Source organism: Corvus moneduloides, chromosome 22 (assembly GCF_009650955.1).
Source record: "Corvus moneduloides isolate bCorMon1 chromosome 22, bCorMon1.pri, whole genome shotgun sequence".
NCBI lineage: Eukaryota > Metazoa > Chordata > Aves > Passeriformes > Corvidae > Corvus > Corvus moneduloides.
Window position 1 is genome coordinate 4,346,910 of NC_045497.1, and position 214,765 is coordinate 4,561,674.

Genomic DNA, 214,765 nt, shown 5'->3' on the forward strand with positions numbered 1-214,765 from the left:
CTCCCTGATGCACATTCTCTGTGGGATAATGTATTCACATCCATCCCTTGGGCTCATTTCCTGTTCCAGCTCCGCAGCCATCCCAGTGTGGGGATTTATCTGTGGCAGCTCAAATCCTCCCCGTGCAAACACTCCCTGCCCAGTTCAGGGCGGGCTGGGACTTTTCCAGAGTGTTTATCCAGCCAGGTATGCAGGGTACAGAGCACAGGAATGCCAAGGAGGGAACTGGAGCCCCACCAGAGCCACCAGCAGGCAACAAAAGGGCCTTTCAGAGGGGCATCTGATGCCCTGCTGCATGCAGAGGTGCCAGGGGCTCACATTATCCTGCCTTAGAAATTGCTCACTGGCACATTTCCCTGCTTTTTCCTGCTCAAAGGTGCTCAACATGTATGTTAAAGTCACCAGTGGAAGCCTAGACATGTTGCTGGATTCCTCCAAAACTTTCCAACAGTGAGCCAAAAGCACTGCTCCAGGTGACTCCTGGATACCCACAGCTGAATGGCTGTGGTATAAATACCATATTACAAGGCCATGGAGCGATAGGGCAAGGTGAAATGGGTTCAAACTGGCAGAGTGTAGATCTAGATTAGATATGAAGAAGAAATTCTTCCCTGAGAGGATGGTGAGGCCCTGGCACAGGGTGCCCAGAGAAGCTGTGGCTGCCCCATCCCTGGGAGTGTTCAAGTCCAGCTTGGGCGGGGCTCGGAGCAACCTGGGACAGTGGAAGGTGTCCTGCCCATGGCAAGGGTGGGATGAGATGGGCTTTAAGGTCCCTTCCTATCCAAACTATTCTGCGGTTTGATGATTAATAGAGTTAACAGCTAATTAACACCAGAAATATAATATATATATAAATATAATATATAATGGAACGTGGTAGGGCCCCAGCTTTGCCCCCAGGATGAAAGCCCATCCCAGCCTGCTCCATGGTGGGCTCCCTCAGATCCCATTCCCAGCCCACACGCACTGGTCTATACTTTCCTCTCTCTTCCTCACGCCTTAGTTTCTACACCCCACTTTAGAGTCCCTGTCGGGGCTGCAGGCTGGGAACCTGCCATGCAAGTGGGAAAAAAGAGGAAAACCAGCCACTTGGGAGGCATTTCCGCACGCTCCCGGTGGGAGGGTGTGACCTGCCAGCATCTCCTGGCAGGGTGAGGATCCGGTGTCCCCGGGGCTGCCGGGACCTGGCGGTTCCGGTACAACCAGTTCAACCACCGTGCCAGGTCACCGTCTGCCACTCCGAGCGCACGCACGTCTGCAGCTGGAAAACAGTGTAAATAAAGCCTCTGTGTTAACAGTAATAACAGTAAATAACCTGCTGCTTCCTCCTGGAGCTGCTCCGGGGGCTGCTGCATCCCACTGGTGAAGCTCTGGCTTGGGCAGGATTTGGGAACAGGAGACCCTGGGCTTGAGGAGAACACGGCTGGAAGAGAAGAGCTATGGTGGTGTCGTGTGGCTGGTTATTTAAAAGAGCTGAGCAGAGCTGAATGTAGCTTTTCAAAATTAGGAGCAGATGGTAAATAAGGGCTTGTGCCCAAGAACAGGAAAATGCTGGGAAATCAACCACTAGCAGTAATAAAACTCCAAGGAAATCTTCTTACCTGGATATGAGGCCTTATCTCAGCTCCAGTGTCCTGGTCGGATGGAGCAGAGCCGCTTGGTCTGTGCTCTGCTGGTGCTTGTGTCAGGTCGGGGCAGCGGGAAGGTAAAGACAGGGGCTGAAGTGGGGACAGCTGCAGGGACAATGGCAGAGCAGGATGTCCCAAAGGATGTCTGCAGTGAGGGATACCCACGGGCACTGCTGCATCCCTGGGGCTGCGCAGGCAAGGACTCAAAGACATTTCCAGTGTTGGCTTTATACATACAAAGCAGCACTAGTAGAAAACTCCTCCAGGGAAAACACTGACAATAGGTGAATTTATGACAGGCACATTCCCAAATTTTCAGCAGTCCTGAACAATAAACCAGCAGCCTCAGCAGCAGCCCTTGACACCAGCTTTTGGGGAGATACCAGTGATGCCTTAAGAGGCCTCCTAGACACAGAGACTAGACAGGAGTAAGGGAATAAAAGTAGGTATTTATTTGAAAGGCCTTCAAAGGTACCCCTGGGGAGGCAGAGGCTATTGCTGAGATGGACCCCAAGATGGACAACAGGTCAAGAGTTCTTCACACTTTTATAGGTTTGGTTCATTTGCATATCAGGGTTAATTCTTCAATTAAAGCTTCAGTTAATGATGTAATCCCCCAGAGCTTACCCCCCCTTAGCAGCTCTTTGGTTTATACTTTTTGGGCCTAGGACAGTCTGGATGTCCTTGCAGAGCAGGCCCGGAGAGGCTTTGTTATGTCTGCCCAGCATGAGAAAGCAGAAATGAACAGGCTACAAGAAACTCCAGAGTTACACACCAGGCAGTGCAGGATTTGAAAAATATAAAAGTTAAAATCTAAGGCATCACCAGCACCACCCACACTCTGTGACCAACCCCATGCCAAACCCCACCAACCTCCTGATGATTTATTCAGCTATTTGGTGTACACCGGTTTAGCTCTTTATCACCAAAAATCCAGCCTGGGGAGATCACCAGCTAAAGCCATGGGGTGAGTCAGTGCCAAGGCAGGAAATGTCCCAGACTCACCCCTGTTTCCCTGCTGTGACCTCTCAGCCCCATTCCTGACCCACAGGTTACCAGTGCACGGCTGTGGCATGGCAGGTAAATGCAGCTTCTGTTTTAATGTCACCCAGAGATGATGCCAGGACCAGCACAGCTGGGTTACACACCAGGAAAGGGTGCTGGGGACACGGGGTGTCCCCTCTGTGGGGTACCCTGGCTATCCCACACAACACCCCATGCCCTGATGCGGTGTTGGGATATTTTCCTTTCTCAGTCTAAAGTCCTCGCCAGAGAAAAGGCTCTGCAAGCGTCTGCACAGCAAGGTGCATGGTGCAAAGTGCACCAACGCGGGCGAGTCACACCTAAAACAAACACACCCGGGGCCTAGAAACTCGGGCACTGCTCACACGGTGGCAGCAGCGCAGCACGGTGCTGCAGCAACCAGCACGGCAGGGATGCAGCAGGGATGAGGCTGATGTGAGGGGGATGCAGCAGGGATGCAGCAGGGATGAGGCTGATGTGAGGGGGATGCAGCAGGGATGCAGCAGGGATGCAGCAGGGATGAGGCTGATGTGAGGGGGATGCCGTAGGGATGCAGCAGGGATGCAGCAGGGATGAGGCTGATGTGAGAGGGATGCAGGAGAGATGCAGCAGGGATAAGGTTCCTACAGCCTCCACTGCCAGGCAAGCATAGGTGAAGGGGGACAAAGCCACAAAGAAGACACCACCCTCCCTCCCCCCCCCCCACCCCCAGCCCAGGACATCACAGACACAGGGAGCGAGGCCCCTCTGCTTGCCGTGGCTCTGGGGCAGGAGGTGACACCTGTGTCCCCCTACACAGGGTCTGGTGTGGTCCCCACAGCACAGGGGCAGAAGCCTTACCAGGAGTGGTGGGGCACCCACAGCTCTGCCACGTTCCTGGCTCCCAAAACTTTTAAAACCATGGATGGGATGGATGAGCACCCACACCCCATCCCATGCACAAAGGACAACACCAAATCTTAGCAGGGAACTGCTCCAAATGCAGCGAACGCTGCCACGGTCTGTGCCTGGCTCGTGTTTGCCACGCTCAGCAGTTATCCTTTAATGCCACCTTTAATTCGCATTAATGCTGCAGGTGATAGAGTTGGAGAGCCAGCTGGCTTCTCCTGAGTTTTTCCTATTTTTCTTTGCTCCAGCTCTCCCCATTTCACACTATGGTGGCTCTTACCTGCTCTGCAGCTGCTCCCAAACCCCAAGGAGGCTGTTTCTGTTGGGGAAAAAAAACAGAAGAAAAGGTACCTTTCTTGATCTCTTGATCTGTACCCTCATTATGGGCTTGAAAATCATTGCAGGTTGCCTTTGCTCCAGCCTGCAAACACAGTCATTGACCCCAAAATGGCATCAGGCCCCACTGGAAGTGCTGGCACAACCCTACAGGTCACCAGTGTCATCTGAATAATAGTAACAATAGTAATAATTTATCAACTTGTACATTGGTAACAATAATTTATCCATTAACAAAAGTTGGAGCACACCACTTTCTGATTTCTCCATCCCTCCTGCTGTTCTTGATCCTTCTCATTATATTTTCCATATCCAAGAGGGAAATCAGCCTGTTCACCCCAAATCCATACCTTAAACCCTTGAAATCCCCATTTCATACAGAGGCAGACGGTCCCAGTCTCCTGCCAGCATCATTTCATTCGGGAGCAGGCATTTGGGTGACAACTGGTCCGGGGAAAAGCTGGTCCAGCCTTCTCCTGCATGCTCCCATCACCCCGGAGTCCCCCAAATCCACGTGGCACTCAGGGTGTCCTGCACCCTAGTGACACAACAGAGATGCCAACACCAGTCCAGGATCTCCAATTAAACCACATGGAGTTCATCCATACTTTAAAATAAGCTTTATTTAGATCTTTTATAATTTTATATTTGCATCCATGCCTTCAAGGATTCTCCCCGGCTCACGGGGGGAAAAGTTAAATCTAATGTTACCCATAATTCATACGCTATTTAGCGAAGTTCTCTTTTAAATAAATCATCCTCTTAGTAATTTTTAGAATTATTCCCTAATTTACAAAAAAGCTGAAATGCAAAGGAAACTACTTGATAACCAGGAGATCGCTCATCTGTTCTGGTGGTTTAGAGTTTAAATTATAAAAATGCAAGAACAAAAAAAAACCAAAACAAAACCCAAAAAACAACAAAATGTATAAAAATGCTTCTCTGCAGAGAAAAGATGCCACAGGGCAAAGCCTGCCCTGCCACCCCAGGAGAGCCTGGGGGGGCTGGTCCCTCTGTCACCCCTCCACGGCCTCTCTGCATCATCCCTTGGAATGGAATACACAGCGCGAGGGCATCGGTTTAGTTCGGTGATTTAAGACAAAATACCCTTTTTTTTCTCAACCAGGGCGCGCGTATAGGAATTAAGAAAAATAATACACTATTATAGTTCATTAAATAAATCTTAATACATTTTTTTTAAGAGCTTAAAATTATATTGTAAGCATTAAAGCATAAGGTACTTATCTTGGCATAAGCAGAGCGCGGCACATGTTAGTGGAGAGGGGAAGCGGCCGCTGCGCCGGGGGGTGGTTTGGGGGCATTTCCAAGGGATTTGGAAGAACAAGCTCCACGTGTGCTTCCAAATCACCCCAGAGCCAGAAAAACCTCCCCAGTGGGGGACTCGTACCGATTTCCCCAGCCCCCCTGAGGGCAGTAACACTCCAAACTGGAGCAGGGTGGCCGGCCCTATCTGGGCAATGTCTTGGGATACGGGATATCTTGGGATATCACCTTTCCCCTGCTCCCAGCTTGTGCCAGATCCCCCTAAATTTTACTTGAAGCAAAGGGTGAGCCCCCCAAAAGCAGGGAAAAACAGCGGGCAAAGCTCCCACCAGCTTCCCCCCGTCTGATTTCCCGGCACGTGTTTAGGTTTGCGTTTTCCAAGGCGTTAAGTGCTCCTGGGGCAGCCGAGGGAGCCCGGGGTGGGGGGTCCACGGCTCCGACACCCCCAATTCCCCCCAACAGCAGCTTCCCAGGACAGTACAGTACAAACACCCCCTTCCTCCTCCCCGCCCCATCCCAACCGACGTGGAAAAATATAAAAATCCCAAAACTTCTGCAATAATTTAGTTAGAATAGCTCCTCTGGGTTTGTGCAAATAAATTAAAACAACTAAAAAGGAACGTTAAAACACTTATTTCCAGACCGGCAGGCGTAACAACCAGCCCGGGTTGCCTCCGCGGGGCTCGGCCAGGAAGACATCACAGCAAAGGAGACTTTCTTTTGTTGTTTTTGTGTGTTTTCTCTCTAAGATCCCTCAGCTGGGCAGGTCCTTTGTCCCCAAGCAAGGACATCCCGCGGGCTGGGCTCCGGAAAACAGCGGGTTTCGGACAAGAGACGTCACAAGCACAAAGTGCACAATATTTCTGGTATTTACAGAGACACAGCAGTCCTTCAAGTTTCAAGTTTTGTCAAAAGAACAAGAAAAAGAACAGAAACCTCCCCCCGAAAACAGGAACAAAACCCCAACCCAAACTGACGAACTGAAGTGACAACAAAGGAGTTACCAGGATGGAGAAAAAACAAAAAAAAAATGGAAAAAAGGGAAAAAACTGTAGTTACGACACAGCTGCATCGCTCCCAAGACAACAGGTAACACGTCCACAGGCGGGACGGGGGATGTGGGATGTGGGATATGTACATGTGCGGTGCCAGGAGAGGCTCCGGCGCCGTCACCAGTCCGCATCCTCCTCGATGTAGTAGTCGGGGGCCGTCCCGTCGAAGAGACCGGGATCGAGGGACTTGCGCTGCTTGCCCCGGGCAAACACCCTGGAGATGGAGCCAAAGCCCATCTTCTCTTTCTTCTTTTTCCGTTTTTGGTCTTCCAGGTCTTCTAGAGACTGTGGGAGGAGAAGACATGAGTTTGGGCAACCAGCTTTTCCTTCACTATTTTCCCCTTCCCCCACACCAAGGATAATGGACCATGTGGTCCCAGTGCCAAAAAACATTCGGTTCAGGTCCCAAAAAATATTTGCATCCAGATGCCACAAAATCTTTTCATCCATGTCCAAAGTAATGTTAAGATCCTGGACAAAAATACAATAATATTCCTGAAACCTGTGTGGTGGAATTTGCAGTGTAATTGGGCCCCCTCTTCACATTCTGGGATTTTGGCCTCTTAATTCAACTGGATCGGGATTCCAGCTCTGAGAATAAATGGTCAGAGCATCTGTCTGGATTGCAAAAACATCCCAGTTTTAGGGACAAATACAGAAGAATAACCTGCTTTAGCTGGGCCTTATAAAAACCAACACTGCAACAGGCCTGAGCTCAGTGAATGCCTACGGCATTACCCAGGTTTCGGGGCAAATTATGGGAATATGCGACATCCCAGATTTACAATCCAGGATGACTTCCATTCATCCTGAATCAGTGCCTCTGACTCCCCCCCCCCACCTTCGAGTACTTTCTAGCACAGGAAGGGGTCTCACAAGCAGGATTTGAGAGGATTTGTGCCCTACCTGTACGATTGGATTGTGCAAGTTCTTCTGTACCGGTCCAGGACTGTCCCCCTATGACACAAGGAGATGGATCCATTGAATCAACCCCAACACAGCCTGAGACCATCCACCCCCCATAGCAAAAGGCAGCATTTGTGCAGCTGAACTGCAGTGGGGCTGGGACAAACCCCAGGGCAGCAGCTTTCCAGGTCAGCCAAGCCCCAATGTGCTCCCCACTCCAAACCCAACGCTGTTTTGGGAAGCAGAGGCCCCGCAGAATCCCCAGAGCCAATCTCCCCAAATCAGGGCACCACAGCCCCCACCAGGCAGGGCCTTACGTTGCAGAGCGAGTGCGTTCGATGCCGGGGCGAGTTGATGTCACTCGGCGTGGACGACCGGTCGCCCTCGGCCGCGGAGGCGTCGGAGATGATGGACGGCTGCCGGGAATGACAGGGGCTCACTCTGACCGCTGGAAGGCAGGGGGAAAACAGGGAGTCAGCACCAGCAAAGCCTCTGATGCACTTCCATAAACATATTTGGGGGGAGTGGTTTTAACCAACTTCTTTCCTCCCCGGAAGGGGTTTGTCCCTGAGACTTGCCCATGTCCTGATCCATGGGGTGCCCACCTTGCCGGTCCGCCGAGTGCTGGGGGTGTGAGTGGTAGAGGGTCTGCTGGCTCTGCCGGATGGCGGCGGTCAGCGGGAGGTCAGCCTGCATCACCCACTCCTGGTTGCCGTTCAGCACCGTCTCGCCCGGCATGGCCAAGGAATGGCGCTTGGGCACGTCCTTGGTCAGCGTAGCCAGGGACTGCTTGGCCTGGGAAGGACAGCGAGGTGGTGGTGATGGAACGGGAAAACCATATGAACATCTCCTGGAGCAGCAGAACAAGCAGCAACACACTGCACACCAAACCCACCCTCCCCTGGGCAAGCAAAGATCCAAACTGTGCCGCTCCCCGTGCCAGGGATATCAAGTTATTTCTGAGTGATGTTCCCTGTGCCAAAGATATCAAGCTCCTTCTGAGAGATGGAGTTTTTTCCTCTAAGTATTGCAGTAGTGCAACCACTGCAGCACTCAGATCTATATTAATTATCCAGCTCACCATGGCCAACTCGGCCTCCAGCTCCTTCATGCGGTTGTCCTTCAGGTCGAGCTGGGAGCGGAGGGCGCTGGCGTGGTCCGTGGCCTCCTTGGCCTGCCGCCGCAGCTCCCACTTCTCCCGCTCCAGGAGGTCCTTCTCCTTCGCCAGGGCTTTCACTGCGTCCTCGCTCTCCTGCTGGGACAGGGGGTGGCCATCAGGAAGGGAAAATCCACATGCTACTAAAAATGCCTCTGTCACAACCCCCTTGGGGACCACCCAACCACAAGCAGTATCTTCAGGTGTCACAAGAGCCCTGTGCTGGCAGGAATGTCAACCCTTTTTGGGGAGATCCGGAATGCAGCCGGTCCAAAAAGCAGTGCTCACTGTGCACCTGGTTAAAATTACATCAAATTCCCCAGGTCTGGCTCTATTTCCTCCAGCATTTATTTAACTTTAACCTGCTGTGGTCCATCCCAACTCCACCGGAGTCCAGCTGGAGCTTTCGTGGGATTTTCCCTGATTACAAACCAGGTTTCACACTCAACCTGCTGCCAGCCCTCTGTGCCACGAGACCATGGTGCTGGGCTCTGCACTCACTTTCCTGTGCTGTTCGTAGTTCCGGATGAAGTCCCGGAGCTGCTCCTCTCGGCTCTCCAGCGTGGCGTACAGCTGCTGCATCTGGCTCACCAGGTCTGTCTTCTCCCCCTTCAAGCGCTTGCGGTCGGCTTTCATGGCTGTGGGAGAGAGGATGACTCCAGCATGGGGGGCATGGCAGCCCCTTGACTCCATCTCTTTTATTCTCCAAGGAAAAAGCACCAAAATTACAATCCCGGGGCCTGGACTGGGAGAAGACGCCCAATTCATCCCCGTCGCTGCACCCCTCAAAATGCCCATCACGTCACCTCTGTGGCTCCTCACCACTGCCCATCCCCCAAGGCACAGCTCAGACCCTGGAAAACAAGGTTTGGGAGCAAAACTGCTGCCTCAGCCTCGGGGCCTGGCGCAGGAAAACCTGCTGCTCCCTCTCCAGGATAAATAAACCACAACCGGTTTATTTTCAGCAGCGAGGCGGATGCTGGCAGCGCTCCCACGAGCCCAGGCACGGCTCCCCGAGTGTCCCCTTCCAGCTCCATGGTGCTGTGTCGGGATGAGGGGATGGAGCAGAGGCACCGTGCGATGTGATGGGTGTTTCAACAGCCCTGAGAGGAACCCAAAACCTTCATGTTTTCCCTCCTCATTCACCAGTGAGGGATGCTCGCTGACCATGGAGCCCAGGACAGCTGTGGAAGGCTGGCAATGCAGGGAGAAATCTCACAGAAACCTCACATAGGACAAGGAATTTCAGTCATTTCTGTACATTAATGCTTTACCCAATACTGAACCTGATCCTTGGCAGTGCTGCAGAAGTGCCCTGTGGCTCCCTGCTCCACATACGTCCCATTCCACCAAAATAATGCCCAGTTTAATAATCAGATCCCAAATATTTCATTATACATTCCTGCTTTTCCACCCTGGGCAAGTGCTGCTCCTGAGGGAGCGGGATGCTATGAAACACCCTGTGCCCCTCCAACTCTCCCTGCACTCATCATATTGAATCACTGAGTCTTGCAAGTTGTTGTTTGTATTATAAAAAAATTCTAAATACCCCCAATGTCTCCAGAAGAAAACAACCCCAAAGCCACCAGGGGCTGTGTCTACTACAAAAGCTGCCAGAAGATGATGCAGCACCATGAGTGGGACCTGTCTCCATGCACACATCCAACCTTTTTCCATGAGATTACAGAAATCCTGGCAGGTGTTTCAGCCCATGCTCTGTTTTCTACCCCCTGTAATGAGACACTTCATCTGGGGGTTTAACCTGCACCATAAGGTGGTGCCTTTGGGCTCCTCTCAGCACATGGGGGATAAAGACAATGTAAGAAATATAAGGAAACCATGACTGTGGCACTCTGAAAAGGGGAATTAATTTCCTTCACGCACCTTTGGCACCCTTGGCTTTGAGCCTTTGCCTTCACCCAGCACAGGGAGCTCTGCTCCCAGCCTCCTCTGGCTGGGAACCCTCAAAAGGCATTCCCACCTGCGTGTAAGCAGGGAGAGCGTCATTATTTGATGTGCAGTGAAGCCCCCAGGCACCCTGAGGCAGAATAACCTGGTAACAGGGATCACCCAGCCCCGCAGACGTGCTGGAATAGACCCCAAAATCAGAGCAGCCTCCCCTCATCCAGCTCTCTGCAGCTCCCACATCCCACCCCAGCTTGTCACAACCACAGTCTCGAGAATTGGTTTACTCAGGTGTGCACAGGTTTTACTCTACTTTTTTTACTATTTCTTACTCTAAGTGTGTGCTGGAAAGATGAACAACAAAGCAAGTGCTTGGAGTGGAGCTGTAAGGAAAGGAGGGGGTTTGCAGTGAGAGGAGAAGAAGATGGGGAAAAAAATCAGACTAAATAGTAGAAGAAGAGGGAGATGTTTGGGACTATAGAGATTTTTATCTGTTATCTGTTTTTATGCAAGAGATTTGGACCAACTATTCTGCCATTAAGCACTGGAAATAAATCAGAACACAGAAAATCAGAAAATGAGGTAGGAAATGCTGCAAAAGTTCACATTGTCCTGTGACAAGGCGCTCTTGGGAATCTTCCTCGCCCACTTCAATGAACACGACTCCTCCTGGGACAACTCAGCCCCTTCCGACACCGGGACTTCCCTTACTTTTTTCCCATCTTAGGAAATTACCACAGAAACCCTCTAAAAACAATCACAACCATGTCCATGTCTTTGAAAAAGCCCTTTCCCACTGCCTGTGTGTACTTAACCACCACCTTCCCCTGCCCAGTTCCTTCACAGGAACTAAAAACTTGCTAAAAAAGAAAAATTAATGATAAGTTGACTGAGCCATACAGGGGTGAGATCCAGACCCCACAGACACATATATATCTGTATATGTAAAATTTAATTTCCTCAAGGATACTGTGAGGCTCTTATAAAAGTTTAAGTCACATTTGCCAATCTCTCATGCTGGAGGCGACAAAAGACTCCTAATGAATTTAATTAAATAATGAGTCCCCTATAGCATACAAACTCCTTTAATTAGTGGCAGCGTTCATGGCCCTTAAAGATTTATAGAAAACTCTTAATCGGTTGCCAACAACAAAAAAATAAAATGCTCTGAAGTACTGTTCGAAGAAGGATAACTATCTCCCAAGACTGAGTATATATTGATATACTAATATTTACCAATATTTATGCCAGTGTATCAGTATGACAAGAAGATGATGAGGTTTGGGTATTGAAAGAGCAGATTTTTTCCTATTAACCCAACAGGACAATTTACCATTTGTTTCATTTCATATTTGAAAGATTTGCTGAAACTGACACACTTTTTTTCCTCCCCTCTATTACTCTCCTTCCTCCAAGACCGATTAGCTCCTAAGCTTAAAGAAGATTTATCAGTCATTTGAGAACTTCATTCCAAACCAAATTAATAGGAAATTAATTGAAAAAGGCAGGAGAAAAATAAAAAGTGAGGCAGAAGTGAGCTGTGAGGGCTGCCAGCAGCTCCTGGACCGAGCCCTGCTTACTGCAGCAGCTTAATTCGTCCTTAGCAAACAAGCCCAGCTAATTACTTGGTCGGGGAAAATGAGCCTTTGCAATCCATGGCCAGCCAAGGAGGAATAAAACAGATTTTCCCTGTCTATCAGGGCCATCTGAGGAGGTGAAATGCCTTTTTCCTTTAATCTGATGATCCAGGGCCAGGTTTCTGTATCCCAAACCCCCACAAGTATCCAAATAAACTCCCCCAGCCCATTGGCACGGTGGGCTCTGGCCAAACCTTTGACCTCTTCATAAACCCAAGAAAAGAAGAAAGAAATCCTAAACCCAGACCATGAGTGGAAAGTACTTCTCCTACTTGCATTATTAATTTTCTCCTCATCCCCAAAGCACATGGCAGAAGGAGGGGGGGGGACCCAGCAGCTGCCCTTGGACTCGGCAGCTCGGCACCGGCCTCGGCAGCAAGGGATGGGGCAGACGGGTTGGGATGAGCTGGGTGAACCCCCCAGCTCTCACCACCACCCCCACCTGCACCAGGTCACCCTATGCTCCTGTTATTTGAGCTTCCACCTCCTGCCACTTGATCCGTCCCTCGGTCCTTGGGGAGAAGAATGATGGACACAGAGACGTAATGGGACCAGCTCCGCGCTGGGCTCCTCCTGCAGCCAAAACAATTAAAAATCCACCCCCTCAGCGCCTTTTATTCCCAGCTCCATGTGAGGAGCCAAAATCCAGTCGCTCCACCAGAGAGGCACAGCCTTGTCTGGGACAGCAGCAGGGCTGGAACCATGCAGTGATGCCACCACTGAAGTGTCACCACCCCATGGGCCCCAGTCTGATCTCACCATCCAACAGCTTCCAGCTAGAAATTAGCTCCTGTATCCTAAACCCAGGCATCTCCCTGGGAGATAAATACTGCCTTCCCCCTTTGAAAATAATAATATCAAATTAAGGGGATATCAATTATAGAACATCCTGACGTGGAAGGGACCCAAAAGGATCATTGATGTCCAACCCCTGGCCCTGTGAGGTAGAGGCCACATCATTCAGCTGAGGTTCCCTTAGAGGATGTATGAGTAATAATTAGACTACTTGATAATATGATATGAGATGAAAATCCACTGTTTGAACCATAGAAGCAGCATCTCTGCCCAGTTTCACATTCCTGGGATGAGGCAGCAGAGCCCAGACACACACCAGGGCACTGGCAGAAGATGCAGCACACCCCTGAACTCCAAAGAGCAGCTTCCTGTGACTCTCATTCACTTCCAAGTCATTCTCTCACCCCACACAAGGTGAATTTTCATGCCAGGAACAGAATCAGAGCTGACTTTATCACTTACTGAATCACACACATATTTTCTAATGCAGGGAAGAGCATCCTCGGGGAGCACCGCTGGAACCCCAGCGATGCCCCGCACAACAGGAATGTGCAAACCCGTCCTGTCCCATTAACATTTACTTAATTTCTCCTGTTTCTTCCTCCCAACCATGAAATTCAATATTGTCACCATGACTAACCCACAAAATCGGGATCACAGTGCTGCTCCTTGCTTTGCAATTAAAGAGGCATGTGCGGTCCTTGGGTGCAGCTGTCACCATCAGGAAGATCTTAATGTTGAAAACATCAGTGTTCTGTGGTGCCAGGCAGAGCCAGCACTCGCTCCTGGGTGTGTGGAGGTACAGAGCAGGCAGGAAATTAGAGCCCAGTGTCAAATTTCAGGAAAAAGGTGAGGCAATTCTCGTTGGGGGAATTTACCTGGTGACAGCCAAGGGCTTTCCAAACCTGACCCAGCAGTCAACAAGGTGGTCAATGACTTCTGAAAATTTAACATGGGTCTTCAAAGGAGAACAACAGGTTGTCTGTAGAGGTCCATGTCCTTATGGTGGAGACAGCTTCCTTGGCTGGGTCCATGGCTGGGACATCCATCAGTCAGGACATACATCCAGTGGGACATTTGTCTCCTGGGACACACATCTGCCAGATCACACATTCTTCTGGGACATCCATCTGATGCAACCCCCATCTTCTGGGACATCCATCTGATGCAACCCCCATCTTCTGGGACGTCCATCCACCGGGACACCCGTCCATCCATTTCTTTGCTACCCACCCCCTCCTTGCAGCAAGTTGAGGGTGCTGTGGATCTCTGTAGGAGGCTTTCCCCAGTCTTAATACTATTCCCGGGGAGTCACAGCTTTGAGCTGAAGGTGAGGGAGGGAGAAAACCATGCTACAACCCATTTGTGCAGCAGACATGAAGTCGGTTCATGCCTTTCCAAGCAGCAGTGAAAGCCAGCCTGAGGTTTCCACCCTGGCACTCAAAAAGGAAGCAGAAACCAGGTTTGCTCTCTGCGTGATAATCCCGCAGGCGAGCTCCAGCAGATTGGATAAACCTTCCCAGAAACGGGGTTTCTGCCATTAGCCCACACGCTCATGGATGTCACCCAGCCAAGAGGCTTCTCGAGTTCCCCAGGCACTTGGGCACGGTCCCTGCCCACAGCAGGACCAGCAGTAATAAAGCTGTCTGCAACTTCTCCCACCAGGGATTTCCACCCCAGAAATCCAGACCACATCCATACCTTTCCAGCCAGGACAGGAGAAATAATAACTGCACTGATGCTGGAAGCATAATTCAGAGTCCCAGCTGTGGCAGAAGTGGAGAGGGTGATAGGGTGTAGCACTATGGGATTTTAATTGGATATTAATGGATTAAAAAAGGGCAAGAGATGGAATTAGCCCAGGAAAAAGTGGAATAAAGATGAACAAAGCACATGCTGACAGAAATGAAGAAACTGGTTGAGTTGCTCTTGTAGAGAATCCTGTGCTGGGCCAGACCCCTGCTCCTTCCCTCCACAGCAAGGACTTGTTAGTGCAGCACAGGGAAGATGCAGCACAGGCTTATCAGCTTTATCCCTGTGCCAAATGCTGTTGGGAAGGGCTGGAAATGCACCTCCAAAGGGGGACAATGAACCCACCCTCCACCCAGACCATCACAAACCAAACCCTGTGTGGATGTGCACAATAAAGACTCTTAAAAACTGTTGGAGCCCCAAAAGCAAACCTGACCTGCAAACCCTCTCTGCTTCCCTCTGCAGCATGGCCCAGTGAGCCAAGATCCATCTGAACCAGCTGCGCTGCACTTCCAGGCTCAGAGCCAGCAACGATGACAGATTTCCATATAATTTATCTGCTAATGACATTCCACAGGACCCACCATGGATCTTGGGCTGCTGCAGGAGCAGGGCTGCTACAGGCACGGGGATGCTGCAGGAGCAGGGATGCTGCAGGAGCAGGGATGCTGCAGGCGCAGGGTTGCTGCAGGCACGGGGCTGCTTCAGGTGCAGGGATGCTGCAGGCATGGGGATGCTGCAGGCATGGGGCTGCTGCAGGAGCAGGGTTGCTGCAGGAGCAGGGATGCTGCAGGCGCAGGGATGCTGCAGGCACGGGGCTGCTTCAGGTGCAGGGATGCTGCAGGCGCAGGGATGCTGCAGGAGCAGGGATGCTGCAGGAGCAGGGATGCTGCAGGCGCAGGGATACTGCAGGCATGGGGCTGCTGCAGGAGCAGGGTTGCTGCAGGAGCAGGGATGCTGCAGGCGCAGGGTTGCTGCAGGCACGGGGCTGCTTCAGGCGCAGGGATGCTGCAGGTGCGGGGATGCTGCAGGAGCAGGGATGCTGCAGGCATGGGGATGCTGCAGGCGCAGGGATACTGCAGGCACGGGGATGCTGCAGGAGCAGGGATGCTGCAGGAGCAGGGTTGCTGCAGGAGCAGGGATGCTGCAGGCGCAGGGATGCTGCAGGCACGGGGCTGCTTCAGGCGCAGGGATGCTGCAGGTGCGGGGATGCTGCAGGCGCAGGGATGCTGCAGGCATGGGGATGCTGCAGGCGCAGGGATACTGCAGGCACGGGGATGCTGCAGGAGCAGGGATGCTGCAGGAGCAGGGATGCTGCAGGTGCAGGGATGCTGCAGGCGCAGGGATGCTGCAGGAGCAGGGATGCTGCAGGAGCAGGGTTGCTGCAGGAGCAGGGATGCTGCAGGAGCAGGGATGCTGCAGGCGCAGGGATGCTGCAGGCGCAGGGATGCTGCAGGAGCAGGGATGCTGCAGGAGCAGGGTTGCTGCAGGAGCAGGGATGCTGCAGGCGCAGGGATGCTGCAGGCGCAGGGATGCTGCAGGCGCAGGGATACTGCAGGCACGGGGATGCTGCAGGAGCAGGGATACTGCAGGCACGGGGATGCTGCAGGCGCAGGGATACTGCAGGCACGGGGATGCTGCAGGAGCAGGGATGCTGCAGGCGCAGGGATGCTGCAGGCGCAGGGATGCTGCAGGCATGGGGATGCTGCAGGAGCAGGGATGCTGCAGGCGCAGGGATGCTGCAGGCATGGGGCTGCTGCAGGAGCAGGGATGCTGCAGGCGCAGGGATGCTGAGGCCAATGCTGCTGGATGTGGGGCATCCTTTGGTGAGGACGTGGGGCTGGGGATGCAGGGATGCAGGCTGTGAGGAGGGAGCTGCTCTTGGGAGATGCTCTCTGGCTGCAGGACACAACTGACACAGATCCCTAAACTCCACGCCACCGTGGCCAAGTTTCCCTGTGCTCCTGGCACGGCCTTCTCCTGCAGTTCCTTACCACAGAGCCATGATTTCCCCAGTGTGTCTGTCAGCAGATCTGTCTCCCCTGGCAGAACCAGGCACCAGGCGCCGTTTTTCCTCCATTTTTGGCTACATTTCTCTATGGACAATTTTTCATGGAAAGGAGAAAGGATTTTTTTCCCCTCCAGCTGCTGATCCTGTTTTCAAGTTATCCATCTCAGTCACTGTTGCCAAGCCTGCTCTGCTGCCCAGAGCCTCCAGCCCAGATCCAGCCCGGACAACTTTCCCAAAAACCACAAAAGCTTCTCAATATTGCAGGATGGGGAAGGAGCATCAATTGAAAAAAGCTTCTTGCTATGTGCCCATCCAAATGCCAACTGAGATTCTCTCTTCCTAGCCACCACACCTGCAGAGAAGTCCTGGAAAACCAAGCTCAGAGGCTTGAATAGTGGCAAATAAAAGCCCAAGAAAACCCCAACATTATATTCCTTAAATACTCACAATTTTCAAGCCAAACTCACTTTTTCTCTGGACTATCCCCCACAGAAGCACTTAGATGCAGCTTCTTAGATGACTTCTTACTCTTTCTTTTTTTTTTTTGTAACTAGTATTACAATAGTTCTGCTTTTCTGCATTTTGCATTTATCAGCACTTCTCCCCCCGCCCCATCCACACAGAGCAAATATTCTCTAATTAAGATTTTTCTCCTCCAATTACAGTTCTATAAACCCAGAGCATTTCCTGCTGCCGGAGGCTGCACCGGTGGCTTGGGGGGAGGCAGGATTTTGGAGGTATTTTGGCTGTTGCTGATATATAGGGATGTTTTTGTACATCAGAGAGTGCTAACATAAAATTTTCTGAAATCCCTTCCTCAAATACTGACTCAGTCCAACTCCCTGCTCCTCCGAGCATCTCGGCATCCCAGGCAGGGGGAGATGCAGAGGCCCCACAGCTCCCCACGTGCCGCTCAGCCTCTGAGCCTGAAAACTTTTGACAGCTTCTCCTCATAATCCGCAAACACGAGCTGACAAGTGCAAGTTATACTCGGTATGTTGGGGATTTGAGATGATATTTAGAGCCACGGCACTGCCAGGGTTTGACACGTGAGAGCCTTCCCTGCTCAGGATCATCCCCTGGCTCCAGCTAACAAACCATCCTGCCTGGATTTATTGTCAGCTTGGTTCTAGAGTGGAAAAGCTGCAATGTTGTATTTTGCCCTACACACCCTAGTCTTGGGGCTTACTGGGCTGGTGAGGGAGGGAGAGCACGGCCCCGACTGCCACAAAAACCCCCAAATGCAGGCATGAAGGAAGGAGGAGACCCTGAACGTCACCTGAAGGTAACTCCACGTGGGATACAGAAAGTTGAAGTCACCAGGAAACTCACTGCTTCCCTCCTACAAGTCCGAGGGGCTCTAATCCAACCCACCCCCACCTCCAGCTGCATTTCAGCTGCTGCCTTGGCTCTACTCTACAGCTGTGGAGGAATTCTTTTGCAGTGCTGCAATCAGCCCTCACATCTCATTTCCCAGCCTATTGCTGCACCCCAGTCCTTCCCAGCTCCACACCACCCCTTGCTGGGGCAGGAGAGCAGGGGGGTCCCAGGAACACCAAACCCCCGTTATGAGGGCCTGGTGAATGCACTCTGCAGAGTCCAAGTGAAAAGGATGGCTTTTCCTTTCCTCATTAATCAACTTTTTGAAAGTTTAGGGTGCTGGGGAGAGGTGCAGCAGAAGGAGGTGCAGCCCTTACCCTGCAGAGCCTCCTTGGCACGAGCCAGCTCCTGCTCCTTCTGTGCCAGCTGCACCTTCAGCTCGGTGGCCGAGAGCACCTCCGGGGACTTGCTGCCATGCGTCTCCTCCAGGTCCTTCGTCAGCATTTCCTTCATTTGCCGGAGCAGGTGGACCTCCTCCTGCAGCTGGGCCACCTCCTCCCGCAGCAGCGCTGGAGGAAGAGGAGACACAATGCGAGGAAGTGAGTGACGGCTCCTGGCACAGCCCCGCGCCCCCGCTGGAAACTCAAACCCCGGGGAAATGCTGCTGGGGTGGCCCCTCCCTGCTGGCAAAACTGCTCTGCACAGCCCAGAACCTGCACCACTCTGGGACCAGAGAAAGAGGAGGAGGGATGTGATGGGAAGGCACTAGGACAGAGAGAGGGAGCCGCCACTGGGTGATGGCATTTGAATTTAAAAAATAAAAATCAATGTTAATATGTAATAATAATAATAGTAAGAAGAAACCAAGAAGGATTTTCCTATCCAAACCACTCACTGACAGGGCTGGAGTCCAACAGAGTCTCCTGAGCTCCCACACATCTCAGCTCTGTTTCCAGCCACCCACGTGCTTAGGGCATACTCAACAAAACCACTGTGAGACTGGAAAAGGGAAGATGATGCTTCCATCTGCAGCCACAAATGCTGAATTTTGCAGATTTACACCCAGTGATTGCTCATTTCTCCAAGCAGCTGCACTGCAGGAGCATCCTGGCAGAACCCAGCCGGGATCCCCTGCACAGCAGGCACTGGAGAAAAGCTCCAGCACCTCATTTCCTACAGCTGCACCCACTGTTTAGTGTAATAAAGTGCTTTTCTGCTATTTCCACATTGCACCCATCATCCTTATCCTGCAAAACACTTTGGGGCTGTGCATGCACCTCCGTAATCCTCCATCCGAGTCTGGGTTTGCTTTCCCTCCCCTTTAAAAACAGGTGGAGAAAAGCCCTTTCTCATGCCATACTGGTTTATTGATTTCAGAGAATCATGGAATGATTTGGATTGGAAGGGACCTTAAAGACCATCCAGTCCTACCTCCTGCAAATGGGCAGGGACACCTTCCACTAGCCCAGGCTGCTCTAAGTTCAAGCCGGACTTGAACACTTCCAGGGATGTGACATCCACATCCTCTTGGGTTGGCATCATGGACATGGGGAGAAAAAATGACCCCCTCAGCACACACGTCACAGTTACCAGAAAAATGAAACAGAAATGAAACCCAAACACCTCCTCTCCAAACCACCACGGTCGTGTCCTTTCCCTGGTGCCCCCATGTAGCAGCCAGCCTGGGGGACACCCGCTGGACATGGAACATAGGGATTTTCCCCCTTATTCTTCCTCGGGTCGCTCTGCACGTGCATGGGCCGTTTCCTTTCCGGCACCGCTCGCGGAGCGAGGCCGGGAGGTGACGCCGGCGGCAGGACAGGGAGAGGCGGCTCCCCCCGGCAGCTGCGCCAGGAAGGCATAAAATCTGCTTCACATACTTGAAATGCTTCCCGAATGAAAACTGGCAAGGCCCCATTCTGTAAATTATTTAGCAATAAAGTCACTAATGAGGAACAGTTGAGCTCTGGGCTGGGGGGTTTGGTGCAGCCTAAAGTGCTTTCTTGAAATCTGTGCAAAAAGCAAGAACTGGAGGTGGGCAAGGCCAACAAGATCTTCCCCAGAGACGGGAGAAATGTAGCATGTCCCCTCCAGCCTCTGGGGACTCAGAGAGGATGTGAGGGACTCACACATGGTGGAATATTTAGTGTGCAAAACCCACCCAGTGCCTTCCCCAGCCACAGAAAGCCCCCTGCAGCCCCACAAAATACCCCCAGCTGCAACAAATTGCTCATTTTTTTCCCCACTGATAACTCGTTTTCACCTTTCCTTACATGCCACTTCGCCAAGAGCTATTCCTGGGAAAAAAATGAACCAGCAGATGAGGCTGGAGGCAGGGCAGCTTGCACAGGGGTGACTGATCCTGATGGATTCCCACAAATTGCAGCATTTTGGTGGGAACCAAGAAAATCCCCATGCAGCAGGAAGTGATCTGGGAAAGGGAGAGGGCAAACAAGATCAAGGACAGGCAGCCGGGGGGATTTCTGCAGCAAGGAATTCCAGAGGGATCCTTGGGCTTGGCCTAAGGTGCTGTAATGCACTGTCCAGTGCAGCTCTCCAAAAATGCACCCATCCCCTCTGGTCACGGTTAGAAACACTTAAAAAAACTCAAAAGCATCTCTCCTCCAAAATAGGCAACAAGGGAATTTCATCCCCACTTAGTACTCGGCTCCTGATCCAGGCAGAAACTGCTGAAGGATTAAAATTCAAAATCTATGAGAAGCTACAGATGTAATCTGAAGAGAAGCATTCAGCACCATGCTCCCCACGCTGCTGGCTGCAAGCCAAAGCCTATGGAAAACCTCAATTATTGATCAGCCATATATCCAAAATGCTTGCTTCTTTAGACATATAATTAGAGATAGACACATATATATATATATGTGTGTGTAGAAAAAAGGATTATGCTTTGCAATATATAGTTATATTTGCTACATATATATTATTATATATATGGCAAAGCCAAATCCGGTTTGAATATATAGCTATATAAAATTGGAAAGCACAATCCATGCAGCCAGGGTTTGATAGGAAAATCCCTCTTTCCGACTCCCTCTCAGGGCTCCTGCCAATGTCATGGAATCACAAACTGGTTTGTGTTGCAAGGGAGCTTAAAGCTCATCTTGTTCCACCCCCTGCCACAACCAAGGACACCTCCCACTATCCCGGGTTGCTCCAAGCCCCGTCCAACCTGGCCTTGGGCACTTCCAGGGATGGGGCAGCCACAAATTCTCTGGGCACACACCTATAATGACACTCACTTGTGTACAGGACTTCCATCACTCCAATGCTTTCTGATATTGTGCACACCAAAATCACACCAATTTTCCCCCCCAAAGCACTTGTCCCCAAGCAAAGAGTATCTGTTCTCCATCACTCTCCTCCAAGCTTCCATCCCACCTTTCCAGCACCTCCTGCTCATGAGGGTCCTATGGAGAAATCCCATGTTATTTGCATAATTTGCATTAAGAGACTCAGCTTGAGAGGGATATTTAAGCTTCATTTTAAAACAGGGGGGAGAAAACCCCCCGTTGCTCTGCCAAGTTTAAGTACCTAAATAAACGACCCGAAACGAGCCGTTTGCAGGCAGCTCTTAGTGATCGATACAGAAAAGTTCCAATAGCTGAGAAAATGGGGTCAATTATTCAGGAACCTCATTTCAGCCTCTATTTCTTCCATGTACAGATGGCTGAGGGAGGGTTTCCATGTGATTGCTATGAGCTGGGTGGAGCTGTGCCTCTATTTGAAGCTGCAAAGGAGTTTGAAGTGAGCATCAGCCCTCTCGAGCAGGGACCAGGGCTCAGTGCCCCTCACAAGGGACCCCACACGCCCCTAAACATGATGCAAAACCAATCGGGAGAATAGAATATTTTTAAAGGCCTTTTTTTTTTGCAGTTCACCCTTGCAAATGTCACTATGTCAAGGTGTGAAGTTAAATATGCCATTAGGAACTGCCTCCTAAATGCAACAACCTCAATGCAAAAAGCTTCCACAGCACTTTTCCCCCACTATTTTTGTCCCTTTTAAATTTTCCCTCTTCTTTTTAACCTTTTTTGGAGGGGGGATTGGGTGCCTTCTGTAATTCCTGACTACCCAGAGGAGAAGGAGGTACTGCATTGCATGGACAAGCCCCATCACTCATTCCAACCCCTTCCAAATCTGCTGCAAGTGGGCAGCAATGAAATTAATGCAATTTAAACACTCCCCAGATTAATTGATGAAAACTACCGTTCCCACTGAAATAACTGGCTGTTAGTTATATTTTAGCTGATCACGTTAAACTTCCACGACACTGCTGAATTCTGCATCCTTTATGCTTCAACCACTGATTGGTGTTAACAGACAACACAAATGAGATTTTTCTGGGTTTCTTTTTAATTGTGGTGAACATCTCCAGACAGCATTTGGGGATGAAGTTTCCACTCCTGCTCCTGCAAATCCCATCTTGGACTCCTCTGGGCAGCAGACCAACCCTCCATGCAGCAGCAAAGCCTTTTACTGGCCTTGGAACACGCATCACTTTAAAGACATCCATTTAAAAGCCTTTTTTTTCCATGTAACTCAGCTGACACGATTGCTGCACACACGTTTCTGCCTTTGGAGGGGACATATTAAAAATGGATGCAGAATAAACGACGAGGCTCGTGTGGGTGAATCAGTATCTCAGGTGAAAGCTGCACTTTGTGCCGCATTCATGAGTTTGGTAGTGAGATGGCTTTTGCTTTGCTGGGCACAAGTCAAGGGTTTGTTTTTATGCAGAACATCAGCAGGATAAATATACATGTACACACACCTCTGTCCTAGGATGGGAAATGCAAGGGTCATAAAGAACATTATAAGAAAAAAATAAGGATTCAAGACCTAGGGATGAGCTGAGTCTATATTTTAAAGAGCATCTCATCACCTCTGGTTTTTAAGTAGCTTCCCAGCTTGGGACCTCCCCCTTGCAAATGTGCAGCAAGCTGGAGAGGGACTTCTGACAAGGGTCTTGAAGTGACAGGACAAGGGGGAATGGCTTCCCACTGACAGAGGGCAGGGTAGATGAGATATTAGGAAGAAATTCTTCCCTGTGGGTGTGATGAGGCCTTGGCAGAGGTTGCCAAACGTAGCTGTGGCTGCCCCATCCCTGGAAGTGTTTGATGCCAGGCTGGACAGCACTTGGAGCAACCTGGGACAGTGGAAGGTGTCCCTGCCCGTGGCAGGGGGTGGAAGGAGATGGGCTTTAATGTCCCTCCAACTCAAACCATTTGTAAAAAGACCCAGCCACTGCCACTGCCCAGGACTTGCTGGGGCAAAGCTGACACATCCAACCTCTCCCTTCGACATCTGGACAGCACAATGGACTCACAGTGGCTCAAAATGAGCCCCCTCTCCACCCCACAGCATCACCTCCTCAAGGGGATAAGCACAGGGGCCTGACATTTGTAAACCACCACTTCAGCCCAGTCCTGCTGCGCATCCCAGGCACATCCCTCAGTACGGAGTCTCCTGCAGCACTATGGCACTCCATGACCTCAGAGGAGCTGCTGGCCACCAGTGCTCCCTCCTGGGTGGGCAGCGGGGCACTCAGCAGAGCCTCTTGGATTAATAAAATGAATTTTGGCTTTGCACATCCATCTTTTACTTTAAAATAAGCTTTTATTTCCACCCTGTCCTGCTGCCACAATACTGCAAGCGAGCTGTCACACCTGGACATAGGTACAGACAATCTGTAAGAATTTCAGGGTAAAGCTTTCACCCAGCGGCAGCAAATCCTTGCAAACACCACTTCTGAGCATTTCCTGAGTTAGACACCAGCTTGGCCTCAGTGTGCCCACATGGTCACAGCTCTGGGACAGGACCCCCAGACACACGCGCCGACCGTGCCTCATCACCCAGCTGGGGCAGGATGTGCAGAGACCACCTGCTTGCCAAGTTATCTCCATGTCCTGGCATTCCCCACCCCAAAAAATAAGGATTATTTCCACCATGCAGTTGCTCACTCTCTGGTCTGCCCTGGCCACACGCTGGCGGGTGTCTCACATGGGATATAAGTAAATAAAACCTGATCTAAACCCCTGTGCACGCTGGCGGGAGGGTGGGCAGAGAGGCTTGGGGGGCACAGGGCTTCGGGGCCAGGCTGGCGGTTGTGGAGGCTGCCAGAAGCACCCACGGCTTAAGAGCCACTGGCTAGTGAGCTGCGACCCCCGCGGCAGCCCCCGGAGCCGGCTCCGAGCCCTCCCCAGCTCCCGGCTTGCTCCAACTTCTCCAGGAGACAAGATGGACTACGGGGCACCGGGAGCCGCCCGCCCCGGCCCCCCCCAGCGCCGCGGGGGCACGAAGCCCCTAGCCCCTGCCCCTCGCTGGCCCTGGGCGTGGGGACAGCACGACCACCACCGCCACCCTCCCCGCGGCCCCGGCGCGCTCCGGCGTTGTTTTGTTTCTCCCAGGAGGAAGCGAGCTCCAAGCACAAAGCGAGCGAGGGGAAGCCGTGCACGCCGGGCTGCGACCCCTCCCGGGGACCCTGCGGAGACCCCCTTACCTGCGTGGGCTAAGCGGGGGCACTGCGCCCTGCCCGGAGCATCGTCCGAGGCCGCCCCCCGCCGTGCCCGGGCAGCCGGACAATGGGCCGGGCGCGGAGCGGAGCCCTGCTGGCAGCGGCGCGTCCCCGCCGTGCTCTCCTCCTGCTCCGACTTCATGGCGGGGCACGGCGGGCCCGGGGTGGCCGGGGGCGCGGGGTGTCCCCGGGCGGGCGGCTCCTCCCCGGTACCGCCCGGCACTGCGCGGAAGTGCGGCCAGCGCTACCTGCGCCGGGAATTTGACCTCTTGCCGGTCGCTTGATGTCACGGCTCGGAGGAGTGGCTCTGCCCCGCACAGCCCGAGGTGCGCGGGACGGGGGCCCCACAACTCTCCCGGAGCCCCGGGGCCGCGCAGGAACCCGCGGCCGGCCGGCGGCGGAAATGATTCCCGGCTGGAATCATCCATCGCTCCCGCCGCTGCCACCCACCGAGCGCGCGGCGGCCAGAGCCACGTCCCGGCGGCTCCATCGCGACCGCTGTTCGCGATCCTCGGCCAGCGCCGGCAGTACGGGGGGGAAACTGAGGCAGGAGGATGGCGAGGCAGCCCCGGTGCCACGCACGGTTCGGGCCAGCTCGTCCTCGCAAGGCAAACACCTGCACTATTTTTTCTCGCAATGCAGTTGTTACTTATTTTACATGGGGTGCGGTGGGTAGGAACACAGCAAAACACGCAGAGACCACCTGCCTTTCTATGATAAAAGCCACATAAAAATACACCAGAACAACCAGACTCTCTGAAACCCAGCACACTCGTGTAGCTTTTCCATAGAATCATTAAAGTTGGAAAAGACTTCCAAGATCAAGGCCAACCTTTAACCAAATAGCACCATGTCCACTAAACCACATGGCAAAGTGTCACATCTGCTTGTTTTTTGAACACTTCCAGAGATGGCGACTCCACCACTTCCCCTGTGGAGCCTGTTCCAATGCTTAACCACTCTTTCAGCGAAGAAATTTTTCCTAATATGAATATTTTTGTTCCATACGGTCCAAGCGCACTGTTATGTGCCTAAACTCTGCTGCCTAGGCTGCCTGTTTCCAAGGCCCTCACAGCAGACCTGCTTTATAAATTGTTTCACCCCACCAAAGCGATGAAGAACTGGGCAGAAGCCCTTTGGGTTTATTAATTTTTGCCTGTCTCTTCACTGTTAGCCTCACTAGATGAGCACTGCCAGCTGCTGGCCAGCTGCTGGCTTGGGGATGCTCTGGAGGCAGCCCCAGCCTGCTGCCACCACACACCTCTTGCTCTGCCCAGGAAGGCAGCGCTTGCACAAAGCTCATAAAACATAGTTAAAGACAAAAAAAATCACCATATTCCACTTTTCCAACAGCACCAAGCCTCCACCAGCCACTGTGAACCCAGCTCCCCCGCCCTACAGCAGCAGTATCTCAGGCATGGGGAAACTGAGGCACACCCCGCGTCCATGGGCTTTGATGTTTTGGGGAAGTGGGTGACAATAGGTTAAAAAGGTGGGAGGAGCGAGCTGTCCTGGCTAGGAGGGGATGCAGCCATGGCCACCTTGTACACCCGGGTCAATAAACCAGGTTGTCACCCACCCCGTGACCCTCCAGGCCTCACAGTGCCCTGGCGGGCATTGCCCCTTCCTTATCCTGCTGCTTCCTCGCCAGCGGCTTGGGAAGGGGAAGGGAGTTGATTTTGTTGCGGAACAAGCCCTGGTTCTCATTGCAACAAACTCAGTGCATGCAACAGGCTGGCACTGCTACACAGCCGGGCACGGCTCTGCTGCCAGGTGTGCGGTGCCCCATCGCCCCGGCCATCACCGACCGCAGCTCCGGGAAGCCCAGGAAAACTCTGCGTCACCTCCCATCGCTCCCTGTTTGCACAACTCCCCTCCCCGGGGATCAAGTCGGAGCGCGCCCGTGCCGACTCAGCTCCCGATGCAGCGGGAACGCTGCCACGGCCGGAGCCTCCCCACGCGAGCCGGGAATCACCGCCGGCTTCGGGGCACCTGCGGGTTTAATCCTGCTCTGTACGTAATCCCAGAGCAAAGGTAGCCGTGTGCCTTGGTGTGTGACCTGCCACGGCACGGGAAGGTGCTGAGCTGCAGTGCCCCGAACCAAGGCAGAGGGAGGAGGTTCTCCACGTCACAGGCATTGCACAAGCCCAAAGCTCCCCAAGAGCTCCCCTTGGAGCCTCCTCCCTGGCAGAGGAGCCCGGTGAGCGAGCGGGAATGCTGGGCTGGGCTGAGTCCTGACTTCTGCTGACTAATGGTGGCCCGGCAGCGTTACTCACACCCGCAGCACCCGTCCGAGCCGAGACAGCCGTGCGGGCTGCTCTTTGACCCAGCGATGGACCCGCAAGGATTCCCCTGCTCTTTCCTTTGTGATTAACAATCCCTTTGGAAGGCACGCAGAAAAATGGTGCTGCTCAAGATGGCTCATGCCTCGGCCGGGTTTCAGGCACCGAGCGTGTCCCTGTGTCAGGCAGCAGTCACCCTTTGGCTGTGGTTAAACTGGGGTTGGGGTCTTGGTCTCCTCTCCTTGCTCTGGATCAAGCCATTGCTGTGTGGCTGGTGGTGGTCCCTGGCCTTAGCCAGGTGGAAGCTGAGGCCAGGGAGGGATTTCTGTCCCTGGAGTCACTCCCCGTGGATTGTGGCTGCTGCTGGTGCTGGGAAAGGGACAAGTGCTGGTGTCAGTGCAGATGGGTCTAGCCCTTCATTCCAAACTGGCTGGCCTCCTTCAGCCCTCCCTAGTCAAGACCCTTCTGCAGGGGCAGGAGAGACCCTTCCCATGCAAGCCTGTCTCAGAAGGTTTCTGCAGGCTGATCCCAACTTGACAACCTCCACCAGAGGACAAATCTGCATTATGTATCCCATCTCCAGCTTCCTGGGCTCGGAGGTCTCACCAGGGTTACGGCTCTGAAGCAAGCAAGCTACAGGTGGTCCCCACCAAAAAATGTCCCAACTCTGCCGAAAATCCCAACCATCACCCTGAAGAGCAGGGCCCACCAGAGACTGGCAAAAGAGAGTCAAGTTGGGGTCAAAAAGTTGTCCAGCCCCAGCACAGCTGCCCAGCTGGGCAGGGGTGCAGTCCCCGTCCCTGGAGTGATTTAACAGACATGTGGATGTGGCACTTGAGGACATGGGCTAGTGGTGGCCTTGGCAGTGCTGGTTGGACTGGATGATCTTAGAGGGCTTTTGCAACCTTGATGATTCTCATGATTCTGTGAAAAAGCAACTCAGCTTCAGCATCGCTGCTCCAAAGGGAACAGTTCTCCCTCCCTCCAACATGGAATAGGAGCTGGTGGCTGATCAAATGCAGCTTGAGCATATGGCTGGTGCTCTGTGTCACTGCCCTGGAGGCACCGGCTCCTGCAGCCACTGCTGAGTAACCTCAGCCCTGCCCGAAGAATCTCTGCAGAAGGCCAGCAATGCATCCATGTACCTTCAGACAGGAGCTGGCCCTCGAGAGCCACATTTGACCTGGAGGACAGAGCTGTCCATGAAAACGACCCAAACAGAAAAATCTGGAGGCCTCATACAAGGTCTCCTGCTTCAAAATGCCACCTTTTCCCAGGAAAACTTACTAAATCTTCTCTGCCATGCCCATGGAAACCCTCTTCTCCATCCCCGTCTCTCGCAAAATAAAGATAACAGAGTGAGGAGATGTTTCAAAACAGAGCTGATTTCTTTTTTCCCCCTGGTTTTTCTCTCAAGGAAAAACTTCTCTCAAAAATGACAGATTTTTGTCAAACATTTCACTCATGACAAATTGGCATTGTCATTGAGGAGAGCACTCGGCTGGGAATTTCGGAGGCGCTTCAGGAACCTCCATCTGCTTTTACTGAGTTAAAATCCGACGGCGGCGAGGCTGGAGAACGTAATGTGTGAGGCAAGGATTAATTAACATCGATCTGGCTCCAAAACCAGAGGCGGTGAGAGTAATTTTCATTGAGGAACTTGGCACTGCTTAGCACCTCCTCCTCCAGTGCTGCCGGAGTATTTTAAGCTCCTGAAAATCACACGTGCATCACTGAGAGTTTTTGCAATTATTAATTAAAGCCTCAATAGAGAGAAAAACCTAATTTTTTTGTTAACTCCCTACCCAGGCCATACACAGCAACTTTCCCCTTCTTTAAAACAGCACTGCAAAAGCTGTTTGCAATGTAAAGAGGCAAAAAAGCAATGGGGAAAGGGCAAACATCATTATGCTGGTTCCAATCTCATTTGGTACAACTTCCTGAGCTCATGACAGTTATTTCTATTGTGTTTTTTAATTTTATCACGAGGATTATAGTTATCATCACAGACATTTTATGCCTAACTTCTGGGCTCTTTACAATATTTTCATTCAAATGCTAAAAGGCTGTAATGAGACTAAGATAATGGCCTGCAAATATAAATGACACAGATCAGAATAGGGGGAAATTGGTTAAAAAGGAAAACAAATAGAAATTATCCATCCTAATTTGCATTCAAAGACAGTAGCTGGGGAAAAAATTAATGTATTACGGAGAAGGAGGTTTCACCTGGTACCTGAACCCAACAGAACCTGCTGCACTTCTGCAACATCTGGATCCAGCTGCAAATGTCACTGACTCCTCCCTGCCCTCCCCAGCTTCGTCAGCACTAATGAGGCGAGGGATGGCACAGACAGCTGCACGTTTGTGGCCATGGAGGGACAGGGTGGGCATCGATCAGCAAAACGTGAGTTCTCCGAGAGCTTTGAACCACTGAACCCCACCAGAATCAATATTTTCCTTTTTAAAACAATGCTGGGGGGAAAAGCACATCTCATATAGATTCAGTGTTATTCTGGGTTTTACATTATTCATTGAACCTCATCCCATGTCATGCTGCAGTGAATATATTACCATATATGATGATACAAAAATTACATGACTCCTGCAAATACCCGATAAAGTGTCAGGCTGGGCTGCTAAAGGAGCTGCAATTGCTCATTAGCACCGTGTAATTACGCTGCCATACGCTGGGGTTGTGCCTGTGCCACCAGACACTTTACGGGGAAGGAGAAGGAAAATAATAATAGTAATAATAATAGTGAAATAATAATAAATCAGGCAACAACAAACCCCAGAGCTGCGTGGTGGGTCTCAAACTTCGGGAAACATTTTCTTGTTGAAGCCTTATCTCCCCTGCAGCACATCCAGGAATGTCACTGCAAGGCCACCAAGGGCCATTGTGTCCCCAGAACCTCCCAGCTCAGCCCACCCGAGCAGGGATCATGGGGGCACCTGGAGGGAACAGGCTGCATGCAGAGGCGTAACAGGGAAAATGGGAAGGCTGTCGGGAAAGGTTAATGATTTATCCCTGTGTATAAATGTGCTGCTATTTCTAAAATAGGCTTTGCAGCCTCAGTGCCACACGTGATTCGAATGGGGCTGAAGGTGGGCAGCTCCACTCTGATATTGGCCACTGTCTCTGTACCCAGGTACTATTGCCTTTTTAAACTATTTTTTTTAAGCTGCCCTGGAGCTTCCACAGAGTTTCAAATCAGCAACTCTAATGCTCCGTCTTCATCAGCCACTCCACTTACATATATATAAAAAAATATATGTATATTGGGAATTCAGTATAGAAAACACAACCTGCCACATTCATCAACACAAAACTTACCCAAACCCCATTTCTTTACACCCAAAACCTGCCACTCACCGGGCACGAGGCTTGTTCACGTGCATGGACTCCAACTGATGCTATAGCACAATTTTTGATTGCTTGCAGGAATTGCAAAGACAAAAAAAAAGTGGGAATGAAGCCTGGCTGGGATGGCTGGAATTTGTGAGGCAGGTTAGGAAAGCCCAAGAGGCTGCATGGATCAATGACCCCGTGAGCCCGGACATATCCCGTTCCCCTCCCGCCACTGTGTGTATCAACAGAATATTTATAAATCAATTGAAAGCAATTAATCAGCTACAGAAAGATAAGGGATAATGAAGAAAAGAGATTAGCTGGCGATGCACAAACAGGGCTCCTCCAGGGAGGAACTGCTGTGGTTGGAAGCCTCCTCTGCAAAGCCTATTAGCTCCACTTAAAAAAGAAATTTAAAAGAGGCAACCTGAATAATTAAAAGGAAGAGTTAATGGTTCATGCTAACAGCTTCTAAAAACCTGCAGCAGCCGTGTTTGTTAACCAAAGGGACCTGCAGATAAACCACTGCTCCACGGCTGCAGCTGGAGCCCCGCATTCCTGCATGGAGCCCAACATTCCTGCATCCCCTGGCACGATGGATCCAGGGAGGCTCACATGGACACTCTGAGTTGCACGGGGCCACTGTCCTGCCGGGTTCACTTAAGTGACCAACCCTTTGAGCTGAGTTATAAACAGTAACAGAGGAATGACTCCAGGATGTGAGAAGAAGCCTGCAGGGATGTAAATCCTAATATTACCCACCCAGTGTATCCCATGGTACAATCACCAACCTGCTCCTTGTTGGCTAAGCCAGGACTAAATATACTGCTGGGTTGGTTGCCAACTGAAAAATTAACCTCTTGGCAGGACAGTCAACATTTCTGCCATTTTCTGTATGTTTTCCTACTGATTCTTCCACCCTAATCCTTCCACGCCAAACTCTGGGGAGGGGCGGCTCAGGGCAGGACCAGCAGCACTTTCCTTGGCTGTATTGCAGCCAATAATTATTTATTTCACACCCAGAAGATGCCAACACCAGGGCTGGGCTTAATCCAGTCTGCAGGACAAGTACCACCATGATGAAGAACTGGGTGCTTTTGGCCAAAATAACATTCTGAAGCTGCCACTTCATTTTTGAGGAGCACCCAAAAAGGCCCCATCCCCCAGCTGTGACATGCATCCTGGGGATGTCTGTGAGGAGCTTTCCCAAATTTATGGGGAAATTGGCAGCCTCCTCTGGTGCTGTGGGATCCCACCTGAGAGCTGGCAGCAGGAGGGCATTTAATCAGAAAGACCCACCAATTCAGAGGACTAAAGACAGCATTTCAGTGCAATACTTGCCTTTTTCAAGTAGTACTCAATAAAATTGCCAGGTCAGGGTTGGAGCTCACAGGATTTTTCCAGAGAAGGAGGCTAAACATCTCCCCACCTTCCTTGCCAACCTGCAAGGCAGCAATTTAACCTTCAAGGTAGAGCTCACATTCATTTAGTAGCAGCTCTTATCTACAGGCTGGGGCCAGAATAATTCCACCGAGAACAATATATAATAGATAAAAATAACTGCACTGCAGCACAGACATGGATGGCACGAGCAGCTTCCTCCCTGCCCATCGATTTCATGGCAGGTGATGGGCTGACAGCAGGAAAACTCCCCTAATTCTGGTGCTTAGGGGGCTAATGTTGATTTAACAGGATAATGCTGGTTTTGGCAGGTGTGAATCCACAGGCTGAGCCCACATCAGGCTCTCTAGAAGCCCCAGTGCATCCTGCTCCCACTCCACTGCCCTTCACCCTGAAGGACCCAGAGTTCTGTTTCAAAAACCTTCTTTTTCCCTCTTATTTTTAATATTTTTAAAATAGAAATAAAATAAACTTGAAGGTCTTTCCAAGTGCCTAAGCAGCAAGAGGGATAATATTTATCTTATCTATTATGCACCATTTGTTGAACTTCTGTCTATGCTTATTAAAAATGTTCACAGCAAAGTTCGTTCTACCCTGCCAAGAGGTTCAGGACAAAAATTGAACACCTGGAGGTTTTAAACCATTTTTTTCCACCAAAGTCTTACTACCACACTAAATATCACAGCAGACCTGACAGTGATGAAACAAATATACCCATGCCCACAAAATCACAGAATGGTTTGGGTTAGAAGGGAGCTTAAAGCTCACCTTGTTTCACCCCTGCCGTGGGCAGGGACACCTTCCACCATCTCAGGTTGCTCCAAGCCCCGTCCAACCTGGCCTTGGACACTTTCAGGGATCAGGAGTCCGCAACATCTTTGGGCAAAATAACCAACTTGACCCCAAATCAGTACTGGAAATTAGGTTTTTCAGTCTGAAAATGAGGAGGCAAATGCCAACCAGTACCAAAAATATGCTTGTTTTCCCAAAATACCCACAGTATTATAGGATGGGAGTGTGGCAATGGGTGGTGTAATGCTGCCCCATTTATTTCACATACATTCCCAAAGGCAGGAAAGGCCATTTAAAGCTGGAAGGGCTGTGCTGGGTGCCTGCCTGGAATTAAACACCACACTAGGTAGCAAAGTTAATAAAAGTGACAGCCTTTTATTAATCTTGGCTCCTGCTGCAGTGCTTGGAGGCGGCAGGGAGCTGCTCTCATGGAATTATCAGGGCACTGCACCAGGCAAACCTGGGGCTGGGAGAACAGAATAAAATCGAAATTTTAAATAAAATAAAATAAATAAAATAAAACCAAAGGGGGCAGCAGAAGGCACAGAAGCTGTATGTGAAAGCCAGCAGCACAAGCCCAAGTTCTGGCAGCATCAGGGTGAGGACATATGGGTTGGAATGTGGGGTTGGATCCCTTGTGGAATGAGATCAGGGTGGAAAAACACATCCCAGGAGAAGATGTGAAAATGCACTGAAACTCAGCTAAGCAGAGAAAAAAAAAATCCTATGTTTTATTTCCATCCAGATGAAGCAAACCACTGGTGCTTCCTGGGGGAAGCCACTCTCTGCAATGTTTTATCTGGAGTGCCCAGGGAAGTCGAGCATTGCAATTCCTGCAGCAGCAAAGCGCCAGGTGAGTGAGCAGGGAGCAGGTGAGAACATCAAGCTCCAAGAAAACACAATCCCAATGGTCCCAGATGCTGCACCGTGGCTGGAAATAGGTGGTGGAATGATCAATTTGTTTTTTAAACTGCACTAAATGCCTTCCCAAGCTCCCCAGGAAATATCCAGTGCTCGGTTAAGGTCACGGGGGGGGATGTGCAAACCGTTCCATGCCCTGTTTTACTTGGTCATAGAATCCCAGGATGGTTTGGACTGGAGAGACCTAAAAGCTCATCTTGTTCCACCCCCTGCCATGGGCAGGGACACCTCTCACTATCCCAAGTTGCTCCAAGCCCTGTCCAACCTGGCCTGGGACACTTCCAGGGATGGGGCAGCCACAGCTCCTCAGGGCAACGTGGAAAGCTCCTGCCACTCTTGCATGGGACGGCAGCCAGGGGACAGTGACACTGCCACAAGGAGGAATCCTGGCTCCAACATGACATCCTTGACATTCCCGAGATCATCCAGGGATAAACAAGGGGCAGCAGGCAAGAGAGATGGGGCGGGAGTAAAGAGGAAGAGAAGGGAGAGTTTACTGGAGCAAGACGTGCAGCAACAGCAGCTGCCAGTTTTCATCACTTCATCACAAATCTCATAGTAACGATTGCATCTGGATTCTTCTTTGCTTTCTTCTCTTCCCAAACTTTATTTTTTTAACTCAGGCTCATGAAAATCTCATAAATAAACTTCCATGACCAGTACAGAAAAGACTCTTGCATTTTCCCCCATGTGCTGCACAAGGCTCAGCAAGCAAAGCAGACAGCAGGAACCCTTATCCCTTCCACATGTACTTCAGAACCCAAACCATGATTTTCAAATAGCCAGAGCTAGAAAATGAAAATAAGGAATACATGATCCTAAGAGACAGGTAGCCAAGAAGCAATCGTATTATCTCAAAGCTAAATATGATCAAGAGTAATAATTCAAGTATGGGTTTCCAATGTGGTACTTGAGGAAGACAAGAAAGATGTTATTTCCTGCTATTTATTCACATAAAGGCTCCGAAGTCATCCACCTTTTCTACACTGCCCTCACAGGACCTCTCCCGAGCTGTGCCCAGCACTGGGCATCTTCCCAGAAAAAACACTGTTGTACTGAAAAAATGAGGCCAATAATAACAAAAAATACCCAAAGCAACGGGGGGATTTGGAGGAGATAAAAAAAGCCACAGGAAAATGCAATTCTTTCTACTTGGTGCAAGCACCAGGGTGTGGGACCACGACGTGAGAAGGGGCACCCAAAGGACTCCAGGATTAGGTTTGAAACTGGAAAAATTGAAGAAATAACTGGTCATTCACACACCAGACACCCACTACCCCCCCACACACTGTTGAGTGCACCCAAAAGATTTCAAACATTCAAAATTCTTCAAAACTCCTTTTTACTGGGTAAAACAGGGATTTTTTTTAATAATCCAGCTGTTTGGTGCTGGGACAGGATGCTGGCCAAGTCCCCTCTCTCAGGGCCCACCCGTGAGACCAGAAGAAAAAGTATCTAAAATTCAGGCTGGGTGAAAGGGTCTCCATTTCAGTACTTCTAAATATAAAAGTCTCAGCGATGCCTCAAATAATTCAGAAGCTTTAGGAGAGGCACAGCACAGCCCCAAGTTGAGACACTTTTGGTAACTCCTCTTTTCACCAATTTCCTCCCAGCTACGCCACAAAAATGATGGAAAAAATCCCTTTATTTTCTTAAGGGAGATTCACCCTCGCACCACAGCCCCTGCAGGAGTACAAATATTTGATGCAATCGGAAAGAAAACAAAACCGTCCCGAAATGACAACTGAGAGGGAAACAATCTAGGAAGTTTTAACCTTCAAAATCTGTCTCTTAATTCTGGTTGTGATTTCTGCAGGCAAGGGAGGAGAAAAAACACAGCCCGAGCGGTGTCTGCTCCTGCCTTACAAAGGCAACTTTAAACGGGATTTTAAGAGAACATGACTAGGCCAGAGTTAATGCTATTAAAATTCAAAGTGCAAAGACAGCCGATAATCCCAGCCGGTTCCTGGGACAAGAATCCGATCGTGCAACACACAGAGATTTGGTGCTGCTCACTGCTATTGATTTCCTTTTATTGGAAGGGAGAAAAAAAGGGAGAAGGATCAACAAGGAAACCCAAAGCTCTTTGGCAGCCCAGCCAGACCAGCTTGCTTTCAACACCCATGGCTCAGCAAGCGGAAAGGAAACCGCTGGCAAACTGAACTCAAAAACATAGAAAAAATAGAGATTTGGAGACAAAACCATCCCCTGGGCTGTCAGACCTGCCCAGGCATGGATGTGTCTGCCTGGGAGAGCTGTGGAGCAGCAGCACAGCATGGCCTGGAGCAGGGCACAGGGCAGGGAGGAGGTGATGCAGCTGCAGAACAGCCCCAGAGCATCCGCAGCAGGACACGGCCCATAAACACAAAATACCTCCCTCAGAGCTGCAGCACTGCCCTGGGAGCTTTGGACACCTGAAATCCCAAACTTGATCATGATCCTGTGCACCTTCATTTCCTGCACACATCAACCAGGCTCCGCATGTGCAGGAGCCACTGAGGGACCACTTCAGAGGAAACAAGTGGAAATGCAGTCACTGTATTTATACACACAGAGTATTTTTATTTTTTAATTATTTTTTAAGCACATGGTTAAATACTGCCTTGATTTTGTACCAATTAATCCTACAGCCAGAGATTTTCCTCTGTTCTTCAGCCACTTGCAAAATTCTCCCGAAAGAATGCTGGAGGGTTATAGAGGAATTATGTTGGTTAGTGAGCCAGTTATTATCCCTCTGATAAGAGAAGCTGATCTGGGCAGAGAGGCATTGGCTCCACACTATTTGCAAAGAAAAATTAAAGCAGAGATAGTGGCAGGTTTGCTCAGCTCCTGCCTTATCTCCAAAGCGTGGCAGAGATATTATTTGATCCAGCTCCGGCCAGGGAAGGAAAGCAGGGCTCCAGGGGAATTCAGCAAAGGCAGTTTTTCCAGGCATTGGCAGCGCTAAGCACTGCGGAGAAAATCAAAATACAGCAACAGAGATGTACGGGGGACCTACATGCTGGGAGTTTTGGGAACAGACACCTGGAAATTGGGTGTCCTGTGACTGTGGTTTATTACATGGGGAAAAGCACCCATGCCACCTGCAAGGTGTGATAAATTGCCTTCCTTAGTGGATGTGACCGAGCTGGACAGGCTGAAAGCAGCCCTGAGGGGAGGCTGCACTCCCAGGAGGACTGGAAGCACCAGCTGCCCTCCAGAGAAATCCTTGCAGCATCCCAAGCAGCATCTCCAGAGAAAACATGTCCAAAAGAAACTCTCCTCTGCCTTCACAGCTATAAATAGGGCAGGACTGGATGTTATCTGTGAGGCTTAACACACTTGTTTCATTTGGGAACCCGTGGGAAATGATTTGCCATTGAGGAAAATTTTTTTGTTTGGTTGGTTTTTTTTTTTTTTTTGTTTGTTTGTTTGTGTTTGGGGTTTTTTTTTTTAATAATTTTTATTTTTATACCTTTTTTTTTTTAGATTTAGGGTCACCAGCCAGGCTCCCTGGAGCTATTCATTGCCCTGAGCCTGGTTGTGAGAGGGCAGCACCACACAAAGCTCTCCTCAACGTGAACAGAGATGAGGACATGGTGCAGGACCATGAGGTTTGTCCCAAGGCCAGCTTTTCCGTGGGAATTGCATGTTTGGGAGCAGGTTCCTTTCCACCCTCCTTAGCAGCTGTCATTATCTGGGCTCAGTTAATACCACCAGATCTCACTTATACCTTCAAGGGGGTTTATAAGCCTTTGCCATTCCGTAACAGGAGCACAAGGAGATTTACAAATGTACTCCAGGGAGGAAAAGGGTATCCTTGAGGAGATAACCATATTTTAGGAGCTGGGTTTTTAATTTTAAGACATATTTTAATTCAAATTGTCTGGACCTGAGGACCAGACAAATGGCATTTGCTCCAGCCACTTCTTATGGTCTCTGCTCTGCCATCGCAGCAAAGGAAGGGAAGAAAAGCAGATCAAAAGAGCCATGTGGGGAAAATAATGAGTCTGGATTGTGCTGGTGGCACAAGGTACAACACAGAGTGAGGCAGGAACAGAGAAATCCATATGTGATACTGAGTTTCTTTTACCTGCTACTGGGCTTTTCAGTACCCCAGGCATTTGAGGAAAGATACAGGTAAACCCAGAGGAACTGCAAACCTGCTGCAAATGTGAATTGAAAACTTAATTCTTTGATAACCCAGGAGGTATTTTTGAGGGAGTCATAACAGTGCCTGTCCTGATGAAGCAAAAATGGGGCACAGAGGTAACCCCAGGGACTGAGCCCTCAGTGCCGGCAGCATTTCCTTCGGCACAGGGATCACCTGAGCGAGCACCCAGTGTGGGATGAGGGGTGATGGAGGAAGCAAACCCCACAAGGGAAGATGGGCTGATGGCTCTGCAAGCACTGCTGAAATATTTTAGGGAGGAGCTGTGCCTTACCAAAAACATGGAGAACCATCCCAGCTCCCAGCCTGAATCCCAACCATCCACACATGGCATTTCCCTGGTCAGGTAATTGCCACAAAGCCTATTACTTTCCACAGCAGTTGTTGAAGGGTCATTAGGACAAACCAAATGAGAGGCTAAACTCTCCTGAACAATTTTAATAATTACAGCCCTTTCATACTCTGCAACATCCAGCAAGGCAGGGATGAGGGAGGCTGCCAGGCTGACCAAAGGGATGCTCAGCCCCCCACAAAGGCTGAAAATGGATTGTTTCCCCCTTGTTTTCTGCAGAACAATTACTGCTTGCTCCTTGGACTCACTTGTGTAGGATTTTACTGTCTCAGGATACATGTCCTTACCCTCAGCTCACACATGGATATTCCCACCAGCCCCTGTGGATCCTGCAATGCACCATGGACTCTGCACTTCCCAGGTCCTCTCTACCTTCTGGAGGGGTTCCCAAGAATAATTTATTGCAGTCTTGACATTACTCACTTATACATGGAAGCCTTTTTAATTTAAATTGTTTAATTTGAAGTCAAAAGCATATTTTAAATTAATACCCACAATGAGGGGAGGAAGGAAGCACACTCCAAAAAAATATTTGCAAGAGATAATTCCACACATGAATACTCTCCATCGTCTCCCTATCCCCCAGTTCTCTTATCTATCCCCAAAGCTGCAAATGTTAACTTCAAAGCCAAACACTGTTTCCAACTGGAAATCCATGGACTGGTCCCCAGTGGATGTGGGGAGCTGGGGAACAGCCGGGATGCTCAGCCCCAGCCAGTGTGTCCTGGGAACTGGTGGGTCGCCTTTCCTCAGGGATCAGTCACCCTAAAATCCCCACTGCACCCTACTGCACATGTAACACACACACTGCCCCGGCTGCTGCATCTTCCCACGGAAAACACCGAGGAGCCAGACCCGCCCTTGGCACTCTGCAGCACGGACTGCCCAAGGACAGGGAACTTCATGGTCCTCAGTGCAAGACATTCAACATCCCAGAAATAAGCCCCAGGAGGATGTGGGGAGCTGGGGAATGCTCCATCTAACTGGATTAAGCTCCAAAATCATCTTTGGAGATGCAGCTAAGCAGCAACTCTCCCCAGAGCAGCTGGGGCACTACAGATGCAAGAACAGACCTAATTCCTCTCCACGCAACAGACCCCTGGCATTTATCTCTGCTGCCTAAAGATCCGCTGGAGCCCCGAGGATCTCACCATGAATCAGCATCAGCCAGGGCTCTGCTCCCTCGACCCCCCTCAGCACAGCAGCATTAATTTCCCCCCTAAAATACCGGCAGCAAAGCACAGAGCAAGAAGCAGCATTTCAGAAGAGCTGCAATCCTGGGCTTTGCAGCCCCGACATCTCACATGAAAGGGAGGAATTTCCCTCCCAGTGAATAGCGGTTTATACATTCTTTGGCAGCCTGTTACCATTAGCAAACACAGTCTGTATTTCTGCCTCGCTCATTTGTTTGCCAAGAGCATTGGAAAGGAGTATTTTATCCGCTGCCAGATAAAACCCATAAGCAACCGTGCCCAACGTTTCGCTGCAGGTACGAGGTTTGTTCCTGCAAACGGACACCTCCACTCACCCCGCCTGAATAAACTGCCCCCCAAATGGCTCTGAGAGTTCAACACAAGGGTGGGGGGCAAGGAGGTGTCATCCCAGCCCCTCTCCTGGCTTGGGATAAAAGGTGGTGGGAATAAGGGGGAAAATTGGCAGCACCAGAGCACGGTTAAAAAGCTCATGTTGGATTTGGGATGGAAAAGAGGAAAAGCCCTCCAGCTTCCAGCCTGAGCTGCCACCTGCGCTGCTGCCTCAGCGAATGCCAGTTCCTGACAGTGCCTGAAGCTCCCTGGAGTTTTGCCTTCCTGCAGCTCTGCCCCAAGCTCAGCCCAGCTCCTGGACACCTTAATCCTCGGTTTAAACCAAGCTGCTTTCAGCTCGTGCCCCAGTTCCTTTGCCTAGGATGTAATTTAAACAAAACTCCCTGAAAATGCTCAAACCAGACATTTGTGGTTCCACAAGTATTTTTTTTCTCCCCTTGGTGATCTGCACATCAAACACATGAAAAAACAGACAGAGGAAAGGGCTTGTTTGAGCTATTTTCTCTTTCCTCTGACCCAGCTCTCGCAGCCGAGCCCTTCCCACATCCCCAGCACAGCAGAAGCAAAGTTCTGTACACACATGGGAAGAGATCCTGGGAAAGGGGAGCAGCCAACTCACAAAGTCCCATCATCCAGCCTCAGTAAGCTTAAAAAGCCTTTTTTCCCCCTCCTAGATTTTAATTTAAGTTTTTCCCCCATTTCCTGCCTGTATTCTGCTCCTCCAGCTGGAACATGCTCCCACGCAAAACTCCTCCAAACCCGCACCAGGGGCTATTCCTGTGGGAAAAGCAGCTCCAGTGCTTGCTTGGAGCCCCAGCAAGGGAAAAAGCACCCCTAGGACAACACACACTCCCAACATCAGCTCCTTGACCCCTTATTGTGAGATTCCCCCACCCCAGCAGCCCCACAGCCAGACTAGAACTACTGACCTGCATCTGGGAAGCTCCCAAATCCCACTGGCAATTCCCACAGCCATCCGGTTCCACCTTTCATTTCCAGAGCAACCTTTCCCCTCTTTACTTGGCTTCCAAGTTCAGTTGAAGACATTAACCTAATTACAGCTATCTCTGGCATCGTTTTCATCTCCCTCTCACTCCCCCTGCATTCAGGCAAGGTCGATTTTGCAGCTTATCCCAAAAATTCCTGCTTGTTTGGGTTTTTTTTTTTGCAACAATTCCACTTCAGCCAAAAGGCAGGCGAAAAGAAGATGCTGTAGGGAAGTGAGAATAAATGGAAAAAGCTTTGCCAAGGGTGGCATGAGGGGAAAAAAAATCATTATTTTAAATTAAGAATTAAGAATACATCCACTCCCCGGATGCTGTCTGAACTAAGGATGGGGTGATTCTGGAAAAGGCTGGCAGGCATGGAGCAGGCAGCTCAGCTTTATTCCCTACTGGCAGCCTGGAGGTAATCTGGGGGGCACAGAGAATGATCCCCATTTCACCTCTGCAAGCCACGTGCCCGGAGGAGCTGGAGAGCTGGGATCCCTCACTTCAGGGTGCATTTTCAGCGGCTATTTAAGATTTAAGATTAAGCAGGATTTTCAGGAGCACCTAAGCCGTTTAGGTGCCTAAATCCCACTGACAGTCCCTTTGAACACTGCTACCTTCTCAAATCCCAGCTGGTGTTTATTGGTGTCAGTAGACACTTAAACAGCCCCAGGCACACGTCCTAATCCCACGGCTGGGAAGCTGCTGACCATCACCAGCCGACCCAGCTCTGCAGTATGTGGAAGATGTGGACAGAGAATCCCCATTTGGGCACTTCCAGCTTGCTCCACCTCCAACCCTTCCCTGTCTGACCTGGGAGTTCAGGTTTCCCCCTTTTTCCCCCTTTTGCTCTACCTGGGTGAGCATTGGGGTGGAGATCACAATCCATAAAGTCTCTTTGAAATGGTTGTACAACAACCCCCCTGCATTTCCTCCTGTTTCACACAGACCCCCACCCCTGTCCTGGTGTAGGATAAACCTTTGAACCAAGGGACAACCCATGAGGGGGATGTGGCAGCACCCTGGACCCACGGATGGGGCTGCAGTTCTTGAAGCTGCCCAGTGCTCCAGCTGTGGGTGCTGTGAATCCCCCAGGCAAACACACCATCACCCCAAATTTGGGGTGATTGTTACCTTTTTGAGGCTGCAAGGAGAGGGGATGCAGCTGCAAGGGGTGCTCTTGGGGGTGCAGAGCCTCCCAGTTTCTTTCCTGCATTCTCAAGCCATTTTAATTCTATGAACCTCTCTGATAATGCAGGGAAGGAACGTGCCAAGGCATGTGTTTGGCTTCTATCATGTCAAATACATTTTAATTGGTGATAATTCCTGTATGCCTGGTATATCCAGGTGAAAATGCACCCTGTGTGCTCCTCTCTGCTCTGCAGGTTAATGTTCCTCAGGCAAGTTGGTATTAAAACCAAGGGGCTGGAGCAGTGGGAATAAAAAATCAGCTTTTAAAGGGCAGCTCTCCCCAAAGCATCCTGAGATGTTTAAACTTAGCTCCAATCTGGGAGCAAACTCCTGTTTTAATAAGTGTAAGGGATTTGGGGAGATTCTCCCCTTCCTTGACTGAACAGGAGGGACATGTGGCATTAAAGCAGCACCCGGGGGGGGCAGATTCCCATTTTATCCCACGTACAGGCACAGCAGCCAACCCTTCCCCCCGGGCACCTGATGCTCAGGGGGGATGCACAGCGCTCCATCACCTCCTCCAGGCTGTAATATTTTGATCAATAGCTTTATTCACATCCAGAGGCAAATGAAGGCACCTGCTGTTTGCATCTCCTTCCCTTCGACCAGGCAACAAACACGGCAAACCCGGGAGGGACGGAGCCCCCGCGGCAAATCCGCACTGACACGGATGGTTTGGGCATTACCCGCTGGGCGAGCGGTTATCAACCTGGGCTCCAGGTGGGTGAGCAGCCAGAAACCTGAATGGGGCTGTGATTAATGCACATGCACACACAGAAAGAGCTGGATTTATGGGATACTTTTATTTCTTGGTTCATTCAGCCAGCTTTAATGACACTATGGCCAGATGGATGCTCCATAGCATTGAGGTCTCTGCCTTCTCCCTCTCCCCAAGCTGGCTCTAACCAGCACTGGGCTTCTGCAAAGGCAATATGAGGGGGGTGCTGGTTTGGGGGGCTTGACGGCAGGATGAGCCACAGGATGATCCAAAGAGCCTGAGGGACCCATGGCAGCTCCTCCTGCACCAAGCAGGCAGGGGTGACTTTTAGGCAGCATTTAGCACAGGTAGTCACCACCCTGGGTGAAATACTGTGGTCCAGGTCTCCAGGGTTTCCACCCTCTTTGTACTTCCTCCCCACTGCCCACCACCTTTGCAGGTCCAGAACTGGCAGGTGGGAATGGTAATAATTCAAATGTTCTTTGGGGAGTGCTGGCAAGAAAAGCACAAATCTTCCCTTTGAGCCGCGAGTGAAAGGCAGTCTTTGTGCTCAGGAGCACCGCGTGCCTTTGGAACCCGTGCTGGAAATCTGAATCCAATCTGATGGGTGCTTTCATTTTATTTTTTCCAAAACAAGCCAAACAACTCTATATAAACAAAATCTGCCAAAGCTCCTGTTCTCCCTCACCTGTCTGATTATTTCTTCCTCTCTTGCTTTGCTGAATCAAAATAAACAAACACTATCTATTGATTCTGACTGCTCTCTGAAGATTTGTGGCAGAAAGCTGAAGTTCCTGAGTTACTGTGGAGCAATAACTGGATGCCTACTGGTTGGAAATGCTTCCTTGGAACAAAAAAAAAGAGATAAAAAAGTGGCTATATCATAGAAACGGACATGCTTTGCTTCCTCAGACTGGAAGGAAGTGTGAAGTATGACTTTGTTAATAATTCATTTTGACAAGTCTCCATTCTTCCTGCCTTTTTTTTTTAATCCAGGATACACTAGGAAAATCAATACAAGAAATACAGAGTTTTGCTTTTATTTTATCTTCCAGAAAGCAGCAGGACTCACAGACCCTGCATCTCCTTGCACGCAGCACCTCCAACCATTTCCACCAACCATTGCTGCAAAAAGACACTTTCCTATTTCATCTACACAATGGCACAAAATTAAAGTACCTTCTGCAACCCACAAAACTTCAAATTAACCTTTTGCTTGCAGAGTAATTAATGCTGCAACACCACAAATGACCTGGTTGGATTCCAATACACCAGAGAGCTGCTGCAGCCCGATTGGGATGCCCTTGGTCCGCGCCAGAGGCGGAATTATAATCGTCTTAAGGAACGCTGGTCAGCTCAGTAATTGCCTTACATTGTAAAATCCTGCAGAAAAAAACTTGCCCTGCAGCACATTTGATATGTTCTGGTCCTTGGCCAAGCTCTGCACAAGACTTTCTCCCCTTTAAATTTTACTCTTTTGAGGTTTTCTCTATGGTTACCGTGGCAGGATTCAGCACGTTTCATGCACAGGGACTGAAAGCACCAGTGAAACAACAGAGACCACAATACAAGGTCCTCAAGACCAAAAATCACAGGAAATCACAGAAAAGAAATCTGGATTACATCAGCTGCAATAATTCAAATTGGGCTACCCTCACCCTAAAACCAGAACCCAGCCCCAACTAACACCAGCCCCAGATTTCTGTGGTTTACTCACCACTACAACCCAGAGTGATGGTCAGGCCCCCTGGGGCCACCAGCCTTGTGTTCCATTTATCTTCACTGGCAACTCTATTAAAAATCTCAAATGCCTCACTCATAAAACATTGAGATTTTGTCACAAACCTACCTTGAGCTGACCTCTGGCCATCAATTACACAGGAGAGCCCATGGAGGGGGGAGCACTCAACCAGCTCTGCTCACTTCTATAGCTTTGGGCAGCACCCTCTGCCACCCAGGTCTTCCAAACGCACTTCAATGTTCCCACTTTCCCCACTACCTGCTAACAAACAAGGAGGAAAGACCTCACGGAAGGTTTTCAAAGCAGTTGCTGGAAATCAGGAGCTTCATCTAAGCCCAGACAGGGTTGATATCACCTCCAGCTATGCAAAACCAACCCACACGTGGCTTATAACAACATTCTCTTTGTTCACAAAGCCCTCAAGTTCATTGCACTGAGCTTTTTCTTCAAAAAATTGGGATTTGCCCCCAAAACCTAGGAGTGTTGGTGTGGCACAACCACCCCAGGTGGTTCCCCTCCAGGAGAACTTGGTGCCTGTGGCTGCATTCCCTGAGGCTGGAAACAAGCTCCCTTCTGCCTATCAGGCTGCTGGATTTTTTTCCATTTTAAGACTCAAGATCACTGCTTTAAAGAGGGAATTAAACTGATGGATTGTGGATGGTGTAAAACCTTGATGTCCTAGGAAACTGCACAAATAAATGTTACCAGAGTAACTAAAAGGGGAGACAAGCTGATTCTGACACTAAGGAGGATTGAGACGGTCTGAATTTTCCCCATCTTCCCTGGATCACAGTCCTGGTATCACCCGTGTACAAAACCACCTGCAAATCAGTCACCCTGCAGGAAAGGAGTTGATCAGACCAACTCCAGCACAGAGAATTCTCCTTGTGTTTCCATTGAGGAGACCAAGCCATGGCCACCCACCTCTCACCACTGCTGGTCTTGATTTGAGACCAGAAGCAACCTCAAAAAAAACCAAGAGGTTTTTTTCCAGAAAGCAAAATCAGCACTAATCATGTTGTCAGGGTATCAGCTCACACTCACTGCCAACACATCAGGCCAGCTGTGCATCTGCACTTGCTCATTTGGCCACTAACCTGCTTTAGCAATTACAGAGATAATTAAAACATCGCCCTGCAGACATTCTGATTTCTGTTGTCCCCATCTCCTGCTTCTGCTCTGGAGCTCAGCTGGAAGATGAAGGATGGGGGAAACTTTCAAAGGTGCAGATCAGAGTGTTTCCGTCTATTCTCTACAGCAGCACGACTCACACTGATGGGAGAGGTGACTGGTGTTGGAAGGTGAGGAGGACCAAGGCAAGCCCTCTGCTCTGCACAGGGATGCTCTTTTCAATTTGCAGGCCAAAGTGCCACACTAAGTAACCCCAGTCAGGTGCAAGAACAGATGCTGAAATCTAAGAAATTTCATCTGAAATCTAAGTAATTTCATCTGCTGGGGTAACGCAGTGCCAAAGCCACCATAAGCCATGGGGAAGAGCTGGACCTTTGCTGACCACCCCAGAAAACCAGGTTAACACCTGCCCCCTTTCACTGCACATTGGGAGACCATTTCTGTGGTCCAAATGTTCTCAAGCTGGTAAAGGTTATCAAAATACCAGGGTTTGGAGAAAGGGGGATGTTCCAGCAATGCTCTCTAATAACAAACACCAAAGCAATCCCTTCCAGGAGGAGATAAAGAATTTCTTCCTCCTCTGGCAATAAATCAAAGGCCACTGTTCAGCTGATGGGAATTGATTTTTCTCCTGTCCTTTGCACTTAGAGTGAGGTGGGACCGTGGTGAGAGCCCCCAGACGTGACAGAGCCCAATTGATGGCAGGGAGGGGATGCGGTGGGTACACGTGGCACCAGCACACGGCATTCCTGACCCTCCTGCAGCAGTGGCACCCTGCTCCCACCCTGAGCCCCATGGAGAGACACGAATGGAATAGTTTAGGTTGGAAGAGCCCTCTAAGATCATCCAGTCTAACCACTAACCCAGCACTACCAGACCACCCCAACTGCCACATCTACTGTCTTTTAAATCTTCCAGGGATAGGGACTCCACCGCTGCCCTGGGCAGCCGTGCCAGGGCTGGATAACCCTTTTGGTGAAGAAATTTTCCTTAATATCCAACCTAAACCTCCCCTGGTGCAACTTGAGACCATCTACTCTTGTCCTATCACTTGTTACCTGGGAGAAGAGATTGACCCCCACCTGCCTCTAACTTCCTGTCAGGGAGTTAAAGAGAGCAAAGCCCCAGCAAAGCCCTTCCCAAAAGTAAAGGGCACAAGTGAACTTTAGTTGGCAATGAATGAGATTTGATCCAGATAAAAATAGGAGGGTGGGGGAGGAATTCTCTTGAGCACAAGCAGAACAAGGGGTGAATCCAGAGCTGGAAAGGGATGGGATGGGGGGCAATCCCCCTGAACCCTCCTGCCTTCACAAGAGATAATTAGGAGCCTGCCTGGCTGCCCAGAAAAAACAGGCATCTGCCATTTTAGCTAAAACATGGCTCCAGTTGTTAATTAAAAAGATTTTCACTATAGGTTCCATCAAACCCAAACCTCTTTGGCTTTTTATCTGCACAGAAGGAAAGGAGGGGAATTAAAAACAGCTGTCTGTAATGCAGATCACCCAGAGATGTATCCCCCTCCCCTCACCAAACTCTTTAGTAACAATCACTGAAGGCAGTGATTTGCCCCCTTCTGCACCCAGCGCTGCACAGCCACAGGACAGGGGACACTGGATTGATTTGGTTTCCCTCTAAACCCCTACAGTTTAGAGGTTTTATGTAGAAGCAGAGGCCTGATTTAACAGGTTATAAAGCTCCACTGTTTTCTCACTATTGGCTTTATTGCAGCACGTAAGATTTTTAATGAGAAATAAATTGATAGAGATACATTACCACAGGGGAACTCTGATCTGCTCATTTGCCAGCTATAATGGCACAGACCACATTTCTGAAATCCAGAGGGAAAAATGCACTCACGATGTATTTATGTCAGTATTCAGCTGGAATGGGCACTTAAAGTGTCACCTGGGTGGTGATGGTCCCTTGCAGTGATGCTGGTCAAGACAGTAGTGGTGGGACCAATGTAGGTGATGCCCAGCAAGTGGCTTTGCCATAGGAAACAGAGCCTAGAAAGCTGGAAGGAATAGCTCAGCTGCACCAAACCAGGGAGATAAGCACCTCTCTCACCTCTTTGCACCCACTCTTTGGTATCCCCGTGCCTTGGGAGCAGTTGAGGTGCATCCCATGGTAGAGACATCTCTGGCTGTCAGTATTTACACCAGCCAAACCCAGCAGGGAGTCCTTTACACATCACCTGCTGTGCCCCAAGGACACGACATGGTGGGTAAAAACCAGAACATACTGGTATTTCAATAAAAACCAAAAAGAGAAGGAAAATATGGCATAATGGGCAAGTGTTGCCCCATCCCAACATGAGCATCGTATCTTCATCCTTGTGCCACCTCCTGCAAAGCTCCTGTTCCCTTCAATCTCTCCCTTGACATGGGCTCTCCCACCTTTCCTCCAGCTCCACTGTACCCAAGGCAGCTTCTCAGGACCTGCCCAAAATGCCAGGACACACAAGACAAGGTGATGGCCTTGGGAGGAGAATGATGGCAGAGTGCTTGTGACCACAAAGGGGACCTCATGGATGGGGGGACCAGAGATGGCTTCCATGCTGCCCCCAGATGTGCTGTCAGGTGAGATGGCTACTGCACATCTGGATAAATCCCTTCCTTTTTTGTGTCCCTTATCAGAAGAGGCAGGTCAAAGCACAAACAGTTCAAAAATGATGTCCAGGAATGCCCTTTCCACAGCCCTGCCATGGACAAAGCCCTGGATTCCTCTCTCTCTCTCCCTCCCACGTTCCTGCCTGCACGCTCCAAGCACTGCCATTCCTACACCCACACACCACTGCTCTCCTGTGCCAGTGATCTGCATCCGTGCAGATTTACCTGGAAATTACTAATCTAAATGTGCATTCACACTTATATGGGTAATATTATTATTTTTAGTACGGAAAACAACTCCTTGCTTTTTGCCAGCTCCCACCTGTCACTCTGCAGCCAGACTTGGGCTGATGACTTTATCATTCGTCCACCCCTTTCCATTGGAATATCCCCCACTCCAAGAGGAGCACACAAATTACCTGGGAAGGTGGTACAAGTGTTGCCACAACCCTCCTGGTAAGACAAAGGGTACAGGTTCCTTCTGTGATGCCCCCCCCCCCCCCAGAGTTCTGCCCTGACGCGCTGTCTTCTCCCTGATAGCAAAGCGGAGGCATCCTTCAGTACTTTAATTAACAAGTGCTGAAGCAAATCAAGCCAAATCTCATCTTCTGCCCTTTCTTTGACTTTTTCATTGACTATTAGGGGGAGAAGAAAACTCCTTGAAGGTGAAGCTTTGATGTTCAGAGATCTGGGAGAAATCCTGGTTCCTACAGTGATATTCAAGGAACTCAGGACAAACGTGTATATCCTGTATATCCAAAGGAGAGAGCACTTAAACTATAGGAAAACAACTCTAGGTAGCAATTAATGTGCTTGTAAAATAATAAAGATCTTTATCAGCTTCCAGCTTGCCACTGGTGGTTAATAATACACATCCTAGTGCTGCTGGACAATGGTATTTGGAGAGCTGTGCCTTGTGCTGCAGCATCGGGCTGGAGGACGCAGCTGCTGGGCTAAGGGATGCAGCCACATCCTCATCCAAAGGGTTTTGAAACCCCAAGCAAAGCAAAAACCAGCAACAGACCTGAATGTTGCAAGGTGTTTATTTCTGATCAGAGAAAAGGAAGGTATAATAAAGGGCATTTCACAATGAAAAAGCATCCAGGTTTCCCTGCACTCTGGGGTGGAAGGGTTATGTGTCTGCCTTTGCTTTGGATATAGCCCAGAGCTGCCAAGTGCTTCCAAAACCAAAGTGAACAAGCTTGCAAATTATGGCTGGCACATTCCTCTGGAATTTTTTTTTTTTCCACTCTTGCTGTATTTTCCAAGCAAGCAAGAACTGGCTCCTTCCCCCTCCACAGTCCTGGCACTTTGCATGACACAATTTCCTCACCAGGATTTACTGGAAACACACACAGCCCTCGACCTGAGACAGGAAGGTGGCTGCAATTAGCTTCCAACATTTTTATTCAAAGAGCATCCCTTTGCTGTGTGCTGACAGTGGGCAGAGCACACGTGTGGCCCTAGGAACACCTTTAGCATCGCCCACGCTGTGCTTACAGCTTACAGCACGGCTGCTTCTTGGCTAATGCCTTGGGTATTTTCCTGGAGAGGAGCTAAGGGCTGTGGAATGAGCTGGTAGCTGAGGGAACAGAGTACAACAGCTCATCTTGTCTGGAAAAGGCACACAATGTTCAGAAACTGGCATCTTTATAGCCTTTAAAATTGTTCACTTCTGAATCTGCTGCAGCCATTCTCTTATGAATGGAGAAGGACCAAGAGAACGGCTCAGCCCTGGCAGGAGGGGGAAAAAAAAGACCCAAAACCTCCAACTCTCCCTCCCCAAAGCACCCTCCTTAGCTTTAATAACTCATTATCGTATTATGAGGCGAAGGCTCACAGGATTATGGTATTTAGTAATATTATAATGGATGTGAGCCAGCCTTCAAGAGTGCTTTTTGTATTCCTGCTATGTGCTGACCTGGCCTTGGACCTGGGGTTTGTGTCCCACTGTGCTATCAAAGACAAACACCCCGCTCCCCATCAGTAAATACACATGCATTTAGTAAATACATGCTTAGTAAATTACATATATATATGAATAGATATGTATGTGTAGCACAGGTAGGTGGGAATTTCAGAGCTTGAGGTTTTCTGGCTGCTTCCACTCAGACAAATAGATTATACAATCCTTCAGCAGCAAAATAAACAGCTTAGAGCAAACAAGAAGCTTAATGTGCCAGTACTTTGTATTTTCTGGCTGGGGCTGGCCATGGCTGAGGCCACTGAGCCCAGCCACTGCTGCTCCCTCTGCACAGCCCAGAGACCTGCCCTGGTTTCAGCCCTTTGGGTCACTCAGCACTTTGTGCAGCTGGATTTTCCTTTTTTTTGCTTTGGTGCATGTCTTGGGGTGACTTTATGATATGTATCCCCCTATTCCTGCTCTATGCCCAGAAATTAATTTTGTGCCTTTAAACTGAGCCTGAGAGGGGGGAGAGGAAAAAAAAACCAGAGTGAACTTTTCAAAGCAGCTGTTCAAGGACACAGACACACACTCCTCTGCATTCTGCTGCTGCGGGGAGAAGAGCAGAGGAAGCACCCTTCTTGCTTTCCAGCCAGCTTTCGGCTCCTTTTCTCCAGAGGGTGATGGAGAGTTGAACTTTGTTTCCTGGGACTTCAGCTTTTCCCTTCTTCCTTCTTCTCTTCTGGGCTGTTTCAACATCAGAACACACTGGGAGAATTTTCCACCGAGGCCCTGGAGGTGGGCCCACACCCACCCAGCTCCGAGGAGGAGGAGAAAGAACACACCTACAGAAGGACTCTGAAATCTTCCCAGGTTTCTCTCCACAGTGAGAGGTTTTATTATTTAGCATTATTATCCTTTTCTTGTGTGTTTGTTAAATAAATAGTTTTTTTATCTCTTTCACTTTTCTCCGAGGAAATTTTTTTTTTTCCTGAACCTGGTGGGGGAGGGATAGCTGTAACCTGCCTTCTGTCAGAGGATATTTTCCTCCAAATTTGTCCAAACCACCACAGTGCACTATAGACTTGGGCAGTTTCTTCTGGCACAGATCAAAGCAGAAAGAATAAATTGGATGCTTCTGTGCTCTGTGTGCAGAACCATCCTCAGTTTCATAGAATCATGGTTTGAGTTGGAAGACACCCTAAAGATCATCCAGTTCCTCCCCCTGCCATGGACAGGGACACCTTTCACTAGACTAGGTTGTTCAAAGCCCCATCCAACCTGGCCGTGGTTCCCAAGATGAGTTTTAAGCACTCCCAGGTACCACCCCTGCCTCTTCATCCCTCACTAAGAGGAAACTAAGTTCACAGCAGAAAACTGTACCCAAAGTTGCTGAATGCACAAGAAGGCAAAGCAAAAGAAAACATGTTTTCCTCCACCTTTTCTCAATTATAGCAGCAAATGAGTTTTCATGCCAGCAGAATTAGAACCGAGACCAAAGGCATCATTTTAATGTGAAAATGAGAGACAGCTTGGGTGGTTTGCTTTGTTGCAAATATGTAAATGCATTTTTGCAATTCCAGTTTAATTTCAAAACTTCCTTTCTCTGGAGGAGGGCACAGCCACATCCTACCTGCCCGACCCAGCACACGGGGGCTCTGTTTCCTCTCCCGAAGCCAGGGAAGGTTTCTGCCTCAGTAACACCCTCCCCCAGCCCTTCCCCCACCTTGGGAGTTGGAATAGATGACCTTTGAAGGTCCCTTCCAACCCAAACTATTCTATGATTTTTTGATTCCCACCCCATCACCACCAGCTCTCACTGATTTCACAGGTCTGACATCACCCACGAGGCCCCAGGGCTGCAGCCCATCTCCCATCACATGGCATTTCTGGGAACACCTGCAGCTCTGCTGCCCTCCTCAAGAGTTTGGCAGCATCACAGGAGCAGTCAGACAAACAACTATCCACATTTCTACTAAAATAAACACAAATTTTTTAATTCCAGCAAGTAATCCTGCATAAGAAGGAAGGACTATTGTAGCACGAGTGAGAGGAGGCTGTGTTTTACTCTTTTCTCCAGCATTTTCACACCATCCCTCTCCCAGCCACGTTATTGAATCAGAAACATCCAGCTTCATCAAGGCTTACTTTGTCTAAACAGGATTTGGGGTCTCTAAGGGCCGCTGGAGAAGATCATGTTTAAAGAGAGATGTTAAACCTCAGGACAATAAGGGATGTGTTAATGCACTGAGAGCCAAGTTCCTTTGCTGCCACTCTCTTCTTCCCAGACAAAATTACACAGATTAAAAGAAACACATGAGAACTGGATCACCCCACTCTCTTGCCAAGTGATCAAATTAACTTCCTACAACCCATCCCAAATCTTACATTTCACACTTGTGAACTCTTGCCAGGAAACACAAGAAACTATTTCCTAGCGGGGAGTGAAACAGTCCCAGCAGCCAAGGACAGAGCTTGTGGCCAACGCCAACACCTAACCCAGAGCATGGAATGGAGCAGAAAGAAGCTGCACCATGAAATTCTTCATGAGGACAATCTATATGCAATGGGACTCTCCTCTTCTATGCAAACAATCCTCTTACAACTTCAGCTTCCTCACAGACAGAAATAATTTTCCACCCCCAAAAAAAGATTTTCATGGGATATGGGCCAACTTAAGAACAAGTCCAGGAATAAGGAACTTTTGAGAAATTTGCACAGGAGGAAGACCCCTAAGATGAAGCCCAGTGAGGAGGGATCTGGCCATACTTCCCCACCTCATCACCTGGAGGAGGAGGAGGTGGCACCTTCCCCAGCCAGGCGCTGCAAAGCCAACGAGACACAATCCTGCTGTGTTTCCTGCTGGCCCCCTGGCCAGTCAGTACGGAATATTTTAGACTTCAACGAGGCTCTGAGATGCCTCTAGACCCCAGCCTGTGCAGTGTTTATATGCTGTAATGGCCCTCCCCTCTGCTTCAAGCCTCCTTATGTAGGAAAACCTCCAGTGAAAGCAGTGGGAGGCTCTTAATTGCCTCTGCTCCAATCAATACAAACAGTGCTCGGCAATGCCAACCACCACAGCGAATGCTGGCTCCCCAATGGCACAATTTCCACATTTTCTTACTGTTTCCACTGCAAAAGAAAGCAGGCAGAAGGTACTGGATCTATTGCTTCCAGGATGAGCCCACCAAACCCTGTAGCTGAGGACCTAGATCCAAGATGAGCCAAGTTTTATGTGGAACCATCCGGAACATCAACCACCAGCCACTGCTCTTCTAAAGGCTGGAGAGAGCTGACACCAATCCCTGCACGTGCCCAGCTCTCCTCCTTGGCTGGAATAATAACAAGGAAGCCCTGGGAGCACTGCTGCCAGGCAGGATGCAGAGGATCCGAGTTATTCCTGCCCTTACATGAACCGCTGCCACCAACAAACCGAGCCTGAGAGGACGGACCACAAGAATTTCGATTTAATGCCATCTGCAAAGCATCTGAACTTCTCCTCAGCCGGAGGCACAGCAGAGGGGATTTCCAAAGACGCTGGGGCAATCTGAGCTCCCCGATCATCTCAGTTCCTGGGATACTTCAGAGTCGGTGTTAAGCCTGCTTAACTCGAACAAAGCACAAGAGAAGAGTCTTCCCTCACATTACAAAATCCTACTTCAGACCCTGAGAAAACACAGCAATGCCAGAAATGTATCTGAAAAATCCAGGGTTAAGCAGTTCTTCAGGATGGTACTACTTTTATCTGAAGTGAACAGTAAATTGTCTTTAAAAATATGTTAATTGACAGGGTTTCACCAAGTTCATTAAACAGTTCTCTCAGGCTTTATCACAGGCAAGTCCTAAGCCGTGCAAGTTTCTAAAGGCCTTCCATCCAGTAATTACAGTCTTGCCTACGCCATTAGATGGCCCGTTATCCTCATTTGGCTCTCCTGTTATAATTACTGAGATCATTTTAACAGGTAATTTGGCGTAGCTGTCATCGCCTCTGAGTTTAATGCACCTTCACTCACAAGTGCCACACACGTGTGTTTCCCTTCCAGTCCCCAGAGCAGCCCAGATGGCTACGGGTGGCATTTTCTGGAGCATGCCAGGACCACGTGCAAGGTATCGGGATTATACACCTGAGCAGGGTACAAGCAAGACAAACAGGTGGCTTCTCTCCAAATGACTCGGGATAAGGTGTGGGATGCCAAATTAAGGCAGAGGGATGGCAGAGGGATGGCAGGGGAGGAGGAGTAGACAAGGCAATGTTGGCGAGCACAGCAGTGACAGCAGATTAGACTTGAAACAGACCAATCATAGATATATATTAAGACAAAACACATCACAGAGTCATAGAATGATTTGGGCTGGAAGGGACTTGGGAAGCCCCACCCAACCTGGCCTTGGGCACTTCCAGGGATCCAGGGGCAGCCACAGCTTCTCTGGGCACCCTGTGCCAGGGCCTCCCCACCCTCACAGGGAGCAATTTCCTAATATCTCATCTAAACCTCTGTCAGGTTCAAGCCATTCCCCATTGCCCCACCTACACTGAAGGACAGCAGGGACCTGCTGCTCTGGGAATGGAAGAAAGCCCTGGATGAGCCCACATGAGCTTCTAAGCAAGCTCTGACTCTGAGCAGAGCTGCTGCAGGGTAACCTTGGCAAGCCAGAGCTCTGCCTGGGACCTCATTCCCCACCACTCCTCCTACCTGTGGCCTCAGTAAGTGCTTTGTGGTTTTCCTTCTAAACCAGGACTCTCTGAAAGCACTGGGAGAGGACATGGACTTCAGCCAGGCTGCAAAGAGCACCAGGCTCCTTAATTACTTCTTTTCCCCAGCTATACCTGTTTGTGCACTGCTATATCATGGAATTTGTCAGTGTTAACAATGTAGTCCTCTCCAGAGACCCATTCACTCAACAAGGCTGCAAATGTGATTGGCAAGAAATTAATTTAGGGTGCAGTAATATATCAAAAAGGAGATGGAAATAAAACAAGAGCCCAGCCCTGATGTAACAGGAATGTCAGCTGACCAGGGGATCAGCAGCAAGACTGTGGTAATGATAAAAACCATGGAAACTGCACCACAGCCATTTCTACAAACCAAATCCCAGAAAAGAAACCACAAACCAACCCACACTTTAATGGAAATCATTGGGTTAAAGTGGGATCCAAGGTTTAAAATGCCTCCTTATGATACATTTCCACAGTCTTTCTTTAGGTTCTCAATGTACTCATTCTCTGTTTCCCATAAATCCGAGCTTTCTTTTTACTCTCCTTGTGATATTGTGGGGGAAGGATGCTCATTTCATAAACTCTGCACCTAAGACAACAGCCAATAAAACCCAACAGATTCCCATACAAAGGACTTCAGAAGAGCTGATGAGGAGGAAGTGCCACCAGACGAGAGGACGTGGAGGACTGCGGAAGAGGCTTTCCAATGCAGAGGAGGTTACACAGCCCACTAAGCCCCAACTTGCTTGAAAAGCACTTTTCAGACGGGTATGAGAAAAATAACAAAATCAGAGTTAGCTTGGAAATTGCCTTTCTTATAAGCTGAAGAAAGGGGAGAAGAAAGGGGAAAAAGGCTGAAATCCCAACCAGCAGAACACAGATCCTCCTGAGGGTGCCTCCAAGGTGTCCCTCACTCAAGGGGTCCTGCCCTGTTTTGGCAGGGAGGGACAGCAGAGAAGCTCTGGAGGGCCCTGAGACAGCAAGAAATCTCCTTTTTTGCAAGAAACTAGACTTAAAATCCAACCCAACCATGAGTGCAGCCAAAAGCACCTGGCAGCTACATAAACCAGTCCAGGTCCTGCACTTGTTTGTGCCTTCAGTCCTGGCATTTGGCAAGGAAACATCATAACCCTGTCCCAGTGATTTACACCCCTGCTCTTCCTTCCCCACCCAGCACTCAGGGAACATCTGAAGGGTGCAGGTCTCCAACAAGAGGGGAGCTTGGGGGACACCCACACGAACAAACCCGCTCGTGTTTTACGAGAGATGACGAATTCTTCTTTCAGAAGAGGAACTGAGCACCCTTTGTGGCTGCTGTGACTCTAAATGCTTGTGAGAGAGCCGCCATATGGGCTCAGATTTATCACTTGTGTTTCCTAACTTGCACATCTGTTTTCTGTAAGTAGCTGTCCAAGTCAATGCATCTCCCCTTTCCTCATGAACCGCCCACGGAGCTTTTCAAGGACAAATCATTGCTCCTTTCGGTGGTTATCTGCTCAGTGGGCTCCACTGTGTCACCTTAACGACCTAAAGTGCTACTCACAAAATCCCAGAGTGGACATTACCTTCCAAAAGAAGGGTAACGCTTGCAGTGGTCACTGGCAGTGGGTGTAATCAGGATTCTGAATGAGAAGAGAGTCATCTGTTCCCATCAGCAACCCAGGAAACTCCCTGTCAGCTCCTCAAATTCCATTAAAGTCAAGAAAGTTATTCTCATTGCCCTGTGTCAGGACATCTCCTCCTAAACTGAAAGCTGAACAGAGGAATCTGAGAGAAAAGGGGAATTTTTCCAAGGTCAGAAGTATTGGGAAAGTGGCACAAAGCCAGGGGGGTCACGAGGAACTAATGAGACTTCCCAGACCCCATCTCATCTGGACACGAGGAATGTGTGGCATGCAGAGGGCAGAAAGGGCCATCCCAGATGCGGGAAAACTTGGTTCCTGTGGATGGCCACTGGAGCAACAAACCCTTATTGCTTTGAAATTTTAATGAAGAGTCAGTAATTCCTCTTTCTTCCTGAAAAAAAAAGCCAAACCAAAGGTGACCTCAAACATTTCTCTGCCAAAAATGTTGTGTACAATCTCTCATGCCTTCTTTCTTCAGTGTTTACAAGAAACCTACCAACTTGGTACTGAAGGGCTGGGATAAATGGAATAAAGTAATTGAGAAAAAAGACCACGAAAGGAAACAAAAAGCATCTACTAGATGTTCCTGCTCTGAAAGTTAAGGACACAGCTCTGCATGGCCCACCAGGCTTCAGGGCAGCAGTGCCACTGGGCTTGCAGTGCTGTGGGGACAAAAGCATGAACCACACATGCACAGGCAACGTGGTCCTGCTCCAGTCACTCCATCACTGGAAATGGACCGAGGGCAAGGGCTGATTTCAGGTCACTTCAGTAGCTCCGAGTGACTTGGAGATGAGCAAGATGCTACATCAATGGAAAGCAGGGGTGTCATCTCACCCTTCCAGGCTGCGAGGTGCTCTCAGGCAGGACACATTTTGCTCCAAGACAAGTGCAATTAGGCAGTAAAAGAGTTTTTAAATAAATGAATATGCTCAGCTGTTAATGATGCCCTTCAGCAGAACTGCCCAGAGTGGGCTATTGCCATCCCCAAGAGGAACCACGGGCAGCCCCTCAAGGGTTAAAGAGCAGGGAGGCTCTTGTGGATGTAAAGTGGGGAGATTAATAGTGAGTGTATTAAAAGTGATAAGAGAGTAAGCAGCAGCTGAAACAGAGATTGCAGAGGATATTTGAGAAGAAACTCTCCATCCACAGAAGAAATAAAAGGTCAGTGTAGAGAGAGGGTGACTTCTCTAAGAAATGGCACAAGTGCTTTCCTGACACAAATATTGACAGCCGAGACAGATACATAAAATGTATTCATCTCCCTGCCCTGATAGCATGGAGAGACAAGTACCATCTGAACAGGGGGACAGAAGAAAGGAAAAAAAAGCAGGATAACAGAGCAGGTAATCAAAGCCAAGGGCCACTCAGGGCAGGCAGGAGTCACCCAAGCAGGACACCACTCGTCATTTAATATTTACACTAAAATCCTGCCTCTTGCTCCTGCTCCAAAAAACCCCCCAGCAACAATAGAGGAAATTTATCTCAAAATGTCTCTGAATTCACCAAACTGCACTGCAACAGATTAAACTGTAACAGCACAGCCCAGAGAGGACAGACAAAATATTAAGCAGAATTAAGCCTTAAAGGATGTTATGGTCCTTGGAGAAAAATGAGCTCAATTTCTTTTATCCTTATGTTTTACAGCAATTTTAAAAAGCCTCTTCTTCAGAGAATGCTCAGCGGTGACTTTTAGACCAGGCTTTCAGCAGCTGCCCCCCCTCTCTTCTCTAACATATATAATCTAAATTACAGTGGTCACAAACAGTATTTCCCTTGCAAGAGCTTTATTTCAGAACACTGTCTGCTGCAGTAGTGGCAGAAGAATTTACAATCTGCCTTTGCCCCTGAAATGTAGATTTACAGGAAGAGCCGTTTATTTTAATTCCAGACTAATGATTCTCTCTTTCCATCAATGTATTTAATTCCTTGAAGAGCTCAGTTTCCAGAGTTATTTTGCAAGTCTTCCTCCTACTTCTCAGTTAATTATTACTGACAAAACAGCAAAATGTGAAGTGCTACTCTCATTTTGGACACACTGAGATGTCCCACTGCTGCTGGGGTGGGTGAGGATGGAGACTTTAAAGTGTCTAGAGCCACCAACCTAGCCACCAGGTTTTCCTGCAAAATGATGCTCTGCCCCCAGCATCAACAGCAAGCCCACAACTTTTTCATTGAAAAAGAAAGGGAGAATTAATAAAGCAGCTTGTTTTCTCCTGCAGGACTTCATGCACCAAGGGAAAGCAGCCTCTCTGCTTTCTGCTATGTCTAGACACTTCTGTTCTGTACCAGCCGAGCCCAACTCACCCATCAATAGTCTTTAAATATTGAGGAGGGCTCCCACTGCCACCGCTGCTCCTCTCGGCCCACACACCACTGCTGGGGACGGCCAAGGCCATCAAGTAGAGGAGGTGGCATCTGCCAGCTCGGGGGCAGTTGCTTAAGTGCACAGTGGCAGCCCCCAGGAAGCATATCCAGCCCAGCTTGAGTCCTTAATTATTAATAATATTTAGATAGCACTGGCAGAAGTGAGAGAGAAAGCCCTGACCCCCACTGTGTGCCACGGCCGGGCCTCGAGCAGCTCCCGCGCTGCCCCACCGGCTGCACAGCTCTGTGCTCGTGTCCAGCAGCTCTGCCAGGCTGGGATCAGGGATTAACTTCTCAGCATCAAAAGGCATCTCTTGCTGAGCTGGCTGAGCTGGCAGAGAAGCCTCAGGTGGCACTAAACACAAACCACTGGGGGAAATCAGTGTCGGGGTTTTGGTTGCGTCATTTTGCTGTGAGCCGAGAGCTGAGGCTGTGAGCAAAGCCCTGAAGGACAGCCTGGCACTGGGCAGCATGAGGGCAGGTCAGCAAACCCAGGCACAACAACTGGAAATCCAGGTCTAAGCCGTGTTTTTCCTTACAGCCACACAGGATGGTCTTGAAGAAACTGAGCAATTGCAGCCAAGCCTGGATGCAACTCTTCCTGGGTCTTTAGATGCTGCAGCACATGGCCAGGCACTGTTTGGAGCAGTGCTGATGGATCCAGCCATTATTTCAACCATCAGCTGGGGTTTTATTTACCACACTGGGAGGCTTCTCTGCCTATTGAGTCCTGGCAGCTTTGCTAGTGGCTCTTGGCTTCATCTCCTTCCCAGAGCCATGCTCTGCCTTCCCCCCAGTCACAGACCATTCTCCTTTCTTTGTTCCTGGAGGACAGCTTTGTTCTCTGCATAATAACAGGTGATTTACCAGCTGTCACATTCAGGGGCAGGAGGATTTGAAGGCAAACTCTGTTGAGTAAAATGTGCTCCTGGAATCCCTCTGACTGCTACAACCACCAGAGACAGAGGATGACAGAGAAGGCAAAATTCACTTCTATGGCAGAAAGACTCCACTTGTCCACACACTCGGTTTACAGCCCTGAGCTCACACTCCCAGCCCTCCATACAGACCAAAGGATGCTCAAAACCACCCAAGACAGATGCACAGGTCTCATCTGAGGCTGCCCAGTGCTCACTAACAGTTACTTGGGCTGCTATAATGACATCTCCATTCCTTGCAGAATGAGATGCCAGAGCCAGTATTGCCCCCCAGGCCCACTGCTCACAGCTTTCTGCTGCATCACCATCCTTGGATGTACCAGCACCTGCCTCCAGACCAGAAACAGCCATGCTCATCATCGCTTGGATTTTTGCAATAGAAGAAAATAAGTAGAAAAACAACCCACAAGTAACTCAGTAATAAACCAAAAAATAACTCAAATCCACTGAGTTATCGCAGCTGCCACACTCCACTCCAGCCAACTCCAAAATCCCTTCCAATCCCAGTTTATCCCTCATCCCTCTACATCCAGACTGACATTCCCACCCTGCCCTTGGCATGAGCCCTGAAAATACAAAACACCCAAATAGTTCAGTTCCTCCATAATTCATGACAAGCAGTAAAACACGATGAACAAGCATGGGGAAGGATGGGGGGAAGACACTGATTCAAAATCAGCACAATTCCTTTTCCTTTGGTGCCCAAGGCACTGAGTTATACTGATTTAAAGGTGGGGGTCATTAGGCTGTGGGCAGGATCCCATCACTGAAATGAGGTAGGAATTAATACTGTATCAGGCCATGCTGAGGCGCAATGCCAACCTGCAAAGATAAAATTATTTAGCCAGTTTTCCCCCCCCCATCCCTCCCCAGCTCCCCCTACCTCCTTCTCCACCTCTCTGGCTCAGCCATTCCTGCATCTCCGGGCGATTCTTCTTCCCTTTTCCATCAAACCAACACACACGCAGGCATTTCATGGCAATCCCTACCCCACGGACAATGAAATTAGAAGGGAACAAAAGAGCAAACCTCGCTGCTCCATGGCCTCGTGCTCAGCCGGGCAGACAATGGTCCCAGCTGCTTCCCAGGAAGCACCCAGCAACAATGAGCCCAGCTCCGGTGCCGAAGAGGGTCCCAGCTCCCTGGGGGGCAGGAGGTTGTCACTGGAATATGCATCTCATTGGTTACCTGTCAGCTTTCCTGGGCGGATATGAAGTACAGCCGCTGCCGGAGGCTATAATGGGATGTAATAACGAGGCGGCCCTTCCACAGAGCAGCTTTGATTAGGTGATGGGAACTGGCAGCATCCGCTGGCTTTTGAAAAAAACACAAGCTCAAAGCTGTAAAATAAAGGGATCGCCAGGAATGCAGCCACTTTTTCAGGCTAAGAGGGATGGAAAAGAGAAATAAATTACTACCTTCGTTTCTTGCTCTAATCTCTCCATCTCTTGCCTCTTTGGAGGTTCCATCGTTGCTGTCCCTCTAGGCTCAGACATTATTTCCTGACTCCTCAGGTATGCTAGAAAAATGACATGTTATAATACCAGGGAATTACAGACTGTGCAGGGGGAAGGAGGAAAACTCCCTGCCCCACAAATCACTGCCAGCATCTCCTGTCAGCAGCTCGAGCTGAAGCCTGGGGAGGCACCTGCAAATTCCCTGGGCAGGACTTTGCCATGGCTGGGATTCACCTCTCCCACCTTTCACATGGGCAATATCTCAAACTCACTGCAAAACTTTTGACAAAAATAGGACTTGAACGTGGCTGCAGCTTGGTGACTCCAGACCCTACCAGCGGGGTCACTGGGTCCCAGCTGACAAGTCTGGCTTTGAGCTAAATGCAACTTTTGTGGCTGGTAACACAACTGACCATGCAGCACCTTCCACCCACCCCGGTTCCAGCACCACCATGCCCCGTTTTCCCTGGCACAGATGTCCAAGCTAGCACTGAGGCATGGCAGAGACCAGAACAAAGGTATTTTTCCTCCCCACAGGCTAAGGAAAACATGTGCAAGCAAGATGGACATGAGAAAACCCTGGGGTTTGGAATGCCAACTGGAAGAAATAAAACCTGACTAATAAAGCACAGGCTGTGGAAGATGCTATGGATGCAAAGGGTGCAAGGCCAGGGAGAAGAACGGCGTGCAGGGTAATGAACATGCCAACCCACGACTCCACAGAAAATCAAATTCAATCAATCTGTCTGTGAAGGACACGCAGCGAGACAGTGGCTGGGAGAAAGGAGGCAGAGAAGAAACTGTTGGCTTGGCTATTTCAGCCCAAAAAAAAGGAAAGGGAAACAGGGTTAACCCCTGACAAAATGGTATTTCCCTCAAGCAAGCAGATCTGTATGAAGTTGTGATTATTTCCAAGCAGCAAGCGATGCATTACCATGCGAGATTTGCACGGGGCAAACACTTAGCCGGGCACAGGGCCGGATTTGGATTGGGTTGCTGTGGTGAGGACGAGCATTCCAGAAGTAAAGCAGCATTCTGCAGGCTCAGCACAGCTCTTCCTTTCAGCACGAAGCCCATAAACAACAGCCCAACAGCTTAACAGGGCTGAAATATGACGGTATTCAAAGGGGATGTCAGGAGGATTAACAGCCCTGCTCCTTCCCGCTGAAGCCGTGTTGGGACTGGAGAGCCGATGCTGTGCTGAGAGCGTGAGGTTTTACATCTTCATTAAGCACCAGCCATTGCTGGGCTGGTGGGGGAAGGATTTCTCCTCTCCATGACCATGGTAGTGACATGAGGGACGGCTCCCACTTGGCACTGCTGACACCAGGAGAGGTTGGGAATGGGATGATCACCCGTGTTCCCCTTTGGTACCACATACCTGGGAAAGCATCACCAAGGATATTCTTTACCATGACTGAGGGAACCACACAGGTCTGATGGTCATTAAGACCAGCGATGGCCCCTCAAGGGAGAACTCATCTTACCAGAGCAGATTTGGACGGGGCAAGTGATTACAGGGTGTTTGACCAGATGATAAATCAACACGAGGATTGAATAAGAAAGTCTGCTAGGAGGCTTTGTAATATTCAAATACAACAGAAAAGAAAAAAGAACCACTGAAAGAGCAAACAAACACAAAGTGCCATTATGTTTCCTCTGTTCGCCATGCAGAGATGGGGCTTCACGGCACCTCAGGACACCAGGCAGGGCTTTCCACTCACACACAGAACACTTCAGATGCCCACTCTGAATACTGGGGAGCACTGTCCCTGTGTGAACCTCAGTCTGCAACTCTGCTTCATAAACTGCAGGTTTGGAACTTCACACTCTTCAAGTGCATTAATGCACTTTTTAAAATAGAAGTGAGCTCAGACAACGGTTCCTGTTTTTATGGGCTGATCCACCTACACATCTGGTCACAACATGAGATTTCAAGCCAACTTTTCAAAATTGCAAAGAGCTATCCCAGTTCTGCACCACTGATTTGTGCTGTTTTACATGACATAAATATTTATACAATTACTGTTACTATCCTTCAATGACCAAAGTTATCACATTTCAAAGGATCTATATTTAAAGAACACAATACCCTGATGGAAATGTAGCTTTAAATTTTAAATAGCCGTGTTCTTCCTCACGCATTGCACACACACACACCGAGTCATTGGAGATGCTCCAGAATTCCCATATTCTCCTCAAAGCCATAGTAGCTCCTTGCCACCACTCCACCTCAGCACCCTGCATCCCAAACTGAGCATCCCTGCTGACACCTGGCCACCTGCCCACCATCTCCAGGAGGGAAGGGCAGTGACAGCATCATGGTGAGAAACACAGATTTATAACAGCACTGGGTTTACCATTTTCTGGACAAAGCCACAAGGAAAAGCAGTTTATTTTTATTAAAGTAAACTGGGGGTATCACTGCCTATGAGAGGGGCACGCTGGTTTACACTGATCCCAGCTGCTGCTCTCCCATCCCCTCAGATGAACAGGAGTGCTCCAGGTTTCCCTCTGTGTACCTGATAATTCAATACAAACTGTGTATTAGCTCTTCTGCGCTTTCTGAACAACCTTACCCACCAAGTGATGATGCAAAATTAGAAAGAATAATAATAAATCTAGATTAGGAATTAATAAACTGGGATTAAAACACCTTCACAAATAATTTCACGCTCCCTACATGTGGATGGGTGTAATTACTGGGGAAGAATAAAAGCCAAAACTCACTTGGGTCAGTGCAATTGTCTTTCTTAGAAGGAAAAAAAAAAACCAAACCATGATGAATTATTAGCTATAGAAATAACCCAAAAGGTTTTCAGGTTTAACATGGAAGCAGCAGCAGAGAGAAGTCAGGGAACAACCTCCATTGCTGTCCCCATCCACCCCTGAGGTTTGGTTTATCCCTTTCCCCTCTTTTCTCCTGACTTAAGTGAAGCAAAAAATAAACATATCTTACTACCTGTGGTGTGCAAACTCAGTCGTGACTCATCTACGAGTTCCTCTAGTAGGAGTAACACAGCTTCAGCAGAGGAGGAGAAAAAAGGACCAAGTCGAAAAACATATTTAGGGAAGAGGGAGGGAGGGAAGGAGGGAGGGAGCGCTCGCTGTCCTCCTAAAGCAGTGCCCCACAGCTGCTCCATTCATAAATATTTCACCGATCCGAACTCAGCCTGCCAAATCTGAACCACTGCTTTGATGAAAAATATAAAAAGGCTTTTCCATTAGTGCTTTTGATGTTTTTTGCATACAGAATAATGAATGCAGGAGATTCATCTTCTTCCCCTCCTCTGTCCTCCTCACTTCAGTCTTTTATCTGGCCCAACCTCCCAAGGACAGAGAAATCAGGATTTGAGCAGGAAGACAGAGCAGAGCTGTTGGCCTGTGTGCATTTTCCATGGAATCTCAGAGTCACAGAATCATTTTAGTTGGAAAAGCCCTCCAAAATCCTCAAGTCCAGCCATTAACTCAGCTCTGCCAAGGTCACCACTAGCCCACGTCCCCAAGTGTCACATGTATATGTCTCTCAAATCCCTCCAGGGATGGGGACTCCACCACTGCCCTGGGCAGCTGTGCCAGGGCTGAACAACCCTTTTGGTGAAGAAATTTTTCATAATATTCAGCCTAAACCTCCCCTGGTGCAACTTGAGGCTATTTCCTCTCATCCTATCATTTCCTCTTGTCCTGTTTCCCCACTGTTCTGCCTCTTTCTACCTCAGGGGACAAAACAGAAAGGGGATGGGGGTACCCAAAGGTTTTTTGAGTGCTGTTGGCACTCTGTTTCCACCTGGCAGGATCATATTGACCATGACTCTACCAGGAGAAAGAGAACAGGAGTTTTAAAACCCTTCAAAAGCACCCTACCAAGGACAGGCAGATCCCAGCTGTTACCCCACTTTTGCTCACATGGCACAGCTCAGCTGGCTCCAGCCTGGATTTTGTGAGCTTTTATGGGAGGAAGCAATCCCCTGTGCCCTGATCTGGGCTGTCCTGAGCTCCCCTGCATTTCTGGGGGCTCATTGGGGGGAATCTCAAAGGAGAAAGGAATCCTCCTTACAGCTCAGCAAAGGGAACGACGCAGCGCAGAGGCAAAGCCAAAACAGAGGAAGCAGTACGTGACCTTCTCCCAGCCTCTTAATGCTCTCAGGAACTTAATAGCTCAACATTTATCTTAACTCAGCAGAGATGTGCCAGGGATAAAGTATCCATCTCCCTGCACACCAGCTCCAGCGTTTCCAACCCGCCACTGCCGAGCTTTAAATTGCAGCTTTTATCGCCTTCTCGCACTTCTGCTGTACCACAGCATCCAAAGCAATTAAATCCAACCTATTTTTTCTGACTTTTATTCCTTGAAGTGGAGCTTTCTTGTGTGGGGCAGAGATTACAGGGTTTGGGCTGGATTTTGATTCACATTTATTTTCCATTAAGGACTCGGCTCCACTCATCTCCTCTTCCTCCTGTGAAGCTCGCTACGTGCTCGGCAAACTTGGCAAATAGGAATTTGAAAGTAGTTTAAAGGAAAACAAACAGAAACTGATGCCTTGCAGAATTTTTGCAACAAGAGTCCTAGAAACACGCAAAGCATTTTAAGGGACTTGAAAGAGAACGATGTCTTATCACCAGGAGTGGGATGCTACTGTTTGCAGGAGAGTTATTGCTGCGCATTATTCATCCTCCTGGTTTGTATTTATTAGGAATTATTAGGAAACCCATCACCCACTCAGCTGCAGGGCTTCTTGGCAGCACTAACACAGCAGAAAACTCCTTGTGCCCAAGGGCTCCTGCTTCCTTGGGGGTGGTGGTCTTCCTAATCCTATTTCCTGCTCCATAATCCCAGTGAAGGAGAGGAGTGAAGTACTTCACTATGACTGGGAGATGCCCCAGTTTCAGGTGGAGGACATGGAGGTCTTGGACACTTGCTGTCCTCGTGGTCACAAGTGGGGTCACCCCAAAAGGATCCACAGGGACACACAGGAGCACTCACACCTCATCTGGATTATTTTAGAGCAAGCTGTGTTCTTCCTTTTGGAATCAGGAGGGACTAACACCTCCCAAGCACTGCAGATCAGTTCATTCTTGTGCTCCTGAACACCAGCAGACCAGATGAAAAAGTTGCCAAGGAGACCCCAACACAGCACATGTGCCCCTGGCGTCCCCCACTATTCTGCAGGTGCACTCCTTGCACCTTTTTAGCCCAAATCTCCTTCCCGCCTGCCTCTTTCACATTCACCTGTCTCTGAGCACACCACCCCACTGCTCCAGTATCACAGGGCAATTCACTGCATTTTCTCTGCTGGCTTCTAACTATGCAACCACGAAAAAAATTAGCTGAAAAATAACCTATTTCCCATCTGAACATCCATTTCCCAGAGGACTTTAGCTTTTTAAATTATGCCACCTTCTCCCAGCAAACAAGCCCTTCTGAAGGGCAAGGCTCAAGCCACTGCAGGGATGCAGATTTTAAAACCATTCATTATGCAAATGGCTCATTTATTGCTGCTGAGCTGAAAGCAGGAATTCCAGGCATGCAAATAAAAATAGTTAGGGAGCAACAGCCAGTAAGTGCCTGATGGCATCTGCTGACATGGGTAACACACAGCATGGACCCTGCAGGCAGCAGCTTATGGTGGAGTTTCAAACCATAGGATGAAATTGGTCTGCAGCCACCACCGGTGACTCCCTGGCCTCTGCAGGACCAGCAGCATCTCCAGCTGGAAGTTCTGCCAGTGCTGCAGGTCCTGCCATACCCCTATTGATCCTGAAGTCTTACTCGTCACAAGATGCCTGAGCTAAGCAAGGCTGAAATTCAATAATTCAGGGTGACTGGACACAAGGGGTAGAACTGAGGTGTGAAGGGGTTATGGGAGATTTCATTGACAGGGTTGCAACAGCGCCAGAAGCAAAGCTTTCCCCAAAACCTTAACAAACATCCCGGGGCTGGGTGGGAACGAATGCTAATTAGCATCTGATAAAGATTTGGAGAGAGAAGCTGGCTGGGAAAAGAGACAAAACTCAAAATTAGCCATGCAGGCGGGAAATTTTAAGCAGGACTATCCTGGGAACAGCCTGCCTCCACAATTCTCTTCTCACAGTGCCTGGAAGCACAAGGAGTGTAGGATGCTCCATGGCCAAGGATGAGTCTTTGTCCTCCAGGAACTGAATCATGTACAAACATTTCTGAGGCCCAGCACCTTCCAGCTACTGAATCTAATTCAGGTCCAAGTCCTGGAAATGACCTGGCACAGGGTATCAGTTTGCACTGCAGCCATGGGAAATAATAAGGAATTTAAAGAGCAAAACAGGAACATTGAGCTGAGTATTAAAGAACCTTTCAAGTTCAAACATGGGGAAAAAATTGCGATGCCGAGCCAGTCCAACGTCAGCACTCAAGGTCAAATGGAAAAAGAAATCTCTGTGGATTTGCCTTTAACAGGCTATTGTTAGTGCCATTATGTTTAATATCATTAACACAGAATCATTATGTAAATTCTGGTTTTTAAGCTCAGTTGTCACTATCACAAGTTAGTTTTAATCTAGAAGCAAAGTAAAAGCAGCTGGTGCACTGACCCGGGCTCGGCACACTCAGCATTCATATTCTCCCACTGAGTACAAGATTTGCTCGTTTTAATGTGCTCCTATATCCTTAAACAGCATCAGCAAAAATCCAGTTCAAAATGTGATTCAAGTCTCATTGCAATTTTTGCTGCCAAGTGACTGAAATGACAAGAGATCCCGGCAGGAGCTGGTCGAGTGTTCATCAACGAGCAGATTAATTGCTAAGACAGAAAGGTCCTGATACACAACCACCCAACAACAATCGGGTAATCACTCATTATGTGTCTATTACTCAAAGTCCTGGAGCTGGCACAACACCCGAATCTGGAGCCACATCAACCCAAGCGATGACAAATATTGTTTCCTGTTTAAACAGCCGAGCTCAGCAATTTCAGACCCAGGAATTGAAAAGAATGAATTTACCTGAGCCCATCATTTCACGGCAATAGCTGTGTTATATTTAAAAAGAAAAAAAAAAAAGGTTTCTACAATGGAGAGACTGTTCCTGGCTCCAACAAGAACATAAGCAATAATGTATATGCAACAATACTGCGATTGACCACGTGTTTCAATGAGCATTCACACACATGGTCCTGACCAGATGAAGGACAAGTGCTACAGGCTGAATGGGCTCCATTGAGTAAAGCTAATTAGCTGGATAAGCATATGCAAGACCAGGACCTAAATTTGTTCTCTGCCTCTTGGGACAATGATAACTCCTTTTTCTTGTTGTCGCGCCACAGAGAGAGAACAACTCTAAGGAAACGCTCTAACCCCTGGCTGCCAGAGAGCATTTTTTCATGCAAAGGTGTTAAGGTTGGGAAACAGCAGCTCAGGTGAAAGAAGAGCATTGTCCATGCTCTTGTCAGGACTCATCCCTCCCAAGCTGCCATTACACTTTGCTAATACCCAGCCGTGCATAACACCACAAAAATATTTGCTGTGATCAACCAGCACAACCTTTGGACAATGGATCTGATAATCCAGAGCTGCATCCAGCAAGACAAGGCTCTAATTTCACTCATATTGCCACAGCAGAAGATGCAGTCTTGTTATTACAGCCTTGATCCCATGACTTGTCTTTGCACGGTGGAGCTTTGGAACAAACTGTGCTCGTCTGGCTGCGCCCGTTGAGGCAGCAGCAATGGAGAACGGGAACAGCGGCTGAGTGGAGCGCAGTGCTAGAGGAATCTCAACACACATCAAAATAGAGATAACCTCCACCAGATCCCTCTGAAACAGGGCTTTTGCAGAGGACAGAGGAAGACACATAAGTCTCGGGAAAAAGCTGCCCATGCTTTCCGAAAATGCAGCCCCAGCTGTGGTGGTTATTTTCTCATCCCCAGCCAGAGTGCAAAGCAAATATCCCAAGGGAATAAAACCAACCTGGCCACGGAATAATGCTCTTACCTGCCTAATGAGAGCACCTCAGATCAAGGGGCATTTGCAGAGAGCTCGGGAAAGCCTTGCGTGCATAAGGAAAGGAAATGACTGTCAAGGTCTTGGTCCTATCTTGACTGGAATTACTGGCAAAGTTCCCACTGGCTGCAGGAATAGGACTGAAAAGGTTGCAGTGCACAGAGTGAGTGACAACAAAGGGTAGAAGGACTTGACAGACACAAGATGCGGCATATCCTCCACCAGGTGACACAGTCGTGTCTGTGGCACTCAGTGTGGCATCACCGCTCCTCACACAGAGCCATGCACAACCTTGCAAACCCGACCTCAACCCCCACATCAGATCTGACGTTTTTAAAAGATAAAAACTGATGCCAAATTCAAGTCTTTCCAATAAGATTTGTGCCATTCGTATCTACTTACATTGTTATTTATTAAAGGAAAATGAAACACAACTGAAACACGCAGTAACCAAACGAAGTTCTCCCTACATTTTATTCCTTCTTTAATCTAAACATAAAGTCGTAAGAGTGGGATATTTGCTATAAGGAAATGAGCTGTCAAGTGATTTACAGTCTTGCTTTGTCTCTGTCCCAACAGCTCCAAGTCTTTTCCAAGACCTATTTTTAGCAATCTGTAAAAATTAGAGGCAATGAGGGACAGGGTGGGGAGCTAAGAGTTGAAAAATGTATAGAGCAAACTTATCTATGTCTTCACTATCCTCATGCACCTCTAATTGCTGGATCTGGATACCACAGGGACAGTCACAGTCAGTGTTATATTGCCTCTACCGCAAAGTGCCTTCACGCATGAGATCACCTGGGCAGCCACAGACCACAAAGGAGCAGTGGTGGGAGAAACATCCCTGTGTCTGGGTTTGTTTGCTGGGGTTTTGGTGTTGGGTTGTTGCTGGGTTTGTGCTTTGGTTGGTTTTTATTAATAACTGCATAGTGCCATTACGTACCAGGAACTCATACCCTGTTTATACGGCAGACAAGACCAAATTCAGCTGGAGTCAGCACAGGCTTTCCTTTACTCCCAGGATGCCTCAAATGGAAACCCCCACACTCCCCTCATTTCTCTTAACCCCTAGCTCAGCTATTAAATCAACAAAGGCAGTTGCCTGATTCACATTTTATTGGTCATTCCAGCCAAAATTATTCTAATAATTCCCTTTAACAAGAACCAAGGTCCTCTACTGCAGAAACTTTTATTTCCAGCACCTTCGCTTGCAAATGATGACAATAATTACTCTAAGTCCCATATAGCATTTTCCATATGGGAGCTTTAAGAGCTTTAACAATGGGAAGTTATTACCAGAGCTTTAACAATAGAAAGTTATTACCAGCATCCTTATTTGTGAGAATGAGGCGCAGAAAGATCAAACGAATTGCTGAAGATCATTCAGCAGCTCGCTGGCAACTCTGGGAAAAGAACTGTAATCTCCTGACTCTCCATCCAGAGCTGATTTGGACAGGGAAAAGAAAAAGCATCCTTGAAGCACGTATGAAAAGGGTATGTTTTTAAAAGTGCTGAAAATGAGCTTTTTCAAAAGGAGCAGTGAGGGCAAACATCTGAAGTTTGATAAAATTCTGAAAGAGATTAAATGATGCTATTAATTATTGCATAGGTGGGAAATGGATAAGCAGAGAATGCATGTGCCTTTTGACCACTTTCTCATCCCCTTTGGGATGTCACATAAACCCCAACAACCACGTACCTTGTTGTACAAGCAATGTCACATTTAAGGATTAAAACTCTTTTCTCTCCCTCATCTTTCTTTTTCCCTTTGTTTTGGCCCCTGAACTGTCCAAGTTGACACATCCAAAATCAACAGTGAATTTTGACCACCTTGGCCAACACAGTTTGCTCTGAAGTACCAAACACATGCTAAGTCTCCATGAAACTCTTCCCACTCAGAAGTATTTTAGGAGACTATTTAGAAGAAAGAATGGACCTTAATCAGCAGAAGAACCATGGAGAAACAGAATATTTATCTGAAGCCACATCCTTAAACCAAACAGGATGAAATCCTCTGAGGCAGCTATTAAGGAGATTGCCCAGCAGAAAGGAAATTCAGCAAACCCTATTATCTGTAACAGGCTTATCCACTGGAAAAAATCATCAGAGCAGCGACAAGATAGTTTTGAGAGACAATTAATGAAAGGTAGGGAAGAGGGGAGATTGTAACAGGGTGACAAGGAGTGAAAAATCCATAAAATACAAATTGTCATGGCTGATCAGACATAAGGACATTACACGACCCATCACATGTCTAGAAGAGGAAAGGGAGTCAAGATGTTCACAGTGTCTTGTGTCTATGGCTTTGCCAGGGGCAGAACTGCTTTTATCTTCTTTAATACAGCAAGAAGAAGAATCCCCCTGCTAGTTCTGTTGACAGCCATGAACTGGATCAAAAGAGCTTCCACCAGCACCACTCTACTCCTCCTCACAGCCCAGCCCTCCCCTGCTCCGGCCCATGGCTATGTCCTAAGCAGAAGGAGCTGTCTTCTCGAAAGCATGATCCCATATGTTTAAACCAATGGCAAATCTCCAACAAATCGAAAATGGGTGAATGAATAAAACCCACTGGATGGTCTTAGACTGGAAATCTTCCCACTGGAGGAAACCACCACTCCTTGAGCAGGCCCACAGTGGAAACAAAGAGCACAGAGCTATGGCTCTACACTGCATCACTGCTGGGATACCAGGCTTTCTCTTACAGAATTATTTTATGTTATTTCCAGCCCAGACTCCTCCTAAATCTCTGATGTTAAGTCAGAGCACAACATCAGACAAGGCGGGTAACGCTAAATATGTACGTCCCTCTCCCTTACCTTCAAAGTACTGCTACCCCCACATGCTCATCAGCAGTGGAACCAGGCAGAAAAACAAGAAAAAAATCCCACTGAGGAAAGGATGAGGGCTCCTGGCATGAGAAGATGTCTGTGCCATCAGCTCTGGCTGAAGGTGGGACAAGCAGGGACACACAGATTAAGGGATTTGCCAGAGCTAATGACACAGACAACTTTCCACTGACTTCACTAGGCTTTGGACCAAATGTCTGTACAAAGAGCCACACTCAAGAGCTATCAAAAAGCTTAATTCATTAGCATTTTTAAAGTCCTTTTAGATCGTGGAGTGATAGGCTATCAAAGTGCAAAGTCATTTTATTAGTGGTAACAGTCTAAGAACAACAGCAAGTTGAATCCTTCAGTCTAAAGCCTGACGGGACAAATGGGTTTGCAAGACAAAGATGCCACAAAGTCCTAAGAGATATTAAAACTTCCTTGCATAAACTTTTACTAGACACTAGTTTTCTAAGATTCCCTTCAACTCCACAAATTCTGATGGTAATTAGTAATATTCATGCAGCAGGATGGACCCAAACCCACTGAGGGAAAGCAGGAGGATGTAAAGGCTACTGCAGCCCCTGAGAGCTCTTGTTGGAGTCGGCAGAGCTCACGTGCTCAGCGTGCTGTGTCAGGACCATAGGGACCCCACAGCTCTGAATTCCTCCCATCCTCTTGGGAAGCAGAAAAAGAAGCTGTCACGGGCTCTTTGCACGTGGTTCTCCAAAATTATACCGGGGAATGGCTCCCAGGCAGTGTGAGAGGACACGAGGCAAGAAGCTGGCACGGCTGCAGGTTGGCCTTGCATGCCGATACTATTCTCCAAAATAAAATCTCAAGCCTATAAAAATATTGGCAGCAGGCGCCGGAAGATGCACAGTGTACTCTTCTATCGTTTCGCTGGTGGAATAGACTTCATCCTGTTCCCTCTGGCCCCAGATCAAGCACAGCTCCTCACAGGAATTTTCCATTATCCTGTGGCAAACACACCAGGGCAATCCAGCCGCTTAACCAACTTACACTCTGACCCCCCTCTCCAGCAGCAGCGAGGTCTTGCATAAACACAAGCCATTTCTTGTAGGATGCACCAGTTCCAGCACCATAGCCCAAGTGAATTGGGGCTGGAATTCCCAGGCTGCCTGACAGAACTGCAGTGGGGCAATGGAGACATCATTAGTCTTCTTTGCTCCACCTCTGCCCTGCTGGCAGACCCTGTTGTCCCGCATTTGGAGTTGCTGAGTCCCTAATTTATTTCCACAGCCCAACAGACTCAAAACCAGGGGAAGTATGGAAGCTCTCAGCAACCCTCCTCTGTTTCTACTTCAGTAAATCCTTTCCTTGCCCTGCTTTTCTACTAGGCTGCAAACTCCTCTCCAAATCCATACAGCCATCACACCATTGCTCACAGCTGGATCTCCATATGAAAGGCACAGTGAGTGCCAAATTCACCCCTCAGGAGCTCAAAGGGGAGCATCTCCATGACTTCAGCTCCCATCCTCAGGCAGAGGGGCTCAGGAAACGCATTGCAAACCCCACAGCATCTTTGTAGACACAGGGATCCACTAACACAAATGTCCTTGAACCACCAAGGAGCAGGAACCCCCCTAGCATCACGGGGTGGTGCGAAGGGATTGCCCAAGGTGCGCTCATGGCACTGATAAATGCACAGAGCTTATCCTGACATTCCCTCTGCCACATTTCTTTGCTCAAGAAAAACGTTCGGCATCTCCTTATCCCTGCTCATTTCTGATGTGGTTTCTACTTTCCCCAGTGTCACAGGCAGTGACAGGCATCCCTGAGGCTTATTTGTGTTTGGAGGCATCTGCTAAAGCAGGAAGGGTTGAAGCAGTCTATAGTAAGAAGGAGCCACTGAAGAGCACTGTGGTTTCCGTGGTAGGGGTGACCAAGTGACTAAAAATCATTTGGTTTATTCCCTCTTCTGAGAGATCTGGTCTCAAATAATGCGATGGCTCGGCTCCAGTAACACCATCACTCCCAGCAGCATGGTTCATATTATCTTGGACAAGGCAGAAGGCTGCAACTCCAGAAACACATGCTTAATTACGCTGCAGCAAACGCGCCGCCTCACTCAGTCTGCTTTGCAGGAGAGGGGGAACACGGGGATGTTTCACCCCCCAGACATCCACACCCAACTCCTGACAGCTTGCAGGTGCCCACTCTGTCCCCTCAGCCACCACACCCCTTCACTAACCGGTCTGGAAACTAACTAAAAAAGCCTTAAGCCTGCAAACAGCTTCTGTACAAGGGAGAGACTGGAATCGATGCCAGCTCTGCGGGAGAGGGAGAGCAGAAACCATCCCCAGCACAGGGACAGTCACACAAAGGCCACATTGTCCCACACTGCAATTAACTCCAGGCGAAAAAAAAAAGGCCAAGGCTTTCTATTTGTGAAGGGGCAAGGCTTTTCTAGGACATATCCAGCAGACGGCAGGTCCCTGCCCTGCAACGTGCAGGATATTGCTTGTGCACCCAAAAAACCGTTTAGGGTACAGACCCCCATTGCACTCGGTGCTGCTGTCTGCTCAAGGAGCTGCACTTTCAGTGTATCACCCCCAGGCGTCTTTCTAATATGAGTTTTACAGGGGAAACAAGATACAAAGGCTTTCAAAGCCTCTTTACAATTTTTCGGCACTTTCCTCAGGCTGGAAGGGATGAAGTTGTTGGGAATATCATGAAACAAGTGCCACATCACCTCTTTGAAACTCAAATAGCAAGAGACCACATCAAGTCTTCAAGTATTAATCTGTACTTACCAACTAATCAGCACTGACAAAAATAACCCATCTAATTATCAGAACACTACCACCTAAATAATGAATTATATGCCTTATTAAAAAGTATAATAGATTAGAGGACGTGAAACAATTGCAATTAGTAAAACAAGAAACGCTGGGAAACAAAAAACCCTACAAGTGCGATCTGAATTGTATAAATTAATGTTCCAAAATAGCGACTGATCTCCTCCGACACATCAAACGACAGGAACTTTTGAAGCCTATCAAAAGTCAGTGAATGCAATTCACCTTAAAACTGCTGAAAACTCATATTAAGACATGGTCTTTGCTGCTCTGAGTGTTGCTTTGTCCATGACACATCCCCAGCCTGGGGAGGCTCGTTACTGGGAGCGAGCCCACTTCTGTGCATGTAATTGCTTTGTTAGGAGGGGAATGGGGTGGGGGACAGGGATGCTGCACAGATAACAGCCAGGGGAACAAGGGATGCCTCCAAGCACTCAACACAGGAAGCATTATCAGTTTTCCTTTAATATCACGGGGCCCCTCGGTGCTGCACGTTAACCAGGCTCAGCCCCTGCCCTATATAACAGCACGAGGTGGGGAGGGAGGTGAGGGACACACTCATTAAACCTGTCCCTCACTGCCTTTGGTCCAGCTTTTCATCCCACGTGTGCCCCCATGGACATTGGGCATTTCCCCATCCCAGGACTACTCAAGCCTATGCTTTTGGTGAAACACGCCCCAGTACCATGTTTAGCCCTTTGCTTATTGACCCTGCCACTGTTACCAGCACAACACACAGATCTTGGGCTCTAACCTGAGAGAGGGCAGGGTTAGATGGGATATTGGGACGAAATTATTGGCTGTGAGGGTGGGCAGGCCCTGGCACAGGGTGCCCAGAGAAGCTGTGGCTGCCCCTGGATCCCTGGAAGTGTCCAAGGCCAGGTTGGATGGGGCTTGGAGCAGCCTGGGACAGTGGAAGGTGTCCCTGCCCATGGCAGGGGGTGGAATGGGGTGAGCTGGTCCCTTCCAGCCCAAACCATTCAGGGATTTTGTGATCTTTGCAGAGATTCTATGACAGATGTCCATGGTCTGCAAGATTCTCCAGGTCTTCAACCCCCCTCTGCAGTCTTCAAACACCAAGGGGTGAATAAATCCCAAAAATGCTGTTGGCTTTCTTTTTTTCACCAGAACTACTGCTGTTCCATCCTCTGCAATATTTACCTTTCCAGGGCTTTAATGCTTGCTGCAGCCCTGACACCACTCAGCTGCAGAACACACTTCTAATTGTACCCCAAGGTATAGCACAGAGGAAAAAATGTAGCACAAAAAGAAACCAAAAAAGCTTTAGAGAAAAAAACCCCAAATTGTTGATTGCAAAATACTTTTTAAATAAATAAAAGAAATCTCAAACTCTACATGTCTTTGAGCTGGTATAATAGCACCTGAACAAAGGTCATTGATCTTTAAAATAACCAAGAAGAAAGATGATGAAATTCTTCTTCAGTTTAAAATAGCCTTTTAATAACCTGAGTGCTGTTCATGTGGACTAGAGGTTATGACAAGGACAGAGTAACTCACTTCCTGCTCAAAATTAATTTTATTTAGCTCAGCCCTCAATAATTATTGCCATTCCTTGTAAACACACTCCCAAATGTCTCCCTCCAATAACCTGCACCAACTTAAGTGAAGAAAAAGAGGCTTTGGGTTAAACTGTCTCTTGTAGTGGTCAGTACATTGTAACTCACAGCTGGGTTTACAGCATTTTTCTCCTCATAGATAATCAACAGGTACCTTTATTAAAATAAAGCATTTTTGATTTACTATTCTAGCTTACTCCACCTTTCAAAAGAGGTTTTCCCTCAAAAGAATGTGTTAACACTTCACACAAAAATTTTTTGCATCTGAGCTCACTTTGAAGGGAGAGTTTCAGCTGGAGACAATTAGGAAGGTCAGGAATACAACCCAAAGAGCAGAGAGGAGGGGATGATGCACGGGCAGGGGCCGAGACCCCGCTATACGTTAATTTAACTTGGAGCATGAGGCTGTTGACACCAAAGCCTGGAACTGGTGGGGCACTTAGAATCTCACATAGGAACGCTTGGATGTTTAGATCCTTCGAGAGAAATGAGTCAGCCTTTAATTCAGGCATTTTGCATTATACTAGAAAACAAACATTTCAATTCAAGCTAAAAACGTACAACCTCTTGCCTACTTGCAGCTCTGCCACTGAGTGTGTCAATGCATGGGAAAGAGAAAATGACTGGAGAAGAAGTTAACTCTAACCCAAGGTGAAGCCAAGTTGTTTGTTTTCATTACTAAAACCCACAGAAAAGAAATGCAAAACATGAAGCAGCCCAAAGCCAACGGTGAAATTCACATTCAGTCAGAGGATTTTCCAAGGGTAAATGTTTGTTTTTATCCCAGTGCACTTAGGTCAGCTTGAATTTATGTTAATACCATCAACAGAGCAGTGCCAAAATACTCAATGCCTGACAACCTGTAGGTTAGAGGTTGTTTTAAACTATTAATTTGTCCTAAATGTAACCACCCAGTACTGCCCCTTTCACACTGCACACCAGTGTAAAGTCTGCAGCAGCTACAGTAACACTGATTTTGGCCACAATCCTTGGAGACTGCAGACAGCCCAACACCCTCATTTTTTCTAAGAATTATTTTCTTACTAAATCCCCAATCTCTACATTTTTGCCAGCTACCACAAGCATGGTGGCATTTGCTTCCCAGGTTGCCATCCCTTGCCTACCTTTCCATCCTAAATCACTGTCCTGCCCGATGCTAGCAACACTAAAGTTTATCACCAGTTGTGAATTTAATTAACATGTTGTTTCTCCCTTCAACCAGATCATTAATGGAGTTGATAAATCAAATGTGCCATTGTACTCCGTAACAGTGGATTTGTGATATTCCCCAGAGGTCAGAGGCCACATAAACCGAGAGATGAAATACACTGAGACATAAATACAGCGTCCTCATCTGCGGCAGTCGGATACAATCATACTCCAGTGATGGGAGCATTATGTAAGAGAACTTTGTATCTGGCCTCTTCCACAGAAATGCCACGAGACCAATGCAGAAAAACAAAAGCTGGCTGACAGTCCATTTCGTACATTTCATTTGTGCTGCCAGGTCAGTAATATTTACTTTTGTTTCATCAGAGCTTGGGTAGAAAAATACCACCAGGGCAGAATTTTTATTTATTTTAAATTAAGGATGGAGATTAAAATGGGGAATGCTCTGATTGTTGTCCTTGAAACTGTTTGGGATCTTCTGCCCCTTCTCATGAGAATTGGCTAGATGTGGCTTGGAGCAACCTGGTCCAGTGGAAGGTGTCCCTGCCCACGGTAGGGGATTGGAATTGGATGATCTTCAAGGTCCGTTAAAACCCCAACCAATCTCTGATTCTATGATTGAGCTGGTCCCCACATGCTTACCCAATGCACATCACACACGGCCCCTGGCATTAATGAAATCATTAACAAAAGAGAAGTATCATGAGGTTGTGATGAAAACGAAACCCCAAAGCAACACAGATTAGCTACTGTCCACTTTGGACAAACCTATCCAAACCAGCCCCACAAGAGTGAGCCTCAGTGTCCACCACAGATATCCAGCATGGCAATACCTGTGACCTGAGCACCCGTCTACGGCCCAGATTCCTCAGCGACCTGGTGCATAGGGTTTTGCACAAATAGCAGCTATCAGAAAGCATCTTAGAAATTAATAAATGAAAACAACAAACTTTGTCCCTCTGCAATTACGTGGCTTGACTTTTATTTCTACTTTTCTCTCAGGATTGTACTGAGCAGCCTCTGGCTGAGGAGAAGGTCCCACCTCTGAGAGCAGCAGCAGTGAGGAAGGTTCCCATGGTGAGCCGATTGAAATGCTAATGAACAGGGCAAGGCTGGGTTCATGCACCCGACAGCACTCACCTCCTCACCCACCTCCTCACCGCTTTCACCTGGAGGGCCTCAAAGATCAGGGTTCTGGATGTAGGTCACAACCCCAAAACCCCAAGAAGGTCGCAGTGGATGCTCCGGGACACCAAGACTTGGCAGAAGAGGCGCTCCCTGAGCGGGTCAGGGAGGGACACGGGGCAAGGAGCAGTGCTAGGATCACCCTCGAGGAACCAACCCTGCTTGCAGGCACCTCCAGATGCGATTTGACGCAAGCACGACAGGGCAGCCTTTCCCAAACACAGCCCCAGTTACACTCAAGCGGCGATGTAGCCGTGGGGGGGAGATCAAAGTGATGGGTGGGATCATCTCGCCCGCTGCCCTGGCTCACGCGACAGTCAGTGGGAAGAGACCAGCACCCCCTGGGGACTGCATCTCCGGCTGGGATGTCTGAAGAGCCTGGGAAGAAATGCCCTCCGGAGGAGCCGGTCCCTCCCCGTGCCCGCGCCGACCAGCCCGGACGAGCCCCGCACCTGCCCGAGGGCTCGGCTCCGGCGTGACGAGTCTCGCCGTGGGAGCCCTGCCAAGCTTCGAGGGCTTCGCAATTAACTTTCACAACAAACCAAAGCCTCAAGAGCTTCTAATCCCCAAATAAGTAGGAGATGTGGGTCCCCGCCAAGGCTTTTGTGCCCTGGTTTATTGGCGAGGCGCAGATAAGGACCTCGCTGCTCTGACTAAGCACAACCACACAACGGCAGCTCCGGTTATCCACCTTCATTTCCACAGCAGGAGAGCCGGGAAAGGCACGGGGTAGCTGTGCAACAGGTTAAAACACAGGGAACGTCCGCCTAGCAGTGCAGCCTTGTGCAAATAAGCTTGAAAGAAATGCTGAAGAGCAAAGATGAAAATTCCTGCACAGGTACCATGCTCTGCAAAAATCTGGTTGTGCTGTTCTCTATCCTAAAAAAAAAATTAAAAAACTAAAACTATGAAACACGCATATACACTCAAGATTTCATCACAAAGTAGCTGATCTTCCCTGCCAGCCATCAGTTACAAGAGGTGAAATAATTGCCAAAACAAGTCCGGGCTTGCCTGAATAAACAGGCAGGAAGGAAATTGCTGCGTGCAGATCCCTGCCCGGCAGGATCCTCATCAGGATTCTCTGTTGGCAACGGCACTTGTCACACAGACAGACACCGTGCTCGTGCCTGCGGAGTTCAGCGCCTGACCAGCACCTCATCGTGATAATACTTTTAATAACAGCCAGAACAACTCTCCTGTGAGTAACGCGGCTCTCCTGCGCACCTTTCCTCTCCCCGGGGAATGGAGACGCTGCTGCAGCAGCACACGAGCACACATGCTGGCCTCGGCTTTACCCAGCAGTATTTTGGGCAAAATTCAGAAAGAATTGGCTATATATTTCCCAGGACAATTCTTTGGCATCCTCCTTGACTTACTTCGAGCCTCAACCATTGCATCTGTGGTAGCCTATGCCTCCTCTTCCCACCCTTGTTCCCTGACAGACTGGAATAAAGAGAAACCTTTGTATTTTTACCTATATTCAAAGTTCTGTAGCGGTTTATTTTCCTTACCATTTTTTACTAATTTTCAACTATGAAAACTTTTTGGTGTTATTAATTACCAACTTAATCCTGCTTTCCTAATAACATGTACGCAGATTTACCATAAGATCAGAGCAGCTCTGCTAATCAGGGATAAACCCACTGTACTAAAGAGGGTTATACTTTTATATTAGTCTTTCCTGTTAGTCTAATTAATGGTATTACCCTCTAAACTGTGCACACACACTTAAGGAAGAGATGATGAAAAAGTGCTACAAAGGAACCAGAATATATTAAATAACTTCGTGCCAGTTACCTCCAGCACTATGTCCATCTACTTGTAGCCAACAATATCCATCTCTCTTTCTTAGTCAAGATACTTGGTTTGATAAGTGGCTTTGGCCATTGATATAAAAAAGCATGAGCAAAATTATCTTCAGAGTATCACTTGATTTTTCTGCTTCCCCTCTCCTCACCAGATTGCCACAAGGATATCAACACTCATTTGCTGATTCAAGTCCAGGAAATATGAAAAACATCAGTGCAGAATAAGCATCGGCAGAAACAACTGAAAATGAATTAGCAAATGAGAGCTACCTCACAAAAACTGCAGTTCAGCAAAATATCCCCCAATTTGGAGTCTTTATGTACAGCTGCAACTAAAAGGAACCGGAATAAATCACAGCAAGTCTTCAAGGCTTGGATAATTTTCCTTGAGAGAATACAAAAGCTCAGCTGCTCCCAGCTCGGAGGATCCAACACCAACATTTTTGAAGGCATCTGGGTGACTTCCAGCACCCAGCTGAGGGGACACTGGGCAGGGTTCTTGCAGCGGGTATCCCAACCCAAAAGCCAAAGCCCCTCAACTTGTGTCTTGACAACGGACAGGTCCCTGCAGCCACACAGGGGCCTCTCCAGCCTCACAGGCTTGACCCACACTGTGGGAAAGAACTGGATGAGGTCACTCATGTTCCCACAGGTGTCTCAAACCAAATTCTCTTAGTCCTAATCCTGACCCACCTCCTGGTGTAAGGATGGTACCAAGGGGTGGAAACAACCCTTTGAAATTATAGGAACCTTGGCAGCAGCATCAAATCCCACGTGCCCAAGAACCAGGTGGATCAGCAGGTTTATAAGGGTCCTAAAACAGGCATAGCCCTGCAAATTTACATCTCAAGGGTATAAATACTGCTTTTACTGCTCCCAAGGCTACTCATAAAGGGTTTCACTATGAAGGATATACTGGATTTCTCCCTGCACAATATTCCCATCCACCGGAAAACACAGCCATGCAAAACCAGGTTTAGCTGATCATCGTGATGAGGTCAAAGGCATCCATGCTGACATCACAGTATGGACAGGCTGTCACCGACAGCTCAGCCAGCTCTGCTCCTCTGATATTATCTGCATCGTTTATCTGCCAACAAGCACAGTTAATGCTTATCTGAGTATGGGGTTTTAATCCTGCAGGGTGGTCATTACCACGGTATTGTCATGCTAATTAACAGGTAGAGCTCTCATGGCTTTTTTATGCATGTTTCCCCAACCAAAATAAAACAAATATAAAATAATCACCATCACACATCCTGATTTTGCATCAGGCTATTTCCAGGACCTACAGTCGCCCTGGTCCATGGCAGTCCAACCCCGGCAGCAGAGGAAACACTACAGTCTATAAACCACAACAGCATCAAAAAAACCCCCCAGCCCAAGATAATACAGCTCCATTTAAACAGGAAAAAAAAAAATCTTTGAGGAACCGACAAGGTATTCAAACCTCTTTAGTAAAGTGCTTTCCATTAATCCTGCCACATGTGAAATGCTGAATCAAAGATGTTCGGTAAATGTGCCTATCAGAGGAATTACACCCAAAATCAAACTGTTCCCTAATGAGTGCACTCAGAAATGACAGTGATAAGCAGGGCATAGGAGATGTGTTAAATTACATAATTTACCAAAATATGCTGGAAATGATGCATGTCCAAGGAGGAAAAGCACATAAAAAGGACCTCTGCAAAGGTGGTGAAATACTAAGTGCTTTTTTGAAGCTTTGCCCTGCCTGAAAGGAACAGCAGATGGTTCTCGGTGCCATGCTCGGAGCACCCTCGGCAGCTGTCCGGGGCCACACGCTCCTCCTGGGAGCCACGGCCACTGCAGACCTTTATACAACTCCAGCAAAACCTGAGCAGCTTGTGAGCAACTTCTGGGACCATGAGTGAGTACCAGAGCTGGAGCGAAGCCAGGCAATGACAAGGGCATGAGAACGTGGGCAAGCAGGGCAAGGTGGCAGCTCCTAAGCCCTGTTCCAGCACGCCCTGTTCACCCCGTTCTCTGCCTTTGCTGCCTATGCACTCAGCAGCTCCTAAACTGGGGCAGACAGCGCTGGGCAGCGAGCTGGGGACGTGCCCACAAGGGGACCTTGGGACCAGCTGGTGACAACCCACTCAGCTCCTCTGTTCCCAGGCTCAGTCCCAGCTCTGCCTCACCCAGCAGCAGCAACAACCCCCCAAATCCGTGCACAGCAGCATCAGGATACCAGGGCCTTGCAGGAATCCGTCCTGAAGCCAACACAACCGCCTGGGCACCTTCTAGTTAAGAAATCCTGCAAAGTCCGCTTATATTACAACGTGCTGCCCCAAAACAGAACTTTTTGATATTAAATACAGCTTTTTCACTAAATAGGTGGCCTTTCTGTGGTTTCTCTATGAGCTTTATATTTTTAAAGGTTTGTTTTTTCTTTTCCCTCCCACAGCAGCTACACAGCTTTGGCCTCACCACCTCCCTCTGCTTTTCATGGAAATTTAAGAACCCCATTAATCAGCCCTCTCACCCTGAGCTGTCAGTTCTGGACCTCTCTTGACCGCGAAAGGAGACCATGCAGGAAACTAAAGCTCATTTGAGCAAACCCTGTGTGGCTTTAAAACAAGCTCCCTACCCAAGGATGACAAAAACGATCTCTGCAGATTCAATTACATGATGCAAATGTGGGGAGCACACCGTGCCTCCACCTGAAATGGTTCCCCCACTCCTGCCTGAGCCATCACTCTGGCAGGAAAAAAAAAAAAAAAAAAAAGATAAATTTGGGCAAAGCCATTTAGCAGCCTTGGATATACTATAGGGGATATAAAAGGTCAAGGAATTAATGTTAAGAATCTGTACTGGATAAAACAACAGGTTTTGCCTGAGCAGATAATGCAATAATTGACGAACATAAAAGCAAATAATTGGGTGCATTTAAGGCTAGAACAAACAATGATGAACACACAGAGAGAATATTTTACCATCACAGGATGAGGAATCTGTTTTCTGAATGTGCTGCTGTTACATAAAATCACACAGAGATGTTGTTCAGCTTCAAGGGAGAATCAAAAGCTCAACAATTAACTCCGAGCTGGGCTCTGCTCATTCTCACACCCTTGTTGAGGAGTCACTCCAGTGAAACACTGCAGAGGGACAGGGCTCCAAGATGAAAATGGATCCCCCAGGGTCCCCTCCAGCAGCACTGCTGTGCCCAGACTGTGACAGCCCTGCCTGTGCCCTCCTGCCTTCCACATCAGAGGGCAGCTGCTCTTCAAAACACAGCTGCATTTGGAGATTTTCCTACTGAAAATCTCAGTATGATCCACTAAAACCTTTTCAGCAGTTCTCCAGGTTTCTTCTAACATGTTATTTTTCCCCTCCTGCAGTTTAAGGGAGTGTCTGGACCATCTAGATCTTTGGCATCAAAAGTAAGTTGCTCAAATCTATTCCTCAAATCAATTTGCTTTGCTTTCCACCCATAATAGAGCAACTCTCCCTGGAGAACAGGCAAACACTTCCTGTGCTTGTGCACCTGCAGCAAATTTTGACCCACAACCATATCTTACAACAATTGGAAATACCCTGGAAAAAAAATACCATTTTATGATGGGAGGGCAGAGACCACTCAAACCAGCCAAGAACCAAAAGCAGAATCTTACAAATACCTTTTAACTCAGCCCTAAGGGTTATGGGATACTCCTGTGCACACCTGAAAAAGCAGACGAGGCCAAAACTAAGCATTTTGGGATATTCTGCTGTTAAAAGAAAGCAAGGAAGCTGTTATTGGGGAATTAGCCATGGCATCACTGCTGCACAATCCCAGTACAGGGATCCCCACTCAGCTGATGATGGCCAACAGTAATCCCATGCTGCTTTTCCAAGTTAATTTCCAAGGAGGATGATGGACAGTTTAGTTAAAAGCAACAGGCTGGAGCAGTGTGGGTGCACTGCCAGCCCTCATCATCTCTGTGCCGTGCACACTCACAGGCACTCACCACTGGAAAACTCTCCAGCTGTACAGTGACTGAGGGAATAGATCATGTTCATGAGGGCAAGTTCATATTCTGGCTGAAATTAAAGAGCAATGAGAGTCCACTTCTGCAAATGGCATGATTTGGTAAGAATTAAAAGGCAAAGGAAACTCAAAAGATTCAAGTTTTAGGTTCTCTGTTCCAAACATGGTCAATGGCCTCAATCTGCTGGAGCAAAGGTATAAGCTCTGCTTTACCTTTCCTGCAATAAACTACTTCCCAGCCACATCAGCTCCCCAGGTTTGATTGCTGCTGCAAGAGAGTCAGAGAAAAACCTGCAGATAGGCATCAGGACACCACTGTGCTCCCTTACTCTCTTTACATCCCACATATTCACACCAAACACAACTTCCCCCACGTCCAATACATGCTACTTTCTGCAGAAAGGCAATTTAACTCCCCGCTGAGGGAGAACATACATTCTGTGAGAGAGGTGGTGATGGAGAGGTTTGGGATTCTCCTCCAGATGCCACCCAGCAAAGCAAGACAACAAAGAAGAGATTGCACAGGACAGCAGCAGGAAAGGCTGTGACACATCAGCTCCCTGTCAGATAAACCCAAAGGTTCAGTTCCCAGCTACAGCCTCTGAAACTGTGAAATCTTAATTTAGAGGAAGAAGTGGCATGAAAAGACGTGAGTCAGAATGACTCTGTAAGGACCAAAAAGGGTGAGAAATTGATTTATGGATGTCCTCAGAAGAGATGCTCCTTCCACAAAAAACACTTGCAGAAGCAACAAGGGACAAGGATGATTCTCCAAGACTGGGATGAGCCCGGGCCTGGACCATGTAACAGCAGAGCATCGCTCAGTCCCTTTTCCTTATTCAGTGGTAAGGGTGATCCTCTTTCCCAGACTCTGGGTCCATTGGGTGCCCACAGGAGGTCCAGGATGCCACCACACTCCACCTTTCTGTGGGCATCTCTGCTCCTTTCCCATCGTCCAAGTGATCCGAAAGCAAATTCTAGCCTCATGTACTTAAAAATCTTGGCTGACCACATATCTGAAAAGCAAAGCACAAGAGCTTTTTCCATTCCTCTGGGCAAACATAGCCCTGCCCACTGCAGCTCTCCCACCACGCAAATGTCAGAAATCCTCACGAAAAAACCCCATTTCTCGCTAATTGCTCTGTGCAAAAACATTTCTCTGCTGCAGCTCATCTTCTGCACTCCAAGGCAGAGGTCTTTGCAGTTCAGCAATTTTCAGACACAGACCCATCACTTTATCAAGCCCAGCTGAAAACCAGAAAAGTGACCCAAAAGCCACCCACACCGAGTCTGGGTTGGAACAGCCGGCCTGCATCACCTGTGGTCAGCTCTGTCCCCATCCCAGAGGCTCCTTGCAGGGATCTGGAAAAGGAGAGCACTAACAAGATTAGGGAATCAGCAATTTATCGGATTATGGAAGCTAGAGCTAGACTGAGGGGTATCGGGATACCCCTGGGAGCCACGGCCTCCAGCCGGTGTCATGCCCAATTATGATCAATACCGCTGCAAAGTTGTTCTTCAGCCACGCATCATCCTCTTGGAGAGCCTCTGCCATCTCAGGTCCCCTCCAGTCACAGCCTGTCCCCTTCACTCAGCCTCTCGTCCTGGGGGGACACCTCCAAACCCTCACCAGCACACCCTCCAAGCCTCCAGTTACCCCCCCCTTGGCCATAGGTGCAGAAGGAAAACCTTGGGAAGAGATTTTCCTCACCTCTGCATCTCCTGCAGACAAACTCACTATGGAAAGAGCTTCAAAGCTTTCAGAAGCAGTTATTCCACTTCCATATTCTGGTGAGACTGCTTCTTTTTCCTTAAAAATTAAACCCATCTGACCTCCTGCTACCACAGGACACATTTCCAAACACCAAAGTAATCTACCTGGAGGTTCCACAAAATCCATCTCAATATCCAAAAACATCACCCATAAAAACTCAAGTAAAACAATACAGAAATGAAAAACAGGAAGAGATTGTGAAGAAACAAGAAGCAAACCCCTGAGCCTTCAGCATCCCACGGGTCAGGATGTATCCTGAAAAACGAGGCCCTGGGTGACAGATTCCCTGGGGTTTTACGTGTAGCTGCTGCCCCGCTCCGCACGCTGCGTTACGAGCACGGGGTTCTGCAGCTGCTGTGTCAGGACCAGAGCACTGATCTCATGCTTTGCTGGCAATGAGAAATTGTGAGGATTGAATTTTAACAAGCTGGAAACTGAAGTTTTGCTATACATCGTGCTAGCGCTGGGGTTCAGTGCGTGGTGTACAGTGATGTATTTGAAGCACAGAGAGGAGTAGGGACCACTCAAGGAAAGGTGTTTGCACCCCAAGGCTGGACAAGGAGCCCCTGCTCAGGGCTGTAAAGCCTCTTTTGGTACCTCAGAGAATTCCATATTCAGCCCCAGAGACAGAGAACACCAAGTCCACTGATGTATCTGGAAGAACAAAGAATAAGTAATGAGAGGACAGACTGTCCTTTTGGATGACACCCAGCCCCACCAGTGATTATCTGAGAGTGCCTGAACCCAACCCACAAAATCATACTTAATCTTCCCCAATTTAAGACTGGGACTTATTTCTACGTCCTTCTCCCCACCTGCAAATCTAACACCATTTTCATGGTTGTACTTCAAACTGGGGAGTCAAAAGCCCTGGGTTAAGCCCTCCTTCAACTTCAGTTTTCTTGAGCTTACTCATCCTTAGGAGCTTCATTATAACTCCCGTGGACAAAGCCTAAAGCAATGATAATCTAAATATTATGCTAACCATGCCAGATGAGGCTTTTGAATAGGAAAGCTCCAGAAAAGATATTTAAATTAACATCTTCAAAGACTAAGATGTAGCAGGGACCTGGAGTGTTATCGGCAGCCAGTTTCCCGCGTCTAAAGCAACCATGGGAACATTGCTAAGCACAGATTTATTTTCCCAGCACAGGCAATTGTTTTAGAGCACGAAACTAGTTGCTCCCTGAGCTACACAGGACGAAGGGAAACAAAGTAGGAAATTATTAGAAAGAGTAATAGTACATCAAGACCTTGATCTTCTGATAAGCATGGTACAAAAATGCTCCTGATACCCGACTGGGCAGCAGTATCCAAATTCCTCAGGCTTCTTTACAGTATCAGCTCTCCAGCTCTGGAAGAACAAATAGCAGGGAAGATTTCTGAAGAGATGAAAATGGTACATTTTCAACAGCCTGAGATGATTACTCACAAAATAGCAACAGCACAGAGGTAACTGATTGCCTCCTGGGCAAAAGTCAAAGTCTTTGCATTGTAGCTATGAAAGGATACTGAGATCAAAGGGAAAAAGAGAAAACTCTATTTTAGGCTGTCATGAGCAGAAAGGTCCTCCTGGCCCCTTGGCATCACCACATACCAAGATACAACTGAAATCTTTCTTACGCTGCACATACCCAAGATAACTGCGCAGCAAGGAGCAACCCTTTATTCCACAAGCAGGGTGCAGCTCCTGCCCCATTCCCAGCTGAATTTTGGCAGCATCCATTGCAAACACCACCAATCCTCACCACCACAGGCCAGGACTTGGCATCAGAGTGTGCCACCGCCTCTCTGAAATCAGAAGTGAGATAAGCCAAACACTGAACGAGGTGTTATTAATAACACTTAGCAATTGATTGCGCGTTACATCTTCAAGCACTTTACCAACATTAATTAATTAAGGTGTTTTCCATTTAATGTGGGAAGGAGACCAAAGCAAAAACATGAGGCTGAATGGACCAAACGCCTGATACAGCATGGCAGGTCATCACCAGACTTCAGATTTCCACACAGATATTGCCTTTAAGCAAACTACTGAAAATACAGGTGTAGGTTGGGCAAAGCCATGAAGCCAAAAGCCCAGAGGGGCAGCCAGCATGGACAGTGGTCACAGCTAAGCATGGACCTGCCACAGCAATGCTCTGCTGCATCCCCCCCTCATCACCAGCATCCCACCCTGGACCAATGGCCAACATCTCTTGCTCACAATCAATTCCACCAATACTAATTCAAACAAGGATTCCAACATGAGGGTGCTGACACACGGCTGCAGAGATGCTACCGAGCGCTGCCTGTAATTGCTGTGCTAAGAGCTGGGGACATGAAGTATTGATTTCCACGCTGATCTGCATCCAAGTTTAGACAGAGGCTGCAGCCAAAATACTTCTCCCAGCAAACTCACTGGTTAAAAGAGACTGTCAGGGTTGAGAGGTTTGCATGATTAACACTCACGCTAAGGACTGTAACAATGTACAAGTTCCATTCCTGCCTACCTACACACACCCACCATCCTGCTCTCCCCTCTTTGCTGAATTCTTCCAGTTTTGATTAAAATTACGGAAAAGAGGCCCTTGAAACATACCTTGCCATGGCAAAAATAGCACACTGTAGTGGAGAAAAGTCTCAGAGTGCACAAAAGGGGCAGAGTTATTACCGCCAGCTGTCTTAAGCTGCACCATAATTACACAAATAACACATCTGACAAACTCAGTATTAATTACCAACTGAGCATGGCACAGAGACACACATTCACCTCCTTCCACACGACTTGGGACTGACCTGGAGCAGCTGCCTGCAGCCCTGTGATTGTGAGCTCCTTCCCACCACATGGAAGGAATTCTTCCCTGTGAGGGCGGGGAGGCCCTGGCACAGGGTGCCCAGAGAAGCTGTGGCTGCCCCATCCCTGGAAGTGTCCAAGGCCAGGTTGGATGGGGCTTGGAGCAGCCTGGGGTAGTGGAAGGTGTCCCTGTCCATGGCAGGGGGTGGAACTGGATGATATTTAAAGTCCCTTCCAAGCCAAACCATTCTGGGATTCTATAAGCAGAGGAACCCGATGATTCCAGCACGTGCTTCTCCTCCCGGATCAAAGCAGACCCCACGTGCCACCCGAGCACCACCAGCACACCCCAAATCTGCACTTGCAGGCTGCCACCCTATTTTCCCCATCCTCCTGCCTGCCTTTAATATATTTGCATAAATCAAACAGCTTGGCAGCCCTCCCACTTAGGAGACACACAACAGCAGAGCTATTCAGAGATTCTTGTTTTCACCCCATCCTTCTGAACGTCGTCTCAAAATCCTTGAGGAAAAGCATACGGCTCACTATAGATATCTTGGGCCTGTCTACACAAACACAGAGTGATGTAGGAGAGCATTTATGGCAGCATATAAACAATAGTACCAAACTTAGGGAGGAAACACAAAGCAGAGTGAATCTACTCAGCGGGTTTTGTGGAGATCAAACACTCTCCCCCTTCTCCTTGCTAAGCATGACAGACAAAACACTCCTCAAATACAATTTTACACTTAACTGATTGGCTTCTGTTACGACACCAGTGGTACAGGGCTGGATATATCACAATTTTAATAATAGCTTATTAAATTAATGGGGAAAGACAAAGACTCATCCACAGCCACAAGACCATGGAGTCACACCTCGCTGGGGAAGCGTCCTTTCTCCTAACTCCTAGTCATCAGCATGCTGAGCCAAATTTCCCAGCTTAAAGAGTGGGAAGATTCAGCAGTCGCTGCAGGTACCACTCTCCCACCCAGCTGAAGGTGGAGCCACTCTTTTCCACCCGGCACAGGGATGCCACAACTCCAAAGCACGTGTAATCAGAATTATTAAGCAGAAACATGCAGGCTTTGGGGAATGGAGCGCATTTCTTTGGCACCTTTACAGTGTTCCAACTGTTTTTCAGCATGCTGATAGCAAAGGAACATAAAGAGGAGTTTTTTCATTGCTCAACAGATTAGAAAACCTCTGAGGAAAACAAAACAAAACAAAAAAGCCCTAACCCTCAGAGAACCACATACACCCCTGTCCCTTGCCAGGACATGCTGCAGAAACATACATCTCCCCTGAAGTGTCCTGGAGAGGAAACGAAACCAAACACTGAACAGGCACACAGAAATCAGTGCGAGCATGAGCAGCCAAAGGATTTTACCTGCTTTTCTGGCTGGAAGCCTGCATTTCCACATGCATGCCCTGTACAGCGTGTCACCATCTGCATTCCTGATGCCCCTGCTCCACAGGGGAGGACGGAGGCTGGCATCCTCCTTTTGCCCTTTCAGCAGATTTTTATAAAAGCAAGAGCCTCAGTAGCCTGGCTGTGGTGTACAGCAGAGTGTGGCTGAGATTATCCCAACAGGCACCTCTGCACAGCAGTTCAGAAAATCCCTGGCCACACAGGTAACTTCACTTCCTACATCCCCACAGCCACCAGGAAGCTCAGCTGAGTAAGTGGAACTCACACCCCACACCCCCACTACCAAAACAGTGAAATACAAGCTGGATGGAATAAATCCACTAATTAATCCCTCTAAATCAGTTTGCATTAATGCCACGAACAACAACACACCGGCGATGCAATCGCATCAGTTCCAACCATGGCAGGGGGGTTGAAACAAGATGATCTTTAACATCCTTTACAACCCAAAGTGTTCTATGATTCTGTAATTCCATGATTACATCCTGCCGGCAGCAACTATGCCCCGCCAAGCGCTACGCTACCTTTGAAAAGCTTCACCAAAACGCTACTGTTATTTAAAATAGCGCCGAACCACCCTACCAAGAGATACAGTAAATAAGTAACGAGTAAATAACAGCTACTGACGTTTTTATCACACAGGCGTAAATTCAGTTATGGGGAAAGGGGAGGGCTCGCATTATTTTTGTTCTGACACCAAGGCTGCTCAGGGTAAATTGTCATGCAAGCCTGTAATCATTTGGGAAATATAAGCGTTCAAATACAAAAGTATTCAAATACAAACGTATCAGCGATGGCAACACACTTTGATTAGCAGGAAACAGAATTTCATCTTGGCGAGAGCACCACCAGCACTACAGGGGCGATTCGGACTCAGTTCCTTAACCTTCACACAAAGTCTCTTCCCGCTCCCCCTGCACCCGGCTTTCCACGCTCGGCCCCGAGGCATGGAGATAACTTTTCGGGGATGTGGGGGGCAGAGAGGGTGTGCGCATCGCATAGGGGCTGTCCGAGCCTACCCCCGACCGTGCCGGGGGTGCCGGCTGTTCGGGGTGGGCTCCGGCCGCCGTGCACGGACCGAGCCCGGCAGCCCCCGACCCCCGGGCCGGGCCGAGCGCGGGGCCGGCGGCAGCGGGGGAGCGGCGGGGCCGGAGCGCGGATCGCGGCGGTAACATGGCTGCTTTCCTACCGAATTACGAAACGGGCTGTGGGCGCGGGATTACCGGGGAGAGCCGGCCGGGGAGGACCCCAGGGCAAGGAGCGGCGAGGGGATGGGAACAGAGGGGGTGGTGACGGTGGCGGGAGGATGTGGGGGGCAGTGAGTATTTGGGGCGGGGGGGTCCCTCCTCGTGCCGGGGCTGCTGGAGCCGAGCGAGGCGCCGGCAGCAGCCGCAGCAGGGAACAACCCGGCTCCGAACCCAGCGGGGAACCCGCAACCACGGCCCGACGGGACGAGCCGGGCACCCCCAAAAATAAACAATGAACAATAACACCGAGCGGAGGCGGCGGCCGGGAGGGACCCCCCTCGCTGCCCTGACCCCCCTCGCCCCCTGCCCGCGGCGGGACCCACCTTGCGCGCCGTGCGGGCCGTGCTCCATGGCCGGGTCGCTGCCCAGCTCGGCCAGGCGCCGGCCGGTGGCCGCCAGCTCGGCGCGCAGCGCCGTCACCTCCTGGCCCGCCGCCTGCAGCGCCCCGTCGATGCGCAGCGCCAGCTGCTTGTTGTCGTCCATCATGTGCAGGATTTTGGCCTGGGGGGAGGGAGGAAGAGGAGGAGAGAGAGAGGTGAGAGAGGGAGCGGCGGGGGGGGGGACGGGCAGGGGGCTGTGCTGGGCAAGGGGGGGCAAGGGGCTGCTTGAAGGGGAGCAGCGAGAGGGGAGTGGGCGGCGCGAGGGGGCGGTGCGAGGGGAGGGGGCTGGGGAGGTGAGAGGGGGGGCTCTGCGAGGGGGGACAAAGGGGAGGGAGATCTGTGCAAGGGGGTGCAGAGGGGAGGGGGACTGTGAGAGCGGGAGGTGTACAGGGGAAGGGGATGTGTGCAAGGGGGTGCAAAGGGAGTGGGGCTTTGCAAGGGGGACAAAGGGGGAAGGGGCTATGCAAGGGAGTGTGCGGAGGGGAGGGGGCTGTGCAAGGGGAGCGAAAAGGGGAGAGGGGTTCTGCAAGGGAGTGTGCAAAGGAAAGCGGGGGTCTGTGCAGACGGAGTACCAGGGGGAACAGGTTGTGCGGGGGGGTGGGGGTACCCCCTACCTGTTGCCCCCCCCGGCAGCCCGGGCAGGGCCGCGACGGAGGCGATCGCGGCTCGGCCGAGGGCATCCGCGGTGGGTGCGCGGTGGGTGCGCGGCTGCGGCGGGCGGGGCGGGGCGGGTCCCTCCCGTGCGAGGCGGGGGCACGGGGGACCCTGCGGCGCCCGCGCCGCGCTGAGAGCGAGACCCACCCCCCCCCCAGCCCCCCGGGAAGTTCAGGGGTGCTGCGAGGATGCTGCAGTGCCCGCGGTGAGCTCGAAATGCCACTAATGAAGAGCCGTTCTGCTAACTGCGTTCAGGTTCACCCTGAGAGTGGCCGTGCCCAGCAGCTGCCTGCAGCAGGTGGAGGAAAATGGGCTCCAAAAATCCCCCTGGAAAGATTTTGGGGCGGAGGGAAAGAGCCACCTGAGCGCTGTCACCACTGCAGCAGTACTAGTGCGAGAGCTCTTACACTGGCGGTTCGCGTGGCATGAACCCAGGGTGAAAAATCGAGAATTATTGGTATCATCCATTCGCTGGCGACTGCTAGAGGGAGCGCCGATGTTTCCCTGTGTCTTATCCATCCCTCAGAGGGATCCACTTGTGTGTTTGCCAGGGCTGCAGCAAGCCTGCAGAGCTGCCACCCTGCCCGTGGCAGCTGTGCAGATGGCTTCATCCTCACTGAAGTGAAATTATAGAATCACAGAGTGATTTGCGTTGGAAAAGACCTTAAAGACAGTCTCATTCCAATCCCCTGACATGGGCAGGGACACCTTCCACTACACCAGGCTGTTCCAAGCCCCATAGATAGGGATGCTTTGGAGACCATGGCCCATGTGGCTGTACCTCCCCAATCCATCTCTACATCCCAAACCTGCAGGCAGCCGTGCTGTGAGTTGTCACCTGAGCCACCCGTACCTGGAAAAGTTCACAAATGGGTTTAGGAACTGGGCAGGAGCCCCCATGGCAGTGGGGTGGGAGCCTCACAGAAACGGGAGTGGGTGTGGGAAGCACAGCGAGGAGCCGGGACGGTGAACAAGGACTCTTGCTAAGGGGAAAGTCAGAGAAAATCATGAGCCATAAGGAAAGGGGAGAAACAGCCCTGCACAGTTTGCTAAACCCTCTGATATTTGCCTAAATTCAGGCTTTTGGCTGAACAAGCTGAGAATTTGGAGCAGTTCACTGAACTTCAGGGTATCCTTCTGCAGCACCACTGGCACTGCAGAGCCCGAATTCAAAATGCAGTAAAAAGGATAAAAAAGGGCTCCTGTTCCTGAGACCTGGAGGGATGGCTCCAGGAGAGGCTTGAGATGAGGTAAAGCAGGAGCACATCACCATCCCACACATCCAGGAACTGCAGGGATGGGGCTCTGCAGGAGCAGAGGGTTTGGTGTGCAGAGTCCCCAGGCAGCTTGTGGGGACAGAAATGGGGTAAATCTGCTGTGTCAGTCTGCTGAAAAACATAAACAAGAGCAGCCTAGATCCCCTGAAACCTCAGGTCTGATCTGGATCCTGAGGACAACCAGCTCTCCAAGAGTCAAAAGGATTGAGTCCTTGTCAAGTGGCATCCAGGCCTTACATCCCCCTGGATCAATCCATCTGGATATTGTAAAACAGAGAAAATTTAGCATTTATTCAGTGAAATGGTACAGTGGCTTTTGCAAGGGACAGTTATTTCTGACTGAGGGCTTCCAGCAGTGTCTGCAACCCAACCTAGGTGCTGGGCCAGGGCACTCAGAGTATCAGTGGAAAGGTCTGTTTTCCTGAATGAATTCCCAGAGGGCCAACAAAAAATCCGCAAGGAGAATAAGAGCAATTTTTGAAATTCTTTCTCCATCATCTCCGCAGCTATCCCCAAATGAGATAAAGTTCTTTAAGTATTTAAAGAAACTGAATTCTAATCAAGATAAATGCCCAGTTTCATACCTAATTTGCATGAGTATGTGCTGCAAACTGTGTTTGCAAATGAGAGAATTATGTATGTAACCAGATAACCTGAGCGTGCAATCCCAATACCGTATATGCAAAACTTACTCATTGCACTTGAAAAAAAGTAAAGCTTCAGCAAAAAGGGACTTGGCTTTAAAGTACTGGCACATTACTTTTATCATTTAAAAATCAGGTTAAAGCTGATTTGAACCTTCCAAGAACATATTTAGCTGCTGAGGCAAATTCCAGATGATGTTTCTTACTCAATCTAACCTTAATAATAGACTGGTTGAGTTGCTGCACTGTCAGAGCTGGATTTTTAAAAATTTACTGACTAAGAGAATTTCTACATTAGCACATGATTATTTAGAAAATGTGTCCTAGAGTTGGTTGTGGCCTCACGGGTAAATTAAAAACCTCGCTTTAAAAACTTTCCTTACTACTTTCAAGTCCCCCTGAAATCCCCTGAATATGTCCTGGAAATTTTCTCCCTTTTCCCATGCCTCCTCCTATCCTTACTGGAGAACAGCTGGATCCATTAAAATTGATTTCGATCTCTCAGAGCAGAATTTGATTTCTCTGAGCTTCCACCTGGAAGGAACACAGAGTGTCACAGCAATCCAGCAATATCAGCCAGAGGAAAAGGCACAAGGATGGGGCATTCCCAGCCCAGCTGGGTTGTACCAGCTCCCTGTCAGAAGGCCAAACCTTTGCTGGAAACCTCAAAATTGGGATGAAATGAAACTTTAGGAAATGAATTGTGCCTCATTCTCTTTCTCCCACTAGTTTTAAATTAAGAAAAAATGGAAATTAAAGTCCCAAAATTAGAAACATATTTTTTCCCAAAATTGCTTTGATGATTTTTTAAAAATTTTTTTTCTTCCAGCTTTTACCAGGAGGTTGGCAGCTCTGCAGGGAGTCTGTGTCCCCAGGGGATGGGAGTCCCTGGCCGTGTAGATGAGGCATAAAGAGATTGGGAATATTTCCTAAGGACACAAAGGAAACCTGAGTCGATGCCAGTAAGTCACAAATCTTCATTCAAACTTACTACACTGCAGCATCTGTTCAGGTGCTGCAAGGGGAGCCTTGAAAACCTGGAAAACACCCTCAGTTTTGGGCAGCATGTTCTAATAGTGTCATCACATCCAGGCAGGCTGTTCCTCAAGAGTACATCAATGGAATAAACATGGATGGAGGAAGATTTGAGAGTTCTACCCTTCATTTTTGCTCTTGTTGCAACCTAAGGAGTGCAGTAAAGGGAATATGAGAAGATTTAGAAGATGAAAAAGGGCTGAGAAGCACATGAGTACCATTCAGGCCTTCCAAACCCTTTAATTTGCTATTCAGATTACCACTTTTTATAGTTTAATATGTACAATATGCAAAGGAACCAGTTTAACTAAATGGGAAAAGCCTTCTGTGTTAAGGTTGAACGTAATCTAATAGGGCCCTTTGACTTGATTCAATTAAATCCTTCTTTTTCCAATTAAATAATCATCCAGAATTTAATAAAAATGAATTTCCATGTGTCATCCTGCAGAATGATGACCTCTGTGATGGGGAAGCTTATGTAAATTCTGCTGATCGCTTTTTATCTGCCTCTGCCTCACTTCCTCCAAAAAAATTGCCTTCTGTCTGTATATTTACATTAATTTCTCATCTGCTGCATGTATCTCTGTTTGCAGGAACAATTCCCAGCTGAAAGGACTGTGAGTATCACCAGCTTTGTTCAGCACATACTCGAAAATGGACCTTCTGTGATGGGAAAAAGATCTCCAAAGCGGGATTTTTGATCCGTGCCTCAGGTTTGCTCTGCCCTGGCATACTGTAGGGCCAGCTTCCAACTGGCCCCTTCCAAATATCACCAGAGGCATCTGTATGGCCATTTATCACCAAGAAAATCCAGTCCAAGAGACCAGCAACTCCAGCAGCAATCCCCAGGAAAAGCACAGCGTGGCCCATGTTCCACAGTCTCTTCCAGCACATCTCCACTAAGTAATTCCCATCAAAGTTACAATGGTTGTTAATATCTACAAATTTTTTCCCCTCTGCAAAGGTCACAATATAATTTGTGTATTTATAACTGTGTTTCATCCCCTTCTCACTCATAAAATACAGAGCACCAACTCTTTCCTTCCTCGGCTGGGATATACAGCAGCATCTTAATGCAAACCTTGCTGATGTGGCACTGCTGTAATAACTTGTTAACGTAAAAGTTATTAACTTATAAGTTATTAAAACTGAATTAAACAGAACTAAGGATGGACAGATTAAAAATTTGAGTGAATATTCTGTTTCTCCCCGTGATGCTGCAATGCCACATTTCCCCATCTCTCGATCTGTGCGGGTAAAATGGTCCTGGCGACCTTCCTGTGCTGCGCGTCCCTGGGGACCATGAAAACAAACCCATTAATGTTTATAAAGTGTCTCAGACCGGGGGAATTACATCACTGCGGCGAGATACAAGCTTAATGGATCAAAACAAACCTCAGCTCCAAACCCCCCAGCTTAGACACATCTCAGTTACCCGGCGCAAACCTCGAGGAATCCCACTGAGAAGGGATAATTGAGAGAAAAATGTGATCCCAGAGATTTTTCTGCAGTAAACCCATTTTACGTTAATAGGAAGCAGATTTCTAGACCCCTTTGCAAACGAATGACTTCCACGGCATATTTCACAGCTGAGCGCACCCATGGCACCAGCTTTGGACGCGGGGCTATTAAACCCAACATTTGTTTAATGAATTACAGCAGTCCCTGAATCTGTATGTGCTCGGCCTGTGTTTAAATGTTTATTGGGAAGACGTCAGCAGCCAGCTCTGCATGAGCAGGTATCGGCCTCAGTGATGAGCTCCCGCTGCAGTGGACCCAAAACTTCAAACATTTTTTGGGGTTCTGCTTTCTTATCGAGGGCAGGTTACCCAGGAGGTTCAGGGTCTCTGCTAAACATAAAACCGTTTGGATTCAGTGCAAGTTTGGGGGGGGTTCTCCCCGGTGATGTACTGTGTGAGAGAGATAAATTGTTGTGCATCTCCCACCTGGCTGGGGTTGGTCTGTGCAACTGAAGGGTGAATTAAGCCATTAACACTCACATGTTCAAGCAGGGTTGATGTGCTGGAGCCGTTTCCAAGATGACCCCACCCTCACCTCACCAGTCAATCTACAAACCTTGACAAAAAATTAACTCTGGTTCACCCTCCTGTTTTCACGCATTCTCCACTGCAAACTATGCATGAAGTTCTCCCTTTCATGGCACGTAGAGACAGTAGTGATGGTGTGCTGTGATCATTTTGCTTTCCTGCAAAATACCTCTGATTTATGGTGATCTCCACCCCAGAAATCCCCACCCAGGAGCAGTTCCTACAGAGTCAAAGGATGGTTTGGGCTGGAAGAGACCCTAAGGACCATCTCGTTCCACCCCTGCCATGGGCAGGGACACCTTCCATTAGCCCAGGGTACTCCAAGCCCTGTCCAACCTGGCCTTGGACAATTCCAGGGATCCAGGGGCAGCCACAGCTTCTCTGGGAAACCTGTGCCAGGGCCTCCTCACCCTCACAGCCATCCATTTCCTCCTCATATCCAGTCTAACCCTGCCCTCTGGCAGTGGGAAGCCATTCCCCCTTGTCCTGTCATTTCAGATGAAGTCTGTATGAAATGCCATTTCCCCCTCCTTTCTCCATCACAAATTAGGGAGCAAAGATGTGGTTGGGCTTTTTCAGAACTGCTGAGGTGATTTGGGAGATCAGGTCCTGCTGACTTACTCCAAGACACCCTCTGTCCTCTTGGGAAGGGAAGAATGGGGAGCCTGCAGAGACATTGGCCTCGCAGCCCCTATTTACCGCGTGTTCTGACACTGATGAGGATCGTGTGAAAACTTCAGTGAATAGGGAGAATGTGAAGCACTCAGTAGGATAATAGGTGCTGTGAAAGAAATCCTGTGATCAATCAGCAGACAAATATATACTTAAATCAGGTGTTAGTGGGACAGATGCAGGAAAAGTGATTATGGGTTTGCCTCTGTGTTTCCCTCAGCAACAATGATGACACGCCGGGGTGGGTCACCCTACCCTGTCATTAATGGAGCATCAGCATTCATCTGACAGCTCCTTTGTCCTGGGAAGTGAATTCCGATGAAGATTTGACATTAGCAGAGGCACGGTGAAGCTCAGATGCCTTTGCATTTTCATGACCCTCCAGATGCTTTCGCCTGATGGATTACAGGTAAGATCACTGTCCTAATTTGGGCAGGAGGCAGAAATAAATATTTGCACCCATCTGTTTCAGCTGTGGCAATAAACACCACCGGCAGAACCAGTGGAAGAGCAGCCCTTTGCTCCCTTCCCAGAAAACAAAACTGGAAACAGGGGCTGCAGGGCAGAACACATGGGAAGGGTCAGCTGGAGCATCCTGGGAATGGAAGGTGCTCCAGAGAAATGTGGTTTTTTAATTATCATTTTGTAAAGTAAGTGAGAGACAAGATCTCAAGGGTGGTTCAGGCCTCTAAAATAATCCTAAAATAAATGCAGAAATGGAGAACTCCAGATGGTAATGGAGAAGGGGTTTGACATGCAACAGCACACTGTCCTCCACTGGCACCCAGCACGCAGGGAGCACATGAGCATCCACAAAATTCCCACAGGTGTTTCAGGGACCAAACAGCCCAATCCAGACAAGAGTAAAACTTAATTTAGTCCTTCACTTTTCATTTCAGATGAAGGAACTCACATTCTGCTGTAAGTGCCATCACCCTCCCTTGTTTTGTCCATGGCACCAACCCTGGGTCACGCCTGGTTTGGGGATCACTCCGCTGCCAAACCAGTCCCTTTCACAACAGCAGAATGTGCTAGGGAGTGTGGAACAATAAAACTAGCCTTTTTCTCCCCTTTTCCCTGTTTTTATTCAAGATACTACCAGCAGGTTGGACTAATCCTGTATTGCATGAGATTACAAACCTATAATTACATTCCCCACTAACCTGTGAAAGACCTAAAAATACACCTAGATAAAGTTTCAGCATTGAGAAGGCAGCTGAAAAATGACGTTATATTTCTACATATACATATTACTTTAATTACAGTCATGTTTTAAGGTGTCAGTATGGATTCTTTGATTCTGTGAATTTGGGGCTTGGAGTGTACTGGTATCCATTTCTTCAAGGGTTTGTAACACAGGTTGGCTGGAGTCAGCTACTCTGTGAAAAGTAGCACTTTTCCAGGATTGAGAGAAATCCCTCTACATCAGATAATTCACAAGTGTTCTTTTTCTTGGGTTAGGTAGGAGAATACTGCAGGTATCATTTCAGAGGATGGGGAAACTGAGGAGCAGATGGGCTGGAACAGGGTGTGACCAAGGTGCAGTGGGAGAGGGCACCTGCAACCCATGAAACAGAGCGAGGCTTTCCAGTTAAGTCAGGAACAATTCCATCATCTCACCATGGTTTACCCTAAAGGAACACCCAGCCAGAGAAGGGCAGGGAACATGTGTCTTCTAATAAAGTCTGTTTAGCTTTGACATAGATTACTTCTAAAAAACCCCCATCAAACCACACCAAATACACTAGTGTGATAAAGTATCTTGGTACAAAATCAATTCCAAGGCGATTATCAGCCTTTGAAAAATTCAGGCTCTAAGTCAGTTCATGGCAGGGATCAAATTGAGCTGCTGTCAACTCATTTGGGCATTTTACTTTGCTTCGGATATCTGACAGTTAAAATAATCTCAAATGGTTCCCATTATTCCTGCGTTTTCTACTTTTTGCCCCAGGGAAGGGCCATGCAGCCAGGCTTCCCTCCCAGCCACCTCCCAGCCTGCAGGATCACTCTCCAGCCATGGCTGGGGGGAATCCCAAGGCTGCCACAGCTTCCTGATCACTTCCTTCACTTTGGGGAAAACTCGTAGATAAGGCTGATCAGCTGTGAGCTGCCACAGCCAGACCCAAGTCCCTGCGGCTGACTCCCAGCTGCTACTGGGAGCGATCTGTGGTCCCAGATGGATCGCACTGGTCATCAGCTGGAATGCCAGGAGGAGCTCAGTCCTCCTAGAGAGAAGGATTGAAGCATTATCTTCTGCTAATGCAGGTAAGACTTATTAATATTAGTATTATTTGTATTAATAGCTTTTCATGAAAGTGGGGAAGTTTCCTCCAGAGAACGGGGAGATGCCTTCAAATGATGGCTTGGTGGAGCAAGAGGTATCCAAGGAAAAGCTGATGTTCTTATAGAGTGGTTTGTGCTGGAGGGACCTTAAAGTCCTTTAAAAGGATCTTAAAGACCATCTCGTTCCACCTCCTGCCATGGGCAGGGACATCTTCCACTATCCCAGGCTGCTCCAAGCCCCATCCAACCTGGCCTTGGACACTGCCAGGGATGGGGCAGCCACAGCTTCTCTGGGCACCCTGTGCCAGGGCCTGCGTGCCCACCCTCACAGGGAAGGATGGGGAGAGGGACCACTATGAGTGGTCTCAGAGAAAGCCAGGGCAGATATGTAATTCCCCCGTCACCCTCCCACAAAGGCTAAATAAATAATAATTTTTAAAAAGCACAGCTGGATGGATTCCTCAGAAAAATTTAAGTACGTTGGGAGGCTCATGTGGGTGCAAGAGGTTCTGTGGGTACCAGCACATCTGTCACCCCAAAGTCTTCAGGACAAGAAGATGCCAGGATTGTTGACACAGGGATTTTAAGAAGGTGATGGATATAAAAGCCACCAAAGGCAATTAAACCAAGCAGGACGACTGCCAAGCTCTTGTGTTTGCTCACTGTCAGTAGGTTTTATGGAGACAGAGATATATATCTGCAAAGCTATTCAAGTGCATTTAATTTTTCCAATACCCACATACTGCAGCTTGTATGAGGATAATATGTTTATCCTATAAGGTTCCTGACTTCATTCTTCAGTACTTGTCTCCAGGGTGGGTTTTGTATTATTAACTTCCTTCCAGTACATATGGAGAATAAAACCTGTTCCATTGAGCACCCTGGGATGAAGTTTTGTTGGGTGTTAAGTGCCATTTGTCACAGTGCTGGAGGCCCAGGGTGGGACAATAAGCCTGGAAAAACCTGGGGCCTCAAACCTGATGGAGATGTGAGCTGAGGTGTGGGGAGGGGGGCTTGCTCTGACACAGCAGAAGACAAATGGAAAAGGGGTAAAGATATCTTTCTATCTCTCTGGAAGGTATTGGGTAGAAATTCTTCCCTGGGAGGGTGGGGAGGCCCTGGCACAGGGTGCCCCTGGATCCCTGGCAGTGTCCAAGGCCAGGTTGGACGGGGCTTGGAGCACCCTGGGCTAATGGAAGGTGTCCCTGCCCATGGCAGGGGGTGGAATGAAATGAGCTTCAGGATCCCTTCCAACCCAAACCATTCTGGGATTCTGTGATTAAACCCATGATATCTATTTTAACACCCACATTTATGTTTCCAGACTAAATTTAAGGCTAGACCTGCAATGAGAGGGAGTGATGCTCCATCCCTCATACATCACACCCCTCGCTATCCAAAGGGTCTTGATAAGCACAAGAAATTACTTAGGACTGTTTTGTGGATGTTTTTCGCCTTCTGATGCCACTTCACAAAAGTAACGGTTCATAATCTGCACCAGACCAGCTTGACTCAAGATAAGGATCTGCCTCGTTTGCAGTAACATAATTAGCAATTACCCTAATTTCACTTACACTAAATTACTTTTTTTAAAAAAATAAATGTTATCTTTTCTGACAAAAAAAAAAAAATCATCTTGGCTCTACTTCAGACTTTTTTATATAAAGCAGAAGCATCGTTATCCTGTTCTCAGATGTAATGTCTAGACACTTTTAATGAAAATATTCATTATTACTAATTTGCATTCCTTTCAATTCCAGGACAGAAATCAAATGAAGATGTCAAAACTGTGCTCCCTTTGCTTCAGGCAAAATGGAGCCACGGTGACCCCCAAGTCCTTCCAAAGGGGACCTCAGTTTGCGTGAAGGAAAAGCATCTCCACCATCCTCTTAACCGAGGGCAGCGCGAGATGAAAGATGAGCAAGGAAAATCAGGGGAAAATAATGGTGTCAGGATCTGGATCTGAGATCTGCAGCTTTAAAGGAGGGAAAAACCAGGGAGATCCTAGCCATAGGGTGCAAGATGTGTTGAAATACAGATGTTAATTAGGATGCTGGTAACTCACGTGGGTTCAGTAGTGACATTTCCTGAAGATAAAGCACGTTTTGAAAGCACTCCTTACTTGCTGGTAACAAAACTTTCCATTAGTACAAGGAAATACACGTTATACCTCAAACATGCTTCACTGAGCTTGGAGAGTAAAGATAAAATAATCTTTTTATAGCAAATAGGAATGAATACTTAAAAATAATAAAAAGTTTGTGAATATTCATTTGAACTCTTAAGCAAATTTGCCCTTGTCATATTTGCATCCCTCTTGTGTTCTCTTTCTGTGCAATGAAGTTTTATTAGCATGAACATCCACAGAAAGTGAATGTGAAGCCTCAATACCCATGGGAAATGAATTTCAAATTCACTTGCTGTGTGCAGTCACCCAAGAAACTTGATCATAATTGTTTATTGTACTTAAATATTTATATTGTTGAAGCACTTGTTAGATAAAAAGGCGGCGATGCTCCTATGCTGGGTGCTGTTCACTGTCCCAGGCTGCAGGAATTGCATCCATCCCTAGCAAACACACAGGTGGGACAGGTTTCACCAGGCTGGTTGATGTGGCAGGTGGCAAATTTCAAGGTCAACAGCAAGAAGTGGCTGAAAAATCAAGAAAGTTTCTCTTAATTTTTCTTAGCACATTAAGAAACTTGCAGTGGATCCACTGAATGGCACCACCTCATGTGGGTGTGTTCACACAGGGTACTTGAAATGGAGTCAGGGATTTAAAGTTCATCAGGAACATCGTTTTGAAGCTTTTTTTACTGCCTGCAGTCCTCTGGCACAGACTCCATCCCTCGCTCCGAGCTCAGATTCCAGCAGTGCCTTTAGGCTTTACAATGGATCCTTATATTCTCTCGTTCCCTTCCCCTGCTCCCCATTTGCATATCTAAATGCTCCAGAAGCTGCACCCACGGCCACTGCCTCCCCCGGCAGATTCCATGGCCCCGAAGCAGGAATCCCATCCCTGCTCAGTAGACCAGTTAACACCTTCCCATCCCTCTGTGGCAGCTGTGCAGGGCAATGTTGCTCCCAGCTCATCCAAAGGTACCTCTGGGCTTTTTGGGAGAGATAGGCTGCAGTTTCTCCAACAGGGAGACCCTGTTTCGCTTGGTCACTTAGCACCCCATGAATCTATGCCCCACAGCAAGGCCAGGCTACCCCTGCTTGATCCAGCACTGACTGACCACACTTCCAGACCAATCCTCACTAAATCATTTTTCTCTGTTACCTGCCTCAGCCTGGAACACAATGAGGGACCAAATTTTTTATGGTTATGGAGGAGTAACTTCAAGGTCAAACCCCTGCTGGGAGTTGGGCAGGTGTTGCTTACCAGAAGGCAGGAATCTACACATTGCACCCACGGACTGTAGCACAAACAGCCAACTGCTAAGGGCTGGTAAATGAAAAAGACCCTGAAACAGAGGCTCAGGTTATGACAATAAGGATGCACAGGAGAGAAAATTGCATTAGGACATGCACACATTCCCCTTAACCTGGATTCAGTGATAGGAGGAGGGGATTTGGAGCCAGCCCTTGGAGCAGGTTCAGGTCTCCATCAGCTTCTTACACACAACTGTGCCTTTTAATTATCACCCACCATAGTCAGATTAGGGTTGCCTGTGTCAATTTGCATTTGTAACACACCCTGGTGCACCAGTTCCCTGCTCCTTTATGGAGACAGCAGGTGGTATTGGCAACATAATTACACACCATCAATAATTATCAACAATTTCATTTGCCCCAAAGATGCTTCCAAGATCAGATACTAGATTTCATGGCATTTCCTTCAAACACAGGCCACCGAGGGGATGCTGGTATGGAAGTGGAAAGATGTAGTTAGGGAATGGGGGAAAGAGAAGAGGAGCCTGATGAGGCAAACCAAGAGCTGTTGCTGGCACCACTGTGGGAAGGGGCAGTGCTGGGGGCACCCACTCCAGGAAGATTATTTCTAAAAGCTTGAACTGCTTGGGAATGACATTTGAAAGCCAGAGGGTTGGAAAGGGGAAGAGGAAGGAACGGGCACTGTGGATGGGGATGAGCTCTTGCACAGGGGGATAGCAGGGCTCTGTTGCTGCATGGAGCATCCTCACAGAGGGAGCAAAATAGGGACTCCCTGTGCCCAGAGAGCCCCAAGGCTGGAGAGGGGGAGCACACAGAGCACTGCTATACACACATACCCCAGTTATATAATCCCTTAGCAAATATTAAATTAAAAAGAGATCCTAAATGCTGTGAGCAGGGTCTCCCTGCAGGGCCAAGTCTTTCCACCCCAATGGCAGATGTCACATGCCACAGAAGCAAGATGAATGATGATGAAAAGAGGATGAACAGCATAAGTTCAAGACATGGTGCAACCCCACACTCACTACTATAAGAAAATGCAAGAACCAAATGGGGTAAAAACACTTTTTCCAAGACAAAATTTTGTTGGCTGCTGAGGAAGTCAAAGCTGACTTTTACAGCTTGAAGTGGTTAACGATTTGGTTTCTTTAAACCAGGGAATTAATGGCACTGAAGTTCACAACAACAACAAAAAATTAAAGGCACCCCAAAGAATGTTCTCTTAATTGTAGCAGCCTGCTGCATTAAAGCTGCTATAGGAGAATTCATTTACAATTCAGCTATTAAATTGCAAACCATTACCACTGCTTTTACGGCTTTATACCCCTCTCACAAATTTATTGTGTAATTACTCGGAGCAACAGGATCGTTTTTAGCAAGTGAAGCTGAAAAAAGGCACCCATTCCAAAATCCTCACAATTCTGCTTTTCCAGATGAAATTTATGCGAAAGAGGCAAAATGCTACATGCAGTTTTCTGCCTGGGCTTCAGGGGCATTTGAGGATGGAGCTGGAGTCTTGGCTGTTATAAAGGTGGGATGGAAGTGCCCACCGCAACAACTTCCATTTCTTGCTGTAGGAAATGGAATTGCTTTGGAGCTGTTGGGACTTGCTCCAATAGATCTCTGCAGCAGCAGAGCTGGGGCTTCAGGACCTGGCATTTTCCCACCTCCCAGGGGCTCAGACAACCCCCAGCCAAACCACTGCTTACAAAATAAATCATAATAAAGTTGAATAAAAAAAATTGGAATGGCATTTTCTGCCCCTCATTTTCCACCCCAGCAAAAGAAATCTGTAGATAAATAAATAAACAAACTCTTGGGCATCATGAAAAAACATTGCATAAAGGGGCATTAAGCTGGACAGGCATTTCCCGGGTAGAATGACTGGATTACTGTTGGAAGACGCAAATAAATTCATGTCATGTGCCTCTTTTTGTCCTCCTTTTTCTTTTTGTACCATCCGTCATCCAAAGGAGGAGATAGCGTTGGTATCCAGCTCAGGAATCTCTTGAGCAGATTAAAGACCCAATTATGCTGGATTTGGGGAAGCTGCCTACTGTCCAACCTGAATCCATCATTATAAACCCCGGGATTAAACACTCAGAAGCCCCCAGTCAGTCCAACCACCATGCTGGTCACGAGCCATGACTATGAAACCATTTTCTTGGAAAAATTCCCTTTCCCATGGGGTTTTCTTCTACTTTGATATACCAGGGGATGTTTCTCTCCTCTCTCTCATTACCTTCGATCCTACCTGGAAGCTCACTGCAGGCACATGCCCTTAGGGATGCGCTGAAATAGGCACTGCAGCGCTTGGCTCAGCTGGGCCCTGGGGATTTAATACAACTCCAAAAACCGGAGGTAAATGAATAAGATCCCATTTTTAAAATAATTACCCTTATCCTTGATAATACAGTAATTATTATTACACTCGCAGCTTAATCTTTTTTTGTTTTGTAAATGAAGATATTTGGGAGTACCAAGGGCCAGTAAATGCAGAGAGAAGGCAAAGCAAATGGAGCAGAATTCCCAGCCCATCCCACCCCGCTGCTGCTGCCGGCTGGAGGGGAGATGCACGCGGTGTCCCCACAGCCTCGTGCATCCTAAAACACAGAGAATGCATTTAGTTATGCAGGAAGCATGTCCCTGGGCTGGCACAGGGTAGGGGCTGGAACCAGATGGTCTCTGAGGTCCCTTCCAACCAAACCTGTTCTGATTCTGTGAATCAATCCTTGGAAAGGCTGAATGGCCCAAACCTCCTCCCCCTGTGCTCCCGGTTCCTGGTGTCGGAGCCACTCGGCTGCTGCTGCTGCTGCTGCTGCTGCTGCTAACAGGGTCTGACTTTGTGGGACTATTTATTATTTACTCCAAATGTCTGCTGTGGGTGTAAAGGCATGATCCCCTCAGCCAAACCCACCGTGGTCATACCAGCACTGCACGCCCCTCTCTCCAGCAATGATGAATCTCTGCAAGGAGAGGGGGGAAGGAGCTGACAAGCCAGGATAATTTATTCTGAGCCCAGTGCCTGCAAAGTCGGCTCAGTCTGGCATGGGATAGGCTTACAGGAACAGCCAGGCTGGGATTTGCAAGAGGAGGAGGAGTCTGAATGAATCAGATACCCAAATCTCGCCGGATTCAGCAGGAACTGGCTATTCAGCCAGCTTGGGATTGTTTTGCTTCTCGGGTTTTCTGTTCACTCAAGTGCCGCTAAATTGTGTGGGTGATCAGTGGAGGAAGGGTTCCTTTTAAAAGGGGATTTTGGGTAAATCTAATGAGTGATAAAAAAATTATGAAGAAAGATACAGGGGGAGAAAAATCCCCAACATCTAAATTTCCAATGGGAATTGCATTTTGGCAGCAGCTGCTGGTCAAGGGAGAGACAAGACCTTCACACATGGTGCCTGCCTGACCCACTGCTCTTTGTGATGTGTTCCCAGCTCCACTGGAGGAATTCAGCAACTAACAATCATTGTGGAATCATTTAGGTGGGGAAAGCCCTCTAAGATCATCAAGTTCCACCACTGACCCAGCACTGCCTTGTGCACCACTGAACCTTGTCCCCAAGCACCACATCCACTCATTTTTGAACACTTTAAGGGATGGTGACTCCACCACTTCCCTGGGCAGCCGGTTCTAATGCCTGACCATCCTTTCAATTTCCCCATCTTGCCCAAGACAGACAAATGGGGAAGGATGGCAACGGCCTGAGGATGGGGATTGGGTGCATAACGTGCATTAATGATGAGAAGTTGCATCTCTGCTCCCTACAGGCACCCAAACCTTTGCCACTTCGTCAACAAAAGGTAAAAAAGGTGCCAGTCAAGTGCATCCCTCTGGCTGCCCAGAGTGCAGGGCTTGAGGGGTGAGAGCAGTCAGGGCCTCCGCTGCTGTTTCTGTTCGGGAGCTGAGCCCCACACCCTGATTTGAAGGTCCCCAGTCCCCGCATGTGCCGTGGGAAGCCACACGTGCCATGGAGCCAGCAGTTGCTATGGAGACCAAGGGTTTTCTTCAAACTCCTACAAAAAGGAGGTGAAGGCCTAAGAAAGAGGGGCAATGTCTCCTTTGCAGAGGGTTTAGGGCTGTGTACAGATGCTGCACAACCCGGGGGCCATTGCACGTGACACTGGTGAGTGGCTGCACAAGTTGTTCCCTTCAAACAGACCCATTTTTGCCTTTGTGCTGGTGATTTCTGTACCTTGCAAACTTCGTTTTCTGCCTGTGCTGCCTCATCTCTGCAAGGTGCCAGTCTCATCCAGCAATTACATTTATTTTTACAGTCTCCAAGGGTTGTCTAAAGATGCAGCTCCTCTGTCAACAGAGAAACTGGTTTTTAATTGCAGCCCTTCTGGCAGGGGATGGAGCTTCTTCCTTCATCAATATGTTTTTTAAATGCAGGGAGAAGTCACAGGACTGGCAGATGGAGGAGCAAAGCCCCCTGATTATCCAGATTACAGCCCAGCACAGACCCTCCATACCACAGAGATACCTGCTGGGATGGGATATGGATCTGGAAGTGGGTTAAACCCACAGCCGAAACCTCGAGCTCTCATTTCCACAGGTCCCTGGATTTGGCTCTGCCTTTTGATACTTTTAAATGCTGGTTTGTCCTTCGGCAGCCTCCAGGAATTGGGATAAATCAATAACCCATCAATTCTGACAGCAGAGCTCTGTGGTACCCAAAGCTGTGGTGCTGCTCCCAAGTGATCCATATGCACGCAAGCAGAACATTCCCAGACGGCTTTAAATGAAGTGACTGGCAAAATCCCCTGGGAATATTTGGTTAGGATGAGAAACATATAGAAACACAGCTTTTTGGAGGCATCTTGCAGTAACTTTAGTTTCCATAGTGACTAATGTTTGTGTTTATATCCAGTCCCTGTGTTTCTATCAGATTTTGCTTCATGGAACAGCTGTTCCAAGTCATTTCACCAAGACAGATGATCCTGATAAGGAGCAAAGTTTCCATTCTACACAAATGCACATTTATTTAATAAAATTCAAAGAATTCAAACCTGGGAAAGACCCTGTGCTTCAAAAGATTGATTATCAATGCAGCCAACTGATGGGAAGAGAATGAAAGTGGCCACAGAATAGCTGCTGCCTAATGAGAGAGTGAGAAAAAACAGAACAGAAAATAAAAAAACAACACTGAAAACACTGGTAACTTTATTTAATTTGGCAGTGAGCTTTCTATCCCTGGGCTTTATGCACAAACGTGATGCCTAAAAATCCTGCTGCTGCTGCTGGAGATGTCAATACAGTGGGTCAAGGGCAGCTGTTGGACCCCCCAACCCCCTTTGGACTGCCTCATCCCTGTAAAAAGCTGCTGGGAGCATCCAGAGGAACCAAATGTAGACTAACCTGGGCTTTGGGTTCTAACAAGCCACTTTCCTCAAGTACCCCATCCCTGTAGCATTTGTATAATCACCCCATTTCCATTTCAATGTAAATACTGATTATTTTTTGGGTGATTTTTTCTTAAATAGGATGGCTCATGTTTAGCTTTTTGGAACAATACTTGAGACTTATTTTAGCCTCTTTATCAGATTAAATACAATATGAACTCCCTGGTTGGATCTAGGCTTGGATCAAGCCCCTCCAGAGACTCTTTTGTATCAGCAGCTCTACCTGGGCTGAGCTTGTACTAAAGCAAGAAGGTTGGTAACACAGTCACCTCTGACATCTTATGCCTTTAGTTTTTCCTTGGAAAGACCAAAGTGTTGGATATGTCCAGATGAGTCCAGGAGGCTCTGGAAGAGTTGCAGATGGCACCTCCTCAGAACCTGGATGGGGATGAGCCTGTTTTTGGCTGCCCCCCTCCTGTGCCTGGGTGACACCACAGGCAGAGGTGGGTCCTTAGGCCCAGTGGCACCCAAGAAAAAGTAAATAAACCTGCTTTTAGATACACAGCTGGAGGTAAGATCCCTGCTTCTCTTGGCTTGATCTCTGCCACCCACTTCTGCCACTGGACATGAGGAACCTGCAAGGAGATTGGGACAACCCAGAACAAAACATCAGGAATGGTGAGAGGTTGGGATGAAGATGTGCTATAGGAAAAATAACTCCGGCATTATCTGCCTCCAGGCCTCTTATCTTTGCCTCCCTATATCCTATCCCCAACCCGGAGCTGCTCCGTGTCTCTCCTGCCCCTGCAGAGCACTGGGTTGGCAAGAGGTCAGACCTGCTCCCCCAGGCTGATGCCTTACTCCTGCAGCCTTTACCTCCAAATATTCTCCTTTTAAAATATTCTCTCTGCTTGCATGGGCCCTGGCCAAAATCCTAATGGGAACCAACAGCTCCTTCATGCTACATGAGGCACCAAAACAGCAGCAACCAGCTGCTGGGAGAGGACAGAGTGCTGCTCCCCAGCACCCGCTGCCATAAATAACTGGAGTGCACAGGCGCTGGCAAGGACTATGGAGTTGCTTATCATTTTAATCACTTCTAAATCACGTTGCAGAGCTCCAAACCTAAGGAAATTATTTTCATTGTTAACCTCCTTCTTCTTAATTTGCAAACTTCCTGCAAGTAATTGAAATCCCTGCTCTCCAAAAGCAAAAGCCTTATCTACCGCCTTGTTTAGCCAAATTAAGAGAGATGGGACTCGACTCCAGATTTGTTAAATATTTTTCCCTGCCTTCCGAAACATTTATTGCATTTTGCATTGCATAAACCGCTTCAACCTCCTGCAGGCTGCAGAAATATGGCAAATTATTTTAATCGGAAACAAGAATCGTGTTGAAAGTTACTGTAACATGGCACAACAGGAAACCTGGGCTTGCAGACTCCTTTGGAAGAAAATTCCAGCTCTCCTCTTCCCTCTTTGAGACTATCAATCAAACTCTAAAAATAAAGTCAGATATACAAAATTATCCTGCCATCAGGGCTTGAAAATATTTCAGTTAAGCAACTGTCAGTGCTTCCGTGATGGATCTCCGTTTCCCAGGTTCTCTATCTTCCCTTTTCAGACTGCACCAGGCTGAACCTTGGCACACGTCCCAAGGATGATGCTGGAGCAGTTTGCTTAACAGCAGCCTCTTAATATCTCTGGAAGCTGGGCAGCACAGGGAGCCAGCACGTCTCCCTCTGTCAGATCCAGGGATGCAAACACCCGCAGCTCCCCTGGATTGAGCTTGAAGCCAAAGACACTTCAGTACTTCCCAAAAGTCAGGTCATGTGCTCTGACGGGTTTGTTGGAGCATCAATCCTCCCTGGGAGCATTAGGGATGCCAAGCCTGCTCTCAGCTGAAGCTCCTCTGGATTTGCCAGTGGGTAATGCAGAGCAAGCTGAGGGTAATCCCTGAAGGAATTGCTTTTCCCCCTGTGCAAGGTGGGAGCCTTGGGCTGCCTTTCACACTCCTCTGCAGCCACCTCATACCCAGAAAGGTCCTTTGCTCTGATCCTGCCAGCTGTGCACCATTTCCTCTCCTCCCTGCCCGAGGCCTGGCTTGGCACCCTTGGAAAGTCACAGAATCACAGAATGGTTTGGGCTGGAGGAGAACTTAAGGATCATCCAGTTCCGCTCCCTGCCATGTGCAGGCACACCTTCCACTGTCCCAGGCTGCTCCAAGCCCCAATGTCCAGCCTGGCCTGTGACATTTTCAGGGATCCAGGGGCAGCCACAGCTTCTCTGGGCACCCTGTGCCAGGGCCCCCCTACCCTCCCAGCCAGGAATTCCTTCCCAATATCCCATCTAACCCTGCCCTCTGGCAGTGGGAAGCCATTCCCTGTGTCCTGTCTCTCCAGCTCTCTTGGAGCCCCGTTAGGCGCCGAAAGGGGCTCTAAGGCCTCCCTCAAGCCATCTCTTCTCCAGTCTCAAGAACCTCTTTACCTTTCTTCATTTCTAATCCCAAATAAGATAGTGGATGAAAGGAATAGAAATACCCTGCTTTTCCCAGACTCACCCCCTTCTACACCCAAGGGCCAGAAGGCCACCGGAGCCATGTCCTCTGCCACTGCTGGGGTTCATCTCTTCAAGCCCACACCAGACACTTAATCCCAGACAACAGTAATCCAAATCCTCCCAACTGTTGTTGCAGCCCTGGGGAAAAGCTCTGCATTTGTTTGTTTCTTCCTCTTGGAACACAGCAATATGTAAAAGCAAATCTAGCAAGGACGAGGCACAAACAAGCAGAATCTTGTTATTATGATCCCATCCTGTACCACCAGGACCAACAGCATCCAGTGGTATCTGCAACACAAGAATTCTCCTGGGCTGGGAAGCAGTGGATGAGGCAACAAGATTCAGGAGTTTTGCTCTGCAGACTATTTGTTTTTTTAATACTGGGAAAAGCGGGAACATATGCGAGGGGGGAAGGGTGGCAGCAGCATTTGTAACGCTTAATTTACCAAAACGACACATTGCACAGATCTCCCATCTCACTTCATTCAGAGAAATTAGTGTTGGGGTAAACCAGCCAGCCTGCATTGAGACCCATCCCAGCGGTCTTAAACGTGCTGCTGGGATAAGGATCCTTCCCCAAAGATGTCTGAGGCCAAAAGCATCACCCTTGCCACGCCCTGGCCTGGGTAAAACACTCATTTTTTCTTTTTCCTCTCATAAAAACATCAGGCTTTTGATGGAGCAGAGCCAGTCACTCTCCATGTGCATGGACCCTACCAGCAAGCAGGAAAGATGCTTGGATTTTAGTGTTACTTCAGAAAATACATCCAGGCTTTCTCTCCCAGTATTAAAACCTATGAAATCACTGAGACCAAAACAGGTAGGAAATGACAGCAAGAGCAGAATCAGGTCCTGCCTATGAAAACTACTTAATTTATAGTCCCTCCATATCAGAATTATTAAGAAAGAAAAATACCTATTGCCTCCCAAATGTCACCATATCCACCCGACTTCCGTGAATCTCTGAATGGATTTACCAGTGCCAGAGGCAATCTCATTTTCTAGAAAACCTGTTTTACTGCCTAATTTTCCAACCAAGTCTATGGCTGATCACTTAAATAGGCTTTTACCAGGCAGGGCAGGCTGCACGTCTCATTTCCCTCAGACACCCTGCAGCGGCTCTGTGGGTGGGAGGGGAGAAGAGACGTGGCAGCGAGCGGAGTGGGATCGCTTGCTGTCAAATTAAAACTGTGATTAATTCCAAATCGGTGCTGTTTGCTGAGATATTTTCGAGTTGTTTGATTTCAATAATTGCAGTGTACCCGAGAATGGATGGAAGGAGGGAAACGCCCCACCCTTGGCACAGGGGATGGTGAAGGGATGGAAGCCCTCGGACCATGCTAAGGGATGAGATGCTCCCAGCTGGAGCATCCCTGGCAGCCCCAGTGTGGTTCAGAGAGGCTGAAGAACCTGACAAGCTGATAATCAAAAGCTTTCCTGAACATTTCCCTGTCTAATCGATCATTTGCAATGTTTACTGATGAAAGAGCGATAAAACCTCAGCTTTATCCATCCCTGCAGTCCTGCCATTCCTCCAGTGCCTCCGTAGGAATTGAGGCCATTGATTTATTGTAACACACCTAATCTGTATGTGCAAGCACAGAGAGGAAGAGGCTGATCCTTCGACATGGACACAGCACATCAATTCCTTTATTTTAATTTGCCGCCCTGTTAACCCACCCAGAACTGGGGATTGGAACTGCAGCGTCCTGAAAGTCCCTTTCAACCCAAACTGTTCAGTGATTCCATGAATATCTCCCACACAGAGCCCAGCACGGATATGTTGGGAAGGAAGAGAGAGGATATTTGAGGCTTGATCCTGCAAATCTTACTCAAGAGTCATCGAAACTTCAAATTATTTAATCTGTTCAATTCAAACCAGGAAGACCAAGAAGCGAATGGAATACAGGGACTTTCACAGGAAAAGGGAGATACCAAAAACCAGTGGGCAGATGCTGAAGCCACACTGGGTGTAAGGAGCAAAATGTCACTCCTGGGTGTCTCCAAGAGGGACAGGCAACCCTGGGAAAATCATGTTTAATATTGTTTATTATATTAAATAACCATGATAAATTCTATATAGAACAATAAATAATAACAATATAAATATTTTAAATAATAAAGATTGCATATTTATAAGTATAAATATTAAAAATAAACATATTAACTATTATAAACATTTCTGGATATCTAAGCAACAACTAAGCTCGTTACTGTGTAGTGCAAATCTTTTTGCTGAGGAACTGACATTCTGGAAGTCAAGAGCTTGGCAGGCAGCAAAACCCAGGGTGGTTTTGGTTGTTTAGCTTTGCATGTAGATTTGTGCTCCTGAAAAACATTTAATTTATTGAAGATTCACCTTAGAGCTCATCAAAGCTTAGATGTGACATCCAGTAAATCATCTTCTATTACTCAGAAAGTCGTGCTGCACGAAACAAAGAGATGCTGAAAGTCAGCCTGGAAATGGAGAAGAAAGTTGGCAACTGGGAATTATCCTGCTACACCCAAACAGCTCAGAGTCAGAGCACTAATTGCGTGCTGTCTGTAATGGCATTTGAGCAGTTTCTGAAAGAGAGTGGGATTTCATGGTACAAACCCTTCTCCATCCACGTGAGCTGCCTGGATGCAGCATCTTCCCACGTGCTTTCTGTGCCAGAGCAGATCCAGGAACGTGTGCTTGGCCAAATGATTTACTTGGGAAAAAAATTACAGCTGCAGAGGTTGAAATATTTAATCTTTATTTCCAGATCACAGAATATTCTGAGTTGGAAGGGACCCACAAGTGAGCTCTAACACACACACCTTTGGGGATATTTTTTAATCTTTCTTTTTCCCTATTGGATTGAATCTCCCATGGTTCAGAGTCAGTAGGTGCTGGGGCAATCAGGAGGGGGTTTGTTAGGGTCCTTTAACAAAAGATCATGATGATGAACTGAAGTCCTAAAAAGTTTCATTACGAAGTGATTTTAAACTATAGGACAGATGAAAAGGAGAAAACTTGTCTTAGAAGAGATTTACAGGTCATTCGCTGGTGAGGATGCAGGGGGGCAAAGGCATGCCTTGATTTGACCTGGGTTATTTCCTACTGCAAGGATGGATGGAATCACAAACCTACTCTAAGAGAGGACAGTGTTACTGGAAAGAGATGCTGAGAAACAACTCGCTGCTACAGGCTGGTTAAAGGCTGTGCTTTGATCACAGAATCACACCTTGGGCTAAAGCTGACGAGACACTGTGGTGCTGGACACTCTGGGTATAGGCTAAAGAATGGTTATCAAAGCCAAACACCACAGGCTTTGAAAGTTTCTTTTTCTCAGGAAAACTCTGTCCAGTACCTTTATCTGTTATTTACACATCAAGGCAGCAGAAGGAGCAGTGCATTGGGCATGGATTCATCACCCCCTTTCCCTGTTTTTTCCTTCCACTCCAAAATCAGGGGGCCATAAAGGGAAATTCTGAACTGCTCCCATCCCTTTCTTGGCTCCCAAGCCTTTTTCCTTTACTGCAGCAATATATTCCTGGGGTATATCCTGCAGAATAAAATTCCAGCAGAGGGGAACGATCATGAACTTCCCCACGTCCCCAGCTGTGCCCAAGTTAAAGCCTTCTAGTGCTGCAGCTTTGCAGGGGAAACTAAAAGTGGCATCAAATAGAAGAACTGCACTTTATCTCATCTCCCATCACTTTCTCCAAAGTTCAAAATGCAGCTCCAGATGGGAGTGATCTGATCAGAGCGAGGAGGAGAAGCTCCACCATGCTCTGTGTTGCTGCTCTGGCCTATTTCCCGCTAATTAAACTGATGGCTTGTGTTCACAGTTGATACTGAACGAGGGCAAACAAAGGATTAGGCAGAACACAAGGAACCTTCAACAGTCATATTAATGAAAACCATCTCTACCCACCTCCCCCAAACTGCCTCTGCATCTCCTTCAGCAGATCTCAGTTAGGGATGGGGAGAGCAGCAGGAGATGGAGAAAAAGGGAAAACAGGTTTGCTTTCCTGCTCCCTCCTGGGCTGTACACCCGGCATGTGCAGAAGGGGGTGGCACACAGGCACTTTCATTGGCCTGGAGACACGTCCTCACTCCTACCTGTGAAAGATAGGAGAAATGGGGGGCTCTGCCAGCGGGCACCCAAGCCCAGAAAGATGAGATTACCCTGGTGTGAGCTGACCTCTGGGGCTGAGGAGAAGTAGACTGGTTCCTTCTCTTCTAGGGGCTGGGCTGGAGGGGTGAGGAAACACAAGCAGGATTTTCAGAGCCAGCTCTTCAATCATTAACTGTGATTTCCTTGGTAACTCCACTTGGTGAACCCACAAGGCCACCCTTCTGTCCCACAGCCTGGACAGTCACTGGGATCCATGAGTTCCATGAACCACTCCATGAAGCTGCTGTTAAATGTACCTGAACTTACTTGCCCAGAATATCTTACTTTAGTGCTCATTTTCTAATGAGAGGTGTATAAATCTCTCCCCTCAATTCTTCTACATTTAATTTCATTTCTCTGCTAGTGTTTTTTATCTGCTTTTTGAATCCAGCATGCAAATCTCTCTTGGCCTCTATCTGTTCGTCTCTTCACACAGCTTGTCTCAATTACCAGGGATATATTTTCCTCCTACATTTTCCTCCTCCCTGCTTTTCATCATGTGTGCTGCCCCATAGAGGGGAATAACAGCGGGGTCTTTCACATCCTCTTTCCTCACTTGCTTTAAATTCCATCCATACTTTCAACCCTAAGAAAAAGTCCATCTTTGTGCTCCTGAGTCTCCCAAGTCAAATCTCAGACTAATAAAAGTGGCTGTTCAGAAGGATCAGCTACTCTGGAAGTCAGAGCTCAGCTTTGGGGCAGTTGATAATGGACAACAAGCACCTGGGTTAAAAACCAAGTTGCTGTGAGGTTCTCTTGCCTAATAAAGCAGGACTTTGTGAGTGGTTTGGGTCAGGGAAGATGAGGCAGAGCAGAGTGGTGAGATGCCGTGGCTGCTCCCATGGAGACAGGAGGGCACCCAGAATGGTGCTTTATGAGTCATTACAGTGTCACAGCTACATGTTAGAGGAGAGGTGCAATTGGCCTGCTCAGAAATTAGGTGTTTAGAGAAAATTGCACTCACACAGGTCCTCCTTAAGTGTGGTGAGGTGTTTTTTTCATGCAGTAGGATACAGGGGAAGTAAGGATGGGCACACTGACATGAGCTTTGGCTGCTGTGCTGGAACAGAGCAGAGAGCGTCAGGCTGGTCATGAAAGGGTGGGATATTTGAATCACTCCCTCCTGACCACCTCACTCACTCCAAATTATGCAGGAGTCACATTACACCCTCACAAATTATGGTTGTACCTAGGAGGCACCTCCAAGATCCAGCTCCTGCTCCACTCTATGCCAAAGCAGATGAAAGACTTGGTCCCAAGCAACCCTCAGCTCCAGCGAGTCTCTCATTTCAAGCATGAGTTTCATCCATCGGCTTTGCCATGATGATTCTCAAAAGGCTGAGCCCAAAGTTCACTAAAGGAGACTTTCTCTTGCCTGGGCACAGCTGGTGGTGGAGAAGATGTCCTCCTCTGCCATGAGCAGAGTAATCTGGGTAAATAACGATGCCATGGCAGTGGCTTTATGAAAAATATTAGGGGGGATGAGTCATTCTGAAGATTAGAGCCTGGCACTGAGGAACACAGGAATATCTCTGCATGGCAATGACATCCAGCTGTATCTTTTTTTCCCAGCTAATTCTATAATCACCCTTAATCAGTGCATTGGAGAACAGGGCAGCCCATACAGCTTTAGGATCAATTAAAAAATGATCCAAAGCCTTCACTCTGCCTCAGCCACAAACCAGCCCATTTCCACTTCACATGGGCTGATGACACCTGATTTCAAACCAAACCAACCTCCTGCTCTTCCTCAGATGATTCATATTCATTTGTTGTTTCATAGAAGAACTTTGACCCAAGAATACAGATTAATAGCCAGAACTTAATTAGGAAGCATTTGAAGAAGCAAGAGCTCCTTTGGCTGCCAGCCATGTAATTTCCTTACGCAGCCTCTACTTTCAGCATCAGGGACCCAGACTGGAGGGCTGATGCTTATTTTTTTTCTGTTCACCATTGGCCATTGTTGCTCTTCTCATGCCTTGCACTTGAGTTTAGTGTTTCCGATCAGGGAACTTTTCTGAATTTTAAAGCTTTTCCTTGTTCACCAAATTCTCTGGACTAGATGGTCCTCGTTGGGTCCCTTCCAACTCAGGATGTTCCATGATTTACTGTGCATCCATCCTTCACCATAAAGTAGGGAGTATAAAAAGTGTAGGGTTTGAGATAACCAAATTCAGTTTTAAACTGTGAGATATCCAGGTTCAATTGGGATAATCAGACTTCCCTCCAGAAATGACAGAGCTCCATGTGGTATCTCTATTCAAAGCTCACTCAACACTGAGCCTGATGAAGCTGTCAGGATGGGGAGCGAGAGGGGGTCCCTGTCCCTCTGCCTGAGCTCAGCTGTAATTCCCAGCCAGCACAGCAATAACTCAACGAGACACAGATTTCTGATGAGCTCCACAAATATCCCAAATCCGAGCTGGCTGCAACACAGGATTGAACGCAGATCTCGCCCCTCACAGAGCAGCTGGTGCCAAACACTGAAACCTCAGAGCAAGAGGAGGGTTTCCCTTTGGGGAGGCTAATCCAGCAGCTCTTATCTGCAGCAGAGCAGGATGGCTGCTGCCTTCGGAGAAAGGGCTCCTGCTGCAGAGTCTGGGATGTTGAATGAGGTCTTTCTGGAGGAGCTCTCTGTCCCCATTGCACTCCTGCCTGTGTTGGTTTGCACTGGGAGCCCTGAACCCACGTCAGAGGATGCTCTGCAGTGCAGGTGCCCCAGTGCAGCCCCCACAGGTTGTCTCAGTGTGGCTGGAGAGGGGCTTGGGACCTCACATAGGGGAATTTGAGGCCATTTTATCCCAAAAATCTGCAATGGAAGATGCTGCTTTTGGTCCTGCAGAGCAGTAGACATCACAGGATCCAAAGGAAGAGAATTGAAGCTTTTCATCTTCCCTGCCTATCTTCATCCCCCAAAAAACTTAATGAAATGTGTGATTTTCTTTGTATTATCTGCACTACAACCAGAATCCCACTTCTGATTAAATCTATCTGCTTGACAATTCTCAGCAGATCTCCAAGGAATCAATACTCATTACCCAGAGAGCCGCAGCCGCTCTAAAATTAGTATTAAAGGAAGTGCAAGTTTCTTCCTGCACAGCCCAACTCGGTAGGTGTTACTGCTGTGAGGAACTTTACAAACCATTAATGGCTCCCAGGAGAGCACTAATCATTTTCTACATGTCCTTATCCTCTTAATCCCATTACAAAGATTTGTAGCATGAAAGCTGACCACTCATAATCCCAAACTCAGATGGACAGCTGGAATAACAAATGGAATTTGGGAAGAGAAAGAGGCATGTTCTGCTCACAGTGCCTGGACACTTGCTACCACCTTTCCAGATATGGCACAAATGAGGGAATAATCCTGAGTATCTCCAGAAATACAGGAAAGAAGGGTTTTACAGAAGTTATATAGAGAGATGTTGCCCAAAAATTTATCCTTAAGGTCACCCTACTTCACATATCAGAGGGTAAACCTGGAACCATCTTCAGCTCATGGGGACAGGAATGTTTGTTCTCAACAGTCATATCATTGCAGTCAGTAAAATATTTTGATGACTTTTGAGGAATTTCCAAGCCCCACATGGGCCTGAGCATGGAGGTGATGGTGTCCTGTTCCCAGGGACAGGGACAGAGTGCCTGTCCAGTGACTCTGCCAGAGACCAAACCGGACAGTCCTGGCTCCCAGGGCTCCTCACTAACCCTCTGAATTGAGTTAAAAGGTGCTCTGCTAACAGTTTATTCAATGGAAATCTCATTATCCAGAGCTCTGCCAAGAATTTATTCAAACAAGAGCCTTCACAAGGAGCTTTGCCAGTAGTTCATTGAAAGAGAATCTGTTATGGGGTCAGATACTATTTTATTCCAGTGAAAACCTAACAAAGATGGACTTACCTAATAATAGGGTCAGTCCTGCCATGATTAAATGAGACCTTCTCTAACAGGCTGAAGCTAATGAAATAATGTGGTAAAAACCTGCCTGATTCTGAGAGAAGCACTGGCCCACCGTGCACCTCATGAAATTACCTTCATACACCAACAATGCAGTTAAATAATAAATAAAAATTCTAAATATATCTTCAGAGTCCAAACCAAAACCTTGCAGGCATTTTTCAGTGTGTGGACCTTCACAATTTCCATTGAATTTTTCTTATTCAAGTCCTAAAGACCCTGCAAAGGAGCTCCAAGGCTCTCAGGACACTCTGACCACAACCTGAAACCACCTGTTGAGAGTTACCAAACCTTAAGTGTATTTATTGTGATCCATAGTAAACCCCAGATCCTTTTAGCACACATTTCTGCCAAGGTCACTGTTCCCCACTTTGCAGAGCTGATTTTGCCCTACTAAGGAAAAGCCTTTGCTACCCCTAGATACTGAATTTCATCTTGTGCAGAGCAGAAATACCACGAGCCAAGGTCAACCTGAGCCACCATCCAGAGGGTTTGAAACAGCTCCCACCCCTATCAGCTGCAGGTTCTGTAACAATATCATCTCTTATATCATTCAAACCCCTAATGAAAATAAACAGTGAATAGAAACAGATCCTGGAGAGACCCATCAAAACCCAGGCTGAGCATGAGTAATAATAACCTGCTTGTATTCCTGGTAATAATGTCTCCTGTGAATAGAGTGATATCCAGCACACTGCCAAATAGCCCAGGATCAGAGAAACAGGACTTGGGGTTTTTTTTAGTCAGAGAAATTAAGCTTTTCAGCTGCAGGAAAACTGCAGTTGTTCTGCTTAACATAGCAAATCCAAAATGAAAAATCAGGGCTGGTCCTCAAAAACATAAAGATAATTCCAACATACCTTTAAGATGGAGTAAGAACTATTTAAATGCCAGAGTTGGGTCTGGACCTTGATTAGGTGTTGCCTGGATTACAGCATAGTCCCACATCCCCAAGTGCCATGTCCAGACACGTCTTGAATACTTCCAGAGATGGCAACCCCACCACCTCCCTGGGCAACTTATTCCAATGCCTGACCACACTTTTAGGGGAAAAAAAAATCTAATATATAATCTGAACCTCCCTTGGTACAACTTAAGGCCATTTCCTCTCATCCTTTCACTTGAGACTTGGCAGAAGAGACCGACCCCCACCTCACTCCAGCCTCCTTCCAGGTGGTTGTAGAGAGCAGTGCTGCTGATGACAATGACAAGTTAAAACAAAGTGTGTTCCCTGGTGCATGTGATAGGGATGGATAAGATTATCTTATACCTGGCCTTTTTCTTTGTGGTGGGCTGACCGTCTCCATGAGAAACCAAAGAGGCTGCACCTCTTTGCTGTCTTCCTACTGCTTGCATTGGCTTCATCTCCAGCAGAAACCTGATGTTCCCCAAAGCTTTGCTTCCCCCTGTGCCTGTGCAGGGGTGTCAGAGATGCAGGGACAGCACAGCTCTGTCCCACCCCCTCAGACCACATCGTGCCATCGCACAATGGATCCAGGCACTATGAGAAGCTGAAGAGTAAATTGCTCCATTGAATCTGCAGCAGGAGCTTGGCCACCAGCCGTGAAGTCTTTAAAGAGCTGATTAAAAGGAGCTGTGATGCTGCCAAAATTACTGACAGACAAATCGACGCTTGTCTCAAACGTGGTGTCAAGGGCTGCCTGAGGGAAACGTGCGAGAGTGGCGTGAGCACCGTGAGCCTCCTGCCTGCAGCTCTGCCAACCTCGGGCACACCAAGGATTTTCTATTAGCAGCTCAACTACACACACATGTGAGAACAAAATAGGTTTTTTTCTCGGGTTGGATGGAAGTATCATTGAATCATAGAACGGTTTGGGTTGGAAGGGACATTTAAGCTCATCCCGTTCCACTCTGCCATGGGCAGGGACATCTTCCACTATCCCAGGCTGCTCCAAGCCCCATCCAACCTGGCCTTGGACACTGCCAGGGATGGAGCAGCCACAGCTTTTCTGAGCAACCTGTGCCAGGGCCTCCCCACCCTCACAGGGAGGACTTTCTTCCTCAAATCCCACTGAACTTTTCTCTCTTTTCAAATGATGAACAAGTTATTTGAACTGCAGAAGCTCAAAACCTGCTGGCAGTGCCAGAAATATTCCATGAAGCCCCAGTAACTGCAGAGCACTCTGAGGCTGCAGGGGGCATCAGGACTTTCACACCCCGTCCCTGTTCTGTTCTTCACTAAAGCAATGATGCCCTGTACTTGATGTAAAATGACATCAGCAGAAAAAATTGCTATTTTAGACTCCTTAGCATCATAATAGAGCCATCCAGGCTGAAAATATCTCATGCTGCAAAGAGGGGAATTAAAAATTCTCATCACAGCTCCCAGTGAAGTGGCTGTCAGCGACTTCTGATGCTGCTCCAAACGGATTAGGGAATGCTGTGTGTCCTCTTTGGCCAACACAACACTGCGTGTGCAGTACACAGCACACAGCAAGGAGTTAAAAGGGCAGGTACTGCCCAGGAGCAGATTAGCCATGGCAGCATCCAGCATCTGGAAGGACTGCAGCTCTAGCCATGGTTTTTGATCCAGCTGGGATTATCCATGGCTGTTTCAGATGTGGAAAGCCAGCCTGTGATCCCAGTGGATGGCTCTCCGCATCTCTCCACTTCAAGGGAAAATCAGAAGGACTCAGCAGAGCCTGGACCAGCTGCTGCCTCTCTCTGTGGAGCGTTGCCTGTCCAAATGCCTCGCTCTGTCGGCACAAGGAAACACAGAATTCTGCTGCTTCAGATTAAAAAACCCACCAGTTTTAATAGCTTAAACCTGGACTCTTCCACAGACTCGAAGGAAGCTCCAGAGAGGTTGCTTGATTACATGGAAAAGGGCAAAATGCTGAAAGAGAGACTATTAACAGAGAGCTGGATAAAGAAACCCAGCCCTAGGCTCCCTGGCTGCTGGGAGCGGCTGCCTCACACCGTGTCGCACTTCACGCTGGGATCAAACACATCTTGGGCACCACATCAAATGCAAATTCTAGTTTGAGGACAAAGCACCAAAATTCAGATGCATTCCTGGAACGTATGAGAAAATACTGTTTTTCCAAGCACTGTTTCTCATTCCTGGGGCCCGTGCAGCGCATTCAGATGAGGTGTGAGCCCCTCCAGGGTGTCCCACTCGGAATGTGCAGCTCTCAGACTTCAACCCCTTACCCAGGAATTGACAGTAAGGGAATTACTGATGGCTGGTTGATCTGATCCTGGTAGGTGAAATGCTAGAGGAGCCCAGGGCCAGTTGTAAAACCCTGTCTCTCTGATCCTATCTGGAGTTAGAGGAATGTGGTTTAAGATGTGTTATCAAACTACTTGTAAATAAACCTGTTACGGCTTTTAACGCACACTTTTAGTCTAAAACAAGCCTTAATGGGGAGTCTAGTACTTCCTTTGATCCACTAACAGGAATATATACATCTTGCCTTTGTTGTCTGTGTTGGGATTTTATGTTGATCTTTTCCGTTGAAAAATACACCCATTTTCCCAACACAGGTGGAGTGAAATTGCAGAGGGCACCAACTCTGCCACACGTGTTCAAGCCTTGGGAGAAGGACTGCAGGGGTTCACCTGCCTTATTCACTGGGAGGAAGAGACATTTTGTTTTACAAGTACAAATTCATGGCTGGATGGGATCTGCCTGTGAATGCAGCCTGATGAGTAAGTGCATTTCAGGTATTTCATAACCTGAAACCTGCCAAGTTTTTCTGTCTCTGTGGCTGATTTTATCCATCCATCCATATCCATTTTATCCATTTTCTCAGACGAAATACCCGTGTCACAGAATTACACTGGTTAGCACACAGTGGCCAGTGCTCACGGACCCCTGACCCAATTGTCGCCTCGTGTAACACAAACCCAGCACTTCTCATTAGCCAAGGCCTGTGATTTGCTCCTGATGGGCAAAATGCATCAACAAAAAGCCTTAAGATGAAATTATTGGGGAAAACAACTGAGGCCATAGAAGGGGTGAAAGTAGTGCAAAAAAAATAGTTAAACCCTGGAGTTATGTAGGAATAAATAAATAAATATGTGATGGTGCAGGAATGGGGAAGTGTAGAAATAATCAAGGGGGAAAGAAGCCCCTGACCCATCAGAGGCAGAAGCAAAAGGGGCACAAGGTGCAGGGAGAGGGGGTTTAGAGCAGCAGCATCAGACAGAAAATGGGAATTGCACTAAGGCTGAAGACAAATACAAATACTGTTTTCTCCCTTTTTTTTTCCAAGTGTGGAATAAAAAAAAGGATCATTGAAAGAGACTCAAGTAGCCTCTGGAGACACGGTGGGATCGGATTGCTGACAGAGGAAATAGAGGTTGCTGAAATATTAAGAATGTGTTGCTTTGGTATTTGCTAAGAAAGATGCGAGGGAGAGAGGCTGCAACTGCAACCCTGCAGGCAAGGGAGGGAGGAAAGAATAAATTCCACCATGAGGAATGACATACGGAGTATAATTTTGCATATAAAAATCTCTTAGTGAAACACTGCCCTTGCTGCAGCAGCCATAGCAGTGATTTGTCCTAGACATCAAATTATTATTGAATAAGAGTTGCTTCTTCCAGAATTATTATTAAGTAAGACAAGGCAGCTAAGCAGCTGAATTTGTGGGGTGCAAATCAAGTGTGGAGCATCGCAGGGGAAGCAGAGCGGTGGTGGCAGGACCCAGATCCAAGCCCCACCCAGCTGGCCAGAGCCTCCAGTCTGTCCCACCACTCTGCAGCAAAGCAACACTGAAAGAGGCTCCAAAAAAGATATCCAAAGCTGAGGGACTTATCTGAAGCAAGCAGAAATCTCTGCAGCTTTGGAGATTGCACCTGCCACTAGAAATAATTGCAGCTAAAGCTTGGGTCTGGTTTTTCCCCATCTTTTTTCTGTCTAACAGCTGTTTCTATAGATGATGTGATGATATAAGTCTGAAATAGCTGCAGGCTACTGATGTGGTCCTCCTGCTTGGCCCAGCATCTCCAGAGCATCAACAAATGCCATCAGCACCTCTTTTCCAAAGGGTGGAAGGTTCATTTCAAGGGCTCTGAGATTTCGAGAATATTTACACTGCTTGGAACAAATCTTGCCTCTGTTGACATACCAAGCATATTCACTTTATGATTACTCTTTTATAAAAATCAAACTGGCTAGATTTCACCCAGGCAGACTGAGGAAAGTGCTGGTGTAACAGGGAAAATAGATGAGGGAGTGGAAAGAGGATGGACAGGGACAGAGAAAGGAAAGGAAGATTAGAAATAAAAAAGGAAAAGAAAAAGCCCTTGTGTAAAGCTCAGGAAATGAGTTGGCTTCTCAGAGATATTAGTACAAGAAAAGAGTGAGGACAGATATGGATGACTAAGGAAATCACAAAACTTGTCGTGGAAAATAAGAATGTTTCTGACATTTGAGGCATTATGAAACATGAAAAGTAACAAAGGGAGCGTGAACGAAGCCAGAAAGGGCAGCGGAAACAGGCCGGAGTTCACGTGCAGAGTGTGATTTTCTCTTATCTGGATATAAAATATCAAAGTGAGGCAGTGGCCAGCCCTGGACTGTACTTTCACCCCTCCCTCCCCAGGCACTACCATGACTGGTTCCTGCATCCTGCATTGCACAGTGGAGAGGAACACACAAAAACTGGGATGATTTAGGTAGAAGTGCTTCATCCACCTCTGGAAGAAGGGCTGCACCCTATGGATTCAGAGTGGCAGCACCGGGAATGGCTGTGGATTTATAGAGGGGGTGTGGAGAACACCTGTGGGATAGGTTGGACTGGGAGCTGAGCCTGACCTCCAGCACCAGCACAAAAGCAGGTGACAGCAGCAGTGGCTGATGAAGTGAGAGACGTGGGGGAATCACACACCTCCTTCCTCACAAAAAGAAAACACTATTTTTTAGCAGCAAAAGCTATTTGAAAATAACCCAGCAAACTCCCTTCATCTGCTCCAAGGGATGTAACACCTGTTTGGAAACAAACACCAAAGACGCTGCAATTTCCACGGGTTTGTCGGAGGGTCGCACAGTCAGGCTTTACCTGCAGGAAAGCTGTTTGTTCCAGAGATCCCAGAGACTCCCTGGTGGTCACACCAGTCTTACAGGCTCAACAGAAAGAGCTGGATAGGCCACCACAGAAAAACAACTAATTCTTGGTTTAGCTGTGTTATGGCTTAGGAGTATTCATAAATCATCCTCCTGATCCCTCGGGCATCCTACCAGCTCCCATTATCACCTTCTTATTCTAATAGGAACAATCTCAGTGCAGAAAATCCCCCATTTTCCACAGCTTTCAATCACAACCAAAGAGTAAAGATGAAAAATCTGCATTTCAAATTATTGTTTGTTGTTATGACAACATCACATGGATTTGGTCCTTGCTGCAGTCTCAGGCTTCAGAGCATTTCCAAGGCTTTTATGCAAAGAGCGTGTTTTTAAGACACATATGCCACAAAGCCAAAGGGGTCACAGCTTCATATGATGTAAAATATCAAGGGAAGCCTCCTGGAATATGATTCCAGAGAAAATTATCTCAGCAGCCAAGAAGAAATCTTTTTCCTCCTAAACTTCCCCATAATATTTCAAACTGCAGCCTGGTACAGAAACACCCAAGAAGGGTCTATGGAAGGTACAACAGTGGTGGCCTTGCCCTCCATCTGGGGTTTGGTGCATGGGGTTGTTCAGTAGGTGTACAAATCTCATTTTCTGCACTATAAAGAATGTGAATAGACATGGGGGAAAAAAGGGAAAAAATAAAATAAATATACAACTGGGACCCTTGAAGCCAATAAACTGCACTACAGGAATGCACATGATAACAGCATTGCAGTTTTAGAGCCCAAACTTAACATTCTGGGTGCCTGAGACAGAGAACAGGCCAGAGATTTCATCTGTTGATTTTGGAGGATGCAGCTCTATATATTAAAAAGAAAAAAACAAAAAAACCCAACAAACCAGCAACAATTCATGTGAAGTCTAGAACTAAAGATTTTCCCCAATGTCAATAAACCACACTAATGGCATCAATTCCCACCCCAGCTATGGTGATCCTGCAGTGCCACGTTACCTCCATCCAACAGCTTCACCTGGACAAAACAGGGATATTATTGGGCTATTTTGAGCAGACACATTTTGACATACCGTTAATATTTTTATTATTTTATAGATTACTTAGAAAGTTAAAGCTGCTGTTAAAGGGAGTCAAAGCAGCATCAAGGGACCTGGTCCTGGGGGAATAAACAGGAATTATCTGCTTAGACTATCAGAGACTGTTTCGAGCTCACAATTCCCTGAAGCTGGAAAGAAAGTGACATAGGAGGAACCCACCATCTCCTCCTGTGCTGGTGCAACTCTTGGAGGTGTTAATCCCACAGGATTCATCCTTCCAGACACTGATGTCCCTCAAATGTAACTTAAACGCAGTAGATAAGGGAGGGTGATCTGTATCTGGAAAGGTAAAGCTGAAGGACAACGATGCAGGTGAAAGGGTCAGTGAGGATCAAAGGAGGATCTCTGGTCAGATGTGACAACAAGGGCTCCTAGGGAGGAGGATGAGGGGGAGGAGATGTCTTGGCCTTGTGGGGAAGGCATTCCCAGCGAAGAGCCCTGCAGTCATCCCTGGGGTGAGGAGGGACCAAGCTGCAGCAACATCAGTATCTGACCGAAGCAAAACCAGCAGCAAAGTCCATAATGGCTTTAGAGCACTAAGGAAAAAAAGTGGTTGAACTAAACTATTGCCATCTGTCTTCAGCTGAAAGCAGAGCCACACATCGATGGCGATGTATAAATAGATTGGAAGCCTTATTAAGGGTTAGTAAAATAATCCTGACTCCTTATCTCTCCTCTCATTGACATGAATAGCTGCCATTCATTCTGGGGAGAGAATTTTCCTTGTACTGAATAAAAAATCCCTGCTCACAACCCTCACTTTTCATCATGTGTTCCCTGCATTAGTGCAGTTATTCAGCCACAGATGTTTATTCCAGCCGAGCCCAGACTGGGACTTTACTCAGCCCGTGGAGTGAATAGAAGTCACCCAAAGCACAGAGACGGGGTCATGCAGAGAAAAGCTCTTCCCTTGTGTTTCATTTCATACTCCCCTGCCCACGAGGAGCCCGTGGTGATCCCGTGAGCCAAGGTCTGAAGAGCCTGAGCGCCTGGCACCTCGTGACAGCTCGGTGAGCCCCATGGCAGGGATAACCTGTTAACCACCAAAGTGCCACCAAACCACCCCAATTGCATTTAGCAATCACTCAGTGATTGCTGGGAACCGCACTAGGTGGCAGCTCGGGCTCACATGGCAAATATTCCCTCCCCACGCCGTCCCAGTCCAGCTGTGCCCGCATTACCATGGCGTCCTGGCAAGAGGAAATACTCTAACAGGGCCATCAATATGGCCATTTTCTGAGATTTGTTTAAAAATCCTTTGTACTCAGCTCCTTGTAGACCAGCAGGCTCCTGAAGTCCCCATGTGGTGTTATGGGCACAGCCCTGTAAAGGAAGCACTGGGTGGCTATGGGCAGGAGGAGCAGCACAATGAGCCCCTGCTCCACTGCCCACTGCAGACTGTCCCTCCAGCACGCACACGAAATGTCAAGCAACAGCAGCTTAATAAGATTTTACAACATCCATCTAATCTATTTCATACGTGAGTTCATGAAAAGCAAAGTAACTCCAATTTCACAGAAAGCCAAATGTATGGGTCCTTAGACTATATGTATTTAGAAGAATGCACTCACAATGATATTTCAATCAGTCTAGAAATAGGATTATCTCAGAAACAGCCCCATGCTGGGTTTTCATTAGCATGTAGCACTAGAAAGATTTCATCACCTTAATAATTTTTCAAGCTTCCGTAATATCCATGATTGCCCATTAGTTCCACCGCCTCAAAGTGACCCCTCATGTGTTTTTGTTATTAAGCAAAAAGACAGAAAACAAAATGAGATGCAACCTGGCAAATACCAGCTAATGACATCTGGGGGAAAATAATTGGAAACAGAGATTCAAGGGGGAAAAGATGCCTTGCAGCCACAGTAAATGTGACTTAATTTAAATGGTGGACAATAAATAAGATATGAGTTTGCAGCATGAGGTAGGTGCATGAACTGCTTGTAGGTTTTCAAGCTGCATAATAACAGGTTCCCATTGCAAATGAGGGAGGGACATCGCCTGGTCTTGGGTGACCCTAAAATCCTCTCACCTTCACGTGGTGGTGGAGCAGAGTCACCCCAATGAGCTGTAACTGGAACACTCAGTTACAGCAAAGGTTAAAAGGGATCCCTGGTACTGGGGTGCAGGGGGGTGACACACAAGGCTGAATGTGGTGACAACATGTCAGTGTCAAAGGCAAGGAGGAAATTAATAGTTTGAAAAATGAGAGAGCCAGAAATAAAAGGGATGACATTAAGTGAGATGCAGGCTGGGAAAATACACCGAAAAGTCACACATATATTTATTTTTTACTTTTTTATATACATACGTACACATACACACACATAGATGTATATGGTTATAAGTGTACATATATTTTATCTTCAAGAAGACTCTAAGCAAAGGAGTGAAAATCCCCTGGTTTGGACTTGTCCAGATCCATGGTGCTCAGCTGGATTTCCACACTTCCTCACAGGGGCAGTACGAAAGGATCTGCAGGAGATTTTTCACGATTATCAAGGAGATTATTTGATTTTCTTTTCCAGAATCTCTTTTTATGAATCCATCAACAGGCAATTCCCAGACTGAGCCCCTTGATCTCCACCCAATGACTTTAGCATCTCAAAAACTCAGTTTCCCAGAGGAGCACAGCTGAAGGCCTAAGACGACCAACACCACTTGTACATGGCTTTTTAGTTGATGGTGGTTTAAAGAGATAAATCACCCCAGCAATGCCAGCCTGACCGAAACCTTTTAATTCTGCCTGTTGCAGGGCTCTCCTGTGCACTTCCTGAGCCTCCAAACATCTCAGGGAGAACAGCAGCTACCACAAGCATCCAAATAATATCCAAGTCTGCCCCTACTGAAACACAGGAAAAGTTTCTCTTAGTTTGGTAAGGCCACAATTAGACCCCAGTCAGCTGAAGGCGTGAAAAGAGAAGTTCAGGGATGGCAAATTCTTTCCTTATTATGTTTCCTTATATAAGTGTTGCTCATGTAAACTGTTTAGGGCTTTGGGAACTCTCGTTTTCCACTGATTACAGCCAACTTTTCCCCACTCTATTTTACATGAGCTTCCTGCAGACCATAAGGAACCAGTAGGAAGATGGGTTGGAGTAGGTAATTCATGGATTTTCATTTTACAGATAGGTAAATAAGGGAAAAGAAAAACTAAAGGCAGAAAAACTATCTCAGCTTCTAAAGACCACTATTACACCTTGGGTGTATAACAAAACTGCAGCTTGAAATGCAAACAGTCCCAAATTAACAAGTTTTGGTGAACAAAAACAAGATAACAGCTTTTTTTCTGCCATACACATCTGTTCATTAGTGCTGTCTCCCAGACCACTACAGCTGCTCACAGTTTAAAAGAACAACAAACACTTCACACAATATTTACAAGAGGAATTAGCAACAGAATGCGAGCAAATAAACTTTGCTTCGAAATGTTTTGGCAATAAAATGTATTTAGCAAATTTTTATGTATCCTCTGAAACAACCAGGTGGTTTGATTGCGGTGATATAGCCTGACCCAGAGGAAAACTGAATATTGTATTGGAAGTTTTGCCTGATTTTCTGTTTTCAGTTTGATGAACAGGTTATTTTGGTATGTCTCACATTAGTTTTAGGGTTAGAAAATTCAGGGACTCTTTTTGCATGACCCATTTGTTTTAACCAGACACTGAAAAATTTCCCTGATTGGATTAAATCACATGTTTTGTCACTTTTTGCCCCTGTCACCCTCTGTTCATATGGTTTATACACCCACAGGGATGTTCAGGTGAACTTTAAAAACTTAGAGTATTTCTATTAAAATTTTAGAATAGTTTTGGAGTGATTTTGTGGCATTTAATCAGTTCAGGATAGCCTTTAAAAACATGTTTTTTCCTAATCTTGATTTCCCAGGACATTGCCTGACCAACAGCCTCACAACCCCCAGCACCAATTTTGCCACTTGTCTCTCATAGTTCTAGGATTTTTTTTTGAGTGAAACTGCTGAACTTGTCAAGTGGGTTTTGAGAAATAAGATTTTAAAGAGGAAAGAAGTGATAAAATATCCCTGTATCCTCTTCCCTGCCTGGAGCGTGTTCCCTTGCCTTGGGGCACTTTGTTCCTCCTCCTCCTCTGCTCTTCCTTCTCTGAATTTCACATAGTCCTCCAACCTCCTCCATTTTTTCCCTCTCCTTCCCCACTTGGGTACTTAGACACTGTGAAAAAGTCCTTGCTTGGAAAAAAAAAAAAAATGACATGGGAATGCACAGGCTCCTCCAAATCCTGTAGGAATTTTACTTGGGGATAACCCAGCCTGGATTTCCCCTGAGCACTCACATCTGGGATGCACCTCGGAAAGAGAAATTCCCCCTAAATATCCCCCCAAGTTTTTATTGGCATTTTACTAGCCGACACACCATCCCAAATAAAGAAAAGAAGCCTTGGAAATTGATACTGCTGGGGGAAAAATAAGCCACTGAAATTTAACTGAAAAATAGGCCCTGAATTTACTTTCAAAATTATCCATTGAAACCATTGCTGTGTGATTTGAAGTGCCCAAAAGCAGAAGGATTCAGAAAAAGGGATCTGAATGTCACACAGAAAATGGAAACATCCAGAAATGAGGTAGATAAACAAGTAATTTATAACCTTTCACGGTTCAGGGACTAAACACATTAACTGCATTAACTGCTTGTAGGTAGGAAGACACATCTTATTAAGGAAATGATTCCTGTGACCTCTTCATATCCCCCTGTCTTCCTGCCTCTGTCAGAAACCACGAGGCAAAGCATGAGCCCAGGTCCACCAGAGGCACTAAATGTAGATGAACAGTTTTGGGGGAAAAAACTCAAATCTCCTTCTGAGCAGTTTCATTGCAATGAAAATAAATAAAGGATGAGAAATAAATAGCTGTATAAAGAGAACTGTTTCTAAATTAAACACTTCCCAGAGTTCTCAGTGTGCCATAGGTGAGTCCTTGGAGCCACGGGCAAGTGGCAAATGCCAGGGAAGTGCACAGGGATGGCTTTCTGCTGGAGAGCTCGTAGCCAAACTATGCCTGGGAATGTCCCCCAAAGCCCCAGGTGGTGGCACAAAGTGTTTGTTAGTGAGGAATCTGTTGTTCTGTTGCTTTTGATGGCATCTAATCACTGGGTTTAGAATCTAAGATTCTAAAAGAAGGCAAACAGAGCCCTGGCACACACCATGTACCATTCCTGGCTTCCACTGAGGGGGAAGAAGGGTTGCCCAGGGATCAGTGCAATGGGAAACCAATGCAGTGTGTGCAGGTCCCTGTGCCACCTCCTGACCAGGCAGGTGAAGTGACTGTTGTGGCACAGCTGGGCAAGGCTATGGATGAAAGCAGCCCAAACCAAAGGTATTGGGTGTCTCAGGAGAAATTATCATAGAATGATTTGGGTTGGGAGGGACCTCAATGATTATCTAGTACAAAGGCACAGCTCAGCCCATCCTAAAGGAAACCTTGCATTGCTGCAGCCCATTTCCCCGGTTTGGGGAGTTCAGACCCCAGGTGTAGCCCAGTTACACCTGCTTTAATAGGAAATGAAAATTCCCCCTTCATTTCTGCTGCTGTGGCGTCTGTGATGTTTCTCTGAGGAGCAGCCACACACACGGGACCAGTGGAACCCCAATAGCAATGACAAGGTTTTTGTTGCACCAATTCACCAGTTCTACCCCAGACATTTCCCTCGTGCCATCCCAGCATCCATCCCTTGTCAGCCAGCACAGCCACTGCACGCAGTGTTTTTCCAAGAAGTGTTGCAAGATGCTGCATTCCCTATTATCTGCAGGAAAGCAGGCAAAGACAATGGAGAAGAAAGGGCAATCCCACAGGGCATCCGTGGTTGGCAAGAGATATCCTGAAGCAGGCTGGAATTGCAGACCGAGTTAGGGACGTAAGAATGATGAAGCTGGGGAAGGGAAACAAAAAACCCCAACAATACAAGCTGCTCTTTTGTCCTCCTATTTCTCTCCTTGGCTCACAGTCCTGAGATAACAATGACTGTTCCTCCCTGGGTGTGTGAAAGTTAGAATTTGTGGAGCCTGGGGAATGCTGGGGCAGGGATAGCAGGAAGAGAAATATTCCCAACCATTCCCTGTGGTGCTGGGAGCCCAGAGCTGGCGTTTCTCCAAGGAACGGCCCTGCCTGCAGCGGTCCCTCGCTGGGATGGCCGAGTGCAGCTCTGCAATTACACAGCTGTAATTAGAACCAGCTGCCCCAAGCAGCAGTCGTGGCTGTGGAGAAAAGGGCAGTGTCCACGCGGGAAAGCTCCCTGACCTGGTGTATTCAAAGGGAATTTTCCTCCTTGCATGGCATGAACAGGTGGGGAGCTGGCCTGGGCTGAGGGCTGGTGCAGGGATGGGAGAGCCATGGACAAAGAGCTGCCTCTTCCCTGCCACCCATCTGGGGATGTGAGAAATGGTGCTGGGTGTGCAGAGAGAGGAAGGAAAAAAGTGAAAAATGGGAAAGGCAGTTTAGGTCAAACATTTATCAGGTGCCTGGTTCTCCAAACAGAACTGGGGGAGCTGTGGATGCAGCAGCCTTGAGAGCCTGATGGGATATCGATGCCGATGGGGATACTTTGGCCAAAGAACAAATGCCAGCTTTGCAAATGTGGAAAATGAACAATGTTCCAGTGACTGATTGGGATGGGATATGCCTTAGGTGCCCACCCTGGCTCCTGCTTCCTGCTGCAAAGCCCTCGGAGCCCTCTGCTCTGCTATACCCTCCAATGGGAAAAGATGTTCAAACTGTTCCCACCCCACCTGTCCTGTCTGCCTTCCCGGTGAGTCCCATGCCAGGGTGGCTCCTCCACGACTGGAGTGAAAAATGCTTGAACTCATTCATATGTTCTGTATGTTTCCATTTTAAGGCTTGTTCTCCAGGGAGTGGTACAGAGCTCCCACAGACACAGCACCCGGGACCATCACCCAGGAGGGCTGCACCAGGAGAGCTCTTCCCACATTTGCTATGGACTGTGCCACTGGAGTCACTCTCCCACTTTGTCCCTTTTGCTTTCATACAACATCATTTACCTTGAATAAACCCAATATTTTTATTGTTCACTGGTGAAAAAATTAGGTAGGGTTGGGCAGCCTTCCTTTCCAGCTCAGATGGAAACACCCAGAAACCCCTCCAGCACCTCACGTTGTCTGCTCTCCTGCCGGGTTACTAGACCCAGACCTCCCAAAATCCTGTTTTTTGGCCAAGGGATCCCTTACAAGATGTCTGCAATAGAAAATTCTGGTTTCTTGCTTTTTCCCTTCCTTTTTTCTTGCAGCTTCTGTGTTTTCCTGACTGTTACTCAACGTTTCAGGGGACACAAGCTTTTATTTTTAACTGAGTGACTCAGTTCTGATGTGATCAATTGATGGTTAAAGCTGGGATGTTAAGGAAAAACCACACCAAATACCCTGAGACTTCCTGATAAAATCACAGACATCGGCGAGACTGGATGAAATAAGTCACTTGCCAGAGTTTGCCCTAGATACCAGATGCAAATCAAAGCTAAATGGGCTCTGAAACTTGAAGCGGATGCAGCTCCCCACTGATTTCATCTGGAGCAGTGGGTGCTCAGAAACCTGATGTAAGATGTTTAGCTCCTTCAGTAAAAGTGAGGGCTTGAGGGTCTCCCATCAAACAGAAACCCCGGGTGAGGAATCCCCCGGCTCCCGCAGCAGATGCTGAGCCGAACCAGGAAAGCAGCGAAGCAGGAAACCACTTGAAACCGGGGTTTTGAGCAAAATTGGCTGAGGAAGGCAGGAGAGGGACTGTGCCCCCAGCATGAGCTGCCAGGCCCTGCATGGGCAGAGGAGCCCCTCGAGCAGATGCTGCCCAAGCAGGCGCTCCCAGTGACTCCTCTCATCACTCACACAGTTCTTTAGATGAACAACAATGTCACACAGTGCTTTTCTGCCAAATTTGGGCTTCTCTGTCCCTTGCAGGGCTCTCCGTGGCTCCAGCACAGCAGATACCAGAGTGATCTGTGTGGACAGTGAACAAGGGCAGGTTGAGCATGGCATCAAATACCAGAAAAAGGGGCTGCCAAACCCTAATCCCTCAGTGGGAGCCAGTTCTCTGCCAATTAAAACAAGTGGTTACAAACACATAAAGGCCACAATCAAAATACTTTATTTTTACTTGACAGCTGGCATTTGATTACCTGAAGGCTAAAAAACGGTTTATTGTGGACATAACTCTGCACAGATGATAGAATCACAGACTCATGGAGTGGCCTGGGTTGAAAGGGACTTTAAAGCTCATCCAGTCCCACCCCTCCTGCCATGGGCAGGGACACCTTCCACTATCCCAGGTTGCTCCAAGCCCCATCCAACCTGGCCTTGGACACCTCCAGGGATCCAGGGGCAGCTGCAGCTTCTCTGAGCACCCTGTGCCAGGGCCTGCCCACCCTCCCAGGGAAGGATTCCTTCCCAATGAAGAACATTTCTTGGCACACTCCAACCCAGTGGATCCTGGTACTCAGAGGTGCCATGATACAGAGGCTTAGTTTCGTCATTTCTCTGTTTCCAGGAGAAGCCCGCGGTGTACCAGGAATATCCCAGTAACCTGGTCGAGCAGGAGTACCCAAAAGCCTCACCCAGTGTGGGCTTTGCAATTAGCGGCTCATTTATTTGGAAATGAAGAGTGACTTTAGGGTTGTTTAATCCTTCTGCCAGATGTAACACGATGGCCTGCAGATCCATCAGAGGCATCCAGCCTGAGGCACATGCCAGCAAGATAACGGTGATGCACCAATTATACTTAATAATATTCATATTTATAACAGTAAACCATCCATCGCGGGCATTAGCTGTCTTTGACGTTGTTTAAAGTGATGAAGGAGATAAAATAAACCCAGCAGCTTCCTCTATTACCCAGAAAATAACCGGTGAGAAGTAATAATAAACTGCAAAGCACAGAGGAACCGAAGCTTTCTGCTGCAGATGGACTCGGTCCTGAGGGAAAGGTCTCTGTCTTGCTTTATCTTCCTTTGCTACTTAAAAAAAATGAAGGCAGCAGACTCTGTGGATAAATTAAACCAGGCAGTTACTCTCCGAACACTGAATTGCACCACCAGCCTTAATTAGATCTCACAGCCCAACTGTGAAAATTGGGGCCTTTAATTTGTGAGTTATGGTAACTTGCTGGTGTTTATTAACCTTGCATGCTCAAATTCTAGGTTTCACAGCACTGTGCATCAGCCATCCATTCCTATGGAGAGCTTTGCTAAAGTGGTGTTTTCCAAAAATTCCTGTATCCTCAGGGAGAAATCAGCAACCACTGATGGCATCTGTCTGATGAACACTCACGTTGTCAGTGGTGCTCGAGGTCAGGTGACACAAACCTGTGATGGGGGTCCCAGTGCACGAGTACAAATCCTTTTTAACCCTACCAATGCCCCTGTGCCCTGGGAGCTCTGCCCGAGCCATGGGCTTTCCTGGGAAGGACTCTGACACAGCTTAGAAATCCACATATTTTCTATCTGTGTGTTTTTCCCCCTGAACTTGATATTTATCCAAGAGCTTCCCATATATGAGGCATGAAGGAATGGTGCAGTAATTGCCTTAAATGCTAAATCCTGGGGAAATTCAGGCTCGTACAAACAGATCGTCCTTCCCCTCATAGGTAGCTGTTTCTGTGTGGTGCTTAAATTGCAGTAATGAACCTGCTACAATGCTACACCCTGTTGTTTGATCAGCTCAGGGGCTCATGGCTGTGGGAAATAACTCATTACCTCCTAGCTATAACATAAAAATAGTGTGTTTAAAGGATCCCAGACAATCCTGGTCCTGGTGCTGCAAATCAGGTCTGAGAGGAGCCTGTGCTGAAGGCATCAATATCCATCGATATCCAGGTTGAATGGTGCAAGGCAGCAGCAATACAGATCGAGGGAACGGTCTGCAGACATAAAACCCTGAAGTTTTTGCCTGATTTCATTAGACCCATTGATGTATCTGAGAAAAAGGTAGAAAAGCTTTTGGGTTCACAACCCCCCCATCAAAGCTGACAGAGATTACAAGTTCTACGTGTGCTTGAGTGCTCTGCTGAATTAGGGTCCTGCATCAATTCAAGGCCATTGCTCTGCAATTTCTCCCTTAATTTTGTCGCTATTTGCTCCTTTCTCCCAATGCTGAATGTGCTAAAAGAGGGTCCTGCTGGATGCAATATATGGTTATCTAGAAGAGTCTTCACACTTTAAACCATAAAAAAACAATTTCCTCTGAATATAGGGAGTTGATTACTGCCACAAGCCTTCCTAGGCAGGGGGAATAGGAAGCTTGGATGGCCTAAATAAAATGTGCTGCCTCACTTAGTTTAATAAAATCATCAGGACATCATTTAGTACGTCATCATTAAATATTGAAGCCTGCTTTTTAATTCAAGGGTCATTCTAAACCTGCCTCTTAGAGTTTACTTTTGCTTTTTCCTGCGACTATTTGGGACTCGATGCCTAAAATATGCCAGCTATTAAAGTGAGAGCAGGACAGATATGAACTGATGGCAGAGCAGATATAAACACATAAACATGGACAAGGAGGAAAAATGGATGGGCAGTTAAACATGCAGAAGGATGCACTCCTTGCCCCAATCTCTGTGGCTCCTTGTTGCTTGTGACCCTGTTAAAGATGTCCAGATGTCTTTTGCAGCCCTCCTTAGAAAAAAAACAAAAATAGAGGCAAAGCTCAGGGTTTCTAATTCTGATCATTCTTGCTGTTTACACTTCAGCTTGGGGCTTTGTTGTCACAAAAGCTTTGGATACACCCCAGTAAAATCTGCTAAGTGAACAGATTATTTACTTCCTTGGGATTTTTGTCAAAGTGTTGATTAAATTAAGACATATTACTGGCTTCATATTTTCATCTGCCCCTGCCATTTCCATTATTGAGCCCTCCTCAATCAACACAAGGGAACACAGCAAACTGTTCCTCCTGTAAGCTGTGCCTGAGACGCTGAGAAAGCAGACTGGATGTATGTTCCCTGTTGGAATATTTCCTGCCTTAATCCTAAATCCAGACTCAGTTTTGCACCTTATACCCACCCCCAATGACTCTGCACTGCTATCAAAGCTAATGAAGGAAAGTTGATACATTTTCCAGACCTCTGTAAAAACTTAGTTTGCCCAATTATCTTGTCTAATTGCATTACACATTGACAGATGAATACACGACCCTCTGACATTTTAGTTTGCCACCTACAAATCTGCAGAAGAGATCCCATTCTTATTTAGTTTGTCTGATTTAGAATTTAAGTTGCTTTGTTGAATTATGCCTTTAAAAATTAACTGTTGGTGTGCTACATCAGATAGATTTTCTTTGTGCCAAGTGATAAACTCTGTAACTACTCAGTAGGAGACAAGGATAGGAGTTGCTGGAGTAGTGAAATGATGGAAGAGAGGAAATGGGAGATACATGGTGGGATCACTGGAAGCCATGAGCAGAAACCTGCAGCCAGCTCTGGTGGGAGCCAAAGCCATCGTTGGAGGTTGTGCATTAAGTCACCCCATTAGTACTGACAAGAAAAAGACCAAGAAGCTCGAGCAGAAGAACTTTCATCATGGGAGTGTAGAAACAACAACACTTTTAATGTGTTTTCCACCCAAAAGTTATCCCCAGGTATAACCAGTATCTGCTCAAGTAGAAATTCCCCATTTCTTGCCAGACATCAGTGCTCACAACTCCCCCTGCTTTCAGCACACACCTCCCAGCTGTACTTGCCCATGTCCTTAGGTGATTGACAATGATGTTTGAAAGTTTGTCTCTATTTTATCCATATTTTTAGCTCAGAAAATTACCCAGAAGTGCACTTTGCTTTTATGTCCCTTTCTGCCAGTGTTGCTGGCCCACCCGTAGGGGCTTTTAGCACTAATGCTCCTCTCTGCTCTTCCTGTGGGCTGGGGCATGGCCTGGGGGTGCCACTGCCAGCTTCACTCTGCTGATGGTCTTAAAACAAACACACTCAGGTCTGGAGTTTTGAGGAGTTTGGGGAAGTTTTTTGGGGGTTTTTGTGGTTTTTTTGTTTCTTTTTTCCAAAATCCTCCCAGAGTTCTTGCTTAATCTCTTCCTCCTTTTATTCTGGATTTACAAACCCCATCGGATTTTCAGCAATGAAACTCCGCTGCCCACCCTCTGCCTCTCCTCCCTTTATTTCAGAGGTCCTGTTTGGAAGGTCATTTCACACCACCATCTCTTTTCTCATCACATCCATGGAAATAGACCTCAAATGGAGCAATCTGCTGCTGTGTCCTGCTCATGCAAGAACTCTCAGGGAAATCCTGCCCACGGGGTTAGGATGGTAACAGCAGCCTCCACCGCCTGTAGCTCATGGGAATTTGGGACAGAGGTGTACCCCACCTGCATCTCCAGCCTGAAGCCTTTGGGACTGAAGGGGCAGCCCCTGGGAGCAAACTTTGCTGCTGGCAGCAGCCTCTGGGATCTGCACAGACAGATCTGCAGGAAGACATCATTTCCATTTGCCTCAAGGAGATTAAGTTTGCCGCTTGTGCTGGTTTATCCTGTCAAATCGAGCTGGCTGCAGGGCTTATCAGGAAAAGCAATACAGCTGCCAGCTAAAGAGGAGACTTTCCAAACCTACTGAAAGTTGCTTAGCACTACCTTGCCCACCTTCCTTCCCCCTCCCCCCCCCCACCCCTGCAAGCCATTTTTGGAACTGTAAAAGAGAAAACCAAGACAGGTTTTTAAGCAGGCCAGAACTCCCCTCCATGCATTTCAAGAGGCCTGGCACAGCTGGATGCTCACTGATATTTGGCCAGGTGTGTTATTTAAGCCATTATTTTTTACCACTATTGCTTTAGAGCTATAAAGAGAGATTAGAGCAGTGCTTCCAATCATGAAAGTTCTGTATCAGTAAGCACCCTACTCATCCCAAGGCAAACACCCACATGGCCAAGAACAGCAACCTTTGTGCTTTACAGGTGCAAAACAGATGGTGAGGGGTTAAGGAGCTGGTCCAAGACCTCTTTGCCAGATGGCACCAAAGGAGGGATGAAGGGTTAAAAGTATTTTTGGCATATCATCCTACCAGATAATGCACATTTGGTCAGGCATTGTATTGAGGGGAAGGGCTCTGGGGGTTGGAGTGGGAAGGGGAAGCTGGAGAGCAAAAATAAATGAAGGGAAGGGGGGAAAAAAGTTCTTTTCAATCCATTTGGCACAAAGGGCTCTGTGCCTGGTGAGCAGCACAGGTAGCCAAGCTGCAGAATTCACTGGGAAGGAGGGGATGTGCTCATTATTAGGGTATAATCATTTGTTTGATTACATTATTGGTTATTGTTGTGATGATATTATTTAGTTTCACCCCTTATGTTCCCTGCTTCCTCTGTCACCACACAGTAACAAGAAGATCGTGTTATCATTATTAATACTCCCTTCTCTTGAAACCAAAAGAAGGATTTCTTTTGGTCCATGGATCATTCAGAGAGGCAATAAAGGGACCTCCAAGGTTTTTCCCAGTTAAACCAGTCCACCCCATGCACAGCAAATGTGACCTCTGACAGGGGGTTTTCCTGCAGAGGCCTGAGTACCCTCCTGTCAAAATCGGAAGCTGCATCACAAAACCCACTGTGCAAAACTTGGGTAAGTCCTTCTGACATTCCACCTCACAGTGCTTTGCTGCTCCAGCAGGTTTTAAAACACTCCAATTACAACCAGACTGTGTAGATCTATCTAATAGACAAATACAGCTTGGAGTTTGCAAGCAGGAACACATTCAGGATGATGTTGCTTTTAAACTAATGGGATTTGTAGCTCTCCCAGGTCAGGGAAGAGCCAACTGCTGTGATGCAGAGACAGAAGAAGCCACATTAGCCAGGGCACTGCAGGGCTTTCCATATTACAGCATTAGAATAAAAATAATGTGCTAGAAAGTGCTGTTTTGCAGCAGATTGGAGAGCACAGCGATTCCTGGCATGGCGCTGGATCAAAGCCGAATCCTATAGCATTAATTATGCAAACACCGATGAGAGACATTTTGCTGGTTAAAGCAAAGAGAAATAATCAGATTGGTGTCGTTACAGTGTGAAGCAGCAGAACAGATTCTGTGCAAACGATTAAATTCATTTGTGCAGTCAACCTGCATGGACATTTCTTCCAGATTTGCGAGTTCTTGTGCCAGTTTTCTCAAATGTGAGAAAACACGGAGCTCTCACGCAAATCCATGTCTGACATGGTGACAGTCCTTAAATGTTTGGGCTTTTTTAATTTTCATAGTTTATCTGACTGGTGAGTCCCAGCCACAGAGGAAAACTAGCCAGGCACTTACGTGTGCATTGCTCTTGTCACATCTGAGAGACAAGAGCAAATTAGAGCCATTTTCTCTAACAAGACTTAGTTAAAATAGTAGCAAATGGCAAAATTCAGGTAGAAGGGAGCAAATAAACACCTTCACATAACAACTAAATTTACATAAGGTCAGTTCTTTAAAATAATCCAGCAGCACACCTGGATGAGTACACACACACAGCCTGCCTCAGGTTTTATTTAAATCAGTGTGGAGGATTGGACAACCCAGAAGGGAAAATCACCGAGTCGCTAAGGAAAGACATAGGCAGGAGGCAACTCCCTGTGTTTGTGGGTATTTGAGGAGTTAAGCATGGCTCCATGGGTACAACCCTCGCTGAGTGTCACCCAAGTTTCTGCCTTGGGCACCTTTTCCCCCGTGGTATTTTGGATTCACTATCAAGCTCACATTTGAAGGCTCTGTCCACTTCCATAAGCTTCATTCTGCTGCCTTTGCTTGTCAGGTTTTAATTGCTTTGTGATGATAATTACAGCTCTTTCACAACTCTGCTCTCTGGGCTATTCCATCCCAGACTCAGCTTTCTTACAAGAGCCTCCGAAAGCCACAAAAATATTTCCAGCCAGTTCCCCACTCTGGGATCGCTCACAAATACTTCCAGCTGCTCCCTTGTTTAGAGGTTTTGTTTAAAAGGGCATTACTCAGATCTCTCATTTTTCTGAAGAGTGCAACGCTGAGGTTTCTATCCCAGGATTCACCCTTATCCTCCCCTGCCCGAGGCAGCTGAGAGCTGTAACACTGAGTGCTTCTCAACCAGCCTGTGCCCAAGCCCGGCTGCCTCCTGGCTGCCCTCTTTTGTGACACCTACGGAGATGCATTGTTTAAAACCTCGGTTATTGTCCCTGCTGCACCCAGGAGGTTTCTTTCTGATGCAGCTTTTTACCCATCTATTCTTCTCCTCGTGGACTTGGCTGTTTAATCCTGGTTACGCACTGTCCGCAGTCACAGAAAGCCAAGGAGCTGGAAAAATCACAGAATAATTTGGGTTGAAAGGCTCATCTCATTCCACCCCTCCTGCCATTCCACCTTCCGCTATCCCAGGTTGCTCCAAGCCCCGTCCAACCTGGCCTTGGACACTTCCAGGGATGGGGCAGCCACAGCTTCTCTGGGCACCCTGTGCCAGGGCCTCGCCTCCCTCACAGGGAAGAATTCCTGCCCTATACCTTATCCAAATTTATCCTCCTTCACCTATAAGCCATTCTTCCGTGTCCTGTCACTCCAGGCCCTTGTCAAAAGTCCCTCTCCAGCCTTACTGTAGCCCCTTTTAGATACTACAAGGAGCTCTAAGCCTTTCCTGGAACCTTCTTTCCTCCAGGCTCAACAGCTCCAACTCTCTCAGCCTGTCAGCAGATTTTTCTGTGTCCACACTGTTCACCTTTAACAATTTGAGTGGTTATATGATGATAATGAACCCAAGAGGCCACTTATTTTAGAGGGACACCTGTAGATGCTAAAAGAGCTGGCAGAGAAGTTTTCCTATTTTTTACAGCCGCTTATGAAAGTCTCTATTCTCTCGCAAGCTAGCTGTCAACAGTGTAGAGGGTTTTGTAAACCAAGACTTTCTCTCACAGGCGCAAACTTGTTATGCACAGTCTTGTTTTCCACATTGAAGAAAATATCTTGAAACGGGTGTCATAGCATTCAGCCAGTCACTCTGGGAGGTGTATGGTCAAGCACCCAATGGTGTTATGCCACTCTTGCGAACAAAGCTGTATAAATGAATCTGTAATTAATTAAATAATTCCATTCTATCCTGGACTCAAATTCCGTGTCTTTCATCTCATCGTCCCTGCGGACAACAGCGACAGGCACCCAAAACTTCAGAAATTTGTCTTCGCCCCCCAGGTCCTGCTCTCTTCTTTCCAAGCTCATAACAAAACCTGCCTTCACCATGTCTGCATCAGCCTTTAACATCTGGAACACCAAACAGGACCTGGGGCTTTAGTATCTCTATGTCTGTATGTAAAGAGTACTAAAATGAGTGTTTCCACAAAAATAATTATGTCTACTTCTGGCAACCATTCGATCTCGCATCGCTCAGAAATATTATAACCATTTCAAAACTCTTGACTCCTGCTTTGATCTGGACACGCCAGGAAACTGTTATTTCTATATTGCAACCACATTTGAGCACCAATCCCACTGAGTTCCAAGTGACAGTGTTTTAAAAACGGCAAGAAACAATCCTTTGGATACAAATGAGCTCTCAAGAGCTTTGCTGTCCTGGAGGAAGGTCACCTGATGAAGAGCATCCTTGGCAGGGCCAAGAGATTTTGTTTCACGCACCAGAAAGCAGCAAAGCTGAGGAGTGGGCTGAGCTCACAGCCAGGAGCAAAGGGTTCAGGCAGCAGAAACACCCCAAAATTTTTAGCACTGCCACGTCTCTAAGAGAAACACGGTCTGAACACCCTAAAATACACCTCAGCAAAGTTATTTCCCTTTTTCCCTTCTTTTATTGATCCTGTAGTAACCGGGAATACCTCCAAGTTGTGACTGAGACAAGATAATCATCATTTGAACCTCCATGAAGGCCCCTCCCTTGCTCTCCAGGACAGGTTGGTGGTGAGTCCTGTGCAATCCGTGCTTCCCGCAGGATGCGGGCGCCGTGCCCTGCCCGTGCCGGCTCTGCCGAGAGGGACCATCTGCTCTGCAGCCAGAAAAAGGCACTCTTGGCTCAGATGGAGCCAGAGCTGCATCCAGACGAGCGGAAGGATTTCTGTTTTAGCCCTTTCTCTGGTGCTCACTCATAGTTTGTTCTCTGATGTTCATTTTTCCTATGTTTAAGTAGGAATGTGTGGCCATAGTTATTATTCTGCTCAAAGCCAAGCCCTTTATCCCGTTTTATTCCTTCCATCCCAAAGCAATACCACACAGAGCCAAGCTATCCCTGTCTCCCTGTTCCCCACCATTCAAAGGACCACGTCCCCTTCTCTTTATGGCTTCCACAATGAACCTGCAGAACTGCTCGGCTCTGAAAATTCATTTTTTTTCTTGAGTTTTAATGCTGCCTTATGGGTCCTTTGTTCAGTGTCAAACAAGCTGCTGTCGAGCTTTACCTCTCTTTGTCCTCTGCTTCTATAATTAGCAAAACTTCGTGGCCAAAGCCTCTGTTGTATACAAAGCACCTGCATTTCATCTCATTGGAAGCAGCAGTTTCCTAGCTGGAATGCAAGCACCTGCCTCTTGAAGCACAGTAATCCCACTAATTGGCTCCTCCTCTCCATTTTGCCTCTAAATATTCATTTTGTAGGGTGAAAAGAAGTGCTGCCACCTGCTACCACTCTTTTTTTTTTTGCATCGTTCCCAGTGGATTTCTTCTACATATTTATCCAGGGCAGAGAAGCTGTTCCCCCTCCAGGTTTATCCTCCACAAGTGTCATGTAATGGGTTTCCATCCTTGCAGGAGGGACACGTGTGGCTCCCAGAGCTGCTTCCCGAGCTGACCCGCAGCTGCTGGCACATTTGGGATTTGCAAAGCCTTTAATTATCCCCCTTTCACTGTATCAGTCGAATGCTGCCCCTGAGCACATAATATATTATTTTAGTAGGCTGCCACAAGAGATCTCTCGGAAATATAATTTAATTCATGAGCTGACATAGGTGTATGCTATTTGTATTATAACTTGCAGCTTTCTTAATATTGGAATTGTCCCCAGTATTTGGGAGTCACTCTTTTGTCGGCTTTCCATGGATATTTGCAGTCCCCAGGAGTGTGTGTGCTACTGATGATGCAAACAAAATAATATGTATAAGCATATTATTTAGAAATTTAAAATACCTCATGAAAGCTTTTAAATGGCAAGATTTAAACTCATCAGATGTGTCCATGGGGCAAGAAGAACAAGAAATAGAAAAGTAATCTCAAGCACAAAACATTTAACTTTAAAAAAAATTTCTAAGGGATTTCATGTCCCTTCATCATGCTAAGGTCACATGTTGTGTTCTCCAAGTGAAATACACAGTTATCAACCCAGTTTTTTGATAATAAAAGCTACTGGCAAGAGAGCTACTGATAATTCTGGCACCAGAACATTAATTGATATTGCTTGCAGGCACTGGCAGTCCTCACTGCTTCAGGCAATCACTTTTGCGTGAATTTAGATATTTTCCCTTAATTCTAGACAGAATGCAGAGAACATTTTAGCTAAAGAAGTGAGTTTCAAGGCAAAACATGGAACTTGCTAAGAATCATTAGCATAATTTTGAAGGATTCTTGGGCTTCTGCCTGTTCAGTTTTGCATTATTTGGGGCTCAGCCATCAGCAAACTGCTGAACAAGGTGTTCACCACCATCCTGCTCGGTGAGTCCTACACGGGCTGGTGTACACCTGAGCAGGGTGAGGAACGCAGCTGGGAGACATTGCACCATCAGAGGTCAAGGAAAGACACTTCCCTAAATACAGACAGACTTAGACATGGACAGAAATCTCCATGATGCCCAAGAGAGATATTTCTCAGAAGTGTCAGTGGCTCGGTCTCCTGAAGCTTCCCCAGAAAATGTGGTTTGGCACTCACAGGCCCCTATCACTTCTCAACTCCTACGTATCTTATCCAAATCTTTGCTTCCCTCCCTGCCTTCAGGAGAATACCAAATGCTTTCCAATACAGCACTTCTTGCTACTAAAAGCCGTCAGGAAATCATCCCTTCATGCATACTTGAGTGCATCACATCTGTGAATCTGCGAGAGATGCAATTCTTACTGCTTGAAAAAAAACCATTTTAAAAACCATCAGCATTTGCCAAAATCTGTATCCCCTCTAGAATAAGCTCCCTAAAAATCTCCAGCCACTAAAGACCCCGGGCTAGTTTATCATCTCTTTTCCATGACCTTCATCTAACTTCAGCTCTCATACTCAGAGCAAGAGTGAGTTATTTTGATTAACAATGATTGCCTCTTTGTCAGCTCAGTAAATCAACTAAAATAAGAAACTCATACCTTGAAAGATTTAGAGGAGTTGCTGCCAAGTATTTTTATAAGGTCTTTATTCACTCTGTATTGTGGGCTCTACTCTCAAATGTGCCATAATAAAACCCGCTGCGCTCTCAATTCCCCTCCCTCCTTCTGCAAACGTTGCATTTCTCTGTGTTTTCCGCAGAGCTGATACATTCATACAGCTGTAGGGCTGGTTTATTTTCTTGTTTGTGCAGAGTCATCACTGATCATATACACAATGTAAGCACAGCAGGAAGATTCGGGGTGGATCATGACTCTGGCTGTGACAGGATGGGTTATGTTAACAGACACTGGAGGCTTGGCAAGCTGGGGAAAAGGGATTGAAAGTTGCCAAGAGAGGAGCGCCTCAATCCATTCCAGTTTGACAGGCAAGGGGTAATGGTGGCAAACTGGTAGAGAATAGCTTTGGATTAAATATAAGGAAGGAATTCTTCCCTGTGAGGGTGGGCAGGCCCTGGCACAGGGTGCCCAGAGAAGCTGTGGCTGCCCCATCCCTGGAAGTTTCCAAGGCCGGGCTGGATGGGGCTTGGAGCACCCTGGTCTGGTGGAATGGCAGAAGGGTTGAAACATACACTGCCAGGGATGGGGCAGCCACAGCTTCTCTGGGGACCCTCTGCCAGGGTCTCACCAGGCTCACAGGGAAGAATTCCTTCCTTATATATGATCTAAACATCCCTGTTGTTCTAAACACCCCTTTTCAGCTGGAAGCTGTCAAAGAGGGAGGGATGGGACATGTTGATCTTAAAGATTTTTTTCCAACCTAAATGATTCCATAATTCTGTTATGGACACAGCCAGCTCTGTGGCAGTGTGGCCTTGCATCACTACACGTGCATTAAGGGTGAGATTTGCCCCCACCATTTCAGGAACAAGTCAAAACAGAGACACCTTTGATGCCTTTGACACCAGAGACCCAACATGTCACAGGTCAGGACAGCACGGGCAGAGGATCAAACTGCCAGCTTGAGCTGATGACAGAGTGGAAAAGCACTTTGTTCCTTCCTGGTCTCCTCGTAACATGGCATGAGGATGGGGATCACGAGGCTTTGACATGGAAAAGGGGACAGCAAGGGGCAGAAGAGAAGAAGGGCCTCTTAGAGATGAGTTTCTGTCCATGGCACCCCATCAGCTCAGCCACCAAGGGCACAAGAGAAAAAAGTTTTCAGCAAAGCAGTGACACTGAGACCAGGATCTGCACCTTAAATACAATTCAAATAGAGCTGAGCATTCATTGCCATGGATTTCACGCTGTCTTTCAACAAGCAGCCAGTACAAAATGAAGCCCCTGTGCTCTGTAAAAGCAATGCCAGACACAAATCACTGTTTTCATGTAAAATCCTGGGGGCTTGTGCCAATATAAGCCAAGCAGTAGCCACAGATGTTAGTTAAGGACATCTTAGTGTTGTGTTCACTGTGCATTCTGCAGCCTAATTACACTGCCTTCATTATTAATAACATACAAACTGAGTAGTGATAGATTAAGACAGTTTTCATTATTTTACTGTAGGTCTTCTACAATGCAAGTCAAAAGAAAGAGGATAAAAAGAAAATAAAAATCCTGAGATGAGTAGAGATTGTTGCGAACCCAAAAATGAGAGATAAAATATTTCTGAAAAACAGACATTCCTCTCACTACCATTATGCCAAAAATAATGGAGACTGACATCATTTGGAAGGGAAAGGGAAACAATCGGGGAATATTAATTGGGGCACACATCATGCAGTGATTTTGAATTCCTCTATGCAGAAAGACAGAGAGGAAAAAGTTGCTATATTCTCACAGCCTCTGGCTGTCTGTGGGCAGAAAGGGAAGGTTGTGCTTGAAAGAGGAGCCAGAGCTCCCCTGCAGTCAGCTGGAGCTCGTGTTCAAAGGGGGCAGCACTCCAGCTTTTGGGGTATGTGCTATGCATTTGTAGTTTTTTCTTTCTTTTTTTTTTTTAAGCTGAAAAATGAAGATCTCTTGACTTCCCCCAGGCTACCTAACCTGGCTTCACAGCTCACCCCCTTTACAAAAGTACTGGTTCTACCTGTTAACCTGGCTGCTAGAATATTATAAAACATATCAGAGTCCTAGAGTAAATGTCTTTTTAATCCATTGCAGAAAAAAAATAGACATTGGAAAGTTAATTCAAAAAGACAATCTTACTTTTTTGGCTTTCACACAGTACAGATACTCTCCCTATAGCCATTTCTATGGAGATTTCTCATGCATAAATAAGCATTAACGACTAATTCACAGTGTGAAAAGTATTATTCTAAGAAGAAACAAGGAAGATAGCCAGTGGGCCTGAGTGAATCACACACTACTTGTATGAGCTTATCCTTATGTTTTGGATATCAGGAAACAGCAGCAAGAAATGCCCCACACCAGCCAGACTCCTTCGGCTCCTCCAAACAATCCCTTCCCAAACCCAGCTTGCCAAGCAGGAGGGCAAGAGCTGCAGTGGTGCTAAAATAAGGGACTGCACCACTTCTTATTTTATCTTCCTTGATCACTTCATGGTCTTGCTTATAAAAGCACCTTCAGCAACTGGAAGATGTTGGACGCACCCTGAAGCCAAGAGGGATCATTTTTCAGGTGGTTTGCACAGATTCCTTTTTATACAGGATATGTATATACTTGTCATGTGGGGGGAAACTGAAAAGAATTAGGCTCCTAAACCCCTCAGGCTGCTCTTCCCTGAGAAGTCGTCTTGCTGGAGTGGAGCGATCCAGCTCCTCTTCAACATCTCCCCCATGTGGCACCAGCAACGTTCACAGCACACGATTCACTCCCAGCGAGGAGGAAGAGGCTGCTCTTCCCACTCTAAGTGGGAAACACTCTGCTGTAAATCCACACCTTAATGGCCACCAGCTTTCTCACGGTGTTGATTCACAAGGTCCTTTGTCCTGGCTCCATCTCACGCGTCATTCCAAGGTTCCGTGCTTCCCCCTTCCATAGAAATAATGTTGATATCTTTTAACGATCAGGCAATTTCTTTATGTGAGCTCTTTATTTACTTGGGGTGCATATTCAGAGCTTCTCTGTTTAGAAGGGTGAGGGCCGCGTGCTTGAAATCTAATAGAAGTTGGGTGACCGAGCAGCAAATTATTGGATTTTCCATAAAAGCCAGTCTCCACATGCTGGAGTGGAGGTTAAGTACAGAGAGAAGGTCAAAAACTGTAAGTACAGAGAGCAGGTCAAAACCTATCAAAAAATAGTTAATTAAATTTATATATCAAAAGAAAACAATCATGGTTTCCTTATAATGAGAATTTTCCTGTAACATTTAACTCACAGAAAGAGTGGCTAATTCCATTTATGTTAATATTAAACCAGCATACTTTTGCTTTTAGCTTAATCACTAAGCAACCAAGTTACCAGAAGAACACCGGTTATCCAGCAATTATCCCACAAACATGTCTGGGGCTGAATTCTGACATTGCATCATTAAAATCCATGGAGATTTTCCCGAGAGTCCCATGACAGGAATGCTAAGGATATAAAAACTGACATATGATTACGTGTTAATTGGTCCCAATCCCATTCGTGGTTCCAGTCCCATTCAAAGCCTTTTAATTCATGGAAGAGTTGGGCAGGAATGATAGCACCAATTATTGCTAAGAGGTACCAAGGTGCATTACTTGATATTTATTATTAACAGCATCTTTTAAAGCAATTTTCATCCTAAGGATCTCAAAGCTTTTGCACGTTAATGAATGAAGAGCCTCACACAATCACTGTGAAGTAGGCAAATATTATTCCCAACTCACAGATAAATGAGGAGGATGGGAATTAAATTACATCCCCAAATTTGTGCAATGGATAAAATACACCTTTTCCCTGAAGGAAGAGCAGATCTGCAGTGGTGACAGGGTCTTGCAACCAGTGAATCCATCTGCTTGCTGGGAAAAATTGGAGTCGAAAGAAAACCTGCAGTTTGCCAAAGCTCTGTGCAAATGAAATCGAATGGAATGTATTTACCATGGATGCTTTCCTAGGAAGGAGCTGAGCCTACAGCCTAGAAGGAGTTAAAGTAAAAAGGATTACCACATCTGGACAAGATCTGTTGCCAGGGTTAACTCACAAGGCTGTCTGGAATATTTTTGCAGGAATAGCAGCCCAGCATCCACTTTCAAAGACCAGCTCTTCCATTTGAACTTGTTATCCAAAACAAGACAGCTTCTGCTTACAAAATTAGCTCCCTACCCAGCATCCGAGGCAGGAATATGGAGAAACAGTTTAATTTTTATCAAGCAAGTGCTTAAAGCAACTGTTGATATATGGGGAGAGAGCGCAAACGCTCGGTCTATCTCGCAGAGTCATTAAATATTTACTGGTCTTTCTGAGACAAAAATACAAATGTAAAGCTTGGCTGGCTCCCACCTCCTGCTGGGCTCAGCCTGGTGACCCCTGAGCTCACAGGTTGGAGGGGAAGTTTGCAGCTGACTCAGGAGAAGGATTTGCTTTGGGATGGAGCTCTCGAACTTCCCAGTGGTTTGGTCCAGCACCACGGTGCAGCTGCAGCTCACCTCAGGTTGAGGTGAGGTGCTTTAGCTCATTTGCTAACTGGAAATGGAACAGGAGACTCTCCAGGCAGGAGAAAACACATTGGAGGAATAGAACACATTTTCCTGAGTCTTCACATCCTGTGCTTCCCGAGCGCCGAGCGAGGCTAACTGGGATTTTCTGTTTCATTTGCTGGCTGCACAATTGGGGTTTTCTTCTGTTATTAACTGAGAAATCTGCATTGCCGATAAACTGCTGCGATAGCAGATACGTTCTGGTCTCCCCTAATTGCTTCTTCTACATTTGTGAAGATACTTATCGTTTCTCTCATGAGCTCCAATTAAAGCTTGCAGAGCTCTTACACACCCCCCGCTCATGAATACACATTGTGTTTTAAGTGAGACAAAATTGTCACCACTTCTTCCGTGTTCAACAGGACTCTGCAAATGAAACACTCTGTCTTGGACCACTGGCCCAGAGGTGTGAGGGCCTTTTGTGAAGGAATCTGGAATTTTTGTGAAGAAACTGGAATGTAGGAATTACCTGGATATGAATTCAATTTACAATATCCAGTATCTGCAGAGATCTGTCTGCAGAGATCTCAGCTTCTTTATGTATTTTCTCTTTTAATCAGTCCTGGTTCCCATCTGAATTGAAGAAAGGTGTCCATCAGGTTTTCTCAGCTGCTATACCCTTGTCTATACACACATACACACACACACACACACACAGAGACACACATATATGTATTTATTTACATGTATATCTGTATTTCTCTCTGAGGCACAGTGCTGAGTTGCTGCTATACAACCCCAGTCTGACCTCTCCACTGGCATGGCCATCCTCTCCTGCTAACCTCCACACTATCATAAAAACATAAAAGCCAACACTAACTTATAAGCAACTAAACAAACAACAAACCTGCTGAGGGCCTTGCTTCTGCACCCTTTAAAGGTGAGGTTATGCTCTCCTCTGTACATGTGATTTATTTTGTATTTTTTTTTGTCTTCTACTCTTGCAGGGTTGCAAATTCTGAAAGCATTTTTGAGCTTTCAATAGCAGTATCAAACCTAATTTGGAATAACGAGCCTTTTTCCAGTTCCAAAGGAGAGCAAAATAAGAAAGAACGAGAATGAAATCAGAACCGACCCGACGTCACCGTGCTGAACCACCTTGTACCCAGTGAATTACCATCAGCACCAGTCTTACAGCAAATGGAATTTTGGGATTCAGCACCATTATTTAGTGATCTAAATACTTCTTTGCAGTGATGGTAGGCAACAGAATCCATCCTTTGCATGGTTCCAGCTCAGGTTTGACCTCCTGAGGGGTAGGAAAAGCACAGATTGCTGCTGGGACAAAAGCTTCATAAATTCATCCTGCATCTCTCTCAGGAAAAAAAGGAGCTGATCTTTCTCCAAGGCTGCAACTCCCATTTTTACAATCATTTTGTAAAGCTCCTTATCCTGAGTCTTGGCTCAGGCAATTCATGGGTTTTGAATCAGGCATGACCACCAGGAGGGATGGGACCCAGCCCTTGTGGGTCACTAAGGGTGTGCTGGTAGAGAGAGCAGCACATTCCAGCTCACCTGAGTTAGGGGCGTCTCTGACCCCTCATCATACAGCACAACATACTCCAAATAAATTGAATTAATAGAGGCAGCCCACAAATGAGTTTTCCCTCCCCTCCCAGGCCATGAGAGAGGCAGCAGGTTGTCAGGTACCTGTTTAGGGACAAGCACCACAAGACAGGCTGTGTAACACACGGTAATGATGTCATTAGACACAATGAGGTCCTTGATGAAGCTTCAGAGGTTCTGCCTCTTATCTTCTCCTCCTTCGACACATGTCAGTCTTTTGTGCTCCCTTTTAGACCTAGAGGGATCGTTAGAAGGTGTGCTGCTAGGGCTTGAAGCAGCCAAGAAGATTCCTTCTTATGGAAATGGCATGGTGAGATTAATGTAAAATAAATACAACATGCAGAGCAGCAAGTTTGTTTTTTGGGCTCTCCTCTAGATACACCCGGACTTGAACTGAAGCTGTTTTCCAAACCAAACCAGCTCATGGAATGTGCAGGCTGAGATAAATGAACACCAAGATATGTGAACACCAATTCACAGCTGCATTTTGATAGTACTCCGTAACAGAATTTGCATCATATCCATTTCTGCAGCCTTCGAAACACATCAGTGTGGCTAGAACACTTTCAGAACTCCAACAATTTCAGTTTATTGAAACACAGAGCAAATTCTCCTTCCCCTGTTCTTCTTGTTGATACTGATAGGACCCACTCGCGTGAAAATAAGGGTCGTGGGGCGTTGCTCCTGAAGCTCTGCTATAAGTCTGAAGAACAGATGGTGAGAAGTGTTTAAGTAACAAACAAAGTATTGCAACAACATGGCTGGTTTTATACAACAGACCTCTGTAGAAAATAACAACGATTTTTAAAGGTCAGTTGGGGAAATAGCTCTGCTCTGCTATCAGTTCTGCAGCAATTACTGCGGCCATCTCCATAACAGCCTGCTTGGGAAGGCAATGGGGACCACTGGAGAAAAGATTACAAAGTAAAAGGGCTTGAGGAATTATTATTTTGTCTGGTTAGAAAGGGAGGGTAATACAAAAAGCCAAAGCCCAACAGCTGGTGGGATGTTGAATGGCTAAATGTAAGTCATGCCAAGTAGGTTTTCCTTTTTTCCATAAACTGAAAGACTCTCACCTTAAATGATTTATTTACAGGGCATCAGTGTCAGGCTTAAAGGGCTTAAAGTGGTGACAACTCAAATACTCAGATATTTTCCAAAGAAAACCAAGGCAATATCCTCTGTCCAAACTGGCATTAATTTCATCTGCAGACCTGTCCTGGCAGACACCCACTAAAGGTTTGTCCCATGAGTCAGTGAGGGCTGGAGCCGTTTGATTCAGAGTAAAGGAAATAAAAACCAAGCGAACAAAAAAACCCCAAAAACAAACGACCCACAAAAACGCTACAACACCAGATTTTAAAGAAAAAATACTTCTAAGTGTAAATGAAAGTGTTCTCTCCCCTCTGATTTTTGGGCAATGAGAACACTATTTTGTTAACAACTTAGGTTAGAAGTACCACCAGGCTGATTTTCTGCCTTTACCTAAGAAATAAATGAACTTCCCAGCAGAGAAACAGCCGAATATCTCAATGCCCTCACACTCTCATGCCTAGACAGCAACTGCAGCACAAGTAAATCTAAGCCAGGTGCCCCACAAACGTGATCTTGTTTTTAATTCATCATCTGTGGTATGACCTCATTCAAAAAGTCCAATGCAAACCCAAAGATGGTTTTGATGTCTTTTCATTCCCTCCAGAGCAACACCTGAGGATAATCACGACACTGCTGGGAAAGGCACTGAAGAGATAGTATTCCTCCCAAAGAACTTCAAATCCACTTGAAGTCAATTAAACACTTCATGGAAGGAACCAAATGGACTGAACTTCCTGAAAGCTTGGCTTTTGAGGGCAGGCACCTAGCAAAATTTCATGTGTTCCTTCATATGAGAGAGAATATTGCCTTACATGTAGGGCTGGTGCTGGTGCCTGGGTGCACCTTTTCTGTTCGTTAGACAAATTCCTTTGGAAACAGCTGGATTAGAGCTGATGCACTGGCTCAGCCCTTGGATGCTGTGTACCTTCTGCTCCACGCCAGTCCAGTCTCTCACAATTGCAATTAGAAACAGAAACTCAAGTAAAACAAATCAAAAAGTAATTTAGGCAAAGGTGGGGGGTGATTTAAAGTTTGAAGGTGTAATGGATTCATGTCACGTGTGTCTCAGAAGCAATAAATCCTGCTTAGGGAAATGTCTGAGGAAAAAGCACTGCTAGGCTATAAAATTCCACCTCTGAGGATTATAAAACAACAGGCACAGAGCAAACATCCTTTCTGAGCATAATAGGACTGTCAGAAATGATTGACAACAGTGACAATCTATCAGAGGCTGCCATGTCTCTGCAGCAGCGCCGTGCACGGGGCTGTCTGGCAGCAGCGGAATTGTTTATTCACTCCGGCACCGGGCGGAGGATGGGACATGTCACGGGGAATAAATGCACCTTTCCTCTCCGCCTGATTTTGTGCACCCGCATTATCTCAGCACACCTTTTAGCTCCGACAGCACCATTTCCATTCCCCCCGGAGCCCTCCCCCCGGCCAGGTAGGCTGTGGACTCACGAAGGGAAGGTGCTGCCTGGCATCAGGATCGTGCTGCAATCCTGGGATGAGCATCAGGAATGAGCGACCTGGGAACAAAGCCCCAGCCCTCACCCGCAGGGAGGGCGCTGCTCCTTTCCCAGAGCTCTGTCAGCCCAGCAGCCAGCGCACAAACCCTGTGGCCAGGGGTTTTCGTGAGGAGGAAATCCTACGCAGGGTGTGGAACGGATGGAGAGTACTGAGGTCAAGAGATCCTGCAGATTGTAATGACTTTCATTAAATCACTGTCTGCCCTGGGCTGAATTCGAGCTGACAGCCTATTGCTGAGAGACTTCACACAGCTTATTACCTCTCCCTGCATGCAGTTTAACACTGCTGAAGGGACTGATGGATCAGCAGCCCCTCAGCCAGCCCACAGCCCCCAGCAACATTCTCCCACCAGAGCCACCTTGTCTGCCACCAATGCCGTTTCTCTAGCCAGGAGTGCAAAATATGCCCCATTCTCCATGGGGAGAAAACCCAACTGCACATCGGAGATGAGAAGAATTTTTTCCCCCACTCAACAGCTATTTCTCCACGCTGCTTTTACCAACGATTTGACCTCTAATTTCCCCTATAAAGCCACAGTCACTACTGTCAGAGTTGCTTGTACACCACTACCACAAAACTGAGGCATTAAAATCTGTGAAAAGTAGAGTAAATTGACAAAACAGATGGGCAAAAGAGGCTCTTCCAAGCAGCCAAGGGAGAAATAAATACAGCTTAATACGTGAAGGGACTGGGCTGATGCTCAGGGGCACAGAGTCAACATTCTGACTAGTAGAAAGTCCAGCTGTGAAACCCCAGGCAGGCTCCCTGATGCCTCTGTGCTGTGGTTCCTCTTCTCCACTCTGATGAGCATCCTTGTCCTTTGTGCTCCCAGTGACACCTCACTGAGAGAGCAGGGACCTGCCCCTTCACAGGCAGATGCACATGGTCCCCAGCACAGCCTCCTGTAAAAGCCCTCACAGAGTTTTCCAAACTGGAAAGCTCTGTGTGTTGGTTCAGTGATTCATCTTAAGCCAAAAAAATGACTCAAGATCGAAGTTAGATCTCTGGTGAACCCGAAAACTTAGTTTCAGCAACATCTCCTGGTGTGTGTCCAAGCAGAGTTCCAAAAATGTGTCCAATTTCTCTCCATGCCAGAAGGGCAGCAGGCATGAGGCATCACGCCCACATCATCCCTGCCTTTTCAAAGCAGATTAATAGTGGCAGAGAAGTGAGAAATGCCCATTAACTGTCCCCTCTGACCAGTCACTCCTGCTAGGTTAGCAGCCCAGCTGATTTCTACCCAAAATTTCAAGTTGGATGTTTTCTCCTCAAATTATCTACCAGTAAAAATCAGGTCCATGGCAAGAGAGGGGAGTCAAAGTGCCAAGCACTGGATTTCAGATTATTTTTGTACAGAGCCTCGCACAATCAATACTGTTTACAGCTGCAGGGCTCCATCTTCCCATCAAACCACTAACCAGGAAGCAAAGAGGGCAGGGAAGGGAAGGGAAATAATTGCATCGGTGATATTTCTTCCTCCCCTGTGATTAGAACCATAGGGCACTCTGCAGTCAGGGTTAGCAAGTATTTATAATCACACACTGGTGGGGATATTCTGTTGATATTCCTCCTAGCCTCATGTTTCTTTCATTCCTCAGAGGATTTATTTTATTGGGGTTTTTTTAAACTGGATGTTATCACCCGTTTACTTCCATCCTTCTACTCACCACTACCACTTCTCACCTTGTCATTCTTCCAACTTGAAAATCCCAGGCAAGAAAACATCCTGTCCTTTCTGGGAAGGGATCCAGGCGCATCACGAGGATACCGGAGCACTTGACATTTCCCCATTGTTCTTAGCATTTCCTAATCAGTCTCTCTATCACAGGCACCAATTAATATGCATTCAGGACAGCTGATAAGTAGGAAAGTAATTCTTAGGTGCTAAAAATAGAATTCCTGCACAAGGTGATTATCAATAGGTATCTTTTTGCCCCATATTTATTTTAATCTGCCTGTAAGCATCTCCCTGCTCTCATGCCTGGCTCCCCAGAGGTATTCAAAATCTCTGAAAGTGTCCAAGGCCACTTGGATGGGGTTGGATGGGGCTTGGAGCAACCTGGTCTAGTGGAAAGTGTCCCTGCCCAGGGTAGGGAGTGAAATGGGATGAGCTTTAAGGTCCCTTCCAACCCAAACTTTCTGCCCAAAATTTCAAGCTGGATGTTCTTTCCTCAAGTTATCCACCAGACAAAATCAGGTTGATGCCAGAAGAGGGGAGTAAAAGGGCCAAGCACTGGATTTCAGCTTATCTCTGTACAGAGCCTCACACCGGGAGGATTCCATGGATTTCCGTGGATTCTATGGATTTCTGGGATTCTATGATTTTGTTCCCACCTGCAGGGGAATCAATACAATCTATTCCCACTGTGGAAGCAGATCCGAAAGCACAGTTTAGCCCTTTGTGTTCTCCATGACTCTTCAACAGCATTAACTCCAGTGGTTTGGGGTAAATGGGGGTGACTTGGCTAAAGATGTGCCAAAGTGAGATCAGCACCATCCCCACAGAAACGAAATCCCGAGCACAGCAGGAAGGGTTTGCTCCCTGTGCGCTCCACAGCCTCCAAACCCTGGACTGACTCCTTGTGCAAACACACACAACATTAAAATAAGTGTGCCACTAACAGCAGGGATCCCCAGGCCACTCCCCACATGCAACAAGAACCCTGCCAGCCAAAGTCATTAAGACCAAAGGTTTTAGAAGTGAGAGAAGCAGATAAGGTAAGATAACCACCAGACTCCATGTGGGAGAACATGGAAGTAAGACAGACCATCCCCAGTCCTGGAGAGCTCAGAAGGTCCAGCCTTGTCCACACCTGTTGAGCTTTTGATGGGGTACCCTTCCTTCTCAGACCTCAGGAGGCCTCAGGCCTCCTCTGCCTGATTTTAGGGCCTGCTAGAGGAGAAGGGAGAGGAGACCATGCGATTTCAAAAGAGCCCTCTGACAGAAGCTGTCCTTTTCCATCCAGGCTTTGCAAATGAAGACCAAAAGGGAATATACAAAGATAAATGCAATTAATATTTCAAAGGGTGGTTTTTGTAGGCTGAAGGAAACACTGCAACACAGCAAAGCTACAGAGAAAGAGATTTTTTGTTGAAGCAGCAAAGGCACAAAGAAACATCTGCACACCGTTTCATGACTTTCAACTGGCATTTTAGAGCTTGGCTAAACCAAGAGCTCAGTTGTCTGGTGCTTCTAAAACTGGCATTCAGCACAGATGCTTAGTGGAAAGATGATTTTCTTTTGGTAGTGCTGACGCTGGATTCCCATCAACGGTGTTATTGCTGTGTTCCCATCAATGGGTACATTGCTGTATTTTCTCCTGAAATTAAGAGCCATTTTCAAGCCTGAATCTGAGGCTCAGCCCCAGCACAAGCTGCACACTCTGTGCACTGAGATATCCTTCCCACAGCTGCAGATTTCAGAAGCCAAAATCGTTTTAAAGAAGAGTCAGCAATTAATGTTCTCCACTGCTAAAACTGCACATAAAAATGACATATTCCTCCATATCCGTATAATGTGCCTTCCTCACATACAATACAATACAATATACGTGTGTGTATTGATCCCCTACCTGTGCATCCATCAGGAGGTGCCTCATCAGCATCATGGCACTTTTCAGAGATTCCTTCTCACTGGGCAAAAAGGCATCTTCATCCTCGTCCAGGGTTTTTGACTTGTTGACGATAAAATGGGAGATCTGGTCATTCAAGGAATGCAGTGATTCAACAGCTGTGGAGACAAGAGGGAAAGCAAAAAACAGGAATGAAACCAGGCTGGAGGAAGCCAACATAATTTTTTCAGTTTGAGATGAGTGTCATTTGCTCTGGAAAAGTGTAGCTGGGAATAACTGGTCCCCATTACCTCCCTTGGATTCCCCCGAGAGGACCAGCAAAGGCATCATACAGACAGGGACACAAGGCCCTGAGCAACCTGGTCCAGGGCAATGTGGCAGGGTGGGTGGGAATGAGGTGATATTTAAGGCCGCTTCCAACCCAAATCATTCCAGGATTCCATGATTATGTGTCTAATCTCAAGTAACAGCTAAGAAAAAAAATTAAGTCAGTCTCTTGACTCCCAGCCCAGAGACCTGCCCCTCTGATGTTCAGGGACCCAGAACTTCAGACAACATGAGGACAGAAACTGAGAAAATTGATTTTTTATTAGCTAGAGTAGGAGTGAGTCAGACCAACAACTAAAATATTGCTCATTTTCTTTCTTCAAATTATCGGTATTTGAATCACCGTTAATCTTTTAAATTCTCCTTCATGGGTTCAAACCCCAGGTATTATATGCGAGATTCCGCTCCCAGTCATACACATCAGAAATCACCACCTCCACGGCTCACAGAAATCCCCCAGCAATTTCACACACTTTATGAAGCTGCAGTTTATATATGAACCAATGGTCACATTTATTTCCACCCAGTGAAAAGCTCTGGACTTCTACAGATTTGAAAAATCTGCTCTGCAATTTGTTTTTCAACCATCGCGAGTTTGGAGGTTTCATTTTTACTGCTGGCTCATTAAATAAATGAGGCCCAAATAATTCTTCAGTGTGTTTTCTTTGTGCTGGTGGCTCAGGCAGTGGAGCCCTTTGATAAGCTCAGAGTAACACATCACTGTCATACCCGGAACGTGCTGCAAATCCTGCCTTGCTCAGGCTGTTTATGAATAAAGCAATGTGTTATTTAGGACTCTCTGACAAACTGATCTTAAGAACACGAGGCATTTGAAATATACGCGACCTAGTTCTGTCTAAAGAAGATCTTACCACAAAATTTGAAGTAGTAAAGATTAGCCAGACACCACTCATTGAGGAGCAAATCTTCCCCAGACAAAAGGGCCATAACAAATCAGAGTTACGTCTCCAAAATGCAGGACAGAAAGAGCAGAATCCTCTTTACTGAGAGGGTTTATTTTTCGTTAAAATAATAAAATAAAATCTGTGCGTGGCAATGCCTTGGTGAGGGGACTGGGAGGATTCCCAGTGCTCAGGGTGTTCATGCACCTCCTGCTAATGGAAAAGGGGTTTGAGGCTCACTGCGATGGAGGGTCCATTTTAAACCACAGCATAAATCATAGAATCATACAATGAATGATGGAATGGTTTGGATTGGAAGGGATCTTAAAGATCATCCCACTCCACCCTGTGCCATGGGCAGGGACAACTATCCCAGGTTGCTCCCAGCCACATCCAACCTGGCCTTGAACATTTCCAGGGATGAGGCAGCCACAGCTTCTCTGGGCACCCTGTGACTGTATAACAATTGTACTGCTGGGTGAGACTCCTGTGCACCCCACAGTCCTGCTTGTCACAAGTCAGTCCAGCCTCATCTCTGTGACCCAAACCCCTCCTGCTCATGGGTCGTGGCCCGTGGAGCTGGAGGTTCCCAGAGTGATGCTCTGAGGAGGACACAAGGCCTGGAGAGCAGCATGGCACAAAGGGGTGGTGGAAACCACGTGTAGATAAACTTCTCCAAGTCACCATTAACAAATCATTTTGTAGTCATATGTCCTCACACCAACCAACACTTATGAGCCCAGGGAGCTGTGGATTTTCCATCCAGAAGAGCAGCAGGCACACAGCTGGACACAGGCAGGAGCAGCTTGATTTTCTTATCACTTCTAGACTGAACTAGCATCTCTATCAGACATGTCAGGCCTGAAAGCCATCTCCCCATCACTAATGCACCAGTATTGATTCATCCCATCCTTTCTGACCCATGAGGAATTGAGGACAGATCATTTTTTTACTACTCTGAAATTTTGGCTGGAGCCCTAAGCCCACATCTGCTTTCAGTAATACAAATGTACACCAGAGTTCTCCTCCTCGAGCTGGTGGCTCCCTTCCAGATTTACATAGACTGTGACCAGAAACTGGTACATGGAAAACTTCTCCCAGGCTTTCTGATTTTAAAGTAATTCAAAACAAACTAAATTATATTATTCTAAATTATTCCAACCTCCTTATCTGAAGCTGGAGCTCTACATTCTCCGATATTTCTTCTCTTTCTCTTCGGGAAGTTTAGAGCTGTGGGAGCAGAATGGGGCACATGAAGCTCAGGGGGACAAATGCTTCTCTCATTTGTAATTCTTTAGGTTTAGAGAGATGCCAGAGAAATCAGAAAAAAAGAATTTTCCAGTAAGAATGTGGGAAAAGCAGATCAGTATTGACTTGAACCAATTTTTAGAGGGATCTGCCACAGGGCTGAGTTTATACTCTGCTCAGCAAAACAATCTTTTCCCATGAACACAATGGAAACTGTATTGGAAAATAAAATCCTCTGGGTCTTCCTCCTGAAAGTAAAAGAGGCATTTCCAAACCTCCAGCCTACACACACAGTGAAAACAAAGCTGAAAAGACCAAACCATTCCTGACACTATTTTTCTGGAAGTCCTGTGTCAGTCTGCAACACAGCTTCTGAAGGACCCTTCTTATAAGCAGATGAAATTTAATATTTCTCATTTAAATCAAGAGAAACTTCCTGCCTTTTGCCCACTAAAAACCTAAAGGAGAAGGATGATGAGGCAAACCCTTCATCTCTCACAATGTTGTAGCTCAGACATTTCTGCTGAGCAACACTTCCGCTAACCCAGACAGTTCTTTGTGAAAACATAGAATTCTTTTTAAAGGGAAAAAATATGGACCTCAGATATAAACACAGGTTGCTCAGTGGAGATTAAAAGATACTTCTTGGTCCCCTAAAATAAAAAAATAGAAAAAAAGCAAGACAACACCTTTCCCTTGCTGTGTGATTCCCCTTGGCTCGAGGTTGATAACACATCAGTAACACTGCATGTGAGACAACCAGCTAAATAAAAGTTACAGCTGTCAAAGTCCTGTCAGCATCCCAGCTCTTCCCATTGCAATTTCATCATTTCCTCACTGCGAGGGTCAATTTCAAGAGGTGAAGGAACCATAACAATCCTCTGTTAGCACTTTGATGTCACCCCAAAAAGAGATCAAATAATCTCTGAGGGGGGCGGGGGTTCTGCCTGCTGCTGTCAGAGATGATGTGCTGTGCTGGGGTGCTCAGGTGAGGACCACTGGCCACCCCCAGAAGCAAGAAGGGGTCGACAAAGTTGGTTTTCTGTGGGGCAGAATCACCACAGCCTGAAGGACATGGAGGGGAAAAAGGAAATTGCTTTCTGTCGGAGACGAGGGAGAAATTATACTTGCGCCAAAAACTCATTCAAGGAAGAGGCTGAAGCAATAAAGTTGTTCCAGGAGACCCCATTTTATACACTCCAGCTACTGCCCAGATGAGCACAAAATAAAATAAAGCATAGATAATATATCCTGAGATCTACTGACAAAAGCCAGCAGAGTCTAAAATTAATTCTCAGCAGCAGGAGTGAGTAAATGAAAGAGGACGGACACGATCGTAATTTTATCAAGGGTGGCTGTGTAAGGATTCCTGGGCTCCTGGGCCAACTCTGCTACACGGAAACAGAGAAGACATTTAAGTCTGACTTCTGTGTGAGCAGTCAGCTCTCGCCACTGGGGATCTGCTCCCATGGAGAGAAAAGTCAGAAAGCTGCACTGCGTGGATGGATCCTTTGAAAACCCATCCCAATGGAGCAGCGTTCAGAGCTCTGGGCTGCCAGGGAAACCTCGCCGGCTAATGAGGCCCACAGACAGGGATGTGTGTGGGCAAATTGTGCAATTCATTAGTGTTTAATGCTACAAAAGAGCTTCTCGAGTAACGGCCACAGGGGTTGTTTTGCAGTGAGGAAAAAGAAAATGCTCAAAGCACTCCAGGCCTTCCCTGTCCGAGCTCTCCCTGTGTTTTCTGCAGGGCCACTCCAGAGCCAGACTCAGGGTTCAGTAATGCGAGGAGCCCCGAGTGTCCAAATGCCTTCCAGCATGTCCCACATTATGGAATCATGGAGTGGTTTGGATTGGAAGAGACCTTACAGATGATCCCATTCTACCCCTCCTGCCATGGGCAGGGACACAGTCCACAGGCAGCTCCAAGCCCTGTCCAACCTGGCCTTGGACACTTCCAGGGATGGGGCAGCCACAGCTGGGCCTCCCCAGCCTCACAAGGAAGGATTCCTTCCCAGTATCCCATCTATCCCTGCCCTCTGGCAGTGGCAAGCCATTTCCCCTTGTCCTGTCACTCCATCCCTTGTCCAAAATCCCTCTCCAGCTCTCTTGGAGCCCCTTTAGGCACTGGAAGGGGCTCTAAGCTCTCCCCAGAGCCTTCTTTTCTCCAGGCTGGACAACCCCAATTGAATTGTTGGATTTATAAGTCCCAGTAGAAACCTCTTTTTGAAGAGTAGGTAAAACTGATTTGCTCAGGTGATTGACTTAGTTTCTTTAACTCATTTTTATAATCCAATTGTAACCTTCTGTGTGATTTCAGTCCCATGAATAATGATGGATGCTCTCACTCAAAGGAGGTAAGAAGGGAAACTTCTCCTCCAGCTGCCTGGGCAACCCACAGGTTTGGGGCACTGAAAGCATGGAGAGACCAGCTGCCCATGGATCAGCAGCGTGTTCTGCTTTCTCTAAATCAAAACCAGTTCTCAAATACTCCCTCATCCCCACTCTTCTAGAAGAGCAAAATCTTCTCCTATCTGCACAGGTTTGGGGGGAAATTAAGAATGTTCTTGTAAAAGCTCCAAATCCTGCCTTTGGAACCAATAAACAGCCAGCCCTGCAGCCTTGGAAATTCAAGGCAGTTTGGGTTATGGCATATAGACACTACAATGTGTAAAAAATAAGATATTTATAAGGCTAAATTATAAATAAATCCCGGTGTTATTTATATTATTGACGCTGGCTGATGTGTTTTCTCCTGGGTCTAGAAAAAAGAGGACATGCCAGACATGCAACAGTTCATTTTTGCCAGATTAATGGTTCTGATTAGGAAGCCTTTCCTGCTGTAGCATTTGCTAATTGCATTTGGACACATCAATTAATTTATTCGCTTAGCAGTAGAACAAAACTCCTTTTGTAAAAGCCAAGCTCATGGAATCATAGAGTCGTAGAATCATGGACTCGTGGAATCATTAAGGTTGGACAAGGCCCCCAAGATCATCAAGCCCAACCTTCAACCAAATACCCCTATGTCCACTAACCCACATCACAAAGTGCCATCTCTGCTCGATTTTTAAACATTTTTATAGATGGTCACTCCACCACTTGCCTGGGGAGCCTGTTCCAATGCTTTGCACCCCTACTGTGAAGAACTTTTTCCTAATATCCAACCTGCTCCCCGCTCTTGAGCCAGTCTCGCACTGGTTAACACCTCTCACTTCCACCCAGGTGAGAAACTGGTCTGCAAAGCTGCAACGCCCACAGGCATCAGGATCACAAGGCAGAAGCTCTGAGCACATGGAGCCCATTTTCCTCTACCCAGGCTGTCCTGCATATTTGCAGCTGGAAAACTCACCCTGAGCCATCTGCCCCGTCCATGTGCTTGTGCCAGACGCTGTTTACAGACACAGCCTTAGAGAAACACTGGGAAGATCTCAATCTGAACCACTCCATAAATATTTTCTCCTGATATTGCTAAGAAGAGACCTACAGCTTTTTCCTTCCTTTGTGGCCTTTAACTTGTTTCAAAGGAGGCATTCAATGAGCCCCCTCACAGGAATAATTTACCACACCATTAAGTGAAGAAAAAAATATCTGGTGTCTGCATTAGGGGCTCAATCACCTTTCAAGAAACACTGCAAAGAACCCATTACAGTAATTACTGACGAGCTGGTCTCTCTGGGCTGTGAATGGTTTGTGTGCAACTGGCAAAGAGCTTCGTTCAGAGCTTCCCAGATGCAAAAGAAAGCCATCAGAGCAATAAATGGCACTAGAGTTCCAGAGGAAAACATGCTCAGCAATAAAGCTGATCATTTTTTCAGCTTATTAGTTTCTCTTTACAAACCCGACCTTTTTGGAAATGAAAATAACGCCAAGAAGTGGAGCTCTGCAGGGTAGGAACAGCTTTTTAATAATCAAAGATTTTCATTGACATCTCCCTTATGGTGCAGAGGCTTCTTTCAAAGTTGGACTTTGAACCACTTCAATTAAAATGTCAATTTTGCATTGTTTTGATATGTTTTGGATCCAGCAACAGAGAAATAAATTTTGTAATTTCTCTTTATGCTCCCTCTCCATTTAAAAGCTCGTATTTGAGCATAAAAAAGATGTGAGTTCCAGACCTGTCTGCAAGGACAGATGTCCATATTCTCCTTGGAGAAACCACCTGTTACCAAAAAAATTCCTATTAATGTATCCAAGACATATCTTAAGTGAGTAGGGAAAGAAGAGCTGTTGTATTTTGCTGTGTCTGAGGTTTTTTTAATCTTCCCTTTGGAAAGGACTTTTCTTCTTTGCCTCAGTTTCTTCAGCTCTAAATAACAGCTAGTGATAGTAGTAAACGAAGTTCACTAGAATTTGGCCAAAATTTTAAAAATGAAAAAGCTCAGAGTTTCTTCTCACTAAAGCACCGCCAGGGTCATTTAGGAAATAAATCATATTTTCCTCTTTGGGAAAAATCTCACTAGAGCTACGAGAACATCATCCAGACGAAGTGATCCCATCTCTAAAAACTTGCTTATTCACTCCAGCTGTATTAGTTAAACTAATAAACATTATAATAAAAAAAATTACCACTCACCCTAGAAGAAAAAAAACCAAATTAATATAAATTCCCCTGTTATGTTTATGATTATGATGGGAAAATGGAGTTGGAGCAGAGGCTGAAGCAGCTGGGCTGGGATCCTGCTGCTTAGGGCAGTGTCTTGAGCTGAAAGAGCCCACGACTGCGCCAGCAAACCAGACTCCAAACTTTATAGCTGGGCTGTTGTTGTTTACAGAAATATTCGAGATGCTGAATTCCCCAGGGAGCTGCGAACTGCCAGGCCAGGAACAATGTCAAACTTTGAGAAATGTGGCAGGCATGGCGCCAAACCAGCAAATCCAACTCCTGCAAGAGAAACTCCATTCAAACTTGCCAAGAACCAAAACAACCTTTCCAAAGGCAGACACGGCATGGTGACACCCGGCCTTACAGCTGCTGCTCGCTCCTTTCTGTTGGGCAATCATTCATTTGTCACCTCCACGGCTGATTGTGCAACTGTTATATCCCAGAAACAATAGCTGCTTTATTTAGATAAGAAGGAAGAGAACAACAGAAATTCCGGGTGCCAACACCAGGATCAGACATCCAGCTGCTGTGAGCTGGCTCTGGAGGAGCGATGCCCATCTGTGCTTGCATAAATGGTCTTGGATGGGGTTGCCACTTCACCCAAAATGAGCTCCAGGATCTTGGATGGGTCACCTAAACCCTCAACACTTCAGCTCCCAACTGTTACACACATTCTGCAGCCCATGGAAATGTCACACACCACAAAGAGGAGATGCCACCAGCAGTAAGGGACTTGTCTGGCTTTTCCCTGATATTCAGCTATAAGCTGGGAGTTGTTCTGCTTTAACAAGGAGCTCCTGGTACAAACAGGATGCTCCATCTCCTTGGTGGCAAAGGTGAAAGAAAACCCTTCCTGAAGGGAATTTAACAAATCACAGGCTTTTCTGGGGTTTGAATGAAATGAAAGTGTTAAAAGACAACTGAGCTTTGTTTCCCACCAAATATATGGAAGAGACTGAAGTTTTATGTATTGTTGTGAGTGTTAAGAGACCAACTAATATTGTCTTGCTAATCTGCTCAGGTTGTAATGATGAGAGAGGGTCACCAGAAATCTTGAAAGGGACTTAGAAAGTAAGATGTAAAAATCAAACAAACTGGGTTTGTTCACATCAGCTCCTGGAAATCTTTGTTTTGCCCGCCCTTAGGATGGCACTTCTTTCAACCAGAAATGGTAGAAACAAAAGAAAAACCAAACCAAAACAAAGCACCAGGTTTGTCACATCAGAAAAATGTCAACGATTCTGAGACTCAGTAAAGTCATGAAAACTGGCAATCTGCAAATCTCTCCCTGCATGTGTCTGTATTTGTTCATAGATAAATGAAGGGATGGAGAATACTGTTAAAGCAAGTATTTAAATTTCCTTGTGAGCTTCCATCTTGAGCAGCTCTGCTGCTTAAAACCTTGGATGTGACACTAACAAAATGCTGGGCTTAGTAATTCTATCTTAGAAAAAAAGCCTTTATTGGCAGAGCATTAGAAAAAGCTGAAATTCAAACAGTGGAAACACAGGTTGATAAACCTCAGCTGAGTACAGAGGATCAGAGGGTCAAGTTTTATCAAGCACTCGCACAAACCCAGCTGTCTCAGGGAGCCTGGGAGGGGGATTTAGTTCCTGCTGCAGATAAAGGTGACGCTGAGGACCACACCAGATGCTCCATCTGCACTGGCCCTGCCGGCAGAGCCCCTGCACAGCTCCTGACTGATCAGTTTTATTCCCACATTTCCTTCTCATCCATTCCCATTCATCCACAGAAACAGCATCAATTCCTTTTGAAGACTGAGAAATCCACACCTTTTTTTATTCATCTAAACCATTCCACTCATGGGATAATGTCACCTATGGATGTACAATACCCTGGATATTTTGGATTAGTTGCAATTTGTGCCATTTTGTGATTCCTGTGTCCATCACTGCCTGATTTTGACTTGTATCATTGCAGCCAATGTCCCCAACCCTATTTACATGGAGCAAAAATAACTATCTAGAAAATAAAGATAAAATGAGACTATATTCAGCATTTAATAACCCTGACATGATTATATCTTTGGAGCAAAATCTTCACATTCAAGACACTTCTTCAGTGTGTCATTTATTTTTATGGGTCCAGAACTGAATAGTCTCCTCCTGAAATAAAGCAGATTTTTCCAGACCAGTGTTTAAACTTGTTATTTCTGTAAACTACATCTATAAAATGCAGCAAAAGAGTATTTTTTTCCTAAAGAATATTATCCTGTGATCAGTTTTGTCTTTATCCACAACTTCAGACTTAATGTTCCCTACAAGTAAGAATAAGTCATGCAAGCAGCAGGTTTTGAAGTTATGCCAGCGAGTAATAGGAAAAATTTCTTCACATAAAGGTGGGTCAGGCACTGAAACAGGCTGTCCAGGAAAGTGGTGGAATCATCATCCCTAGAAATATTCAAAGTGGATGTGGCACTTGGGGACGTGCCCACACAGGAAATGTATCAAACTCTTCTAGGTTGATTTTTTTGCTGAAAAACCCACAAGTTTTTAAGGGAATGTCAATGGGAAGGTTTCATTTAGAAAACATGCAAGTCCTGATGATGTTTGAGCTCATCATCCTCCAGTGTCTGGGATGGCATTTTAACAGAACTCCATGGGCACTTCCCATTTCTTTTCAGTCATGTCATTTTCATTCTACCAGAGCATGATCATTTGTTAAAATTATGATATTTTCAGCAAAAAAAACAAGTAGGTCATTCAGTAGTAATTACAGAGTATTCAAATGTTTGGCTCAGTTGGAATCATCATTTTTTATCTATTAGGTTTTCTAGATGGTCCTGTGAAGGTGCTTTTAGCTCTGTTGTATCCAATGGGATGGGCAATGGGGAGGCAGCACCTCCTCCCTTTTTTCATGTAGTAAAGCCTCATATGACACTAAGTGGATTTTTCTTTCTGATGACCAGGGGGAAAATAATTTGTTTCTAAATTTCCCTACCTGTGGAAAACAATGCCTTCTTTGCTTTGGGTTCCCTGGGTTTTGTGATTTAGCTTTGAACCTTGACTTCATGGCCAAGCGATTTTATATCTAAATTACTCACTCTGCATTTGTAAACTTTGCTTGTGGCATTTATTTCAGCAATTTGAAGGCAGTGAAAATCCCAAATATCCCTGTAGACAGGGATAACATATATTGCATTAACCTCCTTTCCTCACTTTCATCTGTAGCCTTTGCAGCAGGATTGTTCTACAAAGCAATGAAATTAAACTTTAATAAAGGACAAGAGGAGTAACTGTCACCAGTATGGGACTGGAGAAACAGCATTTTGCAGGCAGCCCTTGGAAGGGCTGGGATTTTCCAGCAGTCGTGTCCCTGTGCCAGGTCCAAGTGAGGAGCTCGGGCTGCAGCCAGGCACAGGGAGAGATGAGATCACTGCAGTGCCCCGGCAGGAGCGAGGCAGGTGAAACCACAACAGCAGCAGAGCAGGAGATACTTAAAAACCTCCCTCTTCTCCGTGACATGGAGAATTAGGTAAATAGAAAAGGTTTTGATTAAAACATTCAAAACCCCCTGAAGCGACTCAGGGACACGTTTTGTTTTCAAACCTGCCCTCAGTTCTTGGGCTCCTGATGTAACTGAGGCATTTCAGCGTCTAACTTGCTTTTCAGGATGGGGCTTAAATACTCCTGAAAGGGCAGGTCAAGGCAGGCATCCAACGCTGGGGGTCCAGCCCTTGATGCGTGGGACATGCCCCAAAACGAGTCCCGTGGAATCACACTGACCTGCTGCCACCCTCACCCTGCCCTCACAGCCTGACAAACCCCTGGGGCTGAGCAACACATCCTCCAGCCCCACTGCTCAGTCCTGAGCAACTCCAACTGCCTTTCCCTTGGTGGCAGTGAGAATGACACTGTTCCTGAGAGCCTTTCATCTTCCTGAGGCTTCTGAACCTGTGTAAACACCAACATTAGCATTTAAAGTTAATACTGTTAATAACCTAGCCCCTCGCTCTCCTCCCCAGCAGCTGCCCAAGGGAACGACCATTCTCTTTGGCACAGAATTTTGATGGATGAAGGGAAAGCATTTAATTTTGACACTTGATTGACAAAAAGTGTCCCTGCTAATTATGGCCAAAAGACAGACGAGAGGAAAGTGATAATACAGCTTCAGCAACTAATTTTGGTGTCATATTGAGTGTGACCAGAGACCACACAGTGCAAGAGATTTATTTACTCTATTTCTTATAAAGTCAGGGTGAGATCAGCACCAAGTCTGCTCAATTTCAATACCAATGCAAAATACTGTGTTGTGTAAAGAAGCAACTCCCGAAATAGCCACCTCTGCTCTCTCTCCAGTGGAGCTTCAAGGTCTTTGGTAGACTTCATCCTAATCAGCGCCAACACATCAGAATGATGTGTCATTCCTCTGAATTGCTTTTTTTCAATGTCTCACAATGATTTCAGAAGGCCAACCTGACATGGGCTGCATCAGTAACACGTGGGTGGAGTGCTGGGCTCCAGATACCTGAGGGACTGCTCCACCAGCTTGGGGAAGGGAAAAGCCCTGGGAAACCTGAGCATAAGGAGGACCCATGGTCTTTAGAAACCCCGTCTTCATCTCCAGCTTCCAGCATTTTCCTTCCACCCACACATCAGAAATAAGGAAGAGGAACTACTTTGCTTGCCTGGTGTCAAACCCAGAGCAGGCACTGGGACAAACACCATCCCTGCTAACCAAGTCTCATCAAGCCCGTAAGGACTCAGTGCAGGGTTCCTTGGCTCTCCCATACAAATGTCAGACCAAGAGAGGGTGGTGGCTGAAGGAAACTCCCAAAACAGAGGCATTTGGTTTCATCCCTACCGATTTCTGCGCCCCATTAAAAAGAAAATGACCCCAAACCTTTTTCCTGCCTCCCTGCTGAGGCAGAGTTCCCTCACCTGAACATCGCTCTCTGCTCTTCTTTCCAGGTTTGCCATGGCAACGAGAAAACTGCGTATTACCAGTGTAAAACAGATGGGTTATGCTTTTAAATTGTCTCTGTGTCTCTAGCCAGGTGATGATATCTCCTGGATACGAGACATTTAGGACCAGGAATACGCTGCAGCACAGCCAGTCCCAGACAGCAAATATGTAATGGACTGCAGGCACCTGCCAGGGGCAGGAGGAGGTTCATGACTTCAGAAAGTGAGGGCTGAAGTGGGTAGAAAACAGGGGAAATTGGATTCCCATTGCATTTTGCCGAGGGCTGAGCCAGGCAAAGAGAGCAGAGCACACCCTGCTCTGGACAAGCCAAGAGGCTGAAATACGAGCGTTTCCATCAGGGAGGAACTCGCCAAACTGCAAAAGGACATTACGGAGCCAAGCCAGGGTTTCTTAGCAACAGCATCACATACAGGGCCATTGACTCCGAATTCCTCCCTGCTAAATCCCGAGCTAGGAAAACCTTCAGATGCTTATTGACAGCTGGAGTTAAAACGTGTTTTGTTCAGTCTGATAAAAGGGGAAATCAAAGGTAGCCAGTGAAAAGCAAAGGCTATAAATGACTGCGTTTTGGGGAGGTTTCTCTGGATATCCCAGAGGTGCTAGACCTGCAGCTGGCTTGTAATTAGGCTTTGGAGAGCTCGTGGCAGGTCTCTACAACTGCCTCAGCTGGAGTAGGTCTTGCAGTTCTGCTGGAGGATTGGTTCAGCCAAGAAGGCAACTAAAAAGCAGCTCATAAAACAGAGAAAAAACAACACCGAGAGAGACTCAGAGGGCAAGCAGTGATTCATGTATTACAGCCGTTTGATTTTCCCTGGCAAACTGCTTCATATTTGTGGGGCTCCATTGACTCATTTCATTGCCACTGCTCCTGATTTAGTGGTGGCACAGCAGCTCAAACAACAGTGAGACCAGAGCAGGTAACCAGGACGCTCCTCCTGCTCCCCTCTAAACACCATTTGCAATATTTCTGTTCTGATTGTAGCAGAAAGCAACCAGTGACTTTATGTCACCCCTAAGTAGCCCTTTATTTTCTCATAGCCCAACAGCCTGAACAGCTCTGATTTGGTTTTGGAAAGCTGCAGCTTAAATGCAGCTGAGCTCAGACTGAAAACACCATCATGAGAATCAAAGTGTGTACTTTTACCACATTTCAAAGACGATTTTAAGACACTTCCCAGGGAGGTGGGAGACAGATTCTGTTTGAACCATCCCAGAGCTGGAATGTGTGGAGCTGGTGACACTGTGCTCACACAGAAAGCACAAACACACCCAGGGTATCTCTCTGTAGTGTTTTAAACATCACATTTTCACAGTCAAGTCAGACTACGCATATTCTTCATGTTTCTCATTAAAAGGGCCCTTTTGCTGCTGATCACTGAGTTATCATCAGAGGTTATGAAGTCAGTGTGAGAAAAAGGCAAGATAAGTTCATTTGTAGTCTCTCAGTGCACGGGATAAGTTCCCTCCCTTTAAAAGGTCAGCTCATTTTGGGTTGTCTGTTTGCACCAATTTAGCACTCTGCTCTTGCCCTTCCTCTGAGACAAATGGGAACCTGCCCCAGATGCAGTTCTCAGTGACACACAGATGTTACTTTTATTTGGCAACCAAGACACCTTACAAAATTTTGCTGTGATTTTGATTCATTTCTCTGTATTGATACCTTTCAAAGTAAGCAGCTTAAAATTACACTTCAAAATACTCCCACTGGTATTTTGACAAGAATAAAGGCTAGATTTAAATCTACAAAATAACACACAGCAGAGAAGCAGCCATGGTCAAGAAGTAATTTGCTGGCACAATCTACAGCACCATCTGCCTAAAGCATATTTAGGTGCCAATTACGGTGCTCAGGTCCACTGGATCCACCAGGCGCATTCCTCAGCTGCGGAGCAAATCCTTCCAATCCCTTTGTAATTTGCATGAGAAGTCAGAATGATAAACTCCTTAATAATGCCAGCAGATAGCATGCACGGAACTAGAGGAGATACAGGTTTCTTTAATGAAAAGAACATGAGGTTTATCATGTTTTTGCTATTAAACTCTGACAAGATTAGGCTAATGAAAAGCAAAAACAGCCTTCCATCCCCCAGGATTGCTCCTCAGCCTCAGAAGTGTTTGCAGTGAGAATGTCAGACATCTTCTCATGGGTTTTCCTCCTTGTGTGACAAGAACGGCGCTGCCACCGCCGCCACCAATTAACATCTAGGTGTAAGACCTCAATGTTGGGACTTCTTTCACAGCCTCCTCTTGTTACTCTTAGTAATGACTTTTATTTATATGTTAAAAATAAATAACTATAGTTTAAATATAAAGAAATATAAGGGAGAACTGCACACATAGGGCTTTTCTTTTTGCCACATCTTAAACCCCCCAATAGTTCCTGTCCTGAGAAGAGCTTTCATTAGTGCATATTTCCGTATCAAGATGAAAGAAGTATGTGAGGTTAAAGTTTTCCCTGGAAAAGAAGATGATCTCCAGCTGTTAATGCCATTATGTTCCTATTCATTAGCATCTCTGGAAGCTGACAAATATGTTTTTAATGACATTTTTTCCCCCTTAATGCTTTTTAAAGTATTTTTCCCTTACTGCAGTGCTAATAAGGTGTAAAAGTCCTGTCCTGAAACCATTCACAGTACCACAGCTCACGCTCTGCTGCAGTTTTAATGGGAAAATTTTCTAACAAATGCAAATTAAATGAAGTATTTAGTGGTACTCAGAGTCAACATGTTCACACATTAAAACTTTCCCCAGTCTATTTAGTCAAGATTTAACTTTCAATGTGATTTAAATAAAAACATAAAAGAGAGTTTCAGTAAGAACTTCACTTGGATCCAGGTAGTTTTCACTGTCACAACTCAGCTGCTAAAGGTTAAATATGTATATATTTATATATATATGTGCATGTGTGTGTGTTTAGATATATATACATATAAATAAAACCGACTGTACTGGCTGCAGAACTATTGGCCATGTGGAGCAGCATTCAGATCGAAGCTACTCTATTTAATATTTCTTCTGCATTTGGTTGCAAAAGAATCAATTACATGAATGTGCTTCGAAGGTATCCACCACATACTGCAGTTTCCTCTGTTGTTCTCTAGCAAATCAATGATCTCGGAATTGAAATAAATCTTTTTGTACATTTTGGACAGTTTTATAATTTAGAGGCAGATTCCAGCAGGAAAGCCTTACATCAACGCAGCTGTTTGGGGAAGATGGATGTTAGCACAATGTCAAATCTAATCAGGAGTGACATGCTACTGTTATTTGATTCTGCTTATCAAAATTATTTATCTCCAATTGTTACTTTTTGCAAAATGCTGTAAGGTGGATCATTTGTCAGTACTATCAGTGAGGGAGAAGCGTGATTATACACAATTTCTCCACCTCCGGACGATTCAAGCAAGTGCTGATTTTAATTCTTTGTAAGTACAGCATTTGAAAGCACATTTAAGTGTTTTGCTGAAGTGGGTTCTGGATAGTGATAAATGAATCATTACGAGGACAAATTACCCAAACTGGGTCATAATCGACCACACTATGCAAACTCCAGAAGTGGAGTGGGGAAGCGGTGAGTGACTCACCCAGCGGTAACAGGGAAGAGACTGAATGGTGCAAATGAATACGAAGGGCAAATGTGAAGCTATTCAGAATATAATTTGAAGAGTTCACAGCTCTCACTGACCTCGAATGGGTCTTAAAATGGTTTGTGGAAATCTAGGAAAAACAAAGATTAGTGATCCCCATTTTTCAAAGTCTGTGTGTGCTTAGCATGAAATGGGCGGTGCAATTAGGACACAGCAGCCTGGCCGGGGAGTGTCCCAGGAACCATCACGCAGGTCTTTATCCTTGGGAGAAAGGTGCAGGCCGGTGGGAACAGGGGCGTTTGTAACAATGATTACAATAAAAACAAACACTCCTTGCTTAGCACATGAACTCCAGGGGAGAATTCCCTGTCCTGTGCATCTTTAAGGTCCCCAACACTGGGAAACAAAAGGTAAGAACACGAAACAGCAGTGCAGATGCTCCTTATGCCAGTTATTCCCATAGTCTAAATTATCTTAAGAAAAAGAGGAGGCCATTCAAATGAGGCTTTTCATGAAAAAATGATCCACTTTCTATACAACCCGCAGGAACAACCACACCGCAGCTCCCCTCACTGCCCGGGGCTTTGGCCATCCATGGATCTGTGATACCAAATACGACAACCCTCTGCTCTGCTCCTGCACTGAAATCTCCCTGACTCTTGGCAAACTTTCATTTTGGCTGTTTTTCAGCAAAGAGCATCCACTCCTTCCCTGCTCAGATCCCGGGCCAAGATAACCCTGCTCCACTTGGAAGGGGAAACCACGAGGAAAAGCACCATCCCGTCTGCACAGCTTTGGGTTTGACATCTGCCTGATGGGTGAGGGCCTTTTTTGGCTTCACACAAAGCAGAGATGTGCCAACCCCCACGTGTGACTCCTACTGATGGACAGCAAGGTTTGGAAGAGCTTTGCACAGCCCCAAGCGTAGGCTGGAGGAGAATGTTGTCACAATAACCTCGGGAAATAAAACAGAGCAGCAGCTCTCAGAGCCTTTCATCCCAGCCCTTCCCGAATCACACGTAGAGCTGACACAAAGTTTCAGACAGAGGAATTAATTACTCTGTTATCCAGCTCCATTTAATGTGGCTGTTGCTTTCTGTTGATAAGGAGCAAACAATAAGATTTTGCCTTTCTTGAGGAAGCCTCCAGCCTGTTTTCCTTTGGTTCCTCCTACACATTGCTTTTACTCTAACGGAAATATCTGATTTTTTTTATTAGATGGGGGAAAATAATAAACGTGAGATGAAAAAGGAGAAGGGCACCCTTTTGGCTGGAAATCTGAGAATGTGGCTTCATTGTTCTTCCAACTTTATCTTCTGAAGTTGTCTCAAATAAAAAAAGAAATGCAGGAGGAGTTACGAATTCATAAAAAGTGCTACAATGGGCTTAATCCAAATCTGGGTTCCTTTTATACTGAGTATCACCAATTTCTGGTATTTTCCCTAAGTTGCTTACATAAACTTTCATGTGGCTTAATTAATTATGGGACTTCCATGTGGTATTGAGATGGGAAAACAAAATAGGTGAAATACTCTCCTCTGGTTAAACTGATGCAAACCCAGAGATTACTTCTCCAGTGGTGGGTTATGATTTTCCAGGATAAATAGCAGGGTGCAAAGTGTGGGGTATTATGTTATAATTTCAGGCAATACAACCCATACTAACCCCTACACCTTTTGAGGTCAAACAAGCTCAAGTAGCCTAGATTGCCTTATCATTAGTGCATTTTTGCACATAAATTAAAGAGAATAGGAGATATTTTCATTTTAAACAAAGGGCTGCCACCCTGTAAGGGAAAAAAAAAACGAAATTCAGCTCTGAATTAACATTTGCGTAGGCCAAGGACTGACCTCTTCATCTGCCAAGGCTGCTGTGTGTAACAATGAGTGAGGAACAGGCACACAGGAATTATTCATGAAAGGATCTTTAAGTGGGGAGAGGTACTTTCTTATAACTTCATGCTTTGATCATTAATTTCAACAAAAACGAGTAAATAAGCACAGGTGGAGCTGAGCACCAGTTCTGGGGGGAAGCTGGAAGGCAGGACATAATTTTGCATCTGGAAAGAAGTGGAAAGGACCCGTTCAGACTGGAGATCACCAAAGCTTCAGCAGTAGCAGGGCAGACTCAGCTGCTGTTTTCCAAACACGAGGGCAAGGTTCTTCCTGGAAATTCAGCTGGGGAGGTGTTTATTGGACTGGCTCCACCCAAATTTGAGACTCAGGACAGCACAGGTGTTGAGATCAGCCTACAAACCTGATTCATTACCAAGTATTTCACCCTGTGTGTAACATTTGGAGGTCAGTGATACATCCAGAGGGAATGTTAAATCAGCGCACGCACGCTGCCCACACCGCTGCTCTCCCGATCCACAAACCCCATCACTGGTGCCTGGGGATCCGTTCCCTAATCTTCACCACCGCTCTGGAGTCGATAGGACTAAACCATCCCGTGTTTAAGCACATCAGCTGTCCCCAGCACAAAGGAGAGGAGCTCAAAGTACGTGTTTCTCCTTTAAAAAATTTGAGCAGCACTCGGTGCCTGTGGAGATGTTTAAGGCTGAGCCTGTGGCGGATTGAAGCCGCTACGGAGGTTGGAGCCTGCCGGGTCCCCTTTCTGCAGAGGATGCGCTGCCCTTTGGAGTGGTAGATCAGGAACAGTCTCCTCCGTCTCCCTGCCACTCACAAAGAATTCATTTACTGCAGGGAAAGAAGTGCTGGCACTTACAGCAATGTCACTTCTTTCTTTCTGCGTTGTTGGGCTCTGGGGGTTGGGCGCGGTTTTTTCCCCGTCTCTTCGATTTCTTGCCTTGTAAGGACTTGACCCCTCCGAAATAAAAGAAACAAAGCCGCCACATCCTGGAGGATACTTCAGGCATAGAGATAACGCTGGAGCTCAGAGGGAATGGGGAAGAGCCGGAACTGGCAGAGATGAGCAGCTTCTCAAAGAAAGACCCAGCTTCTTAGAAGTTGAGGGATGCAGGGCAGGTCCCCCCCACCAGAATTGCCCGGCAGCTCCTGTGGGGAGGATCCCCCACATTCAGGATGGGTACAACTGGGCATCACCCCCAAAAGAGGAATAGTGACATTCCTCTGTGAATCACCTCAAAATTCAGAGGAATCAGCTCGGACTGCTCCAGACAGCCCCTTCCCCTTTATTCTGATCTCATGGCAGGGTAGGCAGCAGACAGTAAAAATCAAAGTAACGAGGAATAAAAAGTTTAGGGAAATTTTGTGCTGCTACTCTGCACATTCTTGTGTTACTTTTGTGAAAATTGTAGATCCGGCTCTGTGTGTATCTCTAACACCCATTTCCACTCAGAAGGGTGTTTTTCTTGACCCTGTTTCTTGACTGTTGGGATTTTTTAGTGCCCAAGCGCATTGTTTAACTAATGTGTTCCTTGCCAAATCTAGTGAGTTTGCTCTGAGCTTCACCCCTTCAAGTCATGCTTTCTGTTAATTTTTCTCACAATCCTTTCTGCTAACAGCATTCTTCAGTCTCCTAATAAATCACATTTATTAAATAGCAGTAAGAAAGGAACCCACTTTAGGTTCCCAAACACCTCCTCTAACAGTGAGGGCAAGCAGACGCCCAGAATCTTGTTTCTTTTACTTTTACAAACAGCATACCAAAGGCCTGACACCTTTTTACAGCATCAGTGTGACCTCCCTCACTTCCCTCAAGGAGTGACTTCATCCCTAAGCAATGCCGGGGGCTGTGGATACACCGAGCACGAGGCTTCGGCAGTGCATTAAAATGTAATATTCCATGAGCTCTGATTTATGGGCTGTCACTTAGGGCAAAGCATCGTGCATCTTAATTGGCTGCTCCTTTCCAGCTACTTGGTTTGTTTGGGAGATGAGAAATTTTGCACCCACCATAAATTTTCACAGAAAGACAGGTCTTTGAAAGGCAAAGGAGTTAAAAATGTAAAAATAAAGCAGCCAGAGCTGCATCTATAACAGTCTCTAAGTGAAACACATGAGAATGTGTCATAGGAAATAATTATGCATTTCTCTTTGCCTGATTAACAAGTTCCAGGGGTTTCCCGGGTGGAATCAGCACTATGAGTCCATGGAAAAATCAACTCCCCACCTTTGCAGCAGTCCAATGACAGCAGAAGATCTCCAAAAGCTTCACGGTCACAGAGATTACTGGCTAATTACAAAAATCCATGACAGATGTGCTCACAAATTTTAAAAAAGCTTCAACTTTTGATTTGCCTTGTGTCTGACAGGGAACATGTCACCTTCAGGGTATAAGATCCTCAAAACCCTTAAATCAGACAGAAATACTGTGTGCTGGCAGTGTCCTCCTTGAGGAGACTTTAATCTTCTTCAGCCACATGGATTTTCAGTTAAAAACTATAGATCTGAAATTGCAAACTCCATCTGGATCTAGGGAATGCTTGTCCAACATGAGCAGAAAGGAGTTAATTGTACAGATGATGGGCCCAGGAGTCAATTATAGGGCTGTTAATTACAGATTTGTACTCAAAACCCATTTCTGACCCATCCTGTGGATAAATTACATAGGTTGTGTTTTCCATGACCTTTCAACCCTCCTCCTTCTCAAGACACTTCAGAATTTTTCTGTATCTACGCAACTACAACCGTCACTCACCCGGTGTGGAACCAGTCTCACACCACTGAGCCACGTTTGTCTGAGACTGTCAATTCCTGGGGTAAAACGCCAGGAAACAGGGGCTTGCTGCAGTGGGTTGGACAATCACCCCATCCCCAACACTGATCTCACCACCACAGACCTTCCTTTTGTTTTTTCAAGCCTTGCAGCACCTGGCTGAGCTGCAGAAGGTGTTTGTGATTGTTTGTCCTTTGGCACATCGATTTCTCCACAGCTTTATCCCTCTGCCTTGTCCAATGACTCCACGCAACCCAAACATTTCTTTTGTATTGATTTAGTCTCTCTGTTGGACTATTTGATTTTTTGTTTGGTTGCTTAATCCTTACAATATTGATATTTTTCAGGCTGGCGGCCAAATAAAACCTTTGGAGACACATGAAGTACATATTAAGAGTCTCATTGCCCAATAAATCAAAGGTACAAATTATACAACCAAATCTGATGAGCATGTCATTACAGATGACACATTTTGGCACCATGGTGCTTTACAAAAGAGACTTATTTCCATTATTCTTGAGTGGAATTTAAAATTCCAATCAGCAGAACCACAGAGGGGGATTATGTTACCTTGGACTTGAATTCAATTGCATTCTTAATTCTATTAAAACTCCAAGCTTGCACAATAAAATAATTGTGTGTATTTGATTAGGATCTTAATGATATGTTTGCCTATTACTACAGCTGTTTAAAAACTCAAATAAGCTTTCTATCCCTTGGAAAATTCTGGGAAACAAGATAGTATTTATAGTATTGAGCAGAAGTTTAAATACACAAGACGCTAAAGGGAATAGAACAATCCTGACACAAAGACATGATTTTCTCAGCATTTTTTCAGAGTCCTACTGAAAAATCAGAAATAAACTGATACAAACTAAAACTACCCTTGACTTCTGAGACTTGTGGTGGTCATTTTAATTAGTCCATTAAAAATTAAATGTTAATATCAGTTTGAGCAAGCTGACACTTCACTGTGTCTGGAAACGGTTCGGAGAGGTGGCAGATTTGGAAGCACCCTGCAATGCCGCACTCTCTGACAATAAAAAGCTTTTGACCTGGCAGGCTGATCCCAAAGTAGTCTGTAAGACTGCTGTTATTTAGAGGCTATTATTAGCCTCAGAGGGTGTCTTGGGGCTACTTAACTGGAGTCATTGACCCAGCAGAGTTCTGCTCTTCAGCACGGAGTGATGCCAGTGCACATGGCTGCTTCCTATGCAAAATTCATTGGAAACAAGGGAGAAATTAACTCCTTTCTTTCATTACTTTGTATCTACGTGAATGCTACAAAAGTGCAAAATGAAAAGGTTATGTGTGTATTTGGAGGTCTGTATGTGTGGATCGGCATCCTGAGATATCAGGGAGGAAATAACGAATATTAAAATTTATTAATTCTTTATTAAAATAATATTAAAGTACTGCTTCAAGTCCTGGGAGGCTGCTAACCTGGCACATGGCATCCCAGATAAAGTCAGTTTTTATACTGGCTCAAGACTAAAACATGTGGCTGTAGAGGGTCTATTCTCTCTTCTGTCTTTAAAATCCAGAGCCTTGGAAAAATTTGGGAGTTTACAAAATCTGAGGAAGCAAGTCCAGCACTATTGAAAGTCTCCTCTCCCCCAGGCTCTCAGCATTGGAAAAACCAGCCCTGATGCAGGTAAAGCACAGCTCAGTAATGCTGTGCCTTGGGTACCCAAAGGATCTCCTACAGTTACAGCTCATATTCAGAGAGTATTTAGTGTACACATCATCAATTTAAGATGAAGTATTGAATAGTGATTGCCAAAACTCAAGGTGTGGAGTGGTCAGATAAATACCCAAGACAAGGGCAGATGAATGTACAAAGCCCAGTTGCTAATTCCACCAGATTTCAAGAAAATGTAGTCTAAAATAAAGTCTTACTTGTAGAAATGTTATGTTCACAACTCTATCACCTCTGAGGGCTCCTGCTCTTCTCTGACCTTCTCAGGTGAGCCCTCAATTCCTTTTCTCCTTTCTAGTTTTACAGACAGAGAAAGAAAATCTAAATAAATGAACTTTGGGTTTTCAAAGCTTAGCAAAGGTTCAGGGTCACTCCTTGGTCTGTATAGATACATCAGTCACTGAGGTTTAATAACTCAGATTCTGTGGTGGACAGTATTTAAAGTCAGAGAAATCCAACAGACATAAATCCTCATCAAGTCAAACTGTACTATTTTCCTTCTGCCACACAGAGTTCTGCTCAAAATGTCGAAGGTTTTGCTCACAACACAGACTCAGCAAAGAAAATTGCTTCCTCCATCCCAGTCTCTGCCATATCTCCAGACTTGTAATTTTTAATTACCCCTTCTAGCAAATAAGTCATCAGAAGTGTAAGGAAAGATGTTCAAGAGCAGGTAACTCACAGAGCAAAGTCTTCAGTACCACAACTCAAAAATGAGTTTAAAAACAGCAAACCCCAACCAGAGTCAGTTCACAACCAACACCACAGTGATTCAGAATAATGCAATAAATAAACTGCCCCAAAACCAGTCACGCATCTTCCCCACCCTCAGAACAGCAAGGGAAGACCCAAGGACAAACAAGGCTTGAACAGCAAAACAACCTGGAGTGCTCACACCAATTTTAAGGGGATTTAAGTAAAGCTCTCTCCTTAAGAGTCTTCAACAGAAACTTCCCCAGGTTGGAGGGATACAGTACAAAAAGCAATTTAATTTCTTCCTTGGCATTTATAAGTAATAAAAGCAGCACCGGGCAGCTTCCAAAAACAACTGTAAGGTTTTGCAAGGATATTTCTGGGATATATGACTGGCACCCTCCTTTATCATTTATTTCTGAGCAGGGCTCTGCTCCTTTAGCTCCCTGCCTGCAAAAACAACTGCAACAAGTATTTTAAAGTACTATGGCAAAAAGGTCCATTGCAAGGCCAGGTTGGATGGGGCTTGGAGTGCCTGTCTGGTGGAGGGTGTTCCTGCCCATGGCAGGGGGTGGGACAAGATGGAATTTATGTTCCCTTCCAACCCAAACCACTCTATGATTCTGAAACTTTTAATTCATATCCATATAGGACTCCTCACACAGAGCACAACCAGAAACTATTCCCTCCACCTAAACTAACAGCAACAGATTAATCTCTAACATCTTAATCTCTTTTTTCCAGTGTGTTTTTAATGCAGCTGTCACTGCAAATCTGGTCACCATGATTACTGGAAATACACTCCCATGATGAGAGGACTGTTCCATTAGCCCTCAAACTCTCACAGAGGTAATGAAAGCAGCAGGATGGACCTAATCTCTCACCATCCAGATGTCTGATGGCTTTAACTGGCTTTAATTACAGTTTCATTACAGTTACAGTGAGCAATAGTTGAGATGCTCTATGGCTGGCAGATGTATTTATTCACCTTTAACTATTAGAATTTAAATCTGTTCCATTTCACAGATTGCTGTGATGTTAGGAAGAATTAAGCATCCCATTAATAGCACCCAATAGTAGGTGGATAACAAGGATGGCTACGCTTGCAACTACAACACCAAGAGTCCAGGATGAAGAAAATAGAAAACTTCCTACAGATGACCAAGGTGAAACTCTGCCATTTGTTTTCCTGGTTCTTGACTGTACTTTTGTAGTTGTTTTTGCGAACACAGCCCTGTTTTGCTAAAACAGAGGTGTTACCTCTTTCGGAGTATTTCTATATTAAGGAAGCAAAAGCCAAGGGTGCACGAACAGAACTGCAAACTGGAATTTGGATGTGTGAGAGAAGCAGCAATTTGCTCACCAGCACACAGAGGGTTCTGAGTGATGGAAAGTCAGCAAGAGGAAAACATCTGTCTCTGGTTTGGGTGGGAGCCTGTCCCTGCAGGCAGATCTCTGGCATCTCAAGCCAGGTCTGTGCCCATGGGACAATTCCTCTTTTTCCTGTGTTCAGACAGAAATCCGACCATGCCGCTTATTTAACTTCAGATGTGCTTATTCCAGAGTTGCTGCTGGGGCAGATTTTCCAAGGCACTGCAAATCTGCTTAGCTCTGCTCCTGCAGACGAGCTCAGCCAGCATGGCCTCCTCCAAAATCCCCCCCGGGGCAAGGGATCCGACCAAGGACTGTCATTCATTGAGTTCCTCTGGCCCGGTGCCATTACCCAGGGGCTCGTCCAGCCCTTCCCTGGGAGCCAAGTGCCATTTGAAAAATTGCTGTGCCGTCCTTTTGAAATTAAAGTTCCTTCCTGAGTTTTCTGTAACAAATAGCAGAGGGGAGTGCCATGGCATTGGTGAGTACAGTTGCTCAGAGGCAGCTCCTGAAGAACATCTAAGGGTTGAAGGATCACATCCTGCAGGAAGGGTTACCTTCTCACACCTTGGACAGCTTGGGGCTGGTTCTCTCAGTTCCTCTGTTCTTGGTAACAACCAACAGAGTCATCCAGAGAGAATTTGCAGCAGAAATGGAGCCCAAGTGCCCTGTGTTCAGGAGGAGCCTGGGAAGACAAGCTTTGCCAGAGCAGCCACCTCTGGTGAACATCCAGCTCTGACCACCTGCCTTCTGCAGGGCTCATGAGGAACATGCAAGACACTGAATCCATTTTCCCCCCCTCTTTCAGATTTTGAACTGCTGTTGCCCTGGGCCTGAGAGCCCATGTGCATCCCACCCAGCACAGTGCAGCTCTGGACCACCCACACTGTGACTGCCACAGAGCACATGAAAAAATTATATCTGGGGTATAAAAGACAGGTACCCTCATTTATAATTATTGCATGCCAACAAACGCCTGTTGTTGGGGAAAAAAACATTTGCAAGCATCTGGATGCTTAAACAAGCACCAGAGAAAGTTCATTAATATAGAAATTGAAGTTAATGAACTAACTGATGGTCTCCTCTTTTCCATTCACTTTAAAGGAATCTGCATCCTTCCATTGGTCTACTGACTGGCTTTATTCAGCTCCAGTTACTATATCAAAGTGATATATTCTGCTTACAAATTCAAGGCAAAGCCCATTTATCTATTACAGAAGGAGAATGGATTTACATTTAAATGGCTGTTCTTCATGTATCTAATAACTCAGTTGAGTAATCAAAGAAGTACAATCTAAGCAGGAGCCTCTCTGTGTTTCGCATTAATAAAGCCTCTAAGATTCCTCCACACATTCCTCCCAATTTATTTATTTCAACAAGATGGGAAAGCTGTCGTTCCCCAGCTGCAATCAGCCAGTGAGAAGGTTAGCTGGGAATTAACAGGCTGCTTGCTTAGGCTTACGTTTCAGTTAAAAATTCAGGCTCAACAGGAGAGCAAGGAATTACTATGCTGCATGGACTTTCATTCCTTTAAAAAAGTAAATAAATAATGCTTCAAAGGTGTGAAGAGAACTTTGGCAAGAAAACTCTGGCCACTGAGAGCAGCAGGTATAGGGGGTTCACTGTATTCAGTGAGAAATTGCAAGGGTTGAGCTGGCCTGATCCAAGCAAAACAATTTGCAAAGTGAAACACACATGGAATAGGAAAAGGGCGATAGGAAATAAAATTCAAAATTATGGTAATCAACTTTTTAATTCCTTTTCCTTGGGCTACATTCAAATTATCTAAACATATGCAGAAGAATCTGTGTGTGCATTAAAAAGCAAGTAACTATAGTTGATCCAAAACCATCTTCCCAATGAATGGCCGGCAGAGTACAGAATTTGCTATTAAATTTTGGGTTGTCATGATTTCAGTGGCAACTTGACCTCAAAAACCAATCAAAGTTCAAGTCAAAGATAAGCAACAAGAAAGAAAATGTATCTGAATGGAGACAGAAAATTCCACACTTCCTGCCTCATTGATGATCAGTTGACTTTTCACTGCAGCAGAAAGTTCTGGGAGCTGAAGAGGTCTAAGGAAGCATTTAAATGAGAAGAGTTTGAAAGTCAGCACGTCCTCGCTGCTGTTTGACTGCACGGACTGTGCAGCTCCCACCATGTACACAGCAGATGGCCTAAATAAGGCTAATAAAGATACATTAATGTTTCTGTTGCCTTCCTTGTAAATAAGATTTCCCTGTGGGCTACTAATTTATTAGCCAGTTTCTCTACAGCTTCTGACCACAGATCACAGATCTGTGTAGGAAATGTTTAAGTCTGCTGCACACATTCACCATCTTGTCCTTTCCCACAGCAAGGATTCTGATCCAAGAATTCTGAATTCCAGGAGAAAATCTGCTGTTGTGTGCTGAAAACCTAAGCAATGGTTTTGTTTGCTGCTGAGTTCCCAGAAAGTTTAGATTGAGAAACAACTCATGGATAATTTATTTATAGATTTTTAGGTAACCAGCTCGAATTCAAGTGTTTTCCCAAAGCCCCACTGCTGGCTGAATGCACAAGCAAAGCACAGAGCAATCAGATTAATCCTGTATCACTTGTCTGCCTCGGGGCCAAGGATGCCCCTCCTGCCCCCTACATCACTCGTGAGCTCTCCTGCACCTTCCACTGCTTAAATGCAAAGCAGAGATACTGGGAGGATCCCAACCCTCCTCCTCCCTCAGCAGGAATGAGGAGAGGAGAGCACTGCTGGAGGAAATGCATCCAACAAATGAAAACACAACGTGCTAAATAAAACCAGCTCCATTATCGTCTCTGCTTTCCACCTGCAATTACAGTACATTTCAGCTGAATATTTTTTCCTGGCAACTGAAACAGTTTCATTACAACTTAAATATGTGACAAGGAAGCTGACTGCAGACTTGTGAAAAGCAATTATTTTGGACACTGATTACTTCCCGTGCAGGCAGCGAGTGCTGTAACTGCAGAGAGCTGGGGAAGACCACAGTGATGGGTGAGGGACTGCAGGGTCTGGAGCAGTTAATTAATGTTGGGGGGTGAGCAGGGAGAGGGAAACTGCAAACACCCAGCTTAACATTCAAATTAATTAACATTAAATAAGTTAATATGTTTAGTTTAAATGCAATTAATTTACAGAAAAAAAAAAGCCAGCCTAGAGACAGATAGCTGGTGCATCTGGTGCAACAACCAGAACATCATCAAGTTCCCATAGCAACATATTTGTTAGAAACAAGACAAACATATTTAGGTTGGTGTGGTTTTGGTTTTAATCCATCTGAGCGATAAAGACTGCACCAACAGGACTCAAAATACTGAGGTAAAAACTTAAGAACAGCTATGAAGACTCTTTTCTTTCTCTAAGCAGAGAGGGCATTGCAGTGAGATCTGAACTAAATCTGGAAATGCCGGTGCTGATGTGGGGATTGCAAAAACAACTCAGCACTGCATTGCATCAGTACTGGGCCCAGTATCACAGCCCTTGTGTGGGCTCTGCACAGCTCAGCCACAGCAGATCCTGGCATCCCTCCCCTGCAGATAGAAGAAACTGCATTTATGGCTGAGGCAGCTCTGATGCTGTGCATTGAGGTTTGAAGGTCCTTAAAATGACTTCATTAATGAGAAAGAGCCAAAAAGGCACCCCAAACATGTCAGTCAGTGCTGTAATGTATTTTTTTCTAATCAGTGAGTCATATCTAATGATGTTTCAAGAAGATGGAGGAATCCTGGCATACCTGAGCTCACCTATGGTTATTATTATTTTCCAAAGAAGGCTGCCTGTGGATGTTGTAAAGCCCTTGGTAGATGCTGTGCTCTCCATGTGTCAGTTTAGGCTGGGCACAGAGCCCCACAAGGCTTGAAGAGTTCGCCCAATTTGAGCAGGAGGTGAAAGACCAAGGGGAGATCCTCACAGAGATCCAGGAGATCCATGGGCTACCTGAGCCACTGCCACCCATAGCAGCTTGTTCTTCTTCCTGACATGAGCTTTAAAACCAGTTCAACTCAGAACTGGAATAAAAACAATCCTTAAGTGGCAAACTTGCATTGTACTTTCGACTGGTTTTGCACAAACAGAGATAAATTGATGCTCTGACCTTTCTCAGGGGTGTGAGACCATGATTTCCTTCCCCTTTAAGCGCCATTAAGTGGATGTGACATTCAGTCAGGATCGTATTGACAAGTGAATATTCCCCACGCAGCCACCAATCCCGGCCACTCAGCTGCCACGCCTGCATCAGGATAATGACAAACGGAGCTGCTGAAACACTCCACGTGCATTTAACTCCACTGTTTCAGCTTTTAGATTCCAGCTGTATCATAAACCTGCTCCTTCTCTCCCCCCTCCTTTAAAAAGCACCAATACTCACTTAAAATCAGGTTTTAGATGAAATTTCCATCCTTGTGCTGCACTCACTCATTAATTATTTACCAACACCTTCAAAACACAGCAGCATTGATTGCAAATTTGTAATTAAGGCTGACTTGTATTTTTCACTTAGAGCAGATGTTCATACCCTTTTTGCCCCCCCATCTCATAACACCAATCCTCTGAATATTTTAAGATTTTACTAGAATATTCAACAATTAGTTCCATGTGTGGGTGCTGCCATGAGCGTGGCTGTTTCTTGGCTGCCTGATTTCAGGAATGGATCAATACAGATTCCAATATCAATGTTTTACTGAGAAAAACACAGTTGATTTGAAGTTGGCATTGTTTCCTCTAACGGCTGTGATTATCTGCTGTGCAGTGGCTTCTCTACCCCATAGTTGGTTCTCTAGAGATGGTATCACAGAAAGATAAAAGGCCAGAGGGTAATTATACAGCTTTTCATTTCCACTGATCTCAAAGCATCAAGTAAGACACAAAAATGCCTCCTACACATACCAGTCAGCTTCAGCTCTAAAGATTTACCTGGCAAACAGAGAAAGGACTGAGGTTTTAGAAATAAATTTACCTGGTAAATAGAGACCATTGAGGTTTTTTTTCAAGGATTAAAATTAGAAAACCTCTTTTTATCATTTGAAATATTTTGCTTTTTGCAGCCAACTTGTTAACTTGGCTGTAGAGGGACCTGATAAGTGATGGAAGACCCTCCAGGAGTGCAGATACTTGTGCTGGAGCAGCAGGAGTACAGATAAACCTGGAAATAAAACCAGCACTGAGATGGCCATGTTTGCACATAGAATCATTTAGGTTGGAAAAGACCTCCAAGATCATCCAGTCTGTATTGGGTTGACCCTGAGTTGATGGACAGTCTTTAAGACCAATTACGCTTCTCACAATTTACATATTTAAACCGCACAGAGAGGCAGGACTTCCCCTTTTGTCGGAGCTCGCTTGCTGGGAGGTGGGGGGGCTCCGAGCCTCCCGGCCCCGCTGGGCCGGGCCGGGGCCGGGGCCCCTTTCCCCCTTTCCCAACACTGCGGCACGGACCCTGGGTCGCTGGGGGGGACTGTCCCAGAGCCGCAGGCAGCTAAAACCAGCCATGGACTGCTCACAGCTAAACCCATCCAGCGCGGCTTCTGGGGACAGGCGGGTCCCTCTCCTCTCCATGCGGAGCCAGCGGGAGCCGGCAGGGCCTCCTGTCTGCAGCCAGCACACTTCGTGCTGAACTGAAGAGGACACCACGCAGCCAGCAGCACAGAGGGAGCGAGGCTTTCCCCACCGTAAAGCCTGAACAAGAACACTCCTCAACGTGGCGGCTGCAGAGTCAGAGAGAAAGAGAAGTGAGTTATGTGGGACGGAGCTGAGCATGGCGACGGGAGAAAAGAGGGCGGTGCCGCGATTCTGGCGCGCAGCTTAAAAGAAACCTTCTTGCATGCCGTGGTAAGAAGCTGTAATACCACAAACTGTTTGTCTCTTTAATCCATTTGAAGAACATGAGGGGATGGAGTATCTTCGTGTGGCCTGTGAAGATTGTGAAGAGTGCCTATGCCAGGCTATATAGAAGTAGTAAGAGGCTGTTAGAGACTTGTGGCGAAGAAAAGCCTTTGTGTGCAGGCCAAAATAACTTATCCTTAAAAAGATGAATAACCCCATGTGATGGCCCATGTTTTGTAGTGTGAAGGAACTGTGAGATTTTTCATGGGAGAGATGTTCTACACACAGCAGACTGTTTGTTTCCGGGCGGATCTGCTGTTAGTGGCAGTTTGGGAACCACGTGCAACTGAAGGAAAACCCTTTTTTCCTTAAGCATAAGAGAGAGACTTTTCAAGAACTGGAACACTGACTAACATCCCATATTCTGTTATCCCTTGTGTGAGCTGGGTAAAAGGAGAGAAGTGCTCGGGGGGGGGGGGATTTGCTTTAATTTTGTTTTGTTATTTTCTCTTTACTTTTAATTCTATTAGTAATAAAACTCTTTCATTGTACTGCAACTGTTTAAGGTTTGTGCCTGCTTTGCTTTTCTCCTAATTCTTATCTCACAGAAGGAAAATAAGTAAGTAATGAATATTTTGAACCAAAACCACTACATTTAATTGGTGTTTCCGCCCGGTTTCGAACTCAGCCCGCTACACAGTCCAACCACCAACCCAGCACTGCCAGGTCCACCCCTAAGCCCTGTCCGTTCCAGCCCCTCCACCACTTCCCTGGGCAGCCTCTTCCAAGGCCTGGTTACCCTCTCAGTGAAGAAATTTACCCCAATAGCCAACTTGAACCTCCCCTGGCACAGCCTGAGGCTGTCTCCTGTCACCTGTTCCCTAGGAGAAGAGCCTGAATCCCACCTGGCTCCAGCCCCTGTCAGGGACCTGAAGAGAGTGAGAAGATGGCCCGAGGCTCCTTTTCTCCAGACATATTTCCGTAACCTGTAGATAACACTTAAGTTTCCAAGCTAAAAATCTTTATTTCTGACTTTATTCTGACTGTCAAATCAGAAAGAAAGGCCCAAACACTCAGAGCTCCTCAGACAAGGATGGTGTTTGGGTTTTTTCCCTGGTTTATCCATCACACTGCTTACATGGAGTCCAAACTCGCTCATCCACAGCTGCACAGCCGGTGTTGTGCCAAGAGGAAAAAAAGCAGCTTCTGTTGGCAAACCCAGCAGATCAGAGCTGGGTCAAAGCTGACTCTGGAATAAGGAAGGGCCTTTTTCCCAGGTTGATTTGTGGTTTACACTCCGCTCAAGAAGCCAACACAACACTGCAATTCCCAGGGCAGCTGTCGGAAGGACAAGGCGGATGTGAGCCCAGCGCACACCGGGAGATCCGTGCCCACCCTTTTAGCATCCACCCAACACTTCACTGCCTATTACCCTGTAATGGCCAGAACCTTTTCTGCCTCAGTCACACAGATGTTACTCAGACTTTACACACCTGCTCCTCTGCAATTCAGTGACTAAACAGCCCCTAAAATGAAGTGCTCTTAGAGAAGGAAAAAAAAAAAACCCAAAGAGAATATCGTCTCTTCCAAAGAAACAAAACTCAATCAGATTTGCAACAAGGAATTATAAGACTCTAAATTTTTAATACAATGGCTCTATTACTGGGATACCCGCAGAGGATAATCAACAGAAGACAGTTGCTCTTTTGTGATGACATTACCACATGGAGAAATTTTTCTTAGGTATAAAGTGGATTTCTTCTGGAGTTTCTGGGCAGAGTACTGGGCATCTGTGTCTTTGATAAGAAAAAGGACAAACTGGATTATCTAAAATACTACATGGTTGATTTTCATTACCTGGTGTCTCATTTGTTCCCTTCTAAATCCAAGGCAGGAGCACATTTGTAAAGTCTCTCCAGGGGGACCAGAAGCTTGGTCTTTGAAGAGAGCTTGTCTTTGGTTGGAAAATAAAGCACAGATTTATTCCAGACCGTTCTCACTCCCTTTAAAAACAGTGTCTGTTACAAGGCTATGACTTTCATCAAACCCAGTATGTTTGTATTAGTGACACATAGAACTAGGAAAAAAACTGAATTAGAAGTCAACATTTAGGTCAGACAAAAAAAAAAAAAAAAATTTAAATTCCAAACCAGCAAAATTCCAGTCCATCAGATGGAAAAATGTGCATTTGCATTTCTTGCTCGCTCGCAACATTTCCATTCCTTTTTTCCTTGTGGAACAACAAGAAATACTGAAAATGTTGGGTTGGATTTTCTCTTTCATTCATGGGTCTCTCTCAGACTTGATAAAGAAATTTACATTTGATATTAACAAGCATCAGCTTCTTACCTGCTTAGGCAAGAGCAGGGAAGAAGAGAATGAAAAAATAAATAATAACAACCACGAAATATTGATATTTAAAGAAAAAAATGAGACATCAATTTGTTTATTTATTTTTCTTGTAGTTATATGAAATAATCAAGTGAATTAATCCCCCAAAAATCTGGAAGGCAAAATGTCTGTCTGGGGGGAAGGGACACAACAGCATAAACCCCCTTGTTCAGCACCACCTCTCCCTGACCTGGGGAGATCCAGGTGCTACAACTGAAGCAGGAAATTTCCAGAAGCAATAGACTTAAGCATTTTCAGCACCTGTGAACATAACACACAGGAAATAGATACAACTCACTGTTTTCAGAGCAGAAAAACATCATCTCAAATTTTCCCAGGTCTATTCTTTAAAACATGAGGTTTAGCAGCATTTAGAACCCTCTGTGCTGCAAATCATGTACGAGATGATCACACAAATGCTGACTCTGGTAACATCATCCCCACCTTCTTCCTCACGTGCCGTGCGCTGACAGACTGATTTAGATCCCCACCAGCAAATCCCATTTGAATTTCCAATCAGATGCAGAACCAAAGTTCCTGCAGTTTTACTGTGGAGCATTCAAGTAGCTCTAATGTTATGTGTGCTTTAGACATTTTTAGGGAGAAAGATGAAGTGAAAATAATGAAATTAAATATTTTGCTGCAGCTCTGAGCTGGATGCTTGAACGGGCTCCAAAATGTCAAAGGCTTTGTCTTGTCTGAAAGTAGGAAAAAGTCTTTTAAATAAACTCTTGAACTACCCAGCTCACACATCCTCCACCCAAAACAGAGGAAAATGAGCTTATACTGAAATAGTCTCCAAAAGTTACAAGGCTCAGAGTGTCTGGTCAGAAAGTTTTACGACCACATATTCCAGTGCCAGCCTTGGATGGGAGGTGCGACCATGGCAAAGGATGAGCAGCATCTGCTGGGCTGAAGGAGCTGGGTAAGGCAGGATGTGCTGTGCTTGGAGTGCCTCTCCACCCACGGGTGAGAAGTTTTACCCCCAGCCTCTGAATATTTATGGCTCAAAGTGCAGCTGCGCTGGAGCCGCCTTGTCTGCACAGCCTCACCCCAAAACCCCTCAGGATTTCATCTCACGGGTTTTATTCATGCTTCAAAGAGGAGATGCCACTCAAGATGCAAGTTGGTTTGTATTAAACACCTGAGCACTGTGAAACAGGTGTGGTGGAGCACTGCTGACCCCACACTGAACCTCAGGACCCGAAGCCCCCGATAATTCAATGAACTGCAGGAGGTTTGGGGCAGCTGTGAAGGTGATTTCTCACATCTTGAGCAGCTCTGAGTGAATTATTGCAATAGCACGGCAAAGGATGGAGGTGCACATCCCAAATAACAGCACCCAGATGGCAATACCACACGGAAATAAAGTGTGTTTGTTCCCAGCACAGGTTACATCTCCAGACATCCTGTATTCAGAGCATTGCTGCAAAAGCAAGAGCGGAACTCTCTGAGGAGAATAGCAAAACCTGATTTTACATGTCATTCAACAAATACCATCTCTGCTGCCTTCCCTGGCACCCCACTGCTGGTGTTCCCATAACAACAGAGGAGATGCTCCACCGACCCCGCTGCTCACTGACAGCCCAAGCACCAAAGGCGATCCAGATAAATAAATAAATAAATGCTAAAATACTTCCAGAACATTCAAGGGCCAGATTCTTAACCAGAAAACTCAGTCTCAGTCTTGAAACACACCTGCAATAACACTCATCTTCATCCAATATCCATTGAAGGGGTTTTTATGTAAATTAAAGCAAAAGGTGATAAAAACCTAACAAAAAATTTAGGTCCAAAGCTGAAGAAATAAAAAATCCAGACTGAAAAATATCCAAACCTAAAACCATATCTTTTTTTTTTTCTAGCCCTTAATTTCCCCTGAACCATGGTGTATTTTACATATGGAATTCAATCAGGAGCTTTTGCAACTCTCTACATAATTTTCCATATGGAATAACACAGTAACCCAGTGAAGCTTCAAGCATTGGGCAGAGAAACATAAATTGTGCCATACAGGATGAGCTCTAGCAGGGAGACATCAGTGGTAAGACAACACAGGATATTTCTAAAATAAATACAAACAAAAGAAAACCTATTTATTAAATTAATTGGAAATTCAGCAAGGCATTTGCTCAGAGAAATTTGTTCTTCCATAAAGAATTGAGATTTCTTCCAAGGGCTAATATATATGCCTTGACAAAAGGTCTGTCCAAATTGCTCATATGCCCAGAGGCTGTGGAGTTAATTATGGATAAGTTTACTTAATTATGCATCCATTTATTAACCATGACAGCCCTAGAAAATAAGACCATCGCCCTTCTTCAAACACGTTACTCTCTACCATAATACAACAGCCCTGGCAGCTCTTTCCTCATCACAGACCTATTTCTGCTTATTAAAGGAAATTATGGCACCACAGGTGATACTTGAAAAACATTTCACAGCACACACAGAAATAGACCCTGAGGGCAGCATCTTACAGTGGACACCCCTCCTTCCATGTAGGAAAACAAATGGAAGGAGACATTCATCAGCCTAACAACCCCCTCCAGCACTCAGGGACTCCAGGGACTGAGGTTGTAACGAGAGGGATATCCAGTAAACGCCAATCCTTCCACATTTTCGCTGCAGTCTGTCACCAGGGCAGGTTCACACCGTGTTGTGGTCCCTCCCCACGGCAGTGTGGCACCTTATCACAGAGACCTTTCAGCTGCCTGCACCCTGATTAGCTGTTCTTGGCATGAGAGCCAGGGCAGGCCTGTCACATCTGGGGGACAGGACTGGACAGGTCTGAGTAAACCATTAAGCCACAAAAGAATCATCATTGAGATGATGCCTTGGACTACTGAAGGTTTAGACTTGTAAAGGGGGAAAAAAATGGTCACATCAGCAGAAAACGGCACATAGAGCTTATTTCCTAATAAGAAATGTCATAACTCGTTCTCAGGCTGTTTGTGGAGAGAGGTGAGCCTGGAGGGGGGTGCCTGTGCTGGCAACAAAAAACCCAGCAGATCAGAGAAGCACCAACTGATCCCAGCTCTGCTCTCAGGCTGGTCCCAACTGATCCCACTGAGAGCTGGAGAGGGATGTTTTACAAGGGATGGAGGGACAGGACACAGGGAATGGCTTCTCACTGCCAGAGGGCAGGGCTAGATGGGATATTGGGAAGGAATCCTTCCCACTGAGGGTGGGCAGGCCCTGGCACAGGGTGCCCAGAGAAGCTGTGGCTGCCCCTGGATCCCCGGAAGTGTCCAAGGCCAGGCTGGATGGGGCTTGGAGCACCCTGGGATAGCAGAAGGTGTCCCTATGGCAGGGAGTGGGACAAGATGAGCTTTAAGGTCCCTTTCAGCCCAAGCCAGTCTGTGGATTAAAGGAATACCCCTCTTGGAAGAGTCCTGTCTTTGGAGCTGTTCAATCCAGGTCCTCACTGGCCCAGACCCAGCAGACACCAAAGGCTCCTCTCACACATGAGCCACATTTTCCTTGTGTCTGGAAACTGATACAGTGTCTCTGAACCTACCAAAAATGAGGAAAGCCTTCATTCCTCAGGTATGCCACGTGCAAAATGGGAATAAGCAACTAACTCTTCACCAAGAGCATTGCAATATTTAATACTGCCTCATGGTAGCTGAGCTAATTTATAATATAAGAGTTACCAAGAGCAATTCCCTGACAGGATTTACCACCGAATTATGAGAGTAATTGCTCACCAGAACTTTATTTAGCTAAAACCTCTCCTCTGGCAAGAACTTCCATGTGCAGCTTGCCCAAAGCTTCATTCACAGAATTATTTTCGGGTGGATTGTTTCTGACCTGGGTGGCTCCATGTTCCCTTGGGGTGCTGCAAGCAACACTCAGCAGGAATTTCATCTTCCTTGCACTTACTCACAGCACAAAGACTTTTGTCATTGCCTTGGTCACACTGTCCTGGCATTAATCCTAAACATGCACCAGCCAAAATCCTGCAGTAAGCACTGTGTGGGCGCTCCAGGCTGATTTGAGATCATCTACTCTCACATGAAGCTGAATTAAATCAAATTGATGCAGCCCAGAAGAATTTTCAAGGTTGTCTGGGACATTAAGTAAAACTTTTACACAGGGCACAGCAATAGAGAAACTGACTGATGAATTTGGACTGATCCCCAGAAGCACGAAAGGCCCTTGATGTGACTCTTGGAAGAGCTACAGCTTCCCAAATACTTTCTATTTCCTTAAAATGTCTTTTTTTTTCTCTTTTTTTTTTTTTTTTAACAGGAAAATGGCAGATTGCAGAGCTATTGCTGAGAGAAGAATCATTTTTCTCTTTGGATTTCACTATTCACTTTGGGAGGCTTCAACTCATAAAACTAAGAAAGTCCTCACAACAGAAAACACCATAAAGACAAAAGCTCTGATTTTCAAGTTTTTTCTTTCCCCCCCCCCAGGTGAGATCACCAGTACATCACCCTTACAGCTGAACATTTCTTGGGCTCAAATTCTCAGGACAAATTTGATTTACATCTAGCCTGCCCTATTTGATAAACCAAATGCTGCTGCTTGTAATCATCAAATCGCATTAAATCAGCCCAATTACCCTGAAATGAACCTGAATCTGTGCAGATTAGTTAACCTGGACCAGCTATCATCTCATGGAATTTGATTGCAGCCCAGGACCTGCCCCATCCAGCTTCGGGATGCCGGGAGCTACCAGCAAAGAGCTGGCTGAGAGCTGCACGGTTGGGATGGAGGGAGGGGTGGAGGGGTAGCCTGAGCCCAGAACAGCCTCACTTGGTACCCCAGGTGAGGGAGAACCACCAGCATCTCGTACTGGGAGCGCGTTGCCACCGTGAGAGCCCAGCACAGGCTGGGGTTTGGTGCATCACAGACACTTCGGCACCATAAACTCAGGCAAATTTGAGTCGGGCTGGGAGAGAGCTCAGCTTTGCAGCGTACTCTGCCTCCCTCTCCTGGCCTGCTCCCAGGGATTCCATAAATCAACCACTTCTGGTGCAAAGCGAGAGCAGCACGAGCCACGTTGGGATATTTGTGCGTTTAAAGTGCCCAGATCCTGTAGATGAAGAGCAGAGCCCTGGAAACCCTCCCCAGCTCCAGACCCTGTGCTGAGGCTGCCAAACCCACACTTGCCACGGCCCAACGAAAGGAAAGAGGAACAGTCCAGCCAAAATACCCCTAATCCCCTTCAGATCACGGGGTATCAAAGCCCAACCATTTCTACCCAGGCTTTCTTGAGAGAAACAATCACAGTCCGGCTCCCTCATTAATCATATTAGATTTATTACAGAATAGCCTCCCCAAGGGGAAGGCGAGGGGGGGAAGGCATCTAAGCCACGATTCCCTAATTCAATCAACATGAATGAAAGCAGCAAACCTCAAGTGGAACATTACCCAGCTCAGTGAGGGTTAAGCATAACAAAATCCCTCTCTCCGCAGGGAAAATGTGACTTTCCTGGAGTGCAGGCAAACACCACTGAGCATTCCCAGGTAACTGGGGCCAGATGGGATAGAAAAGCTGAAAGGGAAGGGGGGAAAATGTTAAAAAACAACTAAGCCCCTGTTCTACTCCTAAGGCAAAGCAGCAGCTGCGGCTTGCTTTTGGGGTTTTATGTGGATAAGCCTAAATGTGTGATTAATGCTTGGCAATAGACGTAGCTGGAATACAGTAAAATGCTAAGATCAATAGGATAATTAGCATTAGATGTAATTAGATCCACGCAGTTGGATTCTGGAGAAGCTAATTTGTATTTTAAACTTTCTTGTGTGCCTTTTGCCATCAAAGCTGGAGATTAGGTGACTTTATTTTTTCCCTCACATGCTGAACATTAAAATATTAAATGGTAGAAGACTCTCACAAAACACTGGCACTAATTTCATCCATCTCTGATTGTCAGGAATATCAAATTTTAACTAAAATGCAGAACTTCATGGGAAAAAAAACCCAAACTCACTTCTGAAATGCCTTCTCTAGGGTTCCTACATGTGTATAATAAATCTTCACAGGAGTTAATCCCATTTAAATAACTGTGAATGTTAAATTACCCTTCTAGTTCATTTACAGTTTGCCGTGAAGATAAAAGCTTTGTTTTTATCTGCAAAAGCAGCATTTTGCTGTTTACAGGAAACAAATCCCACCTTATCAATCTGCATAGCTGGCATTTATTTGATGTGTTTGCTGCACTTAACACATTATTTACTAAAACCCTGGATTTTGAGAAGGGGGAAACAAGAAAATCTCAGCTTTCAATTAAGGAATGGAATTAAGAAAGAGAGGACATTCAGAATCACAGATCCTAGCACAATAAATCTTTCCTACTTTTTCTTTTTTAAAGCAACCAGTTCAGCTGGGGCTGCCCGTCCCAGCAATTTGTGATGATGGACCATTACTTTTCAAGTCAGTGTGTTATTGGCATCTTAAACACACAGCAAATTGATAGATAAGCTGGTGAAAAATAAACTGCTCTCAGGTCTGCAACAGGCCACTGGAAACCTGCTCCCCAGGGTGAAGAAAAAAAATTTTAAAAGGAACGAAAAATGAAAAAAAAATGGAGGGGAAAAAAGGGAGTGGGAAGGAAAAGAAGTTTTATATTTCTTGGAGAATATTTGTGCTCTCTCTCAGAATACATTTTGGAGAACAGATTTCTTTTTTTATTGCCTGAAACTTTTAACTTAAAACCAGGTGCTTGATGGGAAGTCAGGATCTGGGCAGGAACAGTTTTCCCACAGCTCAGCAGGAGACACCAGGCAGCAGCCACCGGGGGTCAGCACCACAGCACAAAGGATTTATGTTATAAACACCAGCTTTTCTAGGAAACCACAAGTATTCAGTCCGTGGGAATGGCCACAGCCGTGCACAGATTGGTGCAGAGCTGTCCAAGAGAGGGGCTGGATTATTTAGTGAGAATTTTAGCAGTCATGGATAGAGCTGGCTTTTGAGAGTTCCTTGCCATCATTATCTGCCCATGGGTGAAGAACAGAGGAAGGAGCTCCAATCCTTCACAATCATAAAAATGACATCTTCATTTCACCTGTTCAGCTCCTAACTGGAGTCTTCCCAGACTTCTCAGAAGCTGGGAAACATTGATAAATGGGGTGAATTTATGTACTCAGAGCTGTGTGGTGCCATGGACAGGTCACTCTTAATATTTCCAATGTATTTAAGGGAACTGAGGTACCTCTGCACCACCCTGCCTCTGACCCACCAGGCTCCCAGTCCAGTCAGGAAAAATCAAAACCTTATTTAAAGCCTGCAAAAATTACTGCACTCTCCCAGCTGAGCACACAGTGCTGTTGATTATGGAATCATGGAATCTCAGAATGGTTTGTGTCAAAAGGGACCTTAAAAGCCATGGGCAGGGACACTGCCATATTTTAGCAAGCATAGTCCCGGAATGGATGTCCTTGCTAAGGGGTGCTTACAGCTTCCTCTGGGACCTGACAGAACCTATCAGCTGGCCAGGTTGAATACGGACAATTCTTTAAGCCACTGAAAATTGTGACCGCCTCTGTGATACACACTTAAGAATAGGCAAACTCCCCCCCCAAGCTCTCTCTCGTTTCCGGTGCTGGGATAGGTGGCTGCGGGCCCCATGCAGGGGCCAGTGGGCCCGGCCCAGGCCCTGCACAGGCCAGGCCGGGCCGGGCCACAGCCATCCTGGAGCCGATGGGCCCTGTTCCATCCGTGGAACCCCCCCCACTGCCTTGCTGTGGGCAGCTGGAGCAGCTTGGCTCTCCCCCCTCTCCACTTCGATAAACCACATTCCAGCTTCAAGGCCAAGGTGAGATTAACCCTTTTATTGCTGTGAAGAGCTGAAAACCTGAGGGAAGAGAAAGAGGAGATGCTTAAAGCTGAAATTCTGTTGTGAAGCTATGATATATCAGAGTATCCCGTTGTAATTTCATGAAGATATGGGGGGTGGAGTGTTCAACTCGTGAGCAAAAGCACCTGCACTGAGATAGGCAGATGCTGATGCAGCTGTAATTTCATGAGAAGTTTGGACAGGGAGAGATGGACCAGATGAGGACTTTTGTTCCAAATGGGAAAGGAGAAACTTCAGTTCCTAGAGATGCTCCCAGAGATAGTCCTAAGGATGGAGATGATGAAGACCCTTTGCTCCCAGGGAAGGAGAAGGGCCTCTGTTTTTGTTTCTGAACGGCTCAACCTTAAAATTGTACCCCAAAAAAAAAACTTCAGGAGTGGACCCTCGAAAGCAGTTGTGGGAAAAGCTGCAAGTCGGGGGAAGGGACTCACATGCGAGCAGAGAGACTCCTCTTCCTAAATGGACTGAACAATATTTGGAAGTGGGCAGCTGTCTCGTTGTGATAATGTTTTCATGGCATGAGCAGAGAGACTTCTCTTTCTAAATGGACTGAACAAGGTTATTATGGAAGTGGTAAACAGACTGAACATCTTAAGGGTTGTCTTTTTACATTGTCAGTGGGAGAAGGGAGGAAGGTGGGGGGAGGAGGAGAGTTCTGAAGGTGGTATAATTTTTTTTTTCCTCTTTTAGGTCTGTTAATAAACTTCTTTATAGTCTTTCAAGTTTGGTGCCTGTTTTGCATTTCTCCTAACTCTTATCTCACAGAAGATAAACAGTAATGAGTATTTTAGACCAAACCACTACAGACACCTTCCACTACCCCAGGTTGCTCCAAGCCCCATCCAACCTTGCCTTGGACACTGCCAGGGATCCAGGGGCAGCCACAGCTTCTCTGAGCCTCAGCACCCTCACAGGGAAGAATTCCTTCAGTTTATCCATTCCAGCTCTCCCCCTGGCAGTTTCAAGCCGTTTCTCCTTGTCCTGACACTCCCTGTCCTGGCAAAAAGCCCCTCTCCAGCCTGCCAAGGAGTCCTGGCACCACCACTCAGCAAATCCTCAGGGCTGTTGCTGGCAAACCTGAGGATGAGCTGTTGAGTGCTGCAGCCCCTGGCAGCAGTTTTTATCCTTGTTTTGGTACCTGCAAACCTGAGAGCATTGCAAGCACCTCTGTAAGAGAACCTGAGCAGCTCAAATGAGGGTCAAGGACTATTTTTATCCAGGCTGAGAGATGCTGCAGGGAGAATGAAGCTTCATTTTACTCATAGCATCAGATGCCTTTTGTTTTGCCAAACCTTAACAGACACACTCTGAATTACCTGGAATTTAAGTTATTTACCTTTTTAACCCTTTAGCGAGGGCAGCACTTTCAGCCCCTTCATGAGTGCCAGTGCGTACCAAGGACACGGAATATAACAAACCACAATTGCATTGCTGAAGTGATTGGGCAAACAGGAACAAGAGGAATAGTGGAAATAGAAATAAATTGAATTCCCTGGAATTTGCTCTCCCCACATGAGGCAGCACAGCCCAGCTGGCAGAGCAGGGACCAGGTGGGTGACTCGTATCCTTAACCAGCAGGACTCCAAGGCCACCAGCTCTGGCTGCTGTGCTGGGAGCCCTTACAAAGTTGCTCCTTGGATCAACCCTTACAGGATAATATTGAAAAATTCAATACTCCTAATCTGCAACCCATCTGCCACAACCCTCAGGACACTGCAGGGTCCTTCTCTTCTGCAGAATAGAACTCACCCATTTCCCTCTCCCAGCCTGTTTTCTCTTTACCAGAGCTTTGATGATGCTACACTTCCATTTCAAAGCCAACAGAATCAAACATATTTCCTTTTCAAGCGTAGTTTTCCCATGTTTAAACTTTGTCTATGGTATTTCATTCCAAGCCAAGATAACATATGGATATTTTGAGGGTATCATATGTCAGCTCTTTAGGAATGTTTAATTTTGGAAGGGCTCACATGGTTTTTATTCCAGCATTATAGCCATTGCATTAGCCAGGAGGATAAAACACAAAGGCAGGAACCTCAACGTTGTTCAGCTGATTTACCAATTAAACTCATGGTGGCCTGGATGTGTTCTAGAGAAATACTTTCATTATTTCATATCAGAATTTAGGAAAAATATCTATTTACACGATTCTCAAAAATCCCCACCTACCATAAAATAGGATACAGTCAGAGCAAAGACAAATACTTTGCTTCATGTCTTTCATCCCCTTTTCCTTTCTATTACTGCATGGCCATTAAAATTGCCTCCAAGACCTCCAAAGAAAGAACAATAACTAATTCCTGTTTGTAGCTGCGAGTCCAATCATGTGCATGTTTTCAGTTCATTATTTTGGTGTCATAAAAACACGAGGGTTGCAATTGCAAGGAATTATTACATCCATATACTTTGCTATGAGCATTAACTGACAAAACCAAATTAGTCCATCAGGAGGGCAGATGAACACTGCCCATAATTGAATCAGGAGTAAATCAGCTCACAAGTGCTTTGTATGCAGATGCTGTAATAATGGAGTCTGACTATTGAGATGACAGGGAACAATTTATATTTAATTTATGCAAAAAATATTGTTCAATATTTGCCTCTGTTTTCTGTTGTTGGCTTGAGGGCATTTTTTTGGGTTTTTTTTGTCAGATACTTGGTGGCACACAGCAGTCATAACACTCGGGAAAAGCTTTTCCTCGTTGTTTTAGGAATAGCCTCCTCCTGCTGTGCATTACATAAATAGCTGTAGGTACATACGCGTAATTTCACGTGTAATAGTACATCCATGGTCCCCCTCAGTGACTGGTCTGTGCTGGGCTGGTTTTAAACACGTTATTCACACCTACATGGGAGAAGGGACTCTCCCAGGGTGAGGTGACAGAGGAGCTGCCTGGCCATGGAGAGGGTGGGATGCAGATCCACAGCACGGGGCACCTCAGCTCCCAAATGGTGCTGCAGGTTTAATCAGATGCCACAGGTCCAGGGTACCACTCTGGGGAGTAAAGCACGCGATCCATCACGGAATCATGGGATCATGAAAATCATGGAAATGGGGGATTCATGGAAATGAGGATTCAGCTCCAGCCCAAGGCCAGCTTTTACCATCTCTTTAATACCCACATTCCTCACATCCTCATTTTTTGAAAATCCTGGTTTTCTCTCCCCTCTTCCAAGCAGGTACCGTCCATCACCCTCAGGACACCAGCTACTGTTTGGCCATCAGAAACACCCAAGCTCTTCTGGAACAGATCCCTACCCTGTGTTCTCAGTCAGGCACTGCAATTCCCAGGAGCTTTTCCAGCCTGAAATAAACCAAAGCAGGAAATCCTCTCAGAGATAACAAAACTTCCAACCTCGTACACCCCCCTTTGCCCATTGAAACATGGCCTCCATGGTTCTCTCAAGCACTTCATATTAATATTTAGAGTATTAGCAAGTCCTTGTCTGTGGTGCCTCTGTCCTTCAGGGCCCAGTGAAGCTCCCAGGTCACCTGAGGCTCCCCACGCAAACAACAACAGCGCAGTGTTTGTGTGATTAAAAGAACATTGGAGAGCAGTAAAAGCTATAGACAGCAAGTGGACTCCATCCACTGTTTTCCTCCTGGGAGCACAGGCCTACCTAATGAAGTGAAAAGAGGGAGATAAATGTCACTTCTTTTTATCCCTAATAACAGCTCATTCCACTGGGTAGAAAAGAAAAATATTAGTGATCTTCCCATTTCATTTCTGTGGCCCCTGAATCTATTTGGCTCAGGCAGGAGCACATCGCCTGTCACGGAGGATTTTTACTCATTGCTTTTCTGGGAAGAGGTAGATGATGTTTCCTCCTAGTGCTGGAGCTGGCCCTGGAGAGGATCAGATTATCCTGTTCTCCCTAAAACACAAAACTCCAGGGGCTTCTGAAGCAGTTTGTTTCTGATACACTTACTGTCATCTCAGAAAAATGGGTTTGGTTTTGACAGAAATGACACCTCTTTCTACACCAACACACACAAGGTGATTCAGCCTGGCAGTACCGTGCACAGAAAGTTGGCAGGGATTTTTTCTACACATTCTCAGGCACCACAGTGGTGGGCACAGATTCATGTTGTTGCTTTTGAGCTGCTGAAGTCTGACAACACCAGCACATGAACCCAGACCACAGCTCCACTCAAGAGCAGCAGGACTTAGTAAAAGGAAAAACCCCAACATTTCTACCCCTGACACAAAGTGACTGTCAATTTTATAATGCTTCAGGTCAGCAGTTTTCCAGGTGTCTGCAGGGTTGGCCAGCAGCACAACAGCCTCAGGTGCCTGCATTGTAGTGACAGAACAAGGAGGAACAGGTTCAAACTGAAAAGGGGAAATTTAGGTTAAATATACAGAGGAAATTCTTTCCTCTAAAGGGTGGGGAGGCCCTGGCACAGGTTGCCCAGAGAAGCTGTGGCTGCCCCATCCCTGGAAGTGTCCAAGGTCAGGTTGGATGGAGCTTGGAGCCACCTGGGCTAGTGGAAGGTGTCCCTGCCCGTGGCAGGGAGTAGAATGGGACAGGCTTCAAGGTCCCTCCCAACCCAAACCAAACCATTTTGGGATTCTGACAGGTCCTCACAAGTCAGTGATGCCTCAACTCAGCAGGTCAGCAGTTCCCCACCCAGGAGGACCAGGCTCTTGGGGATCACCAAATTCATCTCACTTCACCCACCTGATACCTGCTCCAGTTTCTTATTTTCCCAAAGCTGGTTAATATAACCTGAGGCACAGTAATTAAGCCAGACTGCTGCAACCATGTTTGAAAACATCTTCGGCATCCACACACCCCCTCTTCTCCTGGGAGAGCAAATGAGACAGCTTGTTACCATGAAAGATTTATTACAGACTAACGAACGTAGGAAACCTGATGCGCCAAGTGCCAGGGAACACATTCCCAGCCCTGATTCCGTGTGGCCTCAAACCAACCAAGCCAAGCAAGTTTTATGCTCTTTTCTGTTGTTGTCCACGTGAGGCAAGAAGAGCTGTCACTAAAGGTTTGCTCAGATGCTCTGGGAGCTGGAGCCTGAGCTCACAAAGTGTTGTAATTCAGGAAACCTAACAGAAGAAATTACCACAGTTTTGAGATTAATCCATCCCTGGAAGTGTTTGAGGCCGGGTTGGACAGGACTTGGAGCAACCTGGGATAGCGGAAGGTGCCCCTGCTCATGGCAGGAGTTGGAGAATAAGGTCCTTTCCAGCCCAAACTAGTCTGGGATTCTGTGCCACCTCCCTCAGTGCCTGACAGGCACTGCTAAACTCAGCTTTTGGGAAGAAGGTGAAATTGCATCACCTCTGCTCTGTCTCAGCTCCAGGTACATGGTTTGAAACCAGATCCTGTTTGGCTGCTGTTTAATTAAAGCATGGAAAAATGCACAAGGGACTAAAGGGCACAAAATACGAGAGCACAGATGGTGAATGTTCACTCAGCCTCAGTTTGGAAGGTCAGAGATTTCCTTCTACATCTTCTCAGGGGCTGAAATTTTCCCATAAATCAGTTTTTTCAGATCTAACGCTCATCAGATTTGAACTCTGCTTCGAGGAGCCCAGCTCCTGAACAAACCTTCACCCAAGTCAGGGGGTACAAAGCAGATATTTTTAAAATACTATTTTATTTGTTTAAAAACCATATTCAAGCACCAGATGAAGGAATTCTATGTTTTGTCTTCCATGCTTTGTTTGCAAAACAAAATCTTTGCAGAGGATGCCAGATCAGACGAGATTCCAGGGATTTCATGCTGCATGACAAATATTTTGCTTAGGTAATGCCACATCAACCTCACCTCACATTCCCCTTGAGAGAAACTGGATCAAGAGCTAAACTACAGATCTAGGGGGGGGAAAGGCAAAAGCTTTGAGCCACATAACAATAATTTCCATAGAAGAACTCCTAAGAATTTTGTATCATGTCCTTAATTTTCTACTGGGTAGCCAAACCAAACTCACATCCATTTGGGGAGCAGCCGCCGGAGTGGAATACAGAATGCATGTAATGGATAATACATATGTAATGGAAAGATAATATGGAAGAGGCTCACTGCAAAATCCTAAGGTCTGGATGATTTTCAAATTACTTTCTTGTTCATTCTGGTCACATCTTGAATCAAGTTCCTTATTTCATAACCAATGGAAAATTAACTGGCAAGATACAAAGAAAAAATATTGGGAGCCTAACAAATCAGCAGCATCTGAGAGCCAAGGAATGGAAGGAAAATGAAAATTAATCTAATGGAGCAGTGAGTCAGAGAATAATGCATGGCAGTAAGTCCAGAAAACTGCATTATGCCAAACAAATTGCTTGGAATTTGCCCATATATAAAATAAATGGTTTCTCTACTAAGCCTAATTCTTCCAGAGAATGCTCAGCTCTCTTGGAGATCAGGTCTCACTCCATATATTCAATATTTCATGGGAGATCAGACGGGAAATACCCTTCAAAGTCTTAGTAACCCTCATTTTTAAGTTTGGTAGTGACAATAATAAATCCTTCAGACTCATTTTTTGTTGTTGTTGTTTTCTTTCTAAAGAGAAAGACTAGAGTCTTTCATTCGGGTATTAGCAAAATTTATAGCACAAACCTGTGCCAGATCCGAATTTGTGCTTCAAGCAAGAAAGATCCTCCAGCACTGCCTGGCAGGCAGGAATTTCTTCTGGGATCAGAAGATTTAGGACAGGGCTGTGAAGCCAGCCTCTTTCCCAATTACTCCTTTTGGAAATCATCAGCCTTGTAGTTAGGCTGGAAAAGGCAGAAAAACACCCACCCTGCATGGCTTGCCAAAGAAACAGAAACCTTATTCCCTGAGTGATCCCAGGCAGGAATTACAGCCCCCCTTTGGGAATTACACTCCCTCTAAAGGTGACCATGTCCCCAGGTGACACTGACAGATCCTTCAGGCATCAGCCAAATTTAATACCTGCAAGAGCGAGGATTTGCTGCCTTGGGAAACTGGAGTTTTGTCAGTGAACTCTCAAAGCAGGGAGCTCAGCCAGCTGCAGCCTCCACATCCCCACTGTTCCCTGCACTCAGGGCAAATAAACACCCAGGTGACCACCAGGAACACATCCCAGCAAACAAAGTTGTGGAGATGTAGTCAATTGGTGAGGTAAGAGGCAATAGAATAAAATGGGAAGGTAGAAAAATAACTTTCCAAAGAGTATCCCGTGTACTGTGCCAGCAAACGCTGCTCCAGAGGTTAAATACGGAGCAAGGACTTGTGCAAAGGGCAAATCAGCTCTGGAGCAGGGCTCCCATGTGCCAACACACCCACAGGCTGACACTGTGACTACTGAAATCTCCATAAGCTATGCATGAATAATCAACCAATAATCAGCAGCAGAATCAGCTGCACAAGAACCCCAACTTTTCAAGTCTTACATCAGTGGGGACAAGGAACAGCTGGCAAGGGGGAAGTTGACTTCCAAACATTCAGTATTCGGTTTCCAGAGCAAGTTACTGAGGAGCAGCACTGGGAGAAAGGGACATGTTTGCAGGGGAGCACCACACACCCTCTGATTTCTCCATCAAGAACAGATAATACTGCACACAGCCTAAAGCACATTTTTCAAGCAGGGCCCAGCTCTTCTCACAGGTGCTTTGGAGAAGTGTCCTTACACCACAGGCAGAAGCTATAAAAACCACGAGACTGTTGCAGGTGGTACATCAAAGTGTGCTGTCAAGCCTGTGATCTATCTCAAGCTCAGCAATTCTCCAGGCACAAAATCTGACATTTAATTAAGGCCAGCACCTTTATCATTCAAGCACATCCCAGCGTCATTGAGGAGCCCAAATGTCACCAATGACAATGATGTGGTACTGGGTGCCTACAAATCTTTCTTGTGAGATTTGGACTGTTTGGGCCAGAACTCGGCTCCTCACAGCTCCTCAGAGGTTGTCGCTGAGGGAATCACAGGAGCAAGGTCTGCTTTTATGGTTTGTAAAGGCATTTGCACAGCCCTGCTCCACACTGAGACCTTTTGTGGCTCTCTCCCAAATGTCAATTCAGTCACACAGGACACAAGTAAGGAAGCAGAGCTTGGTGTCCCAAACCTGTACCCACTCCCACTTCCTTAGGGCATCCTTCCTGCCCACACTGCAAGGCCTATGAACACAGACACATCCACAGACACTTCAGCTGAAGTTCTGCTTTCAGGAGTGCTGAGCGTACACTGTCGTTGCCATAAGGATCCCTTTGGATGTCACTGACATCCATGGCAACCATCCTTACGTTGCATCTCACCTTGTACCTGCGAAAACATCTAGAAAATCCTACCAAGGTGATCCACTAGAGGGAAGAAAATCTTCTGGTTGACTGACTAAGGTGGGTTTTGAAAATCCAGAAGTCCCAGGTTTCCTCTGGGACATTTCCCTCTAAGAAAGGCAAAGGAAAACAAACCAAACTAAGACTATCACCTGTGTTTCCCCACCTCGTTGGTCTTGCTAATTTGGGAAACAAACTACTCACCCAGGACCAGGGCTTTCTCCTACATCTCTTCTTTGGGTAAGATCTGACACAATGGATCCACTGCTTTTGGACTGATCCCAGGACACATAATAGGAAAGTTTAATACCAAACCCTCTTGAAGATCTGCCTGACATTTTCTTGGAGGCAGTAGCATGATCTCAGACTTGATTAACTGAGTAACAGTCAGCTAATTAGTCACCTAATGAGTCATCTTCCCAGCTCTACCTGTGAAAGTACCACAGGCAGAGCAGAAGTCCCACAGAGATCTGCAGGAAACTCTCATACATAATATTTTTAATGTCACCACCTCAGTAGAAACATACAATCCAAACATCATTAGTTCCAGAACTGGCTAATAGAAGAGAGAGAAAAGAGAAGGGAAAAGGATGGGACACTTTTCAGGACAAATTTGCCAAATATCTGCACCAGCACAAACAGTAATAAGAAAGTACCAGTAAATCTGAGTAAAACAAGCCCTAAAAATTCAGAGCAAGTGTAGTTCTGGCATCACTGCAGAAACCCAGGTTTCTTCACGGCTCTAAGTAAACAAACACATCCTTCCTCAGGGCAACCTATCAGCAGGGACAGGAAAACAGAAGTAAATCTTGCAAAATCCCTTATCCAATCTCTTAAACTTGGGGAACCAGGTATGAAGGAGGAGGATGTGAGTGCACATCTCTGGGGCACTTCATGGACTGGTGCTTCAGAGCATCTGTGAGGAGCAAGAGGCAAACATGGAAAATTTGGGATTAGTTTGCCAAAAGGCACAGATAAGAAATAACCAGGCCCATCTGTAGAGAGTTAGAAATGTATGAAAACACCTGGGAAAAGGAACAGAGCTTCCAGGTGCTACAGTAACACAAACAGCCAGGGAAAGACATGGAAAAAAACCACTTTGTCCTTCACAGAGCTGAATACCAAAGCAGAAAGCTACATGCTGCAGCAATCACCTTCCAAAGCAGCAAATCAACTTCCACTTTAAATGCCTTTGTATTGAAATGCAAAAATCACCACACATGTTTTGCTCACACCCAAACAGTAACTTCCACCATCAGGAACAGAGCAGCTTGTTCCAGCCCATGTTAACCCAAACCCACAGAGTCATCCCAACCCTTGCTCCTGTTTGTAAATGATTGGGCACAAAGCTTTTGAGTGGTTTCAGGGGTAGTTGAGGCAGGTGTGCAAATGCAAAAGGGGTCACCCCAATTTTCCCTTTGGAAAACACCAGATTTTAGGGAAGAACTTGGGAAACAGAACAGGAAAGGGACAGCAAGGACATTGCAAACCAGGAGGTGGGATGTAGGATGACAAGGTGGTGCCTGTGCATGTTCCTCTCTTACCTGCTTCCATGAGCTGGCACTGCTGCCCAAAAACTTGGGAGAAGGTAACGGGCCCTGCAGCAGGGCTGGAGGTCACCGGAGGGGAGTCCATGGCTTCCCTGCAGTCCTGAGTGTTTGTCATGGAGCAGAGCCCCGAGACCTCCTGTCCCCCACAGGTCCTCAGCGGGCAGGAGGAGCCACCCAAGGAGGAACGCTAGTGCATCTTCCCGAAATCCCAGGAGGCTCCCTTCCCTCTTCTCAAGGGAGAGGAACAGCACACATGTTTTCAGTTGAGTGTCATCAGTATTTTCATCGAGAAAACCAAACGTCTGTGCCTCTTCCAGGAGGTTCTCGTGTGTCCTGGGCAGGTCTAGTGGCTTCAGGTGCAAATTAGCACCAGGCACTGAGGATTGGCCCTTTCTGGGGTATCTGCCGTGGTCAGAGCAAAGTCATGAGGCTCTTTTCTTCTCCCGAGATGTCCAAACCCAGCGGCTACCTCGTCCGTGGGCTCGGACACATCTCCTCCAGGAACACGGGAGTTTTCCCACGCCGGGGCGCGGAGCCTCCGTCCTTCCAGGCCACCCGCTGCGAGGGCACCGGGGATGCCGGAGCACCGGAAAGATCTTTCTCCGCCTCTTCCCAGGGCTTGGAGCCCGAGCTGAGCCTCAGGAGGTCAGAGGAGGCTTCCAGCGGATGCAGCCGCGGGTGGGACCGGCCGCGCCGAGGCTGCGGCGGGCGGGCTGGGCTCCGGGGGCTCCCGGCATCACTCCCCGCCGCTTGTCCCTTCCCTACAGCCCGCTCCCCCCTTCCCTCAGCCACTCCGGCGAGGGGGAGGAGACTGGAGGCGCGTTAAGTAACATCCTCTGCCCTGCTGCAGTGGCTGCCCGGCCCTCCTCCCTCTGCCCGGATGCAGCGGCTGCTCCCGGAGCGCTTCTGGAAGCACTCGGTGGTGCTAACTCAGGCAGGGAGCAGCGAACCGCCTGCCTTAACCCCCTCCCGGCTACCTTAACCCCCTCCCGCCCGCCTGCCCGCAGGGATGCTCCAGGGAAACGGGGAAAGACGCGAGCTCTGGCTCTTAAACCTGCCCGCGGTGCCCGTGGCTCTGCATCCCGCAGGGATGCCTGGCTGGAATTCCTTCAGTGTGAGCACCAGCCAGGGCTGTTTCCAGGGAAAAGGGGCCAAGAGTTAACTCCCAGCAAAGTCTGACAGCGCTGATTCATCTTTATTTCAAAAACTCCCTCTGCCAATGCAAAGGATGCTGACTACGGGAGCTCTGCATAAATTTGTCCTCCATGAGTCATCAGAGCTTTTTTTGGGAAATCTGCTGGGAAGAAACGTTACCGCATGGCTAGGAGAACACACTGTGACCCTGGTGGAAATTAGAAACTGTCAGATTACAGCAGCAGAAAGCCCAGAGCAGAGAATGAGAGGCACCTGCAGACACAACCAAACCCGGGGGAGACAGGACGATGATCTCAGCCCCTTCCTGCAGCCAAAGGCGGCAGGGAGAGGCTGAGGAACACCTGGAAAATTCCGAGCAGCGGGAATTGAAGTCACGTCTCGTGGTCTGTGCTGCAGCAGCCCAGCTCCTGGGGCAGCATCGCTGTACAGGGTGAGCACCGAGCCGGGAGCTGTCCACAAAATCCCAGCTGGGTCAGTTTATTGTATCTACTCCCTCAGATATTACATCTACTTATGGAAGAAATATTTTACAGCGAGATTGGTGAGGCCCTGGCACAGGGTGCCCAGAGAAGCTGTGGCTGCCCCATCCCTGTAAATGTTCAAGGTCAGGCTGGATGGGGCTCTGAGCATTCTAATGGAGCTGGAGATGTCCCTGCTCATGGCCGGAGGTCAGACTAGATGCTCTTTAAAGCATCTTTTAATTGGTCTAGGATTCTATGATTTATATGATTCTAGGCTCAGATCATCTATGACAAAGTCTAAACAAACAAACCAGAGACTACTTTGCATGTTTATTTCACTAAAGACACAGGAAGAATTTCTGCCCTCACATGAACAAGAGATTCAACTTGACCTTCTTGTCTATCACATGGAGGAAAGCAAAAATTGGGCCATTTGGTCCACATGTCTTCAACATTCAGGTATTTATTCCTGTGGCTGTTTTCTTCCTCCCTAGCTGTGCCTGTTGCTCTCTCTGACCATGTGCCAGGAAATCCTCTCCGAGCTGTTTGGTAACTTGTCTGCAGAATCCACTGCAGAGCTGCGTCCAGCTGTGAAATATTAAAGCATAATTTAGGGGGGGAAAAAAAAAAGCAAATTATTTAAGAGGCTACCTGCAAATCTTTTTTCTCTACTTCCTTAGCAAAACTTTTCCAACTTCAAGATGTCAGGGGTTTTAGTGTTGCAGATGAACTCACAGATGTATTTTTCCTTCTCCCCAATTCCATTGTGCATTAGGAGACTGCACTGGAGGTTTTTAACCATCAAAACAACCCAATAATCTTAGAAAACCTGTCCTCTGCAGGTGCTAAGGACTTGGTCACTGGAGGGAGGGGCACTCTGGGGATAAGAAAGCTTCCCAGAGAGGGAGTAAATTGGGGACCGGTTAAAGGCTGTTTGCTGTTCGATTTGCAGAGGGTTCTCTGGAGGAGCTCCTGCAGGGTCCGAGCTCCCTGTGGGGCTCCGTGTCCAGCCCAGCGCAGAGGAGACACAACACAGGAGGCCAAGCTCCATTTCACACCACTGCTCACAGCTTCCTGCCATTGGATCCAGCCAGTCCACATCCCTAAAAACCAGAAAGCAAGAAAACAAGCCCTCCTGTTTGGGCTGGTCTGGGAGTTGTGTCCGCATCCACAACCTTCTCTCCTGGTGACACTGGGAGCAAATCCAGAGCACAGGAGCTCAGCAGTGCTTTCCCTTCGCTCTGGACACACTCCAAGGGATGATCAGTTTAGCTCAGTACATTTTGCTCCTAAGAAATGACCCTCTCTGAGGTACAGAAGTGACGTTTTCCACCTCACTGCAGCTCCTCTGGATTTTCCTCACAGCTGACACCTGTGTTGCTGTGCCCAGTCCCACACATGATCCAATGCCAGATTTCCTCCTCTGGGCTTCTGTGCTTACCACAACACCCTGAGGTCTATTTAGCATGTTCAAGATTCCTTAAGGTCCCTCCAGTTCTGCTGGTGCCATTGTGAACTCCAGCAACTGACCCTGCACAGAAAGTAACTACTAACAGAACGCATAACCTGACTCAAGGCTTCTCTTTCTAGGTGAAAAGGAAATATATGAGTGCTAGGAATAATGTGCCCCTTGTTAAGATGCTGGAGCTCAATTTAGAGGAGCTGTGTTTGCACACAGTGAATGAAATCTGTGCTTTCATTGCTCTGGAAGTGTAGGAAGAAGGTGAAAGCAGAAGTCAACCCCTACCCCTCACTGAGTGGGAGCTTTTTCTGCAAATGAGTCCACTGCTAGAGCCAGATTTGCTCATGAGAAGATTTACCCAGATGCAGCAACACAAGCAGCTTAAAAACACCACAGCTGAGTTACCATCAAACCACCAAGTGACAGAAAAAGTCCATCTAATGCTCCTTTATTGGCCCTTGGCCTGGAATGACTGCTGAGAGATCTCCCCAGGTCACTTCATGCGGCTATAGCACTCATTTCCTCCCCACTGATGATCAGAGGCCCCAAAATGCAAAGGGAGAAGCTCTGTGCACCTCCCGCCCCCAGCCCATGCTGGCAGCAGCACGGAACAGTTCACATCGGGACAGAAGAGCCTTGGAAAATGCAGCTCAATGGAGATCTGCTTCTCTTCCGTATCCAATTATCCCACTGAACAAACAGTGTGCCACAGGAAAATGCATGAAAGGGAGAGAAGAAGCTCGGCTGAAGTCATTGTATCATGAGAACAGATGTTTCATTACCGTGCTACTTCATAGCTCTAGAAATACCCTGTGCAAGAAATGGGGTTATCCACAACAATGCTCTTTGCAGCAAAGGATTTGGGAATGGGGGAGGGCTCAGGAAAGAACATTCAGAAATTATCCTTAATGAGATGTCATCAGCTATGAATGGTACCAAGTGAGAACTCATTTCTTGTGTCAGAAATCAGCATTTCACTGGTGCAAGACAGAGACTCTGGGAGGAAAAATAGCAGGTAAGGATTTCTGCCCTTTTTTCCAGCACAGCATTGTCACAAGGAAGGCTGGTGGAATCACTGGCTGGATGCATGGGGATTATGGATGTGATTATTCCTCCTTAGACCACACCACTGACATCAGCTCTGGAAGGTTTCTGCTATTCTGATGCCTGTGTCGTGCAAGGCAAATGGAGTTTTGTAGAACCCACTTTGAAGCAAAGCACTTAAGGTTTGGCATCAGAGGCAGCAATTAAATATATTTCTGCCTTCCTTCAGAGTACATCTTCAGCAGCTCTTGGCTGAAAGAGAATTTTGTTTGGTTGAGTTTTATTCTTTCCAAGAAAAATAAAAGTTTGAAAGGCACAGAAGAAAATGACGTAAGTGGTGCAGAAGGAAAAAGCCCTAAAGGACTTAGAGAATATTTTAGTTTATCAAAAGTAAGGCTTTAGTATGGCTTAATTAATATATAAATATCCTTCTAGAAAAGAAATACCAACTCTGAAAGGACTCTAATCAGTTGGTGCTGGTCACAAAGAGAAGCTGAACTCAGGTACAGAATCTACTAAGATAGAGTACTACAGGAAATAGTTCGGATATTTCACTTCTGAAGGTCAAATTAAGAAGTATTCCTGAATCAATACACCCCAGGTAAGCCTGAATCACTGCACATGATAGATGAACCCAAGAAAGAAGTTCAGGGAGTCTGTCAGTTCTGTCAGTTAAACACTCGAGCTGTAGGAAAATTCAATACATAAGGAAGTAAATACATTGTGCAGATGGCAAGATGTGAGTTTAATCATGAGCAATAGGTTTTATAGTACAGATTTTCTGAAGCAGTGCCTCTCCTCACACAGTCTATTCCCCAGAGCTTCAGCTGGAGGAGTGTAGAGGCCCAGAAAAGCTGACTTTGGGCAAGGAGATGAGCCTGGAGTTAATACCCCCTCACGCAGCTCTTCGCACAGCCACTCACACGGGCACACAAGGACAAAAACACCAACAGGAAACCAACCCTGCAAAGTGCTGCTTGAGTCAGGGTGACCCAAAACTTAGCAGAGCAGTACAAAAAGGGGAGGTGGCCCTATTTGCATTAGCACGTCCTATCTAAGATAATATGCCCAGAACTGGTTTTTAACAACTGCCCCTTCTTCCAAGGCAGCTGCAAAGCCGGATACGAACCAAATGCAGCACAGCCTGAAATTGTCCCCTACCCCCAGCACCTGTCAGTGCCCCTCCTCTTCCTCACTGGGGAATAACTGAAGATTGCCCACAACCAGCAGGTCGGAACGTGCTCCGCTGCCACTTCCAGGTGAGCTCATCCCTGCACCACTGGAAATGTCCCTCGCACCAGGAGGCTCAGCACTATTTCTGTCAGTGCCCTTGGGGCCAGAGCATCCCTGGTGTGTCACAGCACTGCAGCAGCTTCTGAGCAGTGATCTTGGCTGGGTGTGAGCCCAGGGTAAGGCTCAAAGGCTCGCAACCCCGGAAAATGTTACTCAGCAGTGCTGGATGTGCAGCTCTATTTCTGCCACTCTCCCGTGGCATCTCAGATGAGCTCAGGCAGGATGGACTCGTGTCCTCTGTGTCCACTGTTGAGCACACACAGTTCTCTATGTCCCATAGCCTTGGAAGAGCATTTACAATCAGCACTGGCACCAAAGAATGAAACAGGCCCCTGGATTTGGTAACTGGGACTTTGGGAGGGGATCCAGCCACCGGCAGTGTTGTGTTTTCTGCATCCTTCTGCCAGCAGCACGACTCACAGAGCTGAACAGCCTCCAGGCAGCAGCTTCATGATGAGAAAGTGATCCTCCTTACCTGTTTTTGGATGTAGCCTTCTCCTAAAAAAGCCACAGTTCTTATAAAAAGGAGTAATTAGTGCTGCTTCATGTGACAGCACAGACAGAAGAATGGAGGCACATAGCTATTTAAGGAATATTTCTCAAGGTTCTCACGCAGGGACAGAATGGCAGTTCAGCACAATCTGATCCCTTCAAACTTACCTGAAACTGGGTGGCATTTACTGAAAGCCAAACAGGCTGTGACACTGCCAGAGGAGCCTGGCTGCCTGCTAGGCTGCTGCAGGCACTGACGGGCAACAGTGACAACAGTGGATTTTCTCTAACTGATCAGATTTATAATGCATAAGGAACCTTCAGATTTTCTGGGGTGAAAGAGCCATTTTTAGCCTATGTGAAATTAATATTAATATAAATAATTCAGCTGTTCCCAAACCTATTCATTGTATCTGCTGTTGTTTTTAAGGAATGTGGCTGGATTAATGCAGCCATGACAATGGCTGCCCATCACCCTCAGTGACTCCCTTATGGAGTTTTAAACTGGGACAGTCCATTTAGAGTAGCTTTAAAGAAGGCTTGCACAGTGGGGGTGGGGAGGCCCTGGCACAGGGTGCCCAGAGAAGCTGCAGCTGCCCCATCCCTGGCAGTGTCCAAGGCCAGGTTGGACGGGGCTTGGAGCAACCTGGGACAGTGGAAGGTATCCCTGCCCATGGCAGGCAGGGAATGGGATGAGCTTTAGGGTCCCTCCAGCCCAAACCATTTTTGGATTCTATTAAAAGTGCCAAGTCCCATGGCCCTGAAGAAAGCATAAAGTGCCTCAGTGTGCTGTGATGGCACACAATGTATGAAACAGGGACCACTCCTAGGAAGGAAAACAACCAACG

The 214,765-nt window shown here is 46.9% G+C and overlaps 1 protein-coding gene and 1 long non-coding RNA gene across 5 annotated transcripts; one reads left to right on the plus strand and one right to left on the minus strand.

Moving 5' to 3' along the window:
- Positions 1-4,478: 4,478 nt before the first annotated feature.
- Positions 4,479-208,896, minus strand: KAZN (kazrin, periplakin interacting protein). 3 transcript variants are annotated; one of them, XM_032131606.1, is made up of 10 exons: positions 208,005-208,896; positions 158,130-158,287; positions 91,316-91,493; positions 18,071-18,262; positions 8,775-8,911; positions 8,199-8,369; positions 7,723-7,912; positions 7,435-7,565; positions 7,118-7,168; positions 4,479-6,496 (listed from the first exon to the last, which is right to left on the minus strand). In XM_032131606.1, the coding sequence occupies exons 1-10, from the start codon at positions 208,123-208,125 to the stop codon at positions 6,329-6,331; spliced, it is 1,497 nt and encodes a 498-aa protein (XP_031987497.1). In that variant the 5' UTR covers positions 208,126-208,896; the 3' UTR covers positions 4,479-6,328. The 3 variants fall into 3 exon arrangements, with proteins under 3 accessions (XP_031987497.1, XP_031987498.1, XP_031987499.1); XM_032131607.1 differs by lacking the exons at positions 158,130-158,287; positions 208,005-208,896 and adding an exon at positions 91,987-92,087; XM_032131608.1 differs by lacking the exons at positions 91,316-91,493; positions 158,130-158,287; positions 208,005-208,896 and adding an exon at positions 24,214-24,416.
- LOC116454701 lies at positions 91,426-96,177 on the plus strand. 2 transcript variants are annotated; one of them, XR_004244172.1, is made up of 3 exons: positions 91,426-91,527; positions 94,777-94,909; positions 95,576-95,969. It is a non-coding gene; the product is annotated as an uncharacterized LOC116454701 (long non-coding RNA). The 2 variants fall into 2 exon arrangements; XR_004244171.1 differs by lacking the exon at positions 91,426-91,527 and adding an exon at positions 92,126-93,276 and having other exon boundaries at positions 95,576-96,177.
- Positions 208,897-214,765: the final 5,869 nt, after the last annotated feature.

Coding starts and splice junctions, on each gene's coding strand:
- KAZN (XM_032131606.1), bottom strand. CDS start 208,125: ATGACAAACACTCAGGACTGCAGGGAAGCCATGGACTCCCCTCCGGTG. Junction 7,566..7,722: donor GCACTCGGCGGACCGGCAAG/GTGGGCACCCCA, acceptor CCTGCCTTCCAG/CGGTCAGAGTGAGCCCCTGT. Junction 7,169..7,434: donor GAACGCACTCGCTCTGCAAC/GTAAGGCCCTGC, acceptor CTTGTGTCATAG/GGGGACAGTCCTGGACCGGT.